Genomic DNA, 288,358 nt, shown 5'->3' with positions numbered 1-288,358 from the left:
GTCCTATCTTCCCTGGACCTGTCTCGGTGTTTGCACAAAAATTCGACCAAAGGGGCCATTCTTTCCCCTTGAAAAACTTTCTCAACACATCCTCCCAGATGGGGCACTGCTCTGATTTGTGGACTACTGCGACCTCGGGTTGCTGCTGCGGATTCATCATCTTCTCTATCATTTGCGCTGCCATCTCTTCTCTACTGAAAATTTGGAACAGGGGTGAAATAAGGAGTTGATCGAGCAATGGGTATGGCTTACGGCTATATTCTGGTTCACAATGCCTCTAGATTTGCATGCAAGTCTGATGAGTTTACCTTACCCTTCCCTGTTAGTTACGCATGCGGTTAGTGCACACTTCCGAAATTCAATTTTTTGGTCGATATGAACATTACTCTTGTGGTTCGTTCTCTTTCCTCAATTTAATTCAAAGTTGTTGGATCCCTCGGAGTAACAAAGTCACTTCTAATCGAGGTCCCGGCGGAGTCGCCAATAAATGTTGCATTTTCTTACCATTTATGTGAACCACAAGCTGTTTATTATATTGACCAAATGACCACACAGCCAGTAAGTTAGCTCAAAAACACAGTTTATTAATAACACAAGACTTGTATCTCTATGCAATAATACACGCGGCTCCATACTAAACTACACTTAACGACTAAGATGACCTTTACTTAACTTCGAGTGACTGGCACTGTGCGAGATAAGGCATTTATCCGAGTCCACGTGGTCGGTTTGGAAGTTGTTGGTTCATCTCAGCTGGGCTCGCCCTTCAAGAATGGTCACGGGTCCTTGAACTTGATTGTTTTGCTGCAGTTGGTCGCACACAGGCCGGTCCCAAAAGAGGCAGATCTCTAGTGCGCAGGGCTTTTTATCCTTCGCCTCTCTCGCACCCCTTTGGGCGGTCCTTACTCCAGGTTCAATGGATCGATAGAGTTTTCAATCACCCTCATCGATCTCAGCCAACTAGGGGGTGGATACCTCGATAACTGGGCGGGTCCCAGCTATCATTGTCGCAGGCACGTAGGCCTTTCCAAATAAGGGGGAGTGGCACCGGTTAGTCTGCTACTGTTGTAACTCCTTGATTCAAACTCTATTGTCCTGGGGGAAATGGTGATCGACTCTTAATGGATACAAGTTTCAGCCAAATCTTGTTTCTTTGCACAATACACAGAGGCTGTGTACCTATCTGTGTCCCAAATTGACCACATTCCCTTGCTCCTTTGCAGGTGGCCATTTTTCATGGCTACACGGCTCACAATGCCCTGTTTTTGTCCCTGCAGAAGATACCCCATAATAAGCGTGAAAGGGCCAATACGAGCCGCAGAGTCCCCGACATCTGAGTCCTCACCCACTATGAGGCACGGGCCCTGGAAATCGTGGGGTTGTCCGAGGAGAGAGGAGTCACCAATAACAATGTTGGCCTGCACCAGAGTGGTGAGGATACAGTACTTCTTCACACAGATGACCTGTCTGAAATGAGCAGTTCACATCAGACAAAATGACCTTCCCTTTCATCAACCACATGTCCATTGTCCCACAGGATCTCCATCTGATGAGACAGGGCCATCCGGAGTCATTCGCCCCACTGACCCCCAAGAGAACACCTCGGAGGATAGCTCTGAGGAGACCATCATCGAGGCAGTTGCTGATGGACATCAGGTAGAGGCAGGAACATCCAGGGAATACAGCAGTTGGAGGTCTGCTGGGCCGCAGTCAGATGCTGAGTCTCTGGACAATGTCCTTCCAGAGCTGATGCAGATGATAGGACACAGGAGTGACATTTAGGATGGGATGTCAGCAAAATTCCAACAAGTGTATAGCCGATTGGAGGAGCCCCAAAGGGTATGGGTTAGGAGATGATGCCGACAATATGTGGCACCAAGGCCAACATTGCTAGGGTAGCGACCAGAGTGGAAAGCCGGGAGCACGACGTTGGCGCGTTGAGTAGTGGTGCCCAAGGCATGGACCATGGCTAAGGGCCTTGACATCATGTCCCAGTCGCTGAGGGACATGTCGCAGACAGAGGTAGACACTGCTGAGACACCCCAGAGCATGGCCCAGTCACTGAGGGCCATTGCTGAGGGCAGCGACACCATTGCGGAGACAATGGGAGCCTCCAGGACTGGCAGCACCACATGACTCAGAGGCCTCTGGATCTCACTCCAGCTGCCCCTCCATCCCATGGAAACCCCCAGGGCACTACGGCACTGTCAGGGTGCTGGAGGTCAACCTGGGTCTGCCACCAAGGAGACGACGGTCGTCTCCTGTTCTTCCGAATCTCCCCTCCTGACCAGCACATTCAAGGGCAGTGGGCAGAACAGGATGGCATGGCAATGCCTGTGGCACTGGTAAGTCGGCTGGGAGCCCCACCCAGTTTCAGGCCCTCCATAGGATATCCACCAAGGGCATCAAAGGTTACAGGGCACAGAACACAGCAGGCTGCCTCCAGCTCTGATATGCATCCTGGGGTCACACATAGACGTAGCTTTAGACCACGAAAGATCAAGAACAGTGGCGAACACCGAGTGGACACTGGGGGCGTGGCGGTCACTATCTGTAGCAAGGGGGAATGGAAATGTTACACCTTACATCTGATAGATGTGCAGCCTCTGTCATGTTAATCCTCACAACAGGCCTGCCTGTAATCACCCCGCGCCCCTCCACCCCCCACGCCCCCATGGGCACAGAAGTCCAAGATCAAACGCCCCCTGTGCAGACATCGTTCGGCAGTTGCGTGTGAGCGCGCTGTCAGCAGAAAGACAGGATGATGCACTATCAATTACTACAAACACGAGAGTAGTGAATAATCAAGGCTTTATTAAGCAAAGATGTGTAGCTGCTACCAGAATGGGAGCAGCACGGTGAGCACACACATTTATATGCCGCCTACTGGGCGGAGCCAGCAGGCAGGGATTTACCCATGTACCTCTAGTGTATGAGTCTTACCGTACTACATCTAATACAGTTAGTGGTCACTACCACATTCAATGCCCGTTAAAAAAATAATCCGGCGGGGGGGGAATTTTACAAGTTCAGTCTGTCGGGGGCCTTGATCCTCCACTGTGATCGCCTTAGTCCTGGTGGTGATGCGGGCGCCAACTTGGTCACCTGCGACTCAGGGAGCATATTGTCCTCGTCTTCGTCACCCCTGAGTGGAACCAGTGGGAGGATGGATCCTCCAGGGATGGGGGCTGCAGTGAGGTGCACTGGGGGGAGGGGGAGTGGCGCTGGGTTGAATGGGGCAACCGGAGGGGGGTGTCGGGTGGGGGGCCGTGGCTGGGGATCCAGCGGGTGCCAGGTCCCAGAGGGAGACTGTGTCCTGGCGCCCGTCGGGGTGCGCCACGTAGGCGTACTATGGGTTCGCGTGCAGGAGGTGGACTCTTTCGACCAACAGGTCCGACTTATGGGTCCGCACGTGTTTGCGAAGGAGGACGGGTCCAGGAACTGTCAGTCATGTTGGGAGCGAGACCCCGGAGGTGGACCTCCTGGGGAAGGCAAAGAGACGTTCATGGGGGGTTTCGTTAGTTGCAGTGCAGAGGAGCGATCGGATGGAGTGGAGCGCGTCGGGGAGGACATCCTGCCAGCGGGAGACGAGGAGATTTTTAGACCATAGGGCCAGCAGACCATCCCGTTCTCCCTCTCCACCTGCCCGTTTCCCCGGGAGTTCCAGCTGGTCGTCCTGCTCGAGGCAATGCCCTTGCTGAGCAGGAACTGACGCAGCTCATCGCTCATAAAGGAGGATCCCCGGTCGCTGTGGACGTAAGCGGGGAAACCGAACAGGGCGAAGATGCTGTTGAGGGCTTTAATGACCGTGGCAAAAGTCATATCGGGTCATGGGATGGCGAAGGGAAACCGGGAGTACTCATCGACCACGTTCAGAAAGTACGTGTTGCGGTCGGTGGAGGGGAGGGGCCCTTTGAAGTCTATGCTGAGGCGCTCAAAGGGGCGGGAGGCCTTCACCAAGTGCGCTCGATCTGGCCGGTAGAAGTGCGGTTTGCACTCCGCGCAGACCTGGCAGTCTGTGGTGATGGCCCTGACCTCCTCAATGGAGTAGGGGAGATTGCGGGCTTTGATGAAGTGGAAGAACCGGGTGATCCCCGGGTGACAGAGGCCATCGTGTAGAGCCCGGAGTCGGTCCACTTGTGCGCTGGCATATGTACCGCGGGATAGGGCATCGGGGGGCTCGTTGAGCTTCCCGGGGCGATACAAAATCTCATAATTATAGGTGGAGAGCTCGATCCTCCACCTCAAGATCTTATCGTTTTTGATCTTGCCCCGCTGTGTATTATTGAACATGAAGGCAACCGACCGTTGGTCAGTGAGGAGAGTGAATCTCCTGCCGGCCAAGTAATGCCTCCAATGCCATACAGCTACCACAATGGTTTGGTCCTCCTTTTCGACAGAGGAGTGCCGAATTTCAGAGGCATGGAGGGTGCGGGAAAAAAATGCCACGGGCCTGCCCGTCTGATTGAGGGTGGCGGCCAGAGCTACGTCCGATGCATCGCTCTCGACCTTAAAGGAGAGGGACTCGTCGGCCACGTGCATCATGGCCTTGGCAATGTCTGACTTGATGTGGTTAAAGGCCTGGCGGGCCTCAGCCGTCAGGGAAAAGACTGTGGACTGAATGAGTGGGCGGGCCTCGTCCGCATAGTTAGGGACCCACTGGGCGTAATAGGAGAAGAACCCCAGGCATCGTTTCAGGGCCTTGGGGCAGTGGGGGAGGGGGAGTTCCATGAAGGGACGCATGCGGTCAGGGTCAGGCCCTTGAACTCCATCGCCAAAGATGGCTAAGCAGTTGGTGCAGAACACGCATTTCTCCTTATTGTACGTGAGATTAAGGAGTTTGGCGGTGTGGAGAAATTTTAGAACGTTAGCGCCGTGGTCCTGCGGATCGTGGCCACAGATGGTGACATTGTCGAGGTACGGGAAGGTGGCCCGCAGTCCGTAACGGTCAACCATTCGATCCATCTCACGTTGGAAGACCGAGACCCCATTAGTGACGCCGAAGGGAACCCTAAGGAAGTGATAGAGGTGGCCATCTGCTTCAAACGCAGTGTATTGGCAGTCCTCCAGGTGGATCAGGAGCTGGTGGTAGGCGGACTTCAGGTCCACTGTGGAAAAGACCCGATACTGTGCAATCTGATTGACCATATCAGATATGCGTGGGAGGGGGTACGCGTCGAGCTGCGTGTACTGATTAATGGTCTGACTGTAGTCAATGACCACCCTGTGCTTCTCCCCAGTCTTTACTACTACCACTTGGGCTCTCCAGGGGCTGTTGCTGGCCTCAATGACACCTTCCCGCAGAAGCCGCTGGACCTGCGACCTGATGAAGGTCCTGTCCTGGGCACTGTACCGTCTGCTCCTGGTGGCGACGGGTATGCAATCCGGGGTGAGGTTTGCAAACAAGGAAGGTGGATCAACCTTAAAGGTCGTGAGGCCGCATACGGTGAGGGGTCCGCCAAATTTTAAAGTTAAGCTTTGGAGATGGCATTGGAAGTCCAGGCCGAGTAACAGGGCAGCGCAGAGGTGGGGGAGGACGTAGAGCCGGAAGTTGCTGAACTCTACGCCTTGGACAGTGAGGGTCGCTATGCAGTACCCCCGGATTTCCACAGAATGGGATCCGGAGGACAGGGAGATTTTCTAGGTAACGGGGTGTACCGCGAGGGAGCAGCGCCTTACCGTAGTGGGGTGCATGAAGCTTTCCGTGCTCCCGGAGTCAAAAAGGCAGGAAGTCTTGTGCCCATCGATTTTCACCATTGTCGTTGCGGTTGCGAGGTTGTGGGGCCGGGACTGATCCAAGGTGATCGAGGTGAGCTGCGGCCAATGCTGGGAGGCGCCGGGCTGGTCAGCGGTGGTGGCAGGCGATGAACGGCCAGACGAGCCTCCCGACGAGCAGGGGTCCTGAGGTGCGGTCCAAAATGGCGCCGAAGGTGGCGGCACCCACGGGGCGCACGTGGCGGGCGGCATTAAAGATGGCAGCGCCCACAGGCAGCACGTGGCCTGCGGAAAAGAAGACGGCAGCGCCCACGGGCCGCACGTGGCTTGCAAGGAGGAAAATGGCGGTGCCCGTGGGTCGCACGTGGGGGGTGTAGGAAAGCTGCGCCTAGAAACAGCGGCGACCGACCGGGCCTGGCACACGGCAGCAAAATGTCCCTTCTTTCCACATCCATTGTAGCTGGTGGGGCCCACGATGCCCATGAGGGTGCCACGCGGTCGGGGGCGTACGACTGGACGTTACGGGAGGCCACTGTTAACAAATTGGCGAGCTGCCTGTCTCCCGCAAGATCAAGCGTACCCCCTACCAATAGGCGCTGGCAGACATACGCAGACCCCATGCTTGTAATGAAACCGTCTCTGATTAAAGGTTCTGTTTGCTGGACTGCCGAAACTGCCTGGCAGTCACAGTTCCTCCCCAAGATGTGCAGGGCACGCCAGAAATTGTCTAGTGACTCACCGGGGAGTTGCTGTCTCGTGGACAGGAGGTGCCTGGCGTATAGTTTGTTGACTGGCCGAACGTAATGTCCTTTCAGGAGTCCATTGCTTCAGCGTAAGTGGGCGCATCCCGGATGTGAGGAAAAATATCAGGGCTCACCCATTAATAAAGGACCTGGAGCTTCTGCGCGTCCAAGGGCTCCTCAGCAGATGTTTGGAGGTAGCTTTCGAAGCAGGCTAGCTAGTGGTCAAAAGCGGACGTAGCGTTTGCTGCTTGAGGGCTCAGCGGCAGGCGATCAGGCTTGATGCGAAGTTCCATCGTTTGAAAATCTTTGCTCAATAAATTGATGTACTATCAATTACTACAAAGACAAGAGTAATGAATAATCGAGGCTTTATTGAGCAAAGTTGTGCTGCCTCCTGTAGCTGCTGCCAGAATGGGAGCAGCACCGGCAAGCACACACATTTATACGTCGCCTACTGGGCAGAGCCAGCAGGCAGGGATTTACCCTTGTACCTCGAGTATATGAGTCTTACTGTACTACATTTAATACAGTTAGTGGTGACTACCACACAGGAGTCAGACTTTAGCAGAACCTGAGGAGCACCAGAGCTTTCCTCACAGCGAGTGATCGTCACTCTCCTGCTTTGTAGGGTAACCTGCTGACAATACCAACACAAGCCCCTAAGGTGATGTTACACAAACCCTTGAAGGGTGGAACAGGGTGGTTGGGAAAGGGGGGGGTGGAATGAGTGAAATGGGGGAGGGGGAAAGGAGGGAAATTGGGGGGGAGAGTGTCATGATATGCAGACACACACATAATGATATACAGACAAGCAGCCAATGGACACCGAGAACAGGGCATGACCAGTAAGCAGGCAGGACACTCAGGGATGGGATCTGACTATAAAAGACACGAGGCACTGACACTCCGCCTCTTTCCACTGATGAACATCTAGAGAATCAGTCAAGCGTGTTGTTACAATCTCACACCTCCACCACGTGGCTAAGAGCTAGTCTGGTTCAGTCAGACAGAGTAACCACACTTAAGTTAGCAGAGAGTCGAACTCACACAGAGAATTGTGCTAACTGTGCTATTAGTTCAATAAACCTGATTGAACTAACTTCAAGGTCTGGAGTATCTTTCTGATCTAAGCTGCATCCAGTTGCAGCCAGTGTTAGACCAGTGTACCTACACGACAGAGAGGGCGTGAGCTGACAAACACAGCCTCGTTCTATGAGAATCTGGTGTGGATGAGGGCCTCCCTGGTCCTCCAGGTGTGCCGGACCCTTGCTGCCATCTGTCCCCCATCCTCCAGCACCTTCCTGGTCCGCCTCCTCCTCCTCAGATGTGCCGCATGCCCCTCCTCCTCCTCCTCCAGCATGTTGCCCTGCTGCTGAGCCAGGTAGTGGAGGGCACAGCAGACCATCACAAAGTGGGAAACCCATTGGGGGTGTACTTCTGGGCACCACTAGAGCAGTCCAGGCATTCAAGGATGGCACTGTGGCATAGTGGTTAGCAATGTTGCCTCACAGCGCCAGGGACCAGGGTTCAATTCTGGCCTTGGGTGACTGTGTGGAGTTTGTACATTCTCCCCGTGTCTGCGTGGGTTTCCTCTGGGTGCTCTGGTTTCCTCTCACAGTCACAAAGATGTGTAGGTTAGGTGGATTGGCCATACCAAAATTTCCCCTTAAGTGTCCAGAGATGTGTGGGTTAGGTGGGGCTGCAGGGGGTAGGGTGGGGGCCTGGGTATGATCTCTTTCAGAAGGTGGGTGTAAAGTCGATGGGCTGAATGGCCTCCTTCTGCACTTTAGGGATGCTAGGATCCTATCCGCATTTTCAGCAGTCTGATACACTGCTCAATGACAGCACAGGTGGCAGTATGGGCCTCACTATGTCGGGTCTCAGGCCTCCGCACTGTATCATCAGCCAGGACCTCAGCTGGTACCCCTTGTCCCCCAAAAGTGAACCTGTGTTCCTGGGGTGGTCCTCGAAGACACTGGAGATCTCGGAGTGCCCCAGGATGTAGCTGTCATGCACGCTCCCTTCGTAACGTGCACTCATGTGCAAGATATGGAGCCGGTGGTTGCACACAATCTGAACATTCAGGAACGGAACCCCTTCTTTTTAATAAAGGACATTCCCTGATGCCCTGGTGTGCGCAAGACAACATGTGTGCCATCTATTGCCCTCTGGACCTGGAGCATCCAGGCAATGGCAGAGAATCCTGCAGCTTGGGCATCTTGGTGGGCCTGGTCCAGCTCAAATTGCTATATTTGGACGCCTAGGCATACAGAGCCTCCCGGATGCACCTGTGGGCAGTAGCTTGTGAATTGCCACACAGGTCCCCGCTCGAGCCCTGTATTGAGCTGATTGCATACAAGTTCCAGACACACACTTTCCCTTTGGTTCTGGGAAGACCCCTGGTGCTGAAGCCCAACTCTTCAGTGTGTGATTGTTAGCTGCTGCCTCTGTGGTGCTGACACTCCTAGACTTCAGGAAAACTGTTCAGGCTTCAAAGTTTGATTGAAATGCGATGCAATAATCATCATCTGAGACATGGCACATGTGACTTCGAGAACCCACTTGAGCGTTGAGGAGTGTGAAATGCTATCACAACTAACAAGGCAAATTCCTCATTTGCTAGCCTTCAGCGGGAGGCTGCTCGCAGTCAAAGGGAGTTAACGTGACCTTCAGCACAGAACCAAGAGAAGGTCAAGTCCTGGAAGCGTCTGGTAGGACAGAGAGGCTGCAGCTGTGGTTGCTCCTGTTATGGGTCACCACAATTTTAAAGATGGCTTGAAGGCCTCACAGATGCAATTCCCCCCCCACCGGCACAGTGGCGACCCCTGACCTAGAGCGCTTCAGCCCTTCCCCCAACAAAGCCAAACACCGCCACCACCTCCACACAACTGAGCACTGGCCAGCAGCTCCAGTGCCCTCGAGCTGCATGCCTGAAAATGGAAATGGCTACTCACCTCCTCAGCTCCCCTCAGTAGCCATTGGACCAGCGTCTCCTTTTTAAAAAGGAGTACAAAAGGGGATCAGGGGTTTATGGGGAGAAGGCAGGAGAATGGGGATGAGAAAAATACCAGCCATGATTGAATGGCGGAGCAGACTCAATGGGCCAAGTGGCTTAATTTTGCTCATATGTCTTATGGTCTTAAATGATGCTTGCGTGATTTCTCGCTGGGGAGCCAGGTAATACCCAGGAGGCCACTGCATTCGACTTCAATCTCGCGAATGAGATTGAAATGAATGCAAATGAGGGTTAATGATCTGCTCGCCATATTTGGGAGAGATCCGGAACTCGCCATCGGGTGCGGGCCAGGTAAATTGCAAACTGGTTCACAACCGGCACAAATCTTGATTTTGGCCTTTCCCACTATTTACCCAGCGATCCCTGATCCGTGCTAGGCGTAACACGATGGTTAAATCCCTCCCAATATCTTCAATAGTGTATTTCTTAATCATGAAGGTTATTTTAGTAAACTATATTAATAGCAATGAAACCAGCTAGTCAGAGATTTTCATAATATGAAATATTTAGCAACTATAACATTAGATTATTTTTTTTAAATGCACTCAGTGAAGACAGCTGAGCAGAAAGCAAACAAAAGAATGACAAAAATAATGCCTCTGATATCCCATTTATAAAGGTCACACTGCGTTAGATGCAGCACTGCAATTAATTCCTACCCGCAGAGGCAGAGACATCAACTAATGATGTTGTTTTGTTTTATACTTGGAGGTGGGAAATTAAAGCTGGTGGCAAATGTAAAGTGAACATAACTCTCACTAGTACAAAAGGTGAAGTCACACGGGATCAGGGGTGAGCTGGCAAGGTGGATACAGAACTGGCTAGGTCATAGAAGGCAGAGAGTAGCAATGGAAGGATGCTTTTCTAATTGGAGGGCTGTGACCAGTGGTGTTCCACAGGGATCAGTGCTGGGACCTTTGCTGTTTGTAGTATATATAAATGATTTGGAGGAAAATGTAACTGGTCTGATTAGTAAGTTTGCAGACGACACAAAGGTTGGTGGAATTGCAGATAGCGATGAGGACTGTCAGAGGATACAGCAGGATTTAGATTGTTTGGAGACTTGGGTGGAGAGATGGCAGATGGAGTTTAATCCAGACAAATGTGAGGTAATGCATTTTGGAAGGTCTAATGCAGGTAGGAAATATACAGTGAATGGTAGAACCCTCAAGAGTATTGAAAGTCAAAGAGATCTAGGAGTACAGGTCCACAGGTCACTGAAAGGGGCAACACAGGTGGAGAAGGTAGTCAAGAAGGCATACGGCATGCTTGCCTTCATTGGCCGGGGCATTGAGTATAAGAATTGGCAAGTCATGTTGCAGCTGTATGGAACCTTAGTTAGGCCACACTTGGAATATAGTGTTCAATTCTGGTCGCCACACTACCAGAAGGATGTGGAGGCTTTAGAGAGGGTGCAGAAGAGATTTACCAGAATGTTGCCTGGTATGGAGGGCATTAGCTATGAGGAGCGGTTGAATAAACTCGGTTTGTTCTCACTGGAACGAAGGAGGTTGAGGGGCGACCTGATAGAGGTCTACAAAATTATGAGGGGCATAGACAGAGTGGATAGTCAGAGGCTTTTCCCCGGGGTAGAGGGGTCAATTACTAGGGGGCATAGGTTTAAGGTGAGAGGGGCAAGGTTTAGAGTAGATGTACGAGGCAGGTTTTTTACGCAGAGGGTAGTGGGTGCCTCGAACTCGCTACTGGAGGAGGTGGTGGAAGCAGGGACGATAGTGACATTTAAGGGGCATCTTGACAAATACATGAGTAGGATGGGAATAGAGGGATACGGACTCAGGAAGTGTAGAAGATTGTAGTTTAGTCGGGCAGCATGGTCGGCACGGGCTTGGAGGGCCGAAGGGCCTGTTCCTGTGCTGTACATTTTTTTGTTCTTTGTTCTCACACAGGTCAATGATGCCATTTCCCCATTGCTTTTTCCTAACATTCGCTTAGCTTTGTGACCAGAATCATCACAAATGCAAACTGAGCACTGCTAATGTTACACCAGTCTCCAGAACTGTGCATGCATAAAAAAGTGTGCCTTTGGAACACAGGTAATCCTGCCAGATTGAAAAGAGTTCCTCCATATAAATGGGGATTTTCACCAAATGGATTCCCTCTGATTTCTCCCCCAGCTTGATAAATTATAATGATAGTTCCAAGCACTCGGTGGGATAATGTATAAATTACCATGAGAAATGCTGACAAGGGAAAAAGCCAAGCATAATAATAATAATAATAATCTTTATTGTCACAAGTAGGCTTACATTAACACTGCAATGAAGTTACTGCAAAACGCCCCTAGTCGCCACACTCCAGCGCCTGTTTGGGTACACGGAGGGAGAATTTAGCATGTCCAAATGACCTAACACGTCTTTCGGGACTTGTGGGAGGAAACCGGAACACCCGGAGGAAACCCACGCAGACACAGGGAGAACGTGCAGACTCCACACAGACAGTGACCCAAGCCGGGAATTGAACCTGGGACCCTGGAGCTGTGAAGAAACTGTGCTTACCGTGCTGCCCATGCTGCAGATGGGGAGACTGCAGAGTTCGTTGTCTGCTGAGCAGGGATGTAACCAGTTGTTGCATATCTTTGGAATATGTAAAGCAAGGAAAGGGAACAGAAAGTGGGAAAAGAGGGTATCAGGGAAAGCTGAGAAAATTAATATTTAGGAAAGGGAGGAGAACATTCTTAAATCACAAAAAACAATGCAAGAGGGAATCCAAGGAAACTGGGAGATCAAGCTAAGTGTAACAGAGCAGAAATCAGGGAAAGGTAAGGAGCTGAGCATAAGAGGCTCGGCACAAGACAGTAAACACTTGGAATAGTAACTTGGCGCAAGCTAGACCTGGATTTGGACTGGCTGTTTGGTTGTGGCTAAAAGAGAAGCAGAATAAATGCGTGGAAGTAGTAGAGTTTGAAAGATGGAGCCAGGCAGGCACATGATCAGCAAGCAAGAGAAAACTGGGTGCAAGAACTAGTACCTGAAGTATACTTGGGATGCAAGAAAGAGAGCACAGGAAGATACCTGAGTGGCAGACAACATAAACTCTGATTTCAGTGTCAATGCAGTGCACATAGTCTTAGTTTTTTCATCATTCTCATTTGTTGATATTCTATTTAAGAACAATTTGTTGCTGTTATCAGTAACCTAATCGATCAGGATCAACTGCAACCAATTTGGTGAACATTTGGTGAAGATAGGATAAACACACTAGTTATACAGCAAAAACATATGGTCATGACAAGCATGATCCCAGGTCAGACAGCGAAGATGATGGGCAAGCAACTCTTCCTTCTTCTCTTTGAATTTTGGTGCCTCATATCTTCACAATTCTCAAACTACACAAAAGCATTATCATGGGTCTACCCCTAAGAGTTTTTCTCAACCACCTCCTTCACTGAAGCCTCCCAAAATCTCCACTTTATACGTTTTCTTAGTGGTGGATGTATTATACACCTGGATTTATTATTGATAGCATTATGGTCCAATAAAAACAATTCTTTATACAAGATCCCCAATAAAATGTTACATTATTTGTCTAAACATGAGGTAAAAGCCCATCTTTGAAATCGTCCACCTACCATTAGATTCTTACGCCTCCATACATGTATTTTGTCCTTTTCATCACCTTTCCCTTAACTCTTTATCTCATCTTATGATGCTCCCCCTGATAATTTTCATGCTCCCAAGAAATAATTCAGCTCTGGCCTTCAACACTAGCTTGTAAATTGTTTGCATCTGTTCTATTATCATTCTGTAAGGCATGTCCATAATGCTCATTCAGTTGGGCAGTTCTTATTTCTTATCAGACTATTGAACCATGGTGTGGTTCACCAAAATAACTTCTATTATACTTTGATACACTAATTAATTTGCATCTTAATTAAGTAAGGTTAATTGAAAACCTTAAAACAGCATTGTGGTATGTTTAAAGTATGTCACAGTCGAGGTTTGACGGAAAATGTATATATGTAGTCATAGGCTGAACTATTTTATAAAGTCATAAAAGCAAGGTGGATACCGAATTCAACAACTTCAGATGATCAGCTCCACCCCCATCTCGACCCATTCGTTTTCATCCCATTTCATTTTAACTGTCTTTTACCATTTCTTTCTTCCTTAACATATATTTAACCCCCCAATCTTATCCACCTTTTCTGAACCTTTCTCCTCTTTGCTTCCCCCTTCCCCTCCCCCCACATCTACAGTTCATCCTCTGACGTTAGTTTCTCTGCTGTTTGGCCTTTCACATCTTTTGTTCTCTCTGGGGGCTGCCATTAGCATTCTTTCCCCTTGGTTTCTGTGGCCATTAGCACCCGGTTTCCCTGGATTTCTGTGGCTGTGACTCACCTTTCATTCTCACTCCACAGTATAAATATTTCCCACTTTCTCTGTCTGTTCGTTTTGACAAAGAGTCATTGGACTTGAAACATTAGCTCTTTTCTCTCCCTACAAATGCTGCCAGACCTGATGAGATTTTCCAGCATTTTCTCTTTCACTTTATAAGGTCACTTTTTTTATGCTTTTCCAAAATGCATAATGGTTGAGCTGACAAAGTGTCTCCAGTGGGTCCCCGATGCAGCAGTTTCAAAGTAACAAAGACCACGTGGTCAGTGAGTCTGCTCCAGCCACGTTCGAACAAAGGAAAGCCTTTGCAGGCCTTAATTACTCATAATGGTGCTAACGGCCGAAACACTGGCAGTTGTACAACAATGTTTTCGACAAGGGAGCCTCATTTACCAACCCGAACCAGTGTCTCCTAGAACAAAGGAATCTTGACTCCAATTAACCACCTAGATTCCAGCTTTGGGAACATACATCCTGGGTGGGATTCTCTGGTCTCCGATGCCTAAATCGCGTTTGGCGTTCAGCGATCGGCCGGAGAATCCCCGTTTGCAGCGCCGCTTTTGCGATGCTCCGCCCCCTCGACGAGTGCACCGTCGAGGAGGCCTCAGGACGTCACCCGAGGCCCTCCCTCGATGCCCTGCCCCCGATGGCCCGGGTTCCCGACGGCGTGGAACACTTATCCTATTTCTTTTTGTGAACCCCGCGTGGCGGCTGCGGACTGAGTCTGGCGCCACCACAGTCGGGTGGGAGCCATTCCGCAGGCAGGGGGGCTTTGGTGGGGGCTGGGGACACTGGTGGGAGGTGGTCCGGGGATGGTGGGCCTGGTCAAAGGGGAGCAGTTTTTGGGAGGCCAGGTCCGCGCACGGCCTCGGCAGCATGCACGGCCGGGTCCGCATGCGCAGCCACAGACCCGCCAATTCTCCGGCCGTGTCTGCAGGTAAAGTTGGGGGCTTTACGCTGCGTGCCTGCTCGCCCCCCACCAGATGGAGGATCGGTGCAGCTTTTGCGCCATTTGTTCGGGCATAAAACGCCACTGTACCCAATCCGCCGCCAGCACTTAGTCTTCAAATCGGAGAATCCAGCCTCCTGTGTCCAACATTGAGAAGGCAATTCACATGACTTCAACCAAACTGCATTGTAAGATCATCCAGTGGAACTGAATTCCTGCACTTCCTGTTTGACCTCCAATGTGACCTCCCCGGTATCAACCTGTGCTGTCTATCATCGAACTGGTATCAGCAGAAAGAACTCTGACCCTCATCAAACCTACCAACCTTGGAGCTTGTGCCTCCAGACTAACTCATTCCACCTGCTTTCTCCATCATGGAAGTCTCCCTCTGGGAACAGTAAGAAGTCTTACAACATCAGGTTAAAGTCCAACAGGTTTGTTTCAAATCACTAGCTTTCGGAGCACTGCTGCTTCCACAGGTGAAGGCAGAGCTTTCTACAATCAGCCAACTTCCCCTCAGAAGGAATATTCCTGTTGACTTCCGGGGCGTCATTCTCCGCCGGCGGGAGTCTCCGTTTTGCCGGCGCCTGGGGGTTTCCCGACGGCGTGGGGCTGCCCCACAATGGGAAACCCCATTGACCGGCCGGTGTAACGGAGCATCCCGCCGGCGGGTCGGGGCAGAAATGTGGCGGGGCGGGATGGAGAATTTCGCTCCTGATTCTGGGCTCTGGGCACATGTAAAACCCCTACACGTATTTTATTGTGGTCGTGCCCTGAACCCTCCTTTTTCCTTATCCCCCATTAATTGCGAGAATGTAAAAGGGATGGATGTTGGGAAACTCCTCTCGGTATTTGTGTGTGTGCAAAAATAAACCATCCCTTTTCATTTTTTTCTTACCTTGAGTTTTCTGTGCAAGTTATCAATAGAGGATTGGAACATTTCCAAAGTTAACGGATGGGGAAAATACACCACCATTTATAAAAGGGGAAATCATAATAAAAAACACCTTTCTGTTTACGGGCAGATAGAGGGCAGGGAAATCAGGGCAGTTTAAATTGACACCCCTCCAGTCCGTGACAAATATCTTGCTCTCCAAGTATTGCAGAGGCCTCGTCTGATCATAGCCCCTTATCGGGCTAACTATAGTTATCATCACCTAAGAATAATTATTTCACAGATTTGTTCCTAGAGAAACTAAACAAAACTTTAATCACTTTCCAGTAAAATGAAACTTAAAACACCAACCTGTTTCTTTACCTATTTTAAGTTGAATATAGATATAGATATATATAATATATAGACTATGAATGCAATATCCTCTTAGAATCATAATCAAAATAACTTAAAAGAGTAAAATAAAGGTGAAACATGCCACACAAAAATCCAGCTACAAAATTATTACTGCAGTCAACACTACAAAACACCTTCCTCCTGTTTAATCTGAACATGAGATAATAATAGATTCTAAGGATGTGATACTTTTCACAGTAGGCAGGCAGGCAGGACATGCACTAATTGACTTGGACCATTCAATTGCAGCTAGCTGGCATATACCTTTTTATAAATTGTCCACATGTCCGGAAGCTGACATTTACAATTTAGTTGGAATATAATGCAGACCAATTTTAAGCTGCAGTTATCTTGCACCACAGGTTTAAGATCAGTCGCTGTAAAGTGTGAAATACAGCAGCTAATTCACGAGTTACAGTACCACCCTGTGAAACACTGTTAGTCTGTTAGGACAGAGATTTGTGCATGTGTGTCAGCGCTCTGCTCCTGACTGGTAAATTTTCTAATGCTTTAAATGCACAGTCAGAAGCATCTGCCTGTTCAAAGTATTTTGAAGACTGTTTCTAAAGTGCTCGGAAGATCGCCTGAGCATATTTGATGATCTGACTGCCATTGCGCTGAAATTTATAGGCCAATAATGGAATTGAGTTTAAATATAGCATTGATGTACATCAGATGTAGGTGACCCATGTTATTTGGCACCGTGGTTTTAGGGATCCAGCGTGCCATAATCTGCTGGGGAAGTGCCTGTGATATTCAGAATCAGTATGTCAGACCTATATTAGACTTACTAGGGCAGCATACATGATATAAATGACATGATTGCCACATAATACATTTTCAGCACTTCCGCATGATACAAATATAAAATTGGTAATATATTGTGGACCCATTCCCTGAAAAGAAGAATATTAAAGTAACATCACACTTGTGTGCAGACTCTAAGTTCTGTCTCTGAGGGTGGGTGCATCTCTCATTTGTGGCAACATCCCAGAGGGTTTCTCTTCATTACCGCAATCAATGGAGTTTATGGCAAATTCATTTGATATTGCATCAGATCATCAACTAGAAATTGGCCAGAACCAGTCAGTGCTTACACCTCCACAGAAGCACAGGCTGCAGCAAAGGAGGACAAAATGGAACATAGCATCAATCATGGTTTCTAATCACATTGGCCAGAATTCACGTTGCTATCTCTCAGAATCTGATATGCTATATAAGGCCAGCAAACACATTGATCATCACTCACAATGGCCTATGGAGTAACGTTAGCATCAGCTTTATTTCAAAGCTCAATGGACCAGATCCTTAGTGGCTTACTGTGGGTACAGTGTTACTTAAATGATATTGATCACCGGCACAAGTGATCAAGAACACTTGCAACACTTCGAATCTACACTGACATGATTTCAAAGGCACGGGCTTCGTGTTAGGAAAGACAAATGTGATTTCTTCCAGACATCTATACGATATCTTGGACATGTAATTGACAGTAAGGGTGTGCAAAAAGCAACAAAAAAAAATAGAAGCCATAATGGAGGCTCCCAAGATCAACAAACGTCACTCAACTTAGATCATTCCTAGGGTTAGTCAACTACTGTGGAAAATTCGTCCAGAATCTGGCAACCCTATTGAAACCCTTACGCCCATTATTGTGCCCAAAACAGGCATGATAGTGGACACCAGAATTTGAAAGGCATATCAATCGGCAAAAGAAGCACTGAAAACGTCAGACATGCTGGTACATTTCAACCTGTATTTACCATTACAACTTGCCTTTGGTGCCGTCGGTGAGGAGTCACTGAGGAGGATTCTGGCAAAACTCAGCTCAGTCAACATCACTGAGGAGGGGATTGCAGAGAACCTAGTGCTCAACAGGAGAAAGAGTAGTCAACAAACGTCGGTTCAGAAAGTGACGTGGAACCAGCCAAAGTAGCTGATTAGTGAGTAGGTCCCGGTAAGCATTGTCAATCTTTAAAAGTAATTCATTGCTTAATACTAAGGTAGGGACTAAATCAAAAGGAGTATAGAATAGTACGACACAATTGTAAAGTGTTCGATAGGAAACAAGGGGCGGGATTCTCCCAGCCTCCACACCGAAATTGCGATCGGCGCGGGGGTGGAGAATGGGCGTTGACGCCAAAATCCGGCGTGACGCCGTTCCCGCGATTCACCGGTCCCCGGAGAATCGCCATGATTCGCGCTCACGTGGTCTACACAGCGCAGGTAGGGGGCCATTGACAGAAGCCCCCGCGGCGATTCTGCGAGGACAACCAGCCGAGTTCCCGATGGCATGGTTCTAACCACGTTTTGCCTGTCGGGAACGGCTGCCCTGGTGGGGTGGCGGGGGATCCTTCACCGGGAGGGGCCGCACAGATCGCCAGGCAAGCGATCGGGCTGCACCGATCCCGGGGAGACCTACATTCCTGGTGCCACTCCGGGGGCTGAGGCCGCCATGTCCCACGGGGCGGATGCCACAGGCCGCCGCCATGCGCGTGCGCAGACTCCGGACCAGAAGTGCAGGGCCTCGTATTCGTAGCCAGTGCTGCCAGAAGCACTCTGGGGCCCTGCTAACCCCCTGCAATTTGGAGAATCACTCTGGACTTTCTTAAGTAAAGTCCAGAGTGAAACACCCGCGTTTTGACGCTGGCGTGGGGACATAGCCCCATTATTGGAGAATCCCACCCAAGGTTCCCTGCCAATGTAATTAAGGCCTCTAGCTAATGTAATTTTTTTTAATGGGAGAAACTAGCTTAATCAAGGGGGATGTCATAGCAGGAGACCTCAGACCATGATTTGCTCCTCCTGCACAATGTGGGAAACAAGGGACGCTGACCATGTGCACAAAAGGTGTGACCAAATGCAGTCAACAACAAACCAGACTTCAGAGCTAGAGCTGTGGGTGGTCTCACTGTGGAGCATCTGTGATACTGAGGAAATCGTGGATAGCATGCTTCATGAGGCGGTCACAGTGTATGTGAGGATTACACAGGCAGAAAGGGTATGGTGACCATCAGGAAGAGTGAAAGACTCAGGAAGGTGGTGCTGGAGCCCCCTGTGGTCACCCCCCTCCCAAACAGATATACCACTTTGGATACTGAGGGATGGCCTCTCAGGGGAAAGCAGCAATAGCCATGTTCACAGCACCATGGGTGGCTCTGCTGCTTAGACAGGCGGGAGGAAAATGAATGGCAGAGCTACAGTGATAAGGGATTCAATAGTTAGGGGCATCGACAGATGCTTTTGTGTTTGCAAACATGAATCAAGGATGGTATGTTGCTCCCCTGGTACCAGAGTCAGGGATGTCACGGAGCGCTATAGGGAATTCTGGGGAGAGAAGGTGAACAGCCAATGGTTGTGGTATACATTTGTATCAATGAAATAGGTAAACTAAAGGATGAGGACCTGCAAGCTCAATACAGGAACACAGGAAGAGTTAAACTAAAATACAGAACCTCAAATGTAGTAATCTCAGGATTACTCCAAGTTTCACATGTTAGCAAGAATAGGAATAAGAGGATAGAATCAAAGGACACGTGGCTGAAGAGATGGTGTAGTCGGCAAGGATTCAGATTCTTGAGGCACTGGGACCGGTTCTGGGAAGGTGGGACCTGTACAAACTGGACGGTTTGAACGCAGACAGAGCTGGGACCAAAGTCCTTGCAGGGGCTTTCCCTAGTTCTATTGAGGAGTATTGAAAATGGTGTGCCAGGGGGATGGGAACCCAGGAGTAGGATCAGAAAGGTCAGATTCAGATCAGGAAAATGATGGGAAAACATTAGCTAGTGATGTAGAACATTTAGTGATAGACTTGGAATTACAGGAGAAGCAAAGTTTAAAAACTGTCCAGCAAGGGAAAATGTTGGGGTTAAACTGTTTATACTTCAGTGCAAGGAGTATTACAAACAAGGTAGATGCGTTAAGAGCACAGATAGACACATGGCACATCATTGCTGTAATGGAAACCTGGTAAAGGAGGGGCAAAATAGGCAGCCCAATATCCCTGGTTATAGAGTCTTCACATGATAGAGTGGGAGATAAAAAAGGAGAGGGAGTAGCACTAATGGTTAAAGAATCAATTCCAGTTGTGAGAAGTGATGATATACTGAACGGGTCAACAAACAAGGCTTTATGGATCCAGCTTAGAAATAAAAAAAGGGGCAATCACACTACTGAGAGTATCGTTTATAGACCCCCAGATAGTGAACGGGAGATAGAAGAACAAATATGAAGGCAAATTTCTGCCTGTAAGAACAAGAGGGCAATAATAGCAGGAGACTTTAACTGTCAGAATATCAATTGAGATTCAAACAATATAAGGGGAACTGAGGGAGAAAAGTCCATGCAGTGTGTCCAGGAATTCTTTTTCAACCAATTAGTGACAACCCCAATGAGAGGAAATGCAATTCTAGACCTACTAGTCTCAGGGAATGAAGAAGGGCAAGTAAGTAAAGTTACCGACCACATCGGGGATAGTGAGCACAATTCAGTCAGCCTTAGTATTACCACAGAAAATCACAGATAAAAAGCAGGAATAAACATTTTGAACTGGGAGAAGGCAAATTTTTCAGAAATGTGAAGGGGCTTATCCTGCTAGAGGATAAATCAATGAGAAGCACTAAAAAGTGAGATCCTAAATGTACACAGTAGACATGTCCCCTCCAAAGATAAGTGTGGTACTGCCAAATCTAGTCCCCACTGGTTGTCTAGAGGAACACAGGGGAAGATCAAACAAAAATAATTGTGTACAATAGGTCCAAAGAACTAAGCATTGCAGATAGTCTAGACAAGTATAGGAAGTGCAGGGACGAAGTGATAAAGGAAATAAGGAAATCAAAGAGAGGGCATGAAAAAAGATTAGCAAGTAAAGTTAAAGAAAACCCAAAGATGTTTTATCAATAAATATATGAATGGTAAAAGATTAGTTAAGGAAAAAGTGGTCCCTATCATAGATGTGTTGACTTCTATCTTTAATTAACCACAATAAGCGAGTGCATTCCGTGTATTGGACAAATGACCACACAACCAGTATTTTAGTACAATTTATTATCAAACATAGGATTGGTTCTACACTTAATAACTTACATGTGACTACACCTTAGACTATATCTAGCAGTTTAAATGACCTTTACTTAACTTCCAAGTGACCGGCTCTGTGTAGGTTAGATAAGGCCTATATCTGGTTCCCCACGTGTGGCGGCTGGAGGTCGTCTGGTGCATCTGAGCTGAGTGTCGTCTTTTAGGTGGAGATCACGGGTCCTTGAACTTGGCTGGTCGATTTGCTGCAGTTGATAGACAGAAGCCGGTCCCAAAAGAGACAGAATGTTGGTTGCACAGATCTTCTTATCCTCCGATCTTTTGCGCTCTTTTGGGCGGTCTCAGGTAGGGATCCAGTGGATCGATAGGATTTCAATCACCCTGATCGATTCTGGCCAATTAGGGGCGGGTACCTCGATAGCTGGGCGGGTCCTAGTTGGTTTTGTCCAAGGCACGAATGCACTCCCAAATAAGATGAATAGGTGCCCCTGAGTCTGCTACTAATGTTAAGTTTCAATCTGAAGCCCATTGTCCTGGGGAGACCTGTGAGTGGCCTCTAGCAGGTGCGAGTTTTTGTATAGGTCTAAGTTGTTTGCAAATGCACGCAAGCTGCGTCTTGTCTGTGTCCCAACCTGACCACAATTCCCATCAACCTTTGTGGGCGGTCATTTTAGATGGCCACAGATGAAAAAGGAACTTGTATGTAGATGCAGAGGATGTGGGAAGGGCTTTAAATGAATATTTTGTCTGCTTGTTTACAAAGAAAAGGGATGATGCAGATATAGTAGCCTAGGGGGAACACTGAGATATTGAATGGGATAATCATAAAGAGAAAGGTAGTATTCGAAGGGTGGCAATCCTTGAAAGTTGATAAGTCACCAGGGCCAGATGGATTGTTTCAGAGGCTGTTGAAGGAGGTCCAGGAGGAGATAGCAGATGCTCGGAGGATGAATTTCCTATCCTCACTATATATAGAGGAGGTACCAGAGGACTGGAGGAATGCAAATGTGGTCCATTGGGCAGCATGGTAGCACAGTGGGTAGCACTGCTGCCTCACAGCTCCAGGGCCCCAGGGATTCTGGCCTCGGGTGACTGTATGTGTGGAGTTTGCACTTTCTCCCCGTGTCTGTGTGTGTTTCCTCCGAGTGCTCCAGTTTCCTCCCACAGTCCAAAGATGTGCAGGTTAGGTGGATTGGCCATGCTAAATTGCCCTTTAGTGTCCAAAGAGGTTAGGTGGTGTTATTGCGTTACGGGTGTAGGGTGAAGGCAGGGGCCTTTAAGGGTACTCTTTCAAGGGCCAGTGTAGACCTGATGGGCCAAATGGCCACCTTCGGCACTGTAGATTCTATGATTCTATGTTTCTATCCTGAATTAAAACGGCACATTTCCAGGAGAAGGGAATTAACAGCACAGGGCAGATATCTGTTGTGGGGGATGAGAGTAATTATTCCACCAAATTTACAACAAACAGTTTTGGAACAATTACACGAAGAACACCCAAGTATAGTGTAAATGAAAGAACTAGCACAAAGTTACTATTGTGGCCGGGAATTGATGCCCATACAGAAGAAAAGGCAGAACTGTGCCAGTCATGTGCGCAGGTAAGGAACACACCACCGTTGTCCCCATTACATCTATAGGATTGGCCTAAAATACCGTGGCAAAGTCTACACATTGACTTTGCTAGTCCATACAAGGGGCTATATGTTCATGGTCATTGTAGACGAGTACTCAAAGTGGCATGATCTGGTCATAATGAAGTCGCCCATGGCAGAACAAACCATTGAGAAATTCAATGAGATCTTTGCGAGATTTTGGAAACCAGACCAGATTGTGAGTGATAACGGGCAACAGTTTACAGTTCGAAGACTACTTGAAGTTGTGTGGAGTTTAACATATTATTTCAACACCTTACCATCCATCCATGAATGGTTTAGCTGAAAGGATCATCCAGTGCTTGAAATACTCACCGAAGGCTTCAAAAGACCAACGTTCACTTCAGTGCCGTGTGAACATGTTTCAAGCAACGTACCAATATATTGCACAAGTTCACCAGTTTTGTTATTGATCAAAAGGAAGCTGAGGACTACCATTGATTTACTCTTGCTGGAGGAATCATCTGGCATAGTAGAGCAAAACCAAGAGTCACAGATTCTGAGACGAGAAAGTAACTCAGGAAAGCGCTCATTTCAACAAGGAAAGTCAGTGTTAGCCACTAGTGAGAAGTTGCTCCATGCAATGGTATTGGCTCAGACTGATCAATATCCCACATGGCCAAAATAACAGAGACGCCATGCAGATCAATTATTGTCAACACGCATTTGTGCAGCAATGCCAGAACTACCTCAAGAGGTACCGGCTCCGTTCCATCTGACCGTATAACTATTTATTAATCTACAGAAGAAGACAGCATCAGAAATGCCTGCTACTATTACTCTTCCTTTGGAAAAATACACTATAACACTTTCCAGGGTGGAGACATCTACTGGAGAATTTGAAAATATACCTAAGGCCGAGAATGACAATGTCCCATCAATGCGCAAGTAACCATCGAGAAATAGACGTCCACCTGGCTATCCTATTGACTGTTATATGATGCCTGCACTTGTATATAAATGAAAATTACTTTGTTAATATCCTAGTTATTAGTTACAATGGTACCTTAGCAATAATGGGGGAGGGATGTTACATATGTGTTATAGTAGTTTTGTGCAATATCTCTTTAAGAACAGTCACATCACATGACGTCATTGGCTACTTCACAGGCTTTTGGGGAGTCGTGTGCCACACCTTACACAGTGAAAACCTATTCAATAAACCTCTGTTAATCTTGCATCAAACACATGTGCTTTCACAATCCTATTTCTTTTGTGCCGTTAGTCTAAAGATATAATACTAACTTTTTAACAAACTAATTTAGAAGAGTATTATGTAGTTACCAACTAGAAACAGATGATTTAATTCGAAGGAAGTATCTCAGTTCGTCAATTACCATTTGTCAATGGGATTTCCCATTGAAAGCACCCCACGCCATCGGGAAACCCGCAGGCAGGGGTGTGCTGCTGGTGGGGCCAGAGAATCCTGTCGCCAGTGAACAGCCAGAGAATCCCGCCCAATATGTGTCAACCAAGTACTCAGCCTATCTACCCTCCTGTGTGAGTGCGTGAACATGCAGCATGTATATATCCAATACTCACAACATGTTTGATCTTTTCTGTTGGCTACATTTAATGGGCCGCAGGGCACAGTGCTTTCATAAAGCACGGACATAATTGCATTTTTGGAAAGTACAGGAATATTTGCCAAACTGCTTTGCATTGTCCCCTTTGATCCTTCACTAAACTGGCAGCAAATGTCGGTTTAAAATGCATGGTAACGAAACATCATACATTTAAACAACATATGAGCAAAGGGGATCAAAGGATATGGGGAACGGTGGGATCAGGCTATTGAGATGGATGATCAGCCATGATCACAATGAATGGCAGAGCAGGTTCAAAAGGCCGAATGGCTCCTCTTGTTCTTATTTTCAATGTTTTTATCTTTCTATGAGCATACATAATTGGAAAACTTTCTGAGAATGGCAAATTTCTTCCTTGGTTCTGCCCTGGAAAAGGCTACAAACGAGGCAGCATTCACTCTTCCAGCCATCTCCATCTGGGCTGCACTAAAATTGTTCTGCATTGGTTAAAGGATTGTCATTCATTAAAACACTCGCTAGGCTGCTTTGTTCAAAGGAGCGCTTCTGACTTGCAACCCTGTCGGCCATTTTGACCCTCTGAAGTAGCTGAATGGTTTTTGCTGTGAGAAGCACAGTCCGTCAAGAGGTCTTTGTGCCGTTCACATCGTCTGAAACTCTCAGAATGACTTTTACATTGCTCCACTCTGGCAGGGCACCAGAACCTGATTCTGGGTGCACAGATAAACTGGCACAAAATTGGCAGTTTAATTTCATCAATAGTCATACAGTTGTTAGGCTGGAAGAAATAATACATTTTTCAGTATTTCATACTTAATATTGATATTATTTTCTTATATTGTTCAAATATAGTGTGTTCTAAATTAACTTCCACAAACAATCAAAGCCTCCACCACTGACGAACAGTGTCAGCCATGTGTACCATCTACAAGATGCACTGCAGTAACTCACTAAGGTTCCTTAGACAACACCTTCCAAACCCATGACCACTACCATCTAGAAGGACAAGAGCAGCAGATACCTGGGAGGCCCACCACCTGGAGGTTCCCCTCCAAGTCATTCACCACCCTGACTTGGAAATATATTGCTGTCCCTTCACTGTCGTGGGGACAACATTCTGGAAAACCTCCCTAATAGCACAGTGTGTTCCTTCACCTTAAGGACTGTAGCGGTTCAAGAAGGCAACTCACCACCACCTCTGAAGGGCAGCTAGCAATGGGCAATAAATGCTGGCTAACCAGCGACATCCACATCACATAAGTGAATATAAAAGCAGCACGGTGGCACAGTGGTTAACATTGCTGCCTCACGGCGCCGAGGTCCCAGGTTCGATCCCGGCTCTGAGTCACTGTCCGTGTAAGTTTGCACATTCTCCAGTGTTTGAGTGGGTTTCGCCCCCACAACCCAAAGATGTGCAGGGTAGGTGGATTGGCCATGCTAAATTACCCCTTAATTGGAAAAAATGAATTGGGTACACTAAAAAAAATTTTTTTTAAATAAGTGAATATAAATAAACAACTGACATTTGAAATCAAACCAATTGACTTGCTAACTAATTCAGTTTTTGATGTCAGAATCAAAATATATTAGTCTATAAAGTGATTTTTAACATTGAATCTCATGGGCTAAGGTAATGAAGAATTCAAGTTATTAAACTGTTCATCCTATATGATAAATATATTTTCCTCCTAAAATATTAGTTGTTGATTAAATATTCACATTAAAACAGGATTTATAGGGAGATGATCTCATTAATCTAAGTCAGTCAACTTTGAAAATGGAAAATAAACCAATTTAATTTCTATGTGGAGATGCCGGCATTTGACTGGGGTGAGCACAGTATGAAGTCTGACAACGCCAGGTTAAAGTCCAACAGGTTTGTTTCGAATCACTAGCTTTCGGAGCGCTGCTCCTTCCTCAGGTGATTTTGCTGAAGCCATTTATACAAGCAGGTTTCAAAAAAGCATGAATGAGTCTGAACGTGTGCAACCTAGATATATGAATTAATCCTTTAAACAGGTCGTTGAATAATTTATCGGTAGGTTTCTTTACCATATTTAAGGAAACTAAGAATTCCTTTGATAGCAAGGACAACATACTTCTGATTATTATTTAGTTTATTTTTGAATGTTGCTTTTTCCTTTATTTTGCTACTAATGATCATGTTAAAATGTTAAAATTCAACAGAATTTTGTCTATTTTGTGAATTTGCTCTTGAAAATCTGTGCAAAAACTACTGAGAGTAAGGTTAATAGAGCTGTTCAATATAGGTCAATAACATCCCGGCGGCATTCTATTGAAACAGAATGGGATGTACTGACAGTGTGATTAAATTATTAGCAAATTGAATATAAGCTTTAAATTATTTACAGTGTTGCAGTGTTGTACAATTTCTCTCTTTTATCGTACAAGCTTTGTTTGCTACCACAAAATTCAATATAGAACACATTTACTCTCTGTTAATAACCTCATTATACAATCAGCCGATTGCCTATTATTCAAGAACACATTACAGGAACAAAAAGGGTGTCCTTCCATAGAATGTCTTGCCAGCACCATTATCAGCACAAAGCACATATGCTACATTATTTTCTGAGTATTCTGCATGTAGTAATTGGTTGTAACTATAAAATACGTAGTAAGGTTGATGCAGAGATTGATTTGTTTTTGCATGAGGAAAAACATCTCATGTTGGTACCAATGACTGTTACTGCACAATAAATTCATTAATAAGAAAGCCATGTAGCAGTCTCTTTCTGTGAAAAGTTGAATAAGCTTTTTTTTAAAACTGTTTTTCATTTTCCCTCCAATTTTTATTTCACCTCAATTAGACCTACATCCATGTTCTCCCCATGTTAGACAGCAGGATATGAGCATGTGAATTAGGAGCAGGAATAGGCCACTCAGTTCTTCGAGTCTGCTCCGCCATTCAATAAGGTCATGGCTGATCTGACTGTAACTTCAACCCCATATTCCTGCCTATCCCCAATAACCTTTCAGCCCCTTGTTAATCAAGAATATATCTGGCTTTTCCTTAAAAATATTCAAAGATTCTGCTTGCACTGCCTTTTGAGGAAGAGAGTTCCAGAGACTCATGACCCTCTGAGAGATAAAAATTCTCCTAATTTCCATCTTTAAAAAAAAAAACCTTATTTTTAGACAATGACCCCTAGTTCCAGATTCTCCCACAAGAGGAAATATCCTTTACACATCCACCCTGTCAATACCCCTCAGGAGTTTATGGGTTCAATCAAGTCTCCTCTTACTCTTATGGGTCTGTGGAATTCATTGCCACAGAGGGCGGTGGAGGCCGGGACGTTGAGTGTCTTTAAGACAGAAGTTGATAAATTCTTGATTTCTCGAGGAATTAAGGGTTATGGAGAGAGAGGGTAAATGGAGTTGAAATCAGCCATGATTGAATGGTGGAGTGGACTCGATGGGCCGAATGGCCTTACTTCCGCTCCTATGTCTTATGGTCTTATGGTCTTCTAAACTCTGGTGGATACAAACTTAACCTCTCTAACCTTTCCTCATAAGGCAACTTGCTCTGCTATATTTCTTTGTTGCTGCAAAGAGAAAAGGTACGGAGGTGCCAGGCTCTGGATTCAATTAAAATACAATGAGAGGTTTATTAATATAATCATTATGGTGATCTGTCCAAAATCCACGCTAACACTCTGCTGACATCACTACACATTATGTGACTCTGAACCAGCAAGAAAGTGTTCCCAGATACATAATACCCCTCCCTCTTCACAGAATTATTGTAACGACAACAATTAACACTTCTCCAACAGATCCTTTGATATATATTTCTATACATATATACAATTTACTAAAACAGTCTCTGTGGTGGACGCCTATTTTTTTATCGTAGAATGTGGCGGCGTTCTTGAACTTGACTATTTGTGAACTCAGAAGTGTCCTCATTCCTTTCTCTAGGTGCTACTTCTTGACTAGTTATTTCAGTATCTGTCAATATAGGCATTGGCATGTCCTCAGAAGGAGAATCTGAACATGTCACTGACTCTGGTCTTCATTCCAAAGTGTAGTATGCCAGATGTTCTCAAGGTAGACCCCCCTCTTGAGAAGTTTCTGCAAACTCACTTCATGCAGCAAGTAGCTGATCAGCATGACGTCGCCAAAGTCTTTCATCATCCATCTGCATGGTGCATGATATTGGACCAGTCTTTACTAGGATCATAGCTCGTACCTATTTCTCATTAGTGATATAATTCCTAGCTAACACTCAGTCTTCCTGGTTAAATACACGCCCTTTAGAGATTTCTTCCCTCCCAGCAATTTGTACTTGTTGTCATTTGACAATCTCTGAAGTATCAGGTGGAGTTAACAAACCAAACTGAGTTCATAGTTTCCTCTTAAACAACTGCACTGTCGGTGAACTTTGCATGGTAACACGAACAGTGTTCTGAAAAGATATTAGAAATTTGTTTACTTTTATTGATAATGTCCCCTACTCCTTCAATGCTTTAATGATTGCACAAAATCATGCGGCATGTGGCGCAGTTGTTAGCACTGGGACTACGCCACTGAGGACCCGGGTTCAAATCCCAGCCCTGGGTCACTGTCCGTATGGAGTTTGCACCTTCTCCCCGTGTCTGCATGGGTTTTGGGCATGAGGGACATCCATGGTAGCATGGTGGTTAGCATAATTGCTTCACAGCTCCAGGGTCCCAGGTTTGATTCCCCGCTGGGTCACTGTCTGTGCGGAGTCTGCACGTTCTCTGCAGGAGACGTGAAATGCCTCCTGCGTCTTCTCTGCAGTCACTCTATTCAAAAAAATTGTACTAACTGTTATCCTCTTTTTTGATCCCAGAAGTCCCTTGCCGGCTGTTCCACTTTATGGCTGTTAAATCGGACAGACTGATGATTGCCCCATGGTACTGTGTTTTCCTGTCATTTTGCTTTCAGGATCAAATTATACCACATTCTCCCTTCGCTTTGCATTTTTAACTTAGATATCATTGAGGTATACTACTGCAAGATCAATATTAAAACTGAATGTAATCACTCCTTTATTTTTTAAAGTAAAGTTGCTATTAATGCGCATTTTGTTAGTTTAGCTAGTCTTTTGGGAGTTATTGATCAACCAATGCATAGTGCTTTAACCTCGGACTACATATATGAAAATATTTTTCTGCTGAACATAGGAATGTAAGACATTTATTGTTTGTGGAGTTTTACGACTAGGGAATCTCCACTGATATAATTGCTCAGGTATGTAATTTGTCAACTTGGTCGCTTGTGTTTACGGGGAATTACTTTGAGGGCAAATGTAAACATGGTAACAAGGTTGGTAACAAGAGATTATGGGATTTTGCTGGGTTTTAAGTTTGGCATATACATATGTTTGTTCCACAATGATTTATTAATGTTAGACATTAAATGTAGCAATCAATGTTAAAAATAGTAAATAAGCAATCAGTGCCTCAATAAAAACATGATCTAGCATTGTTACATGTTTGTGTCACCTACATCGAGTGGATTTTCAGGAAGGAGTACCAAACTGTCTGGTATTTTCCATGATCTTAGTTCTTCACCCTTCCATGGGTCCAGCACAAGTGGGGAGTCAATTTCTTGTAACCCTTTCCCGCTGCCATGTGTTTAGCACAAGTGGGGAGTCACTTTCTTACAGTTACTCTTGGCATCTGGACACATTTCCGGGAGACCTGCATAGCTTTGGATGTACAAGGATTGTGATGTTTGTCAGGCTCTCTCTAGCTTTCCAGGACAAATGAATGAGGGGCAAGATTAGCCTCTTGGTTATAACTTCTTCAGCGTTCTGATAATCTGGCTACAATCATGTATGTGCACCTAACCAGCAATATGAACAGAGTTAGAGACTTTAAGATGATTGATAGTGTTATGGGCCAGGGTTTAGAGAACCCCAAAGTGTATCATGGAGTTCACCTGACCCACAACTTTTAATAGATTGTGGTATGGGGAGCACACGGCCCACTCTACAGGTGTGGTACAGCAGAAATGGAAAAGTATTTTTAAAAGCAAAACAATGTTTATTCTATGAACTCATGTTAACCTTTTTAAAACATACAGTGAACATCTTAGCAACCATCAATTCAAATGCAACCCCCAAAGAATACAACACCAAGTAATCCTTACTAAACTCCAAAACAACATTCAGCAGACAAAAGACCCTTTTAACACAAAGACCAGGTTTAAATTTGCTATTGAGAACAGTTACCATGTTGAAATCAGCAAATGAAGATTCATAAGCTTGCAGAGATTCATACACATCCTGCTGTGATTCAGCTTCTCAAAAACTAAAATGAAACCAAACCCATCCTGCAGCAAAAAGCCTAAAGCAAAAGTAAAAAGCTGACAGACAGCCCAGCTCCACCTACTCTCTGATATCACTGCAGTAGTAAACACCCACTTCTTAAAGGTACTCTCACTACAGATATTTATATACACACCCATTTATAAACACCCATTTCTTAAAGATACTCTCACATGACACCTCCCCCCAAGAAAAAAAAATAAACCATTAACTTCAAGATGGTTTCATTTTTCACCTTTTCACTATCCTTTAAGAAATGCACGCAGTAAATATACTTTTTCATTTCAAAACTAACACACGCAAACAGGTATAATATAATCCATTTTTGTTCTTCTTCCTCCAACTGGAATCCTTCTCGATTGACAGTCTCTTTGAACAAGAAGGTCTCTGCACGATCCATCCATTTCTCTACGCCTTGGCATTTCTCTTTAAAGTCAGATACTTCAGTTCAATCTGATCACAGAGTCCCTTGTAATTCTCCAACACAGGAGCATTGGTTATCACAGCTTTCAGGCAGTCAAATGCCTGTTGAAAGTCCGCTGTCCACTGAAATTTTCGACGTTTCTACCACAAGTCCATCAGTAGAGCAACCACACTACAAAAATATTTCACAAATGTTCGATCAAATCCACTCATGCCATGAAATCACATTATTTCCCTTCGTGATGAGGGTATCGGAAACTCCTCAATAACTGTTGATTTCACCTCCATGTGACCATTCAACCCTGTCTGATTGTATGGCCAAGGAAAGTGACTTGGGCTTTTCCAAATTCACTTTTGGCTAGGTTTACCACCAAACCCGCCTCCTGAAGTCAATCGAATAACTCCATCAGATGTTTTAAATGTTCTTTCCATGTCTGGCTGAAAATTACCAGATCGTCGCTGCATACCCCACAATTGGGTAATCCTGAAATGACTTTGTTAGTTTACCGTTGAAATGTGGCTGGGGCATTTTTCATGCCAAATGGCATAACTTTGAATTGGTGTATACCATCTGGAGTCACAAAAGCTGAAATCTCCTTCGCCCTTTCGGATAAAGGTACCTGCCAGTAACCTTTAAGTAAATCCAGTTTGGAAATAAAAGCTGATTATCCCACTTTCACAATGCAATCCTCCAAATGTGGGATAGGATAAGAGTCCGTTCTTGTAACTGCATTAACCTTTCTATAGTCCACACACAACCGTTGGGTACCGTCTGGTTTAGGTACCATCACTATGGGTGAGCTCCATTGGCTGCAACCCACCTCAAGTATGCCATTTTTAAGCATACTCTCAATATTTTTGTTAACCTGTGCCAATTTTAAAGGGTTAAGTCTGTATGGAAGTTGTTTGATTGGAACAGCATTTCCCACATCAACATCATGTATAGCCATTTTAGTACTTCCCAATTTATCTCTACAAATTTGCCCACGTGATATCAATAACTCTTTCAGGTCAGTCCGTTTTTCCTCTGGAAGGTAACTCAACAATTTATCCCAATTTTTAAGAACATCCTCATTTTCCAATTTAATTTGCGGTATGTAAAATTCACAGACATCTGGATTTGGTTAGTCACTTTGAGTTAGAATCATTAAAACCTCGTCCTTTTTCTCTCCTTCCCTTTCAAAGTACCTTTTGAGCATATTCACATGACACACTCGGTGAGTCTTCCTTCTATCTGGTCTTTTTACCACATAATTCACCTCACTTAATTCCCATTCAATCTGATAAGGTCCACAAAACCTAGCTTTTAAAGGTTCACCTACCACTGGTAACAATACTAAAACGTTATTTCCAATGGCAAACCTACAAACTTTGGATTTCTTGTCCGTGGAGCTACAGAGTCGAGCGGTGAGTATTTAAACTAGCTGCTTAAACAGCGGCCACAGGGTCTTTGGGGATAAATTTGAAGAGTGACATCACAGCAAAGCCGTGACCTGATTGGCTGATAAGGAATGTGCTCCAATTAGCAGTAGCTGGGAGAAATGTAACTCTTCGTGTGTTGGTAAGTATTGTGATTGGTAAGTAAAATCTTTATTCCTTTCACTTATTCATTATTTGATATTATATTTGTAATCAGTTACGGTAAAGTGTAAAAATGGCAGGAGATCCCAGACCCGTGTTATGCTCCTCTTGCTCAATGTGGGAGTTCAGGGTTGTGGCCAATGCCCCTGACTCCTTCATGTGCGGGAAGTGTGTCCAACTGCAGCTCCTGTTAGACCGCATGACGGCTCTGGAGCTGCGGATGGACTCACTTTGGAGCATCCACGATGCTGAGGAGGTCGTGGATAGCACGTTCAGTGAGTTGGTCACACTGCAGATTAGGATTGGTGAGGGAGACAGGGAATGGGTGACCAAAAAGCAGAGAAAGAGCAGGAAGGCAGTGCAGGTGTCCCCTCCAAAACAGGTATACCATTTTGGATACTGTTGGGGGAGATGACTCACCAGGGGAAGGCAGTAGTAGCCAGGTTCATGGCCCCGTCGCTGGCTCTGCTGCACAGAAGGGCGGGAAAAAGACTGGCAGGGCTGTAGTCATAGGGGATTCAATCGTAAGGGGAGTAGACAGCGTTTCTGTGGTCGAAAATGAGACTCCCGAATGATATGTTGCCTCCTGGGTACACGTGTCAGGGATGTCTCAGATCGGCTGCAGGACATACTGAAGGGGGAGGGTGAACAGCCAGTTGTCGTGGTGCATATAGGCACCAACGATATAGATAAAAAACGGGATGAGGTCCTACAATCAGAATTTAGGGAGTTAGGAGATAAGTTAAAAAGTAGGATCTCAAAGGTAGTAATCTCAGGGTTGCTACCAGTGCCACGAGACACTCAGAGTAGAAATTCAAGAATAGTCAGAATGAATACGTGGCTTGAGAGATGGTGCAGGAGGGAGGGGTTCAGGTTTTTGGGACATTGGAACCGGTTCTGGGGGCGGTGGGACCATTACAAATCGGATGGTCTACACCTGGGCAGGACTGGAACCAATGTCCTAGGGGGTGCTTTTGCTAACACTGCTGGGGAGGTTTTAAACTAATGTGGCAGGGGGGTGGGAACCAGATTAGGAAGTTAGAGGTCAGTAAAGAGGCAGCAACTAAATCCAGTAAGGTACTAGATAATAAATTCATTGTGACTAAGGGGAAGAGTAGACAGGGAAGAGATGATGAACGCAAAGGGACAGGTGGTCTGAGGTGCATTTGTTTTAATGCAAGAAGTGTAGCAGGTAAGGCAGATGAACTTAGGGCTTGGATTAGTACCTGGGAATATGATGTAATTGGTATCACTGAGACTTGGTTGAGGGAAGGGCAAGATTGGCAACTAAATATTCCAGGGTATAGATGCTTCAGGAGGGATAGAGAGGGAGGTAAAAGGGGTGGAGGAGTTGCATTACTAGTCAGAGATGATATCACAGCTATGATTAAGGAGGGCACTATGGAGGATTCGAGCACTGAGGCAATATGACTAGAGCTAAAAAATAGGAAGGGTGCAGTAACATTGTTGGGACTTTACTACAGGCCTCCCTAAAGCGAGCATGAAGTAGAGGTACAAATATGCAGACAGATTATAAAAAATGTAGGAGCAAGAGGGTGGTCGTGATGGGAGATTTTAACTTCCCCAACATTGAATGGGACTCATGTAGTGTTGGAGGCGTAGATGGAGCAGAATTTGTAAAGAGCATCCAGGAGAGTTTTTTAGAGCAGTATGTAAATAGTCCAACTAGGGAAGGCGCCATACTGGACCTGGTATTGGGGAATGAACCCGGCCAGGTGGTTGAACTTTCTGTCGGTGATTACTGTGGGATTAGCGATCACAATTCCGTAAGCTTTAGAATACTCATGGACAAAGACGAGAGTGGTCCTAAAGGAAGAGTGCTAAATTGGGGAAAGGCCAAGTATAACAAAATTCAGCAGGATTGGATTTTTTTTATTTTTATTATAAATATATTTTATTAAAGTTTTTCGATCAAACAAAAATTTCTCATTTTACAACTTTGTAATAATATATACATTGATCGTTTTTTAAAAATAAATAATATGCTAACTAACGGCAACTGCCAACAACAAAATAAGAAACAACAGAAATAGTAACGAAAATAGTAACTTCGTCACATCTAATATAAATAACTAATATAAAACCCCTGAGGACCCAAATGAGCCCTCCCCCCACCCCCCCTCCCCCCTGGGTTGCTGCTGCTACCTTTCCTATTTTCCCTTATCGCTCTGCGAGATAGTCGAGGAACGGTTGCCACCGCCTGGTGAACCCTTGAGCCGAACCTCTTAGTGCGTACTTTATCCGCTCCAATTTTATGAACCCTGCCATGTCATTGATCCAGGCCTCCACACCCGGGGGGCTTAGCTTCTTTCCACATAAGTAGAATCCTTCGCCGGGCTACTAGGGACGCAAAGGCCAAAACATCGGCCTCTCTCGCCTCCTGCACTCACTGCTCATCTGCAACCCCAAATATAGCCAACCCCCAGCCTGGTTCGACCCGGACCCGCACCACCTTTGAAATCACTTTTGCCACACCCACCCAGAACCCATGCAATACCGGACATGACCGTGGGTGTGGTTCACCGGGCTTCCCGCGCATCTCCCGCACCTATCCTCCACTCCAAAAAATCTACTCAGCCTTGCTCCAGTCATATGCGCCCTGTGTAGAACCTTGAATTGTATCAGGCTGAGCCTGGCACACGAGGACGAAGAGTTTACCCTACTTAGGGCATCTGCCCTCAGCCCCTCCTCAATCTCTTCCCACAGCTCCTCCTCCCATTTTCCCTTCAGCTCCTCTACCATCGTCTCCCCCTCGTCTCTCATTTCCCTATATATATCTGACACCCTACCATCACCCACCCATGCCGCCGAAATCACTCTGTCCTGGATCTCTTGCGCCGGGAGCTGCGGAAATTCCCTCACCTGTTGCCTCACAAATGCCCTCACTTGCATATGGCGAAATGCATTCCCAGGTGGCAACCCATCTTTTTCTGTCAGTGCTCCCAGACTCGCGAACGTCCCATCTAAGAACAAGTCCTTCAATTTCGCAATTCCTACTCGCTGCCAAGATTTAAATCCCCCATCTATCCTTCCCGGGACGAACCTATGGTTGTTCCTTATCGGGGACCACACTGAGGCACCCGTCACTCCCTTATGTCGTCTCCACTGCCCCCAAATTTTCAGAGTTGCCACCACCACTGGGTTTGTGGTGTATTTTTTCGGGGAGAACGGTAACGGCGCCGTCGCCAGTGCTTTCAGACTTGTTTCCCTACAGGACGCCATCTCCAATCTTTTCCACGCCGCTCCTTCCCCTTCCCTCATCCACTTACATATCATTGACACGTTGGCGGCCCAATAATAATCACTTAGACTCGGCAGTGTCAGTCCCCCTCTGTCCCGACTGCGCTGCAGGAACCCCCTCTTTACTCTTGGGGTCTTTCCAGCCCACACAAAGCTCATAATACTCTTATCCACCTTCTTAAAAAAGGCCTTTGTAATCAGTACAGGGAGGCACTGGAACACAAAAAGAAACCTCGGAAGGACCACCATTTTAACCGCCTGCACCCTGCCCGCCAATGACAGGGGCGCCATGTCCCACCTCCTAAAGTCCTCTTCCATCTGCTCTACCAGTCGTGTCAAGTTAAGCTTGTGCAAGGTACCCCAGTTCCTGGCCACCTGGATCCCTAAATACTGGAAATCCCTTGTTACCCTTCTCAACGGTAAATCGTCTATTCCCCTGCCCTGTTCCCCAGGGTGCATCACAAACAGTTCACTCTTCCCCATATTCAATTTACATCCTGAAAATTCTCCAAACTCCCTGAGTGTCTGCATTATCTCTGGCATCCCCTCCACTGGGTCCGCGACATACAACAACAAATCATCCGCGTATAATGACACCCGATGCTCTTCTCCTCCTCTAAGTACCCCCCTCCACTTCCTAGAGCCCCTCAGCGCTATGGCCAGTGGCTCAATTGCCAACGCAAACAGTAACAGGGACAGGGGCATCCCTGTCTTGTACCCCTATATAGTCAGAAGTGGTCAGATTGTTGCCTATTTGTAATCACACTTGCCACCGGGGCCCTGTACAGGAGCTGAACCCATCTAATGAACCCCTCTCCAAATCCAAATTTCCTCAGTACTTCCCACAGGTAGTCCCACTCCACTCTATCAAATGCTTTTTCTGCATCCATCGCCACCACTATCTCCGCCTCCCCCTCCGATGGGGGCATCATCATCACCCCCAGCAGCCTCCGTATATTAGTATTCAATTGCCTCCCTTTAACAAACCACGTTTGATCATCATGCACCACCCCAGGGACACAGTCCTCTATCCTCGTCGCCATCACCTTGGCCAAAAGCTTGGCATCTACGTTCAAGAGGGAAATAGGCCTGTATGACCCGCACTGCAGCGGGTTCTTGTCTCTTTTCAGGATCAGCGATATCGTCGCCACCGACATCGTCGGGGGTAGTGTCCCCCTTTCCCTAGCCTCATTAAAGGTTCTCGTCAGAAGTGGGGCCAGCAGGTCCACGTATTTCCTATAGAACTCCACGGGGAACCCATCCGGTCCCGGGGCCTTCCCTGCCTGCATGTTCCCAATTCCTTTTACCACCTCCTCCACCTCAATCTACGCTCCCAGTCCTGTCATCTCCTGTTCCTCAACCTTCGGGAACTCCAGCTGGTCTAGGAAACGCATCATTCCCTCTTTCCCTTCTGGGGGTTGAGCCTTATATAGCCTCTCGTAAAATACCTGAAACACCCCGTTCACCCTCTCCGCTCCCCGTTCCATCTTTCCCTCCTCGTCTCTAACCCCTCCGATCTCTCTCGCCGCCCCCCTCTTCCTAAGTTGTTGGGCCAGCAGCCGGCTCGCCTTCTCTCCATATTCATACTGCACTCCCTGTGCCTTCCTCCATTGTGCCTCCACCTTACCCGTGGTCAACAAGTCAAAGTCTGTGTGCAATCTCCGTCTTTCCCTGTATAGCCCTTCATCTGGAGCCTCCGCATATTGCCTATCCACCCTCAAAATCTCCCTCAACAATCTCTCCCTTTCTTTACCCTCTTGTTTCCCCTTATGGGCCCTTATGGAGATCAGCTCCCCTCTAACCACCGCCTTCAGCGCCTCCCAGACCACTCCCACCTGGACCTCTCCGTCATCATTAATCTCTAGGTACCTTTCGATACATGCCCTCACCCTTACACATGCCCCCTCGTCCGCCAACAGTCCCATATCTAATCTCCAGAGTGGCCGCTGTTCCTTTTCCTCTCCTACTTCCAGATCTACCCAATGTGGGGCATGATCTGAAATGGCTATAGCCAAATACTCCGTTCCTGCCACGTTCGGGATCAGCGCCCTTCCCAGGACAAAGAAGTCTATCCGGGAGTACACTTTGTGGACATGGGAGAAGAAGGAAAACTCTTTACTCCTTGGCCTAGTAAATCTCCAGGGATCCACTCCTCCCATTTGCTCCATAAAGCCCTTAAGCACCTTGGCCGCTGCCGGCCTCCTCCCGGTCCTAGATCTGGACCGGTCCAGCCCTGGGTCCAGCACCGTGTTGAAGTCCCCCCCCATTACCAACTTTCCCATCTCCAGGTCCGGGATGCGCCCCAACATACGCTTCATAAAGTTCGCGTCATCCCAGTTCGGGGCATATACATTCACCAGCACCACCGCCTCACCTTGCAGTCTGCCACTCACCATCACGTATCTACCCCCACTGTCCGCCACTATGTTCTTCGCCTCAAACAATACCCGTTTCCCCACCGGTATAGCCACCCCTCTATTTTTCGCATCCAAGCCCGAGTGGAATACCTGTCCCACCCATCCTTTCCTTAATCTGACCTGATCCGCCAGTTTCAGGTGCGTCTCCTGAAGCATGACCACGTGTGCCTTTAGCTTCTTTAGGTGCGCAAGTACCCTTGCCCTCTTAATCGGCCCATTCAACCCTCTCACGTTCCACGTGATCAACCGGGTTGGGGGGCTCTTTACCCCCCCCCCCCCCCCCTCGTCGACTAGCCATCCCCTTTTTTAGACCAGCTCCTCACCCGGTTCCCACGCACCCGCTTATCCCCCCGACGGCGCCCTCCCGTCCCGACCATCCCATCCCATAACAGCTCCCCCTTCCCCTCTTCCCCTTAGCAGCAGCAACCCAGTTAACACACTCCCGCCACCGCCCCCCCCCCCCCCCCCCCCCCCACACCCCCGGCTAGATCCCTCTCTAGCTTAGTTGCTCCCCCCATATTGCTTCCGGAAGTCAGCAAACTCTGGCTGACCTCGGCTTCCCCCGTTTATCCTTAGCCTCCCATTATGTGAGGCCCCCTCCTTCCTGCGCCCCCTTTTCCCACCACAATTTCCATAGCGCGGGAACAAAGCCCGCGCTTCCCTCTCGGCCCCGCCCCTGATGGTGCAGCTCCCTCTCTCCTTCCCCCTCCCCTTCCCCACCGGTGCCCACATTTCTTCGTGTCCCCCCCCTCCGAGGGGAAAGAAAATTTCCCCCCATCTGATTCACAGTCCCTTGCCTCCACCTCACTACTTCATTTCAAACACTCTTTCTCCAATCTAGTCCAACTTCTCCTCTTCAATAAATGTCCACGCCTCTTCTGCCGTCTCGAATTATTGGTGTTTACCCTGGTATGTAACCCACAGTCTTGCCGGCTGCAACATTCCGAACTTCATTTTCCTCTTGTGGAGCCTATGTGTGAGTGTATTAACGGGCCCCGCCTTGGCCCGATTAAAACGCGCCCTCCTTCTCGCCACCTCCGCACTCCAATCCTGATACACGCGGATCACCGCGTTCTCCCACCTGCTGCTCCGTGTCTTTTTCGCCCATCTCAGGACCATCTCCCTGTCCTTGTAGCGGTGGAACCTCACCACTATTGCTCGAGGTATTTCTCCTGCCTTTGGTCTTCTCACGAGGACTCGATACACTCCCTCCACTTCCAGGGGGCCCGTCGGGGCCTCAGCTCCCATTAAGGTATGAAGCATCGTGCTCACATACGCCCCAACGTCGGCTCCCTCTGCCCCTTCGGGAAGACCCAAGATTCTTAAGTTCTTCCTCCTTGAGCTATTTTCCAGGGCTTCCAGTCTCTCCATACACCTCTTATGCAGTGCCTCGTGCGTCTCCGTCTTCACCACCAAGCCCTGTATCTCGTCCTCATTTTCGGCAGCTTTTGCCTTCACTCCACGGAGCTCCATCTCTTGGGTCTTCTGCGCCTCCTTTAACCCCTCAATCGCCTGCAGCATCGGCGCCAGCACCTCCTTCTTGAGCTCCTCCACACATCGCCGGAGGAACTCCTGCTGTTCCAGGCCCCATACCAACTGGCCTCCCTCCACCGCCATCTTGCTTCTCACTTCCCTTCTTTGCCGCTGCTCCAGAGGATCCTCCGCAATCTGGCCACTATTATCTCTTCTGTCCATTCACATCCGGGGGGACTCCCTTCTATGTCGCCTCACAGTGGGTTTAGCCTTCCAAAATTGCCGTTGGGGCTCCCGATAAGAGCCCATAAGTCCGTTAAAACGTGAGGTGCCGAAACGTGCGACTTAGCTGGTCATCGCCGCACCCGGAAGTCAGGATTGGATTTGTTTATTGTCACGTGTACCGAGGTACAGTGAAAAGTATTTTTCTGTGAACAGCTCAACAGATCATTAAGTCCATGAGAAGAAAAGGGATTAAAAGAAAATACATAATAGGGCAACACAACATATACAATGTAACTACATAAGCACTGGCATCGGATGAAGCATACAGGGTGTAGTGTTAATGAAGTCAGTCCATAAGAGGGTCATTTAGGAGTCTGGTGACAGTGGGGAAGAAGCTGTTTTTGAGTCTGTTCGTGCGTGCTCTCAGGCTTCTGTATCTCCTGCCCGATGGAAGAAGTGGATTGGGAGCAGCTGTTTAAGGGTAAATCCACATTTGAAATGTGGGAGTCTTTTAAGGAAAGGTTGTTTAGAGTGCAGGACAGACAGTTCCCTGTGAAAATGAGGGATAGAAATGGCAAGATTAGGGAACCATGGATAATGGGTGGAATTGTGAGACTAGCTAAAATGAAAAAGGAAGCATAAATAAGATCTAGGCGACTTAAAACTCATGAAGCTTTGGAGGAATATCGGGAAAGTAGGACAAATCTCAAACGCGCAATAAAGAGGGCTAAAAGGGGTCATGAAATATCTTTGGCTAACAGGATTAAGGAAAATCCCAAAGCCTTTTATTCGTATATAAGGAGCAAGAGGGTAACTAGAGAAAGGATTGGCCCACTCAAAGACAAAAGAGGGAATTTATGCGTGGAGTCAGAGGAAATGCGTGAGATTCTTAATGAGTACTTTGCATCGGTATTCACCAAGGAGAGGGACATGACGGATGTTGAGGTTAGGGATGGATGTTTAAATACTCTAGGTCAAGTCGGCATAAGGAAGGGGGAAGTTTTGGGTTTTCTAAAAGGCATTAAGGTGGACAAGTCCCCAGGTCCGGATGGGATCTATCCCAAGTTACTGAGGGAAGCGAGGGACAAAATAGCTAGGGCCTTAACAGATATCTTTGCAGCATCCTTGAGCACGGTGATGTCCCAGAGGATTGGAGAATTGCTAATGTTGTCTCTTTGTTTAAGAAGGGTAGCAGGGATAATCCAGGGAATTATAGACCTGTGAGCTTGACGTCAGTGGTAGGCAAACTGTTGGAGAAGATACTGAGGGATAGGATCTATTTAAATTTGGAAGAAAATAGACTTATCACAGATAATTGATGAGGGAAGGGCTGTAGATGTCATATACATGGACTTCAGTGAGGCATTTGATAAAGTTTCCCATGGCAGGTTGATGGAAAAAGTGAAGTCGCATGGGGTTCAAGGTGTACCAGCTAGATGGATAAAGAACTGGCTGGGCAATAGGAGACAGAGTGTAGTGATGGAAGGGAGTGTCTCAAAATGGAGAAAGTTGACTAGTGGTATTCCACAGGGATCCGTGCTCGGACCACTGAAATGAAATGAAAATCGCTTATTGTCACGAGTAGGCTTCAATGAAGTTACTGTGAAAGGCCCCTAGTCGCCACATTCCGACGCCTGTTTCGGGGAGGCTGGTACGGGCTGTTGTTTGTGATATACATAAATGATCTGGACGAAGGTATAGGTGGTCTGATTAGCAAGTTTGCAGATTATACTAAGATTGGTGGAGTTGCAGATAGCGAGGGGGACTGTCAGAGAATACAGTAAAATATAGATAGATTCGAGAGTTGAGCAGGGAAATGGCAGATGGAGTTCAATCCAGGCAAATGCGAGGTGATGCATTTTGGAAGATCCAATTCAAGAGCGGACTATACGGTCAATGGAAGAGTCCTGGGGAAAATTGATGTACAGAGAGATCTGGGAGTTCAGGTCCATTGTACCCTGAAGGTGGCAACGCAGGTCGATAGAGTGCTCAAGGAGGCATACAGCATGCTTGCCTTCATCAGACGGGGTATTGAGTACAAGAGTCGGCAGGTCATGTTACAGTTGTATAGGAAGTTGGTTAGGCCACATTTGGAATACTGCGTGCAGTTCTGGTCGCCACATTACCAAAAGGATGTGGATGCTTTAGAGAGGGTGCAGAGGAGGTTCACCAGGATGTTGCCTGGTATGGAGGGTGCTAGCTATGAAGAAAGGTTGAGTAGATTAGGATTGTTTTCGTTGGAAAGACGGAGGTTGAGGGGGGACCTGATTGAGGTCTACAAAATTATGAGAGGTGTGGACAGTGTGGATAGCAACAAGCTTTTTCAAAGAGTGATGGTGTCAATTACAAGGGGTCACGATTTCAAGGTGAGAGGGGGAAAGTTTAAGAGAGATGTGCATTGAAAGTTTTTTACGCAGAGGGTGGTGGGTGCCTGGAACCCTTTGCCAGCGGAGGTGGTAGAGGTGGGCACGATAAGCATTTAAGATGCATTTAGACAGATATATGAACGGGCGGGGAACAGAGGGAAGTAGATCCTTGGAAAATAGGCGACAGGTTTAGATAAAGGATCTAGATCGGCGCAGGCTGGGAGGGCCGAAGGGCCTGTTCCTGTGCTGTAATTTTCTTTGTTCTTTGTTCTTTGCTACCCATTTCATCACATTTCATGCAACTTTTAAATGTTGTCTAGCCAATTCACCTGCTCTATTTAATCGTGCCCTAAAATTTGATACGTAATCCAATAATGTAATTTCTGATTTCTCACTCATCAATTTTTCTTTAGTCAATTTAAGTGGTCCTCTTACCTCATGACCAAAAATTAGTTCAAAAGGACTGAATTTGGTTGACTCATTAGGTGCATCCCTAATTGCAAACAGTATGAATGGAATTCCTTTATCCCAATCCTCTGGGTAATCGTGACAATAAGCCCTCAACATTGTCTTTAATGTCTGATGCCACCTTTCTAACACTCCCTGCGATTCTGGATGGTACGCAGTTGATTTAAATTGTTTTATTCCTAAGCTGTCCATAACTTCTTTGAATAATCTTGAGGTAAAATTTGATCCATGATCCGATTGTATTTCTGTGGATAGTCCATATCTAGTAAAGAATTTAAGTAACTCCTCCACAATCTTTTTAGCTGTAATATTACATTCTGGAATGGCCTCTGGAAACCTAGTAGACACATCCATTATCGTCAAAAGGTATTGATTCCCACTTTTTGTTTTAGGAAGCGGTCCTACACAATCAATTAGGACCCTTGTAAAAGGTTCCTCAAATGTGGAATGGGTATTCAGGGCGCTGGTTTTATCACTGCTTGAGGTTTCCCTATCACTTGACATGTGTGACATGATTGACAAAATTTAACTACATCTTTATGTAGTCCAGGCCAATAAGAATTTTCTGGATTTTAGCTTGAGTTTTCCTTATTCCCAAATGACCTCCCACTGGTACCTCATGTGCAACTCTCAACACCTCCTTTCTATACCCTACCGGCAATGCTACTTGATGAACTTCTGCCCACTTTTCATCCACCTGCATATGTAAAGGTCTCCATTTTCTCATCAAGACATCACTTTTACAGTAATAACATTCTGGTATACACGCAGATTCCTCTTCCGTGTATGCTTTCTGATACATCCGTTTTATTTCTATATCTTTTTGTTGTAACTATGCCAATTTTCCTGAAATCAAAATGTCCGCCTCATTCTCCACCTGTTCTTGTTCTTTTTCAACCACCTGATCAAAAATTGTTTCTGATAATTGCACTTCAACTTCATCTTCACTCTTTGATTTCTCTTCTTGTCTTAACCTGTGACTTTGCGACCTTGTTACTACACAATCCGGAAAAATCCCAGGATATTCATCCTTCAACACTTCAGTTGTCTGATTTTTCACTGGCTTATCAACCACAGTAGGCATCACTCCCACCTGCGATCCAGCTATATTTCTAGTAATAGTTTCTCTATTACTCCTACTACCACTTCACTCTTCACTGGACTTTCCAACCTAACCTTATATAATGGAACACTACTCCTCACACCCTGAATTCCACATATTACCCCCTTTCTGGCAATATTCTTCCCAAACTACATAACTACTCATCTCTTACTATGAAAGATTGACTAGCTCCCGTATCTCTTAAAATTGTGACTTCTTTACCTGCTCCTCCTGATACAAATGAGTAAACTTTACCCACACAAGTAAATTCTTTAAAGACATCTGGCACCTTCTTATCAATCACCTCTTGGTCAGGCTGTACAATCTTTTGCACCTCCTTCACTTCACTTGGGCTTTCCTTTACCACTTTAACAAACCCCACTGTCTTATCCTGTTTTAACACATCAGCCTTCCCAGTGCTTTTCTTCAACCACCAACACTGTGACTTTACATGACCTCGTTTATTACAGTGAAAACATTTGAAACTTTTTATTACTTTTCCACCCTCCTAGATTTCTTTTTTAATCTGAGGTACACTCTCCTCATTATTTCCCATCAGATCACCTTTACCTTTACCACTTGAGTATTTCTCATGTCCCCGGTTTCTATCCTTCACAGGCTGAAACTGATGTCAGAAACCAAGCTTTGATTTATGAACGAATTCATAATCATCTGCCATTTCTGCTGCTAACCTCGCAGTTTTAACCCTCTGCTCTGCCACATGAGTTCTCACTACATCGGGAATTGAATTTTTAAACTCCTCCAAAAGTACAATTTCTCTGAGAGCTTCATACATTTGGTCTATTTTCAAAGCCCTTATCCACCTATCAAAATTATTCTGTTTGATCCTTTCAAACTCCATGTATGTTTGACCAGATTCTTTCCTTAAGTTTCTAAACTTTTGTCTGCAGGCTTCAGGCACTAGTTCATATGCACCTAAAATTGATTTTTTTTCACCTCCTCATGCGTCCCAGATACCTCCTCCAGTAGTGATGCAAACACTTCACGAGCTCTACCTACCAGCTTTGTTTGAATCAGTAATACCCACATGTCCTGTGACCATTTCATTTGTATAGCTACCTTCTCAAATGAAATGAAAAAGGCTTCTACCTCCGTCTCGTCAAACCTTGGCAATGCTTGGACATATTTAAATAGATCCCCACCAAGCCTTCAACTTTGAAGCTCTTTCTCTTTATCCTCATCACTCTCCTCCAACTGTATGTTTCCCTTTAAATCCACCAGGTTTACCTGGCTGTCATGTTTCATGGCCATTTTCTGAAGTTCAAACTCTCTCTCATTTTCTTTTTCCCTGATCTGTATCTCCCTTTCTCTTTCTTTTTGGTCTGCTAGGGTCATTCTTTCTTTTTTCCTTTCTTCTCTCTCCTTTTCTTTTTCCTCTCTATCTCTTTCTCTCTCTTTTTCTCTTTCCTGTCTATCATATTCAAGCTGCTTTAATTCTTTTTCATGTTCAAGCTGCTTAATCTGCAACTGGATCTTTGCCATTTCTAATGAGTCAGACTGTATCTCAGGCAATTTTAAATGCTCAGCTACCGCGGTAAGTACCTCTTCTTTTCGCATGCTGTCAGGTAACGTTAACTGCAATGTTTTTGCCAAATCTAAAAGCCTTTTTTTGCCATTGTTCGTAAGGTACTGTGTGTGACCATATCCACCCCAAAAAACCTCCGAGCCTCTGAAAGCGCCATTGTCCACAACACACTCCCTACTTAAACTGAAATACCACACCTGAAAAGCAAACACAAATATGCTCACTCCGCACTGTCTTTAAGTTCACTAAGCCAATCCAATAGATAAACTTTTATTCCGGACAAGCCCCCAATTTGTTATGGGCCAGGGTTTAGAGAACTCCAAAGTGTATCATGGCGTTCACCTGACCCACAACTTTTAATAGATTGTGGTATGGGGAGCACACGGCCCACTCTACAGGTGTGGTGCAGCAGAAATGGCAAAACAATGTTTATTCTATGTACTCAAGTTCACCTTTTTAAAACATACAGTGAACATCTTAGCAACCATCAATTCAAATACGACCCACAAAGAATACAACACTAAGTAATCCTTACTAAATTCCCAAACAACATTCAGCAGACAAAAGACCTTTTTGACACAAAGATCAGGTTTAAATTCTCTATTGAGAGCAGTTACCACGTTGAAATCAGCAAATGAACATTCATAAGCTTGCAGAGATTCATACACATCCTGCTGTGATTTCAGCTTCTTCAAAACTAAAATGAAACCAAACCTACCCTGCAGCAAAAAGCCTAAAGCGAAAGTAAAAAGCTGACAGACAGCCCAGCTCCACCCACTCTCTGACATCACTGCAGTAGTAAACACCCATTTCTTAAAGGTACACTCACTACAGATATTTATATACACACCCATTTATAAACACCCATTTCTTAAAGGTACTCTCACATGACAATATATGTACGGCTTGTTGACGCATTAGGTTAGATAATTCTGGGTTTAATTACAGTCCAACTGCTAAAATTAAAATTGTCTCTCTTTGGCTGCTTGAAAGGATGCTTTATGAGATTAGCTAGGCCACATCACAATCTAATAGCAAAACATTCATAAAATGACAGAGTTGCCAGCCTCACTTGATGAATATTGGGTAGAGTTTCTGTGGAGTGTTTCCAGTTTTCCACTGTAACTAATGCAGAAACCTTGTAGAAATAGTGCAGCGTCAATACTGCGTTTTCATCAAAATTTCTATCAAATGAATTAGACAGTTGGGAGAATCTATCCCGAAATCTCTTGGGAGATGGATAACTTGGGAAGATGATGCTTTAAAGTTGAAGCAAAGCCTCTGGACTATTGATGTTAACTGTGCCTGATTACATAAGTCTGGGTGTGGACTCAGAAAAAGTAACCAAACTGTAGAAGTCTTGGAAGCTAGAGCTGTAAGCACAGAGAAGACATTTTAAAACACTGCGATTATAGCTGTTAAACATTGATAGAAATTAGTGTCGTCTCTGCATAGTTACGTTAGCGGGAATGAATCCAAAATTATCAGTTGAGACTCGGGTCTGCTCCAATCGTCAAACAGTTTATTTAAGCTAAGTTGGCGGGGAGCGAGTCTCTGGGTGATCCAGACACTTCTCCACCGAACAAAGAAAATCATTGACCTTTATACCATTTCCGTTACTCAACCTATCCCAGTACTCAGCCCATCCTGACTGGACACAATCCAACTACAGTGATTACAGATCACATATTTGGAAATTGGTTACTGGGCCACAAGGAACTGTGTGATCATCTCATGGACACGTAAGGCGGATTCTCATGGCCTTCTGACATCTCCCAGACCCCCTTATCGACCGTCCTTGGGTCTTTATGTGTATGTAGTTCCCTTGTCTTAATCTTGTTACAGACTGATATCATTGTCAGCATCCCATAGGAGCATCTGCCCAAGGACTGCTGATTCGGATCATCCTTGCTGAGTATGCCTTGTTGTGGCTTCTGCTGAAACAATCCATATAAGGAATGTAATCAAGTTAGTTAGCTAAGTTCCCTAATGCCTTGCAAACATCTCATAGTTAGTTGCAAATATATATATTTATATTGATATATTTATATAGAAATACATGTGAATTACATAATATTTATTGCAGGTGCCTTTGCCTTAGGACACTCACTGCAACAAGCTGTAAGATATAAATAATACAACATTGACACTCTGTCCAGTCGAATCACAACTGATTTTGCACTGCTGTGTGCCCAAAATGGACTTTAATGCAATCCCAGCACTAACACGTAACATTCCCAAAAGTAAATTCTGAAAGAAAGGTTTATACAGTAAGTTTTCCTGAAATCAGAGGGAGAAAGCAATCATTAATGAATGAAATCCAGGTATGTCAATTCCTATCGAAATAAATCTGAAAACAAACACAATGTAAGGAAAATAAATGATACCATTGTTTAATTTATTATTCTTTCAACTTTCCAGCATTTGGGAAAGAACATAACCGGATATGAGGGCTGCTTGACTGGTACTATAGTTTCTAAAGGTCAAAATGATAATTTTGACACGTATACCTAATGAAAGTGAAATGTATCGCATTATTCTGCATCTCAATACTTCAATAGGTCCAATTAACTCAGAAAATTAATATTTGTACCCAAATCACATCCAATGTCAGGTCTAGAACATCAATCAAATGCAACACAACAATACTTCCTCCCCATCCCCCCAAACCATGACAAAATATTTCATTTAGCTGACCAAATCAGTAATAAATAGTTCAATGATGGACATTTTTCTCGGGCTCTGTCAACTTTACTCAGTATGTGCTACAATGGTGGAAGATATGACATTTTTAAGGTAAATTTAAATTAAATTGCTGCAAAAAGAAACAACCTACTGAATATTGAGGAATATGATGCTGCCAGGAATGTCTGCCATGTTACAGATGGAATCGATTATTTGCCAGTTTCTGTGATTTTTGGCATGTCGCAGAAGTAAAACATTTATTTCATTTGTAGATAACCAGAACTGGCCCAAAACATGTCTTGAGCATTATGACAATAAAATAACCCACCCCAACTGGATTTATCAAAGAGTTTACAGTGCAGAAGGAGGCCATTCGGCCCATCGAGTCTGCATCGGCTCTTGGAAAGAGGACCCCACTTAAACCCACGCTTCCACCCTATCCCTGTAACCCAGTAACCCCAGCTAATCTTTTTTTGGGGGACTCTAAGGGCAATTTATCATGGCCAATCCACTTAACATGCGCATCTTTGAACTTTGTGTGGGAAAAAGAGCACCCGGAGGAAACCCACACAGACAGGGGGAGAACGTGCAGACTCCGCACAGACAGTATCCCAAGCCAGGAATCGAACCTGGGACCCTGGAGCTGTGAAGCAACTGTGCAAATCATGTGCTACCTTGCTGCCCAGACAAAAAAAGCATTGTTACATGACAAACATCAGTCCAAAGGAATGGTCTCAAAATGTTGATTTTGTAAATCCCAACCACTGACTAAATGTTTTAAAATTCATTCAGGGGATCTGGGCATCGCTGGAAGGGCCAGCATTTATTGCCCATTCCTAACTGCCCTTGCCCTTGGTTTGCCAGGCCATCTTAGAGCGTATTTAAGTGTCAACATCTCTGGATTACTAACTCTGCGACAATACCACTATGCCACTGCCTTGCCTAAGTGCCATTAATTCTGTGATGAACACAAAATATCTCAGCAATTTGTATTTCTTTCTTTTTAATAAACATTTTATTGAGGTATTTTTGGTTTTACAACAGCAAAATAAACAATATACGTAAGTCTATAAACATAGTGCAAAAAGCCTGCTTCCTCACTTACAGGTCCCTCCTTTATTAACCACCTACTCTAAACTAAACAATCCCCCACCCCCCCTTCTGCTGACGTTTAAGTTTCTGCAAAGAAGTCGACAAACAGTTGCCACTTCTGGGCGAACCCTAACAGTGACCCTCTCAAGGCGAACTTGATTTTCTCCAAACAGAGAAAGTTAGCCATGTCAGATAGCCAGGTCTCCGACTTCGGGGGCTTTGAGTCCCTCCAAGCTAATAATATCCATCTCCGGGCTACCAGGGAGGCCAAGGCCAGAACGTCTGCGTCTTTCTCCTCATGGATTCCCGGGTCTTCCAACACCCCGAAAATCGCCACCTCTGGACTCGGTGCCATCCTTGTTTTTAACACCATGGACATGACGTCTGCAAACCCCTGCCTGAATCCTCTGAGCTTTGGGCATGTCCAAAACATGTGGACATGGTTCGCTGGCCCCCTCCGCACACCTTGCACACTTATCTTCTACACCAAAGAACCTGCTCATCCGGGCCACTGTCATGTGAGCACGGTGAACAACCTTGAACTGTATGTTGTGGACGCGTTGACTCTACTCAACGCCTCCGCCCAGAGACCATCCTCCATCTCTCCTCCTAACTCCTCCTTCCACTTGCGCTTCAGCTCCTCAGTCTGCGTGTCCTCTGACCCCATGAGCTCCTTATAGATGTCGGAGACCTTCCTTTCTCCCACCCACACTCTGGAAACTACCCTATCCTGAATCTCCTTTGGTGGTAGGTTGAGACCTGTCTACGTAGGAAGTCACGCACCTAAATTTGTTTCCCCTTGCCAATCCAAATTTCTCCTCCAGCTCCCTCAAGCTAGGAAAGCTCCCTTCTATAAACATATCCCCCATCCTCTCAATTCCTGCCTTCTGCCATCTCCGAAACCCCCCGTCCATCCTTCCCGGGGCAAACCGGTGGTTAGTGCAGATTGGAGACCAGACCGGTGCTCCCTCCGCTCCCACATGCTTCCTCCATTGCCCCCAGACTTTAAGGCTGCCACCACCACAGGGCTGGTGGAGTACCGTGCCGGCGGGAACGGCAGAGGCGCCGTTATCAACGCCCCCAAACTGGTGCCCTTACATGTGGCCGCCTCCATACGCTCCCATGTCGACCCTCCCCCCACCACCCACTTCCTGATCATGGCTATATTCGTCGCCCTCTAATAGTTACTGAAGTTTGGCAGCACCAGCCCGCCCTCTCCCCGGCTCTGCTCAATCATCCCCTTTTTTACTCGCGAGGTCTTGCCCGCCCGTACAAAGCCCGTGATAACTTGGTTGACCCGTTTAAAAAAGGTCCGCGGAATAAAGATGGGGAGACACTGGAACACAAACATGAATCTCGGAAGGACCGTCATCTTCACTGTCTGGACCCTCCCAGCTAGCGACAACGGGAGTGCGTACTACCTTTGGAAATCGTCCTTCATTTGGTCCACCAGACGGACCAGATTACGTTTGTGCAACCGTTCCCATTCCCGCGCCTAGATACCTAAAACTTCCCCCTACCACTCTAAACGGCAGTTCCTCCAATTGTCTCACCCGTCCTCTTGCTTGGATCGCAAACATCTCACTTTTCCCTATATTTAGTACCCAAAAACCGGCCAAATTCCCCCAGAATCCTCATGATTTCTTCCATCCCCTCCACTCGGTCCGATACATACAGGAGCAGGTCGTCTGCATAAATTGAGACTCTGTGTTCCACTCCCCCCCGGACCAACCCCTTCCAGCCCCTTGAGGCTCTCAGTGAAATTGCCAGCGGCTCTATAGCTAGTGTGAACAACAGTGGGTTGAGGGGGCACCCCTGTCTCATCCCCCGATGTAGCTAAAATAGTTCGATGTTGTCCTATTTGTCCGTACGCTCGCCACAGGAGCCTGATATAGCAACCTGACTCAGTCAATAAAGCCCCGCCTAAATCCGAACCGTCCCAGTACCTCCCACAGATATTCCCATTCTACTCGATCAAAAGCCTTTTCTGCGTCCATTGCAACCACTACCTCCACCTCCCTACCTTCTGGAGGCATCACGATCGCATTTAGCAACCTTCTTACATTGGACACCAACTGCCTTCCCTTAACGAACCCTGTCTGGTCCTCCCCAATCAGGTCCGGAACACAGTCTTCAATCCTAGAGGACAAAATTTTGGCCAACAGTTTGGCATCCACATTCAATTGGGATAACGACCTGTAGGACCCACACAGCTCCGGATCCTTATCCCACTTCAGAATCAGCGAGATCGTGGCCTGTGACATCATCGGGGGAAGCACCCCCCTCTCCCTTGCCTCATTGTATGTCTTCTTCAACAGCGACCCCAATATCCCAGCGAACCTTTTATATAACTCTGCTGGGTACCCATCCGGCCCCGGGGCTTTACCCGACTGCATGGCCTTCAGCCCCTCCGATGCCTATTCGATCCCGATCGGGGACCCCAGCCCTTCTACCAGCTCCCTGTCCACATTCGGGAAATTCAGCCCCCCTAGGAAGTGCCTCATCGCCTCTGGCCCCGGTGGGGGTTCCAACCCATACAGCCTACTATAAAACTCCTTAAATGTCTTATTCACCCCTGCTGAGTCTCCCACCAGGTTCCCGTCTCCATCCTTTACTTTTCCTATCTCCCTGGCTGCCTCCCTCTTTCTATGCTGCCGTGCAAGCATTCTGCTGGCCTTCTCTCCATGCTCATAAATCTCCCCACTCGCCTTTCTCAGCTGCTCCACCGCCGTTCCCTTAAAAGCCCTGCCTCTGGGATCTCCGCAAACCTCCTGTCGACCTGTAGTATCTCCTTTACCAGTCGGTCCGACTCTGTCCTGTCTACCTTCTCCCTGTGGGCCCGTATCGAGAGCAGCTCCCCTCTAACCTCCGCCGTCAATGCCTCCCAGACCACCGGTGCCGAAACTTCCCCCGTGTCATTGACCTCCAGGTAATTCTGAATATATTTCCTCAACCGCCCGCGCACCTCCTCATCCGCTAAAAGCCCCACGTCTAACCTCCAGTGCGGGCGCTGATTACTGTCTTTACTAACCTGTAGGTCAACACAGTGCGGGGCATGGTCTGAGATTGTGATCGCCGAGTACTCCGTGCCCACCACCCCCGTGTTGCCAATAATGTTGGTGAACCACAAGCCTTTCCTTATATCAATCAAATGACCACACAACCAGTTAGTTAGTTCAAAAGATGGTTTATTTACTTACACAAGAGTTATCTCGACATGCAAACGCAATATCTACTACAAGTTAAACTACACCTATCAGCTACAATAACCTATACTTAACTTCAGGGAGACCGGCACTGTGCAAATGGATAAGGCCTTTATCTGGATTTCACTTGGCTGGTTCGAAGAAAGTGGCTCTGTCGCTACTGGGCTCATCCGTCGGGTAGCGATCGTTGGTCTTGAACTTGGCTGGCTGTCCCTGCTACGATTGGGTTGGCACAGGCCAGATCCAAAAGAGACACAACACATGGCTGTGTTCTCTTTTATCCCTCTGGGATTTCGCGCTCTTTGGGGTGGTCCTTAACCTTGGGCCCAATAGTTTGACAGGGCTCTGATCACTGCCTTCGATTTTGGCCAATAAAGGGGCGGGTGCCTTGGTGGCTGGACGGGTCCTTAGCGGTCATTGACCTTGGCAGTTGTGCTTTCTGAGTAAGGGAAGTGGCGCCGATCAGTCTGTGGCTGTACCGGTTACTTGTTTGGAGTTCTATTGTCCTGGGAAAATGGGCCATTAAAATGCAAACGAGCGGGGGTTTCGATCAGGTCTGGTTACCTGTGTTTCAGATACACATAGGCTCTGTATCCGTCTAAGTCCTGGGTTGGCCATAATTCCCATGGCCCTTTGCTGGTGGCCATCTTAGATGGCTACATTCCGTCCTCTTGATCCTGAACGCGAAGCGTGGTGGATCACACTATTGCTCTTTCTAATGTAGCCCTGTCCCCCATCTCTAGCCTCGGGTACTCCAACACATCTAGAAATTCCTGCATCTCACGGTCTCCCCCGGGTGGCTCTGACCTGTACAACCTCTCATAAAACTCCTCAAAAACCTTGTTAATCAGCTTCAGAGCCACCACCAACTTCCCTGCCCTATCCCTCATCTGAAGAATTTCCCTTGCCGCTGCTTCCCTCCGGAGCTGACCTGCTAATATGCTCATATCCTTATCTCCATGCTCATAAATGGCACCCCTTGCTCCTCTCAGTTGGCGCACCGCCTTCTTGGTAGACAGTCGGTCGAAGCTTGCCTGTAGTTCCTTCCTCTTTTCCAGCTTCGCTCAGTCCCCATCTTCTGCATAACTCCTATCTACCTCCAACATCTCATCTGTTACCCTCTGCCGCTCAAACCTCTCCTCTTTGTCCACCCTGGCCTTAAACAAAATTACCTCATCCCTCACCACCGTCTTTAGAGCCTCCCAGACAACTGCCTTCGACACCTCACCCGTACAGTTGAAACCTACATATTCCTTATCGGCCATTTCCTCATCCTTAGCTGCTAACTGTTCCCAGAGTTGCTCAATTATCTTCTCTCTTTCCTTACTGCTTCCCTTGTTCTTTTCTTCCTTCTCAATTAACTGCCTACGGAGCATCTTCACGACCTCCTCTGTGCCTCGTAACTGTGCCAAACAGGACATTATTACCATCGGCTTTATGACTTTCCATGCATTTTTCTTTTGGACCTCGCTTAGGTTCTCCCACCAAGTTTGTCCTATCTTTCCTGGACCTGACTCAACATTAGTGGAAAAATTTGACCATCCTTTCCCCTTTAAGTATTTCCTTAACTCTTCCTCCCATATGGGGCATTGCTCTGCTCTGTTGGTCGCTGCGACCTCGGGTTCCTGTGGATTCATCAATCTTTCCATTGCTTTAGTGGCCATTACTTCTCTTATCTCTTTCTCTATTTTTAATTTGGGACAGGGGAATAAGGCGGCGATTTGAACAGCGGGTATGGCTTAAGCTATTTTCTGGCTCACAATCCCTCGATAGTTGTACACAATTCTAACGAGTTCACCTTACTCTTCCTGTTAGGTACGCATGCGGGTTAGTACACACTTCCGACATTCGGTTATTTGGTCGATATGGGACTTGCACTTGTGGTTCTTTCTCTTTCTCACAATTGGATTAAAAGTTTGTGGGTTCTCTCGGAGTGACAAAGTCACTTCTAATCGAGTCCCGGCGGAGTCGCCAATAATGTTGCCGATAATGTTGGTGAACCACAAGCCTTCCCTTATATCGATCAAATGACCACACAACTAGTTAGTTAGTTCAAAAGATGGTTTATTTACATACACAAGAGTTATCTCGACATGCAAATACAGTATCTACTACGAGTTAAACTACACCTATAAGCTACAATAACCTACACTTAACTTTCGGGCAACCGGCACTATGCAAATGGATAAGGCCTTTATCTGGATTTCACTTGGCTGGTTCGAAGAAAATGGCTCTGTCTCTGCTGGGCTCATCCGTCAGGTAGCAATCGTTGGTCTTGAACTTGGCTGGCTGTTCCTTCTATGATTGGGTTGGCACAGGCCAGATCCAAAAGAGACACAACACATGGCTGTGTTCTCTTTTATCCCTCTGGGATTTTGTGCTCTTTGGGATGGTCCTTAACCTTAGACCCAATAGTTCGACAGGGCTCTGATCACTGTCTTCGATTTCGGCCAATAAAGGTGGTTGGGTGGGTTCTTAGCAGTCATTGACCTTGGCAGTTGGGCTTTCTGAGTAAGGGGAGTGGCGCTGATCAGTCTGTGGCTGTACCGGTGGCTTGATTGGAGTTCTATTGTCCTGGGAAAATGGGGCATTAAAATGCAAACGAGCGGGGGTTTCGAACAGGTCTGGTTACCTGTGTTTCAGATATGCATAGACTCTGTATCTGTCTGAGTCCTGGGTTGCCCATAATTCCCATGGTCCTTTGCAGGTGGCCATCTTAGATGGCTACATTCTGTCCCCTTGATCCAGAACGCGAAGCATGGTAGATCACACGATTGATCCCTGTTCATCCTTGGTGGCCCGGTCACTCAATTGCACGAACACACATGCCCTCTTGACCGTCCCATTGAGCCTTCTTACATTCCAGGTGATCAGTCTAGTTGGGGAGCTCATCGCCATCCCCCCCCCCCCCCCCGGCCCACCCCAGGCATCCTCCGCCCCCGACCTCTCACTGTCCCTCAGCAAAAGTCCCTCCCTCATCAGCAGAACATTTACCCCCCCCCCCCCCCCCACCCACCCCCCCTAGTAACAGCACAAAATAAATCAACCCCATTGATAAGCCTAACATCGACTCACACCCCGCTACGCTTCCGTAAACTAGCCCGTCCAGCTAGCTTGGTGGCCAACGCCCCTGGTGCCAGACAATCTCCCACCTATTGTTCCCTCCCCACCCTCACCCCCGCTCATACATACATATTCAAATGAAAAACAATCCCAACACAATTGTCCGACAGAGATGAATAAAAACCCCATGTTGAACACACAAAAAAAATCAAGCAAAAGATCCAGCATCTGAACAAACACACCTCCATCCCACAAATGCAAACTTTGCCTCACTCAGCTCTGCAGCTGGCCCCAGATCCATACAGCAGGCATAACAAATAATGTCCAAGAAAGCAAGAAACAAGAAACTTTTTTTGTAAAACATAAACACTACAGCAAAATTCAAAGTTGAAAGATCTCAGTACGACACCAGTCCTTTCCTTTTCGCGAAGTCCAGCGCTTCCTCAGGCAACTCAAAATAGAAATGTTGCTCTTCGTGTGTGACCCAGAGGCGGGCCGGATACAACTTCACCTTTTTCTTGAAAAGGGTCGACCTGATCTGGTTAAACCCCGCCCTTCACCTGGCCACCTCCGCACTTAGGTCTTGATAGATCCGCAGGATACTGTTGTCCCATTTACAGCTCCGTGTCTGCTTGGCCCACTATAAAATATGCTCCTTATCCAGACATCTGTGGAATCTCACCACTATTGCCCTCGGGGGGGTCTCTCCCATTCGTGGCTTCCTCGCAAGTGCTCTGTGAGCCCTGTCCACCTCCAAGGGTCGGGGGAATGCCCCAGCCCCAGCAGCTTCTTGAACATGGCTGCTATGTATGCCCCAGCGTCTGCTCCTTCGGATCCCTCAGGGAGCCCAACGATCCTCAAGCTCTCCACCTTCTCCAGGAGCCTTTTCTGCTGGTCTCTCAGCATCCCCACCTCCAGCTCCACCGCTGTTTGATGTTCCTCCTGGTCAGCCAGCGCCTTCTCTACTTTCTGGATCGCCCAATCTTGGGCATCCAATCTAAGTTCCAGCCACGGAATTGCCTCTTTAATCAGGTCCAAGCAGTCGCGTTTCTGCTTGGCAAAGCCCTCCTGGATAACTTGCATCATTTGTTCCGTTGACCGCTGGGTCGACAAGCCAGAGGTCTGGTCCACCGCCATGCTTCCTGCCGGTGCTGCTTCAGCCCAAACCTTCTTTGTCCTTCTGTTCTGCGTTTGCGAGCACTTCTAGTCCTCCTCTCCATGCACCGATGTGGGAATTCAGTTCACAATTGCCTCTGTCATCAATTTCTCAAATCAAGTCCGGTATAAAATCGGGGGAAAAGGTCCAAAAGTCCGACCCGAGCGGGAGCCACCAAATGTGCGACTTACTCCTTCATAGCCACCACCGGAAACCAGCAATTTGCATTTCTTGAATGCAGATTAGAACTAATCGGGTAAAAGTAGTCATTGGGTGGCATTCTCCCAACCCTCTCGTGGCGGGTTGGCTGGGGGCGGGCACAGAGAGTCTAGCGGGAGGCAAAAGTCAGAAACCCGCTATGTAAGATGCCAGTGCAGGTTAATAGTGGGTCGTTCTTCCCACTGGAAGATGGCGTTCATTTGCACATTGGCTTCAAACCCAATTGGTAGAGTTGTGTGCACAAGGTGGGCCTCAGTTCGCCAGAGACTTCGGGGTGAATGCAGCCACCACAACAAACGACCGAAGTTCGACTGAGCGTAGGATTCTGGCTGAGGCTGGGGGATGTAGCCTAACAAAGACAAGAGGGGCAATGTGGAAGGAGGGCTGCACAAGGTGGAGGGGGGGTGGTGGGGATGGAAGGGCAAGGGCTCACAATGGCATGCAAAGGGACAAGGAGTTAGATGAGGAGGATGAACAATGGAAGGCAGAGGGAAGACTGAGAAGAGGGAAGCTGAACCCTGACAAGACTGCATGAAAAGCTCACAAATAAGAGGGTCAAAGGGGTACCAGATTGTTTACAGGAAAGAGAATGTATGAAGACTCCAGGTGAGTTGGGTGGAGGGCCAAGTGGGGCATGGGCATATCGCAAGTGATAGACTCAAGGAGGGTGGTTGAATCGAGGAATCAACTTCTGCATGAGGCTGCTAGCATTTTTCTTCTAGGTTGCAGACTTGCTGCACAGTCTGGTGAAAACAGATGGGCTGGAGAGAGTTATATGAGTGTGCTGGACTGGTATTTAGATATGATACTGAGACCTTCAAACCTGGCCTGTGGTGGTTGTTCCTTTAGCGCAACACAACAGAAAAGGGTCATCTGGCTTTAGGGACCAATTGGAACAGAGAGTGGGTAATCGCCCCAGGAAGTGGAGTCATCTCTTAGGTAGAAGAGATGTAGAAGACATGTAGGAACTGAGGCTACCAGGTGTGGACTGCTCTTGGGCAGTCGGGTGAGCTACTGGCCTCTGTAGTTTTTCTTATTTCTAAATACTTTGTGTGTTTCTAATGAAGTCTGCGAACGTGCATCATTACATTTGGCGACAAGGATGGGATGGATAATGAGGACACAATCTCTGGTCCGACACCTGTGAGTATCTGTTTTAACTGAAGTCCAAAGAAAGAAATACTCACCCGAATGCTTCTGCTTAGGCGAATAGACACATTTGAGATGTTGAGCTATTGCCAGGCTCTGAGGGGTGGATGCGAAGCGGACTTGGATTGGCCGGTGCAGTAGGAGGTTCAGAAATATATTTTTTAAAATAAGAAAAAATAACCCTTGACATTTTTAGAGTCTAGATATCTATCTATTTCCTGCTGAAATATATTCAGTGACTTAGCCTCCACAGCCTTCTGTGGTAGAGAATTTCCACAGGTTCACAGTGAGACATTTCTCCTCATCTTAGGCCTAAATGGCCTACCCCATATCCTGAGACTGTGGCCTAAGACAGGCAGCATGGTAGCATTGTGGATAGCACAATTGCTTCACAGCTCCAGGGTCCCAGGTTCGATTCCTGGCTTGGGTCACTGTCTGTGCGGAGTCTGCACATCCTCCCCGTGTGAGCGTGGGTTTCCTCCGGGTGCTCCGGTTTCCTCCCACAGTCCAAAGATGCGCGGGGTTAGGTGGATTGGCCATGCTAAATTGCCCATAGTGTTCAAAATTGCCCTTAGTGTTGGGTGAGGTTACTGGGTTATAGGGATAGGGTGGAGGTGTGGACCTTGGGTAGGGTGCTCTTTCCAAGAGCCGGTGCAGACTCGATGGGCCAAATAGCCTCCTTCTGCACTGTAAATTCTGTAACTACTTTGTTCTAGGCCCCTCAGCCAAAGGAAACAATATCCCTGCATCCAGTCTGTCGAGCCCTGCCAAATTTTACATGCTTCGATTAGATCCCTTCTCATTCTTCTAAACGCATGTGAATACAAGCCTAGTCGACCCAATCGCTCCTCATACAACAATCTTGCCACCCCAGGAATCTTTCTGATGAACCTTCATTGTACTCCCTCGATGGGGAGTGTAGCCTTTCTTGGATCAGGAGAACTAAACTTCACACAATACTCCAGGTATCGTCTCACCAAGGCCCTCTTCAGACATAAGACATAAGGGACTGGTTTAGCACAGGACTAAATCGCTGGCTTTGAAAGCAGACCAAGGAAGGCCAGCAGCACGGTTCAATTCCTGTACCAGCCTCTCCGAACAGGCGCTGGAATGTGGCGACTAGGGGCTTTTCACAGTAACTTCATTTGAAGCCTACTTGTGACAAGAAGCGATTTTCATTTTATTTCATTTGCTCCTATACTCAATTCTCTTGCAATGAAGGCCAACATACCATTTGCTTTCCTAACTGCCTGCCGTACCTGCATGCTTGCTTTCATTAATTGGTGTACTAGGACACCCAGGTCCTTAATACATCAAAAGTTCTGAATCTATCACCATTTAAATAATACTTTATCATTCTGTTTCTCTGTCTGGTGGATAATTTCACTTTTTGTCACAATATACTGCTTCTGCCATGTAATTGCCCACTCACTCAATTTGTCCAGATCACCTTTTATCATCCTCCTCACAACTCACATTCCCACTGTTGTCGTCAGCAAACTTGGAAAAATTATTTTTGTTTTCCTCCAATATTGTGAATAGCTGCTTCCCAAGTTCTAACACCTACAGGACCCCACTAGTCACTGCCTGCCATGTTGGAAAAAGACCCATTTATTTCTAGTCGGTTTCCTGTATACTAACCAATTCTCAAACTATGTCAATACATTACTCCGAATCCCATGCACTTTCATTTTGCACACTAACTTTGCATTTGGGACTTCATCAAAAGCATTCTGAAAATCTAAATATATCACATCCACTCATTTACCCATATCTACTCTGCTAGTTACGTCCTCAAAAAACTCCAATCGGTTTGTCAAACATGATTTCCCTTTCATAAATCCATGATGACTTTAATTAATACAATTGAATTTTCTATTGTGTCCTGTTATCGCATCCTTCATAATAGACTCTAGCACTTTCCTTACTACTGAGCAGCACGGTAGCATAGTGGTTAGCACAGTTGCTTCACAGCTCCAGGGTCCCAAGTTTGATTCCTGGCTGGGTCACTGTCTGTGCAGAGTCTGCACATTCTCCCCGTGTCTGCGTGGTTTTCATCCAGATGCCGGATCCGGTTTCCTCCCACAGTCCAAAGATGTGCGGGTTAGGTGGATTGGCCATGCTAAATTGCCCTTAGTGTCCAAAAAAAGATTAAGTGGGGGTTACTGGGTTACGGGGTAGATATGTGGGCTTGAGTAGGGTGCTCTTTGTAAGGGCCGGTGCAGACTCGATGGGCCAAATGGCCTCCTTCTGCACTGCAAATTCTATGATGTTCGGCTAATGGGTCTATAATTCCCTGATTTCTCCCTCCCTCCTTTTTTATGAAGCATGGTTACATTTGCCACTCTCCTATCGGCTGGCTCTGTTCCTGATTCTACAGGATTTTGGAAGGTGACAACCAACGCATCCTTTGATTCCATGGCCGCCTCCTTCAGTACCTTGGGATGTAAATTATTAGTTGGCTTCAAATACCATTTAATTTTGCTGGTACTATTTTTCTAGTAATATTAATTTCCTTCAATCCCTCCTTCTCACTGGAGCCTTCATTCTTTAGGTTGCATGCAATTGGACCTGATCAGCATATTGAATGGGAAATATCCATCCTAAATGTTGTGCCTATTTTTAGAAATCAATAAGTGAAAAAAGGTGTTTGTTCAGCTGAAACAACTGGTCTGAAAAGTTGACCTATGTGGATTGATAGACAGTGGAATAGACAATTCTGAATTCTATAAATGCTGAGTCATTAAGGACAATTCATCAGAGCAATATCCATAACTTAAGGCAGCCATGTATTAATTTACTTGCACTGTCCTGTACAATAACCCCGGACATTAATACTTCCCCTTCCGCAGTGTACAATCTGTTAAGGAAATGGCTTTGCATGAGAAATATTCCAAAGCATAAATCAATAGTAAGGAAAGTGCTTGAGTCTATTATGAATAGCAGGACACTAAGAAAATTCAATAGGATTAGTCAAAGTCATCATGGATTTATGAAAGGGAAGTCGCGCTACGGCAGGAAATTCAAACTTTGCAGATTAATTGGAACTTTATTGTCCATATTGCACTTGGAAGTCTATTAAAAGATGTTTCATTGAAAACTCCTGTTGCTTAACAAACTTTGCAAAAACATGTCCCAAGAAAAATATACTAACCTATTGCAGATGTATTCTATTTTTATAGCTTAAGGATCTTGCCATGTCTCACAGTTTTTTTGTATTTACCATGCAACTTGTAAATAAATCTGCTAAAGTAGCTTCTTCTGCAATATGTTAATTTAATAAAATGTTATATTCAACTACATGGAAGAGGAAGGAAAATGCAGTGGACATATAACATATTCCCTTTCAAGATATATATGTTATTTGGAAGTTATTTGTTAAAACTTGGCATGTTAATTCTTACCTGCTACATAAGAGAATGCTGGACTTGTTCTGCTTCTGGGACTGCATTTCGTTATGAGCCCAAACCAAATGTATTTGGGAAAACCCTAAACTGTAACAGATACCCACGAATGGGGATGTCAAAATACCCCAAGAAATATGAAGTAGTAGACAATGGGAAGTACATCTGAAATAATAGAATCTATGATGTAGAAAGTAACAATGCGCTAGTTAGTTCCACTCAAGCTGATAGTCAGATAACAAAACATTCCATGTTTCTGCGAGTTACCCCAATTGATAAAGCAAAATATTTGGAAGTTGGAAATCTGAAATGAAACAGAAAATGTTGCATATAATAGATGACAACAGGTAATATATGGGTGACCTCCATTCCCTGAAAATCAAAGGCACAATCCCCTGAATGCAAAGATCTTTTGTACAGAAATTTCCACCGCTGTCTTCTTGGAGAATACACAATAATTCATGTATGGGCACACTATTTGCATAACATCTTTCCACTGAATTCTTGACAGAGTGCATTCTTTCAAAACCACTATTGTAATATGAAATTTCATATCCTTAAGGTTAATGATATCCAAACATATGATAGAATATATTCAACACCAATATTAGCTTGGATCTCAAGTATTTCATCAAAAATGAACAAGCAGCAGAGATAATAATATCACCTCCTTTGTAACAAAAAAGTCCAATATACATTCCAACTTTTTTGATACTACTTTGGTTCTGTTAGCTATTCACACAGTTCATAATAAAACATTTTAAAATCTAATTACAGATCTTTTAACATGAAAGCTATATCCCATCAACATAATAGTTATCACTGAGATCATTTATGTTTAGAACAAGTGAACTATGAAAAGGGCGGAAGTCATTTTCCGTGATATTCAACTACAATGGGGGAGACAGTGGCATAATGGTATTGTCACTAGACGAGTAATCCAGAGACCCAGAGCCATGCTCTGGGACCTGGTTTCAAATCTCGCTCTAGTAGATGGTGAAATTTAAATTCAATAAACAAAATCTGGAATAATGGGCGGGATTCTCCGACCCCCCGCCGGGTCGGAGAATCGCCGTGGGCTGGCGTGAATCCCGCCCCCGCCGGTTGCCGAATTCTCTGGCCCCGGATATTCGGGAATCGCGCCGTGCCGGTTGGCGGGCCCCCCCCGGCGATTCTCCGGCCCTCGATGGGCCGAAGTCCCGCTGCTGGAATGCCTGTCCCGCCGGCGAGAATCAAACCACCTCTCTTACCAGCGGGACAAGGCGGCGTGGGCGGGCTCTGGGGTCCTGGGGGGGGGGGCGCGGGGCGATCTGGCCCCACGGGGTGCCCCCACGGTGGCCTGGCCCGCGATCAGGGGCCCACCGATCCGCGGGCGGGCCTGTGCCGTGGGGGCACTCTTTTCCTTCCGCCTTCGCCATGGTCTCCACTATGGCGGAGACGGAAGAGACCCCCTCCACTGCGCATGCGCGGGGATGCTGTGAGCGGCCGCTGACGCCCCCGCGCATGCACCGCATGGCAAAGTCATTTCCGCGCCAGCTGGCGGGGCACCAAAGGCCTTTCCCACCAGCTGGCGGGGCAGAAATCAGGCTGGCGCGGGCCTAGCCCCTCAAGGTGAGGGCTCAGCCCCTCAAGATGCGGAGGATTCCGCACCTTTGGGGCGGCGCAATGCCGGACTGATTCGCGCAGTTTTTGGCGCCGGTCGGCGGACATCGTGCCGATTACGGAAAATCCTGCCCTAAAAGTCTAAAGATGACTAGGATACCATTGTTGATTGTTGTAAAACAAGTTGGTTCACTAATGTGGGGAAGGAAATCTGACGTCTGTACCTGATCTGGCCTACATGTGACTCCAACCCACAGCAATGTAATTGACTCTTAAATACCCTCAGGGATGGCAATAAATGCTGGCCCAACGAGAGACGCCCACATCCAATGAATGAATTTTTAAAAAATGACTGAGTGTGTAAGCACAAAACTTTACATTTTGTTGTCACAACCAGTTACTGTTTGGCAGTGAGGTTCCATGTACTAATATCAAAATTCCATTCTTTGACCACAAATTTCAGAACCCTTGGACCACGCGGTGGCCGCTTGCTTTCACATGAGTAATTCTCATCATAGCCACATAGAATTTATAGTGCAGAAGGAGGCCATTTGGTCTGCTCCGGCCCTTAAAAAGAGCACTCCACCCAAGCCCACCTCCACCTTAACCCCCACAAACCAGTAACTCCACCCAACCTTTATTTTGGACACTTTAGCATGGCTAGTCCACCTAACCTGTACATTTTTGGACTGGGGGAGGAAACTGGAGAACCTGGAGGAAACCCATGCAGATGTGAGGAGAACTTCCAGACTCCACACAGACAGTGGCCCAAGCGGGAATCGAACCTGGGACCCTGTGAAGCAACAGTGCTAACCACTGTGCTACTATGCCATTTAATATTTACTGCAACTTCCTTTTGTATAGCCCCGCTAAAAGAGGAGGTGTCCCAGGGATCTTCGCAGTTACAATAAAAAAGGACACCGAGTCAAAAAAGATATTAGGCAGGGCAACTGAAAGTAGGATGTAAGGATTAAAGCAGAGGGATTTAAAGAATGAATTCTAGGTGACAGGGCCTAGGCCACTGAATTGACAGGCACCGATGGAAGGGCAAAAGAAGGTGGGGATTGGAGGGGGCACGCACAAAGTAACCAAGTTACATGATAAGAATCAACCTGTATAATATCGTGCCCAATGTCTCCATGCACACCATGACCAATAAATTACTTTTTCTTTGTAGCACAACACAACAGTTAATTTGTGCACAGCAAAGTCCCATAAACAGCAATAATATATGCAAAGTGAACATTTTCTTTTGCAGTTGATAGATACTAATTTACCTTATATTTCCCAGCACGGTATTCTGCTTTAGTTGAGTAATTGAGGCAGAGGTCCAATGAGTAAAACTGAAGGGCGTTATGGTAACACAGTGGTTAGCATTGCTGCTTCACAGCGCCAAGGTCCCAGGTTCGATTCTCGGCTTGGGTCACCGTCAGTGCGGTGTCTGCACGTTCTCCCCGTGTTTGCATGGGTTTCCTCCGGGTGCTCCGGTTTCCTCCCACAAGTCCTGAAAGACTAAGATAATTTGGACATTCTGAATTCTCCCTCAGTCTACCTGAACAGGCACCAGCGTGTGGCGACTAGGGGATTTTCACAGAAACTTCATTGCAGTGTTAATGTAAGCCGACTTGTGACAATAATAAAAGATTGAAAGCAATTTGTGGAACCATTTGATATCGGACAGCCAGAGCTTCGTCACGTGTCCACCTTACTAACAGATTAAAAGAGATCCATGGGACAGAAGAAATCTTCTTGACAGACCGCTGACGTTCTTTACATTCATGTGCTGTCAATGGGTTCTTTAAGATGTGCAAGATCATGCTTTGCCCATTGCTAATTCAGAGGATTGAAGTAGTTCTTCAAGAGTCGGGAAAATGTTTTTAAGAGCAAATGTTGTAAAATTAGAGAAATGCAAAGTGCTTAGTTAAATAAAAATAAAACCTGTAAAGTACTTCACAATCATTAGTTTACATGGCGAGACTCTCAACCCCAAGGGGAAATAACGAGAGGCAATAGAGATAACAGAAGGGTAGTTACTTCAAGGTGACAATGATTGAACAAAGAAGATAATGGCCAGATGTTTCCTGAGTTGCCAAACATTCCCAGAGGAAGGCACAACTGCCCAACATTTCATGAATGGAATAAACTACCAATAAAGTTAATGGACCAGCTTTCACAACAGGTGAAAGGTGAGGCTAACAGCGTTCATTCTTATTTATAGAAATTGGGCAACTTCCAGCCTCCACACACAAGCAGTTAAATGCCTTTCTGATGAAAGATCATTGGCATGAAGCATTAGCTGTGTTTCTCTCTTCTCAGATGTTGACAGGTTCTGCTAAGTATTTCCAACATTTCCTCTTATTTGTCAGTTACACTTCCTGGTTCAGACTCTGCGCTGCTTGTTAACAAGTCACCAGGATGATTGGTAAACGAGGGAGGTTTTGATGAATGAAATCCAGTCAAAGTGCATGTTGACTTCCAAAAGTTATTTCATAAAGTGTGACACAATAGACCTGTCAGCAAAGTTGAAGACCTTGGAATAAGAGGGGTAGTGGCAGCATCAATAAGAAATTGGCTAAGGGTTGGTGAACCATTTTTCAGACCAGAGAAAGGTGTACAGTGAGATTCCAAGGGGTCAGTATTAGGACGACTGCTTTTCCCGATCTATATTAATGACTTAGACTTGGTTGTACAGGGCACAATTTCCATATCTGCAGATAACACAATACTCGGCAGTATTGTGAATTGTCAGGATCGTGATAAGCTTCAAGGGGGATATAAGCTGAAAGGGCAGACACATGATTGATGAAATCTCAGGCTGAGATGAGCAAAGTGAAGCATTTTGGTAGGAAAAATGAGGAGAAGCAATAAAATGTAGCAATATTATGATTCGAAAGGGGTGTACAGGAGCAGAGCAAGCCGGAGGTATATGTGCACAGATTGTTAAAGGTGGTAGAGTAGCTGGAGAAGGTAGTTGGAAAAGCAACTGGGTTCATAAATATGGGCTTAGAATTCAGAAGCAGGAAAGTTATGCTGAACCTTTAGAAGATCCTAGCTCAGCCTTAACTGGAGTATTGTGCTGAATTCTGGATGCTGCACTTCAGGGAGGATTTGTAGAGAGTGCACCAAAGGTTTATTGGAATGGTTCCAGGAAATGAGAGACTCCAGTTATGTGAATAAATTGGAGAAGCTGGGCTGATTTTCCTCGGAGCAGAGAAAGTTGAGGAGATTTGATAGATATTCATGAGAAGTCTATAAATAAAAACTGTATAAAAGCAAAACATTGGCAGAAGGATCTTGGGCTAGAGGATACAGATTTACGGTAATTGGCAAAAGAACCAAAGGTAACATAAGGGGAAGAAACAGCATGAATGATTAAAATCTGGAATGGACTGCCCAACAGGAAGATGTAGACAGATTCAAGTCACATTCAAAAGACCAAATGGCCTCCTTCTGTAACCATTCTATGATTCTGTAAGAGACACTGTTTGCTTGTTCTTTTCCCACAGGTCCCAGGTGCTCTGTAGAGGGAGCTGCACCTTTTGGATAGTTGGTGGACTTGAAATTCCAGTGCAACTCCCACAAAACGTATTGACTGGCTGGCTCCATTCATTCATGGTTGGCCTAATAGTCTGTCCCTTTTTTGGTGGGGACAGGGCCGGTTTAGTTCAGTTGGCAAAGACAGCTAGTTTTTAATGCAGACCAAGGCCAGCGTGGGTTCCAGTACCATCTGAGGTTATTTGGAAAACGGGCGGCATAGTAGCACAGTGGTTAGCACTGCTGCCTCACTGCTCCAGGGTCCCGGGCTCGATTCCGGCCTCGGGTGACTGTCTGTGTGTAGTTTGCACTTTCTCCCGGTGTCTGTCTGGATTTCCTCCGGGTGCTCCGGTTTCCTCCCACAGTCCAAAGATGTGCAGGGTAGGTGGATTGGCTCTGCTAAATTGCCCCTTAGTGTCCAAAAGGTAAGGTGGGGTTACTGGGTTACGGGGTGCAGCCGTGGGCTTGGATAGAGTGCTCTTTCCAAGGGCTGGTGCAGACCCAATGGGCCGAATGGCCTCCTTCTGCACTGTAAAAAAAAATGTTTAAGTGGTAATTGGATCCTATCTCAGTGGAGTGATTTCACAGCGCCAGGGTCCCAGGTTCGATTCCCGGCTTGGGTCACTCGCTGTGTGGAGTCTGCACGTTCACCCCGTGTCAAGAACTAACAGTATACGCAGAGACTCCGCACAGTCAGTGACCCAAGCAGGGAATAAAACCTGGGACCCTGGCGCTGCGAAGTAACAGTGCTAACCACTAGCCCAGAGTGTTATAACACTTTATAAAATTCTAAAGTCAACAACTAAGAGTATACGAGAATCTCCACATTGACTCTTACCAACTTTTACAGATGCACCACAGAAAGCATCCTATCAGGCTGCATCACAGCCTGGTATGGCAAGTGCTCGGCCCAGGACCGCAAGAAACTTCAGAGAGTCGTGAACACCGCCCAGTCCATCACACGAACCTGCCTACCATCCATTGACTCCATCTACACCTCCCGCTGCCTGGGGAAAGCGGGCAGTATAATCAAAGATCCCTCCCACCCGGCTTACTCACTCTTCTAACTTCTTCCATCAGGCAGGAGATACAGAAGTCTGAGAACACGCACGAACAGACTCAAAAGCAGCTTCTTCCCCACTGTCACCAGACTCCTAAATGACCCTCTTATGGACTGACTTCATTAATACTATACCCTGTATGCTTCATCCGATGCCAGTGCTTATGTAGTTACATGGTATATGTTGTGTTGCCCTTATTATCTATTTTCTTTTATTCCCTTTTCTTCCCATATACTTAATGATCTGTTGAGCTGCTCGCAGAAAAATACTTTTCACTGTACCTCGGTACACGTGACAATAAACAAATCCATCCATACAGAACAAAGAACAAAGAACAATATTTCACAGGAACAGGCCCTTTGGCCCTCCAAGCCTGCGCCGATCTGGACCAACTGCCTGTATCCCTCTATTACCCGTCTGTTCATGTGCCTATCTAGATAAGTCTTAGAGGTCGTTAACATATCTGCCTCATCCACCTCACTTGGCAGTGCATTCCAGGCCACCACCATCCTCGGTGTAAAAAACGTGCCCTGCACATCTCCATTGAACCTTTCCCCCCCCCTCACCTTGAACCTGTGCCCCCTTGTAATTGTCATTTCCTCCCTGGGAAAAAGCCTCCAACTGTTCACCCTATCTATACCCCTAATAATTTTATACACTTCTATTAGGTCGCCCCTCAGCCTCCGTCTCTCTAAGGAGAACAATCTCAGTTTATTCAATCTCTCCACATAGCTAATACCCTCCATACCAGGCAACATCCTGGTAAACCTTTTCTGTACTCTCTCCAAAGCCTCCACGTCGTTCTAGTAGGGCGGTGACCAGAATTGGACACATTATTCCAAATGTGGCCTAACCAACGTTCTATATAATTGTAACATAATGTTTGAGCTTTTTCACTCGCTACCCTGTTTTATAAAGGCAAGCATGCCATATGCTTTCTTTACCACCATTTCCACCTGTGCTGCCACTTTTAAGGATCTGTGGACCTGCATACCCAGATCTCTCTCTTTGTGTCTATGCTCCTGATGGTTCTGCCTTTTATTTTATAGCTCCCTCCTGAATTGGATCTACCAAAATGCATCACCTTGCATTTGTCCGGGTTAAACTCCATCTGCCATTTCGCTGCCCAAATTTGCAGCCTATCTATATCCTGTTGTAACGAGCACCTCTTACAGCCCCTCAGGTATTGACCTCATTGCAGCCTTGGTTCAAACATAGATGAAAGAGCTGAGCTCCAGAGGTAAAGAGTATTGGACAAAAGCAAATTGCTGCAGATGCTGGAATGTGAAACAAACGCAGAGAATACTGGATAATCTCAGCAGGTCTGACAGCATCTGTGGAGAGAAAAGGGAGCTAACGTTACGAGTCTGGATGACTCTTTGTCAAAGTTAGAGAGAACTGGAAATCGATTTATTCTGTCGTGGCGGGGGGTGGGGGGGGGGGGCGGTTGGGGGGAGGGGGAGCAGTGGGGCTGGATAGGGAACAAGCGATGAATGGAGACAGACAAAGATGTCGAGGGCAGAGGATAAAAGGAATGAAAATGAGGGTGATTAAGACTAAGAAGGGTGCTGATAGTGGCACAGGAAGAGATTAGAATGTGTGAATGGCAGAACAAAGGTGAGCAGTGTGTAAAGGGCAACTCAGAACAGTTGGATGAAGGGGGTGGGGGAAGGGGAGAGGAACAATGGTGAGGAAAAAACAGATCAATTGAAGAAATGAAAATAAAAATAAATTGATAGAAATTAAAATGGGGTAAAGGTGGTGGAGTGAGTTCACAGTCTGTTTTGGTAAACATCTTGTCAAGCACTAAGAGAGTATCTGATCCTGATATCAAGAGCCCTAGCAAAACTAGAGTCAATGGGAATTGGGGAAATCTATCCGCTTGTCGGAGTCATGCCTTGCGCAAAGTAAGATGGGTGTATTTATTGGAAGTAGCATTATCAGGAATGTGGAAACTTAACGAGATTAACAGTGAACCTACCACCAAGAAAGCACAACAGCGCCTATACTTCCTCAGGAAACTAAGGAAATTCGGCATGTCCACATTAACCCTTACCAACTTTTACAGATGCACCACAGAAAGCATCCTATCGGGCTGCATCACAGCCTGGTATGGCAACTGCTCGGCCCAGGACCGCAAGAAACTTCAGAGAGTCGTGAACACCGCCCAGTCCATCACACAAACCTGCCTCCCATCCATTGACTCCATCTACACCTCCCGCTGCCTGGGGAAAGCGGGCAGTATAATCAAAGATCCCTCCCACCCGGCTTACTCACTCTTCTAACTTCTTCCATCAGGCAGGAGATACAGAAGTCTGAGAACACGCACGAACAGACCCAAAAACAGCTTCTTCCCCACTGTCACCAGACTCCTAAATGACCCTCTTACGGACTGACCTCATTAACACTACACCCTGTATGCATCATCCGATGCCAGTGCTTATGTACATGTTGTGTTGCCCTATTATGTATTTTCTTTTATTCCCTTTTCTTCCCATGTACTTAATGATCTGTTGAGCTGCTCGCAGAAAAATACTTTTCACTGTACCTCGGTACACGTGACAATAAACAAATCCAATCCAATCCAGATGAAAATAGAAATACAGAAATGTCACAAGATCAGCAGGCAGTTAGAGGAACAATGAGATGGACCAAATAATCCTTTCATAAAAAGACACTTGAGTAGCTTGAAGATAGGAAAAGTGGTTGCAGGAATGGCAGAAATATTGCCGACTGCAGGGATTCACTTCATTCTAGAAAATGATATAGCAGGATCACAGATAGTAGTGATGTCTACTCTGGTTGACCACCTGATCCAGCTACAGAGAAATTGCGACCCCATTCTCCGGGGGGGATTTCCTGATTGTGATGAGATCACAAGCCCATCAGATAAGACAGAAGAGGGAGGAATTGCGAGCACAGGATGAAACAAATGTGATCAGGTTATCTGATATGACCTTTAACAAGCTGAATGAAGATCAAATAGACAAAGGGAAAGAGACAAACATGTTTAATTCAAAGAGACTGATGGAAGTATCACAGGGTGATTCCAACCTGAAACAAATCAGACAGCACAGAAGGGAATGAAAGCAATGGCAGTTAGGAAAGCACAGGCTTTTAGTCTTGTAGCAGGGGAAACAGACAAGCAGGAGATCACCGGGCTCGTGGTATACCTCCTTGGAGGGAGCGGCAGCGGCGCTGTTGCCAGCGCCCCCAGACTCGTACCCACACAAGACGCCGTCTCCAGCTTCTTCCATGCAGCACCCTCCCCCTCCATCACCCACTTGCGCACCATCGTCGCATTGGCGGCCCAGAAGTGCCCATAGAGGTTCGGCAGCGCCAGTCCACCCCTATCTCTATTCCGCTCCAGGAACACCCTTTTCTCCATCGGAGTCCCTCGTGCCCTCACAAACCCAATTATACTCCTGTTAGCCCGCCTAAAAAAAGCCTTCAGGGTAAACATGGGGAGGCACTGGAACAGGAACAAAAACCTTGGGAGCACCGTCATTTTGATTGACTGCGCCCTACCCGCCAAGGACAGCGGCAACGCGTCCCACCTCTTGAACTCCTCCTCCATTTGCTCCACCAGCCTTGTAAAATTAGGCCGATGCAGGGCCCCCAGCTCCTGGCCACCTGGACCCCCAAATACCTGGAGCTCCTCTCCGCCCTTTTTAGTGGGAGCTCGCCAGTCCCCCTCTCCTGGTCCCCTGGATGAACCACGAACAGCTCGCTCTTCCCCATGTTGAGCTTGTACCCCGAAAAGTCCCCGTATTCCCTAAGAATCCTCATTACCTCCGGCATTCCCCCCTCTGGGTCCGCTACATACAGCAGCTGGTCGTCCACATACAGCGACACCCTATACTCCTCCCCACCCCGCACCAACCCCCTCCATTTCCTTGACTCCCTCAGTGCCATAGCCAGGGGTTCAATCGCCAGTGCGAAGAGCAGGGGGGACAGGGGACACCCCTGCCTCGTCCCTCAGTGCAACCGAAAGTACTCGGACCTCTTCCTGTTTGTGGCCACACTCGCCATCAGGACCTCATACAACAGCCTAACCCACCTGACAAACCCCTCCACACCCGAACCTCTTCAGCACCTCCCACAGGTACCCCCACTCCACACGATCAAAGACTTTCTCAGCGTCCATCGCCACCACTATCTCCGCCTCCCCCTCCCTCGCCGGCATCATGATAACATTCAAAAGCCTCCGCACATTCGCGTTCAACTGCCTCCCCTTCACAAACCCCGTCTGGTCTTCATGGATAAGCGGCACACAATCCTCAACCCTTGTGGCTAAGACCTTCGCCAGCACCTTGACATCTACATTTAGCAACGAAATTGGTCTGTAAGACCCACATTGCAGGGGAACCTTGTCCCGCTTCAGGATCAAGGACATCAGTGCCCGGGACATCGTCGGGGGCAAAGCCCCCCCCTTCTTTGCCTCATTGAAGGTCCTGACTAGCAACGGGCCCAACAGGTCCATGTATTTTTTATAGAATTCGACCGGGAAACTGTCCGGCCCCGGTGCCTTCCCGCCTGCATGCTTCCTATCCCTTTGGTCACCTCCTCCAGCCCAATCGGGGCACGCAATCCCGCCACCAGTCCCTCTTCCACCTTTGGAAACCTCAATTGGTCCAGGAAGCGGCCCACCCTCCCTCCTCCCATGGGGGCTCGGATCGGTACAATTCCTCGTAAAAGTCCCTGAAGACCCCATTGATGCCAACCCCACTCCGCACCACACTCCCTCCCCTGTCCTTAACTCCCCCGATCTCCCTAGCTGCATCCCGCTTCCGAAGCTGATGCGCCAGCATCTGGCTTGCCCCCTGGGCCTTCCTCCACTGCACCTCTGCCTTCCTGGTGGTCACCAGTTCGAATTTGGCCTGGAGGCTGCGCCTCTTCCTCAACAATCCTTCCTCGGGCACCTCCGTCCATACCTCCTGTCTACCCTCACCATCTCCCCCACCGCTCCTTGTGGGCCCTGATGGAGATCAGCTCTCCCCTCGCCACCGCCTTCAGCGCCTCCCATACCATCCCCACTCGGACCTCCCTGTTGTTGTTGGTCTCCAAGTACCTCTCTATACTTCCTCGGACCCGCTCGCTCACCTCCTCGTCCGCCAACAGCCCCACCTCCAAGCGCCACAACGGGCGCTGGTCCCTCTCCTCCCCCATCTCCAAGTCCACCCAATGCGGGGCGTGGTCCAAAATGGCTATGCCGAATACTCAGTATCCTCTACTCCCGCTATCAGCGCCCTACTCAAAATGAAAAAGTCGATTCGGGAATACTCCTTATGGACATGTGAGAAGAATGGAAATTCCTTAGCCCCGGCCTTGCAAATCTCCAAGGGTCCACCCCTCCCATCTGGTCCATAAACCCCCTCAGCACTCTAGCCGCCGCTGGCTTCCTACCCGTCCTAGACCTGGAGCGATTCAGTGCCAGATCCAGCACCGTGTTAAAGTCTCCCCCCATCAGGCCCCCCACTTCCAAATCTGGGATCCGACCCAACATACGCCGCATGAAACCCCCATCGCCCCAATTCAGGGCATACACATTGACCAGTACCACCCTCTCCCCCTGCAACTTACCACTTACCATTACGTACCTACCGCCATTATCTGCCACAATGCTCGTTGCCTCGAATGACACCTTCTTTCCCACCAAGATCACCACCCCTCGATTTTTGGCATCCAGCCCCGAGTGAAACACCTGACATACCCACCCTTTCCTCAATCTTACCTGATCTGCCAGTCTCCTGGAGCATAACCACATCCGCCTTCAGCCCCTTCAGGTGCGCGAACATGCGGGCCCGCTTAACCGGCCCATTCAGTCCCCTTACATTCCAGGTTATCAGCCGGATCAGGGGGTTACCCGCCCCCCTCCCCCACCGACTAGCCATAACCCCTCCTCGGCCAGCCACGTGCCCGCACCCCAAACCCGGCCCGTTCCCCACAGTGGCATACCCCTGTCTCGACCCCCCCCCCACTCGCTCCAGCTCCCCCTTGACCATAGCAGCAGCAACTTAATCCCCTCCCCCCCGGCTAGGACCCATCCTAACTGATTTACTCCCCCCATTGCACTTCCGCAGGTCAGCTGACTCCTGCTGACCCCGGCCACTCCCGCCTCTCCTTCAACTCCTCCCATTGTGTGACACACCCTCCTCTACCGTTCCCCATCCATAGGCTCTCCCCTGTCCCCTGCCATTCTTTTTTTTTTGAGGTTATGTATTGGTTTTATTCTGGGTGAAGTTTTGTTCTGAATTTTAAGCATAGCGATCTCAAGAGGTTGAGTGAAAAGCACCTCATGCTCAGACCGCTGATTGTCTTCAATAATCTCCAAAACTGCCGCCTTTTCTTCATTTCACTGAATTTCCCAATCTCAATCCTCCCATTCATCATCATCAGCTCCTTCTCCTGGGGTGCTAGCTTTGCCATCTTGCTCCTTTTTAGACTTTGCAGTAAATATGTTGTCAGTCCGAGAAGCTCCCGTCTTCTCACCTCCTGCAAAGTTGCATTTCGTCACAATTCCTGCATCCATTTTGGCAAGTGAAAAAATAAAAGGACTGTCCCCTCTCGTTTTCAGACGTAGTCCATCTCCAATCTCCAACTCAATATTTTCCATCTCTCTCTCCGGGATCCAGAATGCCAAGCTCTGATCAGGTGTGTGCTTCTCAGAGATTCTCAACAGCTCGGGTTTATTAATCAAACTCTTCAGCTCATCCACTGAAATCTTATCTGTTGTCCCTTTGCTTCCACTTTGAAGGAAGACATCAAGTAGCCAGTGTTGACCTTTTTGGTTTCACTAAAATTCGGTTCTATCTCCACCCCAACTGAATCAAATTTCCTTTTGTGAATTTTTGTTGGCTGAATGTAAAGAATAAAGTAACGTTCCGGGCTGCTCCCAGTGGGTTTGATGTGATGGTGGCTCACCGAGCGCAGCGTTCCCTCCAGCATCGCCCCCGGGCCCCCCTGCAGCGTCTCCGGCTCCGAGCGGCCGGGCAGCGGATCCAGGAGCGGCCCCTTCCATTCTAAGCGCGGGAATCAACCCTCGCTTCCCGGCCCCGGCCCCGCCCCCTCGTCTTCAGCGCGGGAAAAAGCCCGCGCTTTTCACCTACCCGGCCCCGCCCCCTCTGACGCAGCTCCTTTTACAGGCCCAGTCCCCTCACCCCCGACCCGGGCCACCCCCTCCCCCGCGAGACCCCATCTCACCGCCGGCCACCACCCCTGTTCCGTTTACCTGCCCCCCTCCAAGAGCCCCCCCGACCAACCCAACCAAAACAGTGCCCAACCCGCCGCAACCACCCTCACCGACCCGAAAGAGAAAAACACAGAGAAAAAGAAACCCGGAGCAAAACAAGGGCCCCCCCCCCCCCCCCCCCCACCCCCCAAAAAAATAACATATCAACCACAGTCCCCAAACGCCCATCCCGACCCTCAATCTGTGTCCAACTTCTCGGCCTGAACAAAGGCCCACGCCTCCTCCGGAGACTCAAAGTAATAGTGCCGGTCCTTGTAGGTGACCCACAGTCGCGGCGGCTGCAACATGCCAAACTTCACCCCCTTCCTGTGCAGCACTGCCTTCGCTCGATTGTACCCGGCCCTCCTCTTCGCCACCTCCGCACTCCAGTCCTGGTATATTCGAACCTCCGCGTTCTCCCACCTGCTGCTCCTCTCCTCCTTGGCCCACCTGAGCACACACTCCCGATCGACGAACCGATGGAACCTCACCAGCACCGCCCGCGGAGGCTCGTTAGCCTTGGGCCTCCTCGCCAGCACTCTACGGGCCCCTTCCAGCTCCAGGGGCCCCTGGAAGGACCCCGCTCCTATCAGCGAGTTCAACATGGTGACCACATAGGCCCCCACGTCCGGCCCCCCCAGCCCCTCCGGGAGGCCCAGAATCCGCAGATTCTTCCGCCTCGACCGATTCTCCATCTCCTCGAACCGCTCCTGCCATTTCTTGTGGAGCGCCTCGTGCGTCTCCACCTTTACCTCCAGGCCAAGATCTCGTCCTCGTTGTCGGAGATCTTTTGTCGAGCCTCGCGGATCGCCACCCCCTGGGCCGTCTGTGTCTCCAGCAGCTTATCAATGGAAGCTTTCATCGGATCTAGCAGGTCCACTTTAATCTCTCTGAAGCAGCGCTGGATACCCTCCTGCAGCTCCTCCGCCTACTGCATTCACGCTGCCTGGTCTCCGCCCGCCGCCATTTTGTTCTTCTTCTCTCACACCTTCTTCGGGTCCACCACCACCTTTTTAGTCGCCCCGCTCCTGCTGGAAGCCATATACTATCGGGGAGCTGTTATAGTCTCCTTCCCACACCGGGAAAGTGCCGTTGGGGGCCCTGAAAAGAGCCCAAAAGTCCGTTTTTGCAGGAGCCGCTGAATGTGCAACTTAGCTCCTTATAGCCGCAACCGGAAGTCCCTCGAACTCCAGTAGATTTGTCAAGCATGATTTCCCCTTCATAAATCCATACTGACTCTGTCCGATCCTGTCACTGTTTTCTAAGTGCTCTGCTATAAAATCTTAAATAATTGATTCTAGAATTTTCCTCACTACCGACATCGGGCTTACTCATCTATAAAATCCCTGCTTTCCCTCTCCCTCACTTTTTAAATAGTGGGGTTACATTAGCCATCCTCCAATCTGTAGGAACTGCTCATGAGTTTAGCGAATCTGGGAAGATGACGACCAATGTATCCCCTATTTCTAGAACCACTTTCTTAAATACTCTGGGATGCATATTATCAGGCCCATGGGATTTATCAGCCTTCAATCCCATCAATTTTCCCAAATCATTTCTCTATTGAAATTGATCTTTCAGTTCCTCCCGCTCAATAAACTCTGCATTCCCCAACATTTGTGGCATGTTATTCGTGTCCTCATTTGTGAAGACAGAACCAAAGTATGTATTTAGTTGCTCGGCCATTTCTTTGTCCCCCATTATAAATTCCCGTTTCTGACTGTAAGGGACCTACACTGGTCTTCACCAATCTTTTTCTCTCCACATATCTGTAGAAACGTTTAATCAGTTTTTATGTCAGTGTACCCGAACAGGCGCCGGAGTGTGGTGACCAGGGAATTTTCACAGTAACTTAATTGAAGTGTAATGTGTGCAGACTTGTGATACTAATTATGTTCTCATCAAGCTTACTCTTGCACTCTATTTTTCCCTTCTGAGTCAATCTCTAATTTCCATTATAGGCGATGATTTGGCCACCTTTCCCATTTTACTTTTGTGCCAGACAGGAATAAACAATTGTTGCAGTTCTTCCACACGCTCCTTGAATGTTTGCCATTGCCTAGCCACAGTCATCCCATTAAGTAACATTGCCCAATTGACCATAGCCAACTCCCGCCTCATACCATCGTAGTTTCCTTTATTAAGATTCAGGACCCTAGTCTCAGAATCAACTACATCACTCTGCATCTTGATGAAAAGTTTGGTTATATTATTGTCGTTCACCCCCAAGGGGTCTTGAATAACTGGATCGCCAATGATTCCGCTCTCATTACACAATGCCCAGTCGAGGATGGCCTGTTCTCCAGTTGATTCCTCAACATCTTGGTCCAGAAAACCATCCTGTACAGTGCAGGAATCCTTCTCCTATGGTATTGTAACTAATTTGATTTGCCCAATCTATATGTAGATTAAAATCATCCATGATTACATTTGTTCATTTATCGCATGTATCTCTAATTTCCTGTTTAATGTCATTCCCAACATCACCACTAGTTTGGGGGTCTATATACAACACCCACTAACAATTTTTGGCCTCGTATCTCAGCCCGACCTATGCTGATTCCACATTGTTGGAGCTAATATCCTTCCTCATTATTGCATTAATTCCTCTTTAACCTGCAACATGGAAATATTACATTTGGGTCCCTCATCCAAATCCTTGATTATATATTGTGAATAACTGGGCCCACACACTGATTCCTCTGGTACCCCACCAGTTACCGCCTGCCACTCCAAAAAAAGACCCATTTATTCCTACTCCGTTTCCAGTCTGCGAACCAATTCTCAATCCAAGTCAATCCCAATGTTTTAATTTTGAACATCTCAGCTCTGGAACTAAGATGATTAACCTCCAACAACCACCACAATCTTTCATTGTGCTGGGTATTATTCCAACCAAGAAATATTTTCCCCTAGATTCCCATTAACTTCAGTTTTGCTAGGGCTCCGTGATATCACACTTGGGCAAATATTGATATCAAGGGCAAATATTGATATCAACTCTCACCTCACAAGTTAAGCTCTTTTGCCCAAGCCTGGACCAAGGCTGTAATAAGGTCAAGGGCAGAGTGGCCCTGATGGCACCCTTACTGTGCATCAGTGAACAGTTTATTGCTGTCTAAGTGCTGCTTGGTAACACTGTTGGCACACCTTGCATCATTTTGCTGATGACTGAGAGTAAACTGAGATAGCAATTGGACAGATTGGATTTTTCCTGCTTTTTTGTGCACAGGACATACCTGGATAATTTTCTACATTGCTGGATGGATATCAGTGTTGTAGCTGTACTGGAACAGCTTGGCTAGGGGTGCAGTATGTCCTTGAGCACAACACTTCAGTACTTTGACAGCTTTGACAAAGAGTCATCCAGACTCAAGAAGTTTGCTCCCTTCTGTCCACAGATGCTGTCAGAGCTTCTGCGATTGTTCAATATTTTCTGTTTTTATTCTATTGGAATAGTGTCAGGACTGCAGCCTTTGCAGTGCCCAGAACATTCAGCCACTTCTTAAATCATGTGGAGTGAATTAAATTGGCTGAAGAATAAGGGATGAGGCAAGCCGAGGAGCAAGGGCCAATGCCAAGATGGATCATCCATTTGGCAATTCTGGCTGAAGACGTTCTCCTCGTGTCTGCGTGAATTTCCTTGGTATTCCGGTTTCCTCCCACAGTTCAAAGACGTGTAGGTAAGGTGGATTGCTAAAATTGCCCTTAGTATCCAAAGATATACAGGTTAGGTGGGATTACAGGGATAGGGCAGAGGGGGAGACCCAAGTATGGTGCTCTTTTGGAAGGTCAGTGTAGACTCGATGGGCTGAATGGCCTCCTTCTGCACGGTAGGATTCTATGAATCTTATTGACATCCAGCAGCCTTTAGAAAACATAAATACACAGTGCTTTCACATCTATAAATAAAGCAGACATTCAGATTATTTCAAATGTTTTGATAGAATGCCGAAACTTTTTTTAAAGTTGCAACTTCAAAGCGGTCAGGATAGTTTTTGTTTTATGTACATCTTCTTTGAATGTGACAAGAGTAAAAGTAATAATTGCAAATTCAAAACTACAGTGCCAAAAGAATGATCAAAACTCCCACTACAACAAATGACCGACTGAGAAAACTATCCATTTATTTAGAAAAAGATTACACTGGTAGAATACAGCAGATAAAAAATTCAAATGCAATCTTGAAAATTTATGACCAAACATAGGTATTCATGGAAATAGAAATCTCCTGTAGTTGTACAATTTAAACCTAATTTCATCTTTTAAAGGACAATTCTTGCAATTTGTTTTAAAATCATGGAATAAACACAAGATGCTGCACGGGATAGTTTTAATCAGTAAATTAAACAACGGCTGATTTTAATTACACACAATCACTATACTAGTGTATACATAATATACAAATATCTTCATTGCCGTAAAGGTGAAGACAGAAGGTTGTAGACAGTCTGCAGCAGACTCCAATCTGTTCTCAAAGTGACTACAAAATGTACTCTGTGGTTTTGTTGCGTACAGCACATTGTGCTTATATTTAAGAGCAAACCACTTGCTAGTATTATACTGAAAATGACATGCATACAGACAAAACATCAAGTTAAAAGACAACACAACTCAACTTTTAAACGATGGCCAACAGAAATGGAGTGAAAGGAATTCAACAAAATGTTTTAATAGGCTTCGGTTAGGTCCTCTGTCTTGATTTGCCATCCTTCCAAATGAAGTCCATGTATCCAAAATTCAGTAGCACAAGTAAATCCATGGCAGCAGCTTGAAATCCAATGTGGGGGGAAAAAACCTGCAAAACATTCAACAAAATTATATTTCAGAAAACTCTTCGGCGAGGCAAAGTGCTTCTTCACAGGGGCAATGTGAAAATTGGGAAGGCAGTCAACTCATTATCCCCTTGCTCACACTTTTGTAGTTTGGTGACTGTCAGCCTGTTCTTTCTGGAAACTCCTGATCTGCAACTTTAGAGGTGGCCATAACAACAGTAGGTAAGACTTTCAATTCCCATGAACTTTACTCAACTACTTTCAGTATACAATTAAATTTCATTATTGCAAGACTGAAAAGAAAGGCTACCTATTTCCATCTCCATGCACCAAATTCAGACCACACTCAGCTTCAACCCTTGCATCCCACCTTCATAAATTCGCACTTATCTAACACTGGTCTCGGGAAGCTCGATTGGTTCATTGTGCTTCAGTTCCTCCTATACACCACTTCAAAAGTTCAATCAGACTTCTGCAACATTTTCCAATACCGCATTGAGCTTACTTTTCTTCTTCAAATTTTGGTCCATGTTTCTCCCTCCTTGGGTTTTTTTTAAAAAATCCAATGAAGGGGCAATTTACCTACCCTGCACATCTTTGGGTTATGGGGGTGAGGCCCACACAGACATGGGGAGAATGTGCAAATTCCACATGGACAGTGACCCAGGGCTGGGATCAAACCTGGGTCCTCGGCGCCGTCAGACAGCAGTGCTAACCGCTGCGCCACCATGCCGCCTTCCTTAGCTTTTCTGATGGCAGAACCATCAAACATCCTGCCCTCACATTTTGGAAGTTTCTCCCTCAATCCATCCACTTTGCTGTCCCATCTTCAACTAAAACTACCTCTAACAGCGCCACTTTCCTCCTTTATTCTTGCTTGAGCTTGACTGTTACCCGGGAAACATCATAGGATATTTTATACTAAATTCGTCAAGTGAATGAAAGTTGTCAGTCCCAAAAGATCCACTTTGTTGCCATCAGTACAGCAGAGTGGAACTTGTTCATCCTAACAATAAGCAGCAGGTTTAAAAGCAGACAAAATCCTGGAATAACGAGGTCGCTTGATTGGTTGGACTTATTTTTTTTTTTTATATACAATCTTTATTGTCACAAGTAGGCTTACATTAACACTGCAATGAAGTTACTGTGGAAAACCCCCTCCCCTGCCATTATAAATCAAAGGTCGGTTTAAATAGGTCCTATTAACGTATTGACCAAATCTGCTTCAATTTCCTGCCCTCTTCTGGAAAGAAACATTTTTTAAAATAGATACAAATTTAGAATACCCAATTCATTTTTTTCCAATTAAGGGGCAATTTAGCGTGGTCAATCCACCTATGCTGCACGTCTTTTGGGTTGTGGGGGCGAAACCCACGCAAACGCAGGAAGAATGTGCAAACTTCACATGTGCAAACTTAGCCCTGTGCACAGGGCTAAATCGCTGGCTTTGAAAGCAGACCCAGGCAGGCCAGCAGCACGGTTCAATTCCTGTAACAGCCTCCCCGAACAGGCGCAGGAATGTGGCGACTAGGGGCTTTTCACAGTAACTTCATTTGAAGCCTACTTGTGACAATAAGCGATTTTCATTTTTCATTCATTTCATACTTCACACGGACAGTGACCCAGAGCCGGGATCGAACCTGGGACCTCAGTGCTGTGAGGCCGCAGTGCTAACCACTGCACAACCGTGCTGCCCTCGATTGAAAGAAACATGCATACTTTCTTGTATAATCTCAACGGAATATATGTAGCTTGAAAATGAACATGAACGACAATTCTTCCCTATATCCCTTATAAATATGATTTATTAATGATCTTTCCTTGCAGCATTTCCCCACAGCCTCTGAAACTCTGCCGAATCATAGAATGGTTAAAGCACAGAAGGAAGCCATTTAGCCTGTTGTAACCATGCCATCTCTCTATAAGAGCAACTTGGTTAGTCCTACTCCTTTTCCTGATTGCCCTGCAAATTTTCTCTTTCAGGTGCCTATCCAATTCACCTTTAAAAGCCATGATTGAATCTGCCTCCACCACACTGTCAGGCAGTGCATTCCAGATCCTAGCCATCTGCTGTGCTAATTTTCTTTTCTCATGCCACCTGAAATGAGTGTCCTCTGGTTCTTGACCCTTCATCAATGGGAACAGGTTTGCTCCATCCACTCTGTCTAGACTCATCATGACTTTGAGCACCTATCGAAACTGCTCTCAACCTTCTCTCTCTCTCTCAAAGAAAAGCCCCCAATTTCTCCAATCTATCCTTCAACTACAGTATCTCATCCTGTGAACCACTTTTGGAAATCGTTTCTGCACCCCCTCTGTTTCTCATTCTCCCTTCCAAAATATGTCACTTCACATTTCTCAGCATCAAATTTCATTTGCCACTGGTCCATCCATTTCACCAGCCTGTCTATGTCCTCTTGATGTCAATCACTATCCTCCTTGCAGTTCACAATTGTGTCATCTTTAAATTTTGAAATTCTTTGTACTCCTATTGGGAGAATCCCACTGCACGCAGTCCTCCAATTTAAAAAAACTCTTTCCTGTCATTCAGCCAACTTCATTACTACGTTGCCACTGTACCTTTTATTGTGTGAGCCTCAACTTTGCTGGCAAGTCCAAGGTGTAGTAATTTAACAATTTTGGAAATCCATGTACACCACATTAACCCTCACCAATTCTCTGTTACCTCTGCAAAAAACGTTATCAAATCCATGCTGAATTTCCTGAAGTAATTTCACACTGTCCAAGCAACAGTTAAATTTTGGCTTGGATTTGAAAGCTTTACTACCACTAGCATTGAATTACTGGTCTGTAGCTCCTGGGTTTATCCTTACACCCCTTTTGGAACAAGGGTGTAATATCTGCGGTTCTCAGTCCTCTGGCATTATTATTCTCTTATTTAAGGAGTATGAGAAGATAAATGGACAGTACCTCAGCAATTTTCACTATCATTTTCCTCAGCAGTCTCGGTTACATCCCATCCAGTCCTGCTGAATTCTCACCTTTTAAGTACAGCCAAACTCTCTAATACTCCTCTATCAATTTTTAACCACCCAGTATCTCAACTACCATCTTATTTACTATGTCTGGCATATTCTTCCTTGGTTAAACACAAATGCAAAGTACTCATTTAGTACCTCAGCCATGCCTTCTGACTTCATTTAGATCTCTCCTTTTCAGTCCCGAATTGCCTTCACTCCTCCCTCTAACGCTTTGCTATTTATATGCCTGAAGACGATTTCTGCATGAACTTCAACTCTTCCCAAACTACATCATTGGTTCCAACATAGATTATGTGTTATGTTCATTCTCCTTCCCAGCACAAAATATTCTACACCCATTCAATGACTTCCTTTACCCTGGTACCAGGAGGGAGGCAACACAGTCTGCCAAAAGTGCACCGATAGCACGGCTGCCTCACAGCTCCAGGGAACCTGGTTCAATTCCTGCCTCGGGTGTGCTCTGGTTTCCTCCCACGGTCCAAAGATGTGCAGGTTAGGTGGATTGGCCATGCTAGTGCCCATGAAGAGTACCAAAGGTTAGGTGGGGTTACTAGGTTATGGGGATAGGGCGGAGGCATGGGCTTATGTAGGGTGCTCTTTCTAAGGGCCGGTGCAGACTTTTTCTGCTGAATGGCCTCCTTCTGCACTGTACATTCTATGATTTTAAAACCCCATCAATTCCCCATGACCACCGTATTTCTACACATTCACTGTGATTCTGTGCAGTAATTTGCTCCGTTGTGCTGTGAAAGAGCTCTGATCTAGCTCTAAAAGAGCTCTTTGGCACATACACCCTCATCATTATTTAGCATGGTTTGAGTGGCACACTTCCAATGGCAATGCCTGCCTCTTCATACCCTGTTAGATAGCCCTAACTTGTTTTCTTCTTGGTCTCCGCTGCTGTAGAGAGTGACTGTCTTCTGGAAAATGCACTGGGTGAAACTTTCAGCCTCCTGTACACCCTGAAAAAGGTTCCAGTCAATCGCACTCTGAAATTGAGTTTGAGTTTCAGCAACCGGAGGAACTTCCCTCACGCATGGTTATCCAAGACACATGAAGCTCTTGAAGTTCCCACATGGCACCGGAATTGCAGGCAACAGGTCTCAGGTGCCTTTGATTTTGTTCAAAAATCTATCAATTCATGCATGTTTTCAGTTGAGTATCGCTTACTTTGAATTGTTACTTAATTTGTATAATAAATTTTTATTGAATACAATTGGATCCCATTGTTGGCATCCCTATTTAATTCAAATGTTATCCCCTTAGATCTTAAATAGATGAGTTATGACACAGAAAGAGGCCATCCAGCCCATCATGTCTGTGCCAGCCAAACAAAAATAGAAACGAGCCACTCAATTTAATTCCACTTTCCACCTCCTGATCTATTGGCTTCCAGGTTACAGCACTTCAGATGAAAGTCCAGGTACCTTTTAAATTAGTTGAGCATTTCAGCCTCAACCACCAACTTAGGCAGTGAATTCCAGATGCCCACTATCATTTGGGGGAATAACAATTCTCATATCCCCTCTAATCACCTTAAAGCTATGGCTCCGTGGCAACTGACCTTGGGTACTGGGTTACTTGAGTTACTGGGTTATGGGGATAGGGTGGAGGTGTTGACCTTGGGCAGGGTGCTCTTTCCAAGAGCCAGTGCAGACTCGATGGGCCGAATGGCCTCCTTCTGCACTGTAAATTCAATGATAATCTATGACCTATCAGCTTGGGGAAGCAGGTCTTTTCTGTTCACCCTACCTTGGCCTTCATAATTTTGCACACTTCCATTAGGTCACCCCTCAGCCAATGTTCTAAGAAAAACAACCCCAGCCTATCCAAATTCTACTCATACTGCAATTTTCAAGCCCTGGGGACATTCTTGTAAATCTCCTCTGCGCTTTCTCCAAAGAAATAATGTCCTTGCTGTAATGTGCTGACCAGAACTGTACACAAATTTCAGCTGTGGCCTAATCAACATTTTATATGTTCCAGCACTGCATCCCTACTTTTGTATTCAATACCTCATCCACTAAGGGGCAATTTAGCTTGGCCAATCGAACTAACCTGCACATCTTTGGAATGTGGGAGAAAACCGGAGCATCGGGAAGAAACCCACACAGACGAGGGGAGAACGTACAAACTCCACAAAGTCACCCAAGGCCAGAATCGCATCCGGGTCCCTGGTGATGTGGTGCAGCAGTGCTAACCACTGTGCCACCATGCCGCCTTGATTTGTTTTCCCTCCCCAAATGTACCTCATACTTTTCTGGATTGAATTCCATTTGTTACTTTTCCACCCTTCAACCAAACCATTGATACCATTCCCTCTTCACTATCAACTACATGACCACAATTTGTGTCATCTGCAAATTTGCCAATGATGCTTCTCACATTTAAGTCCTTTACAGCATGGAAACAGGTCCTACGGCCCAGCTTGTCCAAAAACCCTAATCACTAATATCTACCACAAAAAACTAGCCCTCCAATTCTGAGCCCTGTGCAACTCAACTGCTAAGCGCTTTCCATTTGCAAAAACATCCACCGACTATTGCCCTTTATTTCCTCTTGCTGAGACAATTTTGGATCCAACTCACAACCTTCCTCTCATTCCCATGGGATTCTACTTTTCTTATCAACCTGCCATGCGGGACCTTGTCAAGCGCCTCACTAAAATTCATGCAGACAACATCCACTGCACTAACTTGATCGGTCCTCCATGTTACTTCCTCAAAAAGTGCAATTAAGTTTGTAAAACGTGATCTTCCCCTAATGGAACCATGATGACTATCCCTGATCAATCCATGCCTAAGTGACAGTTTATTCAGTTTATCAGAATAGATTCCAATAATATGCCCACCATCAAATCATGATTACTTGTAGATTTAGAATATTAGAAATCCTACAGTGCAGGAAGAGGCTATTCAGTTGTTGAATTTGCACCGACCCTTTGAAAGAGCACTCTACCTAGGCCCATTCCCCCGGCCCTATCCTCGTAACCCCATAACCTAACCTGCAAACTAAGGGGCAATTTAACATGCCCAATCCACCTAAACTGCACATCTTTGCCTGTGGGAGGAAACCGGAGGACCCGGAGGAAACCCATGCAACACGGGGAGAATGTACAAACTCAGACAGTGAACCAAGGCTGGAATTGAACCCGGATCCCTGCTGCCTAGCCACTGTGCCTCCCTTTAATTTAAATTATATAGCATCTCCTTCCCCCTCTGCACTGCAATCCCCCTCTCACCAAATTCCTATAATTGCTATTTAGCACAATGACCCAACGCTGCCTTCACAAAGCTGTGTGCGCATCATGGGAAGGAAAAAGCAATTGCGAAATAACAAATTGACACCAACATAACTGCATTCGAAGATAAATGCCAAAAAAAGGGAGGATAGTTGATATTCAATTGATTTCAAAAATAAATAAAAATCTTACCGTTAGTTGTATCATTCTTTATTATCTATGTTTTTCTGATGATTTATGAGTATGATTGTTAAGAAAAATAGCAAAATATACAGCATTTGTGCTGTGGACTTTCTAATCGCATTTTGAAACAGGCGCTGTTTTGGAAGCCGTGTAAATGCGTTAAATTGGGTACATCTGCATTATGACATGTTTTTAGTTTTACCGATTATATATGGTAGACAATATTTAAAGGGCATTCTAATTTTACACAGAAATGGCCACAATTCTAATCTTCAGCTGGAAATTTTAATATTTCATTGTCACAGGATTAATAAAAGGATATTGTTTTTTGTCTTCTTTCAGTCCTCCACCTTCGCGCTTCTCTTTTTTGTCTCCTTTATCATGCCTGGACTCCTGTAAGACATAACAACGAAGAAAATAAAATGCATCACAAACTTCAGACGTGTTGAACAGATCTAGATCACATTAATTGCAACCTCCAAGGAGAAACAAAGCATATCACCACAAGCAAAAATGTTTTTGGTATACAAACTAATTCAACAATGCCACTTAGACAGTTTAACGTTTGTGAGCTTGCAATTCTTTCAAATTTTGCTCATGTACTTAAGAACCGCTATTCTGCATTATTTACTCGGTTACCAAAGGTTTCCAGTTACTGTTCTGTTCTATCCTTTCTATTCAGTATTGTTATAGGATTCTACCGAGACCACAATGTTCCAGCTTTGTTCACTCCATGCCACTAACTCACCACATGACAGTAGAAATGTAAAACAGGATCTACTTTCTCAAGGTTCTCTTTTCCTCTCTAGTTAAGTGACAATTCTTTTAAAATGTGCAAAGCAATGTCCAGAAAATTAGGTGACTTGCCAGTGTGGCAGTAGAATAAAGCTGCTCTTTTAGTACGAAGTAGCATCCTAATTCTAAGTCTTGGACTTGCGAGTGGTTGTGCAGCCCAGAGTGTGGCCAGGAACAAATTTCAGTGGGTGAATTAAGCTGGAACACAGGATGGGATTTTGTTAAGCAGAGGAACCCGAGCCAAAGGTGGAACACTCAATGGAGCAGAACAACTAGAGCTGGAACATAGACAGAAACAAAGAGACAAACAAAAGAGGATTTGAGAAAAACATTCACACCATTCAAACTGGGTTCCAATTTCACCCCCCTTCCCAATATGTATTTGATCCATGATACGGCTGCAAGCCAATCTGCTTTACACTCATTCATCAAGAAATTAATACAAGTAAACTTAATATGTTGATAGTTATCATAACTTGAACTTTCATTGTCCATTATTGGCATGTAATGGCATATATTCTTAGCTTACATAATATGTATACAACATAAACTCAAGTAGAAAAGTGGCCAGGATTGGAATGATCCACTATTGTGCATCGGCCCTCATATTTCTTTTCCAAGATTCAGTATGCCGTAGGCTTTACATGTATGAAACAATCTAAGCATGCATAAGCTCACAAAGATGATCTTTGGTTCTTTAGCTGAACTGAAGGACATCTGCCTAAAATGCTGATCTGTTTCTTTAGACACTCATGGGTCTACTATCAGTTCTCAATATTTTCTGTTTTTACTTCAACTATCTTTAAACTTCATCGCTCAAGGAAAGAGGAGTTCCACCAAAGAGCTGCTAATTCTGGCAATATTTCCAAGCCAATCATGTCATACTGATAATAAAGATTCAAGTTTCCTATGAATTTTTAACATCTTACTTAAAATTTATTAACTTTGTAGGTTCTCGTCAAAACATTTTTAGTCCACTGTATAAATAAATTACATGCATACACTAAAGCTTATCCAAAAATAATGAAATTTGATATTAAGATTGGATCAAAAACTGATGTTCGACTTCAAAAAGGCTCTGTAAATTTATTTTTCACGTATCTGACTTCCATTTCTAATACAATTCTCTGATCAATTATTGAGGATGTATGCAGTCATATAGACAAGACTATACCTTTTTGCTTGTTGTTGAACTTTTTTCCATTTTTTCTAATTTGATAGAATCATTCTTATCCCTGTCTTTACCAGAGCTAGATTTTGAACTCTTATTTTTCTCTTTTTCCTTCTCATTTGAGCGTGGGGAATCTGCTGGACTTCCACTTTTACTCCTTTTTCCAGGGCCACCTGTTAAATAAACATTCAATCCTCATTTCTCTTTGCAGTAAATACAAAATGGACAAAAGGCATACTACTGCCAGACTTGCTTCAGAGACAGAAGGTTATGGGTTCAAATTCTGCACCAGAGACTTGAGCACACAATGTAGGATGATACCTCTGTGCAATACTGATGAACTGCTTCACTGTCAGAGGTGTCAATAAATGAATAACTTTGCCCCCTCAGGTGGGCATTAATATCAAGGCAATAATCAAAAATGAGAGGTCGAGATTGCCTGATGTCTTGAACACCATAAAACAATATCTGCTCATTATCCCATTACTACAACATTTCCTTGCAGCGAAACACTGATGACACTTAATATTACCTACCAATTTCATTTATTGATTTGACTCTGACTCATTTCAATGTATTTTGTCAATACAGAGGCTGAGCTGAGGAGCAGAGAACCATATCAGTCACCAAAGTTTAGAAGATTGCCTGCTGTAAACCATCACTACGAGACGTGTTCAATTAATTCCCTCAAAATTACTCTGAATGCTAATTTAAAATAATGTTGAGCTTCTACTGGACAGTTTTTTAAAAAAAATAGAGTGCCCAATAATTTTTTCCAATTAAGAGGCAATTTAGCAGAGCCAATCCACTTACCCTGCCAAACTTTGGTTTGTGGGAGGAGAACTCTCACAAACCCCAGCGCCTGTTCAACATTAAGAATATGTGATTCAGGAACTGCCATTTTCTGCAAGAAGTTGCATCTGTTGCTCATCTCTGTATAGATCTCACATGTATTGCCTTTACTGAATTTGCTTTCCTGTTTTTAGATGGCAATATAAACAGATCAGATTAGATTTGGGTAATGGGACCAGGTAAGATCTGTACGACACACAAGTGGTGGGACATGATTGGTAGGGACCTATGTTCTATGACCTGCAGTTTAGGCCATGAAAAAAGAGGGAGCTGTTGCCTGGTGCTAGGTATTTTAGAAATAAACTTCATGTGACTGACTAAATGAAAAAACAAGTTTATAATTTAACTAAGAGTCAACAGTTGTGCAGTGGTTAGAACTGCTGCCTCACGGCGCCGAGTCCCAGGTTCGATCCCGGTCCTGGGTCACTGTCCGTGTGGAGTTTGCACATTCTGCCCGTGTTTGCGTGTGTTTCGCCCCATAACCCAAAGATATGCATGGTAGGTGGATTGGCCACGCTAAATTGCCCTTAATTGGAAAAAATGAATTGGGTACTCTAAATTTATAAAAAAAACTAAGAGTCAATATGTACACCATTTAAAGATGAAATTGATTCATCTCAATTTATTAATTTCTAATAGCCAATTAACATGAGACAGGTAGGAGCAATCCCACCTCCCCACAGGCATATACCAAAATATTAGCTGAACTGAGCTGATTACTGCATGCAGGTAATCAGGTGGTCAACAAGAACCAATAATGCACTGACAAGAGTTATAAACCACAACTCAACCAATAATTCACCACTTGCACTCCATGCAATAGCATGGTCCAAATACATATCTCTGCTTTCTCTGATCTACCTACAATTAGCTCACAAGTAAGCTTGCAAAGAATAAAGACTGACTCTAAAAGTTTCTATAGATATGTGAAGAGAAAGAGAGTGGTAAAGACAAATGTAGGCCCCCTACAGACAGAAAAAGGGGAATGTATAGTAAGGGACAAAGAAATGGCTGAGCAACTGAATACATACTTTGGTTTTGTCTTCACAAAAGGGGACACAAATCAGATGCCAGAAATGTTGGAGAATGAAAGGTTTAGTGAGAGGGAAGAACTGATGGAGATCAATATTAGTAGAGAAATGGTGCTGGGAAAATTGATGGGATTGAAGGCAGATAAACCCCAGGGCCTGGTAATCTGCATCCCAGAGTGCAGATTGGAGGGTAGATAACGTCGCTCCAATATTCAAAGAGGGAGGTAGAGAGAAAACAGGGAATTATAGACTAGTAGCCTAACATCTGTAGTGGGGAAAATTCTTGAATCCATTATCAAGGACTTTACAGTAGAACATTTAGAAAGTAGTGGCAGGATCAGGTCAGAGTCAGCATGGATTTATGAAGGGGAAACTGTGCTTGACAAATCTGTTGGAATTCTTTGTAACTAGTACAGTTTACAAGGGGTAGCCAGTCAATGTGGTATATTTTTGGACTTTCAGAAGGCGTTTGACAAAGTCCTGCCTAAGTTTTGTTTGCACGGAGTGCTGAATTTGGTGCATTTGAGTGCTATAGTGAGAGTTTGGTGACTGAGGGAGTTCGGTGAGGAGCGAGTAACGTGCTCCTTTCATTTTGTTTCCTACATTTCCGCAAAGGGCGTGAAGGGAGCCGGGAGTTTACAGAGAGTGCAGCTGACTGGGAGCAGAGTCGGAGGGCGGAGGTCCAGTTAATCCACAGGGCAGCTATATTCTGTAAGGTAAGAGGGGATGGAGGCTAGGCCAGTTGCGTGCTCCTCCTGCAGGATGTGGGTGGTGAGGGATACCACCGGTGTCCCCGCTGACTATACCTGCGGGAAGTGCACCCAACTCCAGCTCCTCAGAGACCGTGTTAGGGAACTGGAGCTGGATGAACTTCGGATCATCTGGGAGGCAGATGGGGTGATAGAGAAGAGTTACAGGGAAGTAACCACACCCAAGGTACAGGACAAGAGTAGCTGGGTTACAGTCAAGGGAAAGAAAACAAACAGGTAGACAGTGCAGGGATCCCTCGTGGCCGTTCCCCTTCAAAACAAGGGGGGGATGACCTACCCGGGGAAGGCCCTAGTGGCTAGGCATCTGGCACTGAGTCTGGCTCTGGGGCTCAGAAGGGAAGGGGGAAGAATAGAAAAGCAATAGTAATAGGAGATAGAAATGGTTAGGGGAATAGATAGGAGATTCTGTGGTCGCGGGCGAGACTCCCGGAAGGTATGTTGCCTCCCGGGTGCCAGGGATGTCTCGGAGCGTGTCTTCAGGATCCTTAAGGGGGAGGGGGGCACCCAGAAGTATGGTGCACATTGGTACCAACGACCTAGGTAGGAAAAGGGGTGTGGAGGTAATAAACGAGTTTAGGGAGTTAGGCTGGAAGTTAAAAGCCAGGACAGACAGAGTGGTCATCTCTGGTTTGTTGCCGGTGCCACGTGATAGCGAGGCTAGGAATAGGGAGAGAGTGCCGTTGAACACGTGGCTGCAGGAATGGTGTAGGAGGGAGGGCTTCAGGTATTTGGATAATTGGAGCGCATTCTGGGGAAGGTCGGACCTGTACAAACAGGACGGGTTGCATCTGAACCAGAGGTGCAGCACGGTAGCATTGTGGATAGCACAATTGCTTCACAGCTCCAGGGTCCCAGGTTCGATTCCGGCTTGGGTCACTGTCTGTGCGGAGTCTGCACAGCCTCCCCGTGTGTGCGTGGGTTTCCTCCGGGTGCTCCAGTTTCCTCCCACAGTCCAAAGCCAAAGATGTGCAGGTTAGGTGGATTGGCCATGGAAAAATTGCCCTTTGTGTCCAAAATTGCCCTTCGTGTTGGGTGGGGTTACTGGGGATAGGGTGGAGGTGTTGACCTTGTGTAGGGTGCTCTTTCCAAGAGCCGGTGCAGACTCGATGGGCCGAATGGCTTCCTTCTGCACTGTAAATTCTATGTAAATCTATGTAAAATCCTGGGAGGGAGGTTTTCTAATACTCTTTGGGAGGGTTTAAACGAATTTGGCAGGAGAATGGGAACCGGATTTGTAGTCCAGCAACTAAGGTAGCCGATATTCAGGACGCCAAAGCGTGTAGTGAGGCAGTGGGGAAGGGAACACTGACAAAGGAGAGTACTTGCAGGCACGGAGATGGGTTGAAGTGTGTATACTTCAACGCAAGAAGATTCAGGAATAAGGTGGGTGAACGTAAGGCATGGATCGGTACTTGGGACTACGATGTGGTGGCCATCACGGAAACTTGGATAGAAGAGGGGCAGAAAAGATTGTTGGAGGTCCCTGGTTATAAATGTTTCAATAAGATTAGGGAGGATGGTAAAAGAGGTGGGGGGTGGCATTGTTAATTCGAGATAGTATAACAGCTGCTGAAAGGCAGTTCGAGGAGTATCTGCCTACTGAGGTCGTATTGGTTGAAGTCAGAAATAGGAAAGGAGCAGTCACCTTGTTGGGAGATTTCTATAGGCCCCCCAATAGTAGCAGAGATGTGGAGGAACAGATTGGGAAACAGATTTTGGAAAGATGCAGAAGTTAGTGGAGGAGCATTTTGGAGATAGTGACCTCAATTCTGTGACTTCCACTTTAGTAATGGAGAGGGATAGGTGCATGCAACAGGGCAAGGTTTACAATTGGGGTAAGGGTAAATACGATGGTGTCAGACAAGAATTGAAGTGCATAAGTTGGGAACATAGGCTGTCAGGGAAGGACATAAGTGAAATGTGGAACTTGTTCAAGGAACAGGTACTACATGTCCTTGATATGTATGTCCCTGTCAGGCAGGGAAGAGATGGTCGAGTGAGAGAACCATGGTTGACAAGAGAGGTTGAATGTCTTGATAAGAGGAAGGAGACTTATGTAAGGCTGGAGGGATACAAGATAGCCAGGAGGGAACTGAAGAAAGGGATTAGGAGAGCTAAGAGAGGGCATGAAAAATCTTTGGCGGGTAGGATCAAGGAAAACCCCAAGACCTTTTACACCGATGTGAGAAATATGAGAATGACTAGAGCGAGGGTAGGTCCGATCAAGGACAGTAAGCGGGAGATTGTGTATTGAGTCTGAAGAGATAGGAGAGGTCTTGAATGAGTACTTTTCTTCAGTATTTACAAATGAGAGGGGCCACATTGTTTGAGAGGACTGTGTGAAACAGACTGGTAAGCTCGAGGGAATACTTGTTAGGAAGGAAGATGTGTTGAGCATTTTGAAAAACTTGAGGATAGGCAAGACCCCAGGCCTGACGGGATATATCCAAGGATTCTATGGCAAGCAAGAGATGAGATTGCAGAGCAGTTGGCAATGATCTTTTCGTCCTCACTGTCAACAGGGGTGGTACCAGGGGATTGGAGAGTGGCAAATGTCGTGCCCCTGTTCAAAAAAGGGAATAGGGATAACCCTGGGAATTACAGGCCAGTTAGTCTTACTTCGGTGGTAGGCAAATTAATGGAAAGGGTACTGAGGGATACGATTTCTGAGCATCTGGAAAGACACTGCTTGATTAGGGATAGTCAGCACGGATTTGTGAGGGGTAGGTCTTGCCTTATAACTCTTATTGAATTCTTTGAGGAGGTGACCAAGCATGTGGATGAAGGTAAAGCAGTGGATGTAGTGTACATGGATTTTAGTAAAGCATTTGATAAGGTTCCCCATGGTAGGCTTATGCAGAAAGTAAGGAGGCATGGGATAGTGGGAAATTTGGCCAGTTGGATAGCGAACTGGCTAACCGATAGAAGTCAGAGAGTGGTGGTGGATGGCAAATATTCAGCCTGGATCCCAGTTACCAGTGGCGTACCGCAGGGATCAGTTCTAGGTCCTCTGCTGTTTGTGATTTTCATTAATGACTTGGATGAGGGAGTTGATGGATGGGTCAGTAAATTTGCAGATGATACGAAGATTGGTGGAGTTGTGGATAGTGAGGAGGGCTGTTGTCGGCTGCAAAGAGACAGAGATAGGATGCAGAGCTGGGCTGAGAAGTGGCAGATGGAGTTTGACCCTGAAATGTGAGAGGTTGTCCATTTTGGAAGGACAAATATGAATACGGAATACAGGGCTAACGGTATGGTTCTTGGCAATGTGGAGGAGCAGAGAGATCTTGGGGTCTATGTTCATACATCTTTGAAAGTTGCCACTCAAGTGGATAGAGCTGTGAAGAAGGCCTATGGTGCTAGCGTTCATTAACAGAGGGATTGAATTTAAGAGCCGTAAGGTGTTGATGGAGCTGTACAAAACCTTGGTGCGGCCACATTTAGAGTACTGTGTACAGTTCTGGTCGCCTCATTTTAGGATGTGGAAGCTTTGGAAAAGGTGCAAAGGAGATTTACCAGGATGTTGCCCGGAATGGAGAGTAGGTCTTACGAGGAAAGATTGAGGGTGCTAGGCCTCCTCTCATTAGAACGGAGAAGGATGAGGGGCGACTTGATAGAGGCTTATAAGATGATCAGGGGAATAGATAGACTGTATAGAGTAGACAGTCAGAGACGTTTTCCTCGGGTGGAACAAATCATTACAAGTGGACATAAATTTAAGGTGAATGGTGGAAGATATAGGGAGGGGATGTCAGAGGTAGGTTCTTTACCCAGAGAGTAGTGGGGGCATGGAATGCACTGCCTGTGGAAGTAGTTGAGTCGGAAACATTCGGGACCGTCAAGCAGCTATTGGATAAGTACATAGATTACGGTAGAATGATATAGTGTGGATTAATTTGTTCTTAAGGGCAGCACGGTAGCATTGTGGATAGCACAATTGCTTCACAGCTCCAGGGTCCCAGGTTTGATTCCGGCTTGGGTCACAGTCTGTGCGGAGTCTGCACATCCTCCCAGTGTGTGCGTGGGTTTCCTCCAGGTGCTCCGGTTTCCTCCCACAGCCCAAAGATGTGCAGGTTAGGTGGATTGACCATGATAAATTGCCTTTAGTGTCCAAAATTGCCCTTAATGTTGGGTGGGGTTACGGGGATAGGGTGGAGATGTTGACCTTGGGTAGGGTGCTCTTTCCAAGAGCCAGTGCAGACTCGATGGGCCGAATGGCCTCCTTCTGCACTGTAAATTCTATGATAATCTATGATTAATCTAGGACAATGGTTCGGCACAACATCGTGGGCCGAAGGGCCTGTTCTGTGCTGTATTTTTCTATGTCCTATGTTCTAAGAGATTATTGTGCAAAATTAAAACGCATGGTATTGGGGGAAGTGTATTGATGTGGACAGGAAACTGGTTGGCAGAGAAGAAACAAAGAGTAGGAATTAATGGAACCGTGTCAAATTGGCAGGCAGTAACTAGTTGTGTCCCACAGGGATCGGTGCACGAACCCCAGCTATTCACACTATATATCAATGACTTGGATGAGGGAATCTCAAAATTTGCAGATGATACCAAGTTGGGCGGGTGAACTGTGACGAGGATGCAGAGATCCTACAGCATGATCTGGACAGGTTGGGCGAGTGGGCAAATCAATGGCAGAAGCAGTATACTTTGGATAAGTGTGAGGTTATTCACTTTGGAAGCAAAAACAGGAAGGTGGATTACTATCTGAACAGTTGTAAATTGGGAGAGGGGAGTGTGCAGCGGGACCTGGGTGTCCCTGTGCACCAGTCGCTGAAGGTAAACATGCAGATGCAGCAGGCGGTAAAGAAGGCTAATGGTATGTTGGCCTTCATTGCGAGAGGTTTCGAGTACAGGAGCAGGGATGTGTTGTTGCAATTATACTGGGCCTTGGTGAGGTCACACCTAGAATAGTGTGTGTAGTTTTGGTCTCCTTTTCTGAGGAAGGATGTTCTTGCTCCCGAGGGAGTGCAGCGAAGGTCTACCAGACTGATTTCAGGGATGGCGGGACTGTCATACGAGGAGAGATTTACTAGGTTAGGATTGCTCTAGCTGGAGTTCAGAAGAATATGGGGGGGATTTCATAGAAACTTATAAAATTCTAACAGGACTAGACACGGTAGATGCGGGGAAGATGTTCCCGATGGTGGCTGTGTCCAGAACCAGGGGTCACAGTCTGAGGATTCAGCGTAAACCATTTTGGGCAGAGAAGAGACATTTCTTCACCCAAAGAGTGGTGAGCCTGTGGAATTCATTACCGCAGGAAATAGTTGATGCAAAAACATTGAATATGTTCAAGAGGCGGCTAGAGAAAGCACTTGGGCGGAATGGGATCAAAGGTTATGGGGAGACAGCAGGATTAGGCTATTGAGTTGGATGAACAGCCATGATCGTGATAAATGGCGGAGCAGACTCGAATGGCCAAAAAGCCTCCCTCTGCTAACATCTTCCATGTATCTATGCAACATTCTCCACCTAAATTTCAAAACTATATTTTTAATTTGTAAATCCATTCATAGATTTGCTCTGTCCTACCAATGCAGCCTCCTCCAGGCCCGCATTCTGAATTATGGGCGGCACGGTAGGACAGTAGTTAGCATTGTTGCTTCACAGCACCAGGGACCGGATTGGGACTCCCGTCTGTGCAAAGTCTGCACATTCTCCCTTTGTCTGGCGCGGGTTTCCTTCTGGTGCTCCGGTTTCCTCCCTCAAGTGTACCCCAACAGGCGTTGGAGTGGGGCGACTAGGGGATTTTCAAAGCAACTTCATCGCAGTGTTAATGTAAGCCTACTTGTGACACTGATGAAGATTACTATATTTGCACCCCTTGACATAAGATAGTAAATGTAGCTCTCTCATTCTGCTTTACCATTAGATGCTGATTCTTAAGCATGTCCCTACACTGAAATACTCTTTTGATAAATCACTCGACCTTTTGACTCCATCTTAGAAAGCATCCAAAAGGTCCAATTCATTAAACATGCTTGAACTCTGTCATTCTGCACATATGTAGAAGATAAACCCAGCTAAGAAACAAAACAATGAGGTGAGTATAAATGCTCATGTCAAAAAGATTGGCCCATCTAAGGAACTGGGAGGTTCTAAATGATTCTTATGCCAACTAGCCAGTTAACATTTGTAATTGTCACCAGTTCAAGACCTGTAGGAACTGATGGGAATAGGTGAAGTATCAAGTGATGTCCTTAATCCAAGATGCTTGATTTGTCTTTGAGTGTTCAGATCCTTCAGGTCACTAAATAAATCTTCCCTTCCATTTTCAAAATGGCATCTGTGGAATCACTATACATTCTCACCTTGCCCTACTGGAAATTTCATTTTTGGTTGGAAAGAGATGATAAAATGCAGAAAGCCAAAGCAAATCCTAATTTCAACAGATGAACCTTTTAAAATGGAATTTCTCTTTAAAATCCTTGGAAAGGAGCTGGAACAAGCAATCAACTACAACGTCCTCTTGTCCAATCTGTTATCAGTGGCAGAGCATTCAGCTGCTTCAGCGTACTAAACCACTTCACTTTCTCCATTTAAAGGCCTTTTGAAAACTTATTAGACCATTCCTTTAGTCACATTTCCTAATTCTCCTGTCCAAGTTCAGTGTCCATTTTTATTTCACTGTTTAACAGTCTGTGCCATTCCTCAACGTTGAAGCCAACAGGTAGTTTGCTGTACTCCACTGCTGTATGAGACACACTGCTGTATGAGACACCATGAATCTGTTAAATTGTGTTTGGAATTTGAACAGCAACAGAAAGATAAGTATGAACACTTACCCGTCCCATTTTCATCTTTACGCCTTTTTGATTCTTGTATGCTCTCTCGATCACTGTTTGAATGATCCTGAGAAAAAAAATAAAAATCTCTAACCGAGAATAACGGAGAAGGAGTTAAGAGGAAATCCCAAGCAGAGTTTATTTGCAGATCTCAGATGATTTAAGGTACACAAGCCAAGAAATCAAAATAAACACAGGATAAAAGAAAATCAGAAAGAGTAAGAAAAATACTCAGTACAACTGTTATCACCTCAATGTAATTACTAATATAATAGATTCACACCAACAGAGATGCTTCTGGCAAAGGAAACCTACATGCTGCAAAATGTGAATCGGATTTGTCTTGCATCCACTTTATTTTCAAGCTTTTCTCCCTTACCCTTTTGCGATCTTTTCTTTCCTTATCTTCTTTCTTTTCCCTCTCTCTTGATCGATCTCTCAATTTTTCCACCTCTTTCTTCTCCACCTCCCTTTCTTTGCTCTTTGACTGCGTGCCTGTACTATGGTTGGTGTGATGGGGGCTATGGTGCTGTTGAAAATGATGCAATGCATACTTATGATCACAATGTGTCAACTGAAATAAATGGCATTTCATTAAGGTCAAATAAAACACTTCTTTTTATACTGAGACAATTTCAATGCAGAATACATTTGCTTGTTAGCTGGTTTTAGATGATAAACACACATCTGTATACAGGAGCAATTCCATTCTGGTCAGCACCCAAAATCTTTGAAGAATAGAGGAGGGACAAGAGTACTTCCAAACCATTTGAATGATTGAAGACTTGAGGGTAAAAATAAATTCATCCAGAAAAAGAAATTCCAACTGGTAGCTCATAATCAGCTAGTTAAAAATGAACAAATTTATTTTCCTAACCAAGACTAAAACCTGTTGAAAAATCAAAGCAATTTGTTAAACTGCCAGAGACAGTGGTACAAAGTTGTCCCAACTCGTAACAGTCATAACCAAATCTATTGAAACTCCAAAGGATATTGAGACCTATTTTAACATCAAGTTTCATCTCATATCCCACCAATTAGCATGATATTTTTCAATATGTTAGTAATTTTTATTTGTCACTACATCCAAACAGTCTATATACAAACTCCCAGAAGTGATGTTTGAAACAGTAGGTTATGATAAAGATCACTCAAATGTTGTCTCAAAAAAGTTCTGATTAAATATCCATAACACGGGGAGAGTAAACATATATTAAATTTTCAGAAGGATCCCTATTATTAATTCGCTGAACCGCATTATGTATCAAGTAACCAAAGTCAAATTCTATATTTATTATATAGCATTACAGGAATTTTTACATGTTCTGGGGATCACTTTGGTTTTCACAGAATAATGAACTGCAGTGTTCTTGAATATTCTAAATGATAAAATGTTGAAAACCTACAGCTATTTAAAACAAGACTTATCACGTAGTCATGGCAAATGTAAATGCAGCAATTCCAGTCACAATATTCAATTTATTGATTATGAGGTCCCTCATGGCAGGCTGGTGCAAAGATTAGATCACATGGGGTCAAGGGTGAACTAGCTGGATGGAACCAGAACTGGCTTGGCCATAGAAGACAGAGGGTAGCAGTGGAAGGGTGTTTTTACGAATGGAGGACTGTAACTAGTGGTGTTCCGCAGGGATCAGAACTGGGATCTCTGCTCTTTATAATATATATAAATGACTTGGAAGAAAACGTAGCTGGTCTGATTAGCAAGTTTGCGGATGACACCAAGATTGCAGCAGTTGCGGATAGTGATAAAAATTGTCAGAGAATACAACAGGATATAGATCGGTCGCAAAATTGGACAGAGAAACGGAAGATGGAGTTTAACCCGGAAAAATGCAAGGTGATGCATTTTGGTAGACCCATTTCAGGTGGGAGCTATAAAATAAATGGCAGAAACATTGTAGGTCCACAGATCCTTAAAAGTGGCAGCACAAGTGGAAATGGAGGTCAAGAAAACATATGGCATGCTTGCCTTCAAAGGACTGGGTATCAAATATAAAAGCTCGAAAATTATGTTACAATTATATAGAATGTGAGTTAGGCCACATTTGGAATACTGTGTCCGATTCTGGTCACCGCACTACCAGAAGAACATGGAGGCTTTGGAGAGAGTACAGAAAAGGTTTACAAGGATGTTGCCTGGTATGGAGGGTATTAGCTATGAGGAGAGATTGAATAAACTGGAATTGTTCTCCCTAGAGAGACGGAGACTGAGGGGCGACCTGATAGAAGTTTAGAAAATAATTAGGGGTATAGACAGGATGAATAATTGGAGGCTTTTTCCCCGGGCAGAAATTACAATTACAAGGGGGCACAAGTTCAAGGTGAGGGGGGGGGGAAAGGTTCAGTGGAGATGTGCAGGGGAAGTTTATTTTACACAGAGAGTGGTGGTGGCCTGGAATTCACTGCCAAGTGAGGTGGTTGAGGCAGATGCGTTAGCGACCTTTAAGACTTATCTGGATAGGCACATGAACAGACGGGGTATAGAAGGAACCCGGCGGTTGGTCTAGATAGGACACGTGATCAGCACAGGTTGGAGGGCCGAAGGACCTGTTCCTGTGCTGTGTGTTATTTGTTTATATTTTATTGCACATTTCAAAATCCGAACTGTGCACTCGATTTACCGGCCTTGTCCTGTGGAATCGGAACGGGACTCGGCTAGTAAATCTCGCCAAAGACCTATTCCAGGATTCCCAAGGGTTGTTACTTTCCACGAGGTCTTGTGAGACGCCGCGATCTGAATCCCACCCATCCAGACTTGCATAGCTTTCCGGGATTCCCGACGGTCTTTATGCCCCGTGAGATCTAATGGGATCACGTGAGACGTCGCTACCTCATTTCGCCCATCCAGACTTGCATAGTTAGGTGAGCTTAATTGCGTGCTTATCTATGCCGACGACAGAACTAATCAGCCCCGAGATCTAATGGCTTCACCGAGGAGACCTCAGCCAGATAGCATTTAGCACTGGTCTCCACAACGGGCACCAGGTGGAACAGCACTTGGTTCTCCCTGGCAATTGGAGGCCCCTGGATGGTTGGCCTCTCGGCAGTGTGGCACCTTGCACTGCTGATGCCACCCGGGCACTGCCAGCCTGGGCATCCTGGCAGTGACACCTGGGCACTCTGGCAGTGCCACCCACATGTCCAGCTGGCGCTGCAATCCTGGCAGGGCACTGCTAGGGTGCCAGGCTGGCAGTGTCCAGACAGCGTTTTGCCCATTCTGGGGATCGGGACCAGGGATGCCATGCCTGTATTAGGTGGAGTGCGCCCCCCACCCCCCCGCCCCCCCGGGTTCGAGGACCTCCCAACAGGTGAGTTGGGCGTTGAGGGGGTCTGGGGTCGCGCCGGGGTCGAGCAATCTGGCGTCCTGATCTCTTTCTGCACTGGTGAGCTGAGCCCGAGAGTAGGAAATGCGACTGAGTGCGGCCTCAGCGCAGCCAAGGCCTAAAAGAAAGAGTCCCATTCGATAACGGCACGGTAGCACAGTGAGAGCAGCACGGTAGCACAGTGGTTAGCAATGTTGCTTCACAACGCCAGGATCCCAGGTTCGATTCCCGGCTTGTGTCACTGACTGTGCGGAGTCTGCACGTTCGCCCAGTGTCTGCGTGGGTTTCCTCCATGTGCTCTGGTTTCCTCCCACAAGTCCCGAAAGACGTGCTTGTTAGGTGAATTGGACATCCTGAATTCTCCCTCTGTGTACCCGAAAAGGTGCCGGAATGTAGCGACTCGGGGCTTTTCACAGTAACTTCATTGCAGTGTTAATGTAAGTCTACTTGCGACAATAAAGATTTATTTTCTTTAACGGGGTTGGTCCCGGGGTTAACGCACCTAAAACGGGAAATTTTCCCCCCGTTAAATCGATTGGACCGAGGTACAGTGAAAAGTATTTTTCTGCGACCAGCTCAACAGATCATTAAGTACATGAAATTAAAAGGAAATTAAAGAAAATACATAATAGGGCACAGAAGGCACACATTGTAACTACATAAGCACCAGCATTGGATGAAGCATACAGGGGTGTAGTGTTAGTGAGTCCATAAGAGCTCATTTAGGAGTCTGGTAACTCCCAATAATAATAATCTTTATTTTAGCAGACAGCGACCCAAGCGGGAATCAAACCTGGGACCCTCGTGCTGTGAAACAACAATGCTAATCACTGTGCTACCGTGCTGCCCCATATGTTATTTTATCGGAGTTACAAAGCCAGAACTCAAGAGTGTGGACAGGGGCAAACCCCTAATCCAGCTCCTTGACTGCTCCAAAAACCAATTCAAATTGAATCCAATTCATGGTTCCCACAAGAGAGGCACCAGATCCAGCCATTACCCCTGACCTCACACTTATCTTACCACATTGGCTTAAAAGTAATAAACCACAGGGCAAATTAACCCACAAAGCATTAGTAACTATCCACACTTCTGAAATATGTACTTTGCCCAGGTGGTCATTCTTTGAAACTTTAGAGTGTTGGCAGGATATCCGATTACAAAAGTCATCACAGCTGAGCCCTTTCTTAGCCTGAGCGGATGGTGGGAGGGGAGGAAAATGTGAATCCAACTGTTGGGCCATACTTCAATTTATCAAATGCAATATAGACAGGGAACTGAGATGGAAATTATAGTTACCATGGCTTAATTTTTTTTTTTTTTTAATTATTTATGGGATGAGAGTGTCACTGGTTAGACCAGCATTTATTGCCCATCCCTAGTTGCCCTTCAGAAGGTGGTGGTGAGTTGCCTTCTTGAACTGTTGCAGTCCTTGCGGTGTAGGTTCACCCACTGTGCTATTAGGGAGGGAGTTCCAGGATGTTGCCCCAGTGACAGTGAAGGGACGGCAATATATTTCCAAGTCAGGGTGGTGAGTGACTTGGAGGGGAACTATCAGGCATCCCAGGCATCTGCTGCTCTTGTCCTTCTAGATGGTAGTGGTCGTGGGTTTGGAAAGCATTGTCGAAGGAACCTTGGTGAGTTACTGCAGTGCATCTTGTAGATGGTACACATGGCTGCCACTGTTCGTCGGTGGTGGAGGGTTTGAATGTTTGTGGAAGGGGGAGCAATCAAGTGGGCTGCATTGTCCTAGATGGTGTCGAGCTTCTGGAGTGTTGTTGGAGCTGCATTCATCCAGGCAAGTGGAAAGTATTCCATTACACTCCTGACTTGTGCCTTGTAGATGGTTAATAGGCTTTGGGGGGGTCAGGTGGTGAGGTACTCGCCGTATGATTCCTAGTCTTTCACCTGCCCTGGTAGCCACATTATTAATGTGACTAGTTCAGTTTGTGATCAATGGTAACCCCCAGGATGCTGATTGTTGGGGATTCAGCAATGGCAATGCCATTGAATGTCAAGGGGCAGTGGTTAGATCATCTCTTGTAGGAGATGGTCATTGCCTGGCACTTGTGTGGCTTGAATGTAACTTGCCACTTGTCAGCCCAACCCGGGATATTGTCCAAGTTTTCCTGCATTTGGACAGGGACTGTTTCATTATCACATCATGTGATGTCGACATCGGAGCAACTCCATAAGTAAGCATCGAAACATCAAAGCTAAAGGTGGACAGAAGCTGACAAAATAAAAAAATAAATTTCACTAAAACAATGCATTCTTGTGCCTTTATTCCTTTTATCCTGCATACTGTTGTACCCAAACACTGAAGCAAACATAAAAAAGAATAATTTTACTAAGGCGACACAATTTTTCTCAGGTTCACATACCAATAATATTCCAATTTCAAACTCTAGGCAAAAATTTGAAAGGGCTGATATTTTCAGAGACCGATCCAGTGCAGTTAAGATATTTTATAACAATATAAAATATTGATGAGGATATGAGGTGAAAAAAGTGAGTACAAGAGAAGCCAGGTCTTTTAACAATCTGACCTTGCATAAGAACACAAAACTTTATGTTACTCAATTTTGCTTGATCCTTTAGTCAATATATTTGAACTTGCACTGTGACCCCATTGTAAAGTTCACAAATCACTACGTCCAGATGCTCCTTAACGGAAACAGAATTTATAACACAACAGTGCATATGATTAGAAAATGAACGAGCTGGAAAAATAACATACCACCTTAAGAAACATTTAATATACCGCATCAATGAAACAAAAGTTATCTTGAAATGCAAAATATACTTAAAAGCAAAACAGTGTGGATGCTGGTGATCTAGGATAAAAACAAAAAGTGCTAGAAACATTCAGCAGGTCTGGCAGCATCAGAGAAGGAGAGTTAATATTTTGAGTCTAATGCGACTTTTCATTGTCCTAGCCAATATTCATCACTCCATCAACATGACAAAACAATGATCTGGTCATTATACATTGCTGTTTAAGGGAGTTTGCTGAGTCAAATTAGTGGTCATGTTTCCTACATCACGGTAGCATTGTGGATAGCACAATTGCTTCACAGCTCCAGGGTCCCAGGTTCGATTCCGGCTTGGGTCACTGTCTGTGCGGAGTCTGCACATCCTCCCCGTGTGTGCGTGGGTTTCCTCCGGGTGCTCCGGTTTCCTCCCACAGTCCAAAGATGTGCAGGTTAGTTGGATTGGCCATGCTAAATTGCCCTTGGTGTCCAAAATTTCCCATAGTGTTGGGTGGGGTTGCTGGGTTATGGGGATAGGTTGGAGGTGTGGACCTTGGGTAGGTTGCTCTTTCCAAGAGCCGGTGCAGACTCGATGGGCCGAATGGCCTCCTTCTGCACTGTAAATTCTATGAAATCTATGAACATTCATACAATTCACAGTGCTGAAGGAGGCCATTCAACCCATCGAGTCTGCACCGGCCCTTGGAAAGAGCTCCCTACCCAAGCCCACACCTCCAGCCTATCCCCGTAACCCACTTACCCTTTTTGGACACTAAAGGCAATTTACCATGGCTAATCCACCCAACCCACACAGCTTTGGACTGCGGGAGGAAACCGGAGCACCCGGAGGAAACCCACGCAGACACGGGGAGAACTTGCAGACTCCGCACAGACAGTGGCCCAAGCCGGGAATTGAACCTTGGACCCTGGAGCTGTGAAGCAACTGTGCTAACCACTGTGCTACAGTGCTGCCCATTGACGACACCGTAACAGTGTTCCATTTTTACACGGTCTTCCTTAGCAGTTGTGATTCTCCATACTCAACTCCAACTTGTGCAAAATACACTCACTTGGATATATCAAATGCCAGTCTTCAGCCAATTCGATTCACTCCACGTGACATCCAAGAAATAGCTGAAAATACTAATACAAAGCCAAGCCTGTGACCTCTGACAACATTCTGAATACTCGTGCTCTGGATCTAGCCAGCCATCGGGCGATTCCATTACAGTCGGAACATTGGCATCTACTCAACAATGTGATACGCTATCCGGGTATGTACTGCCCACAAAGAGTAGGGCAAATCTACCCATACCAATTACCACCTCATCAGTCTACTCTCAATCATCAAAGGGATGAAAGTGTCACTGAAGTGGATCAAGCAGCAATTAATCTGCAACAAACTGCTCACCGATGACCAATAACCTGTTCACCAGAGCACTCTGTTTCAGACCTCACCACTGCCTTGGCGCAATCCTGGATAGGGCTGAACCCTAGACGTGAGGTGAGAGTGACTGTCCCTCAATCTCAAGGCACCTTCCCTCCAAAAGTCAAGAGTAGGGCTGTTCACTGAAATTCGGGTTTGGGCTGGTAAGTAGCAATAACCATTTGTGCCATCCAAGTAGCGGGCAATGATCAATTTCAGCGAGATAATCTAATCATCTCCCCATGATGTTCACTGACATTACCATCGCTAAATTCTGGGATGTACGATTGATCAGCATCTGAACTGCACCAGCCTTATAAATACTGTGGCCACAAATGCAGGTTGGAGGCTGTAGAGGCTGAAGTTTGTGGCAAGTAACTCACCTCCTTATTCTGAGGTTTGCCCACATTCAGAGGGTTAGATAGGGTGGACAATGAGAGCCTTCTCCCGCGGATGGAAATGGCTAGCACGAGGGGACATAGCCTTAAACTGAGGGGTAATAGATATAGGACAGAGGTCAGGGGTAGGTTCTTTACGCAAAGAGTAGTGAGGCCGTGGAATGCCCTACCTGCTACAGTAGTGAACTCACCAACATTGAGGGCATTTAAAAGTTTATTGGATAAACATATGGATGATAATGGTATAGTGTAGGTTAGATGGCTTTTGTTTCGGTGCAACATCGTGGGCCGAAGGGCCTGTACTGCGCTGTATTGTTCTATGTTCTACATGGCACTAGTCAGAAATGTGATGGAATACTCTGCATTACCAAATACACTGCAGTAATTCACCAAGAATCCTTCACGATCTCTACCATCTAGAAGGGCAAGGGTAGAAATCATACGATTACAATGCTAACTGCAAGTTCCCCCTACAAACCACACGCTATCTTGACTTGGAACTATTATCACTGCTCCTTCATTGTCACTGGGTCAAAAGCCTGGAATTCCCTTCCTACCAGCATCATGTATGTACCTATACACCCAAACCACAGCAGTTCAAGACAGCAGCTCACCACCACCTACTCATGGAAAATTCGGGTAGGGCACAATGCTGACTTTGCCAGCGACACTCATCATATGAATAAGTCAAAAAAATAAACACTCCACTTGTCCAAAATACAGCCACTTTTATTTTATCCTGCAACAAGCTCCCCTCGTACATGACCACGTCTCACAAATCAACACCGGCTATCCATTTATAAATCCTCAAATTTGTCCATGCATATTACCAATTTCCCTGTGGCAACCTAATACACCCTCATATTCTATGAGCATATCCTTAAATCTTCCATTTGTGGCTACCTGGCACTCTTCTCATTTTAGACCAGCAACTGCAACAAAGCCTTCAGCTATATCTACCCCACTTTCTGAAACACTTTCTACCACGCGCTTCTCATCTCACTACCTTTGTAAGACTTCTTAAGGATTGCGTTCTTACAGCGCCTCATCATTCTTAAAATGACATCCATCCAAATAAATACTTGGAATTGTAGTCATTATTGTGATGCAGGCAAATGCAACAAACAACACAGGCACATAAAGACCCTGATAATGCAAATAAAGATGCTTTATGAATACAAGTTAACAATGTAGAAAGCCACAATGTGCTTCACAAGAGCATTTGCAAACAAAATGTCAGAGAGCCACTTAAGGCAATATTAGGACACGTTAAAGAGACAGGTTTTGGGGCCTTCTGGTGATGGCGGGCGGGAGGCGGCCGCACAATGGAGGGCTCCCGTTCGGGAACGGCATTTTCGGGGCTTTAAGCCCGGTCCCAGGGTCCACGGAGGCGGCAAAAGCAGGAAGAAACAGTGAAGGCACAGTGAAGAAAAATGTTGAGGGTGAGCAAAAAATCGTCCGTAAAGAAAACAGCTGAAGGTCCGTCGGGGAGTGGAAAGGTCACCGCGGGGTCACCAAGGAAAATGGAGGCTGGAGCGCCAGGGGAGGCCGCATTGCTTACGGCTGAAGAAATAACTAAGGTAATGGCTGCGGAATTCGAAAGGCAGTTTACAAGATACATGGAGACAATGAGGAAGGAGATGAGGGAGGTTTTGAGTGCGCTGGTGGAGGAGGCGATTTCCCCGGTGATGATGGCGGTGGCGAGCGCAGTGGCGGAGGTGCAAGAGCAAGGGGAGGCACTGAAGGAAGTGGAGGAGATGTTATTGCAGCACGTTGATCAACTTGCCTCGATGGGGAAGGAGATGCGGAAGGTGATGGACATGGACAAGGATCTGCGAGGAAAAATGGAAGACCTGGAAAACAGATCCAGGCGACAGAATTTGAGGATTGTGGGGCTGCCCGAAGGAGTTGAAGGACCGAGGCCGTTTGAGTATTTTGCCGCGATGCTGGCAAAACTATTGGGGGAGGGGGAGGATCCCTCCCGATATGAACTGGATCGGGCTCATCGTTCGTGGAGGCCTGTACCAATGGCGAGTGAGCCGCCAAGGATAGTGACTCTGTGCTTCCGTAGGTACAGTGTGAAGGAGAAGATCCTGAGCTGGGCAAAGCAGAAGCGGGTGGTGCAGTGGGCTGGAGCTGGTATACGTGTATACCAAGACTTTACGGTGGAACTGGCGAGGAGGCGGGCTGCGTTCAACAGGGTGAAGAGGGCACTGTTCATTGGCAAGGTGCAGTGCGGCATTGTATATCCAGCGAAGCTGAGGGTGACTTACAAGCTCAGGGACTTTTATTTTGGAACGGCGGAAGCAGCGGAGGAGTTTGCGAAGGCAGAAGGACTGTGGCAGAAGTGAAAAATTGAGAAATGGCCATGTGCCGATGTGACCTCATGACTGACTGTATTTTCTTCTTTTTTTGTTTCACTGCGTGCGGGTGTAGGGGCTAAAGGAGCCAATGTTGTCTTTATTTGGACAAGGGAAGTGACGGGACTTTTCACTCGAAATGAGGGTTCTTTGGTGTGTAGGTGGATATGCGGGGTTTGTGTGCTAAAAGGGGATTTCTGGGCTTTCCTAGGGCGGGCAAGGGGGAAAGTGTACAACTCTTGGGTATCATGTACGGTGCTCTTTCAGAGGTTGGATGGCGTTGAGTGTAGGGGGAGAGGGGGAGTGGACTCTATAGGTCAATGGTGACCATGGGCGGTCCCGGACTCCTTTTTCTTTTTCTATTTTATTTTTTGTTTCCACCGTGGGAGAGTTTGTTTTATTGGATGCATATTTGACAGGTGGGCCGTTGTTTGGAGTGGTGGGAGGATGGGATCGTTTGTATTGTTAAGGGGATTGATTTTGTATTTGGTACGTTTACTGTTTGTGGGTGGGGTGTAAATTTTGAAGGAAAATGTGAAAATGGAGAATAAAAACATTTTTTTTTTTTTTTAAAAGAGGCAGGTTTTAAGAAGAATCTTAATGAAGGAGGCGTAGAGGAGTGAAGAGGTTTCGGTGTTTAAAGACACAGCTGCTAATAGTGGAGCAATTAAAATTGGGGATGCACAAGAAGTGAGGATTGGGAAAGCACTGAGATTTCATAGGGTTACAGGATTGCAGCAGGCTACAGAGCTAGGAAGGGATGAGGCCTTTCAATTTTAAAATCCAAGACATTGTTGGAATGGAAGTCTATGTAGGTCATTGAGCGCAGTGCTCTTGGGTATCTAGGGCATTCTGCTATATGGTATATGAGCAGCAGAATTTTGGTTCAGCTCAAGTTAATGGAAGTTGGGAGATCAGCCGGAAGATCATTGGAATGGTCAAGTTGAGAGGTAAAAAAGGCATGATGAGGATTTCTGCAGCAGATAAGTGGAAGCAGTGGCAGAAAATGGTCCTGCTGCGGAGGTGATAACGGGTAGTCTTTTGATTTGTGGTTGAAAGTTTATCTCGGGGTCAAATCCAAATTGCAAAAGGTCTGGTCTGGTGAGAGGGATGGAGTCGATGGCTAGCGAATGGAGTATGTAGCAAGGAATAATTACATAACTCTGGTCTTTGAATTTAGTTGGAATAGATTTCAGCCAACCAGCACTGGATGTCAGACTAGCAGTGTGAAAAAATATCAACAGTGGAGGGAGGTTGAGAGAGGCAGTGATATGGTCGAGATATTTGTCATCAGCATAAATGTGAAATATGATTGCTTCTTTGATAATGCAGCTCAGGATTTAAAAAACAGTTTAGACTGTTGTTTATGATACTGAGAAAACTCTCTACTCTTTATATGATGGAATGGATTCTTTTAGATACTGGGCAGGCAGAGAAAGCCTTATTTAACATCTCACTCGAAAGACGGCACCTTCAATAATTCAGCACTACACTGAAGCGCCAACCTAGATTTGATACCCAAATTGTGGACTTGGAAATGGAACCAATAATCTACAGCTTCAGCAGTCGCTTCACTGCTAATTAAGTCAAGCAAGCTCAGATCTTTTCATTTAAAAGCTATCTTTTCAGTTTCCTTGGCATCATAATCAACATCGATTTTAGAAAATGCTTCTTCAAAAATGTTTCTACTTCTGTAAAAGATGTTTCTCTGGTTCAAAAAGTGCTGTTATAAATGCAAGTGGCTATGCAGACTGTATTTGTTTTTAATACAAAGGAAAGACAAAAGCATATTCCTCAAATTGGGAATTGTGCAGACCAAAAGGGCTGGTTTAGCACAGGACTAAATCGCTGGATTTGAAAGCAGACCAAGGCAGGCCAGCAGCACAGTTCAATTCCCGTACCAGCCTCCCCGAACAGGCGCCGGAATGTGGCGACTAGGAGCTTTGCACAGTAACTTCATTTGAAGCCTATTTGTGACAATAAGCGATTTTCATTTCATTTTCATTTCAAAATTGAGAAAATAAAGGGCAAGACGATAAACACTCCAAATCACTTGTCCCTCCAACCAATCTGAAATAAAGAAAACCCTTGCTTAGATATTTAGGTCACCTTAGTACTCTCCAATTCCAATTCGCTTCTCGTATCGTCTTTCGTCTGTTTCTATAGCAAGTAATTCCCAGAACAGGTCACCAGTCTATTGCCAGGGGCTTAGAGCTGGAGGGATGCCACTCCACATCATGCGTGGATGACCAGGAGTCTCTCCCGCCCTTATCAGCCATTAGTATGTTTGGAAGGATTTGCAGGTTGACACACTCGAACCTGTTTGACCATGTTTTAAGTGCACCTTCCTTGGTCATCAAGTCCTGGGGTGGGACTCACACTCGGAGCTTCTGGCTCAGAGGCAGGAATGCTACCCACCTCGACCTTGGTACTCTGAAGTTTAAACCAGGGAATGAATGAAAGCCTTGATCTTAGACCAACAGAAAGAAATGCATTTACTTCTGTAACAGTGAAATTTACACTGAAATCATTAATACAAAGCTGAAACACATCCCTTGCAAGCAGATTTCAATATCCTAGGCAACAGCTAAAATAATTCAAGTTGAACTATTTGTATTCCTATTGTAGCCTGCATTCAGCCAGAATATTCTGTCAAGAGACCAATGGCAATTGGCATCATTTATGCATAAATGAGATAGCAAGGTCAGGCGAGGAGTAGATGCGCAGCTAAAAGCTAATATCCAAATGTTGCTGTCGGTGCTGGGTTATTGCTAAATGATTATCTTTGTGAAAATGACATCTCATTGCCTGCCTCACATGTACTGAATGGCATGAAATTTCTATATTTACACACAGGATACGAACTGAACCTGTTGCAGGTAGTTCCGGATCGCAATTACAAGCATAAGTCTCTTTTTAACAATGCGTTGCATTAATTACTGTCAATGAGTTCATTTTCAGTGCCAGAGAGCCTGTGTAATATTATTTAGGCTTTTGAAATCAGAGAAATCTGTAGTAAATGTCAAATGTAAATTATATTTTTGTCTTACTTTTCCTTTGCCTCTTCTTCTCGCTTTCTCTTTCTTTACCCAATTTGACACGGAACTCGCACCCTTCAATTCACCCACCTTCTCAGTCCTTGTGCTATTTATTTCCCAGGTTCTTGGTTGCCTCTTCACTCAAGGGCAATGAGAGATGGACAATAAATGATAGCCTAGCCAGCAATGCCCACATCCTGTGAAAGAATAAAAACTCAAGCTCCAAATGCCACCTATTTAGCAACTTGTGGGAAACGTTTTTTTTAAGTTTTATAACGTAAAGGCAAGTCTTCCTGATGGTCTAAGTTATAAAAATGTGGTCCATTGGGTATTATAGGAGAATGGAACCATCAGAGCTCATCACTGCGGTAAAAATAGCAAAAATTAAAGGTGCCCGAGCCAGTTTGAATGGTAGACACCCACAATCATTCCTTCTTATTTGGGGGCAGCATGGTGGCGCAGTCATTAGCCTCACAGTGGTGAGGTCCCAGGTTCGATCCCGGCTCTGGGTCACTGTGTGTGGAGTTTGCACCTTCTCCCAGTGTTTGCACGGGTTTCGCCCCCACAGCGCAAAGATGTGAAGGGTAGGTGGATTGGCCATGCTAAATTGCCCCTTAATTGGAAAAAATCAACTGGATACTCTAAATGTACCTTTTTTTTAATTTTTTTAAATGTATTTCTTATTCAAAGGTCGATAGTTACAGGGAAAATAATGGGTGCTGGATCAGTCTTGAAAAGGATGTGAACTGTGCATGTGGAGTCAGGGTGAAAGCTCCAAGTACGCCCATCTCAACAGCACTACAAGAATACAACAGCTGGGCCAATAACTAATCAATTGATTGACAAACCCTTGTGCCTGAATCCTGGTTTCATTCGAGGGTGGTTGAGGACTGACTCTGGGTCTGTACTCAATGCAGTTTAAAAGGATGAAGGGGATCTCACTGAAACTTACAGAATACTAAGTGGCCTAAATAGAGTGGACAATGTTCCTACTAGTACGAGACACTAGAGCCCAAGGGCACATCCTTAGACTGAAGGGACGATCCTCTAAAATGGATATGAGGACTTTCTTCAGCCAGAGGGTGGTGAATCTGTGGAACATATTACCGCAGAAGGCTGTGGAGGCCCAGTCACAGGGTGTTTTTAAGACAGAGACAGATAGGTTCTTGATTAATATGGGAATTAGGGGTTCCGGGGAGAAGGCAGGAGTGAGAAACATATCAGCTGTGATGTGGGCGGCATGCTGGCAGAGTGGATAGCATTGCTACCTTATAACGCCAAGGACCCGGGTTCAATTCCAGCCTTGGGTGACTGTCTGTGTGGAGTTTGTACACACTCCCTATGTCTGCATGCATTTTCTCCGGGTGCTCCGGTTTCCTCCCACAGTCCAAAGATGTGCGATTTCGGTGGATTGGCCATGCTAAATTGCCCATACTGTCCGACGGTTAGATGGGGCTATAGAACATAGAAAATAAACCGGGCAGCACGGGAGCATAGTGGTGAGCACAATAGCTTCACAGCTCCAGGGTACCAGGTTCGATTCCCGGCTTGTGTCACTGTCTGTGCGGAGTCTGCACGTTCTCCCAGTGTGTGCGTGGGTTTCCTCCGGATGCTCCGGTTTCCTCCCACAGTCCAAAGATGTGCCAGTTAGGTGGATTGGCCATGCTAAATTGCCCTTAGTGCCCAAAATTGCACTTACTGTTGGGTGGGTTACTGGGTTGTGGGATAGGGTGAAGGTGTGGGCTTGGGTAGGGTGCTCTTTCCAAGAGCCGGTGCAGGCTCGATGGGCCGAATGGCCTCCTACTGTACTGTGGATTCTATGAGTACAGCACAGCACACGATGTTGTGCCGACCATTTATCCTAATCTAAGATCAACTTAACCTACACCCCTTCAATTTACTGCTGTCCATGTGCCAGTCCAAGAGTCACTTAAATGTCCCTAATGACTCTGACTCCACCACCTCTGCTGGCAGTGCATTCCACGCACCCACCACTCTCTGTGTAAAGAACCTACCTCTGACATCACCCAAGTTCGATTCCCCGCTGGGTCACTGTCTGTGCGGAGTCTGCACGTTCTCCCCGTGTCTGCGTGGGTTTCCTCCCACAGTCCAAAGACGTGCAGGTTAGGTGGATTGGCCATGATAAATTGCCCTTAGTGACCAAAAAGGTTAGGAGGGGCAATTGGGTTACGGGGATAGGGGGGAAGTGAGGACTTAAGTGGGTCGGTGCAGACTTGATGGGCCGAATGGCCTCCTTCTGCACTGTATGTTCTATACCTTCCTCCAATCACCTTTAAACTATGTCCCCTCGTGACGGCCATTTCCGCCCTGGGGAAAAGTCTCTGGCTATCCACTCTATCCATGACTCTCATCATCTTGTACACCTCTATCAAGTCATCTCTCTTCCTTCTTCGCTCTAGTGAGAAAAGCCCTAGCTCCCTCAACCTTTCTTCCTAAGACATACCCTCCAGTCCAGGCAGCATCCTGTTAATTCTCTCTGCGCCCTCTCCAAAGCATCCGCATCCTTCCTATAATGAGGCGACCAGAACTGAACACAATATTCCAAGTGTGGTCTAAGCAGGCTTTTATAAAGCTGCAGCAAAACTTTGCGGCTCTTAAACTCAACCCCCCTTTAATGAAAGCAAACATACTATAAGCCTTCTTAACAACCCTATCAACCTGGGTGGCAACTTTGGATCTATGTACTGGACCCCAAGATCCCTCTGTTCCTCCACACTTCCAAGAATCCTGCCTTTAACCATGCATTCAGCATTGAAATCCGACCTTCCAAAATGAAACACTTCACATTTATCTAGGTTAAACTTCATCTACCCTCCCAGTCCAGCTCTGCATCCTGTCAATGTCCTGTTGTAACCAGCAACAGCCCTCAAGACTATCTGCAACTCCCCCAACTTTTATGTCATCAGCAAACCTACTAACTCACCCTTCCACTTCCAAGTCATTTATCAAAAACACAAAGAGCAGAGGTCCCAGAACAGAGGGTTCGGGCGGGGGAGTGGGCATTGGTAGAGTGCGCTTTCAGGGGTCGGTGTAAACTCAATGGGTCAAATAGCCTCCTTCTGTACTGTAGGGATTCAATGATTGAATGGCAGAGCAGACTCGATGGACTGAATGGCCTAATTCTGCTCCATATCTTATGGTCTATGGGCTTAATTTTTCTGCTGGTTCATGTCATCAGGAAAGTAACCACCTTCAAATTATAGGTGACAATAACAGGCAGGTTTTGCAACATTTTTTGCTGAAATTTTGAGTGGATTCCAGCAGCTCTAATTTAGGGCTTGGAAAAACATTTGGTAAATAAAAATCAAATTTTCAATGTAGTTATTTTTCATACAAGCTGGAAACTTGAGGGGGAAAACAAAGAGGGTCAGGAGAGAGAGGTAAAGAACATGGGTTGAGAGGGAGAGGGAGAAAATTGTGGAAAAAAAGAAAGCAACAAGGGAAGAGAAAGGCAAATCTGTTCAAGTTTTTTTTTTTAATTTTCTGATATATTCTAATCAGGGATTGTTATTATTGCTAAACTGACAAAGTCAATGCCAGTTTTCCTTTAACATTACAACAAATAGCAAAAACACTCAGGTTCCTTTTTAAAATAACGCTATCATGCAATTAGCTGAAAAACGCTCAAAAACTAAGTGCAGCATCAGTAAATGCCGCACTTAATTATAACCTGAAATTTGAATTCATTGCTGACCCCTTTTGAAAAGGACTACGACCACAACGTGAGGATTGTCTACTTGAAGGCTCTCGCTGACTTGCCAGGGTGTTTCAGCAGATATCAGTGTAACTGTCAGAATAAGTGAAAGGCACCCAAGCAACCTGCACAATGCTTAAGAGGAGAAACTGTCAAATGTTTTTTTACAAAACATCAACCTTTAAAACATCTTTGTTTTAAAAAGAAAAGCTTGCTAGTTCTTCATTCGCTTTAGCAGTGGTTCCCAGCTTGTGGTCCACGAGAGTACTACAGGTGGTCCCTGGGAAAAATAATAGTTGTGTGTACCTTGTAATTATCATAATCAATGTTGCATTATTATTTGCAGTGTAATTTGCTTCAGAAATATCTTTGTGTAACGTAATCAGCAATGTATTTGGGAGTGTGCATCATAAACTATTAGAAATAGCTGCATTTTTAATACCTGTTGATATACAAGTTTGACCCCCGTCAGCCACAGGCTATGTAAAATATGTTTAAAATGGCTTGCGTGTATTTTGGTTCACAAAGCTTTTGATGACCATCTACCGTCTGTAAAAGGAAAAGATTGGGACCTGCTGGGCTATAGTGTATGCTGATAGCTTGAAAGTATGCATTAGCAACATAACAGTGTTGAAGTTCCTAAGGCAAAGGCATCTGCAATAAATATTATGTAATCCATGTGTATTTCTACATAAATTACATATATTCACAACTATGAGATGTTTGAAAGGCATCAGGGAACTTACATAACTAACTTGACTACATTCCTTATGTGGGCTGTTTCATCAGAAGCAGCCACAAGGCACACTCAGCAAGGATGTTCCTAATCAGATGATAAGATGCTCTTGTGGAATGCTGACAATGATACCAGTCGATAACAAGATTAAGACAAAGGAACAATGCATGCATAAAGACCCAAAGATGGGCGATAAGGGGGTCTGGGTTAACAGAGCTGGTTTAGCTCAGTGGGCTAGACAGCTGGTTTGTGATGCAGAACAAGGCCAGCAGCGTGGGTTCAATTCCCATACCAGCTGAGAATTCTGAATTCTCCCTTGTGTACCCGAACAGGTGCAGGAATGTGGTGACGAGGAGCTTTTCACAGCAACTTCATTGCAGTGTTAATGTAAACCTACTTGTGACAATAAAGATTATGTATTTATTTATTTTGGAAGATGTCATACGGTCATGAGTAACCCCCCTAAGCGTCCATGAGATGATCACGCAGTTCCTTGCTGCCCAGTAACCAATTTCATTGGTTCGAAAGGTCAATAAATGTGATCTACAATCACCGTGATTGGATTGTGTCCAGCTGGGATGGGCTGAGTAACTGTTTGAAATGGTATAAAGATCAATGATTTTCTTTGTTCGATGGAGAGGAATCTGGATTTGCCAGGAGCCTACTCCCAGCCGGTGAAATACAATAAACTGTTTGATGTTTGGAGCAGGCCCGAGTGATTCTTTTGGATTCATTCCCACTAACAGCAAATGTAGATGGGGTGGAAATTTCTTAGATAGACATGTACATTCCTTTAAATTTCCCAGTTGATGTATTCAGAAATATACCCATTCAAGATGGTACAAAAAAACAAATCCAGAAAAATATTTGGATATTGGTATGCACCAAGTCACCCCTTTTTGAAGATGCCTACACAATGTAATCGTGTTCACCTTTAATTTTGCAATGCACTGTAAGACATTAGTTCTTGAATAAAATTATGCTCAATATCTGCACTTTCATATTGATTACACAATAGACCAGCTTGAATTGACAAAACATTAGCTGTTGTTTTTAAATCAAAAAAAGTAATGCCATCAGGGAACATGTAGCGTGCGCCTGAAGACCTATGTTTTCATAAGTCTGTGCTGACTTAGCCAGTCTGAGCTAGCATGCAGTCCAGGTGCAGGATTGCCCACGACACAGTCAGGTTTCAGAAGGAAAATGCTTAGCTATGTTTCTTCTCCAAACATGCAAATATTAGGAAGGGGCAGCCTTAGACTGGCTGCGAACTGCTTGCCACTTTCCTATGGCTCACAAATGAAGAATGGTAAGGTTTGTGAGCTAAGGTCTGTGACGGGGGAAGTAGAATGAGGTGATAAACTGAAGGAAAATTTAGAGGGGGACAAAAGAGCATGCAGAATACGCTTTTAAAAATGTCACAATTTTAATAGACTGGTCTGAATAGTTACTCAGTGTAGGCATATTTAACAAAATCAATTTACAACATTCTATAATTTAAACTAACTAGATGAAAGGACTATTACTTTGTTCTGAGAACATAGATAAAGACAATGTGACAAACTAGACAAACTAAGAGACTTTCAAAGAAGCAAAATAAAGAGTGTAAGTGGAAAAGAGCGGTTTTCAAAACTGCATGTGTAACGGTAAAGTCACCATTGTCCCAGATGACCAAAGGCTGCTTTCCCCTCTGAGGGGGAGAACTGACTGGTGGCGATTGTCATGTTAGGGTACCTTTAAGAAATAGGTGTTTATAAATGGGTAAGTATATAAATATCTGTAGTGAGAGTACCTTTAAGAAATGGGTGTTTATTACTGCGGTGATGTCAGAGAGTGGGTGGAGCTGGGCTGTGTCAGCTTTTTACTTTCGTTTTAGGCTGTTTGCTGCAGGGTGTGTTTTAGTTTTGTTTTCAGAGCTGAATAGCTGCAGTCACAGCCAGAAGGTGTATTAGAGTGTCTCTCTGTAATCTAACGACTAAATCGATCTTGGTGAATTCAGCAGCCGGCAGGGGCGGGATTCACGCCGCCCCCCCGGCGATTCTCCGACCCGGCAGGGGGTCGGAGAATCCCGCCCAATATCTTTTGACTATAATGGATGTGTCTACTAGGTTTCCAGAGGCCATTCCAGTACGTAATATTACAGCTAAAAAGATTGTTCAGGAGTTACTTAAATTCTTTACTAGATATGGACTACCCATAGAAATACAATCGGATCAAGGATCAAATTTTACCTCAGGGTTATTCAAAGAAGTTATGGATAGCTTAGGAATAAAACAATTTAAATCAACTGCGTACCATCCAGAATCGCAGGGAGCGTTAGAAAGGTGGCATCAGACATTAAAGACAATGTTGAGGGTTTATTGTCACGATTATCCAGAGGATTGGGATAAAGGAATTCCATTCGTACTATTTGCAATTAGGGATGCACCGAATGAGTCAACTAATTTACTCCTTTTGAACTAATTTTTGGTCATGAAATGAAGTGAATGAATGAAAATCGCTTATTGTCACAAGTAGGCTTCAATGAAGTTACTGTGAAAAGCCCCTAGTTGCCACATTCCGGCGCCTGTTCGGGGGGGCTGGTACGGGAATTGAACCCGCACTGCTGGTTATGCTGCCCGCTTTCCCCAGGCAGCGGGAGGTGTGGATGGAGTCAATGGATGGGAGGCAGGTTCGTGTGATGGACTGGGGGGTGTTCACGACTCTCTGAAGTTTCTTGCAGTCTTGGGCCGAGCAGTTGCCATACCAGTCTGTGATGCAGCCAGATAGGATGCTTTCTATGGTGCATCTGTAAAAGCTGGTAAGGGTTCATGTGGACATGCCGAATTTCCTTAGTTTCCTGGAGAAGTATAGGCGTTGTTGTGCTTTCTTAGTGGTAGCATCGACGTGGGTGGACCAGGACAAATTTTTGGAGATGTGCACCCCTAGGAATTTGAAACTGCTAACCATCTCCACCTCGGCCCCGTTGATGCTGATAGGGGTGTGTACAGTACTTTGCTTCCTGAAGTCAATGACCAGCTCCTTAGTTTTGCTGGCATTGAGAGAGAGATTGTTGTCGCTGCACCACTCCACTAGGTTCTCTATCTCCTTCCTGTATTCTGACTCGTCATTATTCGAGATCCGGCCCACTATGGTCGTATCGTCAGCAAACTTGTAGATGGAGTTGGAACCAAATTTTGCCACGCAGTCGTGTGTGTACAGGGAGTAGAGTAGGGGGCTAAGTACGCAGCCTTGCGGGGCCCCGGTATTGAGGACTATAGTGGAGGAGGTGTTGTTGTTCATTCTTCCTGATTTGGTCTGTTTGTCAGAAAATCGAGGATCCAGTTGCAGAGTGGGGAGCCAAATCCTAGGTTTCGGAGCTTTGATATGAGCTTGGCTGGGATTATGGTGTTGAAGGCAGAGCTGTAGTCAATAAATAGGAGTCTGATGTAAGAGTCCTTGTTGTCGAGATGCTCTAGGGATGAGTGTAGGGCCAGGGAAATGGCATCTGCTGTGGACCGGTTGCGGCGGTATGCGAATTGCAGTGGACCAAAGTGTTCTGGGAGTATGGAGGTGATGCGCTTCATGAACAACCTCTCGAAGCACTTCATTACGACTGAAGTCAGGTTGTATGTGGACTATAGAAAGGTTAGTGCAGTTACAAGAACGGACTCTTATCCTATCCCACGTTTGGAGGGTTGCACTGAGAAAGTGGGACAATCAGCTTTTATTTCCAAACTGGATTTACTTAAAGGTTACTGGCAGGTACCTTTATCCGAAAGGGCGAAGGAGATTTCAGCTTTTGTGACTCCAGATGGTATACACCAATTCAAAGTTAAGCCATTTGGCATGAAAAACAACCCAGCCACATTTCAACGGTTAACTAACAAAGTCGTTTCAGGATTACCCAATTATGCGGTATACATCAACGATCTGGTAATTTTCAGCCAGACATAGACAGAACATTTGAAACATCTGATGGGAGTTATTCGATCGACTTCAGGAGACGGGTTTGGTGATAAACCTAGCCAAAAGTGAATTTTGGAAAGGTCCAAGTCACTTTCCTTGGCCATAAAAATCGGACAGGGTTGAATGGTCCCACCGGGATATGAAAGCAAAAGTTATTGGGGAGTTTCCGATACCCTCGACACGACGGGAAATAATGCGATTTCTTGGTACGAGTGGATTTTACCGGAAATTTGTACCCAATTTTAGCAGTGTGGTTGACAGACTTTCTCAAGAAGCGTAACAAATTCCAGTGGACAGCAGTGTGTCAACAGGCATTTGATGGTCTGAAAGCTGTGGTAACCACTGCTCCTGTGTTAGCCATCCCAAATTGTACGAAACCATTCAAAGTGGCGGTTGATGCGAATGATGTGGGCATAGGTGCGGTGCTTCTACAAGACGACGACGAAGGGCTAGAGCGGCCTGTTGGTTATTTTTCAAAGAAATTGAATTCTCACCAGAAAAAGTATTCCACGATTGAGAAGGAGACTTTGAATTTAGTGCTGGCTTTGCAACGTTTTCACATTTATGTCACCAGCAATCCGTCTGACACCGTTATATATACTGATCATAATCCGTTGACGTTTTTGGTGCGATTCCGGAATAACAATGCACGGCTGTTTCGCTGGAGTTTATTGATGCAGCCATTTCATTTAAAAATAGTACATGTGGCAGGACGAGAAAACGTGATAGCCGATGCTTTGTCATAAATGTGGTGAACGGAAGCAATTTCAGTTGGAGGAAGAAAAACAAAAAAAAATGGACTATATTATTATACCTGTTTGCGTGTGTTGTTTTTTTTAAAAGAAAAAGTATATTTACTGTGTGTATTTCTTAAAGGATAGTGAAAAGGTGAAAAATGAGTTGATGGTTTATTTTTTTTTCTTGGGTGGAGATGTCATGTGAGTTCCTTTAATAAATGGGAGTTTATAAATGGGTGTGTATATAAATATCTGTAGTGAGAGTACCTTTAAGAAATGGGTGTTTATTATTGCAGTGATGTCAGAGAGTGGGTGGAGCTGGGCTGTCAGCTTTTTACTTTTGTTTTTGAGAAGGCTGCAGGGTGTGTTTTAGTTTCGTTTTCAGTGTTGGAGCTGAAGCCAGACCACGCAGGTGTACTGCTGTTCTCTCTGCCATCAAAAGACTATCTCTGGGTCATTTGGTGAATTCAGAATTATAAATATTCTCAGTAGTGAAGTTAAGCCTGATGTCTTTCTGTTTTGAAGGTTTTTTAAGTCTTATGGATGTTAAAAGGACAGCTTAATCATTACTTAATGTTGTATTCTTTGGGGGTTGTATCTGAATTAATGGTTGCTAAGATGTTCACTGTATGTTTTAAAAAGGTGAACTTGAGTTCATAAAATAAATATTGTTTTGCTTTAAAAAATACTTTTCCATTTCTGCTGTACCACACCTGTAGAGAGGGCCGTGTGCTCCCCATACCACAATCTATTAAATGTTGTGGGTTAGGTGAACTCCATGATACACTTTGGGGTTCTCTAAACCCTGGCCCATAACACGATTTAACATGAGAATCACCACATCTCAGGCGAGGGGCAAGGTTGAGAACCCACACTGGTGGCCTTGCTCTGCGTCAGGAACCAGCTGTCTAGCCAAATGAGCTAAACCGACATGTGTAAAATGCACCAAAATGTTATACACTTGCATGATGGCATGTGAAACATGAACTAAGATAAAACCCATTACTGCAGTTCAAATGACAAAGTCTAAGATTGTCCAAGGTGACACGCATGACCAGTAGCAAAATATGATACTAAATGTGAATAAAATCATTCTCCGTCAATCACACAGTGTATGGGTGGGAGTACGAGTGTGATTCAAACATGCAGCACATCTTGAGTTTGCAATAAGCTGATAAACTGAAGTTTACTTGATTATTATAACTCTTCAATAAGCTATTTCTTATAAAAAATTGTCATCCCATATTGTACTCAGATAACTGCTAGGTGCTTTGAGTATTAAACTGAAGATGCTTTCTATAAGATATGTCAGCATCGATAATATGCACTGTGCAAAACATCCTACGAAAACACGGAAAATAGATACAAAGCGATAAAAATGTGAACAAAAATTCAGCAGTTATTGAAAAGACTTCCAGATATAAGTTACAATTTAGCAGAAATGAAAATGAAAAATGAAAATCGCTTATTGTCAGAAGTAGGCTTCAAATGAAGTTACTGTGAAAAGCCCCTAGTCGCCACATTCCGGCGCTTGTTCGGGGAGGCTGGTACGGGAATTGAACCATGCTGCTGGCCTGTCTTGGTCTGCTTTAAAAGTCAGCAATTTAGCCCAGTGTGCTAAACCAGCCTCTAGAAATATTATCGAAACAGAAAATAGCAAATTTGTTGAAGACATTCTTCACTTCTCTTTCTAACAGGTGAATATCGTGGTCAACAGAATCAATAAACAGACATTACGTTACCAAAAAACTGAAGTAGTAAGTCTATAAAGCACCTGGTCAGGTGTGACAAACCAAATCACAAGGGAAATGAGGAAGGGAAGAAATGGGTAGAAGTTTTATTTTTAAAAATACTTAATGAATTCTATAAATTCATGAGCAATAAACTAAGTAATAACTTAGTAAGATAGGAAACAATCTCCCCATATAGAGAGATCCTTGACCGAATTAGCCCAACGGTTCTCGTGGAGGATATACATAAAAGGGCGCTATTAAACTTTCAAGACACAACTGATGATTACCTAATGTATACAAGCTTACTTGTATTTTAAAAGGCATCCGTTAAAGTGGCATATGTAAGGCTTCTAGAAAGAAATTAAATTTATGCAATCATAGAATATTAGCAAAATATATCAAATCTGACTGAGCAACAGAACGCATTCAAAAATTTCAAGAAAAAAAAACGAGCATTTTCCCACTGTCCTGCGCTGGTTCCACAAAGGAGCTATCCCAATTTCATTTCTCAGTTCATTCCACATATTTAAGTATTTTGTCTATCGACTGAATGGATAAAACGTTGCGCAGCAGTGATTTTACACTGGTCTGCTCTTGATTTCTACGTGTTCATACATTACAGAAGCAACTTTAAAGATATTACTTGCATTCAGAAAATATGACTGCAATCCACATGCTCAGATGTATAGGGTTAACAGGCACCATAAAATATATTTGAATCAATTACGTTTGGGCAAAGCAACAGTCAATGGACTTTAATGTCCTTTAGTAAAGACAAGGGGCGGGATTCTCACATCGCGCGGCTAAGTGTTGACTCTGGCGTAAAAACGGGAGTGTTTTACTCCGGCGTCAACAGGCCTTCTGGCGCTCAACTCTCTGGCCCACAGGGGGCCAGCACGGCGCTGGAACGGCCCACGGCGCTCCAGCTGCTGATCTCGGTCAACTGGGCGCCACGGTGCCCGCGCATGCGCAGTGAAACCAGCGCCAACGCATGCATGCGTAGTGGCTTTCTTCTCCGCGCCGGCTCCAACGCCAAATGGTGCAGGGCCACAGGAACCGGCGCGGAAGAAAGGAGGCCCCCAGCCCGATAGGCTGGCCCGCCGATCGGTGGGCCCCGGTCGTGGGCCAGGCCACAACGGAGCCCCCCCCCCCAACCGGGTCGGACCCCCCTCCTCCCCCCACAGGCGGCCCCTGGACCCTTCAATGCCGAGGTCCCGCCGGCTCAGAGCATGCTGGAACAGCTCAGAGCATGCTGGAACGGCACCGGCAGGACTCGGGTTTTTTGCTTGGCCGCTCAGCCCACCCGGGATGGAGAATCGAGCGGAGGGGGGGGGGGGGGGGGGCGCGTGGAGCGATTCGCACGACACCCTGGGGATTCTCCAACCCGGCAGGGGTTCGGAGCATCCCGCCCATGGAGTTTTGGCATGATTAAGGATCAAATGTTTCCAGTCAACATTTAAACGAGTCAACTATAAAACATGGTCAAACACAAACTTCAGGAACAGAGTACAGATTATAAATGAAAACACATTTGCAGATATCATCGGCACCCTACCTGTAAAAGTGCATGGGATACTTTCGGCAGAGTTCAGAAAGAGTGACACGGTTAAGATCGAAAAAGTGATCAATTCTGTCAAGTCGGCTGTCAAAATGTAAATACCATTACATTTTTGAAGTTTTGCTCTTTTAATTTGGGCATCAGGGGATGTTTATACAAACATTTCCTTTGAGCTATTAAGGCAGAGACTGTTTCTGTTCTCATTACATCAAAGAGATTATACTCTTTCCTCCAGGAAAGACTGAGGAGTGACCTGATACGCCCCCTAGTTCTAGTTTCACTATTTTTAAAAATAAAACTCCTACCCATTTCTTTCCTTCCTCATTTCCCTTGTGATTTGGTTTATCCCACCTGACCAGGTGCTTTATATATGATCGGGCCAATGTATACAAAATATGTCCACTTGTGGAGAGTCCCCAAAACGAGGGACCACAAATATTGGATAGTCACTAATAAATCCAAAAGGGAATGCAGACAGAACTTTCTGACTGACAGTGTGGAACTCACCATGTAAGAATATAAGAACTAGGAAGAGGAGTAAGCCACTGGGGCTGGTTTAGCACAGTGGGCTAAACAGCTGGCTTGTAATGCAGAACAATGCCCGCAGCGCGGGTTCAATTCCCGTAACAGCCTCCCCGAACAGACGCCGGAATGTGGCAACTAGGGGCTTTTCACAGTAACTTCATTAAAGCCTACTTGTGACAAGAAGCGATTATTATCTGCCCCCTCGAGCCTGGTTGATCTTTTTGTGGACTCAGCTCAACTTACCCGCCTGCTCACAATAACCCTCAATTCTTTTACAGTTCAAAAATCTATCTTTGCCTCATAAACATCCAACAAGATAGCCTCAACTGCTTCACTGAGAAGGGAATACCACTTTGGGTGAAGAAGTTCCTCCACAACTCAATCCAAAATCTGCTCCCCCTCACTTTGGGGCTATGCCCCCTAGTTCTAGTTTCACCCGCCAGTGGAAACAACCTCCCTGCTTCTATCTTAACTATTCCTTTCATAATTTTATATGTTTCTTTCAGATCCCCCCTCATTCTTCTAAATTCCAATGAGTATCGTCCCAGTCTACTCAGTCACTCCTCATAAGCCAATCCTCTCAACTCTGGAATCAACCTAGTCAATCTCTTCTGCATCCCTCCAGTACCAGTACATCCTTTTGCAAGTAAGGAGACCAAAACTGTACACAATACTCCAAGTGTGGCCTCACCATTGCCATATACAGCTGCAACATAACATCCCTGTTTTTAAACTTCATCCCTCTAGCAATGAAGGACAAAATTCCAATTGCCTTCTTAATTACCTGCTGCACCTGCAAACCAACTTTTTGCGATTCATGCGCCCAGGTCCCTCCGCACAGCAGCATGCAAAGAGTGACACTTTTTTACCATTTAAATACTAGTCCATTTTGCTGTTATTCCACACCAAAATGGATGACTTCACATTTACCAGCATTGTACTCCATTTGCAAGACCCTTGCCCACTCACTTAAACTATCTATATCCCTCTGCAAACATTCAGTGTCCTCTGCACTTTACTTTACCATTCATCTTAGTGTCATCTGCGAACTTTGACACATTACACTTGGTCCCCAACTCCAAATTATCTATGTAAATTGTAAACAACTGCGGTCCCAAAAATGATCCCTGAGGCACACCACTAGCCACTGATCACCAACCAGAAAAACACCCATTTATCACCAGTCTTTGCTTTGTTAAGTTAACCAATCCTCTATCCATGCTAATACATTACCTGTAATGCCATGCACCTGTCTCTTATGCAACAGCCTTTTGTGCAGCAATTTGGCGAATGCCTTCCGGAAATCCAGATACACCACATCTACCTGTTCCCCGTTGGCCACCGCACTCGTAATGCCTTCAAAGAATTCCAATAAATTAGTTAAACGTGACCTATCTTTCATGAAGCCATGCTGTGTCTTCCCAATGGGACAATTTATATCAAATGTCTCGCCATTTCTTCCTTGATGATAGATTCAAGCATTTCCCCACTACAGAAGTTAAGCTAACTGGCCTATAGTTACTTGCCTTTTGTCTACCTCCTTTTTTAAATAGTGGCGTCACATTTGCTGTTTTCCAACCTGCCGGGCCCGCCTCAGAGTCCAGCGAATTTTGGTAAATTACCACAAGTGCATTCATTATTTCCCCAGTCATCTCTTTTAATACCCTGGGATGCATTCCATCAAGACCAGGAGACCTGTCTACCTTGCCCCATTAACTTGCCCAACATTACCTCCTCAGTGATAATGATCATTTTTTAGATCCTCATCTGCCATAGCCTCCTTGCCATCAATTATTGGCATGTCAAATGTGTCTTACACTGTGAAGACCAACACAAAATACCTGTTCACAAAGTCGCTGAAGCAAATAGTACTGGTGTACTTAAGGGTAAAGACTAGGTAAAGACAGAATGAGGAAAGGCATTGAAAGCTAAGCTGTTGGAAGAATGGAGGGAGATATAGATGGAGCATGAACATGGGCATGACCAATAAACCTAATGGTCAGTTCTATCGTGGACATTTTACGTCTTAAGAGGGAAAGTTGAGCCTATATACATTGGAGCTTACAAAGGTACGGGTGATCATATTGAAACATACAAGATTCTGAGGGGGCTTGATAAGAGGTTCCCTTTGTGGGGAATCTGGCAGTTTCAGAATAAGGAATCATCCACTTCAGACAGAAATGAGATGGGGGCTTTCTTCTCTCAGAGGATCAAGAATCTTTGGAATTCTCTAAACTAGAGCGCTGCGGAGCTTAAGTCATTGAATATATTCAAGGCTGAGATTTATGAATTACAGTGCAGTCAAAGATTATGGGGACCAAGCAGGAAAATGGAGTTGAAGCAAAGATCAGATCAGCCATCACACGACTGAAATATGGAGCAGAAGCAAGGAGTCATATGGCCAACTCCTGCTCCAATTTTTTAAGTTCTTATTTTATGCATGTAGGACTACCAACCACCACTGCAGATATTATAATTTAGAACCACACCCCATAAAGAAATCAAGGTAGAGTAGAAATTTAATTGCTTCACATTTGGATTTACATAAATCAACCATTCTGGAACAAATTCCAGCTCTCTCATCATACGGCCTTCTTTTCTGGATGATGATGCTTTATTTGTATTTATATTGTCTGTAGTACTGTCTATATTACAAAATGGTTTGATATCTTAATTTTTATTGTTGAAATTTTTTATTTAAAACAGATTTGCAACATTTACAGAGAAAAAAGAAGGCCATATACAAAAGCCTTAACATATTGAAAACGAACAGTGGGAAAGAATAAACATATTAGTACGGCACTTCCCCTATCATGCCCCACGTGTTCAACTAAACTAATGTGGCTCTAACCCTCCCCCCCCCCCCCAGGTGCTGCTGCTGACGGTTTCCTACGCTGTTCCCTGCAAGCGACTTTCTCCCCCGGGGGATCCCTGATCACCCCTCACCCCCCCACCTAAGTCTGCTCTGCTCTCCTTCCCGGCTGCCCCCCCCAGCCCGATCCCCTCCCCCCCGAGGCTTGACCTGCCAGGTCCGCCCTGCGCTTGGCCCTAGCCCACCCCTTCTCCTACTCTCCCTGGTGCCCCCGGACCTACACTAGCTACGTTGACCCCTGCCCTTGGCGCCTGACTGTCTCCCGCCCAAGTGCTCAGGCCCTCCCCCCCACACACACCAAGGACCCATTAACCTGATTGTCTCTCCCCGTGCCCTTTCAAGTCCCTTAACCAGCCCCTAGCCCATCCCCCCATCAGAGGTCCCGATCTCCCGCCAAAAGATACCAAGTGCAGGGCCCCCCCCCCCCCCCCTCCCTCGTTGCAATCTCCCAAAATCACCCTAAGCAGTGCGCCCTCCAGCCCCCGCTCTCTGTCCAGGCTGAAAACAATCTTAGATAAAACATTACAGTACAGGATAATTTAACAGACCGCCGCCACACAAAAGCTCTGTGAGCCCAGAGTCCTTTAGTTAAAGCCCAGCTTCTTCGTTTAATAAAAGTCCATTCCTAGTCAAAGCAAGTTAGGTTAACAGACCACCGCCACTGTAGAGCACTGAAAAAAACTACGTGCCCGTTAGTTCAAGTCCAGCTTCTTCTCTTTAATAAAGGCCCAAACCTGTTCTGGTATCTCGAAGTAGTGATGGAGTTCCTCAAACGTAACCCAAAGCTTCGCAGGATACAGCATTCCAAATCTCACCTGCTTTTTGGAGAGGGCTGCCTTTACCTTGATGAATCCTGCACGCCTCTTGGCCAGCTCCGTTCCCAAGTCCTGGTAGATGCGCACCTCGCAGTTCTCCCATCTGCTGCTCCTCTCCACCATGGCCCATCGCAGCACATGATCCCTGTCAGCAAGCCGGTGAAAGCGAACCACCAAGGCCCTTGGTCGGTCGCCCGTCCTGGGCTTCCTTGCGGGGGCTCTATGCGCCCCATCCAACTCCAGGGGTCGAGGGAAGGCCTCCGGTCCCATCAGCGCCCCGAGCATATCCATCACGTATGCACCCGCATCCGATCCCTCACAGCCCTCGGGGAGGCCCATGATCCTCAGGTTCTGCCTCCTGGCTCTATTCCCCAGCTCTTCAAGCTGCTCCTGCATCCTCCTCTGGCGGGAGTTCAGCTCCTGCACCTTGTGCTCCAGCTCCGTTACCGTGTCCGCCTGGGTGGAGAGCTTCACCTCGACCTCCCTTAGCGCTTTCTCTTGGGCCGCCTGCGCCTCGACCATTCGGTCCATCACCGCCCTCATCGGGTCCAACGTGTCCCTCTTCAGTTCAATGAAGCAGTTTCTAAAAAACTCCATCTGCTGCTCTCTTGGCCAGTGAGCCTCCGCTCCCTGGTCCCTGCCGTCCGCCATGCTTCGCCGCCCGGTCTGGGGTCCCCGCTGCTCCTGCTTCGACCTTTGCCGCTGCACTCGACCACTTCTGGTCCAACTGTCCATAACCTGGGGGGAAAACCTCTTCCCTTCGTCTCCTCCACCGATTCAGGTCGTCAGGTCCTGAAAAAATCCTGTGAAAAAGGTCCGTTAGCCCATCGCGGGCGGGAGCGATCCGACCTGCGACCTGCTTCCTCGAGGCCGCCACCCCCAGCATGGTCTTACTTTTTATGATGTTGACAGATTTGTTGATAACCATACTCCCAACCAAGACAGAAAAAGCACTAAGCTGGATAAATGTTTAACGTATCAATTCCAGCAGTGAACAAATACAAAGTATTTCTTGCAGAAGGCAAGTCAGTGCGGCTGCGTTTTTCAGCAGGCGAGTTCAACAGCTGTAATTGGTATGGTTGTCATTATCATTACGGACTTGAACAGAGGCCAATCAAGTGATGGTTAATGAGCTGAACATAGCTCAGGAACAGACACGGTACACTGTTTAGAAACTTCTTTCTTGATCCTCCAGGTTCACTGTTTGGTTTAAGGATTGCGGAGTATTGTACTAGAAAACATTGAAACAGAACAGGAATTGTCCCACAGGATTCAATAATGAACAGCGAACTATCAAAATAGCAACTTGTGAAAATAGTCTTCAAACCCAATAAATATGAGCGCAAAAAAAATTCTTACTGATTCACTTACTTTAAGCACCATTCAAAAACGATGCATAAAATATTTTCACCAACACTGAACACAGCTGCATTTTTAAGAAATTGAGAGTTTGTTTCAAACTGAATAGTTCCCAATCCCTGTAAATTTTAATTCTTCCAGTCCCATTGCCTTCTCTGGGCAACCAGTAGTTGAGCAATACAAATTTGACATTCTTCAAAAACATTTATCCAAAACACACTTAAACTATCTTGAAACTAAACTTGAAGAGTGAGTCAAATTTTAATGTAGCATTTTAGCCCTTTCTTGCAACGAAAATACAACAGAGAAAAATGAACAAAATTATACCAATTCAAATTGATACAATTGAACTGATCCAATTTTCTTCTCCTGTATTCCATCCCATGGATTGCTACAAACACCCAAGCTAATTCTAACTCCATAAATATAACAATTAGGCAAGCAAAAAGCTGCATGAGGCACAGATTGAGTACCGTGGACTGTTACAATTATGAGGTTCATACGGTTTTTACGTTTTGGCTGTGTCCTTGAAGGTTCGCTGAATGAAGGGGGCCATGTGACCTGTTCTGAAATCTGCCTGACAACAAGCCTGGGTGGTTTGATCATTAGGGGTCAAAGGAAGGCTTAGATTGTTTTACTGAGAAGGAGGTGCAAGGTATTTGTGATCGGAGGCAATGGCAACAGTATCCGAAATTACAAAAGGGGACTGACTCAGTCTCCCAACATTTCAGAAAGGTACCGTGGTGTATCAGTCATGCGGTAACTGTCCATTTCGGAGACAAATGGGAGTTGAAATCAAAGAGAGGTAATTAGCACTTCTACTGCGCTACAAGGTTAATTTGTTTCATGTTACCATGGGGAAGAGGGCAGAATAGGCTAATCAATGCAAAACAGAGATATGACAGTTTTGTGTGGGCAGAGAGAAGATGCTGCTTGGCTTTTGTGAGCTACCAGCTGAATTGGGAAGGAGATGGTCTCTAGTTGGAGCGATACATTTTAAAGCCTCCTACAGATTCCAGGAGATTTGTCCTGGCATTGCTTAGGAAAGGATACTCAGAACAGGCTTTCCTGATAGTAGAAGATTTAAGCAACTCTCTGAAAACTGAGAAAAGTGCTTTGAGCCACTCACTTAAAATTACTGATTGGCGAAACAGGGATACGAGAATCCATTGGAAGCGACTATAATTCCACGGGGAGTATGATATGCGTCAAATACAAAAGATTTTCTTAAATAAATTTTTAAAAATTTATAGTACCCAATTATTTTTTTCCCAATTAAGGGGCAATTCAACATGGCCAATCTACCTATCCTGCACATCTTTGGGTTGTGGGGGTGATAACCCACACAGACACGGGGAGAATGTGCAAACTCCACAGGGACAGTGACCTGGAGCCGGGATCGAACCATGAGGCAGGAGTGATAACCACTGCAGCGCCTAGCTGCCTTTAAGTTTAAAAGATAAACTATCCTTTCTGTAGTTTCCGACAAAAAGAAAGTATTGTTTAGTTAATAGGAGTTTGTTACAGTAAAAGTTTTATAACGCAAAATGTTCTGTCATTCTTTCAGCAAGTAACTGGAAATTCGAAGCTCAATAAAAATCACCAGTCTCTACGGAGATCATAACAAAGCCAGCACAGTCCTAAAATTACTTCCGCATTAGCCAAATAAATTTAGAAAATCACAGTAAATTTATTCCTAATCACTTTGTTGCGAACTAAAAATGGCTAATGAGATATGTAAAACAAGGAAAAATATTGTAGCGCATCTTCTCACAAACTACATAGAAACAATAGTTTATAGGAGATTTTAAATTTTTATTACTGCTGCATATGCATGAAGTAGCCAGGTGAGGGAAGAAAAATTACTCCGAGGTTTTCAAGAAAGTCATCAATCTGGTTTGGCAATTGTGTCCCAGCTCACAGACGAAGGAAATAAATGCTACACTGAGGTGTACACAATGATAGTCACTAAATTTGGGAAACTAAAAAGGCGTGTTAGTGGTATTATGAAGAACATTTATGTCAACCAGAATAGTTAAATTTCATTCAAGTTAAACTTAATGCACCCTCTACTGACTTACTAATCATGTGAAGCAGAGTTTTAACAACCCACTGAAAGACACGTGCCACTAGAAAAATGGGCTGCATTTCCAAAGCTCATCTGTGTTTTAAATGCCAATTCAAGCTAACAAGCAAGTATGCCTCATTAACAAAAATAGATTATACTCTTATCAATTTCACAGTTGTATTATTTTATCCATAAATTTTAAGCAGCATGAATACAAATTGAAAGTGCACTGTATCACAGAATTTGCAATCACAATTATAAAGTTAATCGTGCACTTTGCAAGGGAACTTTACACTTATCTAGCTTATATATTTTAGCGAAAGAGCCATCTTTCAAAAGGTTTTCTGAGCATGTCTCCAAAACTGCATCAGAATCCTTATAGAAGTACATTATTACCTTTTAATTTATCGATTTTTCAGATTTTATAGCTACTCATATTGTTGTAGCATAAATCTACAGTTTTAAATGAAAGACATTTGAACAGCCAGTTAATTAAGTGGGAATTTTCATTAATCCACGATTTCTTTGCTCATTACCTCTGCCACCTATGCACCCTTAGTTTTCTCCCTGTCAGTGTTGAAGGGACCGGTTTGTTACGACATCCAGTTTGCAATCGTTCGCCACTTGCTGAGACCTCACCCTCGCTGTAACTCACCCACTGGCTGTTTTTCACAAGGGAACCGAAAAAAAACCGCACTGGTAGACAATTCAACTGTAAAGGGCACCACAATCAAGCCTAATCCTATCCTCATCTGACATTGAAGTATGTCCAAATATCACCGGATAGCAATTAGGACTCACTGTTGGATGATTTTTTTTTCCCCTTCCCAAAGCTGAGCCCACTTGCAGCTGAAGTACTATCAGACGAACAACCACGCAACTTTCAAGTTCCTGCTCTGCGCATAAGACTGGAAAAAAAGCAATGCCTTTAGCCTTTTTCACCATTAAGAGACCAATGGCTCATTTCTAGCAGGAGTAGATATTGCTTCAAAAAGCAACAGAACATAAATGCAGAAAGAACACAAGTAATGGGCCAAAATGCTTCTGGAACTACTAGGAAATGAACCTTCTGCATATTTATAAACTAAGCAGTAGTAATAACATTTTGAAAATTCCAACCAATAAAAGGACTACAAATGCTGTGTTCCTCACAAAACTTCACCGATAAAAGTTATGCTGTCAAAATATGGCTCAAGTGTTAAAATAAGGCTCAAATGTCAAACCTTTGTTGATGATTCCTTGTGATCACCGAGACCATCCTGTAGGAATGAATGGAGATGACAGATGAGCTGCGGCGCTTCTGAGATACCAGAGGACTTTGGGATGCAAGTTGACGACCATTCTAATGTCTTGCTTCTGACATGCAGTTATACCTTTAGGAACTAGGCTTTAAGAACTGTTAATGCTTACTAGACAAGATAAAAAGCTTGACAATAATGCATTTTAAATATGTGTATCGGGAAACAGTTTACTACGATAGAAATGGTTTCTCAAACTCACTTAGATATATTATTTAAATGTGTCTGATGCTGCAGTTGTTCACAACTGTAGTGTATATGTTAACAACATTGCTAATTTACAGCAATTTACAAATCAATTACGGAATAAAACTCCCCAAAATGCATGATTACAATAATATTTAATGTAAAATTTTACTCGTAACAAATATACACAATTAAATGTCAATTAAGTTAAACTAGGTCTTTAAATCTGATTATGTTATAGAATACTGTTTCCCATGTAAGTATACTAAGTGAACGATTAACTTCAATGCAAAATGTGTTAATTTTGTAAATAGGTGCAGCTGAACAAACCACAATGGGCTCTTTAACCTCCCTTCCAGTGCACTGCATCCAGGAATTGGAACTTACAGCTCGAAGTTTCAACCCACTGCAAACTCAAGGATTCGTGGGGTTCATCTACATTAAAATAAATACAGCAAACGGTGCAAGGTAGCATCTGCCCTGATTCTTCTATTAGGATACACCCACGTTTCGTGCTGCGTAGAATACCATCGGCCCTCTTGGCTGGAAGGCGGGCTTTGCTGCCATATCTGCTTTTTCCTAAGGCAGGATTCAAAAGGCTGGCACCCCCAAGGGAAAACAAACCCACGAAGGGAAGATACTAACAACAGCTGCATGCTGATAGAATTTACACAACTACAGGAGATCTGATCACCAAGGAGATATTAAAGACTTTAATGGAATCCCCTCCATTACTTCCTTCCTAGAAGGTACGAATTGGCAGGTTGCTCATCAGCGGGTCTGATGAATCCAGAGGTTTCCGGTAATTCTGAACAACTTCAACATTCTTCAGTGCTGAAACGCTCTTCACTCTCAGCGCGGTCACTTTTTTTGCGACTCCACTTTGAAGCTATTTTGCTTGTAGCATTATTGCACTCCAAAAACTGACCACTTAATATAATTTGAGGCACTTCGAAGAAAAATTTCTTGCATTTTCCTCTTACTATTTATAATTTTCGCTAGGTCCTTGAAGCCTTTTTATATAAAATTTGCTTACAAAAAGTCCAATAAAGAAAATGAATGCATTTTCTATTTAAAAGAAACCTCCAGAGGCTCCATTGTGCACCTTGTATCACTTGAAGGAAGACGAACATTTCCAGAAAACCGGTATTCCAGACAGGACAGCCTAATATTGACGGTGCCTTCCTTAGGCGATACTAACCTTTACTGTAGTGGAATGTGATGGCGAAGAGTGGGAATCAAGCTTGCGCCGTTTTTGTTCTGGAACAGAAGAAGTATTGCACAGTCTAGTTGCTGATTGTAGCACATATGAAATAAAATTTTATATTTATTTATATATATATATATATATATATATATATAATATACTTAGTACCATCAATACAAATTAATTGTCTGCAAACAAGGTACAGAGCCCAAAGATATTTTCTACATCGCAATGACTTCACAATAGAGATGAGAAAACGATGGATGCCTCAGAAATTTGACAAGGGACTTTGGGTGGCGGCCATGGTGTGAGTGGTCGGACATTAGGTGACTCCTGCTCAAAGTGGAATTGTTTTGGGTCTTTTCTCCTGTTATGCAGGTGGAAAGTGTAGAAGTATAAGGGACTAAGAATTCTCCTTCGGTAGGACATGTCTGGGGACTATCAAACGAGGAGCACAACAAGGAAGGGGCAATAGTCAGACTAGGAGATCTCTCGAATTGCGACAGAGGGAAAGATGGCTGAGAGCTCTGTGGCGTCGCTGCCCGCTCAGTGCTCCATGGAACAGTTGGTGGAGTTCACGGTGGTTAGGTTTGAGCAGCAGAGACAGGAGGCCTCAGAGGACCTGACTAGGATGGCCGGGCTGATCCGGGCAACCATTGAGATAGTGGAGCAAAGCCTGAAGGCGCAGCATGCATCACTCCAATAGGTGGAGTGTCTGCAGCTGACCACGAGGATTGATTGGCTTCTTGGAGGTGGAAATCGTGCTGGTGGCAAAGGGCCAGATGAAGTTAAGAAGAGAGAAGGTGGACGACATGAGAATCACTCGAGGTGGCAGAATCTTCGGATTGTGGATCTGCTTGAGGGGATCGAGAGAATGCAGGCCACACAATATGCGGCGAAGATGTTCCAGGAGTTGGCGGGTAAGGGGATCTTTGACTGACCTCCTGAGGTGGATCGAGCGCACAGGTCGCTAAGTAAGCAGGTGAGCCAAAGGCAGTTGCACCATTACTTCAATAAAGAGAAGATTCTGCAATGGGCGTAGGTGAGAAAGTGCACCTGGGAAAGCCGTGCATATTTATCAGGACTTGGGCACGGGGTTGACGGGCTGGGATTTGTAGCATCAAAACGACCCTATTCAGGAAATACATGGGTGCAGGGTGCTGTATACCGAGGAGGCCAATAAGTTTATGAGACACCATGGACTGGGGGACTTGAGAGAAATCTGTGAGGGAAGTGGTTGTGTTTATGCCGGATTGTTTGTTTGCTATTGCTGTTTTTCCCAGTGTTTAATTGATTATTGGTGGATGCGTTAAATTAATTATGCTGTGTCTCTGCTCACCCACCCACATTTGGGATTTGGAATTGGTGTGTTTGTGGTGGGGGGATGGGCGGGGGAAGAGGGTGAGATGGAGGGGCCAGAGTGTACAGGAGGTTGTATATGGGTTTTGGGGGGGCGGGGTGCCGAAGGACGTTATGCAAGGGAGATGGTGATTACTTTGGGCGGAGGCCACTACGCTAGCAGGTGGGCTAGTTAACAGGAGTGAAGTGGGGGAGGGGGTAAATGTGTAGACGGATGGGGGGTGGTGGTGCTTGGAGCCCCACGACCCAGCTGATTTCTTGGAATGTTCAGGGATTAAATGGGACGATTAATGTTCGGGGATTAAATGGACCGATTAAGAGGTTGCGCATTTGAGGAATTGAAAGCGGACGTTGCATTTCTACAAGAGACTCATTTGAAGGTAGCAGATCAGATGAGGATGAGAAAGAGTTGGGTGGGACATGAATATGAGGGCGGTGGCGGTGCATAAGAGGGTGGCCTTTACAGTGGGGAATAGAGTGGCAGACCCTGGGGGCAGGTTTGTGATGGTAAGCAGGAGGCAGGAGGGGGCACTGGTGAACATATATGCCCCAAATTGGGACGATGTAGAATTCATGAAGCAGGTTTTGGCAAAGGCTCTGGACTTGACATGCAAGAGGGGGCGGGGAGGGGGGTCCACCGGGTGTATTCCTAGATTGATTTTTATGTCCTGGATTAGGCGTGGTTAGCAGGGGTGGTTAGGTCAGAATATTCAGCAATTGCAATGTCCAACCACGCATTGCACTGGGTAGACTTGCAGTTGCTGGTAGAGATTAGATGTGGGATTGTTGGCAGATAAGGAGATTTGTGGAAAGATAGAGGCAGCTATCTGGAATTACATGGAGTACAATGTTGTGGGAGGTGCTGAAGGCGGTGATTAGGGATGGTTTATTTTGATTTGAGCGCACAAGCATAGGATGGAGAAGTTAGAGAGGCAGAGATGCGTGGGACACAATTGTTAGATGAGAGACAAAGGCTGCAAATGGAGTTTGGGCTTATCTCCACAGGGAAGGTGGTGGGGCAATTGCACAGGGCCGGGGGGGGGTGATGTACGAGTATGCGGAGAAAGCCAGCAAGATGCAGGCGCATCAGTTGAGGAGGCAGCCAGCGGCAAGGGAGATTGGACGGATGAGGGATAGTGGGGGTGCAGTGGTCACAGAGTTGGGGAGATGAAAGGGGTATTTGAGGCTTTTTATCGGAAGTTGTACAGCTCGGAATGAAGAGCCTGTCGTATGAGGAACGGTTGAGGATTCTTGGTCTGTACTCGTTGGAGTTTAGAAGGATGAGGGGGGATCTTATTGAAACTTACAGGACACTGAAAGGTTGGCATAGAGTGGACGTGGAGAGGATGTTTCCACTTGTAGGAAAAACTGGAACCAGAGGACACAATCTCAGACTAAAGGGACAATCCTTTAAACTGAGATGAGAAGTTGTAAATCTGTGGAACACTTTGCCGCAGAAGGCTGTGGAGGCCAAATCAGTGTGTCTTTAAGACAGAAATAGATAGGTTTTTGATTAATAAGGGGATCAGGAGTTAGGGGAAGAAGGCAGGAGAATGGGGGTGAGAAAAATATCAGCCATGATTGAATGGCAGAGCCGACGCGATGGAGCGGGTGGTCTAATACTGCTCCTATGTCTGATGGTCTTATGGTGGGGGGGGGCTGCAGTTTCCGCCGGTTGGGGGGCAGGGGTTTGGGGTGCCGATGGGGCTGAGGGAGGTGATGGATTGTGCGGACTATGCAGTTGGAGAATGCCCCGGGTCTGAATGGGTTCCCGGCAGAGTTTTAGAAAAAGTTGGTTCGGAATTAGGGCTCCTTTTAGTTGAATGAGTCATTGGAGAAGGGGAACTCCCACCAATGCATCTCAGGCTCCTGTCGCGCTGATTTTTTAAAAGGGTAAGGACCTGGAGCAGTGTGGGTCGTACTGCCCAAACTGGTTGTTGAATGTGGATGCATAAATATTAGCGAAGGTGCTGGCTACAAGTATAGAGGATTGTGTGCCGGGGATGATAGGAGAGGACCAAACCGGGTTCGTGAAGTTGTCGGCTAACATCCGGAGGTTATTGAATGTGATCATGGTGCCTCCGAGGGGCCAGGACATGGAGATGGTAGTGTCCATGGACATGGAGAAAGCGTTTGGCCAGGTTGAATGTGCGTATTTGTTTGAGATATTGGAGTGGTTCAGGTTAGGGCAGGGATTCATAGATTGGGTGAGGCTGCTGTATAAGGCCCCAAAGGCAAGTACCCAGACGAATGTCAGTTCGGGGTACTTTGGATTACAGGACGAGACAGGGTTGTCAGCTCTCTCCATTGATTTTTGCCTTAGCAATTGAGAGTTGGCTATGGCCACTCAAAGCCATCTTTTTTTGGTGTACAGCTCAATATGGGGAAGAGCGAGGTGTTCCTGATCAATGTGCAGGGACAAGGGAGAAATCTGGGGAAGCTGCCGTTTCGACTGGTTAGGGCAAGCTTTCGGTGTCTGGGGATACAAAGGGCGCAGAGCTGGGCGCAGCAAGTAGAACGTGTGGAATTTGGGTGAGGGAATGAAGGAGGACTTGAAGAGGTGGGATGTTTTGCCGTTATCATTAGCTGGGAGAGTCCAGACAGTAAAGATGACGATATTGCAGAAGATTTTGTTTGTCTTCCAGAACCTTCCGAATTTTGTGCCCAAGTCCTTTTTTAGGAGGGCCAACAAAATGGTCACGGAGTTTTTATGACGTTCCCCAGACGAGGAGGGTGTTCTTAGAGTGGGACAGGCAGTCTGGGGGTCTGGGCAGCAAACATCGCCAAGGTGAGGAAGTGGGCAGTGGAGGAGAGGTCAGTGTGGGTCCCGTGTAGGGGGACCAGTTTGAAGGCATTATTGCTGGCACCTCTTCCGTTCTCGCCAGCGAGATACTCCACGAGCCCTGTGGTTGTGTCAGTGCTGAGGATGTGGAACCAGTGTCGGCAGCATTTCAAAATGGAGGGCAGGGGCGTGTGGGGACAGAGTATTTCAGGGATCTGTTTATTGGGGAAGGTTTGCGGAGCTGGAGGAATCGGAAGTGATGTATCAATTACCAAAGAGGAATTTGTTTTGGTACTTGCAAGTTAGCCACTTCATAAGAAAGGAGTTGACCTCATTCCCGAAGCTGCTGCCCTGAGGAGGAGATAGGAGACAGCAGGGCATCAAACATATATGGGGAGTTGATGGAGAGAGAGCTTCGGTGGAGGAAGTAAGGCACAACTGTGGCGAGTTTGAAGTGTCGGAGGATTCTGGAGTGCAGCTGGGGATAGAGGCCGATGTGTTGGCCTTTGCCTCCCTGATAGCTCAGAAGCGGATATTGCTCGGGTGGTGAGACTCAGTCACATAGGGCTGTTGGGGGGGGGGGGGGGGGTAACGGGTGAGTGATTTGGCAGAGTTTCTGGACCCTGAGAAAATAAAGTTCGCCATCAGCGGTTCGGAGGAGGAGTTCTTTTCAAGGTGGGGGCTGTTCATCGACTTCTTTAAAGAGTGGTAAAGTGTTAGCCCGAGGGTGGGTTCCTTTCCTTTGTTTGGGGTTTGTTCTGATAAAAGAAAAGGATGTGTGGGCTGGAGGGAGGAAGGGGGGCTGTGGTTATGGTTATTGCATGCTGTATGTTGATGTTGTTTCTCTTTGGTTTGAATATATGTGACAATGCCGCAATAAAAATATTTTAAAAAATAATTAATTTGACAAGATCATCAGGAAGTTCACAGATTTTACACAGTAGTTACCTGCACACTTGAATTATTTTTTCTTTTAAAAAAAAGCCACGTGAACTGAAAGACCCAAGTCTCATCATGTTTGGGTATAGACTCAATATTTTAATTTAAGTAAAAAATTCTGTACAGCTTTCAAATAAAATAGACATGACTAAACTTTCATAGCTTTTGTAGCAAGTCCAAAACATGGCGAAATAATGAAAGATTTTAAAAGCATCTTCAAGAAATGCGCATTCATTTTGTGATCAGTTTCCTCATCTAATTATTCAACCTATGAAAGGCTACTAGTGGAAAGAAATCAAATAAACAGCCTATATTTTTGACCATTTTATCAAATACCCAACTTTCCAATTTGCTAAAATTTATATTATTTCCATCTGGTGTGCACTTTATTATATATTAAATTGCTTAAACATCACCCACTTACACAAAAAAATCTGTGCAAAGGTTGCTTCTATGAGGAAATCCATTATAGTGACTGTAATGCCTGTAGCTAGTGCTGGGATAGCAGCTGCCAAAGTTAAGGCTCATCAGACCATGTATGCTAGTGATTCAGTCATATACTGTGTGAATAGGTTTAGAGTCTCAGTTACTGACTTTGGAGAAAGGCAAGCTATGGAGAGGTACAATGTATCTAAAATTATTTTCAAAAACAGTGCATCTCAGTAAAAGACAAGTGGACAGTGACAGTAGAATGAAACAACATGCCTACAATACATGCATACAGCTATTTAGGTTGGTACCAAATCATCTGATACACTTCACCCACTAGATTGGGTTTCTGGCAGATGGGCTAAGTGCAAATGAACGATAAAGGTTTAGAAGGGATGTCGCTGTCAAGACAACACTGTGCCATATTGGGGAGAGGAGTAGGAGGGATACATATAAACATCTAAATATTATGTCATAAGTAGCTGAACAGGAACGTCTCAGTTTTTTTCTCTTTCTGTGTGCCTCACCCAGAAGTTTGCTTTAGCTTTCTTGTTAGTCATGTTGACCATGACTTAGTTGTAGCACTTTTGCTTTTGACTCAGATGGTCATAGGTTAAATTCACACTTCAGTGAGTTTTGACTTCAGGAGGCTGACTGAGGTAGTTTGGGTGAAGGTCTGTGAAGTGCTGCATCGTCAGAGGAACTCGCAGAGCATCATCTGACATAATTCAAAGAGCAAGAGTTTTCTGTCATGTCTCTGGCCAACACTAATCCCTCACCCAACAATGCTAAAAACAGATAATCTGGTCATTTTTAAATTCCTCTTGGTGCAATTTTTCTGGTTGGATTCTACTACACAGCAAAGTAAGATTGCCATGATTGACTATATTATAACAGTAATCATAGCTCAAAGATACTTAATTGGCTGTGAATTGCTTTGGGACATTATGAGGCTGTGAAAGGTGCAACATAAAAGCGTGTTCTCCTTTCTTGGTATATAGATTTATAGAACCAGATTTCATCATCTCATAGATGAAGCGTGTCTGACGTATCCACTCTTTTTTTCCCACTGTTGATATTTGCAAATTTCAAACAACTCAAAAACAGATTTGCAGAAAAATGTTACCAGTCTTTCACTGACTAACAATTTTTGCCTCGAAACATTTTGTGACCTTTTCTATGACATTAAACACAACTATGAAAAGTTTCTAAAAAAGCATTGGTGCAAATCAAAGTGAAATATCTCAATTCAGCTAAAACCTTTGAATGTGATTTCCTCTACAACCAAATGCCCACAGCACGGTAGTAGAGTGGTTAGTGCTGCTGTCTCACAGCACTAGGGACCAGCGTTTAATTCCGACCTTGGATGACTATCTGTGTGAAATTTGCACGTTCTCCCAGTGTCTGCATTGAGTTTCCTCCGGCAGTTCCGATTTTCTCCCAAAGTCCAAAGATGTGCAGGTTAGGTGGATTGGCCATGCTTAATTGCCCCTTGATGTTTGAAGGCGAGGTGTGGTTACAAGGATAGTGCAAAGGGTGTGGGCCGAAGTTGTGTGTGCTTTCAGAGGGTTGGTGCAGACTCGATGGGCTGAAAAGCCTTCATCTGCACTACAGGGATTCTATGATTTTAAAAAGCTATGTTTAAAACAAGTACTGGAGATACTTTGCCGCTGGATTAGTACTAAATTAATCCCATTTACCTGCACATGTTCTTCAAACAACGTAAAAATAAAGCAGAATGCAGTACTTTATTAACTTACCCCTATCAGATTCTGAAGATTCGGACCGTGGAACTGGGGACTTCAAGGACCCAGCAGCAGCTGATTTTTCTCCTTTCGTGCCTGTGTGACTTTCTTTGGATTTAGCATCCTTGAGTGCATCTCTCTCCTTCGATGGTTCCTTTTCTTTCTCCTTTTCCGAGTGTGATTTTGCTTCAGCACAGCTGGACGTTGATCTGGATTTTTCATCTTTTGCTGTCTTCTCTTCCTTCCTGCTTTTTTCTTTCTCCTTTTCTTTGTCAGCTTTTGGTGTCTTTTCCTTGGTCTCCCGTACTTTTTCATCTTTGTTTGTTCTTTCTTCTTTTGATTTCTCCTTTGCATCTTTAGCCGTTGCTTTTGCCTCTGGAGGGGCAGCTGGGGTTGTCTTCTCTTTCTTCTCCTTGTCTTTTTCTTTCCCACTTTTCTCTTTCTCTTCTTTTTCTTTTGTTGCTTTGTTGCTGGAAAAGAATGTAAAGTTAATCATCAAAGTTTCCAACATTATTTGTAGTTTAATACAATGTGCAGTAGTGGGTCGATTGGTTGATGAGTTACTCTCCACAGACAGCATTAGACGTCTTTCAAACATCAGTTGATTCGAATTCAAGACCAGCATGTTCCTGTGAAGATGAAGGAGAAGTATGGCAGGTTTCGGGAACCTTGGATAATGAGAGACATTGTGAGCCTAGTCAAAAAGAAAAAGCATTTGTACAGTCTAGAAGGCTGAGAATATAAAAAAAAGTAGGAAGAAACTTAAGCAAGGAGTTAGAAGGGCTAAAAGGGGGCTTGAAAAGTCTTTGGCAAACAGGATTAAGAAGAATCCCAAGACATTTCTGTATATAAAGAGCAAGAGGGCAGCCAGGGAAATGGTTGGCCCACTCAAGGGCAGAGGAGGGAATCTAAGCGTGGTACTAGAGGAAATGGGCGAGGTACTAAATGAGTACTTGGCATCAAAGAGAAGAACTTGGTGGATGATGATGAGAGAAGGGTGTGTAGATATTCTGGGTCATGTAGATATCAAAAAAGGGAGCTGGGCGTCTTACAATATAAGGATAGATAAGTCCCCAAGGCCTGATGGGATCTATCCCAGAATACTGAGGGAGAAAAAGGAGGACATTGCTGCAGCTATGACAGAAATCTTTGTATCCTCATTGGTTACAGGTGAGGTCCCAGAATAGGCAATGTTGTTCCTTTGTGAAGGGAAGAGAAGGGGGGGGGGGCACAGTGGCTTATTGGTTAGCACTGTTGCCTCAGTTTCGATCCCGGCCCTTGGTCACTGTCCATGTGGAGTTTGCATCAGTGTATCACTCCCCGTGTCTGCATCAGTCTCACCCCCACAACCTAAAGATGTACAGGGGAGGCGGATATGTCACGCTAAATTGCCCTTAATTGGGGGAAAAATGAATTGGGTACTTTTTTTTTTTTTAACATTTTTTAATGGGATGAAGGGATAATCCAGGAATCCAGGGCGGTGAGTCTTATGTCAGTGGCCGGGAAATTATTGGAAAAGATTCTCAGGACAAGGATTTATTCACATTTGGAAACAAATGGACTTATCAGTGATAAGCAGGATGGTTTTACGAAGGGGAGGTCATGTCTCACTAACTTGATTGATGAACACAGTATGAAGTCTGTGTTGATTGATGAAGGAAGGGCAGTGGATGTCGTCTACATGGACTTTGACAAGGTCCCTCATGGCAGACTGGTACAAAAGGTGACGCCACACGAAATCAGAGGTGAGCTGGCAAGATGGATACAGAATTGGCTTGGTCGTAGAAGACCAAGGAAGGGTACTTTTCTAAATGGAAGGCTGTGACTCATGGTGTTCTGCAGGAATCAGTGCTGGGACCTTTGGTGTTTGTAGTATATATAAATGTTTTTGCGGAAAATGTAGCTGGTCTGATTAGTAAGCTTGCAAACGACACAAAGATTGGTGGAGTTGCGGATAGTGAAGAGGATCGTCAGAGGATACAGCCGGATATAGATCGGTTGGAGACTTGGGCGGAGAGATGGCAGATGGAGTTTAATCTGGCCAAATGTGAGGTAATGCATTTTGGAAGGTCTAATACAAGTGGGAATTATACAATAAATGGCAGAACCCTTCGGAGTATTGACAGGCAGAAAGATTTGGGTGTACAGGTCCACAGATCACGGAAAGCGGTAACACAGGTGGATAAGGCAGTCAAGAGGCATACGGCATGCATGCCTTCATCCGTCGGGGAATTGAGTATAAAAATTGGCAAGTCGTGCTGCAGCCGTACAGAACCTTTGTTAGTCCACATTTGGAATATTGTGTACAATTCTGGTCGCCACACTACCAGAAGGATGTGGCTATTTTGCAGAGGGCACAGAAGAGGTTTACCAGGATATTGCCTGGTCTGGAGGGTGTTAGCTATGAGGAGTGGTTGGATAAACTCGGATTGTTTTCACTGAAAAGACGGAAGTTGAGGAGCAACCTAGTAGAGATTTACAAAATTGAGTGACAAGAATACCAATTCTAAAGGGACCAAAAATTTATACTGAGAAAAGAGTGCATTGATTTGCAAATGAAATCTGATAGGTAGAGGCATTGCCATGGGGAATGCACCAGAGAACAGTTAACCACCAAGTTTTGGCTTAAATTCAATCCAGGCAGATTGACTCTGGTCATGGCATTGCCCTGGGGAATGAACCAGGGAATGGTTGCCCCCCCAGTTTGGTTGAAAAATTCACAACGTGTGGATACGTGGACGTGTTGTAGCTACCGGTACATATAAAAGTGAGCTACACTGCAGCCCGACTGATCACCTTAATTTGGTTGTCAGTGTAATTTTTATCACAATCAGGATCATTTAGCAAGTGCTACCCAATCTCAGAATCCACTGGTTTTGCAGTTAGCGGCTATTAACAGCTGCCACAAAAATAAATGGTTGCCATATTTGCCTATCTAATTGTCAGTGCACTTCTCAAGAACATAAAAAATAGTATACCAAGTGGCTCCTCGAGCCTCCTCAGGTATTTAATATGATCATCGCAGACCTTTTACCGTAACTCTACTTTTCTACCTACTCCCTTGATTCTTTTGAGATTAAAAAGCCATCTATTTAAACTTTAAACATATTCAATGATGGAGCAACCATAACCCTGTGCAGTGAACTTCAAGGATTTACAAACCTCTGAGTGAAGAAATTATTCGACACCTCTGATAGACCCATTACTTCAAATGTAATTAATCACACGGAGCACTTTGAGATTTCAAAGTGATAAGACATCATGCAAATAAAGTATTTTAGCAATTTTAGCATAAAGCCAAACTGTTACCTATTTACAGCACTGCTTCCATTACTGGCTGTGACTTTGGGTGTTGCATTAGCAGCTTTGTTAGTAACTTTAATGGCACTCTGAGATTTCTCCTTCAATTTATCTGTTAAAAGAACAGAAAACAGAAATTTTAGATCATGACATTTGAGACAAGCCTTTTACAATTTTTTCCCGAGACTACCAAGGATTTTTAAGAAAATGTGAACATCAAACAAATATACTACACATCAATACCGAATTAATCGTGACTTCAAGTCAATTTCATGATATATGAAGAAAAACTCTCTATTTGCCCTTTGAAAAAGACTATTTGGTGGAATTTCCTAGCGATCCCAAAAATATGAGAACATTTTTGCTCTATATTCACAGAAATTATCTGGACTTCAACAAAAAGAAATGGGTACAAATATTTGCTGAGACCAATCTGGGCTTTGATTTTAACCAGATTCCAGAAATAAATATATTCCTATCAGAAACAGCTTCCCCTTTAGCTTGCAATACTTGTTGCTACGCTTCAGGGTTTAAATGTTATTTTAAATATTTTTCTGATGATTCAATTATCTTTTAAAATAGATGTTTTTTATAAAAATGAGTAAGCAGCAATTTCTTGCAACATTTTAACGGTAGAGTACAATTAAACTAGCAATACGATGAAGGCATGATTAATAATAGAATGACAAGGGAGAGAACACAGGCTGCATTTCCTCTGTGGGCTTCTGAACTCCTCCGACAGGTTCAAATGAGGGTCAGAATTCTGCACTGTGTGAGAAACAATTGCTCAATGTTATTATTCCCGGAGCTGCCAATTAATGGCCAGTGGACAAGCTTACTGTCCAATTAAAGAAAGTGGGTGGGCTTTCAAAGATGGAGTGCCAATCCGGGGTCTTACAACTTGAAAGTAGCAGCAGGATGCTGTGACGTCAATATGGAGGCACCCTCTCTCCAACTTCTTTCAATTGAAACAGTTTAAAAATGGAATCAGCTGCCGAGCAACAATTTTGGGGGTTGGGGGCCAGAACTTTTCCACCAGGTGTCTTGCAGCTGCTGCTCCATCTATAGAACCACAGAAAAGTTAAAACACAGGAGGCCAATCAGCCCATCTTGTTCAAACCAGCCTGATTACATCCAGGTGTCCTTTCTAATCCCAACTTCCTGCATCAGGCCCATAGTCGATAGCTTGCAGCACTCAAGGTGCAGATCCAGGTACTAATTAAAAAGAGTTTAGGGTCTCCGGCCTCCCCCACCAACAGGGGTGACGAATTCCAGACATCCACTACCCTCTGTGTAAAAATGTTCTTCCTCATGTCCCCTCTACACCTTCTGCCACTTATCTTGAACCTATGCCCCCGGTTTTAGAATTCTCCACCACGGGAAACAATTTGATCCTGTCCACTTTGTCTCTTCCCCTCCTAATTCAGGCAGGCAGCCTCCAGGCAGTTGAACTGGTCCCTGCCTCCGCCAGAAAATACCAGCTTTCTTCAATCGGCCTCAAGAAGCCACTCTCTCCACAACTTTGCCCCATGCAGCCTCTGAGAAAATGGGCTGGGAACGGGATGGGTACCGGCATACAATTGCAAACGTGTCCACCACCACTTGTGGTCTCAGCAAGGGGGCCTCAAAATTGCGCCTTATTAAAATGCAACACAACTTTAACATCTGAATCAAAATAGGAGCAGGAGGCCATTTTGCCCCTCCAGCCTGTGTGGCCACTCAATGAGATTATGACTAATCTGTGACCTTCACCTCATGTCAGAAATACAAGATCCGCATGAAATTATGGCTCGGCTTGTTACTTCCTCGCCGTTTTCCTCCTGAAGGCAGCACTGAATTTGGTTGTGGTCTTCAACTGTCCCATATAACTCTTAGAAACAACATGTTGCATTATTCACCTTAAGAGTATTGTCAAGCTATTTAATCGTGTTGGCTTCACAGTGATCCTCATCCAACATCCATAAACATTTACCTTTTGAAGAAAGTATTGCTGGATAATGGTCAAGAGCCTTTCTTGATCGTCTCAATATGTATAAGCATCAAGGCCACAAATAGTGTCCAAATTGTTGAGGCCAACAACTTAAAGCGGATGAAGAATTCAACATGGGCTTCTAGTCTTCCTCGCCCCATTGGTACATTTTTCATCTGCTGAATCCCTAACCTACAAATCTGATGAAGGCCTGAGAAAAGGTGATTTGCTGCGTTGATTTTGATTGGTATAAACAGACAAGAAGTTGTTAATACCTGTCTCCTCGTTTGTGCCTTCTTCTGCTTTAGCTGCATTGGTAGTTGTTGCAGCAGGTGTGACTGTGCCTGGTCCATTCTGAATTGTTGCGGGTGTTGCACTCCTTGCTGGGGGATCCTTATGGTGGAATTCGTTTTCAGGAACCATGTATGGTTTCCTACTTTTCAACTGGCCAGAATAGCTGCAAGTCGCACAGGGTGTTAAACAAGCAGAGAAAAAACATCTTGGAAAACAATAATCAATGGAGTCACAAATAACTAACAATCATTCAATTTGTTTTCCCGTGTATAAAAAAAAACTTAACTTGAGACTTGACACTTTGATCCACAATGTGAAGTCTCGCATAGAACTTCAAGGAATTGTAATGGATACCCAAAATAGCTCTTTTTTAAAAATAAATTTAGAGTAGCCAATTATTTTTATTTTTCCAATTAAGGAGCAATTTAGAATGGCCAATCCACCTAACCAGCACATCTTTGGATTATGGGGGTGAAACCCACGCAGACATGGGGAGAATGTGCAAACTCCACATGGAAGGTGACCCAGGGCCGGGATTTGAACCAGGGCAAAATAGTTATTTTTGAATGGGAATGGAACTGCTTTCAACTTTTTCCCAGAGATTCTGTGATGTAGTTGCCACATAGCTGTCTGTACTCACATTTACATCAACATATATTGCTGTGGGCGTAGCTCCTCTGGCTATTCTACTCATGTTGGTCATCTCACCTAAATCCTCAAAAGTGGCTGAGTTTGACCAAGTCACAGGCAGGGGGCGCGATTCTCCGAGCCCCGCGCTGGGCCGGAGAATCGGCGCAACCGTGCCATGACGCCCCGACGCCGGCGCACGATTCTCCAAGGTGCGGAGAATCGGCGCCATTTGCTCCACCGCGTTTGACGCAGCGCCGGAATTGGCGGGGCGCCGATTCTCCGGCCCGGATGGGCCGAGCGGATACGGCAGAGTCCTGCCGGCGCCGTTCACCCCTGGTCGCTGCTGGCGGGAACTCTGCGCGAAGGGTCAGGGGGCAGCCTGTGGGGCAGGGGAAAGCGCTCCTTCACGGGGGTGGCCTCCGATGGGGTCTGGCCCACGATTGGGGCCCACCGATCGGCGGGCAGCCCCCCCCCACCCCACACACACACACACCCCGGCCTACTTTGTTGCACGGCCGGCCCCTGAACCCCGACGCCATGTTGAGTCGGGGCTGGCGTGCTGAAGAAGTCCCCCGCACATGCGCAGGTTGGTGCGACCCAACTGCGCATGATACAAAGTTGGATGGGAGGGTGAGCTGAGGAAGATGCAGAGATACTTCAGTAAGATTTGGACATCTGAGCGAGTGGGCGTATGCATGGCAGATGCAGTATAATTCGGATAAATGTGAGGTTATCCGCTTCGGTAGCAAAAATAGGACAGCAGATTATTATTAGAATGGGTGTAAATTGAGAGGTGGATACTTAGCGAGACCGTGGTGTCCTTGTGCATCAGTCGTTGAAAGTAAGTGCGCAGGCACAACAGGCAGTAAAGAAGGCAAATGGTATGTTGGCCTTCATAATGAGAGGATTTGAGAAAAGGAATGTTTTACTGCAATTGTATAGGGCATTGGTGAGGCCTGTATTGTGTGCAGTTTTGGTGTGCTTATCGGAGGAAGGATGTTCTTGCTCTAGAGGGAGTGCAGCAAAGGTTTACCAAACTGATACCTGGGGTGGTGGGATTGTCAAATGAGGAGAGAGTATGTTGGTTAGGATTATATTCATTCAAGTTTAAAGAATTGGGGGGGGGAGAAACTCATAGAAACTTAGAAAATTCTAACAGGATTAGACCTGGTAGATTCAGGAAGAATGTTCCCGATGGTGGCAGAGTCCAAAACTAGGGGGCATTGAGGATAAGAGATAAACCTTTTAGGACTAAGGTGAGACAAAATTTCTTCACCTAGAAAGTGATGAATCTGTGATATTCACTACCCACAAAAAGTAAGTCAGGCCACAATGTTGAGTAATTTAAAGAAAGACCTCCCCCTTCTTCATTTTCCTCTTCCCTCCATTCTCCTCTTTCGCTCCCCCCTCTTGATACAGCTCTTGGGGCTAAAGGGATCAATAGATATAGGGGGAGGCAAGATCAAGGTATTGATTTAGCACACTGGTTTAGCACACTGGGCTAAATCGCTGGCTTTTAAAGCAGACCCAGGCAGGCCAGCAGCACGGTTCGATTCCCGCACCAGCCTCCCCGAACAGGTGCCGGAATGTGGCGACTAGGGGCTTTTCACAGTAACTTCATTGAAGCCTACTTGTGACAATAAGCGATTATCATCATTGAAGTTGACGATCAGCCATGATCATAATGAATGACGGAGCTGGCTCGAAGGGCCAAATAGCCTCCTCCTGCTTCTTTTTTCTATGTATGTTTCCAAATTCCAAAAAGTGTAATTTTCCGTATTTGTTTTCAACTTGTTGGACTTCAAATTGCATCCTCAGGATTGAACACATCAAACAACTGAATAAAGACCAGGTGTAACTCAATTCGCCAAGATGGAATAGCTCAGGTCAGGTCACTGGGCACACAAAAATATATATAACCGATTAGACAGCCGGAAAACAAACTGCAGTGATCTTGTATTAACTGCCTGACTGTTCCATACAGCTAAGAAATAAAACTAAACAATATGGGATTGCTCAAGGAAAACTAACACAAACATAAAAACTATATAAGCCATTTGACTAAGGACTAACTAATTTTTTTTAAACCCAAACATTTGAAGTACACTGAAAATGCTTACGTTACAACCTTTTGGCAAAATACGATTACGTAGACCCATTCAAAGTACCATATTATCCCTTTGGATGGAATAACAGAGCCACCTAGTGATAAACATACCTTACGTAGAATTTTTTCCAAAGATTTCTTTCCTATTCCTTCTCCTGAAGTTGCTAAAATACTAGGCAACGGTTGGAACAATTAGAGCAGACCTCCAGTAGATCATGCTCTGCATTCAAGTTCAGGCAATACCAGCAGGCTATATGATCATAAGTCCCATCACACTGACTGCCTGGCTGAATCTCCTTACACCCTAACTGCTGCAGTGCCGAGATTTGATAATTCAACATTAATCTGCAAACAGAGATGGGTTGTCAAGCAATTCTGTTCCCTCTGACACCAGAGAGCATTCCATACAAGTCATTAACAGAAATTTTGGACGTTGCTCATTCAGCACCACACCAATTTGAATATCAACAATCCTTGCTGTTATGGTGTTTGCATTGAGATAAATAGATACATTTCCCTAGACTATAGCAGTGCCTGCACTTCAAAGTTTATTTATTAGTTATAAAGTGATTTGGGGCTTCTGAAATCAGAAATGGCACCATATAAACATTATCCTCTAACATTGGGGTTTCAGTTTTCTCTGGAGCATAATTACTAAAGTCTAACCCTCAGAAAAATCTTGCTCCACAGTGAAAATTTCAAACAAAAATAAAACATAGCTCTCATAAGAACTGAAAATAAATGTATTAAAATGCAACTGTAGCCTCTTGGTAATCAAGTAATTCCTTTTTTTTTAAATCCACCTACAAACTAAAGGACAAGATGCATCATTAATGATGCTATAAATGTTAAAAAGATTAAAAGATAAAGTAGGTCAGAAAAGAGCAATGACAGACATTTGCTCTCCTTTTTAATTTGGATTGCAGGAGAAGATCTCCATGCACGTGGATTCCCATCTTTACATTGATAATCTTTTCCCACCAGGAGAATTATTCAACTTTGAAAAATGGGCTGCAGATTCAATCCCTGGGATTTAACAAGTTAACAGATTTTAAAGGTTTTTTTTTAAAATGGGACTTGCTGCACCTATAAGACTTTTTTTTTCTTAATAAATTTAGAGTACCCAAGTGTTTTTTTCACCAATTAAGGGCAATTTAGCATGGCCAATTCACCTACCCTGTACATCTTTGTGTTGTGGGGGTAAGACTCTCGCAGACAGGGGGGGGAAATGTACAAACAGACAGTGATCTGGGGCCGGGATCGAACCCGGATCCTCGGCACCGTGAGGCAGCAGTACTAACCACTGCACCACCGTGACGCCCGTTGCACCTAGAAGACAAAGGGGAAATTTCCAAAAATACATCGCTACATTGCACCCCATCAAATGCATCCCCTGCAGTAATTTGTCTTAGAACACAGAACACACAGTGCAGAAGGAGGTTATTCGACCCATCGAGTCTGCACCGACCCACTTAAGCCGTCACTTCCACCCTATCCCCGTAACCCAATAATCCTATCTAACCTTTTGGACACCAAAGGCAATTTAGAATGGCCAATCCACCTAACCTGCGCTTCTTTGGACTGTAGGAGGAAACGGAGGAAACCCACGCAGACACAGGGAGAACGTGTAGACTCTGCACAGACAGTGACCCAGCAGTGAATTGAACCTGGGATACTGGCGCTGTGAAGCCACAGTGCTAACCACTATGCTACCGTCTTGGTCCTCCCAATTTAAGCAGTCATTCCATATTTAAATAATTTATTTAAAATCCATTTTGCCTGTTTCAAAATGCTGCATAGTCTCAGTCAGTAATTTAATAACCATGAATGCGAGTACATTTGTTTGCTCAGTGACCCTCAAACCTCATGCAAATTTCAAAATATATTTTTAAAAGAAGTAAAATTGCATTTACCTACTTCTCACTGCCTTGTTGAGAAAAAAAATCAAACAATTAATGCAGCAAGTGCAATAAGTGTATGAAATTGTTTTGTTCAAGAACAGTGGAGCCGGGGGTCTTCATTTCAAATTATAGCTTTAAAAGATTCAATAAGGCCCCAAAATTGCTATGATAGCCAAACGGCAGCACCCGCCCATGCCAGTTTAATATTAAGGTATTTTGTAATAACAAACTTGCTGGAAGATGCACTCTGCCCGTTAGAGGGCATCTGGGATTAGAGTGAACAGGGAAAGTAACTTGAAATAGTTTTCACCAACGATCATACTGCTAATTTCAGAATTTTTCGAAGATAAAAAAGTTGTAAATTAGAGTACGTGAATACAAAGTTAAATCATGTACAAATGGAATAGTTAATTCATAGTGACATAGAGGTTCATTAGCAGTAATAAAATTATCACGTTGTTAAAAGGGTACTTTGATCTAAAATGGCATGACTTCAATAAATTTACTTTGTATCTGCAGTGCAAGTACAGGAACTTCATGTCACTCAATGCACTTGAGCCAGACATTAAGTGGCTATTTCCACAAGATAACTGAGGAACAGCGCATTTCTGACAGCAACTTGTTGATTTCTATATTTAATTGTACATTTGTTCTCATCTAAAGTTGCTGCGGTGTTTGCACATATTAACGAACACTATTGGCTTTGTTGTTCTTTTAACAATGTGGGGGCCATTATTCTAGCTGCTGATAAATCTGGTCACCAAAAACATGAAACAGATGCATTTCATTAAACTACTTTGTATTAGATCACATTCATTTGATTTCACTTTGTTACCCCATAGCCAGAGCATAGAGATCAGGTCTTTTCTCCTTTTCTTCTTGGCAAATTTTATGTACTCTTCTCTCCAATGCTTGACCTAGATTCAGTACTTTAGGATACCAAGGGAGCACTTTTGTCAACACGATCAATATGTTCCGGATATGTACATACTCGCCCGTTTCAAGGCAGTGTACAGATGCCTAAAAGAAAATGCAATAATTAGGCCAGGAAATTCTACAACTTGCTTAGATAATATGCAGTATTTTAATATATTTACCTATACAGCCATAGTTATTTTGTTTTTAGTAATCTGCATGGCAATGTGTAATAGACAACCTTCCCACAGCCCCAATCAAAAGGATCAGTTTGTTACAATATGTAACTTTAATTAAATGGAGTTAATAACCAATAAATAAACACAGGAACCCAAAGATAATATGTTGGAAAATCTCAGCAGGTCTGGCAGCTCTGTAGGGAGAGAAAAGAGCTAATGTTTCGAGTCCAGATGACCCTTTGTCAAAGCTTTGACAAAGTGTCATCGGGACTCGAAACGTTAGAGCTCTTTTCTCTCCTACAGATGTTGCCAGACCTGCTGAGATTTTCCAGCATTTTCTCTTTGGTTTCAGATTCCAGCATCCACAGTAATTTGCTTTTATACTGAGTAAGCACAGGAAGATGGTCTTAATTCTTAGGAATCTTGCAAGTGAAACCAATTCCATTCCTAGTTTACCAGTGTGGTACTCAGTGAATGGCTCTGAACCCCTCAGTTTAAATTCATAGTTAACATTGTGTTTGGCTATTTCAGTTCAGATGGGAATAGAGGAATTGCAAACATGTATTACACCCCAAGGCTAAGAAACAAAACGTGGAGTTCTAGCTCCAGATCACAAACCACACTTCTGTGTATACATTGATGAGTGAGGTGAGAATCAATGATGTATCAGCCAGCTGAGAAACATGCACAGATTAGTAATCAAATAAGTATTTCTGTTCTGAATGTCTCAATTACATATTGCCTTATATTATAATAAAAAGATGTGAGAAACACTGAACCTCAATTTATTCAAAACTTGTCAAATTAAACAAAATTGAACAGATGTCTCATTTTTTGTAGGAATAATGAAACAGGCATGAAATAAAGTTATGGCTTAGTTGAATTTATGAACATCTGAATGTTTTTTGTTCACGCTCAACATAATTTCAAACATTGGAATTTCACAGCATAACCCTGTAATAAAACATTTTTTGACTATCACACAAAGATTAATATTTACATATGTAAAGTAATGGTTTAGAAGAAAACAAATGTAATACACATTTTTGTTAGAAATCCTGCCACTAATGCCACATACAAAAGGAGAAAAATGTATTTGTGCACAATGATAAGCATTTAGAACGCATTACTGAATAGCCTGCACTCAGACAGAAGTTTAAAAGCTCAGATTAGTATGTGTGCATTCCACCTGTGATGTTAGACATCCGTTACTGACTCTCAAGTCACAGTGGTGTTGAAATTCATAAACTGAACCAAGACATATAATTAATCGTTATATGGCAATTAAGTGAACTGGAGATGTTGAAAGAGGAAAATCCTTTAACCATTCAGGTACAAATCATTGCGGCAAAGTCCATTCTTAACAAATGACTAATTCCGAAAATATGGGCGAGAAATCTTTGCCAGTCCTTTTGATCTCATATATGCAAAATACCAAATGTACCATCTCCCAGAATAACATAATTTGCTTGTCAAGTGAGTCACGGGCAGCACGGTGGAGCAATGATTACACTGCTGCCTCACGGCGCCGAGGACCCGGGTTCGATCTGTCCGTGTGGAGTTTGCACATTCTCCCCATCTTTGTGTGGGTCTCACCCTTACAACCCAAAAAGATGTGCAGGGTAGGTTAATTGGTTACGCTACATTGCCCGCAATGTGAAAAAAAAAGAACTGGGTACTCTAAATTTATTTTAAAAATGTGAGTCGACAGTCCTGATCAGAATTAATTTTGGCAGGAATTTATTTGTGTTACTGGATAACCTCGATGCAAGGACAAGCATTCTAACATCTGCCATGATTGAATGGCGGAGCAGGCTTGATGGGCCGAACGGCCTAATTCTGCTCTTATGTCTTATTAACTGAATTTTGTTTTTTTCTATAAATTTAAAGTACCCAATTATTTATATATTTTCAAATTAAGGGGCAATTTAGCTTGGCCAATCCACCTCATCTACACATCTTTGGGTTGTGGGGGTGAAACCCACGCAGACACGGGGAGAATGTGCAAATTCCACACTGAGAGTGATCCAGGGCTGAGATTCGAATCCGGGTCCTCAACGCCGCAGTCCCAGTGCTAACCAATGCGCCACGTGCTGCCCCTGAATTTTGTTTTTATTCATTTATGGGATGTGGGCATCGCTGGTTAGGCCAGCATTTATTGCACATCCCTGGTTGCCCTTCAGAAGGTGGTGGTGAGTTGCCGCCTTGAACCTCTGCAGTCCCCGAGGTGTAGGTACACCCATTGTGATGTTAGGGAGGGAGTTCTAAGATATTGCCCCAGCGACAGTGAAGGAGCAGCGATATAATTCTGAGGAGCCGTGAATGGTGCTGAACATTGTGCAGTCATCCGCAAACATCCCCACTTCTGACCTTATGATGGAAGGGGATTGATGAAGTAAGACACTACCCTGAGGAACTCCTGCAGTGATGTCCTGGAGCTGAGATAATTGACTTCCAACCACCACAACCATCTTCCTTTGTGCCAGGTATGGCTCCAACCAGCGGAGAGTTTCCCCCCTGATTCTCATTGACTCCAGTTTAGGTAAGGATCCTTGACGTCATACTCGGTCAACTGCTGCCTTAATGTAAAGGGCAGTCACTCTCACCTCACCTCTGGTATTCAACTCTTTTTTCCATGTTTGAATCAAGGCAGGAATTTTTTTTTTTTTAAATTAAAGTACCCAATTCTTTTTTTTCCCAATTAAGGGGCAATCTAGCATGGCCAGTCCACCTAGTCTGCACATCTTTCGGTTTGTGGGGGTGAGACCGCACGCAGACACGGGGAGAATGTGCAAACTCCACATGGACAGTGACACAGGGCTGGCCACTGCGCCACACGAATCAAGGCCAGGAGCTAAGTGACCCTGGTGGGCCCCAAACTGAGCGTCTGTGAGCAGGTTATTGAGGAGTAAGTGCTGCATGACAGCACTGTTGATGATTCCTTCCATCACTTTGCCGATGATGGAGGGTAGACTGAAGAGCGGTAATTGGCTGGGTTGGATTTGTCCTGTTTCTTGTGTACATGACACTTCTCTGCAATTTTCTAGGTAAATTGCCAATAGATGCCGGTGCTGTACTGCAACAGCTTGGCTAGAGGTGCAGCAAGTTCTAATAGTAGAATCCCTACAGTGCAGTGCAAAAGGGGGCCATTCGGCCCATCACGTCTGCACCGAAAGAGCACCCACCCTATCCCCATAACCCCACCTAGTGGCAATTTAGCATCGTCAGTCCACCTAACCTGCACATCTTTGGACTGTGGGAGGAAACCGGAGCACCCAGAGAAAACGCACGAAGACACGGGAAGAATATATAAACTCCACACAGGCAGTCACCCGAGGTCGGAATTGATCCTGGGTCCCTGCTGCTGTGAGGCAACAGAGCTAACCACTATTCCATTCCATCATGTCGCCCTTGCTTCTGGAGCACAAGTCTGGAGTACTATGCCGGAATATTGACAGGGCCCATTGCCTTTGCAGCCTAAACAGCCCTCTCATTCTGCAGACTGTATCCAAAATTATCAACGGGGGATTACCTCTATTTCATTAACATTCCCAGTGGTCAGCACTAATCTAGAAACTGCCCACAACAATCTAGTGAGCTCTGTAGCATCAATTTCATTTTTCTAGACATTAATTTTGTTCTACTGCCATCTATAGGGGATCTCTGGCATCCAGCAACGGTGATGTCATCAAACTAAACAGTCAATCGCATCAAACAATTCTCAGTCAGCTGATCAGGAAATAACAATCTGGTATTATCATTTGCTTTTTATAATTTAACAGAAAGTAATAGCAAAACTGGGACATACATATGGGATCACAATAGAAGTTGAAAGACGTCAAGAATAGCATTACCTCTATGGAAAATCTATGGGAGTTTATCACCAAAGTCTGATATTCCACAAACATAAAATTAATTTTTCAGGACCAAAGAATTATGACTAAGTACACCATTAAAAACATAATTGCACCTCATTCAACAAGACCTAACTTTTCCACGGGTAAAAAATGGAAACTCCTGTCAATTTAGTGATTTTTTATCAAATTCCATCTGCCAGGACTCCAACAGCACACAGAGGTGGATCACTGACAGCAACTTCTGGATTTCAGTGTTTAATTATACATGTACAGATAGTTGTTGTCAGTTTCAAAGAGCAATGACAGCGAAAGCTCAGGTTTTCACCTTCATCACAATTGCAGAATCTAGATCATCAACTTGAATTCATGATAGCTTATTAAAAATACAATCGACTCCCTAGAGCGGTCTTCCGATTTAAAAAAAGTAAAAACATTTTCAAAAAGTTAGATGAATATCGCTACCTGTAAATTGACAGGAAGATAAACAATAAAGAGCAACAAAACTTACTTTGGTCAATTTGTAATGCCATTTATGTACAACATGTCTGAAATTTTCATAGTCTAACTGGTCAGCCTTATTTCCTCCATCAAACCCACTTGCTCGTAAAATTGTGAGAAACCCGGGGTAATTGCCACATTCCTAAGGGAAAAACAGGAAAAAGAGATAATTGGTGACACTGAAAACTGTTTATTCAATATGTGTTAAAACAGTGTGTCACAAGTGTTAGAAGAAGTAAACCGTGTCCAAAACATTATTTAAAAAGTTACCTTATCATATATCGTTCTGTCACTGTGCCACTTTGTTACCGTCTCCAACATGCTGCAGAGAAACCTGCCATAGCGACTGGCCTCATTTTCTGTGCAGCTCGCAACAGTATATATAATATCTGAAAAGACCTAAACACAAGAACTAGGACATTAAAATTAACAATACTTAAAAAATACATATTTCTTTTTTGTTAAATAAAGAAGCTTTTTTTACCCGATCATAACACAGAAGCGTAGAAAAGTTAGGTGTCTTCAGCTGATGAACTAATTCCACAAACTTAGCACAGTAAACTGCATCTATGGCTGAGAAGATACACCTTGGGAAGATGCACAGTTGGAGGAATTTTGTAATGGTCTCATTTTTGGTAGACTCTGAAAGAAAACACAAATATAATTAAATAGGTCCCCTATGAACCAAAGCAATGACACTCATGCAGTCAAGGGTCTCCACCAAAATGAAATAAATATAACTTTTTTAACCAATATTTCAATGTTCTATCTCTTAATGGAGAAGAGTCTGTCTGAAATGCCCAATATGTAACAACACCAGCAAGTCAAAATTGAATTTACACTCCTTTCCAAGTATGTCAATTTCGGCAGTGCCTTGAACATCTCTAAACTGAAAAAGGGATGGGAAAATCAGCTACCATTTCCACATCTGTTCCTGCTCGAGAGCAAATGCGTGCAAGAGTGAGCATGCACATATCTGACAGCAAGTGTGGCACCAAGCTAGCATAGGGAGCAATTCGGGGCCATAGGGGAAAGGGGGATGAGGGTCAGATGGTCTAACAACTTGTAAACAACTGAATAGGAAACCTAAGAGAACAGATGTGGCCATTCTAACCTGCACATCTTGGCAACTGCCATCTACTATGGAAACCCATGTTCTGCTTCAGAGGTCAGCGGGCCCACCTCCAAGCTGCGCCTGCACCCCTAGAGTGAAAACTGTGCATATCGGTGCACTTTTCACTGAAGCGGGTCCAGGAAGTCAGGAAAGTACCTGACTCAAGCTACTGGCTTCAAATATTGAAAATCAGGCCTATATTCTCTCGCCTTAGAGGTACGAAAAAAGGCACTTGAACAAAGAGACACATTCTTACAGAAGCGAGGAAGAACTGGTTCATAGCTGGAAAAAGCAGGACAGAGATTTGATGGTTAACAAAATCCGAAAATCTGAACAAAACACACAATGGAGCCACTGAACAATAAAAGAACCAAATTAAAATAGCCCCACTCAGCTGGATGACAATGGAGTGTTGCGGAGGATGATGTGATCAGCCATGTCCAAGTCTACAGACTGGGTTTAGGGTGAGGAGGGATAGTTCACCTTTGTTACTGTCATTTCTGATGTCATTAGTTCCTTTTACATTTCCTTCTTCAGCATCTCCATTCATATACCTTCCTTTCCCCCTTCGGGCACTCCTTGATCAAGAATTTGTCCATCTGCCCCAGTATTTCCTGATACGGCTCAATGTAAAGTTTTGATTTATAATGTTGCTGTGAAGCCCTTGGGTGCACTTTATTAAAGGCAATACATAAAACAAGCAGTAGTTGACATTTGATCAACATACCAAACATGTAATTAGTGTCTCCAAAATGTATTTTGTTCAGATTTTAGTTCTTAAAAAATTATTTTTGTTGCTTTTCCGAACGAGAGGTGGCACGGTGGTGCAGTGGTTAGTACTGCTGCCTCGCGGTGCTGAGGACCCGGGTTCGACCCCAGCCCGAATGGAGTTTGCAACCCAAAGATGTGCAGGCTAGGTGGATTGCACCTGAATTGGTAAAAACGAATTGGGCACTTCAAATTTATTTTTTAAAAAGAGGTTTTTCTTAACGAGTTAAGGAGCAGGCAAACAAAGTACAATTCGATTCAAATCAATGATGCAACTTCATCTCCAAGTGAACAAACAGACAAAAAAATAATTAAATTCAGTTGATGGAAATGAACTCTTTAGAGAAAGAGACAAATGACTGTCATCTACGAAAAAACTTCTCAATAGATCCTCTTACGGCATACGTAAATCTACTCCAAATATAGAAAATACATTAAGCCTTCAGCCAGGATGAAGCAGTAGATGCTTAGGGAATCTCCAGGTTAATAGAATCCGCCTGCAGGCCATTAACGAAGCAAATGCTATAACATCTGCTGTAATTTTAGTGAAACTGGCTAGTTCAGATGGGACTCCATGCATGTCTATCAAAGGAAAAGGCTGCAAGTCAATGTCTAGGGATATGGAAAGTGTGTCAAAGGATGACCAGAAACCAACCAGTTTCGGATACGACCAGAACATGTGGGTGTGCAGGGGGAGTGAGCGCCTGTCGCATTTGTTTGTATTTGAAAACGGTAGCACAGTGCTTAACATTGCTGCCTCACAACATCAGGGACTCGGATTCGATTCTGGCCTTGGGTGACTGTGGAGTTTGCACGCTCTCCCAGTGTCTGCATGGGGTCCTCCCATATTCCAAAGATGTGCAGGTTAGGTGTTTTTTTTAATTCGTTCATGGGATGTGGGCATCACTGCTAGGCCAGCATTTATTTGACCATCCCTGAGGGCATTTAAGAGTCAACCACATTTGCCATGTTGAATTGTCCCTTAGTGTCTAAAGGTGTGCCGATTAGGTGGATTGGCCGTGATAAATGCGTGGGATTACGAAGATAGGGTGGGGAAAGTAGGCCTTGGTCAAGTGCTCTTTTGGAGATCGTTGCAAGCTTGCTGGGCCAAATGGCCTCCTTCTGCATGGCGGGATTCTATGGAAAACTTACTAATTCTGGTCTTGGTGAAATGAATTCTGAGCAAAATTTTCAATTGAAATACGCTTAACGGAGCACAGGAGGATGTGGAGTTGACCCCAAGAAGGGCCCCCTTCCACCAGTCATCTGCAACGTCACGCCTAAGCTACGCTTACCAATAATTTTTATCTTATGGAGAGTGGAAGGTCCAGAGGATGGCATGAAATCATTCATGTCCACATTGCTAAGAAAGTCAGTCATTGCCATGTTATCCAGCGGGAATTCAGATTTATAGAGGTTACAGTAAAAAGAAGCGAAAGTTGAATTCATATCAGAGGGGTTAGCAGTCAGATTATGCAAGGTGTCATATACTTGGGAGATAAACCGAGAAGCAGACTACTGTCCGAGTTGGTGGGCTGAAAGGTGGCCACCTTCGCAAATTTTATTTCTTCGATTGAACCCTCATGTATAACATTGTTACCTCTATGGTCTTGACTCTACAAATGCATTTCTGACTGGCTTCCCATGCTCTACCCTCAGCAAACTTGAAGTTATTCAAAACTCTGCTACCCATGTCCGAACTTGAACCAAATCCCACACTTGCTGATCTACACTGCTTCCTGCTTAAATAACACAAGAATTATGATGAAACCATCTGCATCAACACATGCAGATCCATGATTCTGAAAAACTACATCAAACAGAAATAGGGTAATGCAGTATGTTCATCACATCTGTGAGCCAAGGGTTGGAAGACAAAAAAATGTAAAAACTTCTTCTTTTTATCACATTTACGAAGCCAATATAATCTAAGCTTTTGGAATCTTAGCAGGCATGTGCCTGCCAGCATTTGCCTACAACATATGCAGATCGTAAAAATGACAAATGTGAGAAATGTAAACGGTTGCACTGTTGCAGTGTACCTTCTGTATTGGAGATTAAGACACATTGTCAGCGCAAAGTAGATTTGATTTTATTCAACATTTGGCATGTTATAAATAACAGACAGCAAATGCAAATACTGGACATAGCAGGAAACTACACCTTCCCACAGTAGTGGCATCCTTTACACATGGGCTCACATTTTGAACCACCAGTGATTGTTACAGGCCAAACTATACTGCAACCTCAAGGAAAGGTGAAGTGGAAAAATGGATGCAAAAATAAAACAAAATTTAAGGAAAGTCGCAGTCACAGTCTGCGTAATCCAGGTCACTGTAAATGTTACTTTGTAACGGAATGCTGGGAGTTGGGCTTGATATCTACAATACCAGGACTGGATACTCCAAGTGAGAATCCAAGTGAGCATGATTCTGTGCCAAATCTATTACAAGGTTTTGAGCACTAGCTATTTAGATGCATTATGCAAACTACTAAGGTGCTTATTTTTGCTTTAATGATGGTCTATGGCCGGAAATCTCCGGCCGTTGTGATTCACTTTTCCCGCCGGCAGCGTACCCTCGCCTGAGGGTTGCCCGGCAGCCTGGAGTAGCTTCAATGAAAAATCCTATTGACAAGCGGCGGGAGTACAGAACCCTGCCGCCAGCGATCCGCATGCCGCCGAGAAACATGCAGCTGGGGAACCGGAGAATCCAGCCTTATTTCTTAAAAACGCTAAATTATTTTAAAGTCCTACTGCTACTCACTAGCGAGTAGCCAGTTGTCCTTTTCCAGCTTTAGTCTCTGGAGAACTCTGTGGACATGCTCTAATTGCTTCTTTTCTTCTTCCTGGAGTTTATCTTGTAAAGCTGTGCAGCGTTCCTTTTCCTTCTTTTTCTTATTTAGTGGCTAAGAAAAAAACAAATTAAAAGCTGTTAGTGCAGCCCTGCAACAGATAAAAGTTGAAATTGAACACTTAAACATAGTTTAGAGTCATCTTTAAATTCAACATTAGAGTTTCAGAACGTTTAACATCACAGTATATTTCCTTTAACATTTTTTTATTCGTTCATGGAACGAGTGCATCAGCTGTGCCAGCATTCATTGCCCATTCCTAATGGCCTTGAAGGGGCAATTAAGAGTCAACCACACTGCTGTCGGTCTGGAGTCACATGTAGGCCAGACCAGGTAAGGACGCCAGATTTCCTTCCCTAAAGGACATTAGTGAACCAGATGGGTTTTTACGATAATCAACAATGGTTTCATGGTCATCATGAGACTTTTAATTCCAGATATTTTGTTCAGTTTAAATTCCATCACCTGCAGTGGTGAGATTTGAACCTGGGTCCCATTATCCTGGGTCTCTAGATTACTAGTCCAGTAACAATACCACTATGCCATCCCCATGCAAACTACTACGGTGCTAATTTTTGCTTTACTGATTCTCTATGACCGGAATTATCCGGCCGTTGAACACGTCCAATATCCCATGGACCGTGATGCCCAGTCCATCACACGAACCTGCCTCCCATCCATTGACTCCACCTACACCTCCCGCTGCCTGGGGAAAGCGGGCTGCATAATCAAAGACCCCTCCCACCGGCCTACTCACTCTTCCAACTTCTTCCATTGGGCAGGAGATACAAAAGTCCGGGAATACGCACAAACAGACTCAAAAACAGCTTCTACCCCGCTGTTATCAGACTCCAAAACGACCCTCCTATGGACTGACCTAATTAACACACCTCTGTATGCTTCATCGATGCCGGTGTTATGTAGTTACATTGTAGTTACATTGTGTACCTTGTGTTGCCCTACTTTGTATTTTCTTTTATTTCCTTTTCATTTCATGTACTTAATGATCTGTTGAACTGCTCACAGAAAAATACTTTTCACTGTACCTTGGTACACGTGACAATAAACAAATCCAATATCAACTTCGTGAATTTATTTGCTTAATTAAAATAGTAATCCTGAGAAATTAAATTGTTTCACTGATGCGCTCCTCAAGCCCATAAGTCAGTAATCACAATAATCAATTGTAATTGCCACTCAACATTTAATCAAGTACTTGATACAAATGCTGCAACAGAAATTACTGACATTTTCTAAGGCAGTTAACATAAAACATCGCAAACAAATGCAACCAATCCAATTGAAGCCACTAGTTCAATTTCTAGATTCTTACCATTTCCTGATTGTCGTCAATTGCTTTCATTTGGACCTTCAATTTGTTCACTTCTCGGTCATAACTTGTGCTGGGGACAGCAAGGTCATACATAGAGAGAGACCAAAACGTGGCATAGAACTGAGGGCTGATGTCGTCCCACACTTTGGGAAGATGAAGTGAGACCACAGCATCGTGGACAGGTGCCATCACTAATTCACATGCGTTGATATATTTGTGAACTTTTTGTTGCTGTTTGTTCCCCTTTTCAGCTTTCTTCAGTTCATCATATTTGGACTAGAAAGGAGCAAGCAAACATATTTACATTTTGTCAACGCTTCAGTACTCAAATGTAATAATTTTGCTACAGAAAGCAACAAATTAGTCCAATAAACTTGTTCCCTACGAGAGCTATCTACTAATATTCCATTCTTCTGCTGCTTCCATATTATATACATTTAATGGCCCAGATCTTGAAGTGCCAGCAGCAGCCTGAGGGGAATGCTTTTTAATATTTAAAAAATTAATCTTTATTGTCACAAGTAGGCATACATTAACACTGCAATAAAGTTACTGTGAAAAGCCCCTCGTTGCCACATTCCGGCACCTGTCCACACAGGGAGAATTAAAACTTACACAGCTACATTGGAATTTCTGATTTGACGGAGGCAAAGAAACACATAGCTATCATTCATCTGAACACAGACCTTGAGGAGTGTGTTCAGCTTGAGGTGTAAAAGGGGTGTGGTTTTACCAGCAGCACGCCTCGCTGATGGAATATTTTGCCATTGGACCCATGCTACAGGCGAGACAGCAAGTTCCCACTGCAGCCTATTACCAAGGTAGGGTCATATTTTTTCGCGCAATCAGCAGTGAACATCTCAACTTAACCGCTGGCCACAGGATCTGAGACAATAAATTCACAATGAGAGGTTATTCCTTCTTGTTCCCTTGAAATAACAAGAAACAATTAACAAACTTGAGCTCTTATATGGACAGATCGGATAGAAACCTTTTGAAGTATGTAATGTATTGTCGATAAAGTTAAATCATTGCTTAATTTAGATAAGCAAAGCCGCCAAAGTAAATGAGGGTAGGCTAAAATTTATGAAAGGACAACACTGGGCTGATGTTAGAAGAACTTCTTCATGACTTCCGGTTGTGGCTATGCCTGGGTAGGTCTCACGGTCGGCAGCTCCCGCCGAGAACGGACTTTTGGGCCCTTTTAAGAAGCTCCAGCGGCACTTGGACGACGATTCCCGGTGTGGGAAGGAAGCAGTGAGGTTCCCCCAGCACTGTATGGAGTGGACCAGGAGCGGAGCAGTCAAAAAGGTGGCACTAGAGAAGAGAGGAGAACGGGTGCGATAGAGCAAGATGGCGGCAGACCCAGAAGATGCAGGAGACGGCAATAAAGGAGGTGCAGCAGAAGGCCTCTGATAATGAGGATGAAATCCTGGGCCTGGCTGTCAAAGTGGAAGCGCACGAGGCGCTGCATAAAAAATGGCAGGAGAAGTTCGAGGATCTGGAGAATAGGTCGAGGAGGCAGAACCTGCGGATTCTGGGTCTCCCTGAGGGCGTGGAGGGGTCGGATGCTGGGGCATATGTGGCTACGATGCGGAGTACGCTGATAAGCGCGGGAGCCTTCCCGAGGCCCCTGGAGCTGGATGGGGCACACAGGGTCCTGGCGAGGAGGCCGAGGGCGAATGAGCCGCCAAGGGCCGTGGTTGTGAGGTTCCACCGCTTCACCGACAGGGAGTGTGTCTTGAGATGGGCAAAGAAGGAGTGGAGCAGTAGGTGGGAGAATGCCGAAATCCGCATCTGTCAGGACTGGAGTGCAGAGCTGGCCAAGAAGCGGGCAGGGTTCAACCGGGCCAAGGCGGTTCTCCACAGAAAGGGGGTGAAGTTCGGGCTGTTACAGCCGGCGCGGCTGTGGGTCACGTATCAGGACCGTCACCATTATTTTGATACACCGGATGAGGCGTGGACCTTTATCAAAAATGAGAAGTTGGACTCAAATTAATGGTTTGTAGCATGTTATGGGGGATGCTGGGGAGGGGGCGATGTTTTTTCTTTATGTGGGCTTGTTTGGGGGGGGGGCCTTCGGGGATTGGGATGAGGAGCACCGTGTCTCACTATATGCGGAGACCTGCTGCTCTACATTGTGGATCCGGTAGAGGGGATGGGGTGGTCATGCAGACCCTTAGGGAGTTTGGAGACTTCTCGGGATACAAGCTCAATGTGGGGAAGAGCGAGCTGTTTGTGGTGCATGCGAGGGGCCAGGAAAAGAGGTTGGATGAGCTACGAATCAAGATGGTGGAGAGACGTTTTCGGTATTTGGGTATCCAGGTGGCTAAGATTTCGGGGGTCTTGCATAAGCTCAATCTGGCACGGCTGTTGGACCAGATGGAGGAGGACTTCAGGAGGTGGGACATGTTGCCACTCTCCCTTAAGGGCAGCACAAGTGGATAGCACTGTGGCTTCACAGCGCCAGGGTCCCAGGTTTGATTCCCCGCTGGGTTACTGTCTGTGCGGAGTCTGCACATTCTCCCCATGTCTGCGTGGGTTTCCTCCGGGTGCTCCGGTTTCCTCCCACAGTCAAAAGACATGCAGGGTAGGTGGATTGACCATGTTAAATTGCCCTTAGTGTCCAAGAAAGGTCAGGAGGGGTTATTAGGTTACGGGATAGGGTGGAAGTGAGGGCTTAAGTGGGTCAGTGCAGACTCGAAGGGCCGAATGGCCTCTTTCTGCACTGTATGTTCTATAAATACACCCTGGCGGGTAGGGTGCAGTCCGTTAAGAAGACGGTCCTCCCCATGTTCCTGTTCGTCTTTCAGTGCCTGCCCATTCTCATCCCCAAGGCCTTCTTTAAGCGGGTAAACAGGAGCATTATGGGATATGTGTGGGCAAATAATACCCCGAGGGTTAAGAGGCTGTTCTTGGAGCGCAGTCCGGGGGGGGCGGTGTGGCGCTGCCGAACCTGTGCAGCTATTACTGGGCAGCGAATGTGTCTATGATTCAGAAGTGGGTAATGGAGGGAGAGGGGGCGGCGTCCTGTATAGGTACTAGCCTGGCGGCACTGGTGACGGCACCGTTGCCACTTCCGCCGACGCAGAATGCCACGAGCCCGGTGGTGGCGGCAACATTGAGGATTTGGGGGCAGTGGAGCCGGCATAGGGGGGAGGTAGAGGACTCAGTCTGGGCTCCGATACGGGACAACCATAGGTTCGTTCCAGGTAGGATCGATGGTGGGTTCGTAAGCTGGCACCGGGCGGGAATTAAAAGATGGGGGATTTATTCACCGATGGAACTTTTGCCAGTCTGAGGGTGCTGGAGGAGAAATTTGGGTTACCTCCGGGAAATGCCTTTAGGTATATGCCGGTTCGGGCATTTGGGAGAAAGCAGGTAGGGGAATTCCCGCTGCTGCCTGCCCAAAGGATACAGGACAGGGTGGTTTCGGGCATGTGGGTCGGGGAGGGTAAGATATCGGAGATATACCAGTAGCTGCCTATTCCTACTAAATTACTGATGATCTAAATTCCTTCCCTGAACTCAGTGATAGCTGATACTGTAACGGTATTTTACTCTATCAGATATCGTCTCAATCCCTTTCAAATCTGACAACACTTCCTCGGCCTCAATTTAATTGTCTTCCTGCCCTATTTAAAATCTCCCTCCCCTCTTCAAAATACTTGAATTAGGTTGCTGCCTCCCAAATCCATGTTCAGCCATCCCACAACTCAATTTTCAATCCCTTCCAACCAGGTCTCCATCCCTGATGCAGCAACAAAGCTGAAATCCTTCTGACTATAACCTGTGACCGGTTCTCCTCTTCCTTCTCCACCTGTCTGCAGCTTTAGACATGACAGCCAAAACCATTCACCTCTGTTGTCCAGATAAATGTGACGGTTCTCATCTAGTTTCATTCTCATGCAATAAGTCCTGAACATCATTCAGGCTTGGGCTAACAAGTGACAAGTAATACTCCCCGCACACAAGTGCAAGGAAATGACCATCTCCAAGAGGAAAGAATCTAACCATCTTCCAGTCGGAGATATTGTATTCCCGGAGTCCTTGGCAGAATACACGCTTCCCTGCGGGCGACTGAAGCACTTCCGGTATGAAGCCAGCCTAAATTCATTTGGTTGGCTATCGCTGTGTATCAGAAGCTCCAGGAATAAACCTTTCTGCTTTCGCTCATATCGGTGTGGACTCCCCTTCTTGTAAGCACAAAACTTGCCATAATAGTGATGGCATTACCATCACTGAATCCCCCACTATAAACAACCTGGTGGGGGTTACCATTGACAGGAAACTTGAATGGACCAGCTATATAAATATTGTGGTTACAACAGCAGGCTGAGACTGAGAATTCTGCAGTAAGTAACTCATGAAATGAAATGAAAATCGCTTATTGTCACAAGTAGGCTTCAAATGAAGTTACTGTGAAAAGCCCCTAGTCGCCACATTCCGGCGCCTGTTCGGGGAGGCTGTTACGGGAATCAAACCGTGCTGCTGGCCTGCCTTGGTCTGCTTTCAAAGCCAGCGATTTAGCCCTGTGCTAAACAGCCCCACTCCTGATTCCTGGAAACCTGTCTTCACCAAAACAAGACTATTAAGAAATATTTTTCACTTCTCTGCACGAGTGCAGCTCCACATCATCCAGAACAAAGCAGTCCACTTGACTGGCACCCTACCCATCATCTTAAACATTCACTCCACCACCAGTGCACAGTGGCAGCAGGGTCTACCATAGACTACACGCGCTGTAGCAATTTACCAAACTTCCTTCGGCGGCGCCTTCAAATCTTCCAATCAATTATTGGAAAAACCAAAACCATTGTCTTCTGTCCCATCACAAACTCAGTTCCCCAGTGCCAATTCTAGCTCTACCTGGCCACTGTCTCAGGTTGAACCAGATCATTCATAAGCGATGTACTATGACTTGGAGCTGTGTTGCAACCCCAAATATACTCTCTGCATAAAATACTGCCTTATTCTATATCCAAAATATTGCCCTATTTAACTTCTTCTTCAGCTACCTGTTGAGAAAACCCTCATCATGTTTTGGTCATCTCCAGACTCAATCCCAATAATTCCCTGGCATTTCCAAGTCTCATCAACTGCTGTTTATCATGGCTGTTCTACTTTCTGGCCTAAATTGGCACCAACATGTCAACTTTAAAATTGTCATCCTTGTCTTCAAATTCATCCATGGCTTCACCCCTCAACTACACAATTCCCTCCAGCTCTCCTCAACTCTGCACACTTCTGTACAACCCCCTCCCCTCCCCCAAACTTGTTTCACTGCATCATGCTTTCAGCCATCTAGATTCTAAGTTCCAGAATTTTCACCGCTAAACCTTTTTGGCAATCCATTTTTCATGCCTCCTTTATGTTGTTGCTTCAAACCTATCTTTGACGAAGAGCACAGAAATTAAGGCTGAGCCTCCATGTAGAAGCAGCATAGGCAAGTCCCTGAAGTTTGTGGAGCTTGCGGTGTACAAATTCACAACCGCATTCCCGACATCACAACAGTAATTACTGTATTTACGCTTCAGAAATACTTTGTTGGATGCAAAGTGCTTTGAGATATCCAGTGGTCATGAAAAGCGCTAGAGAAATGCAAGTTTTTATTCTCTTTTTCTGGCTTGGGTTCCATTTTGTAAATTATGATCCAGTGAAGCAACTTGGAATATTTTACGATGTAAACGGTGCTATGTAGGGTGGCACGTGGCGCAGTGGTTAGCACTGGGACTGCGGCGCTGAGGACCTGGGTTCGAATCCCGGCCTTGGGTCACTGTCCGTGTGGAGTTTGCACGTTCTCCCATTGCCTGCGTGGGTTTCACCCCCACCACCCAAAAATGTGCAGGTTAGGTGGATTGACCAAGTTAAATTGCCCCTTAATTGGATAAAAATAATTGGCTACTCCAAAAGGTGCTATGTAAATGCAAGCTGATCTTGAAATGGTTAGCTTCAACTTACTCCGTCCCATCCTTTTGGAATTTTAAGCATTTCTATTACATCACGCTGTGATTTGCATTGATCGCACAAAACAATGCTTTCAAAAGTTCTTTGTATTTTCTCATTCCAGGTAGCATCCTTTTGATTCTGCAGTGCACCATCTCTATACCCTCAATATTCTTCCTATAATGTTGAACCCAATTCCACAAATATCACTCGAACGGTGGTCTTAAAAAAGTTATATCAAATCATCGTTCTATTTTTCAGCTTTTCCATAATATGCCTTGTGACCAAACCCAGGGGTGCTGCCTTTGAAGTCCTGTGAAAAAGCACACTCACAAATCCCTCTGCCCATCCACAGCTACAAGCCTACTTCCATTCAGAGTATAATTACTCTGGTTATTTATTTTTAATCATAATGAATCATCTCAGACTAACTGACACTGAATTACATTTGCCATTCAGTCCAATCCCCCATCTTTTGAATGCTCCTCTGCAGTTTCTTTGATCTTAACAAATAACTACAGTCCAAAGATTGCAGGTTAGGTGGATTGGCCATGATAAAATTGCCCCTTAGTGCTCAGGGATGTACAGATTAGGTGGGGTTACGGGGATAAGGCAGGGGAGTGGACCTGGTGTAGGGTACTCTTTCAGAGGGTTGCTGCAGACTCGATGAGCCGAATGGCCTTCTTCGGCACTGTAGAGATTCTATAAACTACATTAACTACATTCTCTATTGTGCTATAACCAGAATATTTTGACACCATCTCCTCTAGGTATAAATCCAAAAATGCTTTCCCCTGTCTGCCCCATATAAAATATTGAATATTTTAAAAATGCAACTGATCCTTTCCAGCCACATAGGGAAAAAATTGCTTTCTCTTTTGGCACAAAATCAAGGCAACTCAGTTCTTCTTCTTGAGTCACTACCCTTTCCCTCACTATTGTTCCACGCAGGCTCTGGCTCGAAAGTTGAAAGAAATCAGATCTTCAGGTCTGCATGGCTCTGGCAGTAGAGAACATTCTAGGAGAGGTTTCATCACTTGGGATGCCCCTCCAGCAGTCATAGTCAAGAAAATTAGTTTGGCTTTATCCCCACCTCTGCATAAGGGCCTTGGCAGTGGCCAACTCCAGTCCTACGGTGATGGAGAAAAAGCACAAGTAAGCTTTATTCCACAACTTGGCTTTGAGTTATTTGCCCATCAGGTACTACAAGAAGCTTGCTTAGCGAAGATAGGCAGGGACCAGTTTCTGAAGGGAATGCATTTTTCAAAAAAAGATATGATGGAAGGAACGATTTTTCCAAAAAGAACATACTTTGTGATCAGCCGCTAATGAAGAAACAACCAGCATATGCACAAGATTTAAGTCAAACATGAGTCAATATCATTGCAAAACTAAATTAACTGTACACGTACAAAGGATCACCTATGAAATAATGAGGACTACCTATCCTTTCCAGCCACATAGGAAAAAAATTGCTTTCTCTTTTGACACAAAATCAAGACAACTCAGTTCTCTATGATGTTGAACATAAATATTTAGCTGTGTAGAAAGCTGCAGTACTGTTAGACCAAAGAAACATATGCAATAATTAACACTGAAAAAACAACTAATACCCAAAACTAACAAGTCAACTTTCCAAGGAGGACTCTGGATTACAGCAGGATTGTATGTGTCCAACATAAGCCTCAGAAGCCTCACAAAGCCATCTCCAGATCAGTTTACATCTACAACGAGGGTATTAATAAGCCTTAAAACCTACAAAGGAACCTCATCAAAATCAATGTTTTTAAAGATAGTAGATGTTACAAAGTTGCCTCTCCAAGTCCAGAGATATTCACAATGTGCAACCGCAATTTAGACATAAAATCCATGACAGGCTGAAACTGACCTCTCGTCCCACCCCATAAACGTCCTCTCCCCATTAGTGCAAGTACGCTCATGCCACAAATGCACAACCTCATACTCATGCAAGAACAATGATCATTTAGTTGGGTACTCAGGATGACTGATTGGTCCTCAATAATAGGAATAAGTAGATAGTTAATAAAAATGTAAAGAGATGTGTGTTTTTTTGAGGCCCAACTGATCAGTCATATAGAGGGTCAGTAGAGGGAAATCCTTTAGAAATCCAGGCCATCCTACTGCAAAATTCAGAAGATGGGGTTACAGCAAGTTTAGGAATGCCAAGATGCCACAGTATTTTTTTAAAAGAAGACATCAGCAGTTGAGAATGAAAGAGAGCTAACTAAATACAAATGATCAGAATGCCCTAAACAACAGGACATGTTTAATTAAAGGATTAAAAGACAAATCTTAACCATTTATCTGAAGCTAGTGGTTAAAATTGGAGCTCATCACTAATTGGCACTCAAAAAATAAATTTACAAGTTACATAACAGAGCAGTTACTCAGAGGAAGGACAATTTCCCATCAGAGACCCTTAAAGTGTGAAAAACGAATTGATGGTGAGGGATTTGAACCAGGTAGTTCATTTAAAAAGTCGCTTGCATATCAGAGATGACGGGGTTAGGTCAAACTTGGGGCCATACATACAAAATCTAATGAAGTAAAGAGTAAGATTGGATACATTAATTGTATTTTTTGCCAGAAGGTAATCAACCCATGAAGCATATTTCTGGAGTAATGTGCTGAAGACGGTTTGCTTCTACTCCTTTAAGGGGAGTAACTTGAAAATGAGGTAGCCATATTTTCTGGAAATAATGAGTGAATAATTTTCGAAAATAATGATATCAATGACAATAATGACATCAAGGGCTAAGCAGATTGTGCAGGTAGTTGATCGGCCATGATCTAGTTGAATGGTGGGAAAGGCTCGATCGGTGAAATGGCCAGTCCCTGTTCCTATGTTTCCAAATAAACAGTGTACCTGGGATCTTCTGGAGTTTGGATGATAGTTAATGAGCTTGGGGAGGATTTCCAAATTGAAGCCAAATCTCTGTTTTTCCTTCTCTCAGGGATCGAAGTATTGAACAAGAGTTGAATGGGTTCTATAATGTGTGAATCCGGGGGTCTTTTGTATCCACCCAAGATGCCAGAACTCCCAGGACCAGCTGAACAATTAACTACAAAATGAGTTCAAGTACAAAAACTATTAATAATCAGTAAAAAGCTCTGAAATAATTTGGAAGTGGATATGTGTATACTCTTTCACTGTAACATCAAGCAAAAGTGCAAGTAAAATCAATTTAAAATAGGAAGTATTAAAAAAGGCAAGTTACTGATCTAGCCATCTACCTGGTCCTTATCATTTAATTATTTTCCCCACATTTGAACAAGATACATCGTGTGCCTTGCAGTGAAAAATGACAGGATTGCAAGCATAATTTCTTTGCCAGCAAGAATTAAGGAAACACAGGTGGTACTGAATGAAGGTCAGAATTGCCTAAAGTGCACCAATGTCTTGGTGATTTTACCTTCCTCATTTGCAGCTCTCAGTAACCATGCTGCATTCCCTCTGCCAATAGAACTATGCTCTTATGATACAGTCCAACTGATCTTTGCAATATATCCAAAAGCTGAATTTTCCTGGGCTGAGGTTCTGAGTTTTGTTTTCAGGGACTCCATATAATGTGAGCCCTTGCCTAGATTGGTACTTAAAATAGGCCTAAATGACAGCAAAAAAAATGATAGGAAGGGCTTTCCACCCGAGTACCATTCTTCTGATGCTGCTAAATAGCTCAATCATCAATTTAGACACCAAACTGATTTCTTACTGGAGAGTGTTGGATTGAACACAGTTTAAATTTGGCTCAGAGAGTTTAAGTTTGCGCTTCCACCAATTTATTGATCAGCCAATGCTCAAAGTTCCAATTCATGTGACATGTACTGATAGATTGGTCCTCTTAAACAAGGATATAATAAGGGAAAAAGTATCACCAACATAGCCTTTCACATCAACTGGAAAGTAGCTGCTAAATACATCATAACACTTACCGAAATGTGGTGTGCATACATAGGACGTGACAAAAAAAATGCAGCATCATGAGGTGTGTGAAACTGATTACAAAGAACATCAATTGAAGGCACTCGTTTGATGTAGTCTTCTGTACTTAGGTTTGAAGCTAAAAATCCTCCAAATTGCACCAGGGTATCATGGCACTGCAAAAGCAAGTAGGGGAGATTTAATTTGGACTTGAAGTCAGATCTACAAGCATTTGTACATTATTTCATAAATCTGAGTGGACTAATATAATGCTTGAAAGTGTGAACAACATCAATTTGTTATAACTGTGCTTGCGCAACATGTTTTCAGCTTAAAGAAAACAAACTGCTCAGACTGAAAAGGGAGAAATAAAATGAAAAAATCTACAGATTAATACTAGAAGACAGCATCCTTTACTTTTCTTCGAAATCATGACAACGGTGATCACAAAGAGATGGAGGTGATGTTCCCATGCACCTCCTTCCCTTGTCCATACAAGCGGTACAGATTTAGACGGTGCTGTAAAAGAATTTGTGACGAGTTGCTGCAGTGCAAGACAGTAAATAAGGTAACCAGGGCAAACTGGAGATGAAGGGGGTTGAGATTTAAGCAAGTGGGTGTTGTGCTCATCGATCAGAATGTGTTGCCTCGAAAATGCACAGTACCTCTGAAATATGAACCAACAAACCTGTTAAATAGAATTCCTGAAATAACTGTCAACCAATGTTACAATCCCACTGCCCACAAAAATTGTTATACGGGTTATTAAACAAATTCATTATATATTTGCAATGCTTACCTGATCATACAATTTTCCAACTAATTTGAGGTGCTTCTCACCCCCCTCCTGAAAAATAACACCATTTCTTTGCTGAGCCATAAGGAGACAAAGGGGAAGTGCCAGGTCATGGTCCAGCAGTGCATCTTTTAGCCGCTGGGATGATTTCTTTGTGTTCCTAATCTGTCCAAAGTAGCCACCCTGAAAACAGAATAAAAAATATTTTACCATGATACACAAGTATTTCACCTTTGGAGAACTTAACACCTTTTAATGTTACAGAAAGGATCTCAACCAAATTAAAACTTAAAAGTTTAATAGCTAATCTCAACATTGGGACCCAATAACAAAATAGAGTCTAAGGCAATAAAAGGAATGCTCGGTCTCTGCCCACATGATAATCTATTTTCTCTTCTCTGTCCAATCCCAAATAATAATTGAAATTTGCCCTAATAAAAGTTATGATTCTCACACAGAAAAAATTACACTTACTATGTATTTTGGACCAACTTGGTAACCTACTGGATAAGACAAATTAATTCTACTGAAGGAAGTAATCATAAAAAAAGATGTTTCCTCATGCTGCTGCGGCTTCAGCCAACAAAAATGCAATTTAAATTGGCAAATGTCCCAACCCACCCACTAGTTACACATTTTTGAAACCTGGCTAGACATGAGAGAGTTCTTTCATGTTTCTGAAACTTCCAAATTTACACTTCCCATTTATACAATACAGAACCCAGCATTCTGGAAGCCACACATCAGAAGGGATTACATTTTTCTAGAACCTAAGCTACAGCAGTTTCTGCATAGCAAATTTGTCAATGTTTCGTCAGTTGCCCTACATAGCCTTTTACAAATGCTACAGCATTTAAAAGTGGCTTGCCTCAGCTTTTAACTGCTCTCCACCAGTCATGGCTTCCAATTGCTCTGTTGTCATTTCCTCTGTAATTTCAATACCAGCCATCTTTTGTACTACTTCTTTTAGGATCAACAAATCAAAGCTGCAATGACCAAATCAAGGAATAAGTTGAACATAAAATTGCAATGACCTCAATAAGAACAAAAGTTTTTTGCTGCCCATAGAGGACCAAAAATGAACAGGATGAATATTTATTGTATAAAATTAACTTAAACTCCAAAATTGTTTGCTCCTTACATTATAGTAATTACTTCAGAAAAGGCTAAAATTACTAACTAGGATTCAGACACGATTGAGGATGCAAGTATATGTCTCAGCTTCCTCATTTCAAATTTGCCTCCATGTGGGGATGCCCAAAATAAAAAAAATAAGGACAATGATGCAACCAGCTATATACAAGGCAACTGATAAGCTGTGGGTCAGTATTTAGCAGAGGCTCAGAACTAAAGGTTTCTGCTGAAATTAGTATTTGGCAAAAAAAGTAGGAACTAAAATTAACAAATTATATTTTAATCAAAATTAAAATTTGTACATAGCAGATTATAGAGTAAAGTACAGTTTGTGGATGATGGTTTGCTCAGAATTTATATCCAAACTCCAAATAAAAACCTCTCGTTTCCTATGCATACAATTATTTTCATAGTAACTTCATTGCAGTGGTAATGTAAGCCTACTTGTGACAATAAAGATTATTATTGCTGTACCTTTTCCCAGCTTTTAGTTGGTTTGCAACATATTGCAGAAGACCAGTAAGTTCTATGGGGTATTTTCTGAAAATTGCACCACAAAAACTTGCCAGACCTGTTCAGAGATAAATCAATGTTTTCATCATAACATTTTTTTAAAAAACAGTCCTTAGTACGATAATACAGTGATATGTTTCTTTAAATTAATAAAACGAATGAATCTTGGATGATTGAATGAAAAAACACTGGAAATATAACCATGTAAATTTACAGAAAACCACCTTATGTCAGAATTTATGCTGGAACGGCAAAATACGTGGCCTTTCATTTTAAGACGGCAGTCATGTACTCCCAGCATTTTTTATAATTCCTCAACTTTTTTGAATTCTAGACAAACATATTTTTAAAATGTAAACTATTAGAATTCTGCAAAATAACAAAACTCTAAAAAAATATTACTGACTCTGCAACCAGGTTGAGATGGTGGTGTCATCATGCTTCATCCTCTCTTTTTCGGGATTAGCTAGAGCTTCAATGATGCAATCTTTTCAGGAGTTAAAAGAAAACTAGGAACTTGAAATGAAGCAATGACTGATTTGATCCTGACAGAACATGTTAAGCAATTGCATGCAATATTGAACTCAGTGAGCTCAAAGTAATTTCTCATCTTTAAACTCAGAACGCCAACATTTTACTTTCTATCTTAATGTCAGAATGACATTTCTGGTCTTATATTTTGGTTTTATATTTTTCCATCCAGTACAGGAATCTTAAATTTGTAATATCTGAATTAAATATGCAAAATAGAAAATTACTTCAATTTCAAATACCAATATAAGAAATATTTTCTATGTTTTACACAATATCACAACGGAAAAAATGGCAGCATGGGGCACAGTGGCTAGCACTACTGCATCACAGTGCCAAGGGCCTGGGTTCAATTCCGGCCTTGGGTGACAGTCTGTATTGAGTTTGCACGTTCTCCCAGTTTCTGTGTGGGTTTCCTCCAGGTGCCCCGGTTTCCTCCCAAAGTCCGAAGATGTGCAGGGTAGGTGGATTGGCCATGATAAATTGCCCCTTCGTGTCCAAGGATGTGCAGATTAGGTTACGGGTACAGGACCGAGTGGATCGGAGTACACTCGATGGGTTGAATGACTTCTGCACTGTAGGGATTCTATGAAAAAGATTTAACGATGTGGAAATTCGCTAGCATCAGTGTTGGAAAGCAATGATGGGTTATCAAAATATTGTTTCAATTTTTCTGCCCAACATGCTACCAAGGACAGCTGTGCACCTTTAGAATTTTTGTGCCTTCATGCCTGCAGGGTCTATCATTTATACGAAGAGGGAGTTTTTTTATGATTGCCCAAGTGTTTAAAATTCTACCTTTTCAATAGATGAATATCTATTATCCAACCACATTACATAAATTTTTCATTTACATTTCGCCAATTCCACCCATTACAATGCACTCATCAATTTCACTAATTAAGAATCATAGAATCCCTACAGTGCAGAAGGAACCCATTCAACACATCATGCCTGTATTGATCCTCTGAAAGAGCACCCACCTAGGCCCACTCCCCCACCCTATCGCTGTAACCCCATAACCTCACCAAATTGTTGGATACTAATGGACAATTTGCAATGGCCAGTCTACCTAACCTACATATCTTTGGACTATGGGCAGAAATCAGAGCACCCAAAGGAGACCCACAGGACGCGAGGCCCCTGTCGCTGTGAGGATAAGCACTGTGCCACCATGCAGCTCTAAAATGGTTTAGTTCTAAAATATTTGCACCAACGTTTTAAAAATCCAATTTACCTGAACTTTAACTCACTCTTGCTCCCCGGCTACACTGCATTTACCACAATTGAACCTCTGACTATCTTGAGCTCTGGATACTGATTATATTTGTGAAAAAGTCACTTGCCCATGGCTCAGTTGAGGGATATTAAAGGTCTTGCAAGGTGATTTGCGAAGCTGAAGCAGTTCCACATCACCTCTTTGGCTCATGTTAAAATCTCACTCCCACTCTGTTTGCTATAAAGACACTTTATGGTGCGGAGCAACGACTTACAACTGATATCAGCAGCAGTGTCAATCAATTAAGAATATTGTGGGAGCGATTTTCCAGCCCCATTCCCCACAAGCTCAAATCACATTATGGCCACTAACTCTCACTAGAGGGCCAGAATGGGATTTGCGCCCGGGAGATCTCACTTGAGATCTTTCTCGCCGGCGACCTAATCAGGTTCACCCCAGCAAGGGCGTGAACCTAATTATCATGCATCTGAATAGATTTTGATATTGAAAAATGACTTTACACCATTGCTCCCGGGTTTGCCATATGGGCACACCCCGCCCCCTGATTTTTTTTTTTTGTTAAAAAGGTGCTCACAAAACCTTTGTTCACAGGCATGCTTGACTGCATAAATCAGCTAATTGAAAGACAGGGGGCTAGAAAATAAGCAAAACCTGATAGCACAATCAGAGACAATCATCGATCCAAAAAAATCATGCCTGTTTAAACATGCTCTATTAAGGTCAACTAACAAAAAGTGTTTTTCAGTTACCAGGGAGAATTCAAATGCAAAATAATTTCTCAACAGTTCTTAATTACTGTGCATTGACTAATAAATGAATCCGTTGTATTGAACATCATGGTATACCTAATAATGAATTATAATTAAACAACTTCTTTAAATAAAAGGATACAGGCCAAGACATCATAATTCAAGGAAGTGAGGTATTTCAAAGAATCCACAACAGGAGTAATTAGGTTGTCATATTTCTGAATCTGCGATAAAATCTATTAAGAAACAGGTGTGAAAGAGAGGCACTTAATATGGTGACTGGAACAAGAATGATTGGCCATTACAAGAGAGCCTATTACATTGACAACTGGGTACTATTTATTTTTTAATTACACACCAATGACATAAGAAACAGAATCTTCAAATCATTGGATATATGTCTTAAAATTAAAAGAAATAGGTGCATTAGAAGTAATTTAAAGGTAATGAATTAAATGTATGTGGAAGTATACAACTGATTATTGAACTGTGTTGTACACAACTACAAGAAAAAGTTACCTTTCCATTTATATTGTGCCTTTCACATCCTCAGCACCTTAAAGTAACTCTCATTCAAATGCAATTTGTAATGTAATGCAGACAAAGGCAGCAGCTAAGTCGCACGCAGGAAGTTCACAAAAACATAACTCAGATAATAAGCAAATATTCTGCTTGTGTTGTTCGTTGAACAAACATTGGTGAAAGACATAAATAGAAGCCCCCTGCTCTTAATTGTATAATGCAATCAAAACTTTTGCAGACACCTGAGGAGGCAGGTGGTTTGGATTTGATGCCTCACTGAAAAAAAATGCACCTCCCACAGTGCAATACTTGCTCTGCATTCCATTAAACTATCTGCAGACTATTCAAGCCTTTAGAGTGGGCTTGAACCTATGACCTTTGACTCAAAGGTAAATGTGCAATCACCAAGCAAAGGCAAATACCTTAAAGTAAATGACATATACAGGGTTTGTGCCAATGCTCAAAACTCACTGCTCATTTAAGTAATTTCTGGCAGATATTGGAACTGAAATTGAAGATGGAAGGAATAAATAAATAATTTTCAGATAGTTATTCTTCAAGTTAAGCTTATACATTAAAAAAACATAGCAATCGAGCAGTGGAAAGCTGTGAATATATAACCATTTAGTTATATTAAACAATTTGGTGCATTAACCAGCTTATTTTTTTAATATAAAACATGCCCTGTTTAAAATTAAATTCAAAAATATTTGCAGTGTCAGTGACCTGCGTGGCATCGTCATCGCGTAACACATTTTGTGTTGGGCAAATCAAGCCTGTGGGAGCAATAAACTCCAAGTTCAGACAGATGCAGAAAGGTCTTCCCATAATGCCTGAAACATTAGGAATTGGACCGAGTCTGACCAAACTGGGTGCTTACAGCCAGCAGTGAGGGGATTCTTTCATCTCTTAGATATGGCCAACATTCAAATCTATATGTCAGAGTAATAACAATTATCTAATTTAAAATAGACCTAGATCACCCAATAATAGAACATAGAACATTACAGCGCAGTACAGGCCCTTCGGCCCTCGATGTTGCGCCGACCTGTGAAACCACTCTAAACCACATCTACACTATTCCCTTATTGTACATGATAAAACATAGAACATTACAGCGCAACTAGCTGTAACAATAAGAACTAGCATGCTTTCATCTAGATGCATGTAATTTTCAATGGTACACAAATGACCACAAAAGAACACGTACATAATCAAACAAGATTGTTGGATTACTGTGACTCAGCTTTCCAATTTGTCTTCCAGAAGGCTTTACATTTTCCTTAGTCAGTCGCCTAGAAAAAAAAAATAATGGAAAATAAAAATATGGTTTCAGTATTACTTTTACATTTAAAGTTTGAAAATATATCAATATATTGTGAATGTGCTTAAAGTCATAATTAAATAATATTTTAATTAACTGAAAGCTCCCACATCATGGAAACGATGGTTTGCAGCACGGACTACTGGCTTAATAAAAAGGAAGAAAGGCAAAGCACATTAACAAAGCATATTTTTTGTTTGGTAGTGATGGTTGGAAACCCTAATTTCCAACTAACATAAAATGATATATACTATAACTACAGTACGCAATTAAATGTAGAAATCATCTGTGGAAATCATCAACATTAATATGATTATAAATCCTAATTTTCTTTAATGCTCATGTAAAACATTCCAGGGGGTTTCACATTACCATAAAAAGGTGTATCCTTAAAATCTGATTTCCCCAAAAATGTTTGATGTTTTCTATTCCTATAAATTCCCAGGTTATCAAATCTTTGAAATCAAAAGTATCTTTAACAACACCACAGGCCAAAGAACACAACCATACATGATCCAAAACACAGAGCATTATTGTACCACTGATTCAATACATTCGGTCAGTTCAAATGATCAATGGATACCAAAGATACTGACTCACTCTTCCAGTACAAATAAAATTCAAACTTATTGAATGCATTGACAATTTTGTAGATTGGGTCATCCACATGCCCAGATGAGAAGTGCTTTAGCATTACTCTTCCAACTGGGGCGACGCAGATTTCACCAAAAGGGCCATGGCGGAAATCCTCGACATGGACACACAATGACTCATCATGGGGGGAGACTTTAACTGTGCACAGGACCCATGGACAGACAGATCAAATCCCAAATCGGGATAGAAATCAAACATGGCAAAGGAACTAGGAGTGTTCATGGAACAAATGGGAACAGTGGACTCGTGGAGGTTCACACACCCATAGGACAAGAAGTTCTCCTTCTTCTCCCAGGTACATTGGGTCTACACTAGGATCAGCTTCTTCATAGTTGGGAAAGTGGTGCTTCCAGGGGTAGTAGGAGCGGAATACTCCAGAATCATAATCTCAGACCACACTCCACACTACATAGATGTGAAGTTGGGAGACAGGCAGGGCTCAACGTGCCCCCATGCAGTTTGGACACTGCCCTCCTAACCGATAAGGCATTTTGCGAAAAGATATCCCAGGCCACAGTCGGGTACGTTACCAATAACCAGAGTGGGGAGGTCTCACCCTCCGTTCTGGGAGGAGCTGAGGCAGTGATTAGAGGTGAAATTATCACGTACAAAGTGCACAGAGGCCAAGAAGAGGGGGCAGCTAGGCAACAACTGGTCTACTCCATACTAGAGATGGACCGAGAGTACTCCGCGTCCCCAACTGTCAAACTAATGGCAGAGGGGAAAAAGGCAGGGGCAGCATCAGGAAGGGTAGCCGAAGCAGAACAACCGTATGGGGACCGTGGCCACGGAAGGGGGAGAAATAAATTGTTGCAAATATGTATTGTGACCAGTGTTTGTTTGTATGTTCTCTCATTGTACTTTAGTCTATATCTGTTGCGTAATGTCGGTCATTCCTTGGTTGCCTTCCCAAACACTATGTGTGGCTAATGAAACCTGCAAACTAATTGTACAAACTTAAATATGTAACATAGAACTTGTGAAAAACCAATACAAACATTTTTTCAATGCTTCTGTGTCAACCACATTCTCTCATCCTGATCTGCCTTGATACACGTCCTATCACCACTCAGCCTCCGATGGGAGACAGGAGTAAGAACCACCATAAGCTAATCAATCTTCTTCAGAATCAAATGCCTTTCTCTTTCAAAAGGCTGAAACAAGGTTCCACCAAGGTCTCATTATGGTGCAACTTTTAAAAGTGCAACCCATAAATTCAATGTTGCTCTGGGAAATTGCTGGATCCAATCCAATGATATAGAAATGGCTGCCGAGAAAAATACAACTAGATTCTGTTTCAAAAATTCCACTGACCCCCATCAATGCATCCTGAACTTCAGGTGAGAATTTGTGCACCCTATTACTTTCCAAAAATAATTTCATACATGCTTTTAAATAATATTACCAAAGTTCATTTTTAATATCAAATCAAATGGCAGAAAACTGTTGTTTTTAGTTGCAGAGCAGTCAGTTAGGACTTGGAAATAGTAACTTAAATTATAAAATGTCTGTTATTTGCAGAAATTTCACATCGCTGTACAATAATGCAGTAAATAGGTTGTACTACAATCAAATTAATATAATTAAACAGCATTTTGAATTTTCTTTGCAGCAAGCCAATGCTTTTACTGTTACCGGTGTACAATTCATAACTCTCATGGGTATGGGGCTTCATTTCTACTTCAGTAAACACAATATTAGATTATGGCAATATTTCACATGACAGCCACTTTTCATTTCCTCTGCTTTAAACTGTTTACTTGATGTTACACAGAATCGTTGAAAGAAATTCAGCTTAAAAATAACATTTCTCAACATTTCGCTAAAGACTTGTTTTAGCACTGTACTAAATTGTAATAAATAATTACTCTTGCTGCTCTAAAGATCTGCAACTACCCATTACAAATCAAGCAAAAAGTAACTAAATACATTAAATCCGAGGTGGGAGAGAAGGAGAAGGCATTTGCTAAGGTGCCGCACAAAAGGTTAATACACATGGATTGGGGTAAATTATTAGCTTAGATTGAAGGCTGGCTAACCGACAGAAGGCAGCGAGTCGGGATAAATGGGTCTTTTTCCAGTTGGCAAGATGTAGCTAGCGGGATGCAACAAGGTTCGGTCCTCAGGACCAACTATTTACAATGTGTAAGACTTAGTTGCAGGAATAGAAGGTACCAGCCAAATATACAGATGACAGTAAAATAGGTGGGATAGTATGTTGCATTAAGGAAATAATAAATTGACAAATGGATATAGATAGGTTAGTTGAATGGGTCAAAATTTGGCAATTGGAGTTTAACGGGGATACGTGATCCATTTCAGTCGGAAGAATGGAAAGGCAACTTATTATCTAAATGGAGAGAAACTTCAGAGTGCTCGGTGCAGAGGAATTTGGGGGTCCTTGTGCATGAATCGCAGAAAACTTGTATGTAGGTTAGCCTGTAATAAGGAAGACAGATGGAATTTTGGTCTTCATAACTAAAGGAATAGAGCATAAACGTTGGGAAGTGTTGCTCGAACTGTACATGAACATTGGTGAGACAGCACCTGGAGCACTGTGCAGTTTGATCCTCTTATTTGAGGGGGGATGTAGTTGCATTAGAGACAGTTCAGAAGAGGTTGACAAGATTGATTACAGAGGCGAGGGGTGTGTCTTACAAAGAGAGGAGATGATCAGCCATGATCGCATTGAATGGCGCAGAGGGCTTGATGGGATGAATTTCCTACTCCTGCTCCTAGTTCTTACGTTCGTACAACCTTGCACAGTAACAATATCACAAAGACAATTGTTCACTTTTAAATTGTTGGTACTATTATGTGGGCATAAAGAGTCACATTTTCATGGAACATTGTCCCACATACAGCAATTAGATAATCATTTAAGATAAACATTTAATTTGTTTTGATATAATGGGTGAATTGAAATGTTTCCTGGGATCCCAGGAGAATTCCACCGATGTTCATCCGTTGGGATTTTCATGCCCACCTGCACAGATTAGGCGAGACTACTGACAAGTCGACCATACAATGATTCAAACACTCATGTACAAACAGAATACCACTGGTATTTGAAGTCAAAAATGAATTTCAAGTTTTCAAAGGGGACTGCTCGCAACTCTTCTCAAATGTGCGGGGGAAATTCCAAGTATTTTAACCATATTTTAACAATTTTATCACAAGGCAATGAAGCAGAGTAGCTTAATCCCCATTAACTAGCATGTCACAAAGAACAATCTATCATCTAGGGTTTTTCAATAATCCATTTATTTGTTTTGAAGGGGGGGGGGGGGGGGAAGTGTTAATGTCATCATTACCTTATGAAAGTAATAGGACATTCTGTAATGAGCTTTGCTCATGCTCACTTATCTAAATACAAAACGTAAAACTTACTTCATAATATACTTGGCCCTGTCAATTGTCTGAGCTTTGACTTTAACCAGAAGAGGGTGGTTACTGTAGGTGTCATTTTTCCACTGTCCATACAAACGATACCTTAAAACAATATATTTAAGCGTTAATCCAGAATGTAATTAAACAAGAGTAAATCAATACATTGAACGCGACAGCATATTGGCACAGTGGTTAGCACTGCCGCCTCAGGTGCCGAGGTCCCAGGTTCGATCCAGGCTCTGGGTCAGTGTCCGTGTGGAATTTGCATATTCTCCCCGTGTTTGCGTGGGTTTCACCCCCACAACCCAAAGATGTACAGGGTAGATAGATTGGCCACGCTAAATTGCCCCCTAAAGTGGAAAAAATGAATTGGGATCTCTAAATAATATTTAAAAATACATTGGAAAACTTCTCGATGATATTCACCTATATTGGTACGGGAATGTTTTCAACATTCCCCAAAGCTCTTCGGACATACACGCATTGGAGTCCATTAAAGTAAGAGAAGGCAGCAACACCTGATCTGCAATACTGAGAAAACAACTCACGAGTGACTCCTGTAGAGTTAAAGAACAGTTAGTGGTTATCGGTTGAGAATAATTTATTTAAGATAAACTTCATGCATTATGCATTTCAAAATATAACATATTCCAAATTCATTTTGCCAATGAATATCAAACCGCATTTGCAACAATTAATCAGCAAAGTTGACCATTCCAGCGAACAACGTTTAAACCCTTCATAATGACGTAAGGCACTTCACTATATTCAAGTAGAGATCCAAGTCACTGGCATCAGAAAAAGTTAAAAAGGAAGTCAAATCTTGAAAATAGTGAGATATTTCAGAATGCTCTGTAACAATTCTGAGCACCTCCGGATGTTTACCGGAAACAGTTCATTCTTCCAATGAGGGATATTTGAATTAGGAACTCATTTATCAAGAATGGTCTTCACAACTAAAATACCAAGAATTCAATAAGTACTTAGAAGCAATATTTTTTTTACAGTCTGTAAATAATTCAATGATAGATCCCATAACACAACAAAATTGCCACGCACTCTTACTATCTGCTCAAGACATATTCTCATTTGCCTTTGAAGACCCACTTCATTTCTGGGTCAGCTTAAAAGCTGATTCTAAGGATGCAATCAAAAGGACATAAATGTTTGGACTAAAATTAAACTTAATAACTTTGCTCTGTGCAACATTCTATCATTTGATACAAAATCAATTCAAAATATTCACTTTCCAAGATACAGTGCAAGTGTACAGTCAAGTTTTTGCAAAAAGATTCAAGTTCAGCTCGGGGACGTAGATGCTCAAACTACATTTGGAGCGCTTGCCACCTTTCATCACTTTAGGATAAACTAAGTAATTTGAACCAAGAAATTACACTGAAGATATGCAAATATTAATAACATTTATATTCATATAAAATGTCTTCCACCTGTTATTTTAAGAGGGCATTGAGTTATTAACTAGTTTACTAAAAACAGGTTCAAGTCTACATGAAACACACACACACACACACACACACACGTGTGTCCGGGAGGGTACGACGAGACCTTGTAATAGGTAGGGAAGACCCCACAGGGACCCTTGTAATACGGAGACACCTCCCCTCCCAATCAGGTATCTCTGCAATAGAGACAGCCCCCACACACAGGGACCCCTGCAATAGGGGACCTCCCACGCAGACACACCTCTAAATGCTGAGGACCCCATATCCTCACACAGATTCTCCCCCTCCTCACACATAGCCCCTCCTCCTCACAGAGCCCCCCTCCTCAGACCCCACCCTGCTCCTCACACAGACCCCCACCCTCTCCTCACGCAGACCCCACCCTCTCCTCACGCAGACCCCACCCTCTCCTCACGCAGACCCCACCCTCTCCTCACGCAGACCCCACCCTCTCCTCACGCAGACCCCACCCTCTCCTCACGCAGACCCCACCCTCTCCTCACGCAGACCCCACCCTCTCCTCACGCAGACCCCACCCTCTCCTCACGCAGACCCCACCCTCTCCTCACGCAGACCCCACCCTCTCCTCACGCAGACCCCACCCTCTCCTCACGCAGACCCCACCCTCTCCTCACGCAGACCCCACCCTCTCCTCACGCAGACCCCACCCTCTCCTCACGCAGACCCCACCCTCTCCTCACGCAGACCCCACCCTCTCCTCACGCAGACCCCACCCTCTCCTCACGCAGACCCCACCCTCTCCTCACGCAGACCCCACCCTCTCCTCACGCAGACCCCACCCTCTCCTCACGCAGACCCCACCCTCTCCTCACGCAGACCCCACCCTCTCCTCACGCAGACCCCACCCTCTCCTCACGCAGACCCCACCCTCTCCTCACGCAGACCCCACCCTCTCCTCACGCAGACCCCACCCTCTCCTCACGCAGACCCCACCCTCTCCTCACGCAGACCCCACCCTCTCCTCACGCAGACCCCACCCTCTCCTCACGCAGACCCCACCCTCTCCTCACGCAGACCCCACCCTCTCCTCACGCAGACCCCACCCTCTCCTCACGCAGACCCCACCCTCTCCTCACGCAGACCCCACCCTCTCCTCACGCAGACCCCACCCTCTCCTCACGCAGACCCCACCCTCTCCTCACGCAGACCCCACCCTCTCCTCACGCAGACCCCACCCTCTCCTCACACAGACCCCACCCTCCTCACACAGACCCCACCCTCCTCACACAGACCCCACCCTCCTCACACAGACCCCACCCTCCTCACACAGACCCCACCCTCCTCACACAGACCCCACCCTCCTCACACAGACCCCACCCTCCTCACACAGACCCCACCCTCCTCACACAGACCCCACCCTCCTCACACAGACCCCACCCTCCTCACACAGACCCCACCCTCCTCACACAGACCCCACCCTCCTCACACAGACCCCACCCTCCTCACACAGACCCCACCCTCCTCACACAGACCCCACCCTCCTCACACAGACCCCACCCTCCTCACACAGACCCCACCCTCCTCACACAGACCCCACCCTCCTCACACAGACCCCACCCTCCTCACACAGACCCCACCCTCCTCACACAGACCCCACCCTCCTCACACAGACCCCACCCTCCTCACACAGACCCCACCCTCCTCACACAGACCCCACCCTCCTCACACAGACCCCACCCTCCTCACACAGACCCCACCCTCCTCACACAGACCCCACCCTCCTCACACAGACCCCACCCTCCTCACACAGACCCCACCCTCCTCACACAGACCCCACCCTCCTCACACAGACCCCACCCTCCTCACACAGACCCCACCCTCCTCACACAGACCCCACCCTCCTCACACAGACCCCACCCTCCTCACACAGACCCCACCCTCCTCACAGAGGCCCGCTCCTCACACAGACCCGAACCTGCTCCTCACACGGACCTGAAACCGCTCCTCACCCAGACCCGAACCTCCTCCTCACACAGACCCAAACCCCCTCCTTCCACAGACACCCACCCCCCCCCCCCCCCCCCCCGCCCTCACACAGACCTATTTGCATCTATTTACATGCTCCCGTGGTGTGCGGCATGTCGCTCCAATTTCCCGCGTGTGTAGAAGCATCACAATCGGGTCAGCGTCCATCCCAATTTTGCCCCAACGCCAGATACCTCATCCCATTGGGGAACGCAATCCGGGCATCCAGGGACTGATAATCCGGCCCAATATTTCAACTGTATTCCTAGCAGTTTCACATTTTTACTGCACCACCATGACATTATCAATAACAACAATGCTTCCTACACTAATTAAGATTGTCCAAAATCTGAAGTTTCCCAAAAATTAGTCGAGGTGGGCAAGTAAAAGTAAGCTCTAACTTAACTGTTGTCCAAAGAAAACCAAGTTTGTGTGTATACTACATCTTGTACACACACACATCCTCACACAATGCAAAAGCAAGAAATATCCAATAACTTGATCGCCAAAGAATTATGGTAACTTACCATCTTCTCCTTGTCCTCTGTTTTACCTCCATCTGATGTGTGCTGCAAATATATAAAAGTGTGCGTTACTCCATTATCTGTCCACGAGTTCGAAAAAATGGCATGGTCAGTCTCGGTCATTACAACATCCAATTATTGACATTGCGGGTCAAGTCAGAAACACAGCAACAGATCAGCATTTAATAGCCAATACATTCGCACAAGTTCATCATATCGATCAACTTTTTTTAAAATAAAAAATTGACATAACATATTTCACTCCTTTTTCCAAAACCAAATCTTCTCAGAATCCTCAATACTATTTTAGTCCTGTGTTCTTTGAAACACCAAATATGTAATAAGCAATACATTCAGATCAAAACAAAAGAAGCAGCATCATGTTTTACTCTGATTTAAGTTTCTTTGCTACATTGACAACTAATAGTTAACATCAGAAAACCAACAACTTTTTCTAGCTACACATGATCTCAGTGAGATGAATTAATTTATTAGATTTGCCACAAATCAAAGATTTTCAAATGTGAGGAAGTAAGATTAGGCATCATTTTTAATATAACTGCATAATGACAGAAAACATCGCTAAATTATAGCCAGCTATACGAGTCGGAACCCCCGGATGGGGAGGAGGGCATGAATCAATTTCTGGGGAGGCTAGAGCTCCCGAAGGTAAATGAGGAGCTGGTGGAGGCCCTGGGGGTCCCCTATTGGGCTTGGGGAGGTGATAGATGGACTGGGGGCGATGTAATTGGGTGAAGCCCCGGGACCTGCTGGGTTCCCAGTGGAATTTTATAAGTTCTCTTGGTTACTGGGGCCGCTCCTGGTTAATGCTTTCAACGAGTCCAAGGAGCTGGGAGTACTCCCCCACGAGTCCAAGGAGCTGGGAGTACTCCCCCCAACGTTATCACAGGCATCAATTTCTCTCATCTTGAAGCGTGACAAGGATCCAGAGAGCTGTGGATCGTACAGGCCAATCTCCCTCTTGAATGTAGATGCCAAATTATTGGCAAAGATCCTGGCCACCCGAATAGGGGATTGTGTCCCAGAGATAATTGGGGAGGATCAGACGGGATTTGTAAAGGGCAGGCACCTGACATCCAGTATCAGATGGCTTCTTAATGTAATTATGATGCCAGCGCAGGGGCGCGAGGCTGAGGTGGTAGTTGCCATGGACGCAGAGAAGGCTTTCGACCAGGTGGAGTGGAAGTATCTATGGGATATTTTAGGCAGGTTTGAGTTTGGGCAGGGCTTTGTGGAGTGGGTCCGGCTACTGTACCAGACCCCGGTGGCAAATGTAAGAACTAACCGAGTTCGGTCAGAATACTTTCGTCTTTGTCGGGGAACAAGGCAGGGATGCCCGCTCTCCCCATTACTGTTTGCCATGGCCATAGAACTCTTAGCAATGGCTTGAGAGCAGCGAATACCTGGAGGGGAATAGTGAGAGGGGGGGTGTGCACAGGGTCTCTCTCTCTCTCTCTGCGGACGATTTGCTGCTTTATATCACAGATCCGGTGGGGAGGGATGACCGAAATCATGGAGGTATTAGGAGAATTTGGGCGATTTTCAGGCTTAGTTAAACATGGGAAAAAGCGAGATGTTCGTGATTCAGGCACGGGGCAGGAAAGGAGCTACCTTTTAAAGTGGTATTTAAAAAGGTATCTGGGGATTCAAGTGGCCAAGGATTGGGGGCAGCTTCACAAGTTAAATTTGGGCAAAGCAGTGGAGCAAATGAGAAGGGATTTTTGTAGATGGGACATGCTCCCACTGACGCTGGCAGGGAGGGTTCAGACAGCGAAGATGGCTGTCCTTCCGAGACTGCTTTTCTTTATTCAGTGTCTCCCGATTTTTGTCCCAAAGGCTTTTGTCAGAAGTATTAATGTGGCGATATCGAGATTTATATGGGCGGGTAAAACCCCGAGAGTAAAGAAGATACTCCTGGAACCGGCCGGCGGTGAAGGGATATTGGCTCTCCCGAGGTTTATTAACTATTACTGGGCTGCCATGGTCAGGAAGTGGGTAGTGGGGGAGGGGTCGGTCTGGGAGCAGATGGAGGCAGCATCCTGCAAAGGTACGAGTCTGGAGGCTTTACTGACGGCGCCCCTGCCGTCCTCGCGGCTCAGTACTCCACAAGTCCTTTGGTGGTGGCAGCCCTGAGGGTGTGGGGGCAATGGAGGCAGCATACGAGACTGGAGGGGGCGTCAGTGTGGTCACCGATCTGTGACAATCACCGGTTTGTCCCGGGGGGGGCTGGATGAGGGCTTTAAGGTATGGCAGCGGGCAGGGATTGAGAAGTTTGGGGATCTATTCATCCAGGAGGGCTTCCCGACCTTGGAGACATTAGAGGGGGAGTTTGACTTGCCGGGAGTGAACGGGTTTCGGTTTCTTCAAGTGCTGTCAAAAACAGGGATTGGAGGTGGGAAGGTTTCGGACATATACAGGGAATTGTTAAGAGTGGGAAGGGGCCCCTATCACAGAGGTGAAGAGGAAGTGGGAAGAGGAGTTGGGCGGGGAGCTGGAAACTGAACTGTGGGAAAAGGCCTTGAAAAGGGTAAATGCATCCTCGTCCTGTGCTAGACTCAGCTTGATTCAGTTCAAGGTAGCCCACAGGGCCCACATAACGGTAGCTCAGATGAGTAGGTTCTTTGACGAGGTGGTGGACAGATGTGGGTGGTGTGGGGGTAGCCCGGCCAACCATGTTCATATGTTTTGGGCATGTTTGAAACTGAGGGAATTCTGGCAGGGATTTGCAGATGTTGTGTCAGAAGTCCTGGAAGGTAGGGTAACTCAAGAGTCCAGAATTATCAATATTTGGGGTGTCGGAAGATCCGGGGGCAAAAGGGGGGGGGGGGGGGGGGGGGGGGGGGGGGGCTGATATTCTGGCCTTCTCCTCCCTGGTGGCCCGGAGACAGATCTTGCTGAGATGGAGGGACTCGGAGGCCCCGAAATCAGGAGTGTGGGTTAGCGATATGGTAGAGTTTCCCAGTCTGGAGAAAATCAAGTTTGCTTTAAGAGGATCAATACAGGGATTCACCCAGAGTTGGCCGTTCATCGATTTCTTTAACAAAAACTGAACGTCAGCAGTAAGGGGGGGGATAAAGGGAAAAAAGGAGGGGCAGGGAGGAAAATAGGAGGCATGGTAATGTTAAATAAGGACAGGGAATTTATTATAGGGGTAATTGGGGATAGGGCGGGAGAAGTGGGGTGCATGGTTTATTGTATGTTGTTATTTTAGGGGGCATTTTGTGCGTCGACCCGCGCGGTTGTTTTAGAAATGTCAATATGTTAAATTGTGAAAATTACAAATGCTTCAATAAAATATATTTTTTTAAAAAAGAAAACATCGCTAAAAATCAGCTAGCAATGCACTATTCTGAACTGTCATTGATGATAAGCAACCAGTGATTGAGAGGGTTTATTTATGGCCCAACAAGTCGGTCTTGGAGAAACCTACGTAGAGCTACACGATCCACTGCACCACAATTAAACAATACCGCAGACTCCAAAGTATATTATCCAAAAACAAATCTTGTTAAAAGGTGATACGTTCAGAAATAAAAATTCTGTACAAAGAAACCTCTATTGACAGTAACAAAACATCTTTCCTGCACTCATTTAAAATACGACAAAATAACTTCAACACATTTAGTCACCCAAAATGATTAGTCTACAAATAGACTATATTTGTATGTGTTTCAAACCTCCACCAAGAGCAAACTATTTTATCCTAAAATAAACTGAATTGTAATTTATCTTGCACACCCAGTTAATGTTTTGACATGGTACAACCAAATTAAACCTGCAGATAGCTGAATGACCTGTGCATTGCAGCAATTACTCTTTAATCTTTATTAATTCAAACCATTCACTCCTGTTTAATGTTTAATAGGGCAGGACCGAATAAATATTAAGCAATAAACTGAACTGACATTTGAGTAGCATTACAGCAATAAAACTATTTGTTGTTGGTGTCATGGTGTGTGAGCTGAATTGTTCGAAAACCAGTCAGGAAACTATTAGTTTCAGTAAATCTGACAGTAGTGTTAAGGTTCAGTATGTTTCAAATAGCTATTCCTCACATTTCACACCCATTGCAATCGCTGCTCATTGCATTGCACCGGTCTCCACGACCTCTCATTTTTGCTTTTTAAACATCTTCGTCTCACCCTCAATTTTATTTCTAAGTATTCCACACACACTGCCCCGCAAAATTTAAAACAGAATTTACACTCTTAGTTCCTTAAATGACGAGACTTTTATCTTTTCACTCAGTTTAGATGACAAGCATGTGTACACGTTCTTGTCATCACCTCCATCCTTAATCAACCCATTCAGCAGCCTTGCACCATTAGTTAAAAAGGGTGTCATTCAGTCCATTCCAGATCCTAACCACTCGGTGTGTAATTATTTTTCTCATTCTGTTGTGAGTTCTTTCACCAAACGCCACAAAAGCTTCAAATGCCCTTATGTAATATTAAGAGTTTTGGGTCAAATTGCAAAAATGTTACTCCTCTAGATTTCAAGAGCATCAAAACAGACATGAAACTGAAACACATGAAAAAGGATTTTAGAATAATGACATACAAAAAATATACACGTCACTTAGAATTGAATAAAGCTCACACCAACCTCTTTCATAAATGCCTTTCCTATACGAATCACTTTGGCAAACAAGATGGGGTCATGCCATAGGTGGGGGCCAAGGTAGCACAGCATGCTGAAGACTTCTTTTCTTAAGTCTTCAAATGTGTCTATTGGTTTTGGAGCCCTTTCATTTCGAAGCAATGGAATAACAGCTCCCTTGGCACCCTTTGGTACACCAACTCTGCAAATAAAATATGAAGTTTTTATACTAATGTAAGGGAAGTTGATCGTAAAAGGTCAGAACAGATAAAATACTTGACATTAACAAAATCTACAGAAAAATAAGAACACTTTTATGAACTTGTGTAAATATCAGGATGAAGCTGATGCCAATCAAATATTTTCAAAGTAAAGAATCTGATTTGATGTATCCAGGTTTCATTCCAATAATTCTTATTCAAACACAGTCTGGAAGTTATTTTTTAAATAAAATTAGATAATTGCTTGAAATGGAAGCATACCAAAAGATAATGAAGGTCAAACACAACAATGAAATTCGATTAGCGGTTGAGGTGGATAAAACTACCAGCACAGACTAGTTTTGACTATAACATTCCACAGTTCCAAGGTAGAACATGTCCAAGGCTAATTCCTTGGGGTTTTCTCCAATATTTCAAATATTACTTATAGAACTGTAGTTTTGGCAATCCTCTCCAAATTGTAAGATTTCTGTTTAACAAATATGAAATGATTTAATTCTTCTTCAAAAGATGCATTCTGCGTAAGATTAAGGGTGACTACGGGTAATCCCTGATTCCTTTTTGTCATTGGTTTATGTAAACATGCGGGTTGAGGTTTGGGGGTTGGTGGGTAGATGGGATCGTTGTTATTATGGGGACTGACATATTTTGCTGATTGTTTATTGTTGATGGATGTAAATGTGGGAGAAAATGTGAAAAAGGAGAATAAAAAAATCTTTACAAAAATAAAAAAAGATGCATTCACCAATAAGTTTTTGACATTTCAAATATATTATACACTAGCCAGTTTAGGGGAACATGATCCAATGTCAAACTTCACATCAAGTTTCTACAGCAAATCAGCTCTGCCCATTTTGATTCTGAAGACTTGTTAAATCCTCTGAACTTCAATATTAATTTTTCTCTTCTAATTTCTCAAAAAGCCTCAGTAGCTGGTGCAACTCCAATGCCTACATGAAGTCAGTATTTACAACTTTTTCTGCACATTATTCACGAAACAAAGTAGATAATGTTTACCAGGAACTATAGGACATGTAAGATTTGAATGAAGAGTTGTACCTTCCTCTGCTAATGCCTGGATGTTGATTAATGCAATCGTCCAGCCAGGTTTAATTAGAACTCTAAGGCAGCCTTTGGCCATCTGTTGTATTTCCTAGCAAATTTGAGGTTATTATTTACATAAATACATGACATTGCGCCTGTGGATACGAGTGACTTATCAAAGTTCAATAAATGGTTTGCAGTCAGCTCTAAAAAAGGTATTAAAATGTATTAGTTTTCAAAACTAATGGAAAGTTTGCCTGCATTTACTAACTGATATTAAAAGATGTATTTTACATGACACTGCTTCTGTGGAGTTGGAAAATACACAGCATGCGCTAAGTGTGTTGTACCACACAATGTATTATGTATCAGAGCAAGTTCGAAATCCATGGAACTTGGTCAGATGAAAGGTCATCATCTGCATTTATATCTTATGAGGGTAGTAGAGATGACAAATTAAAAAGAGAGAAGCTAGAGATCAATATAGCAATAATGAAAAAGATGGTCAGGAAGGGACAGAGCATAAAACAGTATGACCGGCAGTTAAGGCTGGAGTTTGCAAAAGTAATTACAAAAAGACACGAGTTAAAGCCACTACCTGAAAGCAAGCAGCATTCGCAATAAGGTAGATGAATTGTTGATACAAATAGAAATAAACAGAAATGGCCTATCTGCCATTACAGAAATGTGGCTGCAAGGTGACCATTATTGGGAATTGAATGTTGGACTTCCAGTGGCAACCAGTTTGTAGGAAAAAGGTGCAGAATTAAGACCAGAAGAGAGTGACCCCTAGTTTATGGAGTTGCAGCCCGGACGTGCCTGGAAAAAAGCGAACCAGTTAGTTGAGGTGAGCGAGGAGCAGACAGCGCATGCAGAGATGGTGGATGTGCAGGGTCTGGCCCCGTCAGCTCAGTGGATGATGGACCAGTTGGTGAGCTTCCTGAATGAGAAGTTCACCCAACTTCGGAAGCAAAGTGCGGAGGACCTGGCGCGGGCGGTGGACTCGATCAAGGCGGTGGTTGACCGTGTGGAAACGAGACTGGAGGCTCAGGGACAGACGATCCAGAGGCTGGAGGAGCAGGCAGGAGAGCAGGAGGACCAGTCCACCTCGATGGCAGCAGAGATTGGGCTGATGCGTGATCAGCAGAATCAAGTGATGGAGAAGTGGAGGACCTGGAGAACCGTTCGCAGAGGCAGATCTTTCGGATTGTGGCCTGTCGGAGGGAATTGGGGGGATTGGATGCAGATACGTACATCGGGAAGATGTTGGAGAAGGTGCGTTCGACCGGACTTTGGAGGTGGATCGGGCCCACAGGGTACTGAGGCGCAAACCCAAAGGGGGCAAGCCGCCAAGGGCTATGGTGGTGCAATTGCATCGGTGCCTGGACAAGGAACGTATCATGACATGGGCCAGGCAGAAGAGGCGATGCACTTGGGAAGGCATTGAGATCCGTGTTACCAGGACCTGGGGGCAGAGTTGGTGAAGAGAAGGGCGAGCTTTAATAAGGCCAAGGCAGCCCTGCACAAGAAGGGCGTAAAGTTCGGGAACTGAATGTTGGACAAAAAGGGAGGTGGTGGTGGGGCAGCCCTGTCAATAAAGAATGGGATCAATACATTAGTGCAAGAGGATCTGAGATCAGAAGATCAAGATGTGGAATCAGTTTGGATGTGGCTAAGAAACAGGAAGAAGCAGCATTTGTTAGTTGGAGTAGCTTATAGACCACCAAACTGAAGCAGCAAGTGGGGAAGATTTAAATCAAGAAATTAAAAATGCATGTAACAAGGATTATGCAGTAATAATCAGGGATTTAAATCTACATCTACAATGCACTAATTGGCATTAATGCAGCCATTAAAATTCCTGAAATGTATACAAGATGGTTTTCTCAAACAGCTTGTGAGAAGCCAACTAGAAAACAAGCTACTTTAAATCTAGTATTGTGCAATGAGAAAGGGCTAATTAATAATCCCATTCTTAAGGAGCCTTAAGAGAAGAGTGATCATAATATCACAGAATTTTACATTACGTTTGAAAGTGATATAGTTCAATCCAAAACTAGGATCGTACATCCCAACAAAGGAAATGACCAAGTTCTGAAGGACAAGTTGGTAGCTGGGGAACTACATTAAAAGATATGATGATAGACAGGCAATGGCACGCATCTAAAGAATTGATACATGGTCTGCAACAAATTTACATTTGTTTAAGACACAAAACCCAGGAAGAAAAGTGATCTAACCTTGACTGACAAGAGAAGTTAAGGATTGCATTAGATTAAAGTTGAGGCTCAAAAAATTGCAAAACAAGCCTAACAAAGAACAAAGAACAAAGAACAAAGAAATGTACAGCACAGGAACAGGCCCTTCGGCCCTCCAAGCCCGCGCCGACCATACTGCCCGACTAAACTACAATCTTCTACACTTCCTGGGTCCGTATCCTTCTATTCCCATCCTATTCATATATTTGTCAAGATAAACAATAGGGAATATTTTAGAATTCAGCAACGAAGAACGGATAAAGAAAAAATAGAATATGAAAGTAAACTAGCAAGAAACATAAAACGACTGCAAAAGCTTATATAGGTATGTACAAAGATTATCAATGGTAAATGTGGGCCCATCACACCTCCGGGTGCTACGGTTTCTTCCCACAGTCCAAAGATGTGCAGCTTAGGTGATTGGCCATGCTAAATTGTCCCTTAGGCGGCCAAAAGGTGAGGTGGGGTTACTAAGTTACGGGAATGAGGTGAAGGCTTGGGCCAAGATAGGGTGGCTCTTTCAGAGGGTTGGTGCAGACTCGATGAGCTGAATGGCAACCTTCTGCACTGTAGGGATTCGAGGATTCTTCTATGAAAAAGTAAAAATTATAATGAAAAGAAATGGCAGAGAAATAAAGCAAATACTTTTAGTCTGTCTTCATGGGAGGGGGATGCAAACAAAACCTCCCTGAAATACTAGAGAACGAAGGGACTTGCAAAATGAAGAACCTGAAAGAAATTGTCATCAGTAAAAAATGTCATACAGGAGAAATTAATGGGACTAAAAGTTGATAAATCCCCTGGACCAAATTATCTACATTCCACAGTGCTGAAAGAAGTGACTGTGGAGATAGTGGATGCATTGTTATCTTCCAAAATGTTACACATGCTGAAATGGCTTCTGCAGATCAGAAGTATGCAAATGTAACCTCACTATTTAACAGCAGGAGAGAGAAAACAAGGAACTACAGAAGTTAGCTTATCAATAATAGGAAAAATGCGAGAACATATTACATATTTTGGAAGATTTATTCCAATTAAGGGGCAATTAAGCGTGGCCAAAATGGTGCACATTTTTGGGTTGTGGGGGTGTGACCCACGCAAACACGGAGAGAATGTCCAAACTCCACACGGACAGTGACCAGTGGCTGGCATCGAACCTGGGTCCTCGGCGCCGTGAGGCAGCAGTGCTAACCATTACGCCACCATGCCGCCCGCTAGAACATATTGTAAAGGATGTGGGCGGCATGGTTGCACAGTGGTCAACACTGCTGCCTCACAGTGCCAGGGAACCAATTTTAATCACTTGGGTGACTGCGTGGGGTTTGCACATTCTCCCAGTGTCTGCTTGCGTTTCTTCCAGGTGCTCCGGTTTCCTCCCAAAGATATGCAGGTCAGGTGGATTGGTCATGCTAAATTGCTCCTGTGTCCAAAGGTTAGGTGGGGTACTTGGGACAGGGAAGGGGAGTGGGCCTAGGTAGGGAATTCTTTAAGAAAATCGGTGCAGGCCAGATGGACTGAATGGCCTCCTTCTGCACTGTAGGGCCTCTATGTAATAACTGGGCACTCAAAAATAATGGTCAAATTGGACAGAGGCAACAGGGTTTAATGAAAAGGAAATCATGTTTGACCAGCCTGTTTGGAGTTTTCTGAGGTTCTAACTAGCACAACAGATAAGGGGGAACAAGTGGGTGTGGCGTATTTGGATTTTCACACGGTTTTTCATAAGGTCCCACACAAGGGGTTTGTAAGCAAAATGAGAGCACCTGGGATTGGGGGAAAGATACTGACATGGGTTGGTGATTCATTAACGAACAGAAAACAGAGAGTAAGGCTAAATGGATCCTCGAGGGTCAGTGCTGAGGCCCCAGTTATTCACAATCTATATAAATGATTTGGATGCGGGGACCAAATCTAATATTTCCAAGTTTGTTGGGATAAAAGTTGGATGGGAATGTGAGTTATAAAGAGGGCACAAAGAGGCTTCTAGGGGAGTAAAGACGGGCTGAGCAAGTGGGAAAGAACATGGCAGACGGTTACAATGTGAAAAGATGTGCAGTTATCCACTTTGATAGGAAAATGAAAATAAAGAGCACGGCATAAATAGGGAGAGACAGGGATGCGTTGATGTCCACAGGGACTTGGGTCTCCTTGTTCATAAATCACTGAAAGCAAACATTTAGGTTCAACAAGCAATTCAGAAGGCAAGTGGTATTTTGGCCTTTATTGCATGAGGATTTGAGTACAAGAGTAGGGAAGACTTGCTGCTGTTTTTTGAGCCCTGGATATTTTGTGTTTGAACCCTTAGTGGGGTACCAGTCTGAGGCACCAGGAACGCAATGCCAGCGTGAATAGAGTGTTAAATGGTACCACAAACTATTAGAAGATCTCCCAGGAAAAGCTAAAGCAAGCTGCCAACAGTATTTGGATAAATATTTCAAGCCTGTTGTGGATCCTGGCCCTTTATCCCATAACTCCAGCAGAACCTTGCTGTTGCTTGACACCTTCAATTCAAAACTAGCTTCAAAGAATCCTCAGAATCCAGTGACAAGGAAGCCAGTGCAACAGCAAAGTCTTCCCCCAAGCCAGAATGGCCAACATTGAGGTTTTAAATCACTTCAACGCCTCCTCCACTGAAATGCTTTATGGGATTCCGAAAGCATTTCTGATGTGAAGCATCGCTAGCAACTCATGGTGGCCAACCAAAATGGGAGACGGTTCATTTGGGAAGGTACCAGCAAAAAAAAAAAGACAGTAACCTTCCAAGCAACATTTGCCCACACATGGCAAAGTCTGCAGATTGCCCATTACACTTATTGTATCAACCATCTCAGAACTCAGCAGGCAGAGCAGAAGCAAGCTACCCCTGAGCTGGAGGGTCTGTTGAAGAGCGACTGGTGAGTTCTGCCTCATTAATATACAATATTTCTGTTATATTCAGTGATTTATCTTAATGTGAGCTACTTCAGCTAGGAATGCACAGCACTGCACAAGTATGGTACACAGTTTCAATTTTGGCATTCATTTTTCTGGATAAAAGTTGTTCTCTGGCTTCAACATTGATTCCGATGGAAAACCATGTTTCATTTAAAGTGGCCATTTTCAGGAACACGACCACCAAGCGAGGACTCCCTGAATCAAGGGTCATAGGTAAGTGCAGGAAATAGCATTTAAGCAGATGATTAGCCATGATCTCATTGAATGGTAGAGCAGGCTCGAGGGGTGGAGGAGCAAAACCCTGCTTCCATGTTCCTATTTTCTTTAAACATTCAGACAAATGCCACTGGGGACGCCATCATACAGCAACCTAATTTGGACATGCAAAAAGATTTAACTATATGTTCTTTTTATATATTAAATTTGGGTTAGATCATTAGCATCCACAACAACTTGCATTTATCTAGAGCTGGTAACGTATTTCCTAGATATAGTACGGTTATTATTTACAGCTTCATCCAAAAGTACAAAGTAGTATACAAGAGGCTTGCAAACCTCATGTAAAAAACATCAAGGTGTTTCAGAAAAGCATCATCAAATGAAAATGGATGCCAATTCAATAGCGAAAGGATCGGGAAAAAACAGCCAAAAACTTGGTCAAAAAAATTGAGTTCAACAAGGATCTTAAAGGACAGATGGAGGGAAGGCAGAGGGGTTTATGCTGGGAATGCGGGCCTGGAAAGCTAAAAACACAGTTCTTGACAGTGAAACATAGGAAGCAGTCAGAGTCAAGAAATTTTGGATTTCTCCATGAATCATAAGGGACAGGGTGTAGGAAGTTCCAGATAGAAGGAAAATACAATGGAGGGAACAAAATAGGAGGTTAAGAATTTACATTTGAGAAGATATATGCCACCAGCATTCATATGGAAGTTGAATCTTTACCTTCAAATGACCTCAACCAAAGAGCAGCAGTTAGACGAGCAAGGAGGGGAAGATGGGAATTTCAGAGGTAAAGATGCAGTGAAAAACTATTGGTAGAGATGCTGACTAAAATCAGGTAGTTGCTGGACAACAGAGAAACATGGGAGAGTGATACATTCGTCCATGTAAAAAGCAGCAGAGATGTCAGTGAGGATAAACACTGATGAGTGCATGAAAAATCTCAGCAGAGGGTTTTAAATATGGCTATTTGTGCTGTTGCAGGGGGGGGGGGGGGGGGGGGGGGGGGCATATGTAGAAATTCAACCATGAAAGTGGAGGAAGGAATGTCAGAGATTTGGAAGGCCACAACATTTTGGAAGCTTTGGAGAAGAAAGGGAGGTCAGAGTGAAGGCTGTTGTTTGCAAACTTGGGAGAAATATAGGGTAGGTTTGTGAAGCAGGGAGTGACAGCAATGCTTTGCAAAGGGAGGGACACCATTTACAATGGCAGCAATCATGGGGATCAGTAAAATAACTTGGGTGCTCAACGGTTTAGTTAGGAATGGGGCCCAGGAAGCAACAGCTGGCTCCAATGAACAGGTTGAGTTCGAAGGAGGCAGTGGAGGACAGAGAGAAAGGCAAAATGCAAATGCATGATTGAGCTAGTATTAATAAATTAATCACTTCTCAAAAAACAGAATGTCGAGAGATCTTGTGACCACATGAGTTCCAACAAGAGTCAGGGCTGGCAGACTGAAGAAAAATGAACTGATGAGAGATCAGAGAGTGCCAATGGATGAGCGACTAATATTACCTGCTAAGTATCCAGCAGAGGGCAGTAGAGTGGAGCTGCTGATTGGCTGTTGTGGGGGAAATTTGCATACTTCCGTTGTGGGCACCCTAACTTGAAGGTGTACCTGTGCAAGAGACCCTAGCTGTTCAAGTGAAGACAAGTGAAGACAAGCATCCAGCAGAGGGCAGCGGAGCGGAGCTGCTGATTGGCTGTTGCGGGCAAAATTTGCATACGTCCGTTGTGGGCACCCTAACTTGAAGGTGTACCTGTGCAAGAGACCCTAGCTGTTCAAGTGAAGACAAGTGAGTGAATAACACGGAAGCTCTTTCTTTCTTTTTCTTTTTTTAATCTAGAGGGGATGGCAGGGAAGGTAGTGCAATGTTCCTCCTGCAGAATGTTTGAGGTGAGGGACGCCGTCAGTGTCCCTGCTGATTTAATCTGAGGGAAGTGCACCCATCTCCAGCTCCTCAGAAACCACGTTAGGGAACTGGAGCTGGATGAACTTCGGATCATTCGGGAGGCAGAGGTGGTCATAGATAGAAGCTTCAGGGATGTAGTTACTCCGAAGAATAAAGATAGATAGGTGACGGTGAGAGGGGCTGGGAGGAAGCAGTCAGTACAGGGATCCCCTGTGGTCGTTCCCCTTAGTAACAAGTATACTGCTTTGGATACTGCTTTGGGGGCGGGCGGGCGGGCGGGGGGGGGACTTACCAGGGGTAAACCATGGGGTACAGGTCTCTGGCACGGAGTCTGTCCCTGTTGCTCAGAAGGGAAGGGGGGAGAGGAGTAGAGCATTAGTCATTGGAGACTCCATAGTTATGGGGATAGATAGGAGATTCTGTGGGAACGAGAGAGACTCGCGGTTGGTGTGTTGCCTCCCAGGGCGCGTGAAGTCTCGTATCATGTTTTCGGGATCATTAAGGGGGAGGGGGAGCAGCCCCAAGTCGTGGTCCACATAGGAACCAACGACATAGGTAGGAAAAGGGATAAGGATGTAAGGCAGGAATTCAGGGTGGAAACTTAGATCTAGGACAAACAGAGTTATTATCTCTGGGTTGTTACCCGTGCCACGTGCTAGCGAGACGCAGAATAGGGAGAGGGAGGAGTTGAACACGTGGCTACAGGGATGGTGCAGGAGGGAGGGTTTCAAATTTCTGGATAATTGGGGCTCATTCTGGGGACATAGCTTTAAATTGAGGGGAGATAGATATAGGACAGATGTCAGAGGTAGGTTCTTTACTCAGAGAGGAGTAAGGGCATGGAATGCCCTACCTGCAACAGTAGTGGACTCGCCACCACTAAGGGCATTCAAATGGTCATTGGATAGACATATGGATAAGGGAATAGTGTAGGTGGGCTTTAGAGTGGTTTCACAGGTCGGCGCAACATCAAGGGCTGAAGGGCCAGTACTGCGCTGTAATGTTCTATGTTCTATCCAATGAAAAGGAAGGTTAAAAATGACGCTTTTCTCACAGATGGATATGACAGGTGTGATGGGCAAAAGTCAGGGAAAATGACTGCATTTGTTGCAACAAGCATCATTTAGATAACAAATAAAGAAAATACATTTTTCTAATATCACTTTCTCCTCAAAGTGACTGCACAGTTACCACCAAAGTAAGAAAAACAGGTGCTGCTGCTCAAACATTGCACACACTAGTTTTCTTGAGATATTACACAGGGAGGGAAGGTTAATTACAGTCTTCAAATGTCATTACAGATTATGAATAAAATGAATCAGGAAATGCAGATACAGCTCAATTCTTTCTGTGAAGTTATAAATTTGATTCTTATTTGTATTATAAATGTATATTTACATTGCAATTGCCTGTACAAATTGTGTTGTGGTGCTACTGTGGCCAAAGAATTCAACAACACTATGTCTCATCTCCGATAGAAGGACAGAACTCTGGAAAACATTTCTAGAGGGTAACCAGTGCTTGTGGAATTTTACATGAGTATTACATGGTGGTTTTAGAACTGCAGACAATTACAGGATTTTTTAAAAATCACCCTTCCTTAAAAAACTCATTAAAACAGCATAAAGTAAATTGAACTCCAGAACAAATTGAACTTAATGAGAACTATAAAATGCCTTTACCTTCTATATAAGGGTTCTGTAATGACGTGAACCAACTGGCAGAGAGCAAGTGCTATAGATTTGTGTGAGGTGGCATAAAAAGGCGGTATCTGATCCATGATGCACTGTGCATGATACCAATCACCGATCTTTAGAAGAGCTTCTAATAATCCAAGCTTCTGATTGTCAGGAGGCTGAAAGGCATCAATCATTTCAATTTAATACCAAGTGAAAAGTCATGCAAACCGATCAAACCACAATTATAGCTGGGTTTTGCTCGAGATTTACTTTAGGAGTGACGAAAAAAATAATCAACCACTGATCAAGTTATGAAGATTCTTAAGTGGGGTAAACTCATCTTCTACATGTGACTTGGAAATCTTCCAGGATACTTGTAATAAAAGAATCTTAAGACAGGTGCACTGTTACTGGATACGGGAATGCTAATACAGGTGTCAGAGATTAGGGACACTTGCTGAAACTATAAGCCACCCGATTCCCGATTTCAGTTATTCAGCATGTAGAAGTGTCCAGAAGACCATTAGACATAGGAGCAGAAATAAGCCACTTGGCCCATCGAGTCTGCTCCGCCATTTAATCATGGCTGATATTTTCTCATCCCCATTCTCCTGCCTTCTCCCCATAACCCCTGATCCCCTTGTTAATCAAGAATCTATCTATCTCTTTCCTGTCAACCATTGCCCAATCAAATAGGAGAGAAGAGTTAGGTAGGGGTCCTCATTCAGCCACGATCATCTATGTAACAGTTAACAGAAAGCAACATCCTGTAATCCTGTTTGATGTTGAATTAAATGATCTTATGAACACTTCTACCATATCCTGAATTCTCAATCTAACATTATCCTGCTGCGCAACACTGAGCTACAAGTTGTTGCATCTGTAAAATCACTTTGCAAATCAAAATGAATGTTTCTTGAATCTCAATGAATATCTGATCACCTCAACAGTGAATATCCTGAAAAGATAAATTATGAATTTTAAAATGCCTGAGCTCTGACCACAACATTTCTTGAGCTGATCAATCCATTCAGTTCAAACCAATCATTTGGAGCCTTGCTGAGTACTTCATACTTGCACTGGAAACATTATCAGAGACGGGATGATACAAGGATAGACAACTAATTATCTCAGCAAAAGATTACTTTATTTTCTCAACTCACTTTTTCATTTTTTTCTTCCTCTTTCTCCTTTTCTTTCTCTTTTTCATCTGGCTTATCTGCAGAGAGTACCACCAAAGTAAGCTTTCGTGCAATTTGCTTTGCTTCAACTATTTCGTGTTTGTGGTGTTCTAGAATGGTGGCATCTAACGGAAGAAGCTGCAAGAGCAAAAAAAAAGAAAATTGACATTAGAGTTGTTGAGCTGAATTGCTTGTCAAAATAAGCAGGTGTACGCAACAAGCCATATCGGTTCAAAAGTCCTAGTGGAATTCAACCTCTGCATCTAATTAGCTCATGCCTTCATGCAGCATTTGGGGCACTATAAATAGAATTCAGTGCCCATATCCCAATTAGATGGGGAAAATTAGTTGGGGTTCCTGTTCACAATTCAAGGAGGACTGCAGATAGCACAAATATATTTGCTGAGAGACAGGATCCAAATTAGCAAAGGTCAAGGCAGTAGAATAATTATACAACACTTGTTGTATAAGTTGGATTCAGCAGGGAGGCTCGTTTTCTTCGGCTGGCACAGAACCGATGGGCCAAGTGGCCTGATTCAGTGCTGTAAACTCTCTATGATTCTATTCCATCATTCCTGCTTTTGTCTCAATGTCTCTATTCATGTGAGCTAAGGTCCAATATGCTTTACTAACTGCTTTCTCAACATATCCTACCACATTCAAGGATCTATGCACATGAACCTCTGGGTCCTTTGTCCCTGTGCACTTTTTAGAACCAGAATATCAGTATCAGCTATTGAGTATGTATTGCCACTCCCTATTCCTTTTGCCAAAACGCATCAACTCACACTTCTCTGTACTAATTTCCATCTGCCACCTGTCTGACTTTCAATGAGCCCATGTCCTGTTGAAGTAGAGAGGCATCATCTTCACCAGTCACACCTCCAAATTTAGAAAGTCAAAAATACTTCTTTATCCATATCAAAAAAAGCAGTGATCCTCACACTGATCCTTGGGAAAACCATTGTCTACCATCCTTCAGTCTGATAAACCTTTATCCAAGCTAATATGGACTCTCCTATTCCACAAGCATCAATTTTGTTAAACAAACTTTTATTTCGTTCATCATAAAAGGCTTTAGTAAAATCCAGAAAGAAAACGTCCATTGCTTTCCATTTGTCAACATTGTTACTTCATCAAAAAATGTAATTGCTGTAGATTCGTCAAGCACAATCTGCCTTTTACAAATCTTTGCTGTTTATCCTTAATTAACTCAAACCTCTCCAAGTGACTGCTGATTTTGTTTACCCTAATTGTTTCTAAAACAAAGGCAAGCCCTTTCTCTATTTTCACTACTATTTTCTTTAGCAACCGAGGATGCAAGCAACAGATTCACTCTGTATAACCAGCCTTTCCAGTATATTCTTCCTATCAATTTTCACCCCGTCACGGTTACAAACCAATATTTTGTGAGAATGCTCTTCCTTGTTACACATAGAAACCAAAGTACTCATTAGGTATTCTCCATCTTGCCCTGTGCCTCTCAGCATTTATCACCCTCTTTGTCCCTAATAGTACCCACTCCACCTCTTGGGACTCAGTTCCAACCTATATACCAGGTGATGATTTTTCTTTTCCCTTTTATGCCATTCCACTCATATTCTCTCTTTGCCAGATAAACTCACTTAGTTCTTAATTTTCTTGGCCACACTAGTTTTTCTGACTTTCCACCATGCCGTACTTTACTTTTGATCAACCAACACACCCATTTAACTACATGTCTGACAATAGAACAACATGACCTCAACCACCTTTCTGCATCACAACATACTACTCAAAAAGCTCTCAATTCCATAAACTGACTGCAAGGTTAATTGAATGTGAAAATAATTCTAAGAATGTATACAGACCAGAAAGATTTGAAGTGGGTCCCCTTACATATTACACTGTCAAATTTAATCAATTTCTAAATAGATCACTTCAGGCTCTACTTAAAGTCTCCACTTTGTGAACAAAAAAAAAGGTAAATTATATCTGGTTCATTGAGAAGCTGGATAGATTTGCACAGATAATAATCCTGAATCAAGAAACTGGATTTAAATGACCTATCTCAATTAAGTCATTTCCATACCAGCATAAATTTCTTCACGTGTGCATAATACTTATTACATTGGACTACATACTAAATCTAAGGCTTTAGCAATCTCAAGACATTTAAGTCACTAAAATCAAGTTCAACTGATTTTACTGCTTAAGGCAACATTTCAACTTGGTTATACAAACAAGGGCAGTACAATCATACTGTCTACTGAAATGTAACATTAAAATTTTGTTAACATATGCACAAGCAAGAAAACCTAAAAAATTCAAATCAAAGTTGATACTCCTGTGCAGTACTGAGGGACTGTTGTATTCTCCTTTTGTGTAAGGAAGGCGGAAAAGCGAGGCCCCATATTCCCTCTCAAGTGAATGTAACGAGGACCCATTGGTATTCCAGCCAATATTTATCCTCCAATCAATATCAAGAACTGATTTGTCACAATGCTGTTTGTGGGAGATTGCTGTGCACATATTGGCTGCCATGTTTCCTATATTACAACAGTGATTACACTCCAAGAGTGGCTCATTGGCTGTAAAGCACTTTGGGGCACCCTGTGGTACTGAAAGGTGCTACATGAATGCAAGTATCCCCTTTTATTGCCATGATTCTTAATCGCCTGGAAGATCTCGATACAAGTCACTAAAAAGGGATTTCTCCCTTTAGGAAAAGTGAATCATAGCTAAAACTAAGCACAGGAGAAATAAAATTAATGCTGAATGTCATAAGTTTAGGAAAATATTTTACCCTGTGCAAAATTTGTCACATGCCATTATTTGAAAACTGCACCCCAAGGTGTATCTTCATTTTGTAGTTTTCGTCACAACATATTTCTATCATTTCAAAAGAAAACTTAAAGGCAGTTTTTGTCACCTGTTTTCTTAGCCAAGTGCATTTTGGGTTAATTTGTGGCTCAAAGTCAATTTTTCCAATGGGTCACACAGGTCAAATTCCGAGTTACACTCCAGCTAATTAGATGAATAGCTGGAATGGTAATTACTGGGTGGAGCTGAGGGTGTGGGTGGGAAGATTCCAGCTACATTATGGAAGACTTACATTCAGAACTATCTCACTAACCATGCCGTTAACCAAGCTGTACCAGTACAACATTAGCATCTGCCCAATAATGTGGAAAGTTGTCTCAGTATGGCAAGTAAAAAGAATGAGCAATCAAATCCAGCCAATTACTTCTCCATCAGTCTAATCATAGTCATCAAAAGTAGTGGACTGTGTCATTGACAATACTATCAGGCGCCACTTACTCAGTGATAAATTCCTCACTGATGCTCACTTGGAATTTCGCTTGATCTGTTCGGCTCAGACCTCTTGGCAGGTTTGGTGCAAACATGGAGAAAGAGAATTCCCTGGGGCGACTGCCGTTAACATTGCCATGGCAACTGATGAGAGCAGGTAGATTGGACTTTGAAAAACAAGTCTTTTTTTTTTTTTTTAAAAGGACACTGAAGCAAACACTGGCTAAAGGTATGAAGTAACCACTTGCTGAAATTCCTATGTGGATTAAATTCCTATGTGGATTGTACTCAGTCCTTTTTCAGACAGAGACATTTCAAAGGAAGAAATGCAATGCAAATCTGAACTGTAATCTCCTGTGGAGATAATGAAAGCCAATTATCTCAGGAGACACCATCTTTCTTGAGTTATATCCCACACCTTTGTGACTTTCCCTTCCCAGGTATACACAAGAAAAGGGGTTAATAAAGCTGCAATTTTGGTCTATGTGCGCTAGTCTGGTATTATTGTTCTCCTGTACTAGTGCGTGCTGCGAGGATCACGGCTGAAGAAATCCGGACATTTAAAAATATTCCATTTGACATTCAGTTAAATGAAATTCGGACTTGTCTAAACATGAGACAATTTGACTCGGCGTGAGTTCGCGGTGGCCCGCCAGACTTATTTATCAGCTTCAATGCTTTTGCAGGGTGGGCTGGTCTAGTTGCCACATTCCAAGTCCAAGAGAATGACTCGTGACTTTCCCAATCTCTGCCGATGCACTGTTAGTACTGTTGTTGCACCCATACCATTCGGATGCTCTGGTGTGTAGTGTGATTTTCTGTGTTTTTTGCCATCACAATCACATCAAAAATGCTACTGACCAAGATGCTTCAATGCAGCAAGAATATTTTCAGTTCATTATTATGCTAAGAGGGCATAATCTGACAAATTTGTTCAGAGTGGTTTGAGAAGCACATTGTTCCCAAGGCTCGCACTCATTGTCAGTCAGTTGGGCTTGATGAAAAGTGCAAGGTTTCAGTGTTGCTTGACAAATGCTCAACACATTCAGTTGTCCAAAGTTTAGGAAAATCTGAAATCTTGCATGATCTCGGTCGCAAGGCACTGGATTTTGGACATCCAACCTGAACTCTTTTTTGATATATACAAGTGCTTTGACACAATTTCAGATGGCAGTTAAGTATCAATCACATTGCTGTGGATCTTCAGTCACATATAGGCCAGACTGGGTAAGAAGTGCAGGTTTCTTTTCCTAAAGAACATTAGACAACCAGTTGGATTTTTAAACAACATTTCAGTAGTTGCATAGTTACTTTTACCAACTGAATTTAAATGGCACACTATCATGGTGAGATTTAAATACACCTCTGTAGGTTACTTGCCCAGTAACATAATAAGAATCACTTATTGTCACAAATCGGCTTCACTGATATTACTGCGAAAAGCCCCTGGTCGCCACATTGTGGCGCCTGTTCGGGGAGGCCGGTACGGGAATTGAACCCGCGCTGCTGCCTTGTTCTGCATTACAAGCGAGTGCTAAACTAGCCCCAGACACAACCATGACACCACCATATCCTATTTCAATGGTTGGTTGGCAACTCATCAAAGTCACCCAGGACTCATGGACCCACTCCCCAAAGACAGACAAAGCGTCTTTAACGGAAGGATGCACAAATGCCAGTGGAAATATTATACTTATATGACCTTGATATCCACAAGAAAGGGTTTAAAAATATACATATTTTAAATTAAAAACTGAACAGGTTCACAAGGGCTGCAGCTTGCCAGAAAGTCAGGAAGAGTAACTGGTTGGTACACATACACAGTCTGCAGTTAAGCATTCAAGGACCCTTGCTTTATTAATTATTGCAAGGATGTAGTCACACAGCTTACATACAAAAATTCAATTGATCATATGCAGCTGCCGCCCATGTGTGTCTTACGAAACACTGGACAGTTGGATAGGAGTACGAGTCCCACAGCTCAGGCACATCTTTATCTTACTCACGTGTAACAATTAACAGGTAAGTAGCGACAATTACGTGCTTGGCGATATCATAATGGCACATACATATGTGCCTTTGTAGTGACCGAATAGTCGAATTAAGCATGCGGACCTTTGATGTGGTTAATTATTCTCATATACTATGCATAATGTAACCTTAATCGATTGTCAAAATTTGACATAGATAACTTGTAACAAATGATTGGGAGATGCTAATTTCTTGTAATCAAATCTCAAAGTATATCATTCCGTCTGCATCATTCTTGAATCTGGGCTCTCTAGCATCAGTCTTGGAATGCCACTAGCCCGTTGCTATAGCATTGTAATGGAGACCAAGTTCTAAAAACAATGTTTTTAAATAAATTTAGAGTACCCAATTCACTTTTTTTCCCAATTAAGAGGCAATTTTGCGTGGCCAATCTACCTTTGGTGCACATCTTTGGGTTTGTGGAGGTGGAACCCACGCAGACATGGGGAGAATTTGCAAACTCCACATGAACAGTGACCCGGGGCCGGGATTGAACACGGGTCCTCTGCGGTGTGAGGCAGCAGTGCTAACCACTGTGCCACCGTGCCGCCCGTAATGAAGACCAAGTTTAAACTCCCAAGAGTCTTCGTCTGGTCTCTCATGAGTGGAAGAGTGAAGTATATGAAAGTTTCATCCCTGTACTTTTCCCCGCAACACCACGCTACATCAAAGTGAGATGTTTAACTACCAGAGAAATTAGTTATTGAGCTGGAATAGTTTATTGCTCAGTCCCAGTAAAACACACAAAAGGAACAAAAAGGAAGCAATGGCAAGAATAGTTTAGTTTACAATACAAAGTGACGCAACAGCTAGACCATGGATAATTTGTACCTAAAATGAAGGTACATGTAATTTCACATGACATGTACACAATTAAAATTACAGCTCTCAAAGATGACACATTCACTTTGAACGAGGATCATCAGAACTGAATGCAATTCTCCCAAATCATTGTATGTCACAGTCCCCAAAAGCAAACTTTGTCAAGTGCTGACTAGATAAAAGCCTATACCAGAAATTTCATTGTTACAAGCAGTAAATAAAAAATAAGAAACTCAGTTAGAGTTATTTTTATTTAACCAAGATGTATTCCCTGCTTTTTTGCACCAGATTTACAAATAAAAAGGTATAATCTTTCTTTAAAGGCATCACAAGATGCACAGGGTTTGCAGCAACTCCCAACTGCATGAGGGCGCATGGTGGGGTAGTGGTTAGCACTGCTGCCTATGGCTCTGAGGTTAGATCCCAGCCCTGGGTCACTATCTGTGTGGAGTTTGCACATTCTTTCCGTGTCTGCGTGGGTTTCGCCCCCACAATTCAAAGATATGCAGGTTAGATGGATTGGCCATGCTAAATTGCCCCTTAAAAACAAACCCCTCAACTGCACAACACAAGTGCCATATTATAATCATGATGTGGAGATGCTGGCGTTGGACTGGGGTGAGCACAGTAAGAAGTCTAACAACACCAGGTTAAAGTCCAACAGGTTTGTTTCGATATCATTCTACATTCACCTGAGGAAGGAGCAGCGCTCCGAAAGCTCGTGATATCGAAACAAACCTGTTGAACTTTAACCTGGTGTTGTAAGACTTCTTACTGTGCTCACCCCAGTCCAACGCCGGCATCTCCACATCATGGCTACCATCGACACCGCAAACTGCCGGCTCAAAGTGGAGAGGATCTCCAGGAAGATCGCGCATATAGACACTGACATTAAGTTTAATCTGTCTAGATATATGTTTCTGGAACATACCTCTTCATTCACCTGAGGAAGGAGCAGCGCTCCGAACGCTAGTGATATCGAAACAAATCTGTTGGACTTTAACCTGGTGTTGTAAGACTTCTTACAATATTACAACCAGGTATGAGAAACATGATAGCAAATTCCTTCTACCCAAAGAAGAACCCTGGAACCTCAAACACCTCCAAATCTCCAACCACTATGACTTGAACATGTATCACCATTCCTTCATAGTTTGTGGGTCTTGCAAGTAGACAACAAAGATGCCCAGTCTGCATGTAAATCTGAATATCTGTTTAAGAGTGAATTCTGAAGTGAAATGAGATTAACTGTATTCGGATAAATAAATGGAAAGGGTTACTGGTTAGTTTGACTAAAGGAGATTCAAGTGGCAGAACCGATAGGATACACCTTAACATTCTGAGCGAGATCAGGAAAGAAAGCCATGCCTTAGAATGATGCCTGAGAAATTCTAATGCAACTAACTATCAATGCCGGTAACACAGTGGTTAGCACAGTTGCCCACCAGCACCAGGGACCCGGGTTCGATTCCCGGCTTGGGTCACCTGCCTGTGCGGAGTCTGCACGTTCTCCCCAGTATCTGCGTGGGTTTCCTCCGGGTGCTCGGGTTTCCTCCCACAATACCGGAAAGACGTGCTTGTTAGGTGAATTGGACATTCTGAATTCTCCCTCAGTGTACCGACTCGGGGAATTTCACAGTAACTTCATTGCAGTGTTAATGTAAACCTATTTGTGACACTAATAAAGATTATTATTAATGCAATTCAGGGAAAGCTCAGTTAAACAAGAGAAAGGTCTAGAGGACTATGCTGCTAGGATAATGAAATAGTGTGGCTAGAATGTATCTTTTTTAAATCTTCATTCATAACATGTGAAGGAGGGGCTGGCAAGGCCAGAATTTCTTATTTATCCCCAACTGCCCTCGAGAAAGCGATGAGGTGTTGAGAAGGAATGATTGAACTCCAAGGTTTGCCAAGTACATCAGAGTCGGCCACTCCATCAACTTTGGAAGATTTGGCCTCTTAGACCTCCTGAACCTGTAAACTCCAAGACTTGACGGGGGAAGAAAAGGAGCAGTTGAAATAACGTAAATGTGTTGGGTAAGCAGAAATGCATTGTAAATACTTTGGGTAAAGAGTTAGGAGGAGATATAGTATAAGGCTTAACATGGGACAGGGTAGAGTATCATCCACACTGTAATGTAAAGGTATGATTTATGAGGGTGATTTAGAGATATGGATCAGAAATTGGCTAGCTGAAAGAAGACAGAGGGTGGTGGTTGATGGGAAATGTTCAGAATGGAGTTCAGTTACAAGTGGCGTACCACAAGGATCTGTTCTGGGGCCGTTGCTGTTTGTCATTTTTATCAATGACCTAGAGGAAGGCGCAGAAGGGTGGGTGAGTAAATTTGCCGACGACACTAAAGTCGGTGGTGTTGTCGACAGTGAGGAAGGATGTAGCAGGTTACAGAGGGACATAGATAAGCTGCAGAGCTGGGCTGAGAGGTGGAAAATGGAGTTTAATGTAGAGAAGTATGAGGTGATTCACTTTGGAAGGAATAACAGGAATGCGGAATATTTGGCTAATGGTAAAGTTCTTGGAAGTGTGGATGAGCAGAGGGATCTAGGTGTCCATGTACATAGATCCCTGAAAGTTGCCACCCAGGTTGAGAGGGTTGTGAAGAAGGCCGATGGAGTGTTGGCCTTTATTGGTAGAGGTATTGAGTTCCAGAGTCAGGAGGTCATGTTGCAGCTGTACAAAACTCTGGTACGGCCGCATTTGGAGTATTGCGTACAGTTCTGGTCACCGCATTATAGGAAGGACGTGGAGGCTTTGGAGCGGGTGCAGAGGAGATTTACCAGGATGTTGCCTGGTATGGAGGGAAAATCTTATGAGGAAAGGCTGTTGGACTTGAGGTTGTTTTCGTTGGAGAGAAGAAGGTTAAGAGGAGACTTAATAGAGGCATACAAAATGATCAGGGGGTTAGATAGGGTGGACAGTGAGAGCCTTGTCCCGCGGATGGAAATGGCTGGCACGAGGGGACATAGCTTTAAACTGAGGGGTAATAGATATAGGACAGAGGTCAGAGGTAGGTTCTTTACGCAAAGAGTGGTGAGGCCGTGGAATGCCCTACCGGCAACAGTAGTGAACTCGACAACATTGAGGGCATTTAAAAGTTTATTGGATAAGCATATGGATGATAATGGTATAGTGTAGGTTAGATGGCTTTTATTTCGGTGCAACATCGAGGGCCGAAGGGCCTGTACGGCGCTGTATCGTTCTATGTTCTATGTACACATGGCCCTAATCTCGAAGGACTGGACAGAGATGGGTGTGGAGGCAAGCCTGGAGACAGTTCATAGCTTATACTGTATTTGTGTCTAGAGCCACAAATAGTTAATAAACACTCACTGTTAAATTAAACAAGACTCAGAACCTCTTCATGAGACCGAGCGAACTACACACAGCAACATAACAGTTTTGAAGCGCCATTTGTACATCAGGTGGCCACATTGGCCATGTCCAGTACACGTTGTATTGAGGGTTGCCCACAAGCTCCGGGGAAGACTAAAACCTGTTTGTTCAGGTGCCGGGTCAGAGACAATGGGCTGGATTCTCCCGTCAGGATTCTCCGTTGCACTGGCAGCCTGGAGATTTCCCGACGGGGTGGGGCTGCCCACAATGGGAAACCCCATTGGCCGGCTGGCGAGCAAGCCGGAGAATCCTGCCCAATGTGTTTATTTGGGAGGGTATTTTCTACCAGGCTTGATCAGCGTCAGAGTTGTTCGATTCATGGCACTGTGAAATGCCCTCTGAACATGTGACAACTTGGGATTCTGTAGATGGGGTGGTCCAAGTTGCAGGAGATATTTCTCTGCATGATGCTGGTCCCTTCAAATAGAGGGTGGGGTAATATTTAAGCGAATTGGAAGCTGAACAGAGTTCCAGAGATTATCCTCATTACTGATTGAAGTTGCATGTTGATCTGTTTGGTGTGAAGACTTGAGACTCATAAGGGTGCCCAAATATTTGTATCCTGAAGGGGTCTTAATGTAGCATTGTTACCAGTCTTGCTGTTACAACATCTGGTTGGGACACCAATATATCTAATTTCAACTTAACAACACCACACATGTGAACATTATTTTTCGTAGCTCAAGTGCAAACAAACATTTGTTACGGTCCCAATTGGTTTTATAACTGGACGAAAAGATCCTAAATTAGAACCCTGGCTCTAAGGAATGTAACATTTTATTAATAAAACGTGGAGGAACAGAGTCACAGGACCGCTAATTAGTTGTAACAAAAGAACATATTTTGTTACAAACATGAAAATTTGATCATACAAAACTTATTTACTCCCCCTTAACTTAATAAATACACAGATTTAAAGATTTAACATGCATTACAAAGTACATCTTGAAGTACACCAGTTGCCACCCAGGTTGATAGGGTTGTGAAGAAGGCCTATGGAGTGTTGACCTTTATTGGTAGAGGGATTGAGTTCCGGAGTCGGGAGGTCATGTTGCAGCTGTACAGAACTCTGGTTCGGCCGCATTTGGAGTGTTGCGTACAGTTCTGGTCACCGCATTATAGGAAGGACGTGGAGGCTTTGGAGCGGGTGCAGAGGAGATTTACCAGGATGTTGCCTGGTATAGAGGGAAAATCTTATGAGGAAAGGCTGATGGGCTTGAGGTTGTTTTCGTTGGAGAGAAGAAGGTTAAGAGGAGACTTAATAGAGGCATACAAAATGATCAGGGGGTTGGATAGGGTGAACAGTGAGAGCCTTCTCCCGCGGATGGAAATGGCTGGCACGAGGGGACATAACTTTAAACTGAGGGGTAATAGATATAGGACAGAGGTCAGAGGTAGGTTCTTTACGCAAAGAGTAGTGAGGCCGTGGAATGCCCTACCTGCTACAGTAGTGAACTCGCCAACAGTGAGGGCATTTAAAAGTTTATTGGATAAACATATGGATGATAATGGCATAGTGTAGGTTAGATGGCTTTTGTTTCGGTGCAACATCGTGGGCCGAAGGGCCTGTACTGCGCTGTATTGTTCTATGTTCTATGTACAATGGTCTCTTTAACACACAAAATTCCCTTTTAAGCACACGGCATGACTGATCAAATACACTCTGCTCTCAAGCAAACTTAGTGTCTGTGGATTTCTCCGCAGAATCTCCGCAGATGTTTGTCACATGGGTTTCCAAACACCTTTCCCAACAACACACTTTAAAATCTTCTCTGATAAGTATGCTTTCCCTTAGCGGTTTGCATTCCTAATCCAAACAAGCTTTCTCAAATGACACTTCCGTTCCATTTCTAACAACTAATGTAGTCCAAGATTTTACACAAACTCCTTTGGGATTTCTTTATGTTGACCGCTGGTGCTTTACCTCTCAATTCCCAGACTATTAAAATGACAGCAAACTGAGGGGGCAGCACGGTGGCACAGTGGTTAGCACTGCCTCCTCACAGCACTGAGGACCCGGGTTTGATCCCAGCCTCAGGTCATTGTCCATGTGGAGTTTGCACATTCACTCCCTGTCTGCATGGGTCTCACCCCCACAACCCAAAGATGTGCAGGATATGTGGATTGGCCACGCTAAATTGCCCCTTAATTGGAATTTTTTTTTTTTTAAATTAGGTTCTCTGAATTTATTTTTAGAAAATGACTCACAGTTCATCTCCTCTGAAGTCTGCTGTCCCACTTTAAACATAGTTACTGTAATTGTCTCTTTAACTCAAACACTTTGTTTACTCTTCCCTAAATTCTTCTGTACATGGGCAGCACGGTGGCAGAATGGTTAGCATTGCTGCCTCGCGGCGCCGAGGTCCCAGGTTCAATCCCGTCTCTGGGTCACTGTCCGTGTGAGGTTTGCACATTCCCCCCATGTTTGCGTGGGTTTCGCCCCCACAACCCAAAGACGTGCAGGTTAGGTGGATTGGCCACGCTAAATTGCCCCTTAATTGGTAAAAATGAATTCGGTACTCTTACATTTTTTTTAAAAATTCTTCTGGACAATACCTTGGACCCTTCTTACAACTTTAGTCGACTTGAGAAATTGTGTCCCCCGATTCCGTTATCTGGACAGTAACTTGGACTTTAGGAAGTCTACCTCTTTGCAGGTTCTCTTCTGTCCAGTATTTTCTTCTGCCAGAGATGTCAAATCTTTGCTCCCAAGAGCTCACAAATTCAGCTAAAAGTAAAACTTAAAAAGGCTCCTCCACCTGACAACGCCCCAATTGCGAAGCAGCACCGCATACCTCTGCTGGCCTACTTATTTACCCGTTAAGCTCTAGCCCTCTTTTAGCACAATAGAAACACAGTTGGAACTTAACCAACCCCCCACACATACAAACACCTTTGTCCACCATGAACCGACCAATGGAAAGTCACATAAACATTAAATTAAACCACTTAAATCTACACCTTATTTCTAATGTTTACACATACAGAAATAAATCCCTTAAAACTACCTTTGTTTTCCGAACAAATTATTGATATCAAGTTTGGCGTCAGATAAACTACACTCCAATTTGGATATTAGAAAATTCGTAAAAATTCATGACACTCTCAATAATTAGTTCACTTACATGCACATAAAGATCATCAAGTTCTATCAAGTTGTTTTGTAGTAGTATCGCAGCTACCCGATAAAGTGAAGATGGCGTCTCTCCATTTGGTTCCTTAAATTGGAAAAAAAAGTTTGTTTCAGCAGGACACGCTGCTTGTTCACAGTACTTTAATTCTTTATTAAGCCAAACAAAATATGACATTTGCTCTTCATTAATACACCACAAAAAAGAAACTGGATTCAACCACAGCTCATCTCAAGTTGAAAATCAAACTCAATACATTTTTATTCAACTCCTGTCTTAAATTAAATTTCCACATTAATTAAAAAGATCCAGCATACTACAAAAGCTTGGTTTTAGAACACAAAACCAAATTGTAAACTGCAATTTCATTTTCTTTTAGAAAACTGTATATGACTATTTTGCTTCAGTTCTGGTCAAGTGCCTTGATTTTTCTTGTTAATTAAATCTTTCTTGACATACACAAAACTAATGAATAAAAAAAATAAAGTAGCTTTAAACCAGGTAGCATGAATTTTGTCTTTATTCGTTCATGAGATATGAAAGTCATTGGAGAGGCCCCCATTTATTTCCCATCCCTAATTGCCCTCGGAAGGTGGTGGTATGCTGCCTTCCTGCACTGTTGCAGTCTACGTGTTGTTGGAACATCCACAGTGCTGCTAGGAAGGGCGTTCCAGGATTTTGACCCAGTGACAATGAAGCGATGGCGATATAGTCACAAGTCAGGATGATGTGCGACTTGTAGGGGAACTTGCAGGCCAACGTGTTCCCATGCATCTGCTGCCCATGTCCTTCTAGGTGCTAGAGGCAGCAGGGTTGTTAAGATGCTGGAGGTCGCGGGGTTGTAAGGTGCTGATCATTATCATCAAGCGTATGGTTTCAAACTTAAAAGCGAGCATTTGAATTTCACTAATTTTTTTCTTCAAAACGGATTTAAGAAACAAACTAGAAAATTGTACTACTTTCTAGTTCACTATCAAACTAAGGCATATAACTGCATAGCCAACAACACCATAAACAATTAGGTTCTGGTGATATTTTGTAAATTATATTAAAGGACAAACAAATCTACTCTGATCAATAAGAAAAATGCTAAACAATGTAACAAAACAGAAAATCCAGTTCAATATTATAGAACCTTTCAGCTAGACATGTTTATATCGTTGAATGCAGGTACTTACCTCAGTTTTGAGAGGTTGTCTTCTCAACACCTTTTCCCACAGACTAGAACTTAAAGGCATCAGTTGAGCAGTTCTACAGTGCAGGAGGGAGGTGAGAGAATATACCATCAAAACAATAAGTACCTTCAGTCAACATCAATCAACCTTATAAAAAAAACTTAAATGGCCATAAAATGCAAAATATACTACACACAGCAAAAACTTCAAGTTGAAACGTTCATACAAAAGGTTCACCATCGCACAGAGTTAATCACTATTCAGTGCTAATGCTTGGGAGCAAACAATTAATTCGCTCTACAGACCACTGTTACAGAACGATTAAGCAAATCAGCTGAAACGCTTAAAAAAAAAAGGAACATCCTTCTACAGTACCTGATAAAATTTAAATTTGAAGCCCAAGATATGACAAAGAGTCTGAAGTTCACACATGCACATGTAAGATTCTATCAAAGGTACAAAAAAGTCATCGTGCTCTGGCCTACATTCATAAACTTCGAGGATAATATCCAAAACTCGGTTTGGATCCAGATTAAAGCAACCTTCAAAACAAAAACATGAAAACTTCATTAGTTCAGTCAAGGTTTTGTAATAAAGCGACATCTAAATATCAAGTTTTACCCTTGAAATAAATATGCTGATAATGGGAGAAAGTTTAGTTTCACATAAAAATAAGCGACTGGATTATTTTAAGGACGATCATGAAACTGAAAAACAAAATCTCTAAGCAAATCAAACCTGATAAAGATATATTTTTCAGCTTAACAAAGTGCCTTGATTTTTCTTGTTATTAGATGGACATGCTACTTGCAGGGTTAGAACTCTTTTATAAACGAAAGAAAAATATAGGCATCAAAGGGGAAGTCATCACTAATGAGGCAGCCTTTATGGTCACAAAATAAGAGCTGCAATTCCATGTTCAATGATAAAAGCAGACTTTTTGATTTTTAAAACATTTTTTAAATGGTCAGAACCAAAACAACCAACTCTTTGGTATATTATATGGCTGACCATTTGTTACAGAGGTGACGCATGGTGGATTGTTATGGGCCAGGGTTTAGAGAACCCAAAGTGTATCATGGAGTTCACCTGGCCCACAACTTTTAATAGATTGTGGCATGGGGAGCACACGGCCCACTCTACAGGTGTGGTACAGCAGAAATGGAAAAGTATTTTTTAAAGCAAAACAATGTTTATTCTATGAACTCAAGTTAACCTTTTTAAAACATAGTGAACATCTTAGCAGCCATTAATTCAAATACAACCCCCAAAGTCTACAACACTAAGTAATCCTTTAAGCTTTCCTTTTAACATTCATACGACTTAAAACAAAACCTTTAACAGAAGCACATTAGGTTAAATTCACTGCTGAAAACATTTATAATTCTGAATTCACCAAATGATCAAGAGATAGTCTTTTCATGGCAGAGAGAACAGCAGTACAGCTGCTGTGTCTGGCTTCAGTTCCAACATTGAAAACTAAACTAAAACACACCCTGCAGCAAACAGCCTAAAACAAAAGTAAAAAGCTGAGACAGCCCAGCTCCACCCACACTTTGACATCACTGATAAACACCCATTTCTTAAAGGCACTCTCACATGACAGGATAATCAAGGTTCCCAATCCCAAACCAGGAGAGTGCAGGTGATGTGATGCGAGCGGTTGCGTTTTCACAAGCTCTGGTTCTACTCATAGTTTAAACTGCCTTTTCATCCTTGCACATTTCTTGTCTTACATACTGTAAACTGTGTCCTGAGAATAGTTGGTTGGTGTTTCTGCATTATGGGGCCAAGTTAGAACATTTAAATTCTTACTTGTTCATGGCGGCTGGAAGGAGCTAGAGTGGGGCTTTTCATGGAAGCAAGGGAGGTGCACGCATGAGGAGGTCTTGCAATAGAGAGAGCACTGCTGCTAGTGGGAGTCGCCTCCATATGGTCATGTTCTTGCTGCATGGCCTGTTGCCCATCCTGAATAAGTCGAGAGAAAAAGAGTGGGAACAGGAGAAAAGCACTGCTGAGCCCGGTTCCCGAGGTGAGATGGTGGAGAAGTTCCCAGCTGACTTCAAGAATTGGGTGCCATGTTTTGGGAATCTCGATCTGGAGGGCTCAGCAAATTAAATTTGTTGGGAGCACATCTAATCCATTTTTCAAAGCATGGGGTCAGTGCGGCCTTCAAATCACTGGTCTTGTGTTGCCTTGTAACAGGTACTGGTCATGAGGTGGCTGAACCAGTCGCTACATTTCCCCTCCCAGGCGGGAACCTATGTTGACTGCTTGGGTCCTGATGAGACGGGATGGTATAAACAATGCTGTCTCGCGCTTCGATCATTGAAATCCTTGAGGGATCCTGAAGAAATGAAAAAAAAAGTGCTCATTGATCTTGATCCTGCTTCATTCTTTTTAGAGTTTCTTTGTGCGCCAGTAAAGAAGTCTTTATCCTGAGGATTGCCACGCATTTCTGCATCTCAGTTATCTTGGACTTTGTTGCCTGTTGATCATGTTGTTGTCTGCTTGATGTTGTCAATTTTTTCCATTTGCAGGGAAGTGAATAATGTGGAATTGAAGGCCTGTACGATTGATTATCTTGATTTAACAAGTTCACATCATGTTAAGCTGAACATTGAATACAGGGTTTGTGCAGTCTTTATTCGTTATTCTGAATGCATTTGGGCCTTGTACTGTCTGACAATCCTTGTGGTGGAGGTGGGGGGCTTTTTTGTCCGTCCGTCCCTGTCTCGCTTCGAAGAAAGATGAGCAGAGCTTGAGCAGGGCAAGGAGTGGAGGGTTGGAGTTGGTGGAGTTTGTTTCCACCGTGATAAAGGAAGATTAGAGCTGATTTTTGTTACGAGGGTTTTTTTTTCTTTTGTCTTTCGATTCAAAGCATCCACATTTTCATTTTCAGGCCCAGGCAGACTGCATGTTATCCTGACAAGGACTGGGTTATACTTGACTCGGCCTTTTGGCCGAGTCAGTCTTTCTTCATGATATGGGTCTCCCTCTCTCGCCATCGTTGTTGCTTCACTGAGGTCCAGGTTGGCTTAGAGTATAGTATCCTCTAAATGACATCAGTTTCCCTGATCAGGCTGGGTGACCACTCTCTGGTGGGTCTCCTTGTCTTACCCTCTCCTATCCGGGTGAGTGAGGTGTTGGTTCTGGGTGACGGCTTGGCCTGGAGAAGTGGTTCGGGGCCCTGGGTATCGACGAGGGAGGGCAGGAGGGTTCCCTCCCAGGGAACGAGATGAGAGTGTCCGGACGGTTCTTCTTCCTCGATGCTGGGGTTCCCCATTGGCTTGGGCCAATTTGCATGTCCTTTCTTGTGGACGGGGAGAGGAGTGCCTTGTCCTGATTCGGACTGGGTTGGTGCAACCTCAGTGGGGTGTAGCAGTTGGGGCTGCATGGAAGTTCCTCGGCTTAAGTTCTCTTGAGTTTTCTTTCGTGACGGCACTGGGCTAAGCCAGGCCTGGCGCCATGATCAGTATCCTAATGTCCCCATGGAAAGGGAATGCTCTTTCTCAGGGCACCAATGGGGGTGATAGAGTAAATGCGGTGTGGTTGGGTCTGGCACCAAGGTGAGCAGTGACTTTCAGTTGAACCGAGCGTTGTACCCAAAAGTTATCCTTTTTTTCATATTCCCCTGGGGTAGGAGTGAGGTTCCCCCTGTGGTTCAATTGGCAGACTCGTGTCGGTTTTATAATGCCTTGGGCATTATGCTGCTAAGTATATGCTGCTTTGGTGCAGACAGGTCTGGTATCATGGAAGGAACACGTTGGGGAGTTTGTCACCTATTCATCCAGTCTTATCTAATCCTATGTTTGCAATGACTTCCGTTATGTGCTGTATCTGCTTCGCATTGATACCTGTGGATTTTTTTATTTTTATTTTATTTTGATACGATAAAAGTAAAAATTGAAAACTTAAATAAAAATACATTTTTTTAAAATAAATCCCAAACCTCTGGTCCAAAATACATTGATGCATCAATACTCTAAATATGGGGAACAAATAAAGTGAAATCCATATAGCAAAAGAACCACTGGCTCTATATATATATATATATATATATATATATATATATACATACATACATACACACACACGTATTGATTCATGTTCACATTTAATGATATATTTCCAGTGTATTTTAATTGTTCTACATTACCTATAAGTGATTTGATGTTTTCTAGTATCAGGTCACTTGTGAGATTTCCAGATAGGTCTTGGCCCAACTCAGTAAAAAGCTTTCCATAACCTTCATTTTCTTCTCGTAACAAATTAAACTTCTGTTGCTTATAACTAAGAAAGAAAGTGTGTGAATAAGTTATCACAAAATTGCATACAGTATCACATACTTGCATTTCTCTTCAATCTTCAGTTCTACTCAGATGCATACACACAAATCAAGGGCGGCACGGTGGCACAGTGCTTAGCTCTGCTGCCTCACCGCTCCAGGGCGACATATGTGCAAGGACGGTGTTCAACCAACCTCCATAAGTCCACTGCCCCCATCTGGTTCAGTCCTTTTGCCATCTTTGAGGTCTTCCCCAATTTGGGATCTGATCTGTCCGTCTGTGGGTCCTGTACACCCTCTCCATAACGTTCCTTGATGGACTGGACGTTACAGTTGTGGGGCAAGATAGAAATTGGGGGCTGGAAGCACCATTAGAACTGGGAGAACTCAGAGAGCATCAACTCCATGCAGGCAGGGAAAGCCCCGGGACCAGACGGATTTGCGGCTGACTTCTATATAAAATTCGCTCCAGCACTGGCGCTGCACCTGCGGGAGACATTCAGACACTGGCTAGCGAGGGCATACTGCCACCAACACTTGCACAAGCTTCAATCTCGCTGATACCAAAGAAAGACAAAGACCCAACGGAATGCCCCGAAAAGGCCCCTTCAACGGTCGAATGGAAATATCTCATAGAGGTGGAGCGGTTTGGGCTCGGAGTCGGGCTCACCTCCTGGGTGAAACTCCTGTACCGCACATACACAGCGAGCATGTGAACCAACACCACCAGTTCTGAATACATCCAGCTGCACAAAGGGGGACAAAGCAGAGATGCCCACTCCTATTCGCCCTGCCGATCAAAACACTGCCGATTGCCTACAGAACGGCAAAAAGTTGAAGGGTATCGATAGAGGGGACAGAGAGCACAGAGTCTCACTCCATGTGGATGATCTGCTCCCCTACATCTCGGATCCCAAAAGCAGCATGGACGGGATCATGAAGCTCCTGAAAGAATTTTGGGTCTTCTCAGGCTACAAACGCGACAGTTAGGGACTTCTACACGAATGACAAACGAGCGACATTAGAGTTGACAGAGAGGCTACAGCTGCCCAAGTCATTTATAAATCAAAACTTTTCTCCATAAGGAGACGACGTCTTTAGAACCTTAGTTAGGCCACACTTGGAGTATAGTGTTCAATTCTGGTCGCCACACGACCAGAAGGATATGGAGGCTTTAGAGAGGGTGCAGAAGAGATTTACCAGGATGTTGCCTGGTATGGAGGGCATTAGCTATGAGGAGCGGTTGAATAATCAGGTGCCTGCTGAACATGATAATGACCACATCCGGGGGGGGGGGGGGACACCAGCAGTGATCATCTCCCTGGATGCAGTTCTCACTGGCACGACGGAGGTTGAGGGGCGACCTGATAGAGGTCTACAAAATTATGAGGGGCATAGACAGAGTGGATAGTCAGAGGCTTTTCCCCAGGGTAGAGGGGTCAATTACTGGGGGGCAGAGGGGTCAATTACTAGGGGGCATAGGTTTAAGGTGCGAGGGGCAAGGTTTAGAGGAGATGTACGAGGCAAGTTTTTTTACACAGAGGGTAGTGGGTGCCTGGAACACGCTGCCGGAGGTGGTGGTGGAAGCAGGGACAATAGTGACATTTAAGGGGCATCTGGACAAATACATGAATAGGATGGGAAGAGGGATACGGACCCAGAAAGTGTAGAAGATTTTAAGTTTAGACAGGCAGTATGGTCGGCACGGGCTTGGAGGGCCGAAGGGCCTGTTCCTGCGCTGTACTTTTCTTTGTTCTTTGTTGTTCTTTGTCATACCCACAGACACCAAGACGCACAATGATAGAGGACCTAATGGACGTGGGCGACGTAGGGAGGGCGAACTGCGGGGACCTATGTGAGCAACTATCAGAAGAGTCATGTTCCCCGACACAGGAAAAATGGGAGGAATATCTAGGGATAGAAATAGGGTGGGAACTGCAGTGCGAAGCACTGAACAGAGCCAACTCCACATCCACATACACAAGGCTAAGCCCAATGCAGCTCGAAGTGGTGCACAGAGCACACCTAACCAGACCCCGAATGAGAAGGTTCCTCTCGGAGGTGGAGGACAAATGTCAATGCGGCAGGGGGGCCTGGCCAATCACACCCACATGTTCTGGGTATACCCCAGACGTCGAGTTCTGGACAGTTTTCTTTGAGGCAATGCCCCAGGTTGTGGGGATGAGGATGGAGCCAAACCCAAAAGTGGCAGTCTACAGGGCATCAGACCAGCCAAACCACTTAATGTGGTTGGGGGTTTGGGGGGGGGGGGGGGGGCTGCAGGGGAGAAACCCAAGGGCAAAATGGGGACCAGAGGGAATGGCAACAAGCAGAGAAGCACAAGCCAAGGCCAACAAGAGAGGGCAGCAGAGGTAGACCGGCCAAATAAAGCCCACAGTAACTGAATGGAGACCAAGCAGGCAATTGTAAATATGTGGCGGCACAGTGGTAAGCACTGCTGCCTCACAGCTCCAGGGACCCGGGTTCAATTCCGGCCTCGGGTGACTTTCTCCTCGTGTCTGCGTGGGTTCCTCCAGGTGCTCCAGTTTCATCCCACAGTCCAAAGATGTGCAGGCTAGGTGGATTGGCCATGCTAAATTGCCCCTTTAGTGTCAAAAAGGTTAGGTAGGGTTACTGGGTTACGGGGATAGGGTGCTGCCTAACGGGATCGGGTTCGATCCTGGCCCCAGTCACTTTGTGTGGAGTTTGCACATTCACCTAGTGTCTTAGTTTGTCTCACCCCCACAACCAAAGCTGTGCAGGGAAGGTGAATTGGCCATGCAAAATTACCCCTTAATTGGAAAAAAAGAATTGGGTACTTGGCATTTTTTTTCAAAACAGGGCAATTTAGCAGCTGGTTTAAGCATCTTAATTAAGAACTAAAACAATCAGTCACAATCAGAAAAGGTCTGACCAGTCACAAATGGAACACTAAATCCAGGGTCTCGCCTAATTTTAGAAATTTTCAGAACACTTTAGGGCTTAAATTAACTAACTTCTCTTATTTAAAAAGTTACAGCAGATATAATGTTCAAATTTCAAATGTATTGAATAATTCTGGACAAGTACCAACACTGAATTGACATGCAATGAGAATAAGTTAGAACCTCCTGAAGTTTGAGTAGCAGTAATATATCCATTACCACAATACAGCTTACATTTTTCCAACCACTTAGGGAAAAAAGATGACTTACAATAGTTTGGTTTTAATTTTAACAGATTTCTGGTTGAACTGCTGTGATTGCTTTACAAGCCCAAGAGATTCCAATGTCTCTGGATCCAGTCGTTCCTTGAGAACTGCATCCGAAACCAAAAACTGCAAAGAACATTGGAATAAATTATTATTTTGGCACTTCAACTATTTATGTATCGCGATTGCACTGACTAATTTAACAGTTTGTTCCAGTGCAAACTAACATTGTAAATGCAAGTTTTTTTAAGAACTCCATGATAATTAAGTGTGCGAGCCAATGTATATGACAAAGCCAAACGTTTAAAGAAAATCATGAAGATGCAAACCAAGAAGTTGGTTGGAGAGATTTTCTCTCCTTCCCCCATAACTATCTGCACTATATTTTAACTATCAGGACACTCACCTAGCAGCTAACCACCCCAGATTTATTTTGGGGTAGTGGGAAAGAAAAAAAAGAGGTTCAAGGGGAGATATGGAAAGTTAAAGAATATCGGAGGATAACGATGCAGGTAATGATAACAGGAAGAGAAAAGAGCATAGATACAGAAGTGTGCACTTGGAAATAAGAGTAGAAACCAAATGGTAAAAAGACAGAATAAAAAGATCTTTACCTGTATGCATTCACTAGTTGTAACAAGATGGATGAATTTATAGCACCACAGAAATAAATATAAAATAGCCGTCAGAGACATAGTAGCAAAGGGGTCTGAATATTTCAGGAAAAAAGGAAAAGGAGGAATAACTCAGTTAATCAAGGATGAGATTAGGACAGCAGTGAGAAATGATCCTGGCTCAGAAGATCAAGATGTAAAATCAATTTGGGTGGAGATAAGAAATAGCGAAGAAAAGAAAGTTTATCAGCCCCCTGACAGTTGATAGACTGTATCGATGTACAAAGCATAAAGCAATAAATATTGGGGACTGAAAAGAATGGTACGACAATAATCATGGGAGATGTTAATTTTCATATTGACAGGACAAATCAAATTGGCAACGGTAGCTTGAAGGATGAGTTCATCGAGTGCATTCGGGGGAGGTCCCACGAATAAGGTATCCTAGAATGAACCAGGGAACAGTTTATTTGAAATCTGGGAATGTGTAATGAGACAGGATTAAATATTGACCTCATAATGAAGGATTCTGTAGGCAAGAGTTACCACAACATGATTTTAAATTCAGTTTGAGGGTGAGAAAATTGGCACTCAAACCGGTGTCTTAAACTTGAAGGTGATTACATTTATAAAGACAAAAGTTGACTAAACCGGAATGGGAAAATAGGTGAAAAGGCAAGAGAAACAGTGGCAAGCAATAAAGGGCATATTTCATAACTCACAATAAAAATATATTCCATTAAGAAATAAAAACTTGACAAGGAAGATGCACTATTTTTGGCTAAGTAACAGTTAGGGATGGTCTCAAATTTGAAGAAAAGATGTACAAATCTGTAAAGATTTGTAATAGGCCAGCAGATGGTGAATTGTATTTAGAGATCAGCAACGGTCGACTAAAACAAAGGTGAAGAAATTGACGGACGAAAGAAAATTAACAAAAAGTATAAATTCAGACAGTAAAAGCTTTGACAAGTATATAAAAAAAGAGAAAGAGAAGCGACAGTTAGCACTGATCCCTGAAAGGAAGTGACAGGCGAATTAAAAATGAGAAACAAGGAAAAGATAGAGATTTTGAGCAAGCAATTTAAATCGGACTTCACAGTAAAAGACACAAAAAAATCCTCAGAATTGTAGAAAAGCAAGGGACAAAAGGGAAGCAGAAACTTTAAAAAATCATGATTGCTAGACAAGAAATACCAGGAAAACTAATGGGAGTTAAAGTCAGACAAGTCCCCTGGACCTACGGCTTCCATCCGATAGTATTAAAAGTGTCTGGCAGCGGATCACAGCCCCATGTTACTGATGGACATATGATTTTTTTTTTTTTTTATAAAGTAAAAACTGTCTGAAACTGTAAAGTGGCCATTTTCTGGAACATTCTGAAGTGGATTACACTTGACCAACTCGTCCAGAGAAAACAGAATGGTTCCCCTTTGTTCAGACAGAGACAGTTCAAAGGAAGAGATGCAATGCAAAAACTAAACTGTGAACTCCTGTAGAGATAATAAAGGCTGATTATCATCTCAGCAGAAACCATCTCCTGGGAGTTATATCCCAGACTGTGAACATGATGTGCTTTGAAAGAAAGCAGTTCTGCGAGAAAGGCATGTTCATGTTCTCCCCTTCCAGGAATGGACAAGAAAATGAGCTAAAACCAACTGTAATCCTGGTCTGTATACTAGTCTGGGGCTCTCGTTCTACTGTACTCGTGTGTGCAGTGAAGATCACAGCTAAAGAAAATCCACCAGGCCTCCCTGTGCTTGCAAGTTTAAAAAGGTTGCTATATCTCGCTCTTTCTGATTGGTGGAAGAAATTGCAAGTCAGCAAAGCCACCGTTGGAAGAGGAAACAAGTCAATTCCTGCTAACCTACAGAATCAGTAAATCAACTGCTAATGTCAGCGTACTGGAATCAGCCAACTTAACGGCCGCAACGTTTCGCCATCTACTCCATATGGGCAGAAAGGTAGCACAGTTGATTCACAGCTCCAGAGTCCCAGGTTTGATTCCTGGCTTGGGTTACTGTGTGCGGAGTCTGCACGTTCTCCCCGTGTCTGCGTGGGTTTCCTCCGGGTGCTCCAGTTTCCTTCCACGTCCAAAGATGTGGCGGTTAGATGGATTGACTATGCTAAACTGCCCTTGGTGTCCAAAAAGTTTTGGTGCGGTTACTGGGATGGGTGGAGGCATGGGCTTGAGTAGGGTTCCCTTTCCAAGGGCCGGTGCAGACTCAATGGGCCGAATGGCCTCCTTGAGCACTGTAAATTCTATGATTCTATATGGACAAGTCAAATTATCTTTTTAACTTTTACTTTTGAACTCACTTCTCATTTTTTTAATATAAATTTAGAGTACCCAATTCATTTTTTTCCAATTAAGGGGCAATTTAGCGTGGCCAATCCACCTAGCCTGCATATCTTTGGGTTGTGGGGGCGAAACCCACACAAACACGGGGAGAATGTACAAACTCCACACGGACAGTGACCCAGAGCCGGGATCGAACCTGGGGCCTCGGCGCCGTGAGCCAGCAGGGCTAACCGACTGCGCCACCATGCTGCCCCACTTCTCATTTTTAATCTGTGCGTGTGTTGCATTTTATTATTTCTTTTGTGTTTCGGTAACTAATAAACTCACTCTTTAACTAAATTGGCTCCTTTAAAACATGAATACATTTGGATTGAGAAAAGGTATCCAGGAGGGATGGGATCCTTTATTAAAATTAATCTTGTTGCGACCAGCTAAGAAGAGGGTTGAATAACGAAGGGGGGCCAGTTCATCCCTCCTCACCTGGGAGCATAACAATTTGGGGAATCTCATACGAATCATAACAAATTGGGGGACCTTGCCCGGAGACCGGTCAGAACAAAGAGGTAGTGGATGCTTAATTTGTAATCTTCCAAAATGCCCTAGATTCTGTAAAGGTCCCAGTAGATTGAAGAGCCACAAATGTAACGCCACAATTCAAGAAAGGAGAGAAGAGAGAAAGTAAAAAATAATAGGCCAGTTAATCTAATGTATGTCCTTGGGACAATGCTAGAATCCATTGAAGTAGTAGCATCAGGACACTTACAAAATTATAATACCATCAGGCAAAGTTAACATGGTTTCATAAAATGGAAATCATGTTTGCCAAATTTATTAGAATTCTTTGAGGATGTAACAAGCAGGATGGATAAAACCTGGTAACATATTTTCACAGTACCCAAGATGCCAATACTAGTATAAACCAATGTTCATAATTTCTGCTAAATCCCAATTTGAATTCCAAAGAATTGTTCACAGTGCCACATTATTTGAACCATGCAGTCCACACAGAGAAATCCAAAAACTAACGCAATGTACTCCATCGCCCAAACCCCACCCACCAATGCCTGGCGTTCTCATCTGCTTCAAAAGGTGTCTGTTGTTTCCTTCCGTAAATGATGCAACGAGCTCTGCCTCACATACACTCTGCTGCAATATATTTCTATAATATATTTCAATAAAGTTAATGGTAAATGACCTGGTAGCAAATCCAAAATGACATTATTAAAACGTTCAACTCACACCAAAAGCATTCACAATTTTTAAATATTTTATTAAATTCCTCTTAAATATCTAGGATCTTATGGAAATACAGACAAACATATGCATTAAGAGCAATAAGCCATTCAGCCCCTCTATTCTGCTCTGCCATTCAATAAAATCATGGCCGATATGATTGTAGCCTCAACTCTACATTCCATCTACACCACCCCCCCATAAGGTTCAACGCCCTTGTTAGTCAAGAATCGATCTACCTCTGTCTTAAAAACATTCATTGATCCTTCCTCCATTGCTCTCTGGGGAAAGGAGTTTCAAAGATTGACGACCCTCAGTAAAAAAGGTTCAGTCAAGTGAACCTTCTTTGAACTGCTTCCACCGCATTCATATTCTTTCTTAAACAAGACTGTGAAAGCTTCACACAATACTCCATACGTGGTCGCACCAATCCCCTATACAACTGCAGCTAAACTACTTGCTTGCAAATTTAATTCTCCTTGCAATAAACAACAACATTCCATTTGTATCTGCGTACTACTTTCCTGATTCATTTACCAGGACACCCAGACCCCTCTGTATCTCAGAATCTGCAATCTCACACCATTTAAATAATATGCTTCTTTTCTATTCTTCCTACCAAAGTGGACAAGTTCACATTTTCCCACAATATATTCCATCTATCAAAGTTTTGCCCATTCACTTAACCTATCCATGCCACTTTCTAATCTCCTCATGTCTTCTTCATGTCTTACAAAGATCTTTGTATCATTAGAAAATTTTACAACCAGACATGCCGTTCCTTCAACCAAGTAATTATAAACAGTTAAGGCCCCAGCACTGACCCTTGTGGCATGCCATGCATCATATGTTGCCAATCTGAAAATTGCCCATTTAACCCTACTCTGCGTCCTGCGAGCTAATCAATCCTCTATTCATGCCAACATGTTACCTTTGATACCATGAGCTCTAATTTTGAGTTGTAACTGTTGGTATGACACCTTGTCAAATGCCTTCTGAAAATTTAAATGCAGCACATATGCAGGCTCCGCTTTTTCCATATTGCTCGTTACTTCCTCAAAGAACTCTAATAAATTGGTCAAACGCGATTTCCCTGGCACAAAAAAAATGTTGACTGCCTGACTGCACGAAGGTTTTCCCTGCTATAACTTCTTCATAAGAGAGTCCAGCAATTTCCCTGCAACGGATGTTAAGCTAACTGGCCTGTAGTTTGCAGCATTGTGTTTTCTTAATTTTTTTAAATATAAATGTAACATAAATCCTTTCTCAAATAAAGGATTCACAAAGTTACAAGCCTCAGTCTGGCAAATTTATCTTCATAGTTTCTCTTCCATGTATTTCCTATTACAGATGTGCAAATTGCACTAACTTCACTCGAATCATTGTCTCAATACAAATTTATTATTTCTAATCTACTGTATGTGATGCCTCTACGTACAAAATATAATACTTCCTTTTATTACTTGATCTACCTGCAGTTGCTTTTTTATTTAAAACTCTTGCTGTTGAGTGTCTTTCAATTGAGTGAAGACTTTCATTTTGTTTTTCATCCCAAAATACATGAACTCACAATTCTCTTCATTAAATAGTACCTACCTCGAACCCACCCATGCCAAAGGTGCCATGCAAGCATAACATAATTTAATGTATTTGGCTACTAATCAGTTTCCTAGATAATACTACACTGTCCAATTCATCAAGCAACATCACAGTACATGAATAACTGCACCCTGAAAGACATTCCTGTGTCTATTTTTTTTTAAACTGCAAAAGATCCTCAAAACTGAGATATATTGTTTTGGGAGTTTTTTCGCCCTTTCAAACTGTTCGCTTATGCAAACATAAATACCCCCACTGATTTCAAATAAAACGTGAGAGCTTGGAGTAGAGTGCTGTTTTACCATTAATTTTTTGTATGAAGAAGAATATTTCCAATGAAGTTGCCAGTTAAATCAAAATTATTTGCAATGATCCGTATTGCAACTTATATACTGTAGTGTCAGTTTCTGTAAATGGGCCTTCTCTCCAAATTCAGGTGTGATTCTACATGGCAAATCTTAATCAGAAACAAACACAAAACACTCTCAGAGCAATCTCACCCCCTAGTGGATTCTTACTGTTGCAGCTAACTGGATTTATTTTCCAACTGATGAAGAAAAACATTGCAGAGGCATCAGCCGGCATTTGCTGGAGTCGAGGGGATTTCTCAATTGCTCCTGAAACTTCAGTTCAAGAATGTTTTGCCTTTCGTGAAAATTGAAAATGATGTCTTGAGGGCAACAGAGACCTTGGTACAGGAGAGAGAGAGAGCGCGAGAGAGAGAGCAAGAGCGAGAGAGAGCGACAGAGAGAAAAGAACACAGAAACAGACAGAAAATAAAAAAATTGGGATTTAAGTGTAGGAATGAATCTCCATACTTAAAAATTGTTCACTTCCTCGGCAAAGGGTTGATTGATAGTCAGTCAAGATTATCATGGAATTAAAAGTGTAGTTACCCTATCAATTATTAAAATGAGCTTTCTGGAGCAAGTCTAATGGACAATTAATGCACAAATGCAGGAGCATCTTCAAAATCATAGTAAGATTTAGGATGAAATGCTATCTTGGGGAAAGTAATGGTGGTGCAGCAGAAATCAGCCACTAACTTAGGTAATCCGTACTTCATGGGTATCTTCCTTGCTACAAGTTGTTGAACAATTATCACATCAATAAACATTGTTCACAGACCATTATTTTTTCTGAAAATTCTGATGTTCCTTTCTTAGAATGATTATTGCACAGGGGGTTCATCAGCCTGTGTTGCCCTTGTCAGTTCTCTGCAAGACCATCTCAGCTAGTCACATACTCCTGCCTTTTCCCTGTAGTTCTGTAAATTTTCTCTAATTCCTTTTGAAAGACCCAATTTTATCTGCCTGCACCACCCTTTCAGGTAGTGCATTCCAGGTCCCAGCCAGTCGCTGCACATAGCCTCAACTGCTTAATTCCATACCGACTAGATCAAAGCGGGTTTTCCACTAGCCTGAAATCCCACCCTGGGTTACCCAACGGGAGGCCATTTTCATGGAATATCCTCCCTGCACACACCAGAATCTATTGCCATCGGGCTGGAAAACTCTGCCCCTTGTCCCTTATTTTTCATGGACATTGTGTGGAAGGAAAATAGAAAAATTCTAGCTCTAAAGCAGAGCAAAATTCGCCTAAATCTTCCGAGCAGCGGCAACAATAAGGGAATCAATGCTGCGCGCAAAGTTTGTCCCATCAGACGCTGCTGAATATTTCTTCCAATCCCGGCTCTCAAGAAAATGTGCAGTGCAGTCCCCCGCAGGGAACACATTTGGAGCAGAGTCTAATTGGGGAAGAACAGGACACGGCCCCTTATTAAAGCACTAGCTGCCTTACGGCAAGTTTAAAGGACTGCTCTTAGAACGTTAGTGAATAGATGATGGGTGAGGTGAGAAGTGGAACAGGGAAGTGGATAAGATGGGCGATGAATACTCATAATAGCCAAGTCAGATCAAGTCTGGGGAGCATCAGGGGGCAGGGGCAGATTTACAATGAAACACACCATTCCTAAGCACAGGGCCACAACCGGGGGAGGATGGACACATCGACCACCGCCCACCCAGTGTACCGCCTCAAGAGTCAGCTCAACTGGACTGCACATCGACAGAACCAGACATTAGCAGGACATCCAATCAGAGGCTGCTTACTCTCTGCATTTTCTGCTGGCAGGTTCGCTAATTTGAGTCCATCAGCAGCAAATGCAAAGCAAAATCAGGCACTGATTGGATGAGAACCAAAGAGCGGAACGGTAAGGAACAAGTTTTTAGCAGGCACACATGAAACCACAAGGCAAGGGAGCAGCGCGGTGGCCAGCCACGACAAGGGAAGCTGAGGTTTGCAGCAACAGCAAGCCCCCCCCCCCCCCCCCCCCCGCAGGCCAGCAACAGAACACATGCGAGTAGTGATAAACAGAGTGGAAGACTGAGGTTGAATACCCGGCACCAGATTCTTCGGTTTAGTGATTTGCTGAGTTCTTTATAGAGACAAGTTGGTCCAGCCCCTTTTGGTATTTGGTATGAATTTGCTCAGGCATGTTTGTGTGTAACATTGAAAAGAGTCAAAGTGGTTGGTGTTTTCTGGCTGCATGTTTAACATATTGTGTGATATGAAAATGAAATTTGTGTTGAGCTGCTTTTAAAACAATGCAAACTTACTCCCCTCATTTTGACACTGCGATTGGACATAGCAAGCAGGTCAGAACAGGTGGAACGCAAAGTTTTAATATAGCACTTGAAAACAAAATGTGATCCATTTCTTTGAATCATTGCCAGCTGTTTTATACAGTAGTATTGTGAATGGTTTCAGATAGTACATGCATAGTCCAGTTTAAGATGTACAAACACTGTTTATATAGAAATCTAAGGATACTCACCAAACATGCTAAAACCAGTTGAGTAAAATGATCTCGTTTACTTTTTTCTTCCATGCAACTTGTTTCAATATCTGAAATTAATAATGGTCATTATTATAATGACCTTTCAATACAATTATACAAAATTAACATTTATTAATTACTGCAAAGGAGGTCATCACATAGCACAGTGGGTTGTGTCCCGGTCTTGAAGCCAGAAGCTCTGGTTTGGAGTCCCATCTAGAACTTGTTGGCCAAGGAAGGTGCGTTCATAAACACAACCAATAGGTTGAGTATCAAGCTGCAGAATCTTTCCTGAACACATCAATGGCAAGTGTTAAGAGTGGGAGACACTGGTCTCTGCTCAGCCATGTTTGATGTGGAGTGGTGCACATTAGCACAGTGGGTAACACTGTTGCTTCACAGCTCCAGGGTCCCAAGTTCGATTGCCAGCTTAGGTCACTGTCTGTGTGAAGTCTGCACGTTCTTCCCATGTCTGCGTGGGTTTCCTCCGGTTTCCTCCCACAAGTCCGGAAAGACGTGCTGTTAGGTGAATTGGATATTCTGAATTCTCCCGGTGTGCCTGAACAGGCGCCGGAATGTGGCGACTAGGGGCTTTTCACAGTATTTTGTTGCAGTGATAATGTAAGCCTACTTGTGACAATAAAGATTATTATTAGTAGCCCCCGGCACAGGCAAAGTGATCTGTTCAGGAAAAACATCACAATAGGAACAGCTGAAGATCTGCCTTGCAGTCCACTAGGGGCTCAAAGAAAAACAGAAACATTTGCTGCGAAGAACATCTTTCTTTCTCACCTAGAACACAGAAAACATCAGCTAGGATGGATGACATATCATCCCGAAGTTCCTGTAAAAACAAAAGGAAAAACAACGTATTAAAATAGATACTGGCCTTTCTGTAGATAAGTAATTATTTTTCCGGGGATGGGGTAGTGGTGGGGGCGTAGATGCAGTTGCAAGGAGGGAGACATAGGACACCATCTTATCCCCAATTTTTTTTAAACCAGCAGCATATCAGCCGTACTACAATATAATGAGTGAAAACTACAAAGGTGCTCAAAATTCCAAGGTGAGAGATGATGAAACAAAAGAAAACACCGACTACACTTCTCTCGCCATGGCTACTGTCTTTTTATTTTTTCCGGCATCATAACAACGTTCAGGAGTCTCCGCACATTCGCGTTCAACTGCCTCCCCTTCATGACCTCCGTCTGATCTTCGTGGATCACCTGCGGCACACAATCCTCAATTCTCGTGACTAAGATCTTCGCCAGCACCTTGGCATCTACGTTTAACAACGAAATCGGCCTGTATGACCCACACTGCAGGGGATCCTTGTTCCGCTTCAGGGTCAAGGAGATCAGTGCCCGGGACATCGTCGGGGGCATCGCTCCCCCCCCTCCCTTGCCTCATTGAAGGTCCTAACTAGCAACGGGCCCAACAGGTCCACATATTTTTTGCAGAATTCGACCGGGAAACCGTCCGGCCCCGGTGCCTTCCCTGCCTGCATGCTCCCTATCCCTTTGGCCAGCTCCTCCAGCCCAATCGGGGCCCCTAATACCGACACCAGTCCCTCCTCCACCTTCGGAAACCTCAATTGGTCCCTCCCTCCTCCAGTGGGGGTTTGGACCGATCCAGTTCCTCATAAAAGTCCCTTAAGACCCCATTGATGCCAACCCCACTCCGTACCACACTCCCTCCCCTATCCTTAACTCCCCCGATCTCCCTAACTGCGTCCCGCTTCTGAAGCTGATGCGCCAGCATCCGACTTGGCTTTTCCCCAGACTCATAAATCGCCCCCTGGGCCTTCCTCCACTGCGCCTCCGCCTTCCTGATGGTCAACAGGTCGAATTCGGCCTGGAGGCTACGCCTCACCCTCAACAGGCCCTCCTCAGGCACCTCCGCATACCTCCCGTCTACCCTCACCATCTCCCCCTCCCTCTGCTCTCTCCTCTCCTTGTGAGCACGAATGGAGATCAGCTCTCCCCTAACCACCGCCTTCAGCGCCTCCCAGACTATCCCCACTCGGACCTCCCCGTTATCGTTGGCCTCCAGGTATCTCTCTATGTTTCCTCGGACCCGCTCACTCACCTCCTCGTCCGCCAACAGCCCCACCTCCAAGAACCACAACGGGCGCTGGTCCCTCTCCTCCCCCAGCTCTAGGTCGACCCAATGCGGGGCGTGATCCGAAATGGCTATCGCCGAGTATTCGGTGTCCTCTACTCTCGCTATTAGCGCCCTACTCATAATAAAAAAGTCGATCCGGGAATAAGCCTTATGAACATGCGAGAAGAAGCCGCTGCCGGCTTCCTACCCGTCCTAGACCTGGAGCGCTCCAGTGCCGGATCCAACACCGTGTTAAAGTCCCCCCCACTTCCAATTATCAGGCCCCCCAATTCCAAGTCCGGGATACGACCCAACGTGCGCCGCATAAAACCCGCATCGTCCCAGTTCGGGATGTACACGTTAACCAGCACCACCCGCTCCCCTTGCAGCTTACCACTTACCATTACATACCTGCCGCCATTGTCTGTCACAATGTTCGACGCCTCGAATGACACCCTCTTTCCCACCAAGATTGCCACCCCCCGATTTTTGGCATCCATCCCCAAATGAAACACCTGACCTACCCACCCCTTCCTCAATCTAACCTGGTCTGCCACCTTCAGGTGTGTCTCCTGGAGCATGACCACATCCGCCTTCAGCCCCTTCAGGGTGCGCGAACACCTGGGCCTGCTTGACCGGCCCGTTCAGTCCCCTTACATTCCAGGTTATCAGCCGGATCAGGGGGCTACCCGCCTCCCTCCCCCACCGACTAGGCATAACCCCTCCTCGGCCAGCCACGCGCCCGCACCCCACGCCCGGCTGTTCCCCACGGCGGCAGACCTCCGTCCCAACCCCTCTACTCGCTCCAGCTCCCCCTTGACCATATCAGCAGCAACCCAGTTCTCCCCCTCCCCCCCAGCTAGGACCCCTCCTAGCTGCTTTGCTCCCCCCATTGCACTCCCGCAAGTCAGCTGACTCCTGCTGACCCTTGCCACTCCCTCCTCTCCTTCAACACCTCCCATTGTGGGACATACCCTCCTCCTCCACTACCTATCAGCAGGCTCTCCACCTCCCCCTTCCATCCCAAGCGCGGGAAACGACCCTCGCTTCCCCGTCCCCGCCCCCTCCAGCCTTCACCGCGGGAAAAAGCCCGCGCTTTCCACCTGCCCGGCCCCGCCACCTCTGACGCAGCTCCTTTTACAGGCCCAGTCCCCTCACCCCCGACTCGGGCCTCGCCCTCCCCCCGCAGGGCCTCGCCCACCCCCGCGGGGCCCCATCACCCCCTACCGGCCATCCACCCCGGCTCCATTTACTTACCCCCCCTCCAAGAGCCCACCCGACAGACCCAACCAAAACAGTGCCCAACCCACCCTAACCACCCACACCGAACCAAAAAGAAACAAGGGCAAAGAACCCCCCCTCAAAATGTAACACACCAACAGCAATCCCAGACTACCCATCCCGACCCTGTTTGTGTCCAGCTTCTCGGCCTGAACAAAGGCCTACGCCTCCTCTGGGGACTCAAAATAATGCTGCCGGTCCTTGTCGGTGACCTACAGTCGATCCGGCTGCAGCATGCCAAACTTCACCCTCTTCCTGTGCAGCACTGCCTTCGCCCGGTTGTACTCGGCCCTCTTCTTCGCCACCTCCGCACTCCAGTCCTGATATATTCGAACCTCCGCGTTCTCCCACCTGCTGCTCCTCTCTTTCTTGGCCCGCCTGAGCACACACTCCTGATCAGCAAACCGATGAAACCGCACCAGCACCGCCCGCGGCGGCTCGTTAACCTTGGGCCTCCTCGCCAGCAATCTATGGGCCCCTTCCAGCTCCAGGGGCCCCTGGAATGACCCCGCTCCCATCAGCGAGTTTAACATGTGACCACATAGGCCCCCATGTCCGACCCCTCCAGCCCCTCCGGGAGGCCCAGAATCCGCAAATTCTTCCGCCTAGTCCGATTCTCCATTTCCTCGAACCGTTCCTGCCATTTCTTGTGGAGCGCCTCGTGCGCTTCCACCTTTACCGCAAGGCCTAAGATCTCGTCTTCGTTGTCGGAGATCTTTTGTTGGACCTCGCGGATTGCCACCCCCGGGAAATGTCGAAAAAATGCCGTTGGGGCCCTGGAAAGAGCCCAAAAGTCCGTTCCAAGCAGGAGCTGCCGAACGTGTGACTTAGCTCTGCATAGCCACAACCGGAAGTCCTCCATGGCTACAGTCTGAGGGTGAGCAAGACTGCTCCCAACGCTGGTGTCAGATTTGACACGAGATTTTTTTATTTAAAAAAAAATAAATTTAGTGTACCTAATTAATGTTTTCCAATTAAGGGACAATTTAGCATGGCCAATCCACCTACCTTGCACATCTTTTGGGTTGTGGGGGCAAAACCCACGCAAACACGGGGAGAATGTGCAAACTCCACACGGACAGTGACCCAGAGCCGGGATCGAACCAGGGACCTCAGCATCGTGAGGCTGCAGGGCTCACCCACTGCGCCACCGTGCTGCCCTGATTTGACACCGAGGTGAGCTTGGCATCACCAAGACTGCCTATATCAACTCTGCCTCGACTCAGTTCATCGACTGCTGAAACCTTCATTCATGGGTTACTATCTCTATGTTTGACGTTTCCAATGCACACCCAGCTGGTATCCCATGCACACCCCTCCAAAGCTCTGCTGCCCATGTCCTTTATGCACTAAGTTTCATTCACCTGTCACCTCTGTGTTTACTGACTTACATATTGTCTCACCTGCAACTATTAACTGCATTTTAAAATTCTCATTCGTGTCTTCAAATACTACTATGGCCTTGCCCCTCCCCGATATTTTGGAATGTCCTCCCAGATATCTGTACTTATCCAATTCTTCGCCACTTCTACATCCTCAATTTGGCAGGTATGATTTCTGCTGACAGGGCACCAAGTTCTGGAACTCCCTCCATAAATCTTTGCTTCTCAGCCTTCAAGACAGTCCTTAAAACCTGGCTCTTTGCCCAAGTTTCTGAACATGAGCTGTAATATTGAATAAAAGAGAGCCTGAAATAAGTAAATAAAACCCGAATAGTTGTTGCAAACCTACTGTTATTTTGAAAGAAGGTAAGCAATGTTGGTAGTGTCCTGGAGTTCTGGAACTGTCTCAAGTGCTGCTGCAGATTTAGGAATGATTCCTCGCAGTTTCTGCAGTTTCTGAAGCTCCATCTTGTGGTACTCGAGGGTGGTTACAGGAGGTGATGCACAAATAAGAGTGCCCGACAAGCACAATAAATTTTATACATTATAACTGTCTGTCCACCGCTAAAGAACTGTTCTGTGGTCAACAAAAAGCAATCTCTTCCAAAATCTATTTTTAATACACCCTGAAAAGGAAGCACTGAACTTGAACACCTGATGGGGCACATCTACAAATTTCAACCTCAACAAGTGAGGCTGCCAACCTGGATCTTAAAAGGCAACTTTGGTCTCTTCATTGTCAAGGCAACCAAAAGTACAATTTCCTGGATTGGTCAACCCAATGTGAGAAACTTTAATGAGACTGCTTTATGACAGGCCAGCATAATTTATAAAAAAATATGAAGTAGGTACTATCTTCGGGCTGCGAGTACTTCCCCTCTTTGAGTGATGTGTCCATTTCATTCACAGATCTATACACTCTGCAAAATTTAAATATGAGATCATGTAAATATAGTTATGGTGCACTCAGTTACCCTGCATGCACAAAACAACTTTTTCAGGAGTGAGTCACTTACCATTAGATCACTCAGAGCACTGGCAGCTTGTTCCTGTTTTAGATTGCCTTTTATAACATGCCACGCCAACTCATATAAAGCTTGTTGGATATCTGTTTCACAATTAAATTAAATCAATGTTAGTAAAGGGGCATTAAAACTGCAGCACCAAACAATCATAGAATTCCTGCAGTGCATTTGGTTCTTCGAATCTGCACCCACCTTCCAAAAGAGCACCCAGTCCCCCACTTTATCACCATAACAGAAAACCAGGAAATCCAAGAAATAATCCATCAGCAATCAAAAAAGATAGACTTTAAATCTGTTCTCCGAAACAGTCAATCAAATTTTAATGACTAAAATGTTAACACAGGATTAATAAATGAAAATTAAATGAAAATCGCTTATTGTCACAAGTAGGCTTCAAATGAAATTACTGTGAAAAGCCCCTAGTCGCTACATTCCGGCACCTGTTCGGGGAGTTAGTAACTAAATCAAAACTAAACTCATCCTCGGAATGTTTTCAGTTTAAAAACCCATGTTACAATGGATGCAATCAAATTATTCTGCCACCCGTGACAGATAGCCAAACTTGCAAAAGCAGTGTAAAATATGCAAGCAACAATTACGGTACCTTCAACATAAAGATTAAAACTACAGTATTTTCTCTAACGATTGCGTGACGTACGCAGGCAAGTTAGTAACAGTGTGTAAAATTTACTTCAAATTCTTCGCCAGCCCATTCTTTGCAGGAAAATATATTAGCCCATCTAACAAGATACTTCTTGCCCATCTGCTGAACCAGTCTTGCTCCGGTACAATATAGATTCTTTACAGACAAGAGATATTTGATCTTTTTTCCCCTTGATAATCGGTGACATATTTCCCAACACTTCTGTTCTGGTCATATTCTATTAATAGCCCCACAGAAAACTGAAGGTAGGATGAGGTGACAGTTGCATTACACAAATGCTGTGCCATGGTCACTCCCCACAAGAGAAAGACGAACTACCTCCTTCTGACATTCTCAAGAGATGGGCAATAACTGCTGGCCACGCCAGAGACATCCATATCCTATGGATCAATTTTTAAAAAATTAAGACCAACCAGATTTGTAGGGTCATGGTTGTGGACAGCTCAATCTTCCAGAGTGCATAACTTGGGTTAAATTTCCACACAGCTTCTCCTTATCAGGCCCCAAAAATGCCAAGTGGAATAGTGGGAACTCCAGAAAATTGCAAAACATAATTTCCTCGGGGTTTTCATGGCCCTTTCATGGAAATTATAATTGACAAAAAGCGAAAAAACAGAATATTCTGAACTCTTTTTTTTAATTATGGGGATCTTGTACAGAGAAGTGGTGCTTGAATATTCAAGAATTAGAACTCATGCTATTATTCCAATTTCAGACACATTGAACTTTTCATCTCAACAATGAAATCTCTACAATTGCTTAGTGGCAAGGCACCGCCCCCAATATGAGGAGGCAATACACCCTACTCTAGAATCATAAACTACTGAGGTAGTAAGAGAGAGAAAAAATCACTCATGGGAATTCAGAAGTATTTGAAAACTAGAACAAAAGAATTTTGAGAAAAATAGAAACGATTTTCAACATTTGCAGAGCCAGTAGAGAATAAGGTCGGGGACGGTTTTGCATACAATAATTTTGAAGGAGCAATGGGACATCAAACAGCATCAGGCTATAATTTTCTCAGAAAGAGTAAGTAAGTCAAGGGGCGAGGAGGAAAGTGTTAAAATATCTTCGAGTGGTGACAAATGGTGGTTTGGGGTTCGAAGCTCACTTCAGAGTTGAGCAGAATTTAAAGGCTTTACGTCATCAGTTGAATTTGAGCAAACATCGATGAACATGGACAAAATTGGGGGGTAGGAAGTGCAGCACGGTGGCGCAGTGGTAGCACTCCAGTCTCACGGAGCCGAGGCCCCAGGTTCGATCCCGGCTCTGAGTCACTGTCCTTGTGGAGTTTGCACATTATCATAGAATTTACAGTGCAGAAGGAGGCCATTCGGCCCATCGAGTCTGCACCGGCTCTTGGAAAGAGCACCCTACCCAAGGTCAACACCTCCACCCTATCCCCATAACCCAGTAACCCCACCTAACACGAAGGGCAATTTTGGACACCAAGGGCAATTTATCATGGCCAATCCACTTAACCTGCACATCTTCGGAATGTGGGAGGAAACCGGAGCACCCAGAGGAAACCCACGCACACACGGGGAGGATGTGCAGACTCCGCACCGACAGTGACCCAAGCCGGAATCGAACCTGGGACCCTGGAGTTGTGAAGCAATTGTGCTATCCACAATGCTACCGTGCTGCCCCACAATGCTACCATGCTGCCCCCGTGTTTACGTGGGTTTCACCCCCACAACACAAAGATGTGCAAGGTAGGTGGATTGAACACACTAACTTGCCCCTTAATTAGAAAAAATGAATTGGGTACTTTAAAATTTTTTTTTTTTAAATTGGGGGGTAGTGTTCCTGAGTGGGGGTTTGGAGGGAAAGAAGGCTAATTTCTTGCGGACACCATCAAGGATGTATCAGCAATCTTCCTCCGCATTCCATTTACAGTTTTGATAAAATTCATGGGTTTCTGACACTACATGAGCGACAACATTTCAAAAATATTTCATTGGTTTGAAGTCCTTTTGGACTCTCAGAGGATGTGAAAGATGCTAAATGAATGCAAGTTCTTCCTTTATATTAAAATGTGACCCCAAATATCATTGTTTGGGCCTTGACCTTTTGCATATCACACACAGCAGCTACCAAAAAAAAACAAGTTCTTGATGTTCATGCCACAATTACAAGGGAAAAAGAGTGGCACGGCGGCACAGTGGTTAGCACTGCTGCATCATTGCGCCAAGGACCCGGGTTCAATCCAGGGCCACTGTCCTTGTGGAGTTTGCACATTCACCCTGTGTCTACGTGGGACTCACCCCCACAACCCAAAAGATGTGCAGGGTAGGTGGATTGCCACGCTAAATTGCCCCTGAAATTTATTTTCAAAAACATTGCAATGTTAGCCAGTATATTAACATAACCCATTTTATTACCAAGGTGCCTGTCAAATTCCATGAATAAAACAAGTGCGAAGCCAGATAATTACATAAAAATAGGTAAAGACAAAAGCATCAAAATAATCCTTTGTAGTCATGTTATTGTCAATGTTAGAATCCGTACCAGGGAAACAACTTTCCTTTCAATAGATTGAAGGCTGGAAACAAGGATTGACCTTCAAACCTAAATTGAAAGAGACAATTCATTGAGTCAACCAATGGACTTCAGAAGGCCTCAGATAGTCATTCCTACTCTTGATCCAACTTGGAAGATTGCTCCCAGCCTTCCGCAGTTCCATGTGCTAAGAACAGCATTTTGAGCAGGACTACAAAGGTCAGAGAGTCATAAACAGCAGAGAAGGAGGTCATTTAGTTCATCAAGTCCATGCATGCTGGCTCTCCACACAGTCATCCAATTGCAAAATAATTGCAATCCGAAGGGTGATTCAGGGTGCCATGTTAACCAAACATTCATCTTCTCAACATGCATTCAAACTGAAGAAACTCTTACCTTTAAATGTTACATCGTTTTCACCTCGGTTTTCACTAAGACTGCGGCATAACTGTACACTGTAAAATAAAAGATGTTGGAAACTTTAAAAGAACTGGCCAACAGTCAAAAACTGTACAATCACAATTTCATGTATTTCTAAATGCAAGTTATTTTCTTTAAAAAGTACATATTTTCTTTAAAATAATATGACTGCTGACATTACATAGGATTCCAGGAGTTGGATTCCTATTCATAACTATTCGTGCAACCAAATTTAAACCAATTATTAATGTATTCCTTTCATTCATAACTTGTTGAACACTGTAACTAAATGACACAGAACAGGCCGAAGTACCATCTCCGGTCAGCAAAATTTTAAAAAAATATTTTGCTCTAAAAATCATGTTAATATTAGACCTGTCAGCCGGCACAGTGGTGCGGTGGTTAGCACTGCTGCCTCACGACGCCGAGGACCCGGGTTCGATCCCGGCCCCGGGTCATTGTCCTTGTGGAGTTTGCACATTCTCCCCGTATCTGCGTGGGTCTCACCCCCCACAACCCAAAGATGTGCAGGTTAGGTGGATTGACCATGCTAAATTGCCCCTTAACTGGAAAAAAACAATTGGCTACTCTAAATTTGAAAAAATAGATATTACCCCTGTCAATAAAATGGTATAATGGCTGAATGCTCCAAACCAAAGATTTTGCTGTGATGTTCACTCCTCAGCCTATTGCCTCCACCTACACAGGTAGAGAATCATATTTGTACTCTAGACATTGCAATAGCTGCCACCGGGAAATTCCTTTCTTTTTTCCATCACTGGAAATCAGAAATAACTTAATTGTAAGGCAAGACTATGAATACTGAGATGAAGAAAACTATTTTCAACCAGTGAAAAACACTCAAGAAATCCTTTGCAGAAACAACGTGAGCCACCTCATCTCAAGCCTCTGTGCATTTGGCTTTCTCACAAAAATAAAGCTTCGGAGACATTAAAATGTGCATGTTAGATTCTTCTCACGAGTGGGAAAAACTGGGAGGAAAAAAAATGTTTCCAGACATTAAATTACAATGCAAGAGCTTGATGAAATGACTGTACAAGAAATTGCAATGAAACTCCAAATACTAACTAAATGAAAGCAACTTTGAAACACGCTATTACAAACTAAAGAGCAAGAACTGAGACGTATTATTCAGCTTTGAATAAATTTTTAAAAGACGATGTCAACGGGTTAAATTAACTGACAACATATGGCAATGCCAAGTACACATTCAACAATCTCCTGGACAGAGACCGAACGTACAATCCAAGACCTGGGACTCCGGAGGAATTAACTGGGAAGTCTGAATTTCCTATGGGCAACTCCCCATGACTCATCATGAACATCTCAGACAGGGCAGCACATGATGCAGTGGTTAGCACTGGGACTACGGCGCTGAGGACCCGGGTTCGAATCCCGGCCCTGGGTCACTGTCCTTGTGGAGTTTGCACATTCTCCCCGTGTCTGTGTAGGTTTCGACCCGCAACCCAAAGATGCGCAAGTTAGGTGGATTGGTCACGCCAAATTGCCCCTTAATTGGAAAAAAAAATAATTGGGTACTCTCAATTTATTTTAAAAAAAGAAAAAAAAATGAACGTCTCAGACACCCGAGTTAGAGTTGGACACTTCAGACAGTTCAAACATACTTACCTGCACAATCACCCAGGACATGGTAAACAAATAAATCCTGGTCCAGCTCCTTTAATTACAGAACTGACCCTCCCTCCCCCCCCCCCCCCCACCCCTCCCCTCACCCATACACCCCAACCCCTGATTAAACTACCTCTCCCGCCCAAGCTAATCTCCAACCATCTTACTAACCGCACAAGCCAACGTACCCAAAACTCATCTACATACTCACCCACCTTCAACCCGACCCACTTACCTCATCCATTCATCCCCTTGCCCATTCATCAACATTCATAGTGGACATTTAAACTCACTGCACAGTATGGAGTGCAAAAAGTAAATTGTCCAGTCTTCCTGCCAAAGCTACTCTCCTGCAATGGAGTTCTCCAATGAACTATACACTCTTCATGGGATGTGGACGCCGCTAGCTGGGCCAGCATTTATTGCCTCTCCCAGAGGGCATTTAAAAACCAACCACATTGCTGTAGATCTGGAGTCACATGCAGACCAGACCAGGCAAGGACGACATTAAAAGGACATTAGTGAACCAGATGGGTTTTTACGACAATCGTCAACGCTTTCATGGCCTTTTCATTCCAGATTTTTTTTTTTTTTATTCAAATTTGACAACGACCATGGCAGGATTTGAACCAGGGCTCCCAGAGCATTATTCTGGGTCTCTGGATTATTAGTCTAGCGACAATACCACTACACCACTGCCTCCCCGGAGTTGTCAAGCTCAGAAGATCTGGCGAGAAATACAGAGCGACATCGGAGCACAGAAAAGTACGGTTGGAGTTGCAATCCATTGGTAACTACAACTTTACTGAAACTTCAGGCCAGTGAGAAAAACTGACGTCAGAATTGGATTTTTATTTCTTTTTTTTTAATGCCCACAACCGACTAAAAAAGAATTGGGTACTTTAAATTTCAAAAAAAGTAATGGGTTGTTGCATTATCTGAACAATTGTAAATTGAATTGAACACTGTGATCATCAGTAAACATTCCACTTCAGGCTTCATGATGGAGATGAGGTCGCTGACGATGTGGTTAAAGATATTTTGGCCTCATATGCCCTGAGGAACACCGGCAATTATGTCCAGTTGCTGAGATGTTCCTTGACCATAACCTTCCTTTGTGCCATTGAAGACAGATGCTGAATTAATGTCAAGAGCAGTGACTCTCACTTCGCCTCTGGAATTCAGCTCTTGTTCTTGTATGGACAAGGACTGTGATCCGGTCAGCAGCAAAGTAATTCAGGATCTGGGGCATGAGATGGGTCAAGTAGATGAAATGCATGTTGGTGAACATTTAGGGAACAGTGATCGTAGTATTCAAAGTAAGCGTTTGAGAGGCATACAAGTGCAGATAAAAAGACAGAGGTGGATCCGATTAAAGGACAAAAAAGGGAATCTGTGCATAGCTGAGCTACAAAATGAGTACCTTACATTCGTCTTCTGAGGGAGAAGTAACAGCAGAAATTGCAGAAAGATGAGCCATAATTTTTCAAATATCCTTCAATGTTAATGTTAGAGGGCTGGAGAATCGAAAATGTCACATCCATGTTGGGCGGCACGGTGCCACGGTGGCACAGTGGTGAGCAAGGCTGCATCACATCGCCAGTGACCCAGGTTAGATTCTGGCCTCGGGAAGTGTTTGTGTGGAGTTTGCACTTTCTCCCCGTGGGTTTCCTTCAGGTTCCCCGGTTTCCTCCCACAATCCAAAGTTGTGCAGGTTAGGTGGACTGGCCGTGCTAAATTGCGCCTTAGGGTGGGATTGCAGGGCGGGGTTTGGGCCTAGGTAGGGTTGTCTTTCGAACTGTCAGTGCAGACTCGATGAGCCAAACGGCCTCCTCTGCACTGCAGGGATTCTGCGATTCTATGTTCAGAAAGGGTGCAAGGATAAACCCAGGAATTTCAGGCCAGTCAGTTCAACCTCAGTTCTGGGAAATCTTTCAGAAATTGTAACCTCAACGTTAACAGTCACTTGGACAAGTTTGGATTAATTAAGGAAAGTCAGCATCAGTTTATTAAAGACAAATAAGTGTTTAACTAGCTTGATTAACCCTCTCAGTTAGCTTGTCAAAAGTCTCAATGTCAATAACGCGGTCGTGTGGCATTTGAAATGTGCCACACAACAGGCTTCCCAGCAAAGTTGAAGCCCATGGAAAAAAATGCAAAGTGGCAGCATGGATATGAAATTAGCTGAGGGCAATAAAACAGACAGCAATGGTGAACAAATGTTCATCGGACTGGAGGGCGGTATATAAATGGATGTCTTTACATACGCAGATGACTTTTTCTTGATATATATTAATCATTAAGATTCAGTGAACAATGACAAAATATGGAAGTATTACAAACAGAGAGAACAGCAATGTTAGACTTCAAGAGGACTTCGGCTGGCGGAAGAGATGGACACGTGCCAGATGAAATTTAATGCAATGTGAAGTATCAACCGATATATTTGGGAGGCAGAACAAGGAGAGACAATATAAAACAAAGGATGATAAAGGGATGCAGGAAGAGATTATTGAAGCTAGTAGGACAGGTTGAGAAAATGGTTAAAAAGAGATATGGGATCCTGGGTGTTATAAATAGTACAATACAAAAGCAAGGAAGTTCCAAAAAAAACATTTATTAATCACTGTTTCAGCCTCAACTGGAGTGGTGTGTCCAATTCTGGATACCATATTTTAGGAAAGATGGGAAAGTTTCAGAGAAGATGCAGGAAAGATTTCCGAAAATCATTCCAGGGATGAGTGGTTTCAGTTAGATGGACAGATTGAAGAAGCTGGAACATCTCTCCTTCGAGAAGGAAGGTTGAGAGGAGATTCAACAAGTGTTCAAAAATATGAGGAGTCCAAGCAGAGCAGATGGAAGAAACGGTTTCCATTGGCAGAACAGTGAAGAACCACAGAGCCAATTTCGGGTACGTGGCAGAAGAATCAACCGCAGAAGAATCAACAGCAACATGTGGAAAAACATATTTAAAAATACATGTGGTCAGGATTGGGAATATACTGCATGCGAGTGTGGCAGAGGTAGATTCAATCCGAGCTTTCAAAACAAAATTGGATAAGCACCTGAAGAGAACATTTGCATGGCTACAGTGAAAGGAAAGGAGTGTGGGGCAAGGTGACTTGCTAATGCAGAGAGCAGGCAAAGACACAATGGGCCAAATTACCTCCTATTGGCATGGTTCAAAGACAACAATCTCTCCCTCAATGTCAGCAAAACTAAGGAGCTGGCTATTGACTTCAGGAAGCAAAGTGTCGTACAAACCCCTGTCTGCACGGTGGAGATGGTTGACAGCTTCAAATCCCTAGAAGTACGCAATGCCAACAATCTGTCCTGGTCCATCCTCGTCGACGCGACGACCATGAAAGCACAACTTTGGCTATACTTCCTCAATAAATTAAGGAACTTCGGCATTCCACATTGACTCTCACCAGTTTTTACAAATGCACCATAGGAAGCATCCTATCTGGCTGCATCACAGCCTGGTATGGCAACTAATAATAATAATAATAATCTTTATTATTGTCACAAGTAGGCTTACATTAGCACTACGATGAAGTTACTGGGAAAATCCCCTAATCGCCACCCTATTCGGGTACACCGAGGGAGAATTCAGAATGTCCAATTCACCCAACAAGCACGTCTTTTGGGACTTGTGGGAGGAAACCGGAGCATAACCCACGCAGACACGGGGAGAACGTGCAGACTCCGCACAGACAGGGACTCAAGCGGGAAATCGATCCCAGGACCCTGGCGCTGTGAAGCAACAGTGCTAATCACTGTGTTACCGTGCCGCCCAACTGCTCGGCTCAAGACCGCAAGAAACTACAGAGTCGTGAACACAGCCCACTCCATCACACAAATCCGCCTCCCATCCATGGACTCGGTCTACCGCAGCCTGGGAAAGGGGGCAGCATAATCAAAGGCCCCTCCCCACCCACATTATTCTCTCTTCCATCGGGCAGATGATACAAAAGCCAGAGAATACGCACTGACAGATTCAAAAACAACTTTTGCCCCGCTGTTACCAGAATCCTGAATGACCCTCTTATGGACTGAACTAATCACTCTACGCATCTTCTCTACTGTTGTTGGCACTACGCTCTATGCTTCACCCCATGTCTTTGTCTATGTATTTAGATTGTGGATTTATCATATGTCCTACGTTTTTTCATACATGGAACGATCTTTTTCATACATGGAACGATCTTTTTCATATATGGACCTGGATTGTATGCAGAACAATACTTTTCACTGTACCTCGGTACACGTAACAATAAATCTAAACCTATTGTGCGGTAATCATACTACGATTCTAAAACATAAACAAAGTATTGGAGAATAACTGGTACTTCATTGCACTGTTAATCGCACCTTCTGTCACATCACTGACGATCAGAAGTAGAATGACAGGGCAGTAATTGGTCCATTTTGATATGTCCTGTTTTTTGAGGAAGGACACACCTGGACAATGTTCCAGAGTCACGTAGATAGATCGACATCTGAGGGAGACACTCGCAGATTGGTTACGATGTTGGATCTATGCACCAATGTCAGCTTTGGATGAGTGGTGTTTCCCCGGGTATGGGTAATGTTCCACATTTTCTATGGCTTCTCCATTGATTTTGATGGAAGGAGAGACCAGATCTTGCCCTGGGGTGGTTTGGTAAAGGATTGAGTCTTCTGGAGGTTGAGGCTAAGACCAACTCTTTGGTATGCTTCTGCAAAGGTGTCAAGCATGGCTTGGAAATTCTCTTCTGAGAGAGTGGAAATGGCAATGTCATCCGCATACTTAAGTTCCACGAGTGAGGTAGTGTTGTTGTCTTCTTGGATTTCAACCAGTGGAGGTTGAAAGGTTTTCTGTCATCCTGTGGACCATGTCCATGACACTGGGAAGCTTGCTCTTAATAAGGTGAAAGATAATGGAGATAGAGATTGAGAAAAGGGTGGTTGTCATGACTCCAGTCATTACCTCAAAGGTTTCTGTCTTATTTCAGTCAGGGAGGACTGCTGCCGATATCTTGTCGTGGAGGAGTCGGGAGGATGTTCATGAATTTCTCTGGACAACCGGAATGTGACAGAGTCTTCCATAGCATTTCTCAATTGACTGAGTCAAAGCATTGGTATCATGGTTATCTCATTGGACTTTTATTGGATTAAAATGCCATCATCTGCTGTGGTGGGGCTTGAACCCAGATCACCAGTATTACCTTGGGTCTCTGGGTTAATAGTCCCGTGACAATACCACAACGCCACTATCACATGCATGGACAAAGCTGTTTGACAAACTATGCCAAAAGTTAACTTTGGCATGGTCAACAATTCACTGTGAATACTTTACTTCTTAACCCCGAAATGAATGAACAACTTTTTCAAAGCCACAATCAACTCCATGAGAGGGGCAGCCGAATTACTCTGTTCCACTTACATAAATATTCTCAGTCTCAACTCTTTTCAATATTCCTCTAATTTTCTTTGCGCATGAGGCCTGCAATAAACTGGCCTTGATGGGTCCTCTCATTGGCCTAGATCATTGAACAGGATTGCCAGTTTCACTAAACACCTGAGGGTACTTGGCAATCATTTTGTCATGGTAAAGTGGAGATATGATGGGCCATGAGTTTACAGATCATTGTTGCCGTCCCACAGCACCTCATGGATGCCCAGCATGGAGTTGCTAGGTCTATTTTAAATCTATCCCATTAAGCACAGTGATAGTGCCACAAAACACAATGGAAGATATCCTGAATGTGAACACAGGACTTGGTCTCCACAAGGCCTGTGCGGTGGTCACTCCTACCAATACTGTCATGGACAGATACATCTACCACAAGTAGATTGGTGAAATTAAGTCCTGAGTGTTTTCCCTCTGGTTGGCTCCCTCACCACTTGCCACAGACCCAAACTAGTGGTTATGTAATTTTTGGATTCAACCTGTAATAATGCTATTGTATCATTCATGGTAATGGACATTGAAGTTCCCCACCGAGAATACATTGTGCCCTTGCCACCGTTAGTGCTTCTTCCAATTGGTGTTCAACATGGAGGTGCAGGGGTTGGGGGGGGGGGGGGGGGGGGATGCAGTAGCAGACGGCTTCCTTAACCATGTATGACTTATGCTATAAGACTCCATGGGGTCAGCAGTCAAAGTTAAGGACTCCCAAGGCAACAACCTCCAGACGGTTTCTGCTGTTTGGCATGCACGCAGCCATGTGTTGTAGGTTCACAATGTTGACACATCATTTTCAGGTATGTCTAATGCTGTTCCCGACGTGCTCTCCTGCATTCTTCCATTGATACAGGGTTGCTCATCCAGCTTGATGGTCAAAGTAAAGTGGAGGAAATGTTGGGCCACGAGCTTAGATATGCCTAGTGCTTCTCCTGATCCACCTCTGCTGGGTCTGTTTTACCAATAGGACAGCACATGACGACGGCGCCTGCCAGGTATAATTCGGTGAGTATGACTCTCAAGCTGTGGGACAGCCCTGCCAATTTTTGCGCAAGTCTCCAGGTGTTAGTGAGGATGAGTTTGCAGGGTCAACGGTGCCTAGGTCGATGCCATTTGGTCTGTCCAATTCCATTTACTTTTTTCATTTGTAGCAGTTTGATACAACTGAGAGGCTTGTTAGGCTTTTTCAGAGGGCAATTAAGAGCGAACCACATGTCTGTGGGACTGGATGAAGTGCAGAGTGAATGCTGCTCCTTCCCCTCCTCCAGACGAGAACACTAGGTGAACCAAATGGGTCAACAATGATTTTATGGTCACCATTGCTGAGACTAGCTCTTAATTGCAGATTTATTGATTGAATTTAAATTCCACCAGCTGTTATGGTGGGATCTGAACCCAGGGCCTCTGGATTACTAGCACAGTTACATAATCATTACCCCACTGCCATCGCAGGTGACTTCAAGTGATCTAAATTGGCTGAAGCTGGGCATCTGTGCTTATACTGATGAGGATCTCAGGAGGAGGAGAAGGAGAAGCGTTCACTCTGCACTTCATCTTGAAAATGTTCGGTAACACTAATAATAATAATAGCTTATTGTCACAAGTAGGCTTCAATGAAGTTACTGTGAAAAGCCCCTAGTTGCCACATTCCGGCACCTGTTCGGGAATGCCGGTACGGGAATTGAACCCACGTTGCTAGTCTTGTTCCGCAATACAATCCAGCTGTTTAGCCCATTGTGCTAAACCAGCCCCAGGCTGGTCTTCAGTACTTACATAGTGGTTTATTCCATTACGGAAAATAGGGTGTTCAGGGAATCTGTTCCGCCCATACTTTGCTCATTTGCGGCAACTGGCAATCAACAGCAAGTTTCCTCGTCCGTGGTTGACCCGAAGTCATGAACCTTTGTAGGGTCCTAAGTTAAGTTTGAGGTTCCCCAAAGTCAATCACTCATCAGACTGTGTACCACTATGATCGCCAGCTCAAGTGGATTTGATAGGACAGGATGAGACACACTTTAGGGTGAGAACAGTGGAGTCTGGGATATTGCCTGGTCGGGACAATTCTGTTACGATGACTGTTTCAAACTGCTATTGACTGGTCTGTAAGACGAGACGGATATCCCAACTTTGCCACCATCTTCAAATGTCAGTGAGGACTCGGAGGATTGGACTGGATTTGTTTATTGTCACGTGTACCGATGTACAGTGAAAAATATTTTTCTATGAGCAGCTCAAACAGATCATTAAGTGCATGAAAAGAAAAGAAAAAGAAAATACATAATAAAGCAACACAAGGTACACAATGTAAATACATAGACACCGGCATCGGATGAAGCATACAGGGGTGTAGTGTTAATCAGATTAATGAAATGAAAATGAAATGAAATGAAAATGAAAATTGCTTATTGTCACAAGTAGGCTTCAAATGAAGTTACTGTGAAAAGCCCCTAGACGCCACATTCCAGCGCCTGTTCGGGGTGGTTGATACGAGAACTGAACTGTGCTGCTGGCCTGCCATGGTCTGCTTTAAAAGCCAGCTGTTTAGCCCAGTGTGCTAAACCAGCCCCTGGTCTGGTCGTTTAGGAATCTGGTAACAGCGGGGTAGAAGCTTGTTTTGAATCTGTTTGTGTGTGTTCTCAGACTTTTGTATCTCCTGCCCGATGGAAGAAGTTGGAAGTGAGAGTAAGCTGGTTCGGAGGGATCTTTGATTATGCTTCCCGTTTTGCCCAGGCAGCGGGAGGTGTAGTTGGAGTCAATGGATGGGAGGCAGGTTCGTGTGATGGACTGGGCTGTGCTCACGACTCTCTGAAGTTTCTTGCAGTCTTGGGCCAAGCATTTGCCATACCAGGCTGTGATGAAGCCAGATAGGATGCTTTCTATGGTGCATCTGTAAAAGTTGGTAAGAGATAATGTGGATAAGCCGAATTTGCTTAGTTTCCTGAGGAAGTATAGGCACTGTTGTGCTTTCTTGGTGATAGCGCAATGTGGTCGGACTAGGCCAGACATTTGGTGATGTGCACCCCTAGAAATGTGAAGCTGTTAATCATCTCCACCTCGGCCTCATTGATGCTGACAGGGGTGTGTGCAGTACTTTGCTTCCTGAAGTCAATGACCAGCTCTTTAGTTTTGCTGGAATTGAGGGATAGATTGTTCTAATTTCACCACTCCATTAGGTTCTCTATGTGTCCCCCCCTGTATTCTGATTTGTCGTCATTCGAGATCCGGCCCACTATGGTCATGTCGTCAGCAAACTTGTAGATGGAGTTGAAAACAAATTTTGCCATGCAATCGTGTGTGTACAGGGAGTATAGTAGGGGGCTAAGTACGCAGCCTTGCGGGGCCCAGATATTGAGAACTGTTGTGGAGGAGGTGTTGTTGTTTATTCTTACTGATTGTGGTCTGTGGGCAGAAAGTCGAGGATCCAGTTGCAGAGTGAGGAGCCAAGTCCGAGGTTTTGGAGTTTTGATAAGAGCTTGGCTGGGATATGGTGTTGAAGGCGGAGCTGGAGTCAATAAATAGGGGTCTGGTGTAAAGATGCCCTGGGGATGAGTGTAAGGCCAGGGAGATGGCGTCTGCTGTGGACCGGTTGCAGCGGTATGCGAATTGCAGTGGATCAAGGCATTCTGGGAGTATGGAGTTGATGCGCTTCATGACCAACCTCTCGAAGCACTTCATTACGACTGATGTCAGGGCCACCAGACGGTAGTCATCGAGGCAAATTGCATGGTTCTTCTTTGGCACCGGTATGATGGTGGTCTTCTTGAAGCAGGTGGGGACCTCGGAGCGGAGTAGGGACAGGTTAAAGATGTCCGTGAACACATCTCGTAGCTGGTCCTTGCAGGATCTGAGTGCACGGCCAGGGACCCCATCCGGATCCGTCGCCTTCCAAGGGTTCACTTTCAGGAAGGCCGACCTGACTTTGGAACTGTAACGGTGCGTATGGTTGTGTTATGGGCTGCTGGGGCACTCGACAGCGGATCGTTGGTTTCCTGCTCGAACCGAGCGTAGAATGCATTGAATTCATCAGGGAGGGGTGCACTGCTGCCGGAGATACTGTTTGGCTTTGCTTTATAGCTCATTATGTTGTTTAGGCCTTGCCGCAACCGCTGAGAGTCTGTAACGCTAGTCTGTAACTCTAGCTAGGTCTGATATTCTCTCCTGGCATCCCGGATGGCATTTCGGAGGTCGTACCTGGATTTCGTGTATAGGTCAGGGTCGCCTGATTTGAACGCTCCCTCCTTCAGTAGGGAGTCAATCTCATGATTGAGCCATGGTTTCCGGTTGGGGAACGTATGTACTGTTTTCTTTGGCACGCAGAGGGTTACTGAATTGGGTGTGCCTCGGATGCAGCAACTAGCCCTGCCAGGTTTATTCTGTTCCTTTCTTGAAGTTTGATGTAACTAAGTGGCTTACTTGACAGTAAAGACTCAACCACAGTGATGGGGGACTGGAGTCACATTCCTTTTCCTAAAAGGGGTCATGAATGAGGCAATTCGGTTTTTGCAGCAATCCATGGTCACTTGGACTGTGGTACCAGATTTTAATTTTATAAATTCAAAATCTCAAATTGCCAGGAAACACTAGTCCATGACCACACTTACCATATACTTCAGATCATCATGGTGTAAAGACTCTTCCTCTTGATTCCCTTTTTCCCCCCTTCTTAATTTTTGCTGTTATCATTTTGATCCATGGATGTTTAATGGACATATATCTTTAAGTCGAGTGGGGAAATAAGGAACTCAACAGTTACAAAAGTTAAAGACTATGCTAGCCTTTGGGGAACAGTAGAACTCAGACTGTGGCACCCAAGAGTGATCGGAGGGATTTGGGTCGATTGGTTGGCTGGTGGCCAATGAATTGGCAACCGGCTGTATTCTGCCCTTAACAGGTGATGGTGATTGGATCTTATTTTTCAAAAAAATATTAATTTGAAGTAGCCAATTCATTTTTTTCAATTAAGGGGCAATTTAGCGTGGCCAATCCATCTACCCTGCACATCTTTGGGTTGTGGGGGTGAGACCCACGCAGACACGGGGAGAATGTGCGAATCCACACAGACAGTGACCAGGGGCCGGGATCGAACCCGGGTCCTCGCCGCTGAGTGGAACCTGCCCATGTGGTTTGATTTTCAGACAGCCGAGGAAGTTGGGAGACCTGGACAATCAGAGGAAAGGACCTGCTCTCTTTTTCTTCCTTGTTTTTCTCCAGAAAAACTGCATAGTTGCTCTATTTTTGAAACTGCAGAGACCAGACTGAATCTACAGTTGAAACCATTACAGACTGGAAGCAGAAATCCCGAATTGAAAGTCTGGATTGAAGAAAGGTGTGCTACAAACAACCATCTGAAACAAAGACTCTTATTTTATTTTTCGCTGTTATTTTTACACCACTCATCTACCCTCTATATGTATCAGTCGTGTGTGTATCTATATATAGATACACACACACATATATAAATAAAAATAAAATATACAGATAGAGGGTGGGACGCGTTTAAGTGGGGGGGGGGGTAGGAATTGGATAATATTTAACCTGTTGTATTTGACGCTTATTTAATTTTAGATATTGCTGTTAATAAACTTAATTGCATTTAAATTTACAAACCTGGTGACTGTTATTGGGCAGCTAAGGGCCAAAGACATTGGGTGTTTTTCTAAGAAATATTTATTAATTTCAATTGTACTGCAACTCTGGGTCAAGTGAGTTGGAACTGACCGCACACTAGCCCAGCGGGTTGTAACAATGAATGAGAGTTCTGTTAATGGGAGTGGCCAGTACAACTGAACGAGAAAATATCTTGCATCAGGACTCAAACATGCGACTTAGGTCCACAGACTATAAACACACTGAGTTCGAGTCAATATCAATGATCAAGCAGTCCTTTGATGGGGCGGCACGGTAGCACAGTGGTTAGCACTGTTACTTCACAGTTCCAGAGTCCCAGGTTTGTAACCTCTGCAATCATGTCATGAAAATGGTGTATTATAACTTATCAGTCTTCACAAATAAAACTCAGGGGACACCATGTGCTGTTTAAAAAAAAGAGAATACCATCCTCAGGCAGATCCGGATGTGCACAGGCCTGGTGCCCAGCGGGGCAGAATGCCACCTCCTGACATCAGCGCACTATCCCAGTACCAGCTCATCCTGTCGTCAGTGCGCTGTCCCAGTACCACCTCCTCCTGATGTCAGCGTGCTGTGCCAGGAACAAATTTCTCATTAAAATGGCAGAGCCTTCGCACCAGAAATGGTGAGAATGAGGTCACACGCCCAGCACATGATGTCACACGATCAGTGCTTTGGCTGCAAAATCCTGAAGGAGATGCTCCTCCATTTTGTAGCTGTCAGCAAACAAGCAACAGGAGAGTGTGAAGAGTTCAAGATGGATCAGTTTGTAATAAGGAAGAGAGGGCCAGAAACACAAACTGGTCTGGATTTCACAATTGAATCCACTGGAGCTTCTCAGGAGTCTCCATGACAGGGCGAAGCAGTGCTGGTGTGAGTTCCAGGGCCTCTGAAGAAGAAGCTGAAATCGGAAACAAAGCAGTCCAAAGATAATTTCTTCAGGTCTGGTTTTATTAATTGTGCCAATGCAAATCAGGATGCAATGCCCATGTGCACTATGTGCAGGGAAGTACTGGCAAATGAAAAATTAAACTCTCAAAACTTCAATACCATTTGAGGACAAACCTCTCAATTTTTTCAAAGGATTCAGCGAGAAATTAAATCATCAAGGGCAGCACGGTGGCACAGTGAGTTAGCACTGCGGCCTCACGGCGCTGAGGTCTCAGGTTCGATCCCGACTCTGGGTCACTGTCCATGTGGAGTTTGCACATTCTCTCCGTGTTTGCGTGGGTTGGAGGACAAATGTGAGCGGTGCCAGAGGGGCCCGGCCAACCACATCCACATGTTCTGGGCTTGCCCAAAGCTTGCTAGGTTCTGGACAGCCTTCTTTGAGGCAATGCCCAATGTCAATTGTATTGCAACTCTGGGTCAAGTGGGGTTGGAACTGACCGCACACTAGCCCAGTGGGTTGTAACAATGAATGCGTGTTCTGTTAATGGAAGTGGCCAGTACAACTGAACGAGAAAATATGTTGCATCAGGATTCAAACATTTGACTTAGGTCCACAGGCTATAAACGCACTAGGTTCAAGTCAATATAAATGATAAAGCAGTCCTTTGATGGGGTGGCACGGTAGCACAGTGGTTAGCACTGCAGCCTCACGGCACTGAGGTCCCAGGTTTGATCCCAACTCACCCGCGGGGGTGAGGGCAAAGCAATGCCCAATAGTGGTAATCTTCGGGATATCGGAGCAGCCAGAGTTACACATGGGGAAGGGGGCCAAAGCTGCAGGCTAGCTCGCGGACCTCTCGGAATTTCTCCACCTGGAGAAGATGAAGTACGCCATCAGAGGGTCAGAGGATTGCTTCCTGGACACTTGGGGGCAGTTCGTCGGCCTGTTCCACTGGAGAGTGCTTCTCAGGAGTCTCAACGGCAGGGTCTCCGGGGGGGGGGGGGCACGACACCACAATTGGGGGGGGGGGGGGGAAATAGTCATAAAATATCCAGAGGGCAACAAGATGTACATAGAGTTAGTTAAATGAAGGAAAAAATTAACCTCTGTAAAATAAAGTAAATTAGAGCGGGCAAGGAAAATGTAATGTATATACACAGCTACTGTTTATAAATATGAGAAAAGCCAATAAAAAGATGTTTTAAAAAAAGTGTTTGCTTGGGCTTCACCCCCACAACCAAAAATGTGCAAGCTAGGTGGATTATGTTATAGGCCAGGGTTTAGAGAACCCCAAAGTGTATCTCGAGTTCACCTGACCCACAACTTTTAATAGATTGTGGTATGGGGAGCACACGGCCCACTCTACAGGTGTGGTACAGCAGAAATGGAAAAGTATTCTTTAAAGCAAAACAATGTTTATTCAATGAACTCAAGTTAACCTTTTTAAAAGATACAGTGAACAACTTAGCAACCATTAATTCAAGAATACAACAGTAAGTAATCCTTTAAGCTTTCCTTTTAACATCCATATGACTTAAAACACCTTTTACCAGAAGCACATCAGGTTAAAGTCACTACTGTTATTACCAAATGATCAAGAGATAGTCTTTTGATGGCAGAGAGAACAGCAGTACATCTGCTTGGTCTGGCTTCAGATCCAACACTGAAAACGAAACTAAAACACACCCTGCAGCAAACAGCCTAAAACAAAAGTAAAAAGCTGACAGACAGCCCAGCTCCACCCACTCTGACATCACTGCAGCAGTAAACACCCATTTCTTAAAGGTACTCTCACTACAGATATGTATATAAACACCCATTTCTTAAAGGTACTCTCAAGATAATTGGCCATGCTAAATTGCCCCTTAATTGGAAAAAATGAATTGGGTACTCTAAATTTCAAAAAAAGAAAAAGAAAAAAAAAGAAATGAAATCATCAGCTGAAGCCCTCAGCAGAAATAGAACACTGAATGAGAAAGCAAGAGAGATGGTGAGGATCAAGCAGGCTCACCAATCACATTAAAGGTAAGCAAAATAGTAAGTCGCAAAGTTCAGTCAGTGTGGACCACGAAGGTTGGCTGGCCGGTGTGGGTTCTGAAGGATGGCCAGTTGGTCTCGGAGGGGGGAAAAGATTTGAAAAACACTGATTTGTACCATAGGATAAAAGGGTGTTAATTGGCCACGGCATTGCCATGGAGAAAACAACATAGGAGAACTACAGGCTTCCCAGCTTGTAGGTAATTCAAAAAGGTGAACATATTTATTTTGTTTGCAGAGAACTGGTCCCAGTCTATGAATGGGTGTCACTTCTAGTAAGCATTAACGAGTCACCTTCACCGGTCCATATACAAATTGGGATTTGTATAGCTTTACATGCTGTAAGAGTGGCCTGGTCAGTAATCTTGTAAATAGGCCATAGCCATTTGCTCACTTCACAAGCTTGTCGCAGAAACAGATTGCATCAAAGCTATTTTGTGGAATAACAGCTGTCCTGATCTGATCGTTATTTGCTGTATATCATGCAAACTTACAAATAGGTGAAAAACCAAAAGGCCGCCACTGTATCTCAACAATTTGAATGCAGTGAAGCAAGCCATTTCACGCTGTCACTACACAATAGCTACAGTCAGACTACAGGAGGGTGATAAATCACTTGGTTGCATGGTGTATCGAAAACAATCTCTCTCTAAATGTTGGAAAGACCAAGGAACTGATTATCGACTTCAGAAAGCGTAGCACGACACACACTCCCATCTGCATCAATGGCTCCAAAGTTGAGATGGTCGATAGCTTTAAGTTCCTGGGGGTCACCATCACAAACAGTCTGTCCTGGTCCACTCGCGTTGATGCAACAGTCAAGAAAGCCCCAAAACATCTCTACTTCCTACAGGAGTTAAAGAAATTTGGCATGTCTGCATTGACTCTCACAAACTTCTACAGATGTGCAATAGAGAGCACCCTATCCGGCTGCATCACAGCCTGGTATGGCAACTGCTCGGTCCAAGATCGCAAGAAACTGCAGAGTGTGGTGAACTCAGCCCAATGCATCACACAAGCTTGCCAACCCCACATTAATTCTGTCTACACCTCCCGCTGCCTCAGGAAGGCAGACAGCATCATCAGAGACCCCTCCCACCCAGGCATTGCCTTCTTCCAGACCCTTCCATCAGGCAGAAGGTACAGAAGTCTGAAGACCCGCACATCCAGACATAGGAACAGCTTCTTCCCCACATCTACAAGACTCCTCAACGACTCCCCTCGGACTGATCTGTTCCCTGTAAGAACACTATTCACGACGCCCTATGCTGCTCTTGCTCATCTATTTGCTTTGTTTGGCCCCTTGTTCCGCACTGTAACCAATCACTGTTTGTCGATGTACCATTTGTCAATGTTCTTTGTTGATCATTCTTTTTGTCTACTGTGTACGTACTAAATACGTTCCCTCAGTCGCAGAAAAATACTTTTCACTGTACTTCGGTACATGTGACAATAAATCAAATCAAATCAAAGTGGTATTTTCCACCAGAATGATGCTTGATTCTGCTGTCAGTTCAAGAAGACACTCTTCCTACCACACAATTAAACAATATAGTGTGTGAATTTCAGTGCCAGTGAAATGCCAGGTTGGTAGGTCAGATATCCCAATTGGCTGATTGCATCAAACAGCATGTTCTTTCTGTTGTTCATAATAGGCAGAGTACAGACTGTACTAAACCACTGCACCAAGAAAACACATTCCAATCAACACATTGGAGAACCAATGAGAACTAATGTGCTTTTCAATTGCTAAACTTAACCAACAGTTATGGTTACACATGAAAGAAAGCAAAACTGTCTTCAACAGAATATAAAGTTGAAAGCAACGCACTGATTAACATGTCAAAACTCTCACCTATCTGAAGAAGAGAAAATCACAAGTGACGGGAACAGATCTTTTTTTTTTAAATGGTCATAACTTGTTTTCAGATATGATCATAACACAAACCATAATTTCACACATGACAGGTACATCCAGTGGGTCATCTGTCATGAGTTACAGCTCATCAAATAACTCTTGCCTGTGCAAGAAATGTGTCCTGCTGTTACTTCCAGTGCTGTCTGTATACCATTAGTCTTGTATAGTTGAAAAGAGCCCAGAGAGGAGCGGCGCGGTGGCACAGTGATTAGCACTGCTGCCCCATGGCACCAAGGACCCGTGTTCGATTCGGCTCCGGGTGTCTGTCCGTGTGGAGTTTGCACATTCTCCCAGCATCCGACGTGGGTCTCACCCACACAACCCAAAGATGTGCAGGGTAGGTGGATTGGCCACACTAAATTTCCCCTGAATTGGAAATAACAGGATTGGGTATTTAAAAAACAGGAAAAGAGACCAGGGAATGTTAGCAAATCAATGCTCTATTGTTTGCTCAGAATAAAGCATTAAGTGTTGGCTGTATTTGATACCTACAGGAATAATACATGGAGGCATGTTTAAAAGAATCAAAAGTAGGCACAGTTGAACAACTTAGCTTCAAAGTACAAGTTTTGGGCAATCTCCAACACCCACGTAAATTATTTGTGCAAGCCGTTTGTCAAACTGAAAACTGCACTGAAAAAGTGGAGTAAACGGTATTTAAGCCCTCCTCAAGTGGTATATACCAATATTCTAAACTCTTGATGAAACAATAGTAGGTCTGCCCAAAGATTAAGGTTTTCACATTGTACCAAGGTTTTATCTCTTAGATTTTCTCAACCGCATCGTAGACTGCCATAAAATGTTCATGATGTGGAGATGCCGGCGTGTGACTGGGGTGAGCACAGTAAGAAGTCTTTCAACACCAGGTTAAAGTCCAACAGGTTTGTTTCGATATCACTAGCTTTCGGAGCGCTGCTCCTTCCTCAGGTGAATGAAGAGTGCGGCCTCAACCGGGACCTGGGATTCATGTTGCATTACATTCATCCCCCACCATCTGGCCTGTGAAATCCAACCAACTGTCCTGGCTTGACACAATTCACACCTCTTTAACCTGTGGTTACCCCATCTCTGGACCTGTAAAGATTTAATCACCTGTGAATGCTCGCATTCCAAGCATTGTCTGGCATCTTTGAATTTGTCTATATGTATGTTTCTGGAACATACCTCTTCATTCACCTGAGGAAGGAGCAGCGCTCCGAAAGCTAGTGATATCGAAACAACCCTGTTGGACTTTAACCTGGTGTTGTAAAACTTCATAAAATGTTCAAATTGAGAAAAAATGTAACTAGATATTTGATACTGCAAACCCTCAACTTGTAGACATGCATCCAATAATTGTGGTAATGAATACTCTTGCTAGCTGTTGGAAGATGATTGTTTTCACAATACTTGAATCTGACAACAACCTTGGGAGTTGTCATTGACCAAAAGCTGTAGCTACAAGAGTAGGTCAAAGGCTAGGAATCCAGCAAGTAACTCACCTCCTTACTCCTTAAAGCCTGCCCAACACCTACAAGACTCAAGTCAAGAGTGAGAGAATACTTTGCCCTTGTCTAGATGAGTGCAACTCCAACAACACTCAAGAAGCTCGACACCATCCAGGACAAAGCAGTCCACTTAATTGGCACCTTGCACAAACATTCATTCCCTCCACCACAGCAGCAATGTGTATCATCTGTAAGATGCACTGCAGGTACTCACCAAGCCTCTTGAGACAGAAACTTCCAAACCCATGACCATTACTATCTCGAAGGACAAGGGCCGCAGATACATGGGAACGCCACCACCTGGACCTGGAGTTTTCCCTCCAAGCCACTCATCACCCTGACTTGGAAATATAATCGCTGTTCATTCACTGTCGCTGGATCAAAACCATGGAATTTACTCTTTACAGTATTGTAGGTATACATACGCCACAGGAACTTCAGCGGTTCAAGAAGGCAACACCATCTACTCAAGGGCAATCAGGGATGGACAATGAATGCTGGCCTAGCCAGCACAACCCACATATTTTGCCTTTTTAGAATTCATTCAAGGGCCATGCTACCAGTTGGAATGGCAATGGGATTTACTTCTTCGGACCGATGCAACAGTTCCATTTGCCCACCTCACTTATTCGTTCAAAATTAATGAAGTGATCAAATCAAGGCACAGATTTTCCTCTGTTGATGTTAATTTCTCCACTTCCCCGTGTGCCCATACTGCTGACACTGCCTCTGTCCAATTGTGAATCCAAAATCCAGCAGTTATACGATTAGCTCTCGGACATATGGTTGGTGGATAACTTGGGGTTAACTTGATATTTGTGTCATAAAAGTATACAACAGCTAAAGGGCCCACCCAGTTCTTCACCCAAGTTGCATTTTAACAGCAATCACACAAATGATGATTAATATAAAATCTACAAAATACTGGGGATCGAGAGAGCAATATGGACAACACCTAAGTGAGGAGAGTCAGTCATGCAACTGTTATAAAAGATTGCATTTGCAGGTTTAGTGGCAATATTTCTGTAACATTTAGCTACAATATGATGCTTAAAAACTGTAAGAGTGGCAGACTGATGGATTCAAGACTTCAATGAGTTTGAGAACAAGAAACGTCTGGCTTAAAATCTCAAGATGCAAAAAAGTTATTTTATTTTGTTCATTTGTTTCAAATGATAATTAAAGCAATTATAACATTAAGATAGTATCAATGTCTGCACAGCAAGGGCAGTGTTCCTATTATATGCATAATATAGTTATTTATGACACAGGAGGTGGCCATTTGGCTCTTTTGTGTCTTTGTTAGCTCTCCTTGGAGCAAATCAGTCAGACCCAATTCCTCAGTCTACCCCCTCGACCGGCAAGTTTATTTCCTTCAAGTACTCACCCATCCACTTCCCTTCTCAAAACTAAGAACACCAGCTCTTCAAAACTGACATTATAGCTAAAATATCTCATCTCTGCAACCATTTTGGTAAACCCCCTCTGCACCCTCTTATGGGCCCCTCCTCCCAAAGTGTGGTGAACAAAACTGGACACAAGACTCTAGCTGTGGCCCAAGCTTTTCAAGGTCCAGTGCAACTTCTCTCCTTCTGCACTTACAACATCTATTTATTAAGTCAAGATCCCATATGCTTTGTTAAGTACTCTCAATATGTCCAGCCACCTTAAAAGATCTCCCTGCTCATGCACATTCTGTGGAAACGGAATAAAGACTATTCTGCCTTTCCCTATTCCTTGCACTAAAATGCACTTTTCTGTATAAATTCCATCTGCCACTTACTTGCCCATCTACTGGCCTATGTTTTGTTGCAGTTGATTTGCATGATTCTGACAGTTTGCCACTGCTCTTTGTTATCATGGGAAAATTTTGAAGTTTTACTCCGCATTCCAAGATCTGATACAAGGCATTATTAATATGCCAAAAAAAAAGCTGTGGTCTGAGCACTGACCCTTGGGAAACACCACTGTATACCATTCTCCAGTCTGAAAAAAACAACCATTTGCTACAACTCACTGTTTGCTGTCCTCAAGCTATTTCTTTTTAATTGAAGTTGAAATTTGCCCTCTGATTCCATGGGCTACAATTTTGTTAGCCTGTTTTTTAAGTAATACTTTGTCAAACACTTGCTGAAAATTAATGCAGACAACATTCTTTGTTACTTTATCAAAAAATGGATTAATTACACAAGCATGATCCACTTTTTACAAATGCATGTTGACTATTTTTAATAACTTAAACCTCTCAGAGTCAGCATTATTGTTTTATAAAACCTTACTCACCACTTATGTTAAATTGGCCTGTAGTTGCTAGGATTGTCCTTACAACCTTCTTTGAATAAGGGTGTAATTTGCTATTCTCCAATCCACTGACACCACCCCCCCACAATATTCAGGCAAGTTTTGAAGATTATGCCAAGTCCTTCCCCCATCTCCACCCCCATTTTCTTACAGTCTAAGATGCAAGCCATCTAGAACAAGAGATTTGTCCACTCTAAGCATAGTCAGCCTTTCCAGTACTCATGCCTCTTTATTTTCACCCTTTCTGCCATCTCCGCTTCTACTGATATTGTCAGGTTCCTCATCCTCAGCAAACACTTGAAGTACTCATTACGTTTCCTCACCTTGCTTGTGACTATTAGCATATATTACCCTCTTTATCCCTCATAAGATCCAAGCCACTTAATAGTACTTGTCTGTAGATGTTTTGGGGTTCTTTTTTATGTTGACAGCGATTCTATTCTAATATTCTGTCTTGGTCGTTGGGCGGCACGGTGGTGCAGTGGTTAGCACTGTTGCACGGCACCGAGGTCTCAGGTTTGATCCTGGCCTTGGGTCACTCTCCGTGTGGAGTTTGCACATTCCCGCCCGTGTCTGTGTGGGTCTCACCCCTACAACCCAAAAGATATGCAGGGTAGGTGGATTGACCATGCTAAATTGCCCCTTAATTGGAAAAAAAATTGGATACTCTAAAAAAAAGTTTTTTTAATTCTGTCTTTGTTGTGTTATTTTCCTCTTGTCCCTTGTCAACCTACTGTATTTGATCTGACACTCACTCGAAGAATTCATCTGACACGCATCAGGCACTTTCTGTTGTTTCACCATATTTTCTAACACCCTCATTACACAAGGGGCTCTGGTTTCTCGACCTTGCACCCTTGTTGGACTGTACCTAATCTGTACCCAACGTAACTCCTCCTTAAAGATCACCCATTGTTCTGTTATAGGTTTTCCTGTCAATCTTTGGTTCAATTTTACCCTGGCTAGATCCCCTCTCATCTTGTGATGAAAATTTAGATATATTTTAGATTGTTCCTTGCCCTTCTGCATTACTTGTCTAAACGTTGGCTGCAGTGCACATGGTCACCTCATTTCCACCACCATATTTCACAATGCCTGCTTTCTAACTGGACCAAGAATATACCGATCAAGGACGTTCTCCTGAACACCTTTCAGAATTTCCCCCTTCCTTCCCCTTTGATACAATCCCAATCAATGTTTGGGTCACCAAACTTTGCCACTGTATAGTTCTTGCGCATCTGCGATTTCCCTACAGATTTGCTTCTCTCTCTATCTCGCTCTTCCACTATTGAGGCTTACAAAATACCCTCATAGCATGATCACATTCTTTTTGTCTCTGAACAAATGGATTTGTCCTTGCCAAAGGACATTCCCTCTTTCAAACATTACACTATCTTCCCTGACCAGTACTGTCACCCCAGACCCCTTTTTCTATCTTTTCTGAACACTTTATATCCTTGAATATTAAGTGATCAGCCCTCACCATGGTTAAGCAACATTTATGTGATTGTCTCCATATCATATTCCCACAGGACTATTTGTGCTTACAGCTCACCAATATATTTACATAAATGCATTATAAACCTCTCTTTGGATTCCTCATAGTCCTTCTTCATCAGCTCCGATGGAACTACTCCCTCTCTAGTCCTGCCCAAAATTATCATTTTATGCACAATATTTTTTTCTACTTGTATATGTTGCCACTCATCCCCTGTCAACTAGTTTAAACCCCTCTAACCTCCCTGCAAGGACACTGGTCCCAATCGTTGAGGTACAACCTGTTCCTTTTGAATGTTTGCTACCTTCCCCAGAACTTGTACCCCAAGAATCTGAAGCCCTCCCTCCTGCACCATGTTGCAAGCCACTTCCTCCTCATTTCTAATCTTGCTCGGATTTTGACAAGAAATTTACCATGCTGGAAATTGTAAATTTAAGAGACAAGATTAAAAATGAAAATTTTGCTCCCACAGTAGTAGTAGAACATGAATTTCAAGTTAGGACTGAGAAATTGTTTATTTTATTAAATTGTACCAAAGGTCATGAATGTTTCAAGTTATTTTTCCAGCATTTTTTGTAAGACTGTTTCCAGCTAAACATCACATTCTGGCTGATTACTGCTACAGGAATAAAGCATAAAGAAATTCAATCATGCAGAAAATATTCAGATTTTTAATACAATTTATTATTTTTTTTAAATTTAGAGTACCCAATTTTTTTTTTCCAATTCAGGGAAAATTTATCTACCTGGCACATCTTTTTTGGGTTGTGCGGGTGACACCCACACAGACAAGGGGAGAATGTGCAAACTCCACACGGACAGTGTCTTGGGGTCGAACACAGGTCCTCGGTGCCGTGAGGCAGCAGTGCTAACCACTGCACCACCGTGCCGCCCTGAGTTTTTATAGAAAATGATAAGCAATGTGTTCTTTTCTTAATTTAGTAGTACCCAATACTTTTTTTCCCCCAAATTAAGGGGCAATTAAACGCAGCCAATTCACCTATCCTTCACATCTTCGGATTGTGGAGTGAGACCCAAGCAAATATGGGGAGAATGTGCAAACTCCACGCGGACAGTGACCCGGAGCTGGGATCGAAAAGCAATGTATGTAATATCAATGGATTATCCTCCAATCCTAAACTGCTGACTGGATGCAGATTGATTCCTCTCAGCCATTGCAAGGTTCAGTTTCAATTCACGTATCAGTGTGTCTTATGGAACAAGAATTATATGAACAAGTTATCCTCTATTGAATTTGCCAGTTTCTCCGTTGCACTTTTGAGTAACATGCGGCAATAAAATGACGTCTCGAGGTGGAAGCAAATGCAGGGTGGCCAATGTTAAGTCACTCATGTTCTGGTTTGGTGGAATTGACAAACCCAGGAAACATTATTTCTCACACACACTACTCGTGTACTTCAGAAAGATAAAGCTGGAACCAATGTTTGCTATAATTGGCTTTTCCAGCACAGAAGACCAGGCCTCCCTTCACATCATATATCCCTAAGCTCAGCAGGATTTCAGAAAATACTTAATAGGCTAAGGACTCGAGAGTACCCAGCATTAAGTGTGGTTTCATTGGGACAAGTTTTTTTAAATATTGTGTTTCCCAATTTGAAAAATGAGAACCAAGAGTAAAACGTTCTCACCATGCTGAACTTGTTCCCCCTTTAACGAACATCATTTCTATTGCCTCATGTCACTGAAAAGTATCACAAAAAAGCTGTAGCGAATCCAACAGAGGACAACTTTGGTACCATAAGCTGATACTTAAATTGAAATTAAGCTATGCACAGACGCTTAGTCATCAAGATTTGAACTAGATGATAATCCGTCGATGACATAAACATGCTAATTTGTAATTAAATGCAGATATGAAGATCCTGCAAAACTGATGGCACCAGTACAATTCAGAACGATTGAAGGACTCATGCAAAAGATTCACTGTTATTCTCAGGAACAACAGTAATATTGAAATTTTGGTGATAATTTTAAAGACAAGTACACATATTCTCATGCAGTTTTAATTGCAATCATCATCTTGGAAAATCGATTGATTAGGCTCCCTTAAAGTCTGCACTGTGAAGAAGGGGAAGTACTTAAAGGACATGAATTTGCTGTTTTTACATCTAAAATTTACAACCATCTCCAATATATCAGTCCAGTAAAGCAGAAATATTTACCCAACAATTATGCCTGACAAATTTAATTCCTTAAATGGAAATATATTGAATCAAATTTTAACTCTTAAGCCCAGTTAAAATAATTCATCCAATTAACTGACTTTTCGCTTTTGGACACCCTGGGTAAAAAGAAAATTTCCAAAGAATGAGTGAAGTCAGTCATGTGGAGAGATTGAAGAAACTGGGATATTTTTATATTTATTAATTCACGGGATGTGGGTGCCACTGGCTCAGGAGGATTTATTGCCAATCTAAAATTGCCTGAGAAAGTGGTTGTGAGTCAACTATTAAATACACTAAGTGGCTGGCCAAGCTCAATTATGGGCGTTGGGGAGGAGATGGCTGGAACAGTGCGTGGAGTTTCGGTCTCCATATTTAATTATTTTCCCCTAATTAAGGGGCAATTTAGCATGGCCAATCCACATACCCTGCATATCTCTGGGTTGTGGGGATGATACCCATGTAGACACGGGGAGAATGTGCAAATTCCACACGGACAGTGACCTGGGGCCTGGATCGATCCCAGGCCCTCAGCGCCATGAGAAAACAGTGCTAACCACTGCACCATCGTGCCATCTGACTCCATATTTGAGGAGAGATATACTTTCGTTGGAGACAATACAGGAAAGGTTCACGAGATTGGGATGAGGTGCTGTTTTATGCTGGCAAGCTGAGTAAATTAGCTCTATATTCTGCAAGCTTTAAAAGAAAGTGAAGTGATCTCAATGAAATATACAAGATTATGAAGGAACATGACAACGTAGATAATAAGATGCTGTTTCCCCTGGCTGGGGAATCAAGAACACAGGGGAACAGTCCTATGAAATGGGGTTGCTCATTTAAGACTAAGATGAAGAGAAATGTCTTCACTCAAAAGGTTGTGAATCTTTCAAATTCTCTACCCGAGGGTTGTGGATGCTTCATCATTGAATATCTTTAAGGCTGAGATAGACAGACTTTTAGTCTCTCAGGGAATCAAGGGATATGGAGAGAGGATAGGATAGTGCGGTACAAACCAAGGATAAGCCATGATCGTATTGAATGACGGAGCAGGCTCGAAAGGTTGTGTAGTCTAATCGTGTTCCTATTTCTCATTTTCTTATTTCAGAGGACAGTCAAGAGTCAACCTCATTGCTATGGGTCTGAAAGAATGTATAGGTCAAAACAGGTAAAGACAACAGATTTACTTCCCAAGAGAACATTAGGTGAACCAGATTTTTTTTAATACAATCATACACTAGTTGAGTCACCCTGACTGATACTTGCTTTTTAATGCCAGAGTTATTTAATTAATTGAATTTAAATTGTCCAGCTGCCATGGTGGGCTTTAAACTTGTGCCTTTGAATCAGCCGGGCACTTAGTCTAGTCCAGTAACACAGTCACTCAACTTCGTAGTCTTGAAGCAGAGAATGTGAAGAGGGACCTAATGGAAATGAGTTTTTAAAAGGAGTGCATAGCAAAAAACTGTTATCTCTGGCAAGTGACTCGGTAACCAAAAGACTTGGATTTAAAATAATTGTCAACTGAACGAGGTCAAATGAGGAGTTTTTTTCCTACATGAAGGATTGTTATGATTTGGAATGCACCACCTAGATTCGATAAGAGCTTTTAAAATTTGAGATAGAGTTGATAAGGACTAACTTGCAGGATTATAGAGGAAAGCTAGGGTATGAAACTAAATTGGGCTGCTCTTTCAAAGAGAAAGTACTGAATGAACTCCTGCGTTGTAAAATGAAATGATTGAATGAAGACATATCCAAGAATAAAAAAAGGTATTATATTTGTCACATTACCAAAGTAACGACAACAGGAAATGTACAACTGCTATAATGTAGATATTGTGACAGCCATATTTTGGAAAAGGCCAAATCTTTATGCTCTTAACAGAGCTCTCAATCCTGTTTAAACTTATTTTAATGCTGCCCTGTGCCCCAGCCCTGAACTTTCAACTTTTTCTAATTTCTCTCCGAACTTCCCTCATGTCTTCTCTGAACTCATCTTGTCCATGAGACCCACCTCCTGCTCCTTTGACCCTATTCCCACTGAACTGATCACCCAACCTTCCCTCCAGGTCCCTGTGTTAGTTGATATTGTGAATGGCTCTCGGTCTTCAAGTGCTGTCCCTGCCTCCTTTAAATCTGCTGTCATCACATTTCCCTTAATAAAAGCACACACCATCCTTGCATACTACGGTCCTATCTCCAATATCTCTTTCTTTTATTTTTAATAAATTCAGAGTACCCAATTATTTGTTTTTCCAATTAAGGGGCAGTTTAGCATGGCCAATCCACCTAACCTGCACATCTTTGGGATTTGGGGTGAAACCCACACAGAGACGAGGAGAATGTGCACACTCCACATGGACAGTGACCCAGAGCCGGGATTGGAATCCGGGTCCTCACCACCGCAGGCAGCAATGCAACCACTGGGCCACGTGCCATCCCAATCTCTCTTTCTTGATGTCCATAAATGTTGTCAACTGCGAAATTTATTCCCATATTCACAAGAACAAATGTGCTGTCAGATTTGTTCCTGGCGTAAGCTTCCAACCTCACATTTGTGTTATCTCTGAGGCCGTCTATTTTCACTTCTGCAATATCACTCAACTTCGCCCCAGTCTCAGCTCATCTTTTCTGGAACTTTCATCCATACCTATGTTATCTCTAACCTCGACACCCCAACACACTCCTGGCTTGTCTCCCACACTCAACACCCCATAAACTTGAGATCATCCAAAACTTGTCTGCCCAGTCTTAATGTGCTGCAAGTTCCATTACCCTAGGTCAGGCAAAATTTTGATTTTAAAATTCACACCCTTGATAGCCTTGCCCCTCCCCATCTCTGTCATTTCCTGACAACACTCCGAGATATCTACTCCTCTAATTTTGGCCTCTTGTGCATTCCCAATCATAATTGTTCCCCCATTGGTCTTGTGCCTTCAGCTGTCCCAAGCCTCTGTATCTGGAATTCCCTCCCAATACCGATCCAACTCGTTTGTCTCCTTTTAGATGCTAAAAATCACCTCTTTGACCAAGCTTTTGATTTTGTCACCTAAGATTGCCTCATTTAGTTTGGTCATATTTTGTTTCATAATGCTGTTGTGAAGGACTGTCCTTGGGACGGTTCTTCACGTTAAAGGCAATACATCAGTTGGTGGTCTTGTTACTACATCCATAGCATATGCTTTCTTGCTGACATGTGTATATTTACGTGTACTTTATAGACCATAGAAAACCTTTTTTTCCCTTTAAAATGTTTTTAAATTTTCCCAATTAAGGGGCAATTTAGCGTGGCCAATCCACCTACCCTGCACATCTTTGGGTTGTGGGGGTGAGAACCACGCAGACACGGAGAGAATGTGCAAACTCCACACAGTGACCAAGGGCCGGGATCGAATCGTGAAAGTGCAAACCACTGCGCCACCATGCCTCCCTAGTCCAGAGAAAATATTAAAGTAGAATTCTATTCCATACCATTCCAAACTTGAAGTTTCCAATGGTATTTGCACAAACGTACATGGTTATAAAGATGATACCAATACTATGTTGTAAAATGATCCACAAACTGAAACACCAACTTTTGTTAAAAATTAGTTTGAACTGTGGCATTTTCTTTGTAATTTCTGAATACTTCAGTTTATCACTTGACAAGTAACAGCATTTAAATGTTTTTAGATCAGAAATTTCACCAATCACTTGTTTAAAATAAATTTAAAGTACCCAATTCATTTTTTCCCCATTAAGGGCCTGTCCACCTACCCTGCACATCTTTAGGTTGTCGGGGAGATCTACGCAGACATTCGGGGAGAATGTGCAAACTCCACACGGACAGTAACCCAGGTCCGGGATCGAACCCGGGTCTTCAGTGCCGTGAAGCAACAGTGTTAACCACTGCGCCACCCCGATTTCACCAATCATAATTGTTCAACTGTAAAATAAACAAATTGAGATATAAAATACAAGTACCCCATTTTCACTATAACCAAGGCTGCATGTAAAGGAGCTGTTGCTTTGCCACAATAGCCAGTCCAGTTAGTGTAATCACAGGCAGAATTCTAAATCAGGCCAAGCCTGACAATGCAGCAAAACAGATCACAACTTTCTGGAGGAAGAGGTCTTGCTCCACAGTACTCTGAAGTCAGTTTGGGCTCCACAACCCTAACCTCAGGCAGAATTGGATGAAACTAAAATCACTTTACATGACATAAATTTTAGCCAAAGTGCACATTTAGATTTACAATTAGGTTAAGTAATAATTTTTACTCAGCAACAATAATACTTTGTATAATATGTAATCTGCTGCAAAATAATTTAACAGTAATCACTATTTTTCCTTAATGAATTGGTCATGAGCTGAATTGTATGACATACATTGTATTGTCACTTTCAACCTAAATTTAGACTCCATTACTTACCTTGATGACAAAGAAATAACACAATCAGCATTTTCGTAAGTAAAAAATAAATGAGATTAGAAGCTTATTTACTGTCTAAAAGAATACATGTGTCTGGTTACTTTTCAAGCCAAAATGAAATTTGACAACTTACAATCGAGCTGCACAAGGGCCACAATATTCTCAGATATCTGAGAAGAAAAGGTCACGTTTGCTCTGACGCCTTTGCTGGACTAAAACATTAGGCCGTCGCCGAAGTAAACGCCACCGCGTTTTTTTTTACATTATGTAAAATTACACAAAGCTCACACACAAGGGGCGACGCGATTTGCTTCTGTGGCCCGATCGGGTTCTACACTCTGTCTGCTCTAAGGTACAGATTTTCGGGACCGACTACGCGCTCACGGGGTCCTTTTTCTTTTAAAACGACCAACTTACAAATCGGATTTGCCCCCTTTCTCCCAATTCTTCAACCAGTCGCCATGGAACACCATCACCGCCATCTTAGCTGCACACCATTCTGCACTCATAGCCCGGATGTATCGCCCGGTAAGCTGCGGGGTCACAGGTCAACGCTGCCGCTGCATGCTGGGAGGTCTGAGGGCAAGCCAATTGTTGGTGGAGGGGGCGACAGTGTTGGAGCTCTGGATTGCTTGTCCGCTTGCCAGCCGTCCAAGGATCGGCCTGGAGTCGGCAGCAATTGGAGAGCAATCTCCAGGGCGCCGCTGTGCAACCCTGGGGGGGAGGGGGCGGGGGGATCGTCGCAATGTTAAAAATACAGTTTTTTTTTGTCATTTTCTTTGGACCTTTCGCTTTGCCAAATGCAAAAGTATTGAAAATTAATGTGTTCTCTTTGTCAAATATAAAAGTATTAAAAGAGCAGCACGGTGGACAGGTGCTTAGCACTGCTGCCTCACGGCGCCGAGCACCCAGGTTCGATCCTGGCCCTGGGTCACAGTCACTGTAGAGTTTGCACATTCGCCCCGTGTCTGCGTGGGTCTCACCCCCACAACCCAAAGATGTACAGGCCACGCTAAATTGCCCCTTAGTTGGAAAAAAATTGGGTCATCTAATTTTGTTTTAAATAATTAACAGTATTGAAAATAGAGGAGATGGAGGTGTGGGTAAAAGGCTGTTTGGCTATTGATTTAAGTACAATCTAATTGGAAGACAGCACCGTGGCGCAGTGGGTTAGCCCTGCTGCCTCATGGCGCCGAGGTCCCAGGTTTGCTCCCGGCTCTGGGTCACTGTCCATGTGGAGTTTGCACATTCTCCCTGTGTTTGCGGAGGTTTCGCCCCCAAAACCTAAAGATGTGCAGGCTAGGTGGATTGGCCATGCTAAATTGCCCGTTAATTGGATAAAAATTAATTGGGTACTCTTAAAAAAAAAAGTACAATCCAATTGGGTAATGAGTTTTTGCTTTCCAGTTGGCGTAGGAAGACAGTGTGTCGAAAGGATGATGTGTTGCTGGACTGATGGCTGGAGTGAGGGCATGTCATGTGAAGAAGGCACAAGCATCTATATTTAATTACATTTGTCAACCTTGGCCAGCAGCATCTTTTTCATTTCTCCAGTTTCTGCTGAGAGGGATACTGCAAGGATCAGTATTTAACATAGAACATAGAACAATACAGCGCAGTACAGGCCCTTCGGCCCACGATGTTGCACCGAAACAAAAGCCATCTAACCTACACTATGCCATTATCATCCATATGTTTATCCAATAAACTTTTAAATGCCCTCAATGTTGGCGAGTTCACTACTGTAGCAGGTAGGGCATTCCACGGCCTCACTACTCTTTGCGTAAAGAACCTACCTCTGACCTCTGTCCTATATCTATTACCCCTCAGTTTAAAGTTATGTCCCCTCGTGCCAGCCATATCCATCCGCGGGAGAAGGCTCTCACTGTCCACCCTATCCAACCCCCTGATCATTTTGTATGCCTCTATTAAGTCTCCTCTTAACCTTCTTCTCTCCAACGAAAACAACCTCAAGTCCGTCAGCCTTTCCTCATAAGATTTTCCCTCCATACCAGGCAACATCCTGGTAAATCTCCTCTGCACCCGCTCCAAAGCCTCCACGTCCTTCCTATAATGCGGTGACCAGAACTGTACGCAATACTCCAAATGCGGCCGGACCAGAGTTCTGTACAGCTGCAACATGACCTCCCGACTCCGGAACTCAATCCCTCTACCAATAAAGGCCAACACTCCATAGGCCTTCTTCACAACCCTATCAACCTGGGTGGCAACTTTCAGGGATCTATGTACATGGACACCTAGATCCCTCTGCTCATCCACACTTTCAAGAACTTTACCATTAGCCAAATATTCCGCATTCCTGTTATTCCTTCCAAAGTGAATCACCTCACACTTCTCTACATTAAACTCCATTTGCCACCTCTCAGACCAGCTCTGCAGCTTATCTATATCCCTCTGTAACCTGCTACATCCTTCCACACTATCGACAACACCACCGACTTTAGTATCGTCTGCAAATTTACTCACCCACCCTTCTGCGCCTTCCTCTAGGTCATTGATAAAAATGACAAACAGCAACGGCCCCAGAACAGATCCTTGTGGTACTCCACTTGTGACTGTACTCCATTCTGAACATTTCCCATCAACCACCACCCTCTGTCTTCTTTCAGCTAGCCAATTTCTGATCCACATCTCTAAATCACCCTCAATCCCCAGCCTCCGTATTTTTTGCAATAGCCTACCGTGGGGAACCTTATCAAACGCTTTGCTGAAATCCATATACACCACATCAACTGCTCTACCCTCGTCTACCTGTTCAGTCACCTTCTCAAAGAACTCAATAAGGTTTGTGAGGCATGACCTACCCTTCACAAAGCCATGCTGACTATCCCTGATCATTTAACTGCACCTTTGATACCATTTCAAGGGGAAATAATTAAGTCGGCACATTTTGAGGTGAATCAGACTAATTGGTCAGGGGAGTTTCTGTATTTCCCCAACGCCTGTTATATCCGAGAGATGAGATTATCAAGGTCTTAGAAAGGTGAAATAAAAGCAGAAAGTGCTGGATAAACTCAGCAGGTCTGGCAACATCTGTGGACAGAGAAACAGTGTCAACGTTTTGAGTCTGTATGACCCTTCTAACTGTTGAAGGATCAAACGGATTCAAAACATTAACTGTGTTTCTCACGCCACAGATGCTGCCAGACCTGCTGAGTTTATTCAGCATTTACTGTTTTTATTTCAGATTCCCAGCATCCATAGTATTTTGCTCTTGTAAAGGTGAACTTCATAATGGGCATTCATAATGGGCAAAATTGACAGTCATATGGACAGATGAGAATTAATTAAGGAAAGCCAGCATGAATTTCTTCAGGGAAAATCATGTTTAACTAACTTGCTGCAGTTTTTTGAAGAGGTAACCGAGGTTGATCAGTCCAATACTGTTAATGTGTACTTGGATCCAAAAAGTGTTGAATACAGTGCCGCACAACAGATTTGTGGGCACAGTTGTTAAGCTTATTAAATGTAAGGAACAGTCGCAACATGGATATGAAGTTGGATCAGCGAAAGGAAACCAGGTATAGTGGTTAATGGATGTTTTCAGTGCAGGAGAGAGGTTTCTAGTTGAGTTCCCAAGGGGTCAGTGTTGGGACCCTCGCTTTCCCTGATAAATATCAATGATCTAGACTGGTGTATAAGGCACAGTTTCAAAGTTTGCAGATGATACAAAACTTTTAAGCATTGTAAACTGTGAGGTGGATAATGTGGAGCTTCAAAAGAACATAGACAAGTTGGTGAAATAGGCTGACTGGTGGCAGATGAAGTTCAATGCAGAGAAATGTGAAGTGATTAATTTTGTTAGGAAGAACATGGAGAGGCAATATAAAATGGAGGGTACAACTCGAAAGGGGTGCAGGAGCAAAGAGACCTGGGCGTAAATATGCATAAGTCATTGAATGTGGCATGACCTGTTGAGAGAGCAGTTAAAGAAGCACGCAACAACCTAGGCTTTATTAATCAGGGCATAAAGTACAAATATGTTGAACTTGTGCAAGTCACTAGTTGACCTTGGTAGAGGTATTGTGTCCAGTTCTGGATGCCGCATTTTAGGAAGGATGTGAAGGCATGAGAGAGGGTGTAGAAAAGATTCATGATAATGACTCCAGGAATGAGGAACTTCAGTTGGAAGATAGATTGAAGAAGTTAGGACAGGTTTTCTTGGAGAAAAGAAGGCTGAGAGGAGATTTGATGAATGTATTCAAAATCATGAGAGGTCTGGATAGAGTAGATAAGAAGACACTGTTCACACTCGTGAAAGGATCGAGAACAAGAGGACACAGATTTAAAGTAATTAGTAAAAGAAGCAAAAGTTGTGTGAGGAAATCTGTTTTCATGCAGCAAACGGTTAGGATTTGGGATGCACTGCCTGAGAGTGTGGTGGAGGAAATTCAATGAAGTATACAAGGAAATCACATTGTTTTCTGAGAAGGAAGAGTGTGTAGGGTTATGGAGAAAAAGCAGGGATTGGGCTAATTGGACAACACATGTATGATAGTCTCCTTCTGTGCTGTATGATTAACAACAAGTGCCAGGCCAGGGTGGGGTAAGTCAGGCAGCAGTCATATGAGCTAGGAAAGGAACAAGATAGGATTTAGAAAGATGAAGTCAATCATCTTCCTTCATCCATCGTAAGATCAGAAGTGGGATGTTCGCTGCTGATTGCACAATGTTCAGCACCATTCGCAGATACTGAATCAGTCCATGTCCAAGTGTAGCAAGATCTGCACAGAATCCAGGTTTGGGCTGACAAGTGGCAAGTAATATTTGCTCCACACAATGCCAGGCAATGACCATCTCAAACAAGATAGAATCTAATCATCACCCCATGACATTCAATGGCATTACCATTGCTGAATCCCCCACTATCAACATCCTCAGGGTGACCATTAACCAGAAACTGAAGTGGACTAGCCATCTATCTACAAGGCACAAGTCAGGAGGAATGTTCTGGAATAATCTCCACTTACCTGGATGAGTGCAGCTCCAACACTCAAGAAGTTTGATACCATTCAGGAAAAGCAGGTGAATGATTGGCACCGTATCCACAAACATCCACTCCCTCCGCCACATACGCATACTGACAGCAGTATATGCCATCTATAAAATGCACTGCAGGCGCTCACCAAGGCTCCACAGACAGCGCCTTCCAAATGCATAACCACTGCTATCTAGAAGGGAAGGGCAGTAGAAACATGGGAACACAACGTAGAAGTTCCCCTCCAAGCCAATCACCATTCCTTCAATATCGCTGGGTCAAAATCCTGGAACTCGCTCCCGAAAAGCAGTGTGGGTGTACCTACACCACATGGACTGCAGCGGTTCAAGAAGGCAGCTCTCCACCACCATCTCAAGGGCAATTCGGGATGGGCAATAAATACTGTCCGGGCCAGCGATGCTGACATGAATTAATTTTTAAAATGTAACGCCCAACTGGGTGATATGGAGAGTGAAGAATACAGGTGAGGTCTCAAAGCAGAGGTTTCTGTCTGTCCCTAGCTCCTACCCTTTTAAAGGCAGAAATGTTGCGATGGCGTAGTGATAATTTCACCACACTAACAATCCAGGGGCATGGTTCAAATTCCATCAGGGCAGCTAGTAGAATTTAAATTCAATTAATGAAATCTGGAATTGAAAGCAAGTCTCAGTAATGGTGACCTTAAAACGATCATCAATTTTCAGTAAAACTCCTCTGGTTCACTAACTTTCAGGGAATTAAATCTGCCATCTTTACCTGGCCTGGGCTACATATGATTCTAGACACAGCAACGGTGTTGATTCTTAACTGCTCTCTTAAATGGCCCAGCAAGCTACTCAGTAACATTCTAGACACCACTGTCACCATCTCTACCTATGCCCTGTCCCACTGGCAGGTCAGACTCACCATGAGGTGGCTGCACAGTGGAATATAATTAGAAAGGAGTTGATTCCGGACCTCATGATGTCTCATGATCAAGGAAAGTTCCTGCTGATTACCACCAACTGAACCCTTGGCAAACTTTCCTGAACAAACATACATTTTTTGAAAGTTCTTTCACAGGATGTGGACATTGCTAGCTCGGTCAGCATTTGTTGCCCATCCCTATTTCATAGAATCCCTAAAGTGCAGAAAGAGGCCATTTGGCCCATAAAGTCTGTACCATCCCCCCGAAAGAACATCCCATCCAGGCAACCCCGTCTAACTTTTCGATGCTAAGAGGCAATTTAGCATGTCCAATTCACCTAACCTGCACATCTTTGGACTGTGGGAAGAAACCGGAGCACCTGGAGGAAACTCACGCAGACATTATGAGTACGTGCAAACAGTCACCCAAGGGCGAGATTGAACCCGGGTCCCTGGTGCTGTGAGGCCGTGCTAACCACTGTGCCACAGTTCTGCCCTATTTACCCTTGAGAAGGTGACAGTGAACTGGTCTTTGACCCACTGCAGTCCCTGTGGTGTAGGTATACCCAAGGGACTATTTGCAAAGGAGTTCGAGATTTTGACCCAGCGACAGTGAAGGACCGGCGATATAGTTATATAGTTCAAAGTCAGGATGTTGTATAGCTTGGAAGAAAACCTACACGTGCTCCCATGCACCTGTCGCCCTTGTCATTTTAGATGCTAAATGACACAGGTTTTGAAGGTGCTGTTGCTGCAGTTCATCTTCCAAATGCCATGTGCATTAATGGTGAATGTTCATGGGGATGGATGTGGAGTCAATCAAACTGCCTGCTTTGTCCTGAAGTGTGTCAAGCTGACTGAGTGTTGTTGGAGCTGCACTCATCTTGTTAAGTGGAGAGTATTCCATATAATCCTGCCTTAACATAGAAAATAGGAGCAGTAGTAGGCCATTCAAGCCTGCACCACCATTCATTATGATCATGACTGATCACCCAACTCAACAGCCTGTTGCCGCCTTACCCCCTATATCCTTTGGTTCTTTTCACCCCAAGAGCTATATATATAACTCCTTGAAAATGTACAATGTTTTGGCATTAACTACATTCAATGGTAGCAAGTTGCACAGGCTCACCACTCCGTGGCTGAATAATATGGAGGTGGTGGCGTAGTGGTATTGTCATTGGGCTAGTAATCCAGATATCGACTTCCGGGTGCGGCTATGCAGAGCTAGGTCGCATATTCGGTAGCTCCTGCTTGGAACGGACTTTTGGGCTCGTTACAGGGCCCCCACGGCATTTGTTTGCCCTTTCCCGGTGTGGGACGAAGGCTGCAGCATTCCCCTGACAGTGTCCCCCAGGAAGGGTATGTCTCTTGGTTCCCAGACACGGCAGAAACAGTAAAAGATTTGGCTGCAACTGCAGGATAAACAGGGCCTCTTCCAGCATGCAGGCGGGGGAAGGGCAAGCTTAAAGCTGCAAGCTGACCTGAGGGCCTGTATCAAAGGTGAATTCTAGCAACAGAGGGAACAACTGTGAAAAGATCTCATCAAGGCCACTGAAGGGACTTCCGGTTGCGGTGATGCCTAGCTAGCCGCACGCTTCGGCGGCTCCAGCTCCGACGGACCTTCGGGCTCTTTTAAGAGCCCCAACTGGGAATTTTTCGACGACGCAACCCGGTGTGGGGTGTGTGAGAAGGGAGACCCCCCCAAACGAAGGAGGAAAAAACCGGCTGCAGCGCCAGGAATCGTCGACCAAAGGGTCAGAAAGAGAGAAGTACAAGATGGCGGCGGAGAAAGCGCAGGCGACATGGGGGCCTGAGCAGGATGAAATCGTGAGACGGTGCGTGGAGCTGCTGAAGAGGGAGGTGCTGACCCCGATGCTACAGGCAATTGAGGGGCTCAAGGAGACATTAATGACCCAGGAGACTGAGCTCCGCGTGGTGGAGCAGAAGGTGACAAATATTGAGGACGAGATCCTGGGCCTGGCGGTTAAGACTCAGACGCACGAGGCACTTCATAAAAAGTGTACTGAAAGGATCGAGGCCCTAGAAAACGGAGCGCGAAAGAAGAACCTTCGGATACTAGGTCTCCCTGAGGGTGTGGAAGGAGTGGACTGTGGAGAGTACGCAAGTAAGATGCTGAGCTCACTGATGGGTGCTGAGGCCCCTGCGGGCCCCATGGAGGTGGAGTGGGCAAATCGGATTCCGGCGAGAAGACCAAAAGCGGGAGTACCACCGAGGGCGATAATCGTGCGATTTTACCGCCTTAAGGTCAGAGAAGAGGTCCTGAGATGGGCTAAAAGGTGCGGAGTAGCAGATGGGAGAATGCTGTGGTACGGATAAATCCAGGATTGGAGTGCGGAGGTGGCGAGAAGGAGGGCGAGCTTCAACCGAGCCAAAGAGGTGTTGCATAAAAGGAAGGTGAAGTTTGGGATGCTGCAGCCGGCAAGACTATGGGTCACGTATCAGGAGAGACACTCTTATTTCGAGACGGCGGAGGAAGCACGGTCCTTCATCAAAGAAGAGAAATTGGACTGGAACTGAGGGACTGATGCTGCAGGAAATGTTATTGTTATTGTTTTTGTTAATGTTAAGGTGGAAGTTAATTGAGAAGTAAACAGGGAAGGGGGGAGACATTGGGGAAATGTGGGCGCCGGTGAGGGGGGAAAGACGGGACATAGTCGGAGAATGGGGAAGGAGAGGGGGAGGGGAAAGGGAGCTGCGCCATAAGAGGCGGGTCAGGTAAAGGGATGTTCCCGCGCCAGAAAGAATCAGGCGGGAAGACAGGCGCAAGGCGGATGGGAGTTCCTCCACATGGGTGGGGGGTTGAGGAGTGAGCAGGAGTAGCCGGGGTCAGTTGAAGTCAGCTGACTTACGGAAGTGATATGGGGGGAGCAATCATGCTAGATAGGGATCTAGCGGGGGGGGGGGGGGGGGGGGGGAGAACTGGGTTGCTGCTGCGGAAATCCAAAAGGAAATGGCTAAAGAGTGGGTGGGCGGGGATGGTGTGCGACGCTGGGGGAGCGAGCGGGAGTGTGGAGGCGGGATATGGGACTGGCCTAGAGAAGGTAATGGCTAGTCGACACGGGAGGGGGGCAGGTAGCCCCCTAGTGAGGCTGATCACGTGGAACGTGAGAGGCCTGAACGGACCGATAAAAAGGGCTCGAGTGCTCGCGCATTTGAAAGGACTAAGGGCAGACGTGGTTATGCTCCAAGAGACGCATCTAAAGGTGGCGGACCAGGTTAGGCTAAGGAAAGGATGGGTGGGACAGGTGTTCCACTCAGGACTGGATGCAAAGAACAGAGGGGTGGCCATTTTGGTGGGGAAACGGGTAGCATTTGAAGCAAAGAACATCGTAGCAGATAGCGGAGGTAGATATGTAATGGTGAGTGGTAGGCTGGAGGGAATGGAGGTCGTGTTGGTGAATGTGTATGCCCCAAATTGGGACGATGCGGGATTCATGAGACGGATGCTGGGGCGTATACCGGACCTGGAGGCAGGAAACTTGATTTTAGAAGGGGACTTTAATACGGTGCTGGACCCGGGGCTAAATAGATCCAGCTCAAGGACCGGAAGAAGGCCGGCAGCGGCCAAAGTACTTAAGGGGTTTATGGACCAAATGGGGGGAGTGGATCCATGGCGATCTCTTAGACCTAGGGCTAGGGAGTTTTCCTTCTTCTCCCATGTCCATAAAGTGTACTCCCGGATAGAGTTTTTTGTGTTGGGAAGGTCGTTGATCTCTCGGGTGGAAGAAGCTGAGTAGTCAGCCATAGCGGTTTCGGATCATGCCCCACATTGGGTGGACCTGGAAGTAGGAGAGGACAGGGAGCAGAGAACACTCTGGCGATTAGATGTGGGACTGATGGCGGATGAGGGAGTGTGTGCAAGAGTGCGGGGGTGTATTGAGAGATACCTGGAGGTCAATGACGATGGCGAGGTCCCTGTGGGTGTGGTCTGGGAAGCATTAAAAGCGGTGGTCAGAGGAGAGCTGATCTCTATTGGGGCCCACAAAAGGAAAACAGAGGCCAAGGAAAGGGAAAGATTACTGAGGGAGATTTTAAGGGTGGACAGGGAATTTGCAGAGACCCCGGAGGAGGAATTGTACAGGGAGAGGAGACAACTCCAGACGGAGTTTGACCTTCTGACCACCAGAAAGGCGGAGGTACTGTGGAGGAAGGCACAGGGGAGGAGATATGAATATGGGGAAAAGGTTAGTCGCCTGTTGGCGCATCAATTGCGAAAGAGGGCAGCAGCGAGGGAGATAGGAGGAATTAGAGACGAAAGGGGAGACACGGTGCGAAGGGCAGGAAAGATAAATGAGGTGTTCAAGACCTTCTATGAGGAACTGTATAAGTCTCAACCCCCAGAGGGAGAGGAGGGGATGCGGCAGTTCCTGGACCAATTGAGGTTCCCGAAAGTGGAGGAGCTGGAGGTGGCAGGCCTGGGGGCGCCGATTGAGGTGGACGAGGTTATTAAGGGACTGGGAAGCATGCAAGCAGGGAAGGCCCCGGGGCCAGACGGGTTCCCGGTGGAATATTACAGAAAATATGTGGACTTGTTGGCCCCGTTGATGGCGAGGACGTTCAATGAGGCCAGGGAAGGGGGGACTCTACCCCCGACGATGTCGGAGGCGACGATATCGCTAAGTTTGAAGAGGGACAAAGATCCGTTGCAGTGCTGGTCCTATAGACCTATTTCACTATTGAACGTGGACGCCAAATTGCTGGCAAAGGTACTGGCATCGAGGATAGAGGACTGTGTCCCGGGGGTGGTGCACGAAGACCAGACAGGGTTCGTAAAAGGGAGACAACTGAATGTTAACGTGCGACGACTATTAGGGGTGATAATGATGCCCCCAGTGGAGGGGGAGGCAGAGATAGTGGCGGCAATGGACGCAGAGAAGGCATTTGATAGGGTGGAGTGGGAGTATTTATGGGAAGTGTTAAGGAGGTTTGCGTTTGGGAACGGGTTTATTAGCTGGGTTAGACTTCTTTATGGGGCTCCAACGGCAAGCGTAGTTACAGGTCAACATAGATCGGAGTATTTCCGATTATATAGGGGAACAAGACATCCAGGGGACCAGAGTAGAGAGATAGAAGGCTTACTGCTAAGGAAAGTGGAAAGAAACTTCCGATACCTGGGGATTCAGATCGCTAGGAGCTGGGGAACCTTGCACAGACTTAATCTGACACGGCTGGTAGAACAAATGGAGGAGGACTTCAAGAGGTGGGACAAGCAGCCTCTATCGCTGGCGGGCAGGGTGCAAGCAATTAAGATGATGGTCCTCCCAAGGTTCTTATTTGTATTTCAATGTCTCTCTATACTAATCACCAAGACCTTTTTTAATAAAATAGATAGGAGCATCATGAGCTTCGTGTGGGCAGGGAAAGTTCCGAGAGTAAGGAGGGGGTTCCTTCAGCGTAGTAGGGACAGAGGAGGACTGGCACTACCGAACTTGGGTGATTACTATTGGGCCGCCAATGTGGCAATGATACGTAGATGGATGATGGAGGGTGAGGGAGCGGCGTGGAAAAGACTGGAGAGAAAGTCCTGTAAAGGGACGAGTTTAGAGGCGCTGGTGACGGCGCCGCTACCGTTCTCACCTAAAAAGTTTACCACGAACCCGGTGGTGGCGGCAACACTGAATATCTGGGGACAGTGGAGGCGACAGAGAGGGGTGCGGGGAGCCCTGGTGGGGTCCCCTATCAGGAACAACCATAGGTTCGCCCCAGGAAGAATGGATGGAAGATTTCAGAGCTGGTACCAGTTGGGAATTAGGAAGGTGGGAGATTTATTTATAGATGGGACTTTTGCGAGCTTGGGAGCATTGGAGGAAAAGTATAAGTTGCCCCGGGGAAATTTCTTGCAGTATATGCAGGTGAGGGCGTTTACTAGACAACAGGTGAGGGAATTTCCGTTGCTCCCGACACAGGGGATACAGGACAGGGTGCTTTCAGGGGTGTGGGTCGGAGAGGGCAAGGTGTCAGAGATTTATAGAGAGATGAGGGAAGAGGGGGAGGAGTCGGTGGGCGAACTAAAAGGAAAGTGGGAAGAAGAATTAGGGGAGGAGATAGAGGAGGGTATGTGGGCTGATGCCCTAAGCAGGGTAAATTCCTCTTCCTCATGCGCCAGGCTTAGCCTGATTCAATTTAAGGTGCTACATAGAGCACACATAACGGGGGCAAGATTGAGCAGGTTCTTTGGAGTGGAGGACAAATGTGGGAGGTGTGGCGGGAGCCCGGCAAACCACGCACATATGTTTTGGGCGTGCCCGGCACTGGAAGGGTATTGGAAGGGAGTGACGGGAGTGATTTCGCAGGTGGTGAAGGCCCGGGTCAAACCAGGCTGGGGGTTAGCTCTATTTGGAGTTGCGGAAGAGCCGGGAGTGCAGGAGGTGAAAGAGGCCGATGTTGTGGCCTTTGCGTCCCTAGTAGCCCGGCGCAGGATCCTACTCATGTGGAAGGAGGTGAAACCCCCCGGACTGGAGGCCTGGGTAAATGATATGGCGGGGTTCATTAAACTGGAGCAGATAAAGTTTTCCCTGAGAGGATCGGCTCAAGGGTTCACCAGGCGGTGGCAGCCATTTCTCGACTACCTAGGGGAACGTTAGAGGGAAGGCAGATGACCAGCAGCAGCAACCCGGGGGTGGGGGGGGGTGGTTTAGTTTAGTTTAGGTCAATAGACAATGGGGTTTTGGTACCTGTGTATTGTTTAAAATTTCTGTTTTGTTATTGTTTCGTTTGCTTTGTAAGAGGGAAAAATTGTTGTTTGGAAAAAAAATTCAATAAAATATATATATTTTTAAAAAGTAATCCAGATATCCAGCACAATGCTCTCGGGTCCTGGGTTCGAATCCCACCATGGCAAAAGGTGAAATTTGAATTCAATAAAAATCTGTAATTAAAAGTCTAATGATGACCATGAAACCATTGTCGATTGTCGTAAAACCATCTGGTTCACTAATGTCTTGAAGGGAAGAAAAATGCTGTCTTTACCCGGTCTGGCCTCCATGTGACTCCAGACCCACAGCAATGTAGTTGACTTTTAACTGCCCCCTTCTGAAATGGCCTAACAAGCCACTCAGTTCAAGGGCAATTAGGGATGGGCAACAAATGCTGGCCCAGCCAGCGGTGCCCACATCCCAAGAACAATAAATTAATTTCTCCTCACCTCTGTCCTAAATGGTCCACCCCGTATCCTCAGACTGTGTCCCCTGGTTCTGGACTCACCATCAGGTTTCTCTGAACTTCAGCAAATATCATTCAAACCAACTCAATCTCTCCTCATATGTCAGTCCCACCATCCCAGGAATCAGTCTGGTAAACGTGGCTGCACTCTGCCGATAGCAAGAACATAATTCCTCAGAGAAAGTGACAAAAACTGCAACCAATATTCCAGTTATGGCCTCACCAAGGCCATGTACAATTTCAACAAGTCATCCCTGATCCTGTACTTGAATCCTCTTGCAATGAAGAACAACATACAATTAGCCTTCTTTCCCTCCAGCTTCACCTGCGACTGGTGTACGAGGACACCCATGTCGCATTCTACATTTCCCTCTCTCAATTTATAGCCATTCAAATGATAATCTGCCTTCCTGCTTTTATTTTATTTTATTTTTGTAATTATTTTTATTAAGGTTTTCATAAAATATCATCAACAAAATGAAAAAGGAACCCAACAGGGTTAAGTACAAAACACAGTCTAGAAAAGCAACCCTCCATACCCCCCTCCCCCTGTACATAAATAATAAATTAACATTAACACCCCGACTTAACACAACAGGTATATACACCCCCTCAGACCCTCCAGTGTAAATAACAAAAACAAAAATAAAGTAACACCCCCGCCCCCGGGTTACTGCTGCCATTGACCAATGTCTACCGTTCTGCCAGGAAGTCTAAGAACGGTTGCCACCGCCTAAAGAACCCTTGTACAGACCCTCTCAAGGCGAATTTCACCCTCTCCAATTTAATAAACCCTGCCATATCGTTGATCCAGGATTCCACGCTTGGGGGCCTCGCATCCTTTCACTGAAGAAGAATCCTTCGCCGGTCTACCAGGGACGCAAAGGCCAGAATATAGGCCTCTTTCGCCTCCTGCACTCCTGGCTCCTCTGCGACCCCAAATATTGCGAACCCCCAGCCCGGTTTGACCCTGGATCCTTCCACCCTCGACACCGTCCTCGCTACACCCTTCCAAAATTCCTCCAGCGCTGGGCACGCCCAGAACATATGGGTGTGATTTGCTGGGCTCCCTGAGCACCTAACACACCTGTCCTCACCCCCAAAAAACCGGCTCATCCTTGTCCCGGTCATGTGTGCCCTGTGCAGCACCTTAACTTGTATGAGGTTGAGCCTCGCGCACGATGAGGAAGAGTTTACCCTCCCTAGGGCATCTGCCCACGTCCCTTCCTCAGTCTCCTCTCCCAACTCCTCCTCCCACCTACCTTTCACCTCCACCACCTAGGCCTACTCCTGCATCACCTGGTAAGTTTCCGAGATCTTCCCCACTCCCACCCTCCCCCCCGAGAGCACCCTGTCCTGTGTGTGGCAGCAGCCGCGGGAATTCCACCACCTGCCGCCTGGCAAACGCCCTTACCTGTAAGTACCTGAAGGTGTTCCCCGGGGGGGGAGCCCGTACTTCTCCTCCAGCTCACCCAGGCTCGCGAACTTCCCGTCCACAAACAGGTCCCCCAAAGTTCGTATCCCTGCCCTGTGCCACCCCGAAAACCCCCTTCCTGCTTTTATGACCGAAGTGGATAACCTCACATTTTTCCACATCACGCTACATCTGCCATGCATTTGCCCACTCACCCAGCTTGTCCAAATCACACTGAATCACCTCTGCATCTTCCTCACAGCTCACCCTCTCACCCAGCTTTGTGTCATCTGAAAATCTGGAGGTATTATCACAGAATAGAATTGTAGAATTTACAGTGCAGAAGGAGGCCATTTGGCCCATTGAGTCTGCACCGGTCCTTGGAAAGAGTGCCCCACCCAAGCCCACACCTCCACCCTATCCCCGTAACCCAACCAAACCTTTTTGGACACTAAGGGCAATTTAGCATGGCCAATCCACCTAACCTGTAGATCTTTGGACTGTGGGAGGAAACCGGAGGAAACCCACGCAGGCACAAAGAGAATGTGCAGACTCCGCACAGACAGTGACCCAAAACGGGAATCGAACCTGGGACCCTCGAGCTGTGAAGCAACTGTCACTAAACCCTGTGATCCCCAACATTTCTGGTATGTTATTTGTTTCCTCCTTTATGAAGACAGAACCAAAGTGTGTGTTTTTAGCTGGTCAGTCATTTCTTTATAATTCTGTTGTTTCTGACTATAAGGGATTTACATTTGTCTTCACTAATTTTTTTCTCTTCACATACTTATAGAAACCTTGACAGTCAGTTTTTACTTTCCCCAGTCAGTTTTTATTTTCCCCGCCAGCTTACTCTCTTACTCTATTTTCTCCTTCTTAATCAATCCTTTGGTCCTTCTTTGCTGAATTCTAAACTGCTCCCAATTCTCAGATCTGTTTTTTTTTTGTCAATTTGTACACCTCTTCCTTGGATCTAATACTATCTCTAATTTCCCTTGTAAGCCATGGTTTGTCCACCTTTCCCGTTTTACTTTTGCGTCAGACAGGAATAAACAATTGTTGCAGTTCCCCCATGCGCTCTTTGAATATTTATGAATGGCCACTGTGGTAAAATGGACAATGGCCTGAATTTTAGCCTGATATGTAATTGGACATTTAAATTAAGAATTGGACATTTTAAATCACAGTCACAGTCAGCCCCAGGCAGGTCTGATGGGAATTCAAACAGCCAAGTTCGAATACACTGAGCAGAGACAGACAGTCTGGGCCTGCCCTGTAAACAGGGCATCAGGAGATCACTTGTCCCATTCAAATGGATTGGTTGTTGTGGATTGCCCAGATGAAGCTACACTTTCTGGCACCCAAATTTCCTTCCGTCACCAAACATGGAGTAAGATTATGTGCAGACAATATACTCCTGGGGATGGACTCCTGGGGATGGGTCCCTGGTGTCCTGCAGAGTTGCAATCAACAACTCCATTGGGTGTTGCGACCCACCCCAAGATCTCAGTGGCTGAGGGCCAGAGAACCTTCTGGAAAGGCACGAAAATGGGTATAAGAATCGACTACCAGGACCCTTTCCAGTGAAGACTCGGTGAAGAGGCAACAGATTCAACGGTGGACCAGAGGATGGAAGGAAGCAGTGTGCAAGACCCACCTTCATGTACGAAGGCCTGAAACAACCGAGACTCAGCGAATTGGACCCATAACTTAATTGTATTCATCGGCACGGGTGATATAAGG

General features: G+C 44.4%; 2 protein-coding genes across 2 annotated transcripts; both read right to left on the bottom strand.

The window, feature by feature from the left end:
• Positions 1-73,964: 73,964 nt before the first annotated feature.
• On the bottom strand, positions 73,965-74,650 carry LOC140422790 (arpin-like). Its single transcript, XM_072507708.1, is given in 2 exon segments — positions 73,965-74,392; positions 74,395-74,650. Coding segments are annotated over 2 exon segments (573 nt in total). The 5' UTR covers positions 74,606-74,650; the 3' UTR covers positions 73,965-74,030.
• A 4,345-nt stretch (positions 74,651-78,995) lies between these two features.
• thoc2 (THO complex 2) lies at positions 78,996-272,702 on the bottom strand. Its single transcript, XM_072505632.1, has 39 exons — positions 272,529-272,702; positions 242,630-242,688; positions 239,059-239,150; positions 234,069-234,120; positions 233,274-233,344; positions 224,694-224,815; positions 221,371-221,504; positions 217,587-217,753; positions 216,031-216,123; positions 203,329-203,484; positions 202,169-202,341; positions 191,898-192,093; positions 187,275-187,316; positions 183,725-183,855; positions 183,299-183,400; positions 179,141-179,225; positions 177,551-177,644; positions 175,295-175,375; positions 174,850-174,946; positions 174,110-174,227; positions 173,245-173,424; positions 172,457-172,621; positions 162,557-162,832; positions 161,136-161,277; positions 156,973-157,130; positions 156,759-156,887; positions 156,499-156,630; positions 151,875-152,059; positions 146,383-146,564; positions 144,148-144,250; positions 140,854-141,308; positions 133,579-133,637; positions 132,117-132,152; positions 97,888-98,037; positions 97,509-97,575; positions 88,059-88,228; positions 86,412-86,482; positions 86,099-86,147; positions 78,996-79,686 (listed from the first exon to the last, which is right to left on the bottom strand). Exons 1-38 carry the CDS (start codon positions 272,618-272,620, stop codon positions 86,120-86,122), a joined length of 4,845 nt encoding a protein of 1,614 aa, XP_072361733.1. The 5' UTR covers positions 272,621-272,702; the 3' UTR covers positions 78,996-79,686; positions 86,099-86,119.
• Between the last annotated feature and the right edge of the window lie 15,656 nt (positions 272,703-288,358).

The sequence above is a fragment of the Scyliorhinus torazame genome, chromosome 5 (genome assembly GCF_047496885.1).
Source record: "Scyliorhinus torazame isolate Kashiwa2021f chromosome 5, sScyTor2.1, whole genome shotgun sequence".
NCBI classification, from domain to species: domain Eukaryota; kingdom Metazoa; phylum Chordata; class Chondrichthyes; order Carcharhiniformes; family Scyliorhinidae; genus Scyliorhinus; species Scyliorhinus torazame.
Note: the sequence above shows the minus strand (reverse complement) of the source record. Positions and strands in the feature narration are given on the sequence as shown.

Coding starts and splice junctions, on each gene's coding strand:
- thoc2 (XM_072505632.1), bottom strand. CDS start 272,620: ATGAGTGCAGAATGGTGTGCAGCTAAGATGGCGGTGATGGTGTTCCAT. Junction 152,060..156,498: donor GGCATTACAAATTGACCAAA/GTAAGTTTTGTT, acceptor ATTTTCTTTTAG/GCATCTGTACACTGCCTTGA. Junction 132,153..133,578: donor CACATTCCACTACAGTAAAG/GTTAGTATCGCC, acceptor TCATTCCTACAG/GATGGTCTCGGTGATCACAA.